Source organism: Salmo salar, chromosome 14 (genome assembly GCF_965601325.2).
Source record: "Salmo salar chromosome 14, fSalSal1, whole genome shotgun sequence".
Taxonomy (NCBI): Eukaryota; Metazoa; Chordata; class Actinopteri; order Salmoniformes; family Salmonidae; genus Salmo; species Salmo salar.
This window is the reverse complement of record NC_138304.1, coordinates 1,445,001-1,717,410: the sequence shown is the minus strand read 5'-3', so window position 1 is coordinate 1,717,410 and position 272,410 is coordinate 1,445,001. Positions and strand designations below refer to the sequence as shown.

General features: G+C 41.8%; 3 protein-coding genes across 5 annotated transcripts in view; 2 read left to right on the top strand and 1 right to left on the bottom strand.

The window, feature by feature from the left end:
• Positions 1 to 4,500: 4,500 nt before the first annotated feature.
• tmub1 (transmembrane and ubiquitin-like domain containing 1) lies at positions 4,501 to 25,278 on the bottom strand. 2 transcript variants are annotated; one of them, XM_014139075.1, is made up of 3 exons: positions 25,188 to 25,278; positions 15,193 to 15,884; positions 4,501 to 5,570 (listed from the first exon to the last, which is right to left on the bottom strand). In XM_014139075.1, the coding sequence occupies exons 2-3, from the start codon at positions 15,837 to 15,839 to the stop codon at positions 5,219 to 5,221; spliced, it is 999 nt and encodes a 332-aa protein (XP_013994550.1). In that variant the 5' UTR covers positions 15,840 to 15,884; positions 25,188 to 25,278; the 3' UTR covers positions 4,501 to 5,218. The 2 variants fall into 2 exon arrangements, with proteins under 2 accessions (XP_013994550.1, XP_082816812.1); XM_082960686.1 differs by lacking the exon at positions 25,188 to 25,278 and adding an exon at positions 22,194 to 22,283.
• A 32,911-nt stretch (positions 25,279 to 58,189) lies between these two features.
• puf60a (poly-U binding splicing factor a) lies at positions 58,190 to 174,468 on the top strand. Its single transcript, XM_045693787.2, has 11 exons — positions 58,190 to 58,304; positions 74,387 to 74,482; positions 82,266 to 82,355; positions 127,770 to 127,820; positions 128,146 to 128,307; positions 134,181 to 134,273; positions 134,364 to 134,577; positions 147,975 to 148,165; positions 149,407 to 149,521; positions 157,905 to 158,158; positions 173,746 to 174,468. The coding sequence occupies exons 1-11, from the start codon at positions 58,284 to 58,286 to the stop codon at positions 174,043 to 174,045; spliced, it is 1,587 nt and encodes a 528-aa protein (XP_045549743.1). The 5' UTR covers positions 58,190 to 58,283; the 3' UTR covers positions 174,046 to 174,468.
• A 38,441-nt stretch (positions 174,469 to 212,909) lies between these two features.
• klhl18 (kelch-like family member 18) overlaps positions 212,910 to 272,410 on the top strand; it is a 99,251-nt gene continuing 39,750 nt past the window's right edge. The window contains exons 1-6 of one of the 2 annotated variants that reach the window (XM_045693785.2): positions 212,911 to 213,126; positions 216,777 to 216,907; positions 229,663 to 229,803; positions 239,810 to 240,008; positions 248,823 to 248,983; positions 270,252 to 270,388. In XM_045693785.2, the coding sequence (XP_045549741.1) occupies positions 212,992 to 213,126; positions 216,777 to 216,907; positions 229,663 to 229,803; positions 239,810 to 240,008; positions 248,823 to 248,983; positions 270,252 to 270,388 (904 nt within the window). In that variant the 5' untranslated portion in view covers positions 212,911 to 212,991. Of the gene's footprint in view, positions 213,127 to 216,776; positions 216,908 to 229,662; positions 229,804 to 239,809; positions 240,009 to 248,822; positions 248,984 to 270,251; positions 270,389 to 272,410 lie in introns of both variants that reach the window. The other variant, XM_045693786.2, reaches the window with a different exon arrangement.

Here is a 272,410-nt window from a genome sequence, read left to right as displayed (position 1 = left end):
CCTCACGACGCCAGGACAGCGGAGTCAATCACCACCTTCCGGAGACACCTGAAACCCCACCTCTTTAAGGAATACCTAGGATAGGATAAAGTAATCCTTCTAACCCCCCCCCCCTTAAAAGATTTAGATGCACTATTGTAAAGTGGTTGTTCCACTGGATATCATAAGGTGAATGCACCATTTTGTAAGTCGCTCTGGATAAGAGCGTCTGCTAAATGACTTAAATGTAAATGTAATGTAAATGCTACGGGGCAGTAGTCATTTAGGGAGGTTACCTTCGCTTTCTTGGGCACAGGGACTATGGTGGTCTACTTGAAACATGTAGGTATTACAGACTCGGTCAGGGAGAGGTTGAAAATCAGTGAAGACACTTGCCAGTTGGTCCGCGCATGCTCTGAGTACACGTCCTGGTAATCGATCTGGAATGGACAGCACCCGGTATAAGGGGCACTGTCCATTCTGCTGATAAAGCGCATGGGAGACAGGCTACAGATTTTGCACCAACCTATCACTTCAAAAGCACTCAATCAGTGGTCTCGGAGTCTCGACATTTGAACATTGTTTATTGTGGTTTAGTGTGACATAAGCAGAATTCAATATAATTCCAATGCAAGACCCCCCAAAATATTGCCCGCTCACCAATTTATACTGCCCCCTTAGACACTTAAACCTGGCACTGGTTCTGGAGAGAAGCAGCTGAGTGGGCTAATGGCTGGTTAGGGGATGCGGCTGACTGCTCACAGCTGATATTATTGGATGAATCTGATATGATATACACACAAAGCGAAGTCCATACAGAAATGGTTTGTCTAGATCGGTGTGGAAGAACTTGACTGGGCTGCACAGAGCCCTGACTTCAACCCCATCAAACACCTTTGGGATGAATTGGAACGCCGACTGCGAGCCAGGCCTAATCACACGCCACCAGTGCCTGACCTTACTAATACTCGTGGCTGAACGGAAGCAAGTTCCCGCAGCAATGATCCAACATCTAGCGGAAAGCCTTCCCAGAAGAGTGGAGGCTGTTATAGCAGGAAAGGGGGGACCAACTCCATATTAATGATCATGATTTTGTAATGAAATGTCCACATACTTTTGGTCATGCAGTGTACATTGCTGTATATATTTTTCTATTTTGTGTACATTTTATTCTAATTGCGGTGAATAGGTTTGTTGTATGCCATTCCTTTCATTAAAAACCTCAAGGATCCGACCCCTTTTTTCAATTGTCGCCTAAAATGACATACCCAAATCTAACTGCCTGTAGCTCAGGACATGAAGCAAGTATATGCATATTCTTGCTACCATTCGAAAGGAAACTTTGAAGTTTGTGGAAATTTGAAATTAATGTAGGGGAATATAACACAGATTATTTTTTGTCACATTATTTTTTAAATGCGAGAAAGGCCATAATGTATTTTTTCAGCCCAGGCGCAGTTTAGATTTTGGCCACTAGATGGCAGCAGTGTACGTGCAAAGTTTTAGAATTAACCATTGCAAATCTGTTCAAAATTTTGTATCGAGACTGCCAAAATGTGCCAAATTGGTTTATTAATACATTTAAGTTCACAATTGTGCACTCCCCTCAAACAATAGCATGATATCCTTTCACTGTAATAGCTACTGTAAGTTGGACAGTGCAGTTAGATTAACAAGAATTTAAACTTTCTGCCAATATATGTAAACTCAGCAACAAAAAAAAATCCCTTTTTCAGGACCCTGTCTTTCAAAGATATTTGGATTTTTATGAATTAACTTCACAGATCTTCATTGTAAAGGGTTTAAACACCGTTTCCTATGCTTGTTCAATGAACCATAAACAATAAATGAACATGCACCTGTGGAATGGTCGTTAATAACCTCTACGGGATCGGTGTCCCATCCGAGGGATAGTTGAGCTAACGTAGGCTAATGTGATTAACATGAGGTTGTAAGTAACAAAAACATTTCCCAGGACCAAAAACTCATAAAAAGAAACGTCCTCTCACTGTCAACTGCGTTTATTTTCAGCAAACTTAACATGTGTAAATATTTTTATGAACATAAGATTCAACAGACATAAACTGAACAAGTTCCACAGACATGTGACGAACAGAAATGGAATAATGTGTCCCTGAACAAAGGGGGGTCATAATCAAAAGTAACAGTCAGCATGTGGTGTGGCCACCAGCTGCATTAAGTACTGCAGTGCATCTCCTCTTCATGGACTGCACCAGATTTGCCAGTTCTTGCTGTGAGATGTTACCCCACTCTTCCACCAAGGCACCTGCAAGTTCCCGGACATTTCTGCGGGGATCCGGGCTCTTCGCTGGCCATGGCAGAACACTGACATTCCTGTCTTGCAGGAAATCACGCACAGAACGAGCAGTAATGGCTGGTGGCATTGTCATGCTGAAGGGTCATGCCAGGATGAGCCTGCAGGAAGGGTACCACATGAGGGAGGAGGATGTCTTCCCTGTTACACACAGCGTTGAGATTGCCTGCAGTAACAACTTGCTCAGTCCGATGATGCTGTGACACACCGCCCCAGACCATGACGGACCTTCCACCTCCAAATATATCCCGCTCCAGAGTACAAGCCTCGGTGTAACGCTCATTCCTTCGACGATAAACGCGAATCCGGCCATCACCCCTGGTAAGACAAAACCGCGACTCATCAGTGAAGAGCACTTTTTGCCAGTCCTGTCTAGTCCAGTGACAGTGGGTTTGTGCCCATAGGCGACGTTGTTGCCGGTGATGTCTGGTGAGGACCTGCCTTACTACAGGCCTACAAAGCCCTCAGTCCAGCCTCTCTCAGCCTATTGCGGACAGTCTGAGCACTGATGGAGGGATTGTGCTTTCCTGATGTAACTCGTGCAGTTGTTGTTGCCATCCTGTACCTGTCCCACAGGTGTGATGTTTGGATGTACCAATCCTGTGCAGGTGTTGTTACACGTGGTCTGCCACTGCGAGGACGATCAGCTGTCCGTCCTGTCTCCCTAAAGCGCTGTCTCAGGCATCTCATAGTACGGACATTGCAATTTATTGCCCTGGCCACATCTGCAGTCCTTATGCTTCCTTGCAGCATGACTAAGGCACGTTCACACAGATGAGCAGGGACCCTGGGCATCTTTCTTTTGGTGTTTTTCAAGTCAGTAGAAAGGCCTCTTTAGTGTCCTAAGTTTTCATAACTGTGACCTTAATTGCCTACCATCTGTAAGCTGTTAGTGTCTTAAAATTAACCTCAAAGTAAAGCAATCTAACTATCCAGGTTTGTTGCATGAATAAATAGGTGTTGATCATGAAGCATATACAGGGTCTTCGGGAAAGTATTCAGACTCCTTGACTTGTTCCACAATTTGTTACAGCCTTATTCTAAAATGTATTAAATAAACATTTTCCTCAATCTACACACAATACACCATAATGACCATGTCAAAACCGATACCTTTCGGACCTTTTGCTATGAGACTCAAAATTGAGCTCCGGTGCATCCTGCTTCCATTGACCATCCTTGATGTTTCTACAGCTTCAATGGAGTCCACCTGTGGTAAATTCAACTCATTGGACATGTTTTGGAAAGGCACCCACACCTGTCTATACTAGGTCCCACAGTTGACAGTGCATGTCAGAGCAAAAACCAAACCATGAGGTCAAAGGAGCTCCGAGACAGGATTGTATCGAGGCACAAATCTGGGGAACAGTACCAAAACATTTCTGCAGCATTGAAGGTCCCCAAGAACACAGTGGCCTCCATAATTCTTAAATGGAAGAAGTTTGGAACTACCAAGACTCTTCCTAGAGCTTGCCGCCTGGCCAAATTGAGCAATTGGGGGAGAAGGGCCCTGGTCAGGGAGGTGAGCAAGAAGCCGATGGTCACTCTGACAGAGCTCCAGAGATCCTCTGTGGAGATGTGAGAACCTTCCAGAAGGACAACCATCTCTGCAGCACTCCACCAATATTTTGCCTAGTGGCGCACATTGAGTTTTGGCTACGAGAGAAAAATGCAACCAATCATAAGGTGGCATTTTTTGTCTTAAAATAATGTTATACTGTTTTATTATTTTTGGTTCTATTATGTAGAATACTCTCATTATGTGATCTTGCAGACATTGATTCAGCTTTGATCTAACTTCATTAAACGAGCGCCATTCATCAATGAAATTCACCAGAGTAACTTGTTCTCTGGGAAGCCGAATGAGTAGAGCAGAGTATCCCGTACATGCGCAGAAGCTTCGGGATCTGCGCAGTCCAAAGATGAAATTGCATTGAATCTAATTAATCAAATCCATTGATTTACTGGGGTGCAGATAATGAATTATTCAAAAATCGATGGGTAAATATCACAAATTAAAATGACCTTCGAACAACTTCCCAAATCCCAGTCTGTAGCTTTAATAATTGAATAGTTAATATTGAAAATGAATTATAGAGCTTCAAGCCCAAAAACAATGACTGATGCAAACCCGATGTTGAAATATTGAAAACCTCTTCAAAAGATGCACACACAAAAGCCAGCAGTAAATAAAAGAATGATTTAATAGAATTTTAATCTTTTCCTTTCAAAAGCCATATTTTAAACAAAAATTAGGCTTTAAGTCCCAACATACATACATACATACATACAGCACAACAGCAGTTGAACCTCCATCACTGCAGTGAGAAAGACTGCAGACAGGCAAACAGACAAATTGTCCTCTGGCCTAGTCCAAGTCTTGCCTCGAGTCAAAATGGGGTAAGCCCCAAAAATAGACTCATCTATAGGCAAGCACCAACTAAACTGGAGGCGGTAGCATACCAGAATACATCAGAAAAAAACTGTAATATTAGGATAGGCACAATGAGAATCGCTATACAGAAAAAACACAGGGAAATAAATCATCATAGCACATCCATCTGGTGACATTTTTCTTTACTTGAATGGAGCATTTGGGGAAGGAAAGTGTGGAAAAAAAGCTTGTTTCACAGAGAATTGTGGCCACAAAGGGAGGGGAGCTAAGTAAGGGTACATCTCGATAGTCTAAAATGGCCTCCTCATCTCCCCTTCATCTGCACTCATGTGAAAACACAATATGGTAGACTAGAGGACACCTACTGAGGCAATAGCTGTCGGTCTTGCTGTTCCACACCAGCGCAGATAAATAGAACAAGACAATCCGGAGCCACTTTTACTACTGCAAATTAACTAAAGCTCATTAAGAACATCCGGGATGTGGCTCGTACCAAAGGGAAACTCACCTCAGCGGCGATAGACCGCAAACGCCACAAAGCTAAAGAAAATGGTGATGCCCACCAGTGACGCGGTGGCGGGCGCGGTGAAGAATTGGCGGTACTGGATCTGGAAGTACCAGAGCACAGACAGCATGAGCACAAACAGGGGCACCATGAGGCTGCCCACGTTGAGGGCCACGTGGACCTGGTCGGCAGCCCGGGCCCCTGCTGGTGCTGCCCTGGTGGCATGCTGGGAGATGTGGCAGTGCAAGACGCAGTTGTCAGCCAGGTTTAGCGAGGCCAGGGTCTGGCCATCGTCCTGTAGCAGCTGGCCCTGGTAGATGAGGCGCACCTGGTGCTCTTGACCGGCGAAGTAGGTCCTGAAGTGGGGTTGGGGAGAAAGGACACGGGTTACATCAGAGTTAGGTAGTTTTCTGCTGGACGCCATCACTCTCATATTGTGGTTAACCTCCGGGAAGACCACATGCAACATGTGGACAACATCTGCCGAGAGCGGTCTCAGACCAGATGATCTAGCAGATGTCATGAACTACATGTTGGAATGTGTGCTTTATATGAAGAGTTTAAGTAAGAAATTGCATGAATGTTGACTATTATGTTGGTACTCACAGCTGTCCCCCAGTGTTTGTTATGAAGTTAACATCTCAGTTAAGTAATACAGACCACACTGAAGTGTCCTGGGATTTATTTGCAAGTTCTAAAGTCATGTAACAAGATAGAGGGACAATTGCAACTGCAATGTAACATCATCCATGTTTTTGTAAAACATGCACCTTACATCAGATCATCTTGAAACTCTGTAAAGCTAACTTCCATCAAGGTTTTATTTGGTCTCCAATTTAATTGGTGGTATAGGCACATGTATATTTTATTACAAATCTCAAATTTGTGTCTACATTCAACTGGTTAACCTCTTGTCGTTCGCCTAGGATAGGGGGCGCTACAGCGATTTTAGAAAAAGATTCGTGCCCATTTTAAACGGCCTCCTACTCAAACTCAGAAGCTAGGATATGCATATAATTAATACTTGTGGATAGAAAACACCCTAAAGTTTCTAAAACTGTTTGAATGGTGTCTGTGAGTATAACAGAACTCATATGGCAGTCAAAACCCCAAGACCGATCGTAACAGGAAGTGGAATTCTGAATTGCCGACTCAACTTCATCAGTTTGCCTGTAAATCACACAGTGAGCAATGGTTCATTGCTTCCACTAGATGTCCCCAGTCTTTAAAAAGTGATTTGAGCCTTCTACTGTGAAAAATGAATGAATGAGACGCAGTGGTACGTGGTCACACGGAGAGGGCCATCACCATTATGACGCAGGCGTCCCTGGCTACCCTCCCCTTTCGAAACGTTTTGAAACACAATGCAATCGTCCCCCTTGAATCTTATTGGAGCTCTAGTTGAAAAAGACCCTAAAGATTTATGTTATACAACGTTTGACATGTTTGACCGAACCTAAATAAAATAAAATAAAATAAATGCATTTTTTTCGAAAGTGGAGTCCCGTGCACGACGGAACTTTTGGTGCAGCCTTCAGAACGCGCTAACAAGAACAAGCTATTGGAACATAAAGGATGAACTTTTTCGAACGAAAATACATTTGTTGTGGACCTGGGATTCCTAGAAGTGCTTTCTGATGAAGATAATCAAAGGTAAGGGATTATTGACAATAGTATACAAGACTAGATTTGATATGCGATTGTTCCAAGATGGCGCTGACCTGTAACGGTAGTCTATTTTTTGAGTATCGCATCCCCTTTTATCGCAAAGTGTGATTACCCAGTAAAGTTATTTTTAAATCTGGCATTACAGGTGCTTTCAAGAGATATTCATCTATAAATCTTAGAATGACAATATTACATTTTAAAAATGTTTTCGAATAGTAATTTAGTAAATTGTAGCGCTGTTTAACCGGATGCATTTGAGGGAAAATAGTTAGTCAACGTCACGCGCCGATGTAAAATGCTGTTTTTATATATAAATATGAACTTTATCGAACAAAAGAATGCATTATTGTGTAACATGATGTCCTAGGAGTGTCATCTGATGAAGATTGTCAAAGGTTAGTGCTGCATTTAGCTGTTTTTTGGTTATTTGTGATGCATGTGGTTGGTCGGAAAATGGCTATGTGGCTACTTTTACGATATACTCCTCTAACATAATCTAATGTTTTGCTTTTGCTGTAAAGCCTTTTTGAAATCGGACAACATGGTTCGATTCAGGAGAGGTGTATCTATAAAACGATATAACATAGTCCTATATTTGAAAAAAAAAATAATAATTTCGTTATGCTAATGGCGATAGGATTTTTCGCTGGATGTCCGTCCCGTATGCCGACCAGGGGTTAAGGTTAATTGTGATATACACTGACTGTACAAAACATTACGAAGACCTGCTCTTTCCATGAAAGACTGACCAGGTGAAAGCTATGATCCCTTATTGATGGCGCTTGTTAAAACCTGTTAGGGCTAGGGGGCAGTATTGACACGGCTGGATAAAAAAAACATACCCGATTTAATCCGGTTACCACTCCTACCCAGTAACTAGAATATGCATATACTTATTACATATGGATAGAAAACACCCTAAAGTTTCTAAAACTGTTTGAATGGTGTCTGTGAGTATAACAGAACTCAAATGGCAGGTCAAAACCTGAGAGATTCCTTTACAGGAAGTGGCCTGTCTGACCATTTCTTGAACTTCTTTTCCATCTCTATCTGACCCGACCGCCCCCGCCTTTGTGATTTTTTCCTCTGTTTGCCGAAAAGGAGATTCCCTGTCGGAATATTATCGCTTTTCTACGAGAAAAATGGCATAAAAATTGATTTTAAACAGCGGTTGACATGCTTCGAAGTACGGTAATGGAATATTTAGAATTTTTTTGTCACGAATTGCGCCATGCGCACGACCCTTCTTTACCATTTCGGATAGTGTCTGGAACGCACGAACAAAACGCCGCTATTGGGATATAACGATGGATTATTTTGGACCAAACCAACATTTGTTATTGAAGTAGCAGTCCTGGGAGTGCATTTTGACGAAGACAACAAAAGGTAATCAAACTTTTATAATAGTAAATATGATTATGGTGAGTGCTAAACTTGCCGGGTGTCTAAATAGCTAGCCCGTGATGCCTGGGCTATACTTAGAATATTGCAAAATGTGCTTTCACCAAAAAGCTATTTTAAAATCGGACATATCGAGTGCATAGAGGAGTTCTGTATCTATAATTCTTAAAATAATTGTTATGCTTTTTGTGAACGTTTATCGTGAGTAATTTAGTAAAATGTTAGCGAATTCCCCTGAACGTCACATGCTAATGTAAAAAGCTGGTTTTTGATATAAATATGAACTTGATTGAACAAAACATGCATTGTATAACATAATGTCCTAGGGTTGTCATCTGATGAAGATCATCAAAGGTGAGTGCTGCATTTAGCTGTCTTCTGGGTTTTGGTGACATTATATGCTGGCTTGAAAAATGGGTGTCTGATTATTTCTGGCTTGGTACTCTGCTGACATAATCTAATGTTTTGCTTTCGTTGTAAAGCCTTTTTGAAATCGGACAGTGTGGTTAGATTAACGAGAGTCTTGTCTTTAAATAGCTGTAAAGTAGTCATATGTTTGAGAAATTGAAGTAATAGGATTTTTAAGGTTTTGAAAATCGCGCCACAGGCTTCAAGTGGCTGTTACGTAGGTGGGACAAATTCGTCCCGCCTAGCCCAGAGAGGTTAAATCCACTTCAATCAGTGTAGAAGGATTTTTAAGCCTTGAGACAATAATTGAGACATGGATTGTGTATGTGTGCCATTCAGAGGGTGAATGGCCAAGACAAGATTTAAGTGCCTTTGAACAGGGTATAGCAGTAGGTGCCAGGCGCACCAGTTTGTGTCAAGAACTGCAACACTGCTGGGTTTGCGCTCAACATTTTGAGAATGGTCCACCAGCCAAAGGACATCCAGCCAACTTGACACAAATGTGGGAAGCATTGGACACAACATGGACCAACATCCCTGTGGAATGCTTTCAGCACCTTGTAGAGTCCATGCCCCAATGAATTAAGGCTGTTTTGAGGGGGAAAAATGGGGTGCAAGTCAATATTAGGAAGGTGTTCTTAATGTTTTGTACACTCAGTGTATGTAAAGAGTACAAATTACCCTATTAGGGTGTGGTGCCTGGCCTTAGCCTATGCAGTGTATTATTCAGGCTACCCTAAAGTACTTTACCTTCTGCTGAAATAATAATAATATTATAAAAATGTTCCAGGCGACAACAAATGTCTATTTCAGACTCAGTCCCATCCATAAGAAAGAGTGTAACTTCCATAACAGTTGTTTCTTCTCTCAAAGGTAATATTGGAAATAACAATATTTTCAAATGTATGATTTGTGTTCAGCAGAGCTTTCCTTCGAAATGGCTATCCATGTTTTTACCCAAGCCTTACGAAATCAGACTTTTGCTAATATGTTCAATCTCCCCAAAAAGCTTGGCCATTCACATCCATAACGTCTGCTTTTTGGGGTATACTCCCTCACCAAGGGGGACAATAGAAACACACACCAAATGTTTAATGTATGTTCTGTTTGTCCATTCTCCAAGACATTAAAGTTGTGATATTGCATAGGGGTGTCACATCCATAATGCTAGATTTGTCCTTATATTTTAGCTTCTGCTGGGGTAGGATAGTTCATTTGGCCCAAATCTATGCATATCTATACTCCCAATCATGTGAAATCCATCTGTTGGTCAGATACCTTTAAATAAAAAAAGAAGGGGCGTGGATCAGAAAACCAGTCAGTATCTGGTGTGACCATTTGCCTCACGCAGCGCAACATCTCCTTCGCATAGAGTTGATCAAGCTGATGATTGTGGCTTGATGTCCCACTCCTCTTCAATGGCTGTGCGAAGTTGTTGGATATTGGCGGGAACTGGACACACTGTCGTACACGTCAATCCAGAGCATCCCAAACATGCTCAATGGGTGACATGTCTGGTGAGTACGCAGGCAATGGAAGAACTGGGACATTTTCAGCTTCCAGGAATTGTGTACAGATCCTTGCAACATGGGGCCGTGCATTATCATGCTGAAACATGAGGTGATGGAAGAATGGCACGACAATGGGCCTCAGCATCTCATCACGGTATCTCTGTGCATTCAAATTTCAATCGATAAAATGCAATTGTGTTTGTTGACCGTAGCTTATGCCTGCCCATACCATGAACCCACCGCTTGCCCACACTATGCCACACATGCTGTCTGCAATCTGCCTGATACTCTGGCAACAGCTCTGGTAGGCATTCATGCAGTCAGCATGCCAATTGCACACTCCTCACAACTTGGCATTGTGTGAGAAAACATCATTAAAAGTGGCCTTTTATTGTCTCCAGCACAAGCTTCTTGATATGCCACACATGTCAGGTGGATGGATTATCTTGGCAAAGGAGAAATGCTCAGTAATGGACATAAACAGTTTTAACTTTGTGTGCATGGAAAACTTCTGGGATCTTTTATTTCAGTTCATGAATACTTTACATGTTGCGTTTATATAATTGTTCAGTATAAGTTCATGAGACATAAGTTATATTCCTCAAGAACCAATGGCTAACCTCCCCTACTTATTTGGACAGTGAAGCTAAAACTTTAAATTTGGCTCTATACTCCAGCATTTTCTATTTGATATACAATGTTTTATATGACGTGACAGTACGTCACCTTTTATTTCAGGGTATTTTCATACCTATCTGATTTACTGTTTAGAAATTAAATCACTTTATGTATCTAGTCCCCACATTTGAAGGGGACATAAGTGTTTGGACAAATTCACTTAGTGTATTCAATTTTGTCAAAAGTTTATTTGATTCCATATTCCTAGCACGCAATGACTACATCAAGCTTGTGACTACAAACTTGTCGGATGCATTTGCAGTTTGTTTTGGTCGTGTTTGGAATTATGTTGTGCCCAATAGAAATGAATTGTTAAGTAATCTAGTGTCATTTTGGAGTTACTTTTATTGTAAATAAGAATAGAATATGTTTGAGCACTTCTAGATTAACGTGGATGCTACCATGATTATGGATGATCATGAATGAATCGTTTAGAATAATGAAACTCAGACACACAGTTGCAGATGCAAAGATCATGCCCCCAAAACATTTTTTTCATGGGATAATTATTCCTCAGTAACTTTCTATAGTAAAATAGGCTCTGAGCTATGACAGTTTTTGGATAATTTACAACGCATTTGGAAAGTATTCAGACCCCTTGGCCTGTTGCACATTTTGTTACGTTACAGACTTATTCTAAAATGGATTAAATAGTCCCCCCCAATCGACACACAATACCCCATAACAAAGCAAAAACTGTTTTTTAGATATTTTTGCAAATGTATTAAAAACAAAAACTGAAATAATACATTTACATAAGTATTCAGACCCTTTACTCAGTACTTTGTTGAAGCACATTTGGCAGCGATTAGAGCATTGAGTCTTCTTGGGGATGATGCTACAAGCTTGACACACCTGTATTTGGGGGGTTTGTCCCATTCTTCTCTGCAAATCCACTCAAGTTCTGTCAGGTTGGATGGGGAGCGTCGCAGCACAGCTATTTTCAGGTCTCTCCAGAGATGTTCGATCGGGTTCAAGTCCGGACACTGGCTGGGCCACTCAAGGACATTCAGAGACTTGTCCCGAAGCCACTCCTGCGTTGTCTTGGCTATGTGCTTAGGGTGGTTGTCCTGTTGGAAGGTGAACTTTTGCCCCAGTCTGAGGTCTTAAAGGGCTCTGGAGCAGGTTTTCATCAAGGATCTCTCTGTACTTTGCTCTATTCATCTTACCCTCAATCCTGACTAGTCTCCCAGTCCCTGCCACTGAAAAACATCCCCACACCATGATGCTACCACCACGCTTCACAGTAGGGATGGTGCCAGGGTTCCTCCAGACATGATGCTTGGCATTCAGGCCAAAAAGTTCAATCTTGGTTTCATCAGAACAGAGAATCTGGTTTCTCATGGTCTGAGAGTCCTTTAGGTGCCTTTTGGCAAACTCCAAGCGGTCTGTCGTGCATTTTACTGAGGAGTGACTTTCGTCTCCCACTCTATCATAAAGGCCTGATTGGTGGAGTGCTGTAGAGATGGTTGTCCTTCTAGAAGGTTCTCCCATCTCCACAGAAAAACTCCGGACCTCTGTCAGAGTGACCATTGTGTCTTGGTCACCTCCCTAACCAAGGTCCTTCTCCCCCGATGCGCAGTTTGGCCGGGCGGCCAGCTCTAGGATGAGTCTTGGTGGTTCCAAACAGGTGTGTGCCTTTCCAAATCATGTCCAATCAATTGAATTTACAACAGGTGCACTCCAATCAAGTTGTAGAAACATCTCAAGGATGATCAATGGAAACAGGATGCACCTTAGCTCAATTTTGATTCTCATAGCAAAGGGTCTGAATACTTATGTAAATGTCTTTTTGGGGGGGGGGGGTCATTACATTTGCAGACGGGTAAACTTTGAGAACCTCCATCTCCTTAATATTTTGTAATTCAGGTCCAACACGTCACTTTCTGACCACTTCTACCATGGGCAAACATGTATGGAAGGTTTTGTTCAAATCAAAGGGGGTGAGGTAAAAGAGTGATTGAATTCATATAGAACGTCCCTTAGTAAATCTAATCCTAAAACATAAACAATGGTTTCCCACTGAAATAAGCTACATAGTGTACAATTTATAATGTGGTGCCCTTAACCTGTTGGGGCTAGGGGGCAGCATTTGCACGTCTGGATAAAAAAAATGTACCCGATTTAATCTGGTTACTAATCCTACCCAGTAACTAGAATATGCATATACTTATTATATATGGATAGAAAACACTAAAGTTTCTAAAACTGTTTGAATGGTGTCTGTGAGTATAACAGAACTCATTTGGCAGGCAAAACCCTGAGACATTTTCTGACAGGAAGTGGATACCTGATGTGTTGTATTGACTTTAAACCTATCCCATTGAAAAACACAGGGGTTTAGGAATATTTTGGCACTTCCTATTGCTTCCACTAGATGTCACCAGCCTTTACAAAGTGTTTTGAGTCTTCTGGAGGGAGATCTGACCGAACAAGAGCCATGGAACGGTGATGGCCGATTAGACTCTGGCGCGCGAGTTCATGTTGGGTACCCTCGTTCCAATACGTTATAAAAGAGTATGCATTCGTCCACCTTGAATATTATTCATGTTCTGGTTAAAAAAGGCCCTAATGATTTATGCTATACAACGTTTGACATGTTTGAACGAACGGAAATATATTTTTTCCCCTCGTTCATGACGAGAAGTCCGGCTGGCTTACATCATGTGCTAACGAGACGGAGATTTTTGGACATAAATGATGAGCTTTTTTGAACAAAACTACATTCGTTATGGACCTGTGATACCTGGAAGTGACATCTGATGAAGAGAATCAAAGGTAATGGATTATTTACATAGTATTTTCGATTTTAGATCTCCCCAACATGACGTCTAGTCTGTATCGCAACGCGTATTTTTCTGGGCGCAGTGCTCAGATTATTGCAAAGTGTGATTTCCCAGTAAGGTTATTTTTAAATCTGGCAAGTTGATTGCGTTCAAAAGATGTAAATCTATAATTCTTTAAATGACAATATAATATTTTACCAATGTTTTCTAATTTTAATTATTTAATTTGTGACGCTGACTTGACTGCCGGTTATTGGAGGGAAACGATTTCCTCAACATCAATGCCATAGTAAAACGCTGTTTTTGGATATAAATATGAACTTGATAGAACAAAAAATGCATGCATTGTCTAACATAATGTCCTAGGAGTGTCATCTGATGGAGATTGTAAAAGGTTAGTGCATCATTTTAGCTGGTTTTATGGTTTTGGTGACCCTGTCTTTGACTTGACAAAACATTACACACAACTCTTGTAAATGTACTGTCCTAACATACTCTAAATTTATGCTTTCGCCGTAAAACCTTTTTGAAATCGTAAAACGTGGTTAGATTAAGGAGATGTTTATCTTTCAAATGGTGTAAAATAGTTGTATTTTTGAAAAATTTGAATTTTGACATTTATTTGGATTCAAATTTGCCGCTCTTGAAATGCACCTGCTGTTGATGGAGTGCACCACGGGTGGCACGCTAGCGTCCCACCTAGCCCCAAGAGGTTAACTATCTTCAAATGAGACTCAGCAGTATGTTGCCACAAGCAGCAGTATTTTTATTTGGAAATACACTTTCGTGTTTTAGGTATTTTCAAATACACAACCCAAAACAACTAGTCTTCTACAAATAGACGTAGTTGTAAATGCCTGCCAATACTTTCTAAATGCATTTCAATACTCAATTAAATATAGGTGTATTTTCAAATAACCTAATCTAAATGCTTTTTGCCAAATGTATTTGAAAGTAATTGAAATATATTTCTATGAAACCAGGTCTGATTGATACACACCCACCCCTTCACCTCTGCCAGCCTCAATAGTGGTCGGCACCAGTTTGAATCTATGTAAACACACTACCCAAATCTTAACCATACGGATTATATTCAAACAATCTTACTAGAACCCACAAATCCCTACTTTCTGCCTAAGTATTTGGAAGACTATTAAGTCAATTCCCTTGATGCTGTAAGTCAGCCTAAAAAGCATCCTGAAACACCTTGCCATGTGTGTCACCATCCCCAAGATCTATAAGGAGAGACAGAATGCTGTGAGAAGGCTCTGTTGAGAATGAGTTAGCCTTGCACTTGGTTAATCCCTGCAAGTCTCTGCATAAAGGTTAAATTACATTTAAAAAAATACATGTTTAAACTTGTAGATAGTCCCTGAAAAAATAGGAAGAAGTGTAGGTCTACTTGTATGGTGGGTAAGCCGCCCTCTTAACTAGGAGGCCAACCAAATTGAATGCATGTCTCAGTGTTCATATGAATAAATAGGCCAAATGCAATAGATGGATACAAACCTCAAAAGAATAGGTACCTTTTGATGTAACCAATGGTGTCCTCAGGCTTGACCTGGGCCATCCTCTCTGTGTCGTTGAGGAACTTAAGACGCAAGACCATGTTCCTCTCGGCAGCGGCAGCAGTATCCACATCAGGGAAGTGGCTGTCACTTGAGGCACTGTCTAGTGGACTCGGGGTGGGGAAAGAAGGGGAAGGAGAGGGGCCGGCTCTAGCCTGGCCACCTCCGACGCCCTCTCGGTGTCTCACACCATCCCTCGTGAAGCCCGACCCCTCTTCTTCCAGAAGGCTGCTCTCTCCACCTGCCCCATCTACTACCCTTTCTCCACCCCCCTCAGGAATCTGTCCTCCTGCCTCTGCCTTACCTTCCTCCCCCAAAGGTGGGGTCAGGCTGACCAGAGTGGTTGTGGTAGGTGGCAACTCCGAACTGTCGCTTTCATTGGTGGTGATGTTATTGGGAGCCGGGTGCTGATCAGAGGTGGCGGTCCGGAGCGGGAGGGAGGCAGAGACTGAAGAGGAGGAGGCGGAGGTAGGGGGTGTAGTGAAGAGGTTTTCGGGGGGCTCGGCCGTATGCGTGGAGGCCCAGGCAATCACCAGTACCAGCAGCAGGAGGACCGCCCCAAAGAGTAGGGTGACCTCGTCCCCCACCCCCTCGATTAGAGCCATACCCGGGCCGGGGGTTCCACACTAAGGCAAGGTTTGACTAGGCACCTGGAACAAAGGGGGAGGGAGGAAAAGGATTTAGTTGGGGCTCAGTCTAACACATACTATAATGGTTTGCCTAGCCAGAGCTTGGTCAAATATGACATTCATGTAGGCAACATTCAAGTGTTCAGTTCTTACAGCACAAAGTCTACTCAATTATGGACTGTTAAAATCATAAATAAAAACCATGTTTCAAAACAGAAATTGCACTACTCAGCACATTTCTCCATGACATCTGAAAAATAGGAGCATCTAAGATAGATTGGTCTGACTGCGTACTGCTCATGGGCGTTACTTGCAAGAGGAAGTTGAATTCAGTTCTTGAGCTGCAATGATTGTGGGGGGCATGGTAGTGGCCAACATTTTTTAAAGGCCCTCTTGGCCACAGAGACAATATTTTGCTTTTTAAAGCAATGACACACTTTTTGTCTTGGGGCTGAGATAAAACATTTCAGCTTTGAAGCTAATGTCTTGCAATTCTTTTTCATTGTGACATGGCTTATCCTGTGTTCTTATGCTATCTGAGCGACTCAAACATTTTAACAAAATTGTGGCCACATGCCACGGCATTTTATGAATTTTAGATTCTCCCCAATTTTTCATTTGTTAGTTCTCAAAGATTCTTATTCAAAAATATATTGCTCCATTATCGTTTTTACATACTTTCAGTTTTTTGTCATTTCAGTTTACACTGACAATGTTTACCATAGAGAAATTAAAAACAATTCATGAAGTTTTGTTTAGCTTATTTTTTGGAGTGGCGGAAACTAGGCTTGGGCGGTATCTAGATTGTCATACCGACCTTGTGCCATCACGGGCCATCCCACCTGACAGGTGTACCATATCAAAAAGCTGATTAAACAGCATGATCATTACACAGGTGCACCTTGTTCTGTGGATAATAAAAGGGCACTCTAAAATGTCCTGTTCAGTTTTGTTACACAACGTCACAGATGTCTCAAGTATTGAGGGAGCGTGCAATTGGTATTCTGACTGCAGGAATGTCCACCACAGCTGTTGCCAGAGAATGTAACGTTAATTTCTCTACCATAAGTCGCCGCCAACGTCTTTTACGAATCAAATCAAATTTTATTGCCACATACACATGGTTAGAAGATGTTAATGCGAGTGCAGCAAAATCCTTGTGCTTCTAGTTCCGACCATGCAGTAATATCTAACAAGTAATCTAACAATTTCACAACAACTACCTTATACACACAAATGTAAAGGAATGAATAAGAACATGTACATATAAATATATGGATGAGCAATGGCCGAACAGCATAGGCAAGATGCAGTAGATGGTATAGAGTACAGTATATAGATATGAGATGAATAATGTAGGGTATGCAAACATTATATAAAGTGGCATTGTTTAAAGTGACTAGTGATAAATTTATTACATCCAATTTTTATTATTAAAGTGGCTAGAGATGAGTCAGTATGTTGGCTGCAGCTACTCAATGTTAGTGATGGCGGTTTAACAGTCTGATGGCCTTGAGATAGAAGCTGTTTTTCAGTCTCTCGGTCCCAGCTTTGATGCACCTGTACTGACCTCGCCTTCTGGATGATAGCGGGGTGAACAGGCAGTGGCTCGGGTGGTTGTTGTCCTTGATGATCTTTTTGGCCTTCCTGTAACATCGGGTGGTGTAGGTGTCCTGGAGGGCAGGAAGTTTGCCCCCGGTGATGCGTTGTGCAGACCTCACTACCCTCTGGAGAGCCTTACGGTTGTGGGCGGTGCAGTTGCCGTACCAGGCGGTGATACAGCCCGACAGGATGCTCTCGATTGTGCATCTGTAAAAGTTTGTGCGTGTTTTTGGTGACAAGCCGAATTTCTTCAGCCTCCTGAGGTTGGAGAGACACTGCTGCGCCTTCTTCACCACACTGTCTGTGTGGGTGGATCATTTCAGTTTGTCCGTGATGTGTACGTCGAGGAACTTGAAACTTTCCACCTTCTCCACTACTGTCCCATCGATGTCGATAGGAGGGTGTACACTCTGCTGTTTCCTGAAGTCCACGATCATCTCCATTGTTTTGTTGATGTTGAGTGTGAAGTTATTTTCCTGACACCACATTCCGAGGGCCCTCACCTCCTCCATGAAGGCCGTCTCGTCGTTGTTGGTAATCAAGCCTACCACTGTAATGTCGTCTGCAAACTTGATGATTGAGTTGGAGGCGTGCATGGCCACGCAGTCATGGGTGAACAGGGAGTACAGGATAGGGCTGAGAACACACCCTTGTGGGGCCCCAGTGTTGAGGATCAGTGGGGTGGAAATGTTGTTTCCAACCCTCACCACCTGGGGGCGGCCTGTCAGAAAGTCCAGGACCCAGTTGCACAGGGCGAGGTCGAGACCAAGGGTCTGGAATATAATGACTAGTTTGTAAGGTACAATGGTGTTAAATGCTGAGCTGTAATCGATGAACAGCATTCTTACATACGGTTGAAGTCGGAAGTTTTCATACACCTTAGCCAAATACATTTAAACAAATTTTTTCACAATTCCTGACATTTAATCCTAGTAAAAAATTCGAGGCTTAGGGCAGTTAGGATCACCACTTTATTTTAAGAATGTGAAAAGTCAGAAAAAGAGAGAGAATGATTTATTTCAGCTTTTATTTCTTTCATCACATTCCCAGTGTGTCAAAAGTTTACATACACTCAATTAGTATTTGGTAGCATTGCCTTTAAATTGTTTAACTTGGGTCAAACGTTTTGGGTAGCCTTCCATAAGCTTCCCACAATAAGTTGGGTGAATTTTGGCCCATTCCTCCTGACAGAGCTGGTGTAACTGAGTCAGGTTTGTAGGCCTCCTTGCTCGCACACGCTTTTTCAGAACTGCCCACAAATTGTCTATAGGATTGAGGTCAGAGCTTTGTGATGGCCACTCCAATACCTTGACTTTGTTGTCCTTAAGCCTTTTGCCACAACTTTGGAAGTATGTTTGGGGTCATTGTCCATTTGGAAGACCCATTTGCGACCAAGCTTTAACTTCCTGACTGATGTCTTGAGATGTTGCTTCAATATATCCACAATTTTCCATCCTCATGATGCCATCTATTTTGTGAAGTGCACCAGTCCCTCCTGCAGCAAAGCACCCCCACAACATGCTGCCACCCCCGTGCTTCACGGTTGGGATGGCGTTCTTCGGCTTGCAAGCATCCCCCTTTTTCCTCCAAAAAGAATAATGGTCATTATGGCCAAACAGTTCTATTCATCAGACCAGAGGACATTTCTCCAAAAAGTATGATCTTTGTCCCCATGTGCAGTTGCAAACCGTAGTCTGGCTTTTTATGGCAGTTTTGGAGCAGTGCCTTCTTCCTTGCGGAGCAGCCTTTCAGGTTATGTCGATATAGGACTCGTTTTACTGTGGATATAGATACTTTTGTACAAGGTCGTTTGCTGTTGTTCTGGGATTGATTTGCACTTTTTACACCAAAGTACGTTCATCTCTAGGAGACAAAATGAATCTCCTTCCTGAGAGGTATGACAGCTGCGTGGTCCCATGGTGTTTATACTGGCGTACTATTGTTTGTACAGATGAACGTGGTACCTTCAGGCTTTTGGAAATTGCTCCCAAGGATGAACCAGACTTGGTCTACAATTTATTTTCTGAGGTCTTGGCTGATTTCTTTTGATTTTCCCACAATGTCAAGCAAAGAGGCACTGAGTTTGAAGGTTGGCCTTGAAATACATCCACAGGTACACCTCCAATTGACTCAAATGATGTCAATTAGCCTATCAGAAGCTTCTAAAGCCATGACATCCTTTTCTGGAATTCCAAGCTGTTTAAAGGCACAGTCAACTTAGTTTATGTAAACTGGAATTGTGGTAGTGAATTATAAGTGAAATAATCCATCTGTAAACAATTGTTGGAAAAATTACTTGTGTCCTGCACAAAGTAGATGTCCTAACCGACTTGGCAAAACTATAGTTTGTTAACAAGAAATTTGTGGAGTGGTTGAAAAACGAGTTTTAATGACTCCAACCTAAGTGTATGTAAACTTCTGACTTCAACTGTAGGTATTCCTCTTGTCCAGATGGGTTAGGGCAGTGTGATTGTGATTGCGTCGTCTGTGGACCTATTGGGGTGGTAAGCAAATTGGAGTGGGTCTAGGGTGTCAGGTAGGGTGGAGGTGATATGTTCCTTGACTAGTCTCTCAAAGCACTTCATGATGACGGAAGTGAGTGCTACGGTGCGATAGTCGTTTAGCTCAGTTACCTTCGCTTTCTTGGTAACAGGAACAATGGTGGCCCTCTTGAAGCATGTGGGAACAGCAGACTGGGATAGGGATTGATTGAATATGTCCGTTAACACACCAGCCAGCTGGTCTGCGCATGCTCTGAGGACGCGGCTTGGGATGCTGTCTGTGCTGCAGATTTTGGTTGCGGGCCATGTCAGTGGCACCGTATTGTCCTCAAAGCGAGCAAAGAAGTTGTTTAGTTTGTCTGGGAGCAAGACATCGTGGTCCGCGACAGGGCTGGTTCTCTTTTTGTAATCCATGATTGACTGTAGACCCTGCCACATACGTCTCGTGTCTGAGCCGTTGAATAGCGACTCTACTTTGTCTCTATACTGACGCTTAGCTTGTTTGATTGCCTTGCGGAGGGAAAAGCTACACTGTTTGTATTCGGTCATGTTTCCGGTCACCTTGCCACGGTTAAAAGCAGTGGTTCGCGCTTTCAGTTTTGCGCGAATGCTGCCATCAATCCACGGTTTCTGGTTGGGGAAGGTTTTAATAGTCACCGTAGGTACAGCATCACCGATGCACTTGCTAATAAACTCGCTCACCGAATCAGCGTACACATCAATGTTGTTGTCTGAGGCTATCCGTAACATATCCCAGTCCACGTCATCGAAGCAATCTTGAAGCGTGGAATCTGATTGGTCAGACCAGCATTGAGCACGGGCGTTTCCTGTTTTGTATGCGTCGCAGAAGTTAGAGTAACAATGATCCAGAATTTTGCCAGCCCGGGTCGCGCATTCGATATGCTAATAAAATTTAGGGAGCCTTGTTTTCAGATTAGCCTTGTTAAAATCCCCAGCTACAATAAATGCAGCCTCAGGATATGTGGTTTCCAGTTTACAGAGTCCACTGAAATTCTTTCAGGGCCGTCGAGGTGTCTGTTTGAGGGGATATACACTAGAGGTCGACTGATTAAATCGGAATGGCCGATTAATTGGGGCCGATTTCAAGTTTTCAAACAATCGGTGATCGGTATTTTTGGACAACGATTTGCCGATTAAAAAAATTTTACACCTTTATTTAACTAGGCAAGTCAGTTAAGAACAGATTCTTATTTTCAATGACGGCCTAGGAACGGTGGGTTAACTGCCTTGTTCAGGGGCAGAGCGACAGATTTTTACATTGTCAGCTTGGGGATTCAATCTTGCAACCTTACGGATAACTAGTCCAACACTCTAACCACCTGCTTTACACTGCACTCCACGAGGAGCCTGCCTGTTACGCGAATGCAGTAAGAAGCCAAGGTAAGTTGCTAGCTAGCATTAAACTTATCTTATAAAAAACAATCAATCAATCAATCATAATCACTAGTTAACTACACATGGTTGATGATATTACTAGTTTATCTAGCCTATCCTGCGTTGCATATAATCGATGCGGTGCGCATTCGCGAAAAAGGACTGTCATTGCTCCAACGTGTACCTAAACATAAACATCAATGTCTTTCTTAAAATCAATGTACAAGTATATATTTTTAAACCTGCATATTTAGTTAAAAGAAATCCAGGTTAGCAGGCAATATTAACCAGGTGAAATTGTGTCACTTCTCTTGCGTTCATTGCACGCAGTCAGGGTATATGCAACAGTTTGGGCCGCCTGGCTCGTTGCGAACTAATTTGCCAGAATTTTACATAAATTATGACATAACATTGAAGGTTGTGCAATGTAACAGGAATATTTAGACTTAGGGATGCCACCCGTTAGATAAAATACGGAACGGTTCCGTATTTCAGTGAAAGAAAAAAACGTTTTGTTTTCGAGATGATAGTTTCCGGATTGGACCATATTAATGACCTAAGGCTCGTATTTCTGTGTGTTTATTATATTATAATTAAGTCTATGATTTGATAGAGCAGTCTGACTGAGCGGTGGTAGGCACCAGCAGACTCGTAAGCATTCATTCAAACAGCACTTTAGTGCGTTTAGCCAGCAGCTCTTCGCAATGCTTCAAGCATTGCGCTGTTTATGACTTCAAGCCTATCAACTCCCAAGATTAGGCTGGCGTAACCAATGTGAAATAGCTAGCTAGTTAGCCGGGTGTGCGCTAATAACGTTTCAAACATCACTCACTCTGAGACTTGGAGTAGTTGCTCTGCATGGGTAACGCTGCTTCAAGGGTGGCTGTTGTCGATGTGTTCCTGGTTCGAGCCCAGGTAGGAGCGAGGAAAGGGACGGAAGCTATACTGTTACACTGGCAATAATAAGTGCCTATAAGAACATCCAATAGTCAAAGGTATATGAAATTCAAATCGTATAGAGAAATAGTCCTATAATTACTATAATAACTACAACCTAAAACTTATTACCTGGGAATATTGAAGACTCATGTTAAAAGGAACCACCAGCTTTCATATGTTCTCATGTTCTGAGCAAGGAACTAAAATGTTAGCTTTCCTACATGGCACATATTGCACTTTTACTTTCTTCTCCAACACTTTGTTTTTGCATTATTTAAACCAAATTGAACATGTTTCATTATTTATTTGAGGCTAAATTGATTTTATTGATGTATTATATTAAGTTAAAATAAGTGTTCATTCAGTATTGTTGTAATTGTCATTATTACAAATAACAAATGATTTATTTTTTAAATAAATAAAATCGGCTGATAAATCGGCATCGGCTTTTTCGGGCCTCCAATAAATCGGTATCGGCGTTGAAAAACCATAATCGGTCGACCTCTAATATACACGACTGTGATTATAATCGAAGAGAATTCTCTTGGTAGATAATGCGGTCGGCATTTGATTGTAAGGGATTCTAGGTCAGGTGAACAAAAGGATGTGAGTTCCTGTATGTTGTTATGATCACACCACGACTCGTTAATCATAAGGCATACACACCCACCCTTCTTCTTACCAGAGAGATGTTTGTTTCTGTTGGAGCGATGCGTGAAGAAACCGGGTGGCTGTACCGCTAACGTATCCCGAGAGAGCCATGTTTCCGTTAAACAGAGAATGTTACAATCTCTGATGTCTCTCTGGAAGGCAACCCTTGCACGAAATTCGTCTACCTTGTTGTCAAGAAACTGGACATTGGCGAGTAGTATACTCGGGAGCGGTGAGCGATGTGCCCGTCTATGGAGCCTGACCAGAAGACCGCTTCGTCTGCCCCTTCTGCGGCGCCATTGTTTTGGGTCGCCTACTGGGATCCAATCCATTGTTCTGTGGTCCAAACAGAGGATCCGCTTCGGGAAAGTCGTATTCCTGCTCGTAATGTTGGTAAGTTGCCGTTGCTCTTATATCCAATAGTACTTCCCGGCTGTATGTGATAAGACTTAAGATTTCCTGGGGTAACAGTGTAACAAATAATACATTCAAAAAAAACAATATACTGCATAGTTTCCTAAGAACGCGAAGCGAGGCGACAATCTCTGTCGGCGCCAGGGCTACGGTGTAAGAGAATTTGGCAATACATCCAAACAGCCTAACAACCGCAGACCATGTTTATAGCGTCGTGTGGGCTAGCGGTTTTCTGATGTCAACGTTGTGAACAGAGTGCCCCATGGTGGCGGTGGGGTTATGGTATGGCCGGCAAAAGCTACGAACAACGAACACAATTGCATTTTATCAATTGGCAATTTCAATGCACAAAAATACCGTTACGAGATCCTGAGGCCCATTTCTTTTCTTTTACACATCTGTGACCAGTCATGTGAAATCCACAGATTAATTGACTGATTTCCTCATATGAACTCTAACTTAAGTAGTAATTTAAAGTATTTTCACTCAGTGGTGTAAAGTTCTTAAGTAAAAATACTTTAAAGTTCTACTTAAGTCTTTTTTGGGGTATATATACTTTACTATTTATATTTTTGACTTCACTACATTCCTAAAGAAAATAATGTACTTTTTACTCCATTTTCCCTGACACCCAGAAGTACTCGGTACATTTTGAATGCTTATCAGAACAGGACAATTGTCTAATTCACACACTTATCAAGAGAACATCCCTGGTCATCCCTACTGCCTCTGATTTGGCAGACTCACTAAACACATGCTTATTTATAAATGATGTCTGAGTGTTGGAGCATGCCCCTGGCTATACGTAAATAAAAATGATGGCATCTGGTTTGCTTTATGTAAGGAATTGGAAATTATTTACTTTTGATACTTTCGTATATTTTAGCAATTACAATTACTTTTGGTACTTAAGTATATAAAAAAAATACTTTTAGACTTTTACTCAAGTAGTATTTTATTGGGTGACTTTACCTTTTACTAAAGTCATGTTCTATTAAAAGGTATCTTTAATTTTACTCAAGTAAAAGTAAAGATACACTTGCCCCTTGCCAAGCCATCATTGTAAATAAGAATTTGTTTTTAACTAACCTGCCTGGTTTTAAAAATATATAATAATAACAATTTTTAAAAAACGCAATTATGCATACTTGTCTTGTACATTCAAACAGTCATGACAACTGAGTGGTCAAAAAGTCCTGCTATGTGGTGTGATCGGTCTCCCTGTGATCCTGAACGTAACGATAGGCTGGCTATAGGCTATTTATTGGTCAATATTTATTGGATACAAAGTAAGTAGTTAACTGACCTACCATAAATTCTGAATTAGTAGCTACCACCAACTAGTTAGTTCGTTGTAGTGAACAAGGTCGTGACTACACACTTCGACTAACTTACACTAGAAAGCTAACACAAACTATCTAACGTTAGTTTGCTAACAAGCCAGGCCTAGTTAGTTACCCAGCTACGTACGTTCACAAGTTCCTTAACCACTGGCTCTACGAGGGCTCTACGAGGGCAGTTGGTTAACTTTAACTTATCTCCTGCAAACTCGCTTAGCTAGTTAGTTAGCTACCTGCTGGCGACGATAACTAGTGTAACTAGTACAGCAGCTAGTTACCAAGACTAGCAAGCATCCGCCTAGCCCTAACAGGTAGTCATTCGTCAAATATCCCAACATTTCAAGCTATAGTAGCTAGCTAACTATTAACTGTAGCGGCTCTAACGGCAAAATATTAATCAACCAGAGTTTAATGTCAACCAAACTAACGACTAGTGTTACTACAACAATACTTCAACAAAATATATGCATAGTATAACTTACTGTTAACATTTGAATTAGCATCATTGTAGCTAAATCATTATCCAATTTGATGTGCACTTCCTTACACCAGCGTTTCGTCATCAACATTGAAAAAAACTACGTCCGGGTCACGGAATTTCAAAAGTTTTCAAAATAAAAGTTCCGCTCGCAATAGGAATTATTCAGTATATATTTATAATTATTATGTATATATATATATGTGTGTGTGTGTGTGTGTGTGTGTGTGTGTGTGTGTATAAACAAAAAAACAGTCCAAACATTAACAATGATTCATATTTGTTCATATTTATGTGACATTTGCATAATTTGTGGGTTTTAAAACATTTTCCAAAGTTAAATAAATGCCCCAATGGATTAGGCCTATAAATTATGTTGGCTTAAAGAGACAGAAATATTTTTATGTGTCAATATAAAAGTTGGGTTGGAAATACTCAGTAGGGTCTTCTAAACAGCTTCTACCCACAAGCCATAAGACTCCTGAATAGCTAATCAAATGGCTACCCAGACTATTTGCATTGCCCCCCCCCCCCCCCCCCCCCCCTCCCTCCCCCTGCGGCTGCTACTCTCTGTTATTATCACAACTATACCTACATGTACATATTACCTCGACACCGGTGCCCCTGCCCAGCTATTGTTATTTACTGCTGCTCTTTATTTATTTGTTATTCTTATCTCTTACTTTTATTTTTTATTTTAGGTATTTTCTTAAAACTGCATTGTTGGTTAAGGGCTTCTAAGTAAGCATTTCACTGTAAGGTCTACACCTGTTGTATTTGGCGCATGTGACAAATACGATTTGATTTGATCTATACTGAACAAAACTATAAATGCAACATGCAAAAATTTCAACGATTTTACTAAGGTACAGTTCATGTAAGGAAATCAGTCAATTGAAAAAATAATTATTAGGCCCTAATCTATGGATTTCACATGAAGTGGGTGGGCCTGGGAAGGCAAAGGCCCACCCACTTGGGAGACTGACTCACCCACTGGGGAGCAAGGCCCAGCCAATCAGAATGAGTTTCCCCACAAAAGGGCTTTATTACAGACAGAAATACCCCTCAGTTTCATGACTTATACTAGAAAAATTCACATTCAATTCTCTGGCAACAGCTCTGGTGGACATTCCTTCTGTAATAAGCTCACGTAGTTGCTGTCACAAACTCCACACAGTTGTCACTGACGTTGGATATTAATTTAAAATCAAATCCAATTTGTCACATGCGCTAAATACAACAGGTATTCACAGGTATTCAACAGGTATTCACCTTACAGTGAAATGTAGGTATAGTTAGAGTGACTATGCATAGATAATAAACAGTAGCTGCAGCGTAAAGGGGGGGGGGGGGGGGGGGTTGGAAATAATCTGGGTAGCCATTTGATTAGCTGTTCAGGAGTCTTATGACTTGGGGGTAGAAGCTGTTAAGAAGCCTTTTGGATTGGACCTAGACTTGGCGCACTGGTACCGCTTGCCATGCGGTAGCAGAGAGAACAGTCTATGACTAGGGTGGCTGGATTCTTTGACCAGTTTTAGGGCCTTCCTGTGACACCGCCTGGTATAGAGGTCCTGGATGGCAAGAAACTTGGCCCCAGTGATGTACTGGTCCGTACGAACTACACTCTGTAGTGCCTTGTGGTCGGAGGCCGAGCAGTTGCCATACCAGGCAGTGATGTAACCAGTCAGGATGCCCTCTGGTGCAGCTGTAGAACTTTTTGAGGATCTCAGGACCCATGCCATATCTTTTCAGTCTCCTGAGAGGGAATATGCTTTGTCGTGCCCTCTTCACGACTGTCTTGGTATGTTTGAACCATGATAGGTTGTTGTTGATGTGGACACCAAGGAACTTGAAGCTCTCAACCTGCTCCACTACAGCCCCGTCGATGAGAATGGGGGCATGCTCTGTCCTCCTTTTCCTGTAGTCCACAATTATCTTCTTTCTCTTGATCATGTTGAGGGAGAGGTTGTTATCCTGGCACCACATAGCCAGTTCTCTGACCTCCTCCCTGTAGGCTGTCTCATCGTTGTCGGTGATCAGGCCTACCACTGTTGTGTCATCGGAAAACTTAATGATGGTGTTGGAATCGTGCCTGGCCAGTATCTGTGAAAATGATCATAAATGCCTTGCGTAAATAGCAGGTAGGCTAGGCCATGTCAATCCCTTATAAAGCTTAATAAGAATCATGCACTTCCATGATTATTATTTTGGTAGAATAACAGCAAGGTTACATGTTTCAGATCTGGTGTTGTAAGTAGAGAAGGAGAGCCTCCGGGTGAGCATGGACCAGTGGATTTTGCGTAGTGCTTTCACGGATAGATTTGGTCTAATTTCTGTAGTTGGTTTTGTATAGGCCCTTGTTTCTCTATAGTCCAGTGGTCCATTCAACCCTCCAGATATGACACAATATAGGAACACAAGGTTACCCATAGCTAAAAGGAATACAGATGATGCCTTCCTTTTCATGACCACTAGCATTGTTATATGTCTGAACTCTTTAGAGCTCACCATAATTATACTGAACATGCAACAATTTCAAAGATTTTACTTAGTTACAGTTCATATGAGGAAATTCGTCAATTGAAATAAATAAATTAGGCCCTAATCTATGGATTTCACATGACTGGGAACACAGATATGCATGTTGGTCACAGATACAATACCTTAAAAGAATGGGCCTAAGGATCTCGTCACAGTATTTCTTTGCATTTAAAGTGCCACCATGGGGTATTCTGTTCACAACGTTGACAGCAAACCGCTCGGCCACACGACGCCATACACATAGTGTTGGAGCCAAATTCCCATTTTCTTTATTTGTGCTATATTTATTGTTTTGCTCCATTTAGAATAACATTATTTGAATATAAGTATAAATATTGCATTATGGAGTATGATTGATTAACTCATGTTTTTTTGGTTTTCTATGGTTATCATGGGTATTTAAAACCATTATGGATGTCACGGTTGTTGTCGGTGAATGAGGACCAAAACGCAGCAGGTACGTGAATGCTCATCTTGATTTTTAATTATCTTCAAAAATGAACATACAAAATAACAAAACCGAAAAACAAACAACTAACAAACAGTCTGGCAAAGCAAAGCTCAACACAGAACAATCACCCACAAATCACACACACAAACACACCCTAATATATGGGACTCTCAATCAAAGGCAGATAGACAACACCTGCCTTCAACTGAGAGTCCCAACCCCAATTAACCAAACATAGAAACACACACACCAGACTAACCATAGAATACAAACACATAGACCATCAACCAAAAACCCGGAAATACTAAATCAAACACCCTTTACACAAACACACCACCCCGAACCACATAAAACAAATACCCTCTGCCACGTCCTGACCAAACTACAAAAACAATTAACCTTATACTGGCCAGGACGTGACAATGGAGCCTTTCCTGGGCACATCCCTTTTTTCCCATGTTCCCTTTAACTATTTAGCAGTATGGGTCTACCTCAGTTCCCTCCGCTACACTAAGCAAGCTGGTAGTAGTCTATACACTTTGACTTTGTTAATCGATGGAATATAGCCTATGAAATTACGGTTTGCTTGGATAATAAATGTTTATTTTTACACTATTGGAGTTTTGGATTCCCTGTTCTGTGGTTGCTTTGGATGTGCATCTGACTACGGCATCACATACCTGTGGAATTGGATTACAAGTTGCCAAAAAACTATCAATGGATGGAACGCTGACGAATGTGTTATCAGCATGATCAAACATCGGATTGGAGGTAAAGATTTAATTTGAACAAGGTGAAAAAGCGCTGATTCTCTACTGTATAAATTAAGAAGTGAAGGAAGCTATTGTGACTCTCTGACTGTTTGAATTGCGCTACTCACTGTGGAGCGAGGGGAATGAAGTGTGGTTGCTCTTTCTATTGCTCAATCTGCTCGAATTCGGGTTACTTTTGAGAATTGTTTGTTTAAATTGTGTGTGTCTTCTGATGTTTGGATTCGCGCTCTACGTTGAGAACTGGCTGTGGAGCAGAGAGAAAATCGGACGCTTTGCTGATTGGCTATTGTGGCTGTTTTGATGACGTGTTGGGCTCATTCATTTAAGCTGTGCCGTGCTAAAATGCGTTCATACTGTGCTGATGGTTGCAAATCCATGGAATTTCATGGGATTTATGTTCAGTGTTAGGTGCCTTTACAATGGAAATGGCAGAAATTGAAAGGATCTAGAAGTGCTACTTACTAAAAAGAGAAATGAGATCACACAGTTTATGGGGGAAATGTTGACTTGGTTGACACAAAGATTGTGCACTGATTTCTCAAAGTTGTTGAAGGAGTTGCATGATCTCCATGAGTCCATAAAAGCTTTGTTACCTACCGAGGAGGCAGGAAAGGATCCGGAAGAATGGTATGGCCCAAATGCATCAACACTGGATTATTTTGCAACCACAGTGGACACATGGCTGGAAGAAGCCCACCAATGCTCAGCGGCTAACAAAACTGATGAGGAGATACAGTCAATGGACAGTATCTAAAATGTCTCCTCAAAACATGGATATGGATCACAACACAGCAGGCACTCTGTACAATCCACCACATCTTCTATCAGGCTCCATTTGGAGGCTGAAAAGGCAGCCTTACTGGTTAAAGTTGAAGTATTGGAGAAACAAGAGGCTCAGTTCAAAGCACAAAAGGAAGAATTGGAGCTTGAAGCTGAAATATTGGCTAACAGTGCTGTCATGTGAACAGTCCCTTTCAGTGAATTGGCTAGCAGAGATATGAACACCCCCCTAACTCTCTTTCTACAGGTTCCTCAGTTATGAGGCTTGCATCTAATTCTTGTATAAAATGAATGAGTAAAGATGAAACTATTTGCGAAATGATGTGATGTTAACCAATAAAATTAGAGAATTGGCCTTCCATGTAAAGTACATGAGATGAACCTCTCAGACGACGTGAACCTCTTACACGATGACCTGGAAGATTCCACAAAGGACGAGGGCGACATCGACTGGGCAAACCAGAGCCTCACATCACCAGCTCAACTATTGAAGCCAGCTTCATGTAAATACAATGCATTGCTTTTCCGAATGAGCGATCGTTAGTGGCATATGTATTTATGTGAGAATAGCTTCCCAGGTCCGATAGAGACCCATGTTCCTTCCATCCAAAACCCACTTCTCTTCTCTCTGAATCTATCGTGTTATAACCAAGCTGTTTTTGTTTAGTCCACTAGGGATGGTATTTACTGTATAATGTTATTATGTATTGTATATTCAGTCATTGTTTAATTAGTTAGTAAATAAACAATTGAGCCAATTTGTGTATGGATGATTTCATAAGTAAAGGCTGGGTTCGTGCATATAACCAAGAATTTTATAACGTTCAGATGAGACTGATATTAGGTAAAGAATAATTAATGACTGACTGCTATTGATATAAATAGAGTGGATTCGGGAGATAGCCGCTCTATATAAACTAATGCTTCCGTGGTGCCCCAGGTCATTAATGGTTTAATTGTTGCATGGTTTAATTCAATCATGTAATCAATTAAATGTTAGGTAATCGATTTGATAAAATAGCTTGTCATCGCGTTAAAGAAGTCAGAGACACGACAGTGCTAAGATGAATGTATTCCATGAGTATGAAGCCACTCAGGGAATGAGAAACAAATCACATGATGGAATGAATGATTACCTAAATGCAATGGTATGGTCTGAGGATACCTCTGGAAAGGTTGCTCAAAGAAAAGAGGTGCCCAACACCCCTCAGGTTGTCACAAGTCCCCATAGAACACCATGGCTGACCTGGCATCCCTATTGTTCACCACGTGTGGTGGCTAATTTCCGCATTACCAAATGAGGATTTACAAACACACCAGTCCGAGTTAAACTACATCTTTAATACTTAAGATACTTTTGCAAAAGTTCTTGACCCCACTAATGCATTCTCTCGAATGAACCAGGAAGGTGATTACAGAATTGCTACAGGGATCTTTTATAGCAACGATACCCCCTTCAACGTACATTGACAAACCACAGATACTTAGTAACAGTTCACAAAGGTTAAGTTTTGTATGACAGATATCAATAAAACACATCAGACAGTAACTGCTATGTCAACAGGATTAATTGTATAGCCCAGTATCTGGTCCCCTTAGAACTGTCCCTCCCTGGTACGGTATTGAACAAAAACACCATTTAATCCAATGGCATATATCAATTGTCAACTCCAGATACTCCCATCTCAAGCAAACCCCCTCTTGACCCCACTCCTGGACAGGCTCACTGGAGGGAGTGAGCCTCTAGGCCATATATTATCACAGGATAAGTGTGAGATCTAAGAGAGGACATACAAGGGTCCATTTACTTTCTAATGACAAGTATCTCACATAAGCATATTATACTAATAAAACATCTTAATTATCTATGTTACCCAACTAATTCTGATTCGTCCACGACACACGTCTGTGCTTACTGCACAGGGCCAGGGTCAAAGTAGTATGTTGTAACAAAGACTTTTGAGCATGCTATTGAAGACAGTACCGAGAACAGCAAAGAGAGGCTGCACCTTTTGGAGCAATTCCCCCTGGGGCAACCCAGAGATCTAGTCCGCAATTGCCAACATTTGGTGGCTGACAGAGGTTCTGCAGAGGCCAAAAGGCTTCTGATAAAACACTTTAGAGATTTTTTTTTTATTTCACATTTATTTAACCAGGTAGGCCAGTTGAGAACAAGTTCTCATTTACAACTGCGACCTGGCCAAGATAAAGCAAAGCAATTCGACACAAACAACAACACAGAGTTACCCATGGAATAAACAAACATACAGTCAATAACACAATAGAAAAAATCGATAGGGAGATTAGGGTTGAAAGGCAATAAATAGGCCGTAGTGGGGAAATAATGACAATTTAGCAAATAAACACTGGAGTGATAGATGTGCAGAAGATGAATGTGCAAGTAGAGATACTGGGGTGCAAAGGAGCAAAAAAAAAAGAACTAACAATATGGGGATGAAGTAGTTGGATGGGCTATTTACAGATGGGCTATGTACAGGTGCAATGATCTGTGAGCTGCTCTGACAGCAGATATGAGTCTCCAGCTTCAGTGATTTTTGCAATTTGTTCCAGTCATTGGCAGCAGAGAACTGGAAGGAAAGGCGGCCAAAGAGAAATTGGCTTTGGGGGTGACTAGTGAAATATACCTGCTGGATCGCATGCTACGGGTGGGTGCTGCTACGATGACCAGTGAGCTGAGATAAGGTGGGGCTTTACCTAGCAAAGACTTTTATAGATGACCTGGAGCAGGGTGTATGAAGTATGAAGCGAGGGCCAGCCAACGAGAGCATACAGGTCTGGGGCTTTGGTGACAAAACGGATGGCACTGTGATAAACTGCATCCAATTTGCTGAGTAGAGTGTCGGAGGCTATTTTGTAAATGACATCGCCGAAGTCGAGGATCGGTAGGATAGTCCGTTTTTCGAGGGTATGTTTGGCAGCATGAGTGAAGGATGCATTCTTGCGAAATAGGAAGCCAATTCTATATGTAATTTTGGATTGGAGATGCTTAATGTGAGTCTGGAAGGAGAGTTTACAGTCTAACCAGACACCTAGGTATTTGTAGTTGTCCACATATTCGGGTGGGCAGGTGCGAGCAGCGATCGGTTGAAGAGCATGCATTTAGTTTTACTTGCATTTAAGTGTTGCAGTCATTTCAGTCGCTGTAGTAGCTGACGTGTATATAGTGTTGAGTCCAGGGGCGGAAATCACGGGGGGGACGGGGGGGACACGACCCCCCTCATCCTGGGAAAAATATGATTTGTCCCCCCCAATATATCACTGAAACATAACTATGTCATTTAAATAATATTAATAATACGCAATGAAAGCAATTGTGCTGATTATAGACACTTAATAGCGCGTTTTTAAGTTTCAAAAGATTGCGACCCCCCCACCCTTTGCCTCACAATGGTTTGATCCACTGCCAGTCTTAGCTTGCGAGGTAACGTAGAGGTCGTATCTACTGTCTGAAAGGCACTCAATGCACGTAACTGACGTGAGGTTAATCCAGTCAATCGTGCACACACACTAGCTGAATATGCAGAGCTAGCGCGCAAATATTAACTATTAAGCTAGCTAGTACCTATTCCATTTATGTGGCGTCATCAAAGATGGAATCTTTGCTATCGTCAATTTATTCCAAGATCAGCATGCATGTAAGTTAGTGCTTCAAAGTCCCTGTGATAAGGTTAGCGATAAACTGAACAGAACTACACTCTCTTCTACCATTGTTTTAAATATATTTAATGGTCTCGTTGCAAAAGCTAAATTGTCGCAAGGGAACTTTTATTTATATATTTTATTTCACCTTTATTTAACCCGGGTAGCAAAGATTATGGCAAACACCACTGAATTGGTGCTCGCTAGCTTTGCAAATTCAGCTATTGTTAGAAGCCAGCCAATATGAAACAAACGATTAAAATTACAAAAGGTTGCAGCATATGTTGTGTAAATGGTGAACTCATGCAGCTGTCAACTCTTGTCACTGCAATCCGTTTCACATTTGCTAGCTACCTTTTAGATCGAAGCCCATATAGAATGATAGAAGATAAGATGATAGAAGCCCATCTCCTATTGTAAATAACCTACATACTGTGTGTGTGTAGCCAACCAGGCAGAAAAATGGCAGAAAAAAGACGGACATCAGAGTATTTTTCAGTACACCAAAACGCAAAGTAAGAACCCTAGTAGCCTAATATCTCAAAGACTAGTTGATAAAATGTTCATAAGAAAGAAATGAAATTCTAATGGAAATGTTTCACAATGATGTCATTAGGCAGAGCAGGCAACATATGGCACACAGACAGCAGAGTTGGGGACAGATATACAGGGACAGACTGGCAGAGACAGGGAGTCTCACAGGTAAGTTTGTTGAGTCTTTGTTTGGCAACATTATGAAAGGTTCTCAATTTTTTTTACTTGTAAAATAGGAACATAATTGGAAAATGCCATGGATACCCCCACTCTCAACTTAAACTGGTGACTGAACTAAGATTTGTTAAAGGCAATGGTATTGCTGTTGTGATTAGTTGTGTAGTTTTGGGTACCGGTAGTTAGCAGTACGGCAAACACCTTATTTCTTTGGTTCCTCAATATACATTTACCATATTAAACGTAGGCTATGTGTTACAGCACTACTTTTGGTGTCCCCCTCAGGAATTGCTCTTGAGAAAATTTAATGTAATTGTCCCCTCCAAAGTTGATATCAGATTTTCGCCCCTGGTTGAGTCATCCGCATACATAGACACTCTGGCTTTATTCAAAGTCAGTGGCATGTTGTTAGTAAAAATTGAAAGAAACAAGGGGCCTAAATTTCTACCCTGGGGAATTCCTGATTCTACCTGGATTATGTTTGAGAGGCTTCCATTAAAGAACACCCTCTGTGTTCTGTCAGACAAGTAACTTTTTATCCACATTATAGCAGGGGGTGTAAAGCCATAACACAAGTTTTTCCAGCAGCAGACAATGATCGATAATGTCAAAAGCTGCACTGAAGTCTAACACCGCCCTCACAATCATTTTATTATAAATTTCTCTCAGCCAATCAGCAGTCATTTGTGTAAGTGCTGTGCTTGTTGAGTGTCCTTCCCTATATGCGTGCTGAAAGTCTGTTGTCAATTTGTTTACTGTGAAATAACATTGTATCTGGTCAAACGCATTTTTCCCCAGAAGTTTACTAAGAGTTGTTAATAGGCTGATTGGTCGGCTATTTCAGCGAGGAAAGGGGGCTTTAATATTCTTGGGTAGCGGAATGCAGCCTTAAGAGTCCAGGAGTCAAGATGATTTGGATGGGTTGAGGATGAAATATATGAAGGAAATGGACAGCCCAACAAATATGAGCGCTATAGTATCAAAATTGTATAAGTTGAAAGAAAGATGGAGAGGATCGGCTTATGACCTACAGGAGAGAAATGGAATAAGAGCCAGGTTTGCTGATCTGGTTACCTTTGTTGATCACCAAACCAGGATAGCATCACATCCTGTGTTTGGAAAACTGAGGGGAAACCTCCACCTCAGCAGTGAGGCGAGATTTAGCACTTGTGAGTTGGCTAAGTGTTCTGAAAGAGAGGAAAAGTGGTTAGGGTTTTGCCAGCAGCATCACACCAGCTGTGAAAACAGTGAATAGCTGGGTTGGCAATCCCTCTGGTGTGGTAGTCCGGCAGTGTCTGTTCTGTCAAAGAAAACACAGTCTAGGCACATGCACAGAACTGAACAAGAAGCCACACCAAGAGAAGTTGGACTTTTTAAAGACCAAGGGAGTCTGCTTCAGTTGTCTGACTCCTGGACACATGAGCAAAGGATGCACACAGTCTTTATTTTATTACATTTTTTATTTAATATATACAGTGCCGTTCAAAAGTTTGGGGTTACTTAGAAATGTCCATGTTTTTGAAAGAAAAGTGCATTTTTTGTCCATTAAAATAACATCAAATTGATCAGAAATACTGTGTTAATGTTGTAAATGATTATTGTAGCTGGAAACAGACTTCTTTTATGGAATATCTACATAGGCGTACAGAGGCTCATTATCAGCAACCATCACTCCTGTGTTCCAATGGCATATTGTGTTAGCTAATCCAAGTTTATAATTTTAAAAGGCTAATTGATCATTAGAAAACCCTTTTGAAATTATGTTAGCATAGCTGAAAACTGTTATGCCGATTAAAGAAGCAATAAAACTGTCCGCCTTTCGACTAGTTGAGTATCTGGAGCATCAGCATTTGTGGGTTCCATTACAGGCTCAAAATGGCCAGAAACAAAGCAGTTTCTTCTGAAACTTGTCAGTCTATTCTTGTTCTGAGAAATTAAAGCTATTCCATGCGAGAAATTGCCAAGAAACTGAAGATCTCGTACAACGCTGTGTACTACTCCCTTCACAAAACAGCGCAAACTGACTAACTAGAATAGAAAGAGGAGTGGGAGGCCCCGGTGCACCACTGAGCAAGAGGACAAGTACATTAGAGTGTCTAGTTTGAGAAACAGACGCCTCACAAGTCCTCAACTGGCAGCTTCATTAAATAGTACCCGCAAAACACCAGTCTCAACGTCAACAGTGAAGAGGCGACTCCGGGATGCTGGCCTTCTAGGCAGAGTTGCAAAGAAAAAGCCACATCTTATACCGGCCAATATAAATAAAAGATTAAGATGGGCAAAAGAACACAGACACTGGACAGAGGAACTCTGCCTAGAAGGCCAGCATCCCGGAGTCGCCTCTTCACTGTTGACGTTGAGACTGGTGTTTTGAACCACCAAGACTCTTCCTAGAGCTGGCCGCCCGGCCAAACTGAACAATCGGGGGAGAAGGGCCTTGGTCAGGGAGGTGACCAAGAACCTGATGATTACTATGACAGAGCTCCAGAGGTCCTCTGTGAAGATGGGAAAACCTTCCAGAAGGACAACCATCTCTGCAGCACTCCACCAATCAGACCTTTATGGTAGAGTGGCCAGACGGAAGCCACTCCTCAGTAAGGGCACATGACAGCCCGCTAGGAGTTTGCCAAAAGTCACCTAAAGGACTCCGTCCATGAGAAACAAGATTTTCTGGTCTGATGAAATCAAGATTGAACTCTTTGGCCTGAATGTCAAGCGTCACGTCTGGAGGAAACCTGGCACCATCCTTGCAGTGAAGCATGATGGTGGCAGAAACATGCTGTAGGGATGTTTTTCAGTGGCAGGGACTGGGAGACTAGTCAGGATAGAGGGACAAGTATCTGAATATCCTTGAGTTGCCCAGCCAGAGCCCGGACTTGAACCCAATCGATTATCTCTGGAGAGACCTGAAAATAGCTGTGTTGCGATATTCCCCATCCAACCTGACAGAGCTAGAGAGGATCTGCAGAGAAGAATGGGAGAAACTCCTCAAATACAGGTGTGCCAAGCTTGTAGAGTCATACCCAAGAAGACTCAAGGCTGTAATCGCTGCCAAAGGTGCTTCAACAAAGTACTGAGTAAAGGGTCTGAATACTTATGGAAATGTGATTTTTCAGGTAAACAAAATGTATACATTTGCAAAAATTTCAAGGGGTCTGAATGCTTTCTGTATAGCTTACTTGTGTTTTAAAAAGAAAACAAAATATTGGGTACTGCATTGATATTGGGTACTGCATTGTTGGGAAAGAGCTAGCAAGTAAGCATGTCACGGTACTTGTGCATGACAATAAAACTTGAAACTAATTGGAAACTTCTGTGTAACTGTTGATCAATTTGATTAATGAAATTGAAATTTACATGGTTTTTAGAGTGAAGTACATCGGAAAAAAGCAAAAGAAAACTGCAAGACTGAATAGGAGAAAAAACAAGCAACAAACAACGAAGATAGGCTTTTGAAAAATAACTATTTTTCATAAAATTGTAGTTATCTTAGCTAGCTGAATTGTTTACCAGTTGCTAAGCAGTTGCTAGGGACTCTTTTGGAAGAAGCTAGCTAGCTAACGAAGAACAACAAAGAATATCTAGTTAACAGAAGAAAAGAAAGAGAAAATCAGGACAGAAGAAAAAGGATATCAAAGTGAAACAGTTCTCTAAAGAAACAAGAGACAATAATACAAGAAACAACACTTCTGTAGCTTGTCAACTATGTGTCTGTCTATCCCTGTTCTCTCCCCTCTGCACAGGCCATACAAACGCTTCACACCGCGTGGCTGCTGCCACTCTAACCTGGTGGTCCCAGCGCGCACGACCCACGTGGAGTTCCAGGTCTCCGGCAGCCTCTGGAACTGCCGGTCTGCGGCCAACAAGGCTGAGTTCATCTCAGCCTATGCTACCCTCCAGTCCCTAGACTTCCTGGCGCTGACGGAAACATGGATTACCACAGATAACACTGCTACTCCTACTGCTCTCTCCTCGTCTGCCCACGTGTTCTCGCATACCCCTAGAGCATCGAGCCAGCGGGGTGGTGGCACTGGAATCCTCATCTCTCCCAAGTGGACATTCTCTCTTTCTCCCCTGACCCATCTGTCTATCTCCTCATTTGAATTCCATGCTGTCACAGTTACCAGCCCTTTCAAGCTTAACATCCTTATCATTTATCGCCCTCCAGGTTCCCTTGGAGAGTTCATCAATGAGCTTGACGCCTTGATAAGTTCCTTTCCTGAGGATGGCTCACCTCTCACAGTTCTGGGTGACTTTAACCTCCCCACGTCTACCTTTGACTCATTCCTCTCTGCCTCCTTCTTTCCACTCCTCTCCTCTTTTGACCTCACCCTCTCACCTTCCCCCCCTACTCACAAGGCAGGCAATACGCTTGACCTCATCTTTACTAGATGCTGTTCTTCCACTAATCTCATTGCAACTCCCCTCCAAATCTCCGACCACTACCTTGTATCCTTTTCCCTCTTGCTCTCATCCAACACTTCTCACTCGGCCCCTACTCGGATGGTATTGCGCCGTCCCAACCTTCGCTCTCTCTCTCCTGCTACTCTCTCCTCTTCCATCCTATCATCTCTTCCCTCTGCTCAAACCTTCTCCAACCTATCTCCTGATTCTGCCTTCTCAACCCTCCTCTCCTCCCTTTCTGCATCCTTTGATTTTCTCTGTCCCCTATCCTCCAGGCCGGCTCGGTCCTCCCCTCCTGCTCCGTGGCTCGACGACTCACTGCGAGCTCACAGAACAGGGCTCCGGGCAGCCGAGCGGAAATGGAGGAAAACTCGCCTCCCTGCGGACCTGGCATCCTTTCACTCCCTCCTCTCTACATTCTCCTCTTCTGTCTCTGCTGCTAAAGCCACTTTCTACCACTAAATTCCAAGCATCTGCCTCTAACCCTAGGAAGCTCTTTGCTACCTTCCTCCCTCCTGAATCCTCCTCCCCCTCCCCCCCCTCCTCCCTCTCTGCGGATGACTTCGTCAACCATTTTGAAAAGAAGGTTGACGATATCCGATCCTCGTTTGCTAAGTCAAACGACACCGCTGATCCTGCTCACACTGCCCTACCCTGTGCTTTGACCTCTTTCTCCCCTCTCTCTCCAGATGAAATCTCGCGACTTGTGACGGCCGGCCGCCCAACAACCTGCCCACTTGACCCTATCCCCTCCTCTCTTCTCCAGACCATTTCCGGAGACCTTCTCCCGTACCTCACCTCGCTCATCAACTCATCCTTGACCGCTGGCTACGTCCCTTCCGTCTTCAAGAGAGTGAGAGTTGCACCCCTTCTGAAAAAACCTACACTCGATCCCTCCGATGTCAACAACTACAGACCAGTATTCCCTTCTTTCTTTTCTCTCCAAAACCCTTGAACGTGCCGTCCTTGGCCAGCTCTCCTGCTATCTCTCTCAGAATGACCTTCTTGATCGTAATCAGTCAGGTTTCAAGACTGGGCATTCAACTGAGACTGCTCTTCTCTGTGTCACGGAGGCTCTCCGCACTGCTAAAGCTAACTCTCTCTCCTCTGCTCTCATCCTTCTAGACCTATCTGCTGCCTTTGATACTGTGAACCATCAGATCCTCCTCTCCACCCTCTCCGAGTTGGGCATCTCCGGCGCGGCCCACGCTTGGATTGCGTCCTACCTGACAGGTCGCTCCTACCAGGTGGCGTGGCGAGAATCTGTCTCCGCACCACGCGCTCTCACCACTGGTGTCCCCCAGGGATCTGTTCTAGGCCCTCTCCTATTCTCGTTATACACCAAGTCACTTGGCTCTGTCATATCCTCACATGGTCTCTCCTATCATTGCTATGCAGACGACACACAATTAATCTTCTCCTTTCCCCCTTCTGATAACCAGGCGGCGAATCGCATCTCTGCATGTCTGTCAGACATATCAGTGTGGATGACGGATCACCAGCTCAAGCTGAACCTCGGCAAGACGGAGCTGCTCTTCCTCCCGGGGAAGGACTGCCCGTTCCATGATCTCGCCATCACGGTTGACAACTCCCTTGTGTCCTCCTCCCAGAGTGCTAAGAACCTTGGCGTGATCCTGGACAACACCCTGTCGTTCTCCACTAACATCAAGGCGGTGACCCGATCCTGTAGGTTCATGCTCTACAACATTCGCAGAGTACGACCCTGCCTCACACAGGAAGCGGCGCAGGTCCTAATCCAGGCACTTGTCATCTCCCGTCTGGATTACTGCAACTCGCTGTTGGCTGGGCTCCCTGCCTGTGCCATGAAACCCCTACAACTCATCCAGAACGCCGCAGCCCGTCTGGTGTTCAACCTTCGCAAGTTCTCTCACATCACCCCGCTCCTCCGCTCTCTCCACTGGCTTCCAGTTGAAGCTCGCATCCGCTATAAGACCATGGTGCTTGCCTACGGAGCTGTGAGGGGAACGGCACCTCCATACCTTCAGGCTCTGATCAGGCCCTACACCCAAACAAGGGCACTGCGTTCATCCACCTCTGGCCTGCTGGCCCCCCTACCTCTGAGGAAGCACAGTTCCCGCTCAGCCCAGTCAAAACTGTTCGCTGCTCTGGCACCCCAATGGTGGAACAAGCTCCCTCAAGACGCCAGGACAGCGGAGTCAATCACCACCTTCCGGAGACACCTGAAACCCCACCTCTTTAAGGAATACCTAGGATAGGATAAAGTAATCCTTCTAACCCCACCCTTAAAAGATTTAGATGCACTATTGTAAAGTGGTTGTTCCACTGGATATCATAAGGTGAATGCACCAATTTGTAAGTCGCTCTGGATAAGAGCGTCTGCTAAATGACTTAAATGTAATGTAAATGTAAGTCGCTCTGGATAAGAGCGTCTGCGAAATGACTAAAATGTAAATGTAAATGTAAATTAATAAATTTGTGATTTTCATTTTTTATTTTTATTAAGAAATCAAGTATGCTTTTTGGACCAAATTTACTTGCATCTCTCTTTTTGATTAAACATATTGTATGTTGGATTGTTTTCCAAAGTGTCCGCCAGAAGGAAGATAAGATAGTCTTAACATTTTATAAGGTATTTTAGTATGAAAATATGTGTCCTATGACCCAGCGCTATATTGGAACTGTCCCAGCACCCCATTTTAAGCTGTCCAACACTTCCTATGACTTAGCTTTTTGTTCAAACTCACCCTACTGAGTCCTTCAGATTCAATGTTAATAGTCATATGTACAGGGTTGCAGGTGTGATTGCAGGGTAAAGTCAAAATCTTGCAGGACTAAGTGTAATAAAATAACGAAAATGGTACTAAAAAAACAATAGAAATAGCACTTTAATATACATCATAACAACTGTGATGAATGAATGAATGAATAAATAAATGTCCACTTTGGGGGCTATGGAAGGGTGGAGTAAAAAGCCAGCAACAGTCCGAACGACACAGTCCCCCTCCAAAACTAAACATATTTGGTCACTAGAAACCCTACTTTAGCAGAGACAGGTAGTCAATGTTTTCCTCTACAGTCCAATATGTATTCCATGTATTCCATATACAGTGAATTGCATTGGCAGCTATGTTCTGTGGCATGGGTAAATATTCACAAACTTGGAATTACCAAATCATTTGTATTTATTAGCAAACAATAGTAAGACAACTGCTGGGCACCACATAGCGTTATGGTTTCACAGAACTAGGATAAGACATGAGGCTTTAAGCCACTAGAGGGTGCTACTAAATCAAATAAAATTGTATTTGTCACATGCGCCGAATACAACAGGTGTAGACCTTACTGTGAAATGCTTACAAGCCCTTAACCTAAAAAGTTTTAATAAAAATAATTACTAAATAAACTAAAGTAAAAAATAAAAGGACAACAATAAAATAGCAATAACGTGGCTATATACAGGGTACGGGTACCAAGTCAATGTGCGGGGGTACAGGTTAGTTGGTAATTTAGTTAATATGTAGGTAGAGGTACAATTACTATGCATAGATAATAAACAGTGAGTAGCAGCAGTGTAAAAATAGGGGTGGGGGGCCAATGCAAATAGTCTGGGTAGCCATTTGATTAACTGTTCAGCAGTCTTATGGCTTGGGGGTAGAAGCTGTTAAGAAGCCTTTTGGACTTAGACTTGGCGCTCCGGTACCTCTTCTTGTGCGGTAGCAGAAGGAACAGTCTATGACTTGGGTGGCTGGAGTCTTTGGCAATTTTTAGGGCCTTTCTCGGACACCGCCTGGTATAGAGGTCCTGGATGGCAGGAAGCCACCGTGATGTAGTGGGCTGTACGCACTACCCTCTGTAACGATTTGCGGTCGGTGGCTGAGCATTTGCCATACCAGGAGGTGCTCGGTCCTCCTTTTCCTGTAGTCCACGATCATCTCCTTTTGACTTGATCATGTTGAGAGAGAGGTTGCTGTCCTTGCACTACACTGCCAGGTCTCTGACGTCCTCCCTATAGGCTGTCTCATCGTTGTCGGAGATCAGGCCTACCACTGTTCGGTCGTGGGCAAACTTAATGATGGTGTAGGAGTTGTGCTTGGCCACTCAGTCATGGGTGAACAGGTAGTACAGGAGGGGACAAAGCAAGCACCCCTGGCGGACCCCCATGTGGAGGATCTGCGTGGCAGATGTGTTGTTGCTTACCCTTACCACCTGGGGGCGGCCCGTCAGGAAGTCCAGGATCAAGTTGCAGAGGAAGGTGTTTACTCCCAGGGTCCTTAGCTTATTGATGAGCTTTGAGGGCACTATGGTGTACTAGAATAAGACACGAGGCTGTAAGCCACTAGGCCATATAATCCTCCAGAAATACATATCAAGCAAAATCGTGAGCACTAATATGGAGTTGCTATAACAGCCTCCACTCTTCTGGGAAGGCTTTCCACTAGATGTTGGAACATTGCTGCAGGGACTTGCTTCCATTCAGCCACAAGCTTTAGTGAGGTTGGGCACTGATGTTGGGCGATTAGGGCTGGCTTGCAGTCGGCGTTCCAATTTATCCCAAAGCTGATCAATGGGGTTGAGGTCAGGGCTCTGTGCAGGCTTGTCAAGTTCTTCCACACCGATCTTGACAAACTATTTCTGTATGGACCTCGCTTTGAGCACAGGGGCATTGTCATGCTGAAACAGGAAAGGGCCTTCCCCAAATTGTTACCACAAAGATGGAAGCACACAATCGTCTAGAATATCATTGTATGCTGTAGCGTTAAGATTTCCCTTCACTGGAACTAAGGAACCTGGTCTTAACCATGAAAAACAGCCCCAGACCATTATTCCTCCTCCACCTAACTTTACAGTTGGCACTATGCATTGGGGCAGGTAGCGTTCTCCTGGCATCCTCCAAACCCAGATTTGTCTGTTGGACTGCCAGATGGTGAAGCATGATTCATCACTCCAGAGAATGCGTTTCCACTCCTCCAGAGTCCAATGGCGGCGAGCTTTACACCACTTCAGCCAATGCTTGGCATTTCGCATGGTAATCTTAGGCTTGAGTGCGGCTGCTCACCCATTTTTCATGAAGCTCCTAAAGAACAGTTCTTGTGCTGACGTTGCTTCCAGAGGCAGTTTGGAACTCGGTTGTGAGTGTTACAACCTGAGGACAGACTATTTTTCAAGCTCCACGCTTCAGCACTCGGCGATCCCAATCTGTGAGCTTGTGTGGCCTACCACTTCGTAGCTGAGCCGTTGTTGCTCCTAGGCAGTTCCACTTCACAATAACAGTTTACCGGGGAAGGTGGCATCCTATGACAGTGCCACTTTGGCCTTACTGAAGAGCTCAGTGACTTTCATTCTACTGACAATGTTTGTCTATGGAGAATGCATGGCTGTGTGCTCGTCATCCATGCTGATTAGCCTCCTCAATATTTTACCCAAAACATTTCAACCCAGTACTGTAATTTAAACTCTGTTAGTAAATACACTTCTACAGTTCCCACTTCTGACACCATGCTGTGCAATCAAACGTGTCTGTACGTGAGTAAAATAACTACTAACGGTGAATCTTTATGAAGGCATATTTATTGCTAACGTGATGTTGCTTCACATTACAAGTCACGAGAGAGATTATGCTTTCCTCATGAACCTCTACATTCCCACAGGCCATGATTAGCATATAATCAGGATGTAATATGCAAATAAAACCACAGATACATGAGCTGAGTGTAATGTGTTGTCCATGAGAGACTTGACAACCCTGAAAGTAAAAGAAAGTGGCAATTCCATGCAAAAATCCAACTGCAAGCTAGTGACGTATTCTGACCACCAGCTGGAGCCAAAAGGCAAGAAAACATTCAAATGTCAATACAAAGGTAAAGTGTTTGAACTAGAGTTTCAAGTGATAGAACAAGACGCACCAGCAACACTTGGAAGATCAGCTTATCTGCAAATGGGCTTAATACAGAGAATATTCAAGCTTGAACAAAAGACAGAGACTGACATTTTGAGTGAATATGAAGATTTATTCACGACTTGGATGTGTTCCAGGAGTTCATTACATACAAATAGACCTAGAAGTCACACCAGTGGTTCACTCACCCAGAAAAGTGAAAAACTGAACCGCATGGAAAACATGGATGTTGTCGTCAGGCAAACTGAGCCTACTGAATGGGTAAACAGCTTGGTGACAATCAAAATATGGGTATGCATGGACCTACAGGATCTAAACGCAAAGCCATCAAGAGAGAACATTGTAATTTATGTACCATTGAAGAGGTAGTTGCTGAAATGCCTAACGCCAAGGTATTTTCAGTAGATGATGTAAACCAAGGATTCTGGCAAATCCAACTGGATGAAGAGAGCTCCCAACACTGTTAGGGAGGTACTCATTCAAGAGACTGCGGTTTGGAATTGCGTCTGCTCCAGAGGTGTTCCAGAGGTGCCTCGCCCAGCATTTGGAATGTCTGAAAGGTGTCATAAACATCATGGATGACATTCTTGTCTGGGGTGATGACACAGAGAAGCACGACCGGAGACTGAGACAGCTACTAGACAGACTGAGAAGCATCAACTTGAAACTGAATAAGGACAAGTGCAAAATCAGAATTACATAAATTCACTACATTGGACATGTGTTAAGCAAACAAGGCCTGAAACCAGACTCCCAAAAGGTCAGAGCAATACAAGAAATGCAAGAGCCAGAGGACAAAGTAGCGGTTCAGAGGTTCATGGGAATGTTGCGGTATCTCACAAAGTTAATCTTAAATCTCTCAGATGTCAGCACACCACTGATACAACTGCTGGAAGGAGACGTTCAGTGGCACTGGGAGTCTTCACAGTAACAGAGCTTCAAAAGCTTGAAATCCCTCATCAGCAATGCGCCAGTGTGAAAAAAATCTGTGACACTATCTCAGGATGCAAGCTCAGAAATCTTGGGAGCTGTGATCCTGCATGGTGGTCAGCCAATCGCATATGGGCCAAGATCCCTCAGACTGTCAAGAGATACGCTCAAACTGAAAAAGAGCTACTGGCGATAGTGTATGGCTGAGAGAAGTTTCATCAATACCTGTATGGCGAACAGATCCAGGTGGATCACCAGCCAGACTACAGAGAATGCTGATGAGACTATAGAGAGACAGTCTACATGTGACATAAACCAGGAAAGGAGATGCACATCACTGATGCGCTGAGACGAGCGTACCTGAAGGAACAGAGAGAAATTGCTAGATGTAAACTACATCGCTCATCAATTTCCTGTTTCAGAAAAAATACTGCAGCAATTCAAAACAGCAGAAGACGAAGAGTTAAGAACGGTCACAGAAACAGTTAAAAAAAGGATGACGAGACATAAGAGGAAAAATTGCAAAGAAAATACAGCACTATTGGACCTTCAGAGAGGACTTGATGAACTGCTGTTTAAAAGTTCAAAACTTGTCGTTCATCAGAAAATGAGAGAATAAATTCTGGAAAAAGTCCATGAAGCATACAGGGGAATTGTAAAATGTAAGAAACAAGCAAGGGATGTTCTGTTCTGGCCAGGCATGGCTAAACAGATTTGAAGATGTTGTAACAAAATGTGCAGTCTGCAACACACACAAAAACAATACCAAAGAGCCTCATCCATGTCTCATCCAGTCCCAGAGAGAGCTTGGGCCAAAGTTCAAGTGGACCTCTTCCATTACAATGACACAGAATATCTACTCAAAATACCCAGAAATCTCCAAGCTCAGTGGAACAACAAGTAAACATATCATTATAGCACTAAAGTCAATCTTCGCAAGGCATGGAGTGCCTGACGTTTTGTGCTCCAATAATGGAAGAGTTGGTGAGTCAATAAATGTCAGAGTACGCTACCAGCTGGGATTTCAAACATGTCACGTCAAGCCCTAAATGTCCACAGTCAAACGGCCAAGCTGAGAGAAGTTCAGACTGTGAAGAACCTGTTGAGAAAAGTACAAGACAGCTTACATCCTTACATAGCTTCTCCTTGAGTACAGAAACACACCCCTGGATGGAGTAGGTATCTCACCAGCACAACTATTAATGGGAAGAAGGCTGAAGAGAAAGATTCCAACATCAAAGAGATCAACATTTCAGGAGCCGTCTCACAAGCAGACAACAGAGACAAACACTACTTTGACTAAACTTTCGATCATGAAGGAAGGAGAACGAGTAAGGATCAGACAAGACAACAAATGGCAACCAGCAAGTGTACTTGGAAAATATTTGTACTTGGAAAACAATTGTACTTGGAAAACAAGTTCATACATAGTACGAACACCAAACGAGAGAATCTACAGAAGGAACCAAAAACACATGAAACAACACACCCAGAGAGACACACAGAAACCGTAATGGACTTACCTTATCCAGTGGAAAGAGAACCTGAAACAAGTGTCAGCCTGGAGAGTGTTATGGACAGCATAAAGAAACACAGAGAGAGCCGTACCTCTTAACTCTGAAACGCCTTTTTTAGCCTTAACTACAATCCAAATCAAATGGCTACTGTAATACATTTTTTACATGTCAACGTCAGATGTATAAGGTGAAACAAATAGGAGCTGATGCAACTTCTTTTAGAAAAGCAAATTAGCATTGCCTCTATCAACAAAACCTTTCTAAGTACTAATACAAGATTCCGCATTTCTGGCTATAACATTCTCAGAAAGGATCGACCAGAGGGATGCAGAGGTAGTGTGGCACTTCTTTTAAAGGAAGGAATTGAGTACTCTGAAGCTGTTTTTAACCTCACCAAAGAAGAACTTAACAACAACGAGTACACTGCAGTAAAAATACCCTTAAATGCACATACAGCTCTTCTGATAGCCACTTTATACTGTCCACCCACAACAACACCCTCTGAAAAATGGATTACTGCCCTTGCAGACCACAAAGGCGATACCATCATAATGGGAGATTTTAATGCCAAACACATTGATTTTAACTGCAATACTACAAATCACTCGGGAAGGGTATTAAGGGATATTCTTGACAACAAACCTGGCCATCCTCAACACCGATGAGCCAACACACATCCATTCTTCCACCTCCACGGCAGACATTCTTGATCTTGTCCTCTGTTCCCGGACTTGTCTGCTAACCCCCTTAGCTTCTCGTCAGTCATGACGTGGGAAGTGACCACCTTCCTGTCCTTGCCTCCTTTTCTCTCCAACTTCAACCGGCAAAACAAAAGGTACAACTACAAGAAAGCAAACTGGGAAAAATACAGAAAATGCATTACAGATAAGATAACAAATATTGCAGTAACAATACAGAACCCCAAGGATTTGGACCAGGTGGCTGAGAGAATCGGGAGTGTCCTCATCCAGGCCCGGGAAGAGACTATTTCACTTACCACCATCAGACCACCACAACGACAACTCCCACCACATATCCTTAGTCTCATCAAGCAGAAGAGAAAGGTCTGGAGAGATTTTATTAGAACAAGAGCACCAAACCTGAAAACAGAAGTTAATTGGTTACAGAATCATATCAGATACCAACTCACTCTCCACAACAGAAACAGTGGACTGCCTTTTATCACCAGCTAGATACAGACATTTCAGTGTATCACAATTCCAGTGGGTCAGAAGTTTACATACACTAAGTTGAATGTGCCTTTCAACAGCTTGGAAAATTCAATACAATAATGTCATGGCTTTAGAAGCTTCTGATAGGCTAATTGACATAATTTGAGTCAATTGGAGATGTACCTGTGGATGTATTTCAAGGCTTACCTTCAAACTCAGTGCCTCTTTGCTTGACATCATGGGAAAATCAAAAGAAATCAACCAAGACCTCAGAAAAAAATGTGTAGACCTCCACAAGTCTGGTTTATCCTTGGGAGCAATTTCCAAATGCCTGAAGGTACCATGTTCATCTGCCCAAACAATAGTACGTAAGTATAAACACCATGGGACCACGCAGCCGTCATACCACTCAGGGAGGAGACGCGGTCTGTCTCCTAGAGATGAATGTACTTTGGTGCAAAAAGTGCAAATCAATCCCAGAACAACAGCAAAGGACCTTGTGAAGATGCTGGAGGAAACAGGTGCGAAAGTATCTATATCCACAGTAAAACGAGTCCTATATTGACAAAACCTGAAAGGTCGCTCAGCAAGGAAGTAGCCACTGCTCCAAAACAGCCATAAAAAGCCAGACTACAGTTTGCAACTGCACATGGGGACAAAGATTGTACTTCTTGAAATGTCCTCTGGTCTGATGAAAGAAAAATAGAACTGTTTGTCCATAATGACCATCATTATGTTAGGAGGAAAAAGGGGGATGCTTGCAAGCTGAAGAACACCATCCCAACCGTGAAGCACGAGGGTGGCAGCATCATGTTGTGGGCGTGCTTTGCTGCAGAAGAGACTGGTGCACTTCACAAAATAGATGGCATCATGAGGTAGAAAAATTATGTGGATATATTAAAGCAACATCTGAAGACATCAGTCAGGATGTCACAGGCGTCGTATTGAAGAGACCAAGGCGCAGCGTGTTGAGTGCTCATCTTCTTTTTATTTAGAGAGAACACTTAAACAAAAGTGGACAAACAACAGTTCCGTAAGGTACAAAGACTAATACGGAAAACAACCACCCACAACCCACAGGAAAAAACAGGCTGCCCAAGTATGGCTTCCAATCAGAGACAACAAAAGACACCTGCCTCTGATTGGAAACCATACTCGGCCACACATAGAAAATGAACATAGAAAATGAACACTAGAACAAATCCCTATGAAACAAACCAACCCCAAAACACACAAAAACAACACCCCCTGCCACGCCCTGACCATACTACAATGACAAATGACCCCTTTTACTGGTCAGGACGTGACACAGGAAGTTAAAGCTTGGTCACAAATGGGTCTTCGAAATGGATATGACCCCAAGCATACTTCCAAAGTTGTGGCAAAATGGCTTAAGGACAACAAAGTCAAGGTATTGGAGTGGCCACCACAAAGCCCTGACCTCAATCCCATAGAAAATTTGTGGGCAGAACTGAAAATCAAATCAAATTTATTTATATAGCCCTTCTTACATCAGCTGATATCTCAAAGTGCTGTACAGAAACCCAGCCTAAAACCCCAAACAGCAAGCAATGCAGGTGTAGAAGCACGGTGGCTAGGAAAAACTCCCTAGAAAGGCCATGTGCGAGCAATGACCATGTGCGAGCAAGGAGGCCTACAAACCTGACTCAGTTACACCACACCAGCTCTATCAGGAGGAATGGGCCAAAATTCACCCAACTTATTGTGGAAGGCTACCTGAAATGTTTGACCCAAGTTAAACAATTTAAAGGCAATGCTACCAAATACTAATTGAGTGTATGTAAACTTCTGACACACTGGGAATGTGATGAAAGAAATAAAAGCTGAAATAAATCATTCTCTCTACTATTTTTCTGACATTTCACATTCTTAAAATAAAGTGGTGATCCTAACTGCCCTAAGCCTCGAATTTTTACTAGGATTAAATGTCAGGAATTGTGAAAAACTGAGTTTAAATGTATTTTGCTAAGGTGTATGTAAACGTGTTGTGTTGTGTAGTGGCTTTGCTGGCATGTATCCCACATTTTTTTGTTTGCCCATCAAGATTTACATGCTGAAATTGCCACTGGTGGCAAGGAATATGAACTAACAATTTATAGAGCAAACAACGCAATTATCACAACACATGGGTTGTAATATGGATATTTTTTCCTGGTTACCCACACACCACTACTCAAATCAAATTTATTTGTAACATACACATGGTTAGCAGATGTTAATGCAAGTGTAGCGAAATGCTTGTGCTTCTAGTTCCAACCATGCAGTAATATCTAACAACTAATCTAACCTAACAATTTTCCAACAACTACCTTATACACACAAGTGTAAAGGAATGAATAAGAATATGTACATAAAAATATATGAATGAGTGATGGCCGAACGGCATAGGCAAGATGCAGTAGATGTTATAGAGTACAGTATATACATATGAGGAAAGTAATGTAGGGTATGTAAACATTATATAAAGTGGCATTGTTTAAAGTGGCTAGTGATACATTTGTTACATCAATTTTTTCATTATTAAAGTGGCTAGAGATGAGTCAGTATGTTGGCAGCAGCCACTCACTGTTAGTGATGGCTGTTTAACAGTCTGATGGCCTTGAGATAGAAGCTGTTTTTCAGTCTCTCGGTCCCCGCGTTGATGCACCTGTACTGACCTCGGCTTCTGGATGATAGCGGGGTGAACAGGCAGTGGCTCGGGTGGTTGTTGTCCTTGATGATCTTTTTGGCCTTCTTGTGACATCGGGTGGTGTAGGTGTCCTGGAGGGCAGGTAGTTTGACCCCGATGATGCGTTGTGCAGACCTCACTAACCTCTGGAGAGCCTTACAGTTGTGGGCGGAGCAGTTGCCATACCAGGCGGTGATACAGCCCGACAGGATGCTCTCGATTGTGCATCTGTAAAAGTTTGTGCGTGTTTTTGGTGACAAGCCGAATTTCTTCAGCCTCCTGAGGTTGGAGAGGCGCTGCTGCGCCTTCTTCACCATGCTGTCTGTGTGGGTGGACCATTTCAGTTTGTCCGTGATGTGTACACCGAGGAACTTAAAACTTTCCAAAACTGTCCCGTCGATGTGGATAGGGGGGTGCACACTCTGCTGTTTCCTGAAGTCCACGATCATCTCCTTTGTTTTGTTGACATTGAGTGTGAGGTTATTTTCCTGACACCACATTCCGTGGGCCCTCATCTCCTCCCTGTAGGCCGTCTCGTCGTTGTTGGTAATCAAGCCTACCACTGTAGTGTCGTCTGCAAACTTGATGATTGAGTTGGAGGCGTGCATGGCCACGCAGTCATGGGTGAACAGAGAGTACAGGAGAGGGCTGAGAACGCACCCTTGTGGGGCCCCAGTGTTGAGGATCAGCGGGGTGAGATGTTGTTACCTACTCTCACCACCTGGGGGCGGCCCGTCAGGAAGTCCAGGACCCAGTTGCACAGGGCGGGGTCGAGACCAAGGGTCTCGAGCTTAATGACGAGTTTGGAGGGTACTATTGTTAAATGCTGAGCTGTAGTCCATGAACAGCATTCTTACATAGGTATTCCTCTGGGTTAGGGCAGTGTGCAGATGGGTTAGGGCAGTGTGATTGCGATTGCGTCGTCATTGAGCCTATTGGGGTGGTAAGCAAATTGGAGTGGGTCTAGGATGTCAGGTAGGGTGGAGGTGATATGGTCCTTGACTAGTCTCTCAAAGCACTTCATGATGACGGAAGTGAGTGCTAAGGGGCGATAGTTATTTAGCTCAGTTACCTTCGCTTTTTTGGGAACAGGAACAATGGTGGCCCTCTTGAAGCATGTGGGAACAGCAGACTGGGATAAGGATTGATTGAATATGTCCGTAAACACACCAGCCAGCTGGTCTGCGCAAGCTCTGAGGACGCGGCTGGGGATGCCGTCTGGGCCGGCAGCCTTACGAGGGTTAACACGTTTAAATGTTTTACTCACGTTGGCTGCAGTGAAGGACAGCCCGCAGGTTTTGGTAGCGGGTTGTGTCAGTGGCACTGTATTGTCCTCAAAGCGAGCAAAGAAGGTGTTTAGTTTGTCTGGAGCAAGACATCGTGGTCCGCGACGGGGCTGGTTTTCCTTTTGTATTCCGTGATTGACTGTAGACCCTGCCACATACCTCTCTTGTCTGAGCCATTGAATTGCAACTCTACTTTGTCTCTATACTGACGCTTAGCTTGTTTGATTGCCTTGCGGAGGGAATTGCAACACTGTTTGTATTCGGTCATGTTTCCGGTCACCTTGCCCTGATTAAAAGCAGTGGTTCGCGCTTTCAGTTTTGTGCGAATGCTGCCATCAATCCACGGTTTCTGGTTGGGGAATGTTTTAATAGACGCTGTGGGTACAACATCCCGATGCACTTGCTAATAAACTCGCTCACTGAATCAGCGTATTCATCAATGTTATTGTCCGACGCTATGCGGAACATATCCCAGTCCAAGTGATCGAAGCAATCTTGAAGCGTGGAATCCGATTGGTCGGACCAGTGTTGAACAGACCTGAGCATGGGCGTTTCCTGTTATAGTTTCTGTCTATAGGCTGGGATTAACAAAATGGAGTTGTGGTCAGATTTTCCAAACGGAGGGCGGGGGAGGGCTTTATATGCATCGCGGAAGATAGAATAACAATGATCCAGGGTTTTGCCAGCCCGGGTTGCGCATTCGATATGCTGATTAAATTTAGGGAGCCTTGTTTTCAGATTAGCCTTGTTAAAATCCCCAGCTACAATAAATGCAGGGCTGGGAGACAATTCTCTAGAAAGATGCCAGTGTTCCTGAGTTGGATGACCGTTCAAAAGGTTTTTCCCAGTAGGAGCTCATGTTTTTCCGAGTTCCCAGTTGTCTTGAACGCACTAAAGTCAGAAGTCAGAGATTTCCGAGTTCCCAGTTGTATTCAATTAGGCAATAACTTTTGAGCTACTCCAGGAAGTGATGTTGCAGGCTAACTCAGTGCTGCCTCCTCTCATGGAGCAACTCAAATTGAAGGCCGACCGGGGTACTGCAGGCTTCCATTAACAACAAAATTATTTTTATAATTTCTGTGTGAGATTTTAAAATAATCTGGTGAATTTGAAGAGGTCGGCTTTGAACTTCCGTGTAATGCACATTTTTTCACTTGAGAAATACTGCACCTAACATGTTAGTTAGATGTAAAATTGTGCGACTAAGATCTCCTCGGCAAAACCATCCTAATTAATGACAGATTTCTTGAGTTATTTTAGATTAATTCTGACTATTGTCTGGCAGTATACTGGCTACGGCATCTCAAGATGAACAAATAGGCACTTCCTCAAAACAGTCAGAATGAATCTAACATAATTCAAGAAATATTAATATTGACATTTTTGCCGAGGACATTTTAGTCGTGCAAACTTGAATGCCTAATCTCTGACTCAGCCTCCCGAAAAAAGCTTCTCCTAAGTGGGTGTGACACCTACTGCCATTGCCTGCTGCACTGCTGATCCCAGCTGGTGATCTGTTCCCTGTCTACCCTGGCCTGTCTCCCCCTGTCTGGCACAGGTACCCCCACCACACTCACTACACGCACATACACACACACACACACACAACGCATGGACTGATCTGAATGTTATGTAGGCTAATTAACTTGTGAAGCTTATTATGTGAGCTTCCTCAGAAACTCTTTAATTAACTAGTATAGACCTACTATTTATTTATATTATCTCAAACGTTTATAGCCTACAGGACTCATAGAGAGCTACTCTCTCAAGTTATCTTGTTGGGGCGAGTGACTCTTTGAACTTGCAATGGCTAGCCCCAAGTCGTTTTATTTTTTTCTTGTGCTTTATGCTATTTGCCCCGTGACTCTTGCATGCTTTGTTGACTATGAACTTAGTCTGTCCCACGGTTGGGTAAATGAGTATGTTTGTCCCCACATTCGGGACTCTGACCCTCTATTGGTTACACGGACTCTTGGCCTCCCATCCTATTCTAACCACCTTTCGCTGGCTTTGTATTCATATTACCTGATGAAATTGCTGTACAATGTGATCTGGTTACCACATTCAAATGTCATAAAAAATCAACACTGCAGAGCTCTCCCTGTCCTCTGCCGTGCCCTGAAATATTACTGCTGATGATATCTGGAAATGTGTACATACACCCTGGCCCATTTCTGTTACTAGCCCCAATTCTGACTTGTGCTCTGATTTCTGCTTCACTGATTTCTGCTCTCGTAAAAGCCTGGGATTTCTTTACATTAACACTAGAAGCTTATTAGCTAAAATGGATCAATTGAAGGTGTGGGTTCACAGCTCCAATCCAGATGTGTTGGTCATTACTGAGACGTGGTTAAGGAAGAGTGTTTTGAACACTGATTTTAACCTTTCCGGTTATAACCTTTTTCAGCAAGACAGATCTTCCAAAGGTGGGGGAGTGGCAATCTTTACCAAGGATCACCTTCAGTGCTCGGTTGTCTCCACCAAGTCTGTCCCCAAACAATTTGATTTGCTGGTTTTAAGCATTAAGCTTTCAAATTTCGCTTTGTAGACTGTTGCTGGGTGTTATCATCCACCATCAGCACCGGCATGTACCCTACGTGCCCTAAGCTCTCTCCTGAACCCTTAAACTAAATCTGAATTTGTGACAGTGATCACTGTTTTACAGCCTGTGTTCGTAATGGCTGCTCAGTTAATTAAACGACCTGTCCTGATTTGTCATAGACGCTTGCTAAAAAACTTTAATGAGCAAGCCTTCCTTCATGACCTGGCCTGCGTAAATTGGTATAGAATCAGCTTGATCCCCTCTGTCGACGCTTGGACCTTATTCTTTTATATTTTCAGTGGTATTGTTAACAAACACACCCCCATAAAGAACATGAAAATGAAAAACAGGTTCAGCCCCTGGTTCGACCTTGATCTGGCAGAGTTACTCCACCTCAAGAATTCCATCCAGGCTCGGCACACGCATACTCAGGCTGACTGGCTCTCCTTCAGGCAAATGAGAAATAAGTGCACTCAGGCTATCCGGAGGGCCAAAGTTAGTTACTTTAAGGAGCAGTTCTCTCTCTGTGGGTCTAACCCCAAGAAGTTCTGGAAAACGGTTAAAGACCTGGAGAATAAACCCACTCCTCACAGCTGCCCATGTCCCTTAATGTTGATGATGTGGTTGTTACTGACAAGGAGCACATTGCTGAGCTCTTTAATCATCAGGATTCCAATTTGACTCAGCCATGCCTCATTGCCCATCCAACATTTCCTCATCTCCCAGCCCTTCTAATGCGACTAGCCCGGATGCTCCTCCCTCTTTTCCCCCTGTCCCACTACAAAGTTTCTCCCTGCAGGCAGTCACTGAGTCCGAGATGCTAAAGGAGCTCCTAAAACTTGACCCCCAAAAAACATATTGGTCAGATGGTTTAGATCCTTTCTTCTTGAAGGTTGCTGCCCCTATTATCGACTTTGGCGATGTCATTTACAAAATAGCCTCCAATACCCTACTCAACAAACTGGATGCAGTCTATCACAGTGCCATCCGTTTTGTCACCAAATCCCCATATACTACCCACCACTGCGACCTGTACGCTCTCGTTGGCTGGCCCTCGCTTCATACTCATCGCCAAACCCACTGGCTCCAGGTCATCTACAAGACCCTGCTAGGTAAATCCCCCCTTATCTCCGCTCACTGGTCACCATAGCAGCACCCACCTGTAGCACGTGCTCCAGCAGGTATATCTCTCTGGTCACCCCCAAAGCCAATTCCTCCTTTGGCCGTCTCTCCTTCCAGTTCTCTGCTGCCAATGACTGGAACGAACTACAAAAATCGCTGAAACTGGAAAGACTTATCTCCCTCACCAGCTTTAAGCACCAGCTGTCAGAGCAGCTCACAGATCACTGCACCTGTACATAGCCCATCTATAATTTAGCCCAAACAACTACCTCTCCCCCTACTGTATTTATTTATTTATTTTGCTCCTTTGCAACCCATTATTTCTACTTTGCACTTTCTTCTACTACAAATCTACCATTCCAGTGTTTTACTTGCTATATTGTATTTACTTTGCCACCATAGCCTTATTGCCTTTACCTCCCTTATCTCACCTCATTTGCTCACATTGTATATAAACTTATTTTTCTACTGTATTATTGACTGTATGTTTGTTTTACTCCATGTGTAACTCTGTGTTGTTGTATGTGTCGAACTGGTTTGCTTTATCTTGGCCAGGTCGCAATTGTAAATGAGAATTTGTTCTCAACTTGCCTACCTGGTTAAATAAAGGTGAAATAAAATAAATAAAAAAATGTATCACCAAGCCTGTCTTTGACCTTTTTAACCTGTCTCTCCTTTCTGGGGAGGTTCCCATTGCTTGGAAGGCAGCCACAATGCGTCCTTTATTTAAAGGGGTAGATCAAGCTGATCCTAACTGTTATACGCAATTTATAATTTGCCCTGTTTTTCAAAAGTGTTGGAAAAACTTGGCAATAATCAACTGACTGGCTTTCTTAATGTCTATAGTATTCTCTCTGGTATGCAATCTGGTTTCCGCTCAGGTTATGGATGTGTCACTGCAGCCTTGAAGGTCCTAAATGATGTCACCATTGCCCTTGATTCTAAGCAATATTGTGCTGCTATTTTTGTTGACTTGGCTAATGCTTTTGATACGGTAGACCATTCCATTCTTGTAGGCCGGCTAAGGAGTATTGGTGTCTCTGAGGGGTCTTTGGCCTGGTTTGCTAACTACCTCTCTCAAAGAGTGCAGTGTATAATGTCAGAACATCTGCTGTCTCAGCCACTGCCTGTCACCAAGAGAGTAGGCCCCATGCTCTTCTCAATTTACATCAACAACATTGCTCAGGCAGTAGAAAGCTCTCTCATCCATTTATATGCAGATGATACAGTCTTATACTCAACTTACCCCTCCTCTGATTTTGTGTTAAACTCTCTACAACAAAGCTTTCTTAGTGTCCAACAAGCTTTCTCTGCCCTTAACCTTGTTCTGAACACCTCCAAAACTAAGGTCATGTGGTTCGTAAATAAAAAATGCCCCTCTTCTCACCGGTGTGATTACTTCCTCTGAGGGTTTAGAACTTGAGGTAGTCACCTCATGCAAGTACTTGGGAATATGGCTTGACGGTACACTGTCCTTCTCTTTGCATATATCAAAGCTGCAGGCCAAGGTTAAATCTAGACTGGGTTTCCTCTATCGTAATTGCTCTTCTTTCACCCCAGCTGTCAAATGAGATGACCATCCTACTCATGCTAGATTACGGAGACTTAATTTATATATCGACAGGTAAGGGTGCTCTCGAGCGTCGAGGTGTTCTTGACCATTCGGCCATCAGATCTGCCACCCTTGCTCCATACAAGACACATCACTGCACTCTATACTCCTCTGTAAACTGGTCATCTCTGTATACCCGTCGCAAGACCAACTGGTTGATGCTTATTTATAAAACCCTCTTAGGCCTCACTCCCCACTATCTGAGATACCTACTGCAACCCTCATCTTCCACATACAACACCAGTTCTGCCAGTCACATTCTGTTAAAGGTCCCAAAAGCACACACATCCCTGGGTCGCTCTTCTTTTCAGTTCGCTTCAGGTAGACACTGGAACGAGCTGCAACAAACACTCAAATTGGACAGTTTTATCTCCATCTCTTCATTCAAAGACTCAATCATGGACATTCTTAATGACACTTGTGGCTGCTTCACATGATGTATTGTTTTCTCTATCTTCTTGCCCTTTGTGCTGTTGTCTGTGCCCAATAATTTTTTTACCATGTTATGTGCTGCTACCATGTTGTGTTGTTGTCATGTGTTGCTGCCATGATGTGTTGTTGTCTTCGGTCTCTCTTTATGTAGTGTTGTGTTGTCTCTCTTTTCATGATGTTTGTTTGTCCTATATTTTATTTAATATTAAAAAAATGTAATCACAGCCCCCGTCCCCACAGGAGCCCTCATTAAAAATAAATAAAATAATGTGTGTTTTGTCCAATATATATATATATTTTATTCCCAACCCCATCCCAAAAGGAGGCCTTTTGGTAGGCTGTCATTGTAAACAAGAATTTGTTTTTTAACTGACTTGCCTTGTTAAATAAAGATAAAAAAAAGAAATACAATAAATACATGTTCCGGATGGGAGCATGAGGGTTAGGGTTAGGGTACACGTAGCTGATGCAACCGGCCCCTGATCCCTAGAGTCCAGTAGGCGGCGGTAATGCACCTTTGAAGTTGGTTGCCAGGAGCCAATAAACATAATAGAAGAAGAAGTCCTCATTGGCGTCGCCCTGTGCTGAAAGGTGTGCTTCATGGCGGTGGCTGTTTCTGCGGTAAATAAATCGAATAGCATTGTTTTTCGATTATATTTTACACCAATGGTCAAACTCTGATGGTTAAAAGGGATTATTGACCATATTTTGCACAGCTCATCGTTGAATGCGTACAGTACAAGCTTGTCCTGCACTCATCCTGTTCCCTTATTCAGTTGGCTAACGTTAGATGGCTAGCTAGTTAGCTTGCTAACCCAGCCTGACACTGGCTCGTTAGTCAGCATAGCCATTACTGGCACTACAAACCTAGCCGCTGGTTAGCTTGCTAACGTTATTATTGAGTAAATGTGAACTGAGTACCGTTAGTTAGCTAGATAGCAAAGAGCGGGATTTAAAGACCTAGCTAACTATGAAGCTAACGTTCGCTAGGTACTAACCAACGAACTTGCACCTTTCGATAATAGTAGTTAACTAACGTCAGATAGTTACTAGTAGTAGAGTCCCTCGCGAAACTGGGTAGGCGCCAACTAGCTAGCTATCCAAGTCGGCTGGATGTAGTTAACTAGCTACCTAACTAGTCAAATAACGTTAGTCAGGTAGCCAAGCCTGACGACGGTCTGTCATAGCTAGGGAGGTCGAACGTTCAGCCTGCTACACACATACCCTGGCTGTTGACGCTCTAATAGAGAGTGCCTGCTTAAATAGTGTTTAGGAGCCTTTCTCCTGGTTAAAGTAGGAAGAAAGATGTATTGAATTACTTTGACATATTTCATCATATTACGCTAATGTCCCTATGGTGGACAGGAAGTGTTACTACATTAGACTATCAACACACAAGAACAGGAAATACACATTTTTACTTCCGATTGGTGATGTTAGTATCAAGTTTATAGTCATAGCGAGCTCAACATTCCATTGCTTAAAACGGATCAATAACTTTGGTTTAGTACCAGTGTTTTTGTCATACGCGCCAGTCTGTAGTGGGACTTAACGTAGCTGTCATTTTCAGACCACCGTGGCTAGGAAAAAAAATCGGTAGCTCCTCCCGTAACTCTCTGGCCTCATGAATTCATGGATTTGAGGGTTAAACTATCATTCAAAGGAAATCCAACCGCGGTCGCTATTTAGAAACTGGTGTAAGGTGGTGATTGGTTGAAATTATCCTGTGAAAACGGTTTCCTTTTCCGTATTGGTCATAATTTTCTCACGGAGATATACGTTGATAAATGGCTACAACAGGTTGTCGTTTATCAACACGCATGTAGTGTGTCCAAGTTCATTGAGGTTTGTCTGTTAGAACATAGCTTCCCAAACTTGGTCCTGGGCACCTCTCCCCGCCAGATGTTTTTTTCCCCTCTAGCACTACACAGCTGATTTGAAATGATCAGCTTGATGATGAGTAGGTCCTTTAAACCAGCTGTGTAGTGCTCCCAGGGTGGGCCCAGGGTCGCGTTTGGGAAACGCTGTGTTAGAAGAGTGCAAACAGTACACGTCGCTGCGGTTATTGTCCCAGTTCCATTGATTTCAATATCAATGAGAGTGATTCATTTGCACGCGCTATTGATTACAGTAGAACAGGGCAAATTAACTTTTTGGTCCACCAGTCACTGGCAGGTAGATTTTAAAATCTACCAATCACTCAGATTTTTTACCAGCCAAAATATATATTTTCACTGCTCAAATTACACCAACAATAAAAGATGAGCATGCTTTGTAATGTTTCTAAAACAATACATGTATTAACTAGTAAGAAGTAATGTGGCATATTGTTTAATTGCATTTTTTGTGACCTGAGTCTTTTAACCAAAATATTTACATTTACATTTAAGTTATTTAGCAGACGCTGTTATCCAGAGCGACTTACAAATTGGTGGATTCACCTTATGATATCCAGTGGAACAACCACTTTACAATAGTGCATCTAAATCTTTAGGGGGGGTTAGAAGGATTACTTTATCCTATCCTAGGTATTCCTTAAAGAGGTGGGGTTTCAGGTGTCTCCGGAAGGTGGTGATTGACTCAGCTGTCCTGGCGTCGTGAGGGAGCTTGTTCCACCACAGATATGAGACAAATTTGCCTTCCCCTTTAAGGGTGCAATGTTTTTGTGGTAACGCGACTCGTCATGTTTGTGCCTGTGAGATTGAGTCTGCGTTGTCTTCTCTTTGCGAGCAGTTGAAACTCAAACATAGAAAAACGATCTTGCTTGTGAACCAAATAATGTAAATAGCCAAGAAACAAAGGACAAAGTCTCACTTCAGTACACTTTCTTTTCAAGTAAATTAGACCAACTTTTATACCTGTGCGCTGCGCTTCTAAAAATGAAACTTTCGCTCAGCTCTTTACATGCACACAGCCCCCAGCCAGGCAGTGTTGCAGCGTGAGGTGGAATAGGCTATATAGGATTCATCGTTCTGACTTTGTGCAATTAATTTACCAGCTATGAAACAGAACGGCAGAAATACTTTGAAAACTGCAGCATTTATTTGACTATAAATGTGGGGTCATACTTGACGATTTTCATTCACAAATGTGAGTGAAATGGTGCCCTGAACATCTGCCAACGTGGCCGGTGAAAGGGACATCTTACCCGCCACTGCCAAAATCTACCTACATTTGGCTGGTTGCGGGTGTTAAGTTTAGGCCCTTCAGTAGAACAAGCTAATCAATAACGCTTGGTAAATAATGGTGTGTGTGCAGTTTAGAAGGTACTAATTTAGTGTGAAACATTCGTTGGGAGTAACGTTTATGTATTGGTCTTCAAAATATCACAACTTATTTCATCATATTGATTATGAATTTGGACATCTAAAACTGGTGTTTTGACACTCGGCCATAAATCAAAAAGTCAGGAAGCAGCAACAGTATCATCATCAGTGTATGTTTTAGGAATATAAATATAAATGGTACTTACATTTTATACAGGATTTTACATTATTAGGTAAAAACTACCGAATGAGCTGCAAAATGTGCTAGGATTGATTGATTTCAATGATATGAGTGAAATTGTGAAAATATGTTGTCCTAGCTACTCGTAGGGCAAACTCTTTTTGGTGATATCTGGTATATCATCAAAAATCAATCAAACCAAGTTTTTGGACTCATTTAGCTGTTTTTACATAATTAGGTACAATACCATTTGAAATTAATGTTGGAAGTGAAATTTATATTCCTGTTGACAAGACATTATGATTAATAGCCCAATGTCAAATTGCAGTTTTAATGTGTCAATCAATAACCAATATGCAGAAACAGTTTCCCATATATTGAAAACTTAAAATGTGCCATCTACACATGTGTAGCAATAGTAATCATATTACTTGTATTTTTTTTAAACGAGCACCTTATTAACTTCACACATACCAAAAACCCTGTGGATTTGACAAGTGGCAATAAATCACTGATATCGATTAGGGGAGAAATCAGGTTGTATGAGTTTAAAAAAAAAACATTAACTGGATATTTTTTACATCACTGGTTAGAGGACAACCTGCAGAAGACAGTCAGCTACATTTTGGAGTGATGCATTTTAATTTTGGGGTTGCCAAAACGGAAAGAGAAATTCAACACTTATTTTCAATCACACTAGACACTAGGGCTGGGCAATATATGGCCAAAATATTATATCACGTTATTAAAAACAATTGGACTGTGTGACGGTATTTGATGGTATTTTTAGTTTTTGAATAATAAAAGTTCTACATTTGCTTTATGAGTAGTGAGTGATCCTAGGGTGGCAACACACACATTCTAAGTGATTTCAATGGGTCTTTCTCCATTCTGATTGGTTTATACTGTTCAATTCAACCAAAACAAATTTCAGCACTTTTATCATTTATGCATTTCATGTTAAACTTGAGTAAAAGTAAAGATGTTAATAGAAAATTACCCAAGTAAAAGTGAAAGTCACCCAGTAAAATACTACTTGAGTAAAAGTCTAAAAGTATTTGGTTTTAAATATACTTAAGTATCAAAAGTAAATTTAAATGTAAGTATAAATAATTTCAAAATCCTTATATTAAGCAAACCAGATGGCACCATTTTCTTATTTAGTATTTTTTTTTTTACGGATAGCCAGGGGCACACTCCAACACTCAAGACAATTTACAAACAAGGCATTTGTGTGTAGTGAGTCCTCCAGATCAGAGGCAGTAGACGACCCGGGATGTTCTCTTGACAAGTGTGTGTGAATTTGATAATTTTCTTGTCCTGCTAAGCATTCAAAATGTAACGAGTACTTTCAGGTATCAGTAAAAGTATAAGTAAAAGTTGTCAAAAATAGTCAAGTACAGATACAATTTTTAAAAAAAGTATATTTACTTAATTACTTTACATCACTGCTCAATTGAGATCATTTCCACACTGCCACTTAGGGCTGCACGATATGGGCAAATAATGTAGGACTTGTTTTTAACCAAATGTTGCAATTGCGATTTGACTTGCGAATTACAGCAAAACTGTTGGAATCATGGAAATAGAATGACTATTCTAATTATATAGTTAGAATACAGTGTTTGAGATGACAACGAATTAAAATGCCAGGGAGGAGTTATTGTGACAGGGTAGGAACTAAAGTGTTGATAAGTGTTTCCTAGGGGACCTTGTAAGCTTTTGGCTACATTGCATGTTTTCTCTTAGCTACTTCATGTAGCTAACATATTCTTGCTTTGCATATTTCTCTTGGATTTAGAAGATACTGTTGCACAAACAACATGCTGATTTAGGTCTACACCATCATTAGTATTATCAGGCTGTATTAGCTAGCTACATTTTCTATTACTCAGTACATTTATTAGCTAGCTTTTAGCATTAGCGGCTAACAATTATCGTCTCACAAGATTTAGGGCAACTTGCTAAGAAAAGACAAACTAGCTGTTTTGCTAATGTAAGAAACAAACCAATAGTGTAATTATAGGACGCTAGTGGATTTATATTAAGAAGCAAAGTGAAAACAGCGTTGTTGTCATCAACATTGTTGCATGTGCTGCATTGACCATACAGACTGAACGCAAGTGTGTCGTGGTTGAGGAACATCAAATGTGCTCCTTGATTTACGGGGCGTGGCTAGGTCTGTGTGGAAAGTGGCGCGGAGAGAGATGACTCAAGTAGGGAAGTAAACTATAAAAATGTACATTACACATGGCGTATCACATTTAACAAACCAAACATTCAAATCCCGGTATAGAAGGTAAAGTAAAAACCCAAACTGGTCCCTGCATCAATACTGGTATATCATAAAATACAGTATACCGCCCAGCCCTAAATCACACATATCGATATGTTGAAATCAATAGAACAAGAGGGGGGGGGAAGTCAGGTTGCACGTCCTGTTCAAAGTTACATTACTGAAAAACCACAGGCGATCTGGGAATAATATATATATATCTATATATCTATATATCTATATATCTATATATATATATATATATATATATATATATATATATCGATCGTTGGTTTAGGACTTGTAGACCGCCAGCTACATTTTGGATTGTTGCATTTTGTTTCAAGGGGGTTACCGATACGGAAAGGTTATCATGTTGGTGCTGCCAAAATGTTTTATTCATGAAAGCTACACTGTCCTGCAAAATCATCCCGTTGTCCTGTATTTTGGTATTTTAAATGTGGTTACCTTAGTTGTAAGCGCTGTTTAAACAAACATTATACAGAGACAGCACGGAAACTTGGAATAATCTATATATGGTTGGTTAGATGAGGATTTGTAGAAGGCTGCGATCTATATTTTGGAATGTTGGATGTTGATTTCGGGAAGCTGCCAATAAGGAAATGGAAACAAACCACTTTTTCAATTTTTGGACTTCAACGAATCATGACCTGGCATAGGATATTAACACTGACAAGGGTTGGCTGTTACTTGAGTGTTAGTTTGACTCTAAAATCCATGTATTGGTGTGTGGTCAGTGACTTTTATAGAGAGACCGCCCAGAATTATCTGTGCCATTTTGAGAAAGAAAATGATTGCTGCGTTCCCCAGTGTGTGTGACAAAATCAACAGTACAAAACCAAAGACATTTTCTGTTTTTAGCAGCTGATCTTGTCATTGTGTTGACCATAAACTTTTATACTAACATCACCGATCTGAGGTTAAAAGGATGTGTAATTCCCCCCAATTCGATATGTTCAAGATGTCAGCATGCGTAATGTAGTAACACATACTGTCCACCTCATGGAAAGTAGCGTAAGATAAAGTGCATTCAGAAAGTATTCATACCCCTTGATTTATTCCACATTTTGTTACAGCCTGAATTGAAAATGATAACTTTTTTTTTCTCACCCATCTGCATGCAATACCCCATAATGACAAAGTGAAAACATGTTTTTAGTATTAAATACAGAAATGTATCATTTACATAAGTATTCACATCCCTGAGTCAATACTGTCTAGAAGCACCTTTGGCAGCAATTATAGCTGTGAGTCTTTCTGGGTAAGTCTCTTAAGCGCTTTCCACACCTAGATTTTGCAACATTTGCCCATTATTCTATTTCAAAATCTTTAAGCTCTGTCAAATTGGTTCTTGATCATTGATAGACAACCATTTTCAGGTCTTGCCCTTGACTTTCAAGTAGAGTTAAGTAAAAACTTTAACTCTGCCACTCAGGAACATTCACTGTCTTCTTGTTAAGCAACTCCAGTGTTGATTTGGCATTGTGTTTTCGTTTTTTGTCTTGCTGAAAGGTACATTTGTCTCCCAGGTTTTCCTCTAGGACTTTGCCTGTGCTTAGCTCCATTCCGTTTCTTTTTACCTTCAAAAACTCCCTAGTATTTAACGATTACAAGCATACCCATAACAGAATGCAGCCATCAATGTGCATTAAAATATGGGTAGTGGTACTCCGTAATGTGTTGTATTGGATTTGCCCCAAACAAAACACTTTGTATTCAGGACAAAAAGTTAATTGCGTTGCCAAGTTTTTTGCAGTATTACTCCTGTGCCTTGTTGCAAACAGGATGCATGTTTTGGAATATTTTAATTATGTACTGGCAACTCCTTTTCACAGTCAATTAGGTTAGTATTGTGGAGAAACTATGATGTTGTTGATTAATAATTAGTTTTCTACTACAGCCTTTAAACAAGCTGTATAAAGTCACCATTTGGATCGAGTTTTTGCCTTCCATGGTGACACCCAGGGCCGGGAAAATAACTTTTTGGTCCACCAGCCACTGTGGCAGGTAGATTAAAAAAATCTACCAGTCACTTTTTACCAGCCAAATATTATTTGCTCCATAATTAAACCAAAAATCACAAAAAAACATGAGCATCCTTTCAAATTCTTCAAAAACAATAAATGTATTACTAATAAGAAGTAGTGGGGTATATTGTTTAATTTGTGACCTGCGTCTTTTAACCAATGTATGTTAAAATAACTCGTTTAGATCCAATAATAAAAACGGAATAAGTTCTACAACTGAACATCAGGAATCAACAAAGTGCCTGGCCTGCCACAAAATGCTGAGTGATACGGCGTATTTATTTTTATAGTTCAGAGCTCTGTCTGCGCTTCCATTTTTTACAAGGAGGACATGATGTGCTCCTAAGTAGAAATGAGCACACAAATACAACTAGGAGAACAATGACAGAGTTCATGAATAAAGGTTTTTGGGAGTGATTCATGCGCAATCAAGCAAATCAATAGGTGTGACAAAAATGTTCAGCTGGCCCTTTAAGGGTAGGGTCATTACGGTGGTAACTTGGGCACTCACTTGTCTGTGATTAAAATAATCTCGTATTGCGTTGTCTTCCTAGCAGCAGACAATTGCATCAATCTCAAACTAACATTGAAAAACAACCTAGCATGTGAACAAAACCATATAACTGGCCAAGAAACAGGAGGACAAAGTCACACTTCAGTAACCTTTCTTGTCAATTCGACTAACCCTTAACTCTGCTCCACCTTGTGGACGGGCTGCGCCACTATATATATATATATATATATATATATATATACATTACCAGTCAAAAGTTTGGACACACCTACCCATTCTTTATTTGTACTGTTATCTACATTGTAGAATAATAGTGAAGACATCAACACTATGAAATAACACATGTGGAATCATGTAGTAACCCAAAAAATGTGTTAACCTCTCTGGGCTAGGCGGGACGAATTCGTCCCACCTACGCAACAGCCAGTTGAATCCCGTGGCGCGATTTTCAAATACCTTAGAAATGCTATTACTTCAATTTCTCAAACATATGACTATTTTACAGCATTTTAAAGACAAGACTCTCGTTAATCTAACCACACTGTCCGATTTCAAAAAGGCTTTACAACGAAAGCAAAACATTAGATTATGTCAGCAGAGTACCCAGCCAGAAATAATCAGACACCCATTTTTCAAGCTAGCATATAATGTCACAAAAACCCAGAAGACAGCTAAATGCAGCACTAACTTTTGCGGATCTTCATCAGATGACACACCTAGGACATTATGTTATACAATACATACATGTTTTGTTCAATCAAGTTCATATTTATATCAAAAACCAGCTTTTTACATTAGCATGTGACGTTCAGAACTAGCATACCCCCCGCAAACTTCCGGGGAATTTACTAACAATTTACTAAATTACTCACGATAAACGTTCACAAAAAACATAACAATTATTTTAAGAATTATAGATACAGAACTCCTTTGTGCAATCGAGGTGTCCGATTTTAAAATAGCTTTTTGGTGAATGCACATTTTGCAATATTCTCAGTAGATAGCCCAGCCATCACGGCTAGCCATTTAGACACCGACCAAGTTTAGCCCTGACCAAACTCCGATTTACTATTACAAAAGTTTGATTACCTTTGTTGTCTTCGTCAGAATGCACTCCCAGGACTGCTACTTCAATAACAAATGTTGGTTTGGTCCAAAATAATCCATCGTTATATCCAAATAGCGGCGTTTTGTTCGTGCGTTCCAGACGCTATCCGAAATGGTAAATCAGGGTTACGAGCATGGCGCAATTCGTGACAAAAAATGTCTAAATATTCCATTACCGTACTTCGAAGCATGTCAACCGCTGTTTAAAATCATTTTTTATGCAATTTTTCTCGTAAAAAAGCGATAATATTCCGACCGGGAATCTGCGTTTAGGTAAACAGAGGAAAGAAAACAAAGCATTCGGTCGACGCGGGCACGCGCCTGAGTCTCACAGTACTGTAACCAGCCACTACCCAAACGTGCTACTTTTTTTCAGCCAGAGCCTGCAAAGCCACGATTCAGCTTTTTGCCGCCTTCTGAGAGACCATGTGAGCCGTAGGAAGTGTCACGTAACAGCAGAGATCCTTTGTTTTGGATAGAGATGGGAAAGAAGGCCAATAAATGGTCAGACAGGGTACTTCCTGTACAGAATCTTCTCAGGTTTTGACCTGCCATTTGAGTTGTTATAATCACAGACACCATTCAAACAGTTTTAGAAACTTTAGGGTGATTTCTATCCAAAGCCAATAATTATATGCATATTCTAGTTACTGGGCAGGAGTAGTAACCAGATTAAATCGGGTACGTTTTTTATCCAGCCGTGTCAATACTGCCCCCTAGCCCTAACAGGTTAAACAAATAAAAAATATATTTTATATTTGAGATTCTTCAAAGTAGCCACCCTTTGCCTCGATGACAGCTTGGCACACACTTGGCATTCTCTCAACCAGCTTCATGAGGTAGTCACCTGGAATGCATTTAAATTAACAGGTGTGCCTTGTTGAAAGTTAATTTGTGGAATTTATTTCTTAATGTGTTTGAACCAATCAGTTGTGTTGTCACATGGTAGGGGTGGTATACTGAAGACAGCCCTATTTGGTAAAAGGCCCAAGTCCATATTATGGCAATAACAGCTCAAATAAGCAAAGAGAAATTATAGTCCATCATTACTTTAAGGCATGAAGGTCAGTCAATGCGGAACATTTCAAGAACTTTGAAAGTTTATACAACTGCAGTTGCAAAAACCAACAAGAGCTATGATGAAACTGGCTCTCATGAGGACCACCACAAGAAAGGAAGGCCCAGAGTTACGTCTGCTGCAGAGTATATGTTCATTAGATTTACCAGCCTCAGAAATTGCAGCCCAAATAAATGCTTCACAGAGTTCAAGTAACAGACACATCTCACATCAACTATTCAGAGGAGACTGCGTGAATCAGGCCTTCATGGTCGAATTGCTACAAAGAAACCAATACTAAAGGACACCAATAATAAGAAGGGACTTGCATGGGCCAGGAAACACGAGCAATGGACATTAAACCGGTCGAAATCTGTCCTTTGATCTGATGAGTCCAAATTTGCGATTTTTGGTTCCAACTGCCTTCTTTGTGAGACGCAGAGTAGGTGATTGGATGATCTCTGCATATGTGGTTCCCACCGTGATAGTGTGGGGGTGCTTTGCTGGTGACGCTGTCGGATTTATTTAGAATTCAAGGCACACTTAACCAGCATGGCTACCACAGCATTCTGCAGCGATACGCCGTCCCATCTGGTTTGCGCTTAGTGGGACTATCATTTGTTTTACAATAGGAAAATGACCTCAGCATATATGGGAACTCCTTCAAGACTGTTGGAAAAATATTGCAGGTGAAGCTGGTTGAGAGCATGCCAAGTGTGCAAAGCTGTCATCAAGGCAAAGGGTGGCTACTTTGAAGAATCTAAAATATTTTTTGATTTGTTTAACAATTTTTTGGGTTACTACATGATTCCATATGTTATTTCATCATTTTGATATCTTCACTATTATTCTAAAATGCAGAAAATATTAAAAAATAAAGAAAAACCCTTGAATGAGAAGGTGTGTACAAAGTTTTGACTGGTTCTGTATAATTATTATTATTTTTTTTCATTTGTTATTATTTAAAGCCAGGCAACACAACCTTAAAGGGTATTTTTTTAGTTGTTGATTACAGGAAATGGAACTTACGGGTGTTAAAAACTGCAACTTTCTGAACGCTAAGGTTAAGATGTTGGGGGAGGGAGGTGTTTTGCTAAGCAAACATGGAATTGTTTTATGGTGGTCATACTATGGATACTTTAGCTATTCTATTTGGAATTTTAGGGCCCCTTTAGGCCTCAAAAAAATTATTTAAAGAAAAATATATATATGTGTGTGTGTGTGTGTGTGTGTGTGTGTGTGTGTGTGTGTGTGTGTGTGTGTGTGTGTGTGTGTGTGTGTCCGTCCTAGCAGGATATTGATGTTTATGAATGGGTTTTGCCAGACCCTACCAGGGAGGTATTGGAGGGTAAACACACTTAAACGCTGTTTACGCACCGTTTTATTTAGTTAATTATTGTTTACCCACTTATTATTGCATTCCAAGCGTTTGATCAATGCTCAGAAGTCTTCTTGATCTGAGTTCTAATTGCGCCAACCTCTGCGAACGAGTGGAATAGTGAATGATTCATTATCAAACACAGTTTTTTTTCTCTTCAACTGGGTTAGAATACCACATTTTAGTCACCTAAGTTTAAACTGTCAGAATTGTTTTTTATGTCATTGTGTTGGGACAGCCAGAGGCATGAAACATTTTGTGAAATACGGTATGAAGTCAATTTAAATATAAAGACAATTTGATATTATGTACATGGAACAAAAATATGAACGCAACCTGCAACAATTTCAAAGATTTTACTGAGTTGCAGTTCGTTTAAGGAAACCAGTCAACATCATCAGTCCTGACTTACCGCTCACGTATGCAGTAAATAAAGAGTGAAACACGTATTATTGAGGAGAACTTGTAAGGTAGTGATGAATAGTAAGTCCGTTTTTTTTCTTTTTTTTCTTGAAGTTATGGCGATATACTGCTGTCTGTTGGCGACTAGAAACAATTACATAATAGGAACTATTACAAATGGATGGTTATTAAATTAATATTGAAAAAGTACTTAAGTCCCTGAATTTGACTTGCCACTGTCTGTCGGAAGCCTGTATGGAGCAGGTCCCCCTTTGCTGCTGTAACAGCCTCCACTCTTCTGGGAAGGTTTTTGGCTAGATGTTGGCACATTGCTGCAGGGATTTTCTTCCACTCAGCTACAAGAGTATTAGTGAGGTCAGGCAGTGATGTTGGGCAATTAGGCCTGGCTCAGAGTCAGTTTTCCAATTCATCCCAAAGGTGTTCGATGGAGTTGAGGTCAGAGCTCTGTGCAGGCCAGTCAAGTTCTTCTACACCGATATGGACATATCATTTCTGTATGGACCTTGCTTTGTGCACTGGGGCATTGTCATGCTGAAACAAGAAAGGGCCTTCCCCAAACGGTTGCCACAATGTTGGAAGCACAGAATCGTCTAGAATGTCACTTTATGCTGTAGTGTAAGATTTTCTTCACTGGAACTAAGGGGCCTAGCCTGAACCATGAAAAACAGCCCCAGACCATTATATCTTCTCCACCAAACTTTACAGTTGGCACGATGGATTGGGGAAAGTAGCGTTATCCTGGTATCTGCCAAACCCAGATTTGTCCGTTGGACTGTCATATGGTGAAGCGTGATTCATCACTACAGAGAACGTGTTTCCACTGCTTCAGAGTCCATCCGACGCTTGGCATTGTTCATGGTGATCTTAGACTTGTGTGTGGCTGCTCGGCCGTCGAAACCCATTTCATGAAGCTCCCGACAAACAGTTCTTGTGCTGACGTTGCTTCCATAGGCAGTTTGGAACTTGGTAGTGAGCGTTGCAACCGAGGACAGACGATTTTTACACACATTAGCACCCGGTGCTCCCGTTCTGTGTGCTTGTGTGGCCTACCACTTCGCGGCTGAGCCTCTGTTGCTTCACAATAACAGCACTTGCAGTTGACTGGGGTAACTCGAGCAGGGTAGAAATGATAAATTATTTGCCACGGCTATAGAGCGCTCCGTAAATCATTAAGTTGGAAAAATGGCAGAGAAAGGCAAGCGACAGAAGCGAACAACCTGCTCTGCCCTTATCGAGTCTGATGCTGTGCTTTTAACTCAGTGGTTCTCAACCTTTTTCGTTTACTGCACCACCAAATTAATTGCTCTGCCCTGAGTCCCCCAGGATGTACTCCATGTGCATTTTACAAGTAGACCTATGGTCTCATGAGTCTTCTCAAGTACACCCTGTTGATAGGCCAGGTACCCCCAAGGGGTCATAATACGCCTGGTTGGGAACCATTGTTTTAGCTGACCCAATATTACAAAGTAGTGATTGGTGCTTTGGAAACATGCTGAAGTATGGACTGACTGCTGGGAACATGTCTACTACAACTTCATCAAGCTGTCAAACTATCCAGGGCTCTATTACCTTTTTCACAAGGAGCACGTGTGCGCCTAAGTTGTAGGCACACACAAAGAAATATAGTAGCACAATGAAACATTTTTGAAGTATTAAAGATAGAATTACCCAAAATTCTAGGCGCAATGGTTCTTCTTAATAAAACTTCCAGATCGCACAGCTAAATATTTAGGCGCATATGAGTAAAATGTTGGCAGACTGTGGAGCCTTGCTGTCGTAAATAAGTGATAAGCTACGCGCTTTTTGTCAGTGCAGTGCCCAAACCTTAGCTAGCTAGCTAACATTACATCCCTGTGTTTGTCAGTGAAGCAAGCTAGCGGCAAGCAGGCTACAGCAAATTAAATCAGCTGATGAAATCACTGGCGACCGAAATAGTGTATTCGGGAAGTTCAGACCCCTTGACTTTTTCCACATTTTATGTTACAGCCTTATTCTAAAATGTATTAAATCACTTTTTCCCCCTCATCAATCTACACACAATAGGGTTTTTCCAATTCTTCTCTGCAGATCCTCTCAAGCACTGTCAGGTTGGATGGGGAGCATTGCTGCACAGCTATTTTCAGATCTCTCCAGAGATGTTCGATCGGGTTCAAGTCCGGGCTCTGGCTGGGCCACTCAAGGACATTCAGAGACTTGTCCCGAAGCCACTCCTGCGTTGTGTTGCCTGTGTGCTTAGGGTCGTTGTCCTGTTGGAAGGTGAACCTTCGCCCCAGTCTGAGGTCCTGAGCGCTCTGGAGCAGGTTTTCATCAAGGATCTCTCTGTACTTTGCTCCGTTCATCTTTCCCTCGATCCTGACTAGTCTCCCAGTTCCTGCCACTGAAAAACAGCCCCACAGCATGATGATGCCACCACCATGCTTCACCGTATGGATGGTGCCAGCTTCCCTACAAATGTGACGCTTGGCGTCAAGAGTATATTCTTGGTTTCATCAGACCAGAGAACCTTGTTTCTCATGGTCTGAGAGTCTTTAGGTGCCTTTTGGCAAACTTCAAGCGGGCTTTCATGTGCCTTTTACTAAGGAGTGGCTTCCATCTGGCCACTCTGATTGGTGGAGTGCTGCAGAGATGGTTTTCCTTCTGGAAGGGTCTCCCATCCCCATAGACGACTTCTGGAGCTCTGTCAGAGTGACTATCGGGTTCTTGGTCACCTCCCTGACCAAGACCCTTCTCCCCCATTTGCTCAGTTTGGCCGGGTAGCCAGCTCAAGGAAGAGTCTTGGTGGTTCCAAACTTCTTCCTTCTAAGAATGATGGAGGCCACTGTGTTCTTGGGGACTTTAAATGCTGCAGGAATGTTTTGGTACCCTTCCTCAGATCTGTGCCTCAACACAATCCTGTCTATGAGCTCTACGGACAATTCCTTCGACCACTTGGCTTGGTTTTTGCTCTGACGTGCACTGTCAACTGTGGGACCTTATATCGACAGGTGTGTGCCTTTCCAAATCATGTCCAATCAATTGAATTTACCACAGGTGGACTCCAATCAAGTTGTAGAAACATCTCAAGGATAATGAATGGAAACAGGATGCACCTGAGCTCAATTTCGGGTCTCATAGCAAAGGGTCTGAATAGTTATGTAAATAAGATATTTCTGTTTTTTATTTGTAATACATTTCTTGATCATCCTTGATGTTTCAACAACTTGATTGGAGTCCACCTGTGCTAAATTCAATTATTTGAACATGATTTGGAAAGGCACACACCTGTCTATATAAGGTCCTTCAGTTGACAGTGCATGTCAGAGCAAAAACCAAGCCATGAGGTCGAAGGAATTGTCCGTAGACAATTCATTATGGGGTATTGTGTTTTATATTTGATTAAAAAAGGAATAATATTTAATCAATTTTAGAATAAGGCTGTAACTTAACAAAATGTGGATAAAGTCAAGGGGTCTGAATACTTTCCCAATGCGCTGTACTTGCACATATTTTGCGCTGAATTAGAGATGTCTTTTTGTTTTTACAACTTGCTCACTGTCTGTCAGATTATGCGTCTGTCTCCTCCAGTGCCCGTGTTTCGTAGCGAGTGAGTCATGCACAAGGCAGGTTGCGAGAGACGATGCTCCCAAATGGCTTTTGAATTTTGGAATATTGAGTGTCAGTTGGGACGTCGAGTGTGCATCGTCTCACTGCTCATTTTGGTTCATCACTGGAGTTCATAAATGCCAAGGTAGTTTTTCTTCTGTGTAGTCGTCAATAGGGGGACCCAAATTCATGGCTCTCACTGTAGAATTATGATGGCACTCAGTCCCCCACATAGGATATTGAAAGAAGTGGCCACGCTTCTTTTGGAAGACATTGTTATATTTTGTTAACATCATGTTTTCTTTAATCCTGTTATTCTTAGACTACACTAAATGTCTGACCCAAAAATGTGTAATATTTTAGTCTGAATTTATACCGTTAGAAAACCACAGTGCAGGTTTATTTAAATTGTCTATATTTTTGTATATCAAATATGTTACTGTTCCCGTGTGTCATTTTACCACAACAGTGTAATGATGAGCACGGTTTGTTTCAGAGCAAGCTCAAAATAGGCGCATCTTCTCAATCGTACCTGCATATTTGAGAAACGGCTACTTGTCTCTCAAACCTAGGTCATGTAGGCTAAATGGTGCAAAAGGCTTAATTTGCATTCTATTGTTACAAACCCAGCACAGTAGGAGATAGTGGATATAATTAGAACTTGTAAGTTAACTGCATTCATTATTGAGCCTTCTACTTGGAGTCTCGGATCATATTTGAGTTTGGGGGTAGGGGTTGGCTATACATAGTTAGCTTGTTTGTACATGTTAGTTCAACCATCTTGGTCTTGTCTTTTCTGAGTAGAGATTTGCAGGGATTTGATTTGGGTGTTTCCTCCCTGTCATCATAACCTTACACTTGTGTGCCTGCAGGGAGGCGAGGCTCTGATGATGGAGAATGGACAGAGCACCGCCTCAAAGCTCGGCCTGCCGCCTCTCACCCCTGAGCAGCAGGAGGCACTGCAGAAGGTAAGGCCCCCTAGAACGGTTTTATTCCTGAGATTATCACAAAAGCGATAGGCCAACAGTGCAGTGGTATCGTCACAGGCTGCAGTATTCTTTTTTTCTGCTGAAGGAGTGGGGCAGTCACTCCCCATATTTTGGGGTTATTTGGATTGAACTGAAATGGGGAAGAAAGAGAGAGTGAGCTTTAATGACAGTGCCCTATATAAAAGCAGGAAATAGTCTGTAGTTTAACATGACCATCTTTTGGATGGTAGACTATTTCATGATAACAATAATGGAAAAATGAAGTCTAACCTTGACATTATTTCCCTTACAAATATGTCATATGAACTATCAATTATACATCGTATTTAGGAGACCTGGGGCTATCATTACAAAAAGTATTGCTTAATGCTTTTGTGCCGTTTTCAAGTGTATTGGTTAAGTGAATAGCTCAATTGATGGTGATCAGTGTCACACATTGTATGACATTACTTATAATTTCTGTTCAGAGCACAGTAAAAAAAAAAATATATACATATTTGACTCATTGACTTAACGTCTTAGCCCAGCCTATCAATATCAAAGTGACAAACCAAAGATATCCACATCAGGGTTTCCGTTAGCAAAATCTGGCGCCGGACAACGTGACCGGCAAGATTTTAATTTACCGGACAACCAAATGCGTTGGGTGTGTACCGCATTAGGGCGTCCACCCACTGCTCAAAATCACATTTTAGATTGTCATTTATCTTATCAGAATAGAAATTAGCCTGTAAAGTTCTAATAAAATAAAGTAAAACGATGTTCTTATACCAGCATGACAGGTTTTATTGAAAAGCAAAACATTGCCTGTTGTGTCTTCATCCCTGCTATAAATCTTAAATTAATATAATTTAAAAAAAGAAATAAACTTTTAGCCTAGAATAAGTCGCCTGCATGGTAATAAAACAACTTCAAAATATAATATTTGTATAATGTAATTTGCGGACGACCTGTCCTATAGACTATATGTATGAAATGTGTTAATAAATAACAAAACACAGCTGTTTTCAAATACAACCTTGGTCCCTCTAATGTAATTTAGCCTAGGCATGAACATTTTAATTAGGCCAATAAATAACAAAACATGGCTGTCTACATAGCTGTCTAGCCAGTCATGGTTAGAAGGGATCCAGCTTTTGTCAAATTTGACTTTTCCTAGTAGGTTAGGATAATTAGGTTAGGGTTAGCAAAAAAATGCAAAATGCAACTTTTGATGTTAGTTTGACAAAAGATGGATAAAAGATTATGCACACACTGACAATATACTTGTCTCTGCGCCCTAACAATGGGAGTCATTGTCCACAAAGCGGCACAGAGGGCTGTCTAGCTCCCACCTTTCCTTTCTTTGGATTGGTGGATACATCTCACTATTGTAATTATTTTTTGAATATTTGATAAGGGTTGACTTCAACTGCCTGTATTCAATGTAGAGAGAAGCTATTCCGCTAGCGTCATGCAATGAATATGCGTAGTGTTAGGTTCTAATTCTAAGCTCAAACCAGGTTTATTTTTCCCAGAGGGTCAATACAACTGCATTAGACAAAGACATGGTTAGAATAGTTGTTGTATATGTAACCCACTTTGGGTGGAGTCTCCTCCTTCTCGCTAAACATTGTATCTTTATTGCTAGGCAGGAAACTAAGTGATACGGTAATACACTTTTCTTCTCCCTTAACGTGACCTGACCTGTCCTCAACCCGCTTCATCATGAATCCATGGCTCTTTCCCCTCATCAATGCCTGCCACATGTGATCGCTTTCCCTACACTCAGTACATTTCAAGCTTAGTTGCACCCACCATATACCTTCCTCCTACAGATAACCATTAACCCCCTCGGCTACGGCACCCCTCAGGTCTCTATTACAACTAATGATTAATAACATTTAAAGTTCAGAAATCCATTCCTATCAATAGCCATCTCGAGACAACTCCGATATAAAGTTTTATTTTCAAAGTTGCTGGGATTTCACGTGTCCTACTTATATCAGTACACTCGTAACAACTTAAGCATTATGAAACTTTTATTAGATCCAATAAACCTCAAGTAGCAAATTAGCCAGCCTTTTTATTTTATTTTATTGTTGACCAAATTCGACATTCATAGACCTCCAAGCAAAAACTCCACCTGCTGGAGGGAGACAGATTGTTTGCCGAATTGGGCCTGCCTCTTCCTTTTCCTCTCTGGCTGGATCCCTTCTAGCCATGACCGGGCCGGCCGGTCCCACTCCCCATTCCCGTTGTGATTCAGCACTACAGCAGTGGAAAGAGGACACTCTAGGTGGCCACAACATGAACAAACTATAATAACTGATGTTGGACAATCAAATTCGATATGTAAATAAACAAAATAAGTTACGGCTGGTTCATTGAGCGAAAGCTTATTTTACAATGCTCCTGTGAAACGAGGCCCGCTTCATGCATTTATGAAAGCACTTGTTTCCCAAAGCTGAAATGATATGTCTTTTTACAGTTCTACTGAATGTTAATAAATGTTATGTTTATTGTAATTTGAACTATTGTGGGGTCGTGACTCGAGTCGTGTGATTATACGTGGCTTATTGATACAGCTGTTTCCTATTATAGGTAGTTGGCTGACTAGTGATGACAACATTGTAACTCTCCAATGTGAATAGCTGGCAACGATGTTTCGCTTCCAAGTGCTACTGAATAACCTCAACTGATATGCACCAATTGCTCATGATACACATCATTACTCTAGTCCAGTGGTTCCCAAACTATTATAGTCCCGTACCCCTTCAAACATTCAACCTCCAGCTGCGTACCCCATCTAGCACCAGGGTCAGAGCGCACTCAAATATTGTTTTTGCCATCATTGTAAGCCTGCCACACACAGTATATGATACATTTATTAAACATAAGAATGAGTGGGAGTTTTTGTCACAACCCGGCTCGTGGGAAGTGATAAAGAGCTCTTATAGGACCGGCTCACAAATAATAATCAATAATTTTGTTCTTTATTTAGCCATCTTACATATAAAACCTAATTTGTTAATCAAAAATTGTGAACTCACCACAGGTTAATGAGAAGGGTGTGCTTGAAAGGATGCACATACCTCTGCACTGTTGGGTTATATTGGAGAGAGTCTGTCTTAAATCATTTTCCACACAGTCTGTGCCTGTATTTAGTTGTCACGCTAGTGAGGGCCGAGAATCCACTCTCACATAGGTACGTGGTTGCAAAGGGCATCAGTGTCTTAACAACGCGATTTGCCAAGGCAGGATACTCTGAGCGCAGCCATATCCAGAAATCTGGCAGTGGCTTTTGATTAAATACAATTTTCACAGAACCTCTTGTCGCAATTTCGATGAGGCTCTCTTGTTCAAATATTGGTAAGTGGACATTAGGCAGGGCATGAAAGAGATAATGAATCCAGTTGTTTGTGTCGTCTGTTTCGGGAAAGTACCTGCGTAATTGCGCACCCAGCTCACTCAGGTGCTTCACTATATCACATTTGACATTGCCTGTAAGCTTGAGTTCATTTGCACACAAAAAATCATACAATGATGGAAAGACCTCTGTGTTGTCCTTTTTAATGCAGACAGTGAAGAGCTCCATCTTCTTAATCATAGCCTCAATTTTCTCCCGCACATTGAATTTAGTTGCGGAGAGTCCCTGTAATCCTAGATTCAGATCATTCAGGCGAGAAAAAACATCACCCAGATAGGCCAGTCGTGTGAGAAACTCGTTCTGAAAATGATGTTCTGTAAAGAAAACTTTAAGGTCGTCTCTCAATAAAAATAAAAAAACGTGTCAATACTTTGCCCCTTGATAGCCAGCGCACTTCTGTATGTTGTAAAAGCGTTACATGGTCGCTGCCCATATCATTGCATAATGCAGAAAATACACGAGAGTTCAGGGGCCTTGCTTTACAGTGAAAATAGTTAACTTTGTTAGTGTTCAAAACGTCTTTCAAGCTGTCCCTTGGCAGCGAGAGCCTCTCGGTGGATGCTGCAGTGTACCCAAGTGGCGTCGGGAGCAACTGCTTGCACGCGCATTACCACTCCACTATCTCTCCCTCTCATGGCTTTTGCGCCATCAGTCCAGATACCAACATGAGCATTAGTAGAATTCTCCTGAGATAGTAACGGTTTATGTGATTGGATGTTAGTTATTTCGCTGAACACTAGATGGTTTATTTTTCTTTTTGGCAGTGAAATGAGGCTACTCAGGCGACAAACTCACTCAAATGTATGACCCCATTGGAAGATATAAATGGACTTTGAAAATGTGTAGAGATTTTTTTTTGTTAAATGTGAATCATATTTTTATTTGGCTGACGGCATTGCGTGTACCCCAGTTTGGGATACCTGGTCTGGGTTAATATGGGAAAGTTTAAAATTTCTCATTTAATTGGAAGAACCTGAAAAGGTATGTTTGACAATTTAATTTATTAAATTGAATGAGACCATGATATCCAATCATTTGAGATTGGCTGGGTTATCATAAGTGTAACCAGTAGTTTAAATGTTAGGGTACATTCACCACCCGGTTCATATATCCCTAAGGCCGAAGCCACATGGGATTCCCGCGAAGGTGGGACTTCCAAGCTTAGCAAAAACAAATTTTACTGATTAATCAATGTTAATGATAAATCAAACTTGTATAGGCTATTGGGGAATTAAACTTTAATTAACCTGAAAGTGTAGCTGTATCAAGGTTAATGTGGAAAAGTTAAAATTGTCTCATTTGTAGAAACCAATCATTTTGGATATCATTTAAAATGTCAATTTGAAAAAGGTAAGTCTGGCAATTTTACCTCTTAGTTAACTGAAATGAGACGATATCCAATCCGTTGAGATTGGCTGGATATCATAAGTAACCACTTGATATAAACGTGATACATGTTGGATGTCACAAATAATAATTTTTTACAAATTCTGGCGTTTCTTCACCCCCAGGGGTCACTGATTGCAGAAAGCTGAAATAAAACAGAAGTACAAAGGGCGGGACTTCCGTCGCCCAAGACAGAGGAATTTCAACGTGACACAGCAAAAACAAAATGGTTCCTCTCCCTTTGTTAGCTGTAGCATCTCGTGCAAGCTAATCCTACTTTGTACACTTTCAAGCATAACGTAGGATCCTCTTAAACAAGGGAATAGTTTTACTAATAATGTCTTCCGTTCAAACCATTTACGGCGCTATTTTTGCAATGGTTTAACCGGAATACGCGGAAAACAACAAAATACACCGTGGTCTCCTCACACTACTGAAAACGTGAGGGACAGAGAATTATCGCTTCGTCACGGTAATATGACCTCAAATTTCAATCGGCTGGCCTTATGTCCTCGCTCTTGAAATTAATAATGACGAGTCTACCCGCTTCTGAACACGAGAGACAGAAATAGCACTTTGGCCCAACGAGTCTGTTTGTCAGATTTCTATAATTAGCACTAGAAATGTAATCTTAACCCTACACTGAATATGTCAGAGAAACAAGACGGAGGGAACCTCCTTGTATTGTTCAAATGGCAACACACGTCAACAAATCCTGTCTACAATTTGTGCGTAATGCAATCTGCTTTCCAATTTTATATAGGCTGTATCAAAATAAATTCTTCCTTCTATCTTAGATTCCTCGCACGGGAGCATCATTATGTCATGTCATTGACTATCTTATCAAATCAGTTCTCTGAGTAATTTAATTCCACGATTTTAAACAAATCATGTAACTTGAATTAACTTGGAAGTCGGGGCACCACGGGAATGTTTATAGTTTCAATTCCCGAATATAACTCTTCCGATAGGATATGAAAATATCGAGTTCAGTCTTGTATTAATGTATTATTATTACCTCGTCAGTCTCATTACTGAATGTCGCAAACCCTTGAATATCTGCACGAACCCTAGCTTAAATCATGAATCAGCGATATACAAATTGGTTCAATGATTAAGTTAATTAGTAAATAAATAAATCACTGAATCACACACACACACAATTAGTTCATACATGGGTTACTACATGATACAAATAAAAAGTCCCTAGTGGACGAAACCGATATGACATCTAGGTAGATAAAGGAAAGGGGGTGGGGACCGCTCAAGAGCGGGAAACTCATAGCTGATAACTACACTCATAGAAATTGCTAATACTTTGAATATGAACAACCGCTTATTCGAAAACAAATTGCAATTTACATATTTACGAGCGTATGTCTTGCTGTCTCTCTGTGGTCGCCGGTCCATCTGCTGGAGAGAGTCGACAAGAAAAGTTTGGTTCCAAATGGATCCGTCAGGCGTACCCATGTTGTCGCATAGAATAGATGTTTCGGTGGTTGTCGGTATTCTTCGTCCTAGGTTACGTACATTTCCAGCTGCATACTGAAAAGGCCTCGTCTAAGATTTTCTCCTTCTGTGGCAATGTTTTAGAGTTGAACCATTTCTAGCTGTATCGCTAGCTGTATGGTCTCCTCGGCCTATAGAGTTGTAGTTCTTAACCATTCACATCATTTTTACATTTACATTTTAGTCATTTAGCAGACGCTCTTATCCAGAGCGACTTACAGTAGTGAATGCATACATTTCTTTTTTTTTTTTTTTCCCCCATACTGGCTGTGGGTATCGAACCCACAACCCTGGCGTTGCAAACACCATGCTCTACCAACTGAGCCACACGGGACACATGTAGCTACCTCTCCATGCTTTTCTGGTCATGTAGTTTTAAACCATTTGTCAGCCGTGTAGCCTCACCTGCACGCTGTCTGGTCTAATGGCCTATAGAATTGGAGCCATTCCAACGTGGGGACTCCGTCCCGGCGTTCTCTGACTTAATGTACATTTTGAGGGAAGTGGGTTTTACACTCTGTGGAAGAAGGGGGCATTCCATGATGCCGACCAAGTCTATGCCCACGTGGCCACTGACTTGGTTAAAACCTTTTATAAAAATAACAATTCTCATTTAGAAGGCGAACATCACATGACATATTTTCACAAATAGTTTCATATTTACTCATTCATTTTATCCAACATCTAGATGTATATCTGATATTTGAAAAGTGTACACAGATATACAGTAACGTGGGTTTTCTGTCTTTCAGGAGGTCACCAAATAAATCAACTTTGACAGGATTGTTCTTTAAATACCCACGGACCATTCCCACATTCTCAAAAATAGAAATATTGTTTAATTATTAAAACGTTTAATTGTCCAAGTGTGTCTCTGTGTTCCATAGTTTACATTCCAGTCTCAAACACCACAGAGCATAGAGGCAGCGTGTTTTACGACCGCCATACATAAAACAGCCGAGAGAGCATGAGAGAGAGCATGCTATAGAGCGGACCCACTTTAACCTGATCCTTCAGATCGTCACAGGAGAGTTATGACAACACCCAATGAGAGACAAACCTGGAGTTTATTTTTCTTAGACCAATGTGGCAAACAAATTTATTTGAATGTGATTCGATTGCTAAATGTAATTTTGACAATATTTGCCCTGCACTAACACGCCAGATTCTACTGATAAGATACTCAACAGGACCCTGATGAGCTGAGTGTGTTGAGCATGGCTGGGAAAATAGCCTTGCACCGCAGTAGCTCTCCAGATGGAGAGTTGGCTACATTTGTTTTATACAGTAACAGTACAGTTTCTCTGAGGCATTTTCTCGTTGCGGTATAGACTATAAAGTATTCTGATACTAAGTGTGCAGGCTAGTATTGGTATCAAAGGTCACATTTCTGGTATCATGTCACTAGTGTGATGTTGAAAATGTCAACCTCTTCTCTTTCCCTTAATTTGCCTGCAGGCGAAGAAGTATGCCATGGAGCAGAGCATTAAGAGTGTGCTGGTCAAACAGACCCTGGCCCATCAACAACAGCAGCTCACCAACTTACAGGTAAGGAGAACCTTGGCACCATTGCACCGGCCTCATTTGTGGGTTGACAGCCCTGTCCACCAAGCTTCCGTCCTCATACGGTGCTGAGAACCCCTGCACAGTCTTCACATTTTGTTGGAACGTTTAACCTGTCTGGGAACGTGGGACGCTTGCACCCTAGTCAACAGCCAGTGGAATCGCGTTGCGCGAAATACAAAGACCTCTATATGCTATAACTTCAATTTCTCAAACATATGACTATTGTACACCATTTTATAGATACACCTCTCCTGAATCGAACCACGTTGTCCGATTTCAAAAAGGCTTTACAGCAAAAGCAAAACATTAGATTATGTTAGGAGAGTACCCTGCCAAAAAAAATCACACTGCCATTTTCAAAGCAACTAGCATGCATCACAAATACCCCAAAAACAGCTAAATGCAGCACTAACCTTTGACAATCTTCATCAGATGACACTCCTAGGACATCGTGTTACACAATACATGCATTTTTTGTTCAATAAAGTTCATATTTATATATAAAAACAGCATTTTACATCGGCGCGTGACGTTCAGAAAATATTTTCCCTCAAATGCTTCTGGTGGATCAGCGCTACAATTTACTAAATTACTATTCGAAAACATTGTTAAAATGTAATATTGTCATTCAAAGAATTATAGATTAACATCTCGTGAATGCAACCGCATTGCCAGATTAAAAAATAACTTTCCTGGGAAATCACACTTTGCAATAAATGACGTGGTATGCTCAGAAAAAATAGGCTAGGCGATACATGTTAGCGCCATCTTGGAACCATCTAAAATCAAATATACTATTGTAAATATTCCCTTACCTTTGATTATCTTCATTGAAGGCACTTCCAGGAATCCCAGGTCCACAACAAATGTAGTTTTGTTCGAAAAAGTTAAATTTATGTCCCAATAGTTCCTTGTTAGCGCGTTCCGAAGGCTACTCATAATGTACTGAAGCGCGCGGGACTTGTCGTCACGAATGTGCAAAAAATATATATTTACGTTCGTTCAAACATGTCAAACGTTGTATAACATAAATCTTTAGGGCCTTTTTCAACCAGAGCTTCAATAATATTCAAGGCGGACGATTGCATTGTCTTACTAAACATTTCGGAACAAAAGGGTTCCCATGGGCGCACGCGTCATAATAGTAATGGCCCTCCCCCTGTGACCAACTTCCCAAGCCTCTCTTTGGGTCAGTTTCTACCATAGAAGACTCAAACCACTTTGTAAAGACTTTTGACATCTAGTGGAAGCCTTAGGAAGTGCTAAATGATTAATAAGTCCCTGTGTGTTTCAATGGCAAAGCTTGAAAGTGATTCCACACATCAGATTTCCACTTCCTGTTAGGATTTGTCTCAGGGTTTTGACTGCCATATGAGTTCTGTTATACTCACAGACACCATTCAAACAGTTTTAGAAACTTTAGGGTGTTTTCTATTCAAATCTACTAATTATATGCATATTCTAGTTACAGGGCAGGAGTAGTAACCAGATTTAATCGGGAACGTTTTTTATCTGGCCGTGCAAATACTGCCCCCTATCCCCAAAAGGTTATTAACATATTTAAATGTTCTACACAACGTACTACACACTTCATGGAAAACAAATACAGCCATACAAAGTTTATTTACTGTTGAAAAAAACAAACTAGAATTGATGTCCACACCCCTGTGTAAATTGAATTAGCATAATACAAAAATCCCCATCAAAATCTGTCTGTTTAAACAGAGATTCATTTTTGGGCTGAGTCTCAATTCACCGCATTCGCCAATGGCGACCTTCTGCATTTGCGGTGGAAGGTGGCCGATCTACAGTTGTGTTTTATCAGACTTTATTTATGTAACCCTTATTTTACCAGGTAAGTTGACTGAGAATGTGTTCTCATTTATAGCAACAACTTGGGGAATAGTTACAGAGGCGAGAATGAGCCAATTGCAAGCTGGGGATGATTAGGTGACCGTGATGGTATGAGGGCCAGATTGGGAATTTAGCCAGGACACCGACTTTAACCTGTAATGGCTAGGGGGCAGTATTTTCACAGCCGGATAAAAAAACGTACCCGATTTAATCTGATTATTACTCCTGCCCAGAAACTAGAATATGCATATAATTATTAGCTTTGGATAGAAAACAGTCCAAAGTTTCTAAAACTGTTTGAATGGTGTCTGTGAGTATAACAGAACTCATTTGACAAGCCAAAACCTGAGAAGATTCCATGCAGGAAGTGGCCTGTCTGACAATTTCTTGCCCTTCTTGATTATCTCTATCCATTACAGAGGATCTCTGCTGTTACGTGACACTTCCTACGGCTCTCAGAAGGCGGCAAAAAGCTGAATCGTGGCTTTGCAGGCTCTGGTTGAAAAAAAGTAGCGCGTTTGGGTAGTGGCTGGTTACAGTACTGTGAGACTCAGGCTCGTGCCCGCGTCGACAGAATGCTTTGTTTTCTTTCGTCTGTTTACCTAAACGCAGATTCCCGGTCGGAATATTATCGCTTTTTTACGAGAAAAATTGCATAAAAATTGATTTTAAACAGCGGTTGACATGCTTCGAAGTACGGTAATGGAATATTTAGAAATCTTTTGTCACGAATTGCGCCATGCTCGTGACCCTTATTTACACTTCGGATAGTGTCTTGAACGCACGAACAAAACGCCGCTATTTGGATATAACGATGGATTATTTTGGACCAAACCAACATTTGTTATTGAAGTAGCAGTCCTGGGAGTGCATTCTGACGAAGACAACAAAGGTAATCAAACTTTTCTAATAGTAAATCGGAGTTTGGTCAGGGCTAAACTTGGTCGGTGTCTAAATGGCTAGCCGTGATGGCTGGGCTATCTACTGAGAATATTGCAAAATGTGCTTTCACCGAAAAGCTATTTTAAAATCGGACATATCGAGTGCATAGAGGAGTTCTGTATCTATAATTCTTAAAATAATTGTTATGTTTTTTGTGAACGTTTATCGTGAGTGATTTAGTAAATTCACCGGATGTTTGCGGGGGGGTATGCTAGTTCTGAACGTCACATGCTAATGTAAAAAAGCTGGTTTTTGATATAAATATGAACTTGATTGAACAAAACATGCATGAATTGTATAACATAATGTCCTAGGGTTGTCATCTGATGAAGATCATCAAAGGTTAGTGCTGCATTTAGCTGTGGTTTTGTTTTTTGTGACATTATATGCTAGCTTGAAAAATGGGTGTCTGATTATTTCTGGCTGGGTACTCTGCTGACATAATCTAATGTTTTGCTTTCGCTGTAAAGCCTTTTTGAAATCGGACAGTGTGGTTAGATAAAGGAGAGTCTTGTCTTTAAAATGCTGTGAAATAGTCATATGTTTGAAAAATGGACGTTTTCGGATTTTAGAGGAGTTTGTATTTCGCGCCACGCCCATCATTGGATATTGGAGCAGGTGTTCCGCTTGCGGAACGTCTAGATGTAAGAGGTTAACACTTTTACAATAAGTGCCATATGATCTTTAGTGACATCAGAGAGTCATGACACCCGTTTAACATTCCCAATCACTGCCCTGGGGCATTGGGATGTTTTTTTAGACCAGAGGAAAGAGTGCCTCGTACTGGCCCTCCAACACCACTTCCAGCAGCATCTGGTCTCCCATCCAGAGACCAACCCTGCTTAACTTCAGAAGAAATCCAGCAGTGGGATGCAGGGTGGTATGCTGCTGGACCATGAGACATCCCGAAAATCGGTGTTCTCACGAAAACGTCTGTAGCGTCCAAACTGTTTAGCCTACAAACTAAAATATGACCAGTCTATGGAAAGGTGAGACTCTCAAGAACACGTACATGGTGGAAGCCCACAAGCCTCACATGTCTCGTCTGAAGGTAGCCCGGTACCAGTTTAAAAAATGAATGGAAGTAGTTTAGTGACCCCAAGGGGTCCTAAAAATCAAAAAATAAATTATACTTCTTAAAACAATTCCATATGTTGGCAATGAGGCCCTTTATCTACTTCCATGAAGTCAGATGAACTTGTGGATACCAATTGTATGTCTCTGTGTCCAGTGTGAAAGAAGTTCGAGGTAGTTTTGTGAGCCAATACTAACGAGCGTTAGCGCAATGACTGGGACTCTATGGGTATCTACTAGCATACTAGGAGATAAAAATTGAATTGTAGACAGCAAACGAAAAAAGATATACAGACAAATTGCAAGGTTATAGCAAAAATTATGTTCTCATGATTTGGTCATTAAATTTATGGAACATTGCAACTCTGTAAGATGCTAGTCAGCCTGCATAGTAAACATGGGCTCATGATAGATGCTGTATTACTGGCTTACGGTAAGATAAATATCACTAAACTAGTAACGGTACATTTCCCAAAGAAAGTGTGTGTTCTTGCTTCAGCTCTCTAGAAGTATTTTATTAAAGTGGGCGATGTATTAACCTGTTAAACTCTGATTCCCTCTGGTGGCATTTTCTAAACTACACATAATATTGAATACTACCCTCAAAGTACGTTTCTGTTTCAAAACTATATGAACTATACTGAACAAAAATATAAACGCAACATGTAAAGTGTTGGTCCCATTTTTCATGAGCTGAAATAAAAGATCCCAGAAATATTCCATACGCACAAAAAGATTCTCTCAAATTGTGCACAAAGTTGTTTACGTCTATTAGTGAGCATTTCTCCATTGCCAAGATAATCCATCCACCTGACAGGTGTGGCATATCAAGAAGCTGCTTAAAAAGCATGATCATTACACAGGTGCTCCACTCTAAAATGTGCAGTTCTGTCACACAACAGAATGCCACACAGTTTTGAGGGTGCGTGCAATTGGCATGCTAACTGCAGGAATGTCCAACAGAGCTGTTGACAGGGAATTGAATGTTAATTGCTCTACCATGAGCTGCCTCCAATGTTATTTTAGAGAATTTGGCAGTACATTCAACCGGCCTCACAACCGCAGACAATGTGTAATCCACGCCAGCCCAGGACCTCCACATCCGGCTTCTTCACCTGCGGGATCGTCTGAGACCAGCCACATGGACAGTTGATGAAACTGAGGAGTATTTCTGTCTGTAATAAAGCCCTTTTGTGGGAAAAACTAATTCTGATTTGCTGGGCCTAGCTCCCCATTGGGTGGGCCTGGATCCATTCCCTCACAGGCCCAGTCATGTGAAATCCATAGATTAGGACCTAATGAATTTGATTTCCATATATGAACTATAACTCAGTAAAATTGTTGAAACTCTGTTGCATGTTGAGTTTATATTTTTGTTCAGTATATTTTCACGTATTTTATTTGCTACAATAATGTAATTTAAAGTATGCATTAAGGTGTCTGTAATAGAGTACATATGGCAAAAACAGATTTAGACATTAATACATGCATTTCTATAGCTTTGAAAGTATTTTTTACAATGGTGGGGGATTGCCAAGATGGAGGCGCGGTGGATTCAAAACAATGCCCCCTGTCAGACATCTAGTCTATACAGTATATACGGTGCATTCGGAAAGTATTCAGACCCCTTGACTTTTTACACATTTTATGTCACAGCCTTATTCTAAATAGATTAAAATGTTTTTTTCCCTCAATCTACCCCATAATGAAAAAGAAAAAAAAGGTTTTTACAAATGTTTGCAAATGTATAGACTTGAATTTTTTTTTAATCACATTTACGTAAGTATTCAGACCCTTTACTCAGTTCTTTGTTGAAGCACCTTTGGCTACAAGCTTGGAACATCCGTATTTGGGGAGTTTCTCCCATTCTTCTCTGCAGAGCTTCTTAAGCTCTGTCAGGTTGGATGGGGAGAGTCGCTGGACAGCTAAACTCAGCAAAAAAAGAAACGTCCCTTTTTCAGGACCCTGTCTTTCATAGATAATTCGTAAAAATACAAAATAACTTCACAGATCTTCATTGTAAAGGGTTGAAACACTGTTTCCCATAAACAATTAATGAACATGCACTTGTGGAACGGTCGTTGAGACACTAACAGCTTACAGACGGTAGGCAATTAAGGTCACAGTTATGAAAACTTAGGACACTAAAAAGGCCTTTCTACTGCCTCAGAAAACACCAAAAGAAAGATGCCCAGGGTCCCTGCTCATCTGTGTGAAAGTGCCTTAGGCATGCCTCAAGGAGGCATGAGGACTGCAGATGTGGCCAGGTTAATAAATTGCAATGTTTGTACTGTAACACGCCAAAGACAGCGCTACAGGGAGACAGGATGGACAGCTGATCGTCCTTGCAGTGGCAGACCACGTGTAACAACACCTGCACAGGATTGGTACATCCAAACATCACACCTGTGGGACAGGTACAGGATGGCAACAACAACTACCCTAGTTACACCAGGAATGCACAATCCCTCCATCAGTGCTCAGACTGTCCGCAATAGTCTGAGAGAGACTGGACTGAGGGCTTGTAGGCCTGTTGTAAGGCAGGTCCTCACCAGACATCACCGGCAAAAACGTTGCCTATGGGCACAAACCCACCGTCGCTGGACAGGACTGGCAAAAAGTGCTCTTTGCTGACGAGTCACGTTTTTTGTCTCACCAGGGGTGATGGTCGGATTCGCGTTTATCGACGAAGGAATGAGCGTTCCACCGAGGCCTGTACTCTGGAGCGGGATCGATTTGGAGGTGGAGGGTCCGTCATGGTCTGGGGGTGGTGTGTCACAGCATCATCGGACTGAGCTTGTTGTCATTGCAGGCAATCTCAACACTGTGCGTTACAGGGAAGACATTCCTCCTCCCTCGTGGTACCCTTCCTGTAGGCTCATCCTGACATGACCCTCCAGCATGACAATGCCTCCAGCCATACTGCTCGTTCTGTGTGTGATTTCCTGCAAGACAGTAATGTCAGTGTTCTGCCATGGCCAGCGAAGAGCCCTGATCTCAATCCCATTGAGCACGAGTGGGACCTGTTGGATCGGAGGGTGAGGGCTTTGGGCCATTCCCCCCAGAAATGTCTGGGAACTTGCAGGTGCCTTGGTAGAAGAGTGGGGTAACATCTCACAGCAAGACCTGGAAATCTGGTGCATCCATGAGGAGGAGATGCACTGCAGTTCTTAATGCAGCTGGTGGCCACACCAGATAGTGATTCTTACTTTTGATTTTGACCCCCCCCCCCTTTGTTCAGGGACACATTATTTCATTTATGTTAGTCACATGTCTGTGGAACTTGTTCAGTTTGTCTCAGTTGTTGAATCTTATGTTCATACAAATATTTGCACATGTTAAGTTTGCTGAAAATAAATGCAGTTGACAGTGAGAGGACATTTCTTTTTTTTGCTGAGTTTATTTTCATGTCTCTCCAAATATGTTTGATCGGGTTCAAGTCCGGGCTCTGGCTGGCCCATTCAAGCACATTCGGAGACTTGTCCCTAATCCACTCCTGTGTTGTGTTGCCTGTGTACTTAGGGTGGTTGTCCTGTTGGAAGGTGAACCTTCGACCCAGTCTGAGGTCCTGAGTGCTCTGGAGCATGTTTTAATCAAGGATCTCTCTGTACTTTGCTCCATTCATCTTTCCCTCGATCCTGACTAGTCTCCCAGTCCCTGCCGCTGAAAAACATCCCCACAGCATGATGGTGCCACCCATGCTTCACCGTATGGATGGTGCCAGGTTTCCTCCAGACGTGACGCTTGGCATTCAGGCCAAAGAGTTCAATCGTTATTTCATCACACCAGAGAGTTTTGTTTCTCATGGTCTGAGTCCTTTAGGTGTCTTTTGGCAAAATCCAAGTGGGCTGTCGTCCCTTTTTACTGAGGAGTGCCTTCCGTCTGGCCACTCTTGCATAATGGCCTGATTGTAGTGTGCTGCAGAGATGGTTGTCCTTCTGGAAGGTTCTCCCATCTTCACAGAGGACCTCAGGAGCTCTGTCAGAGTCACCATCAGGTTATTCGTCACCTCCCTGACCAAGGCCAGCTCTAGGAAGATTATTGGTGGTTCCAAACTTCTTCCATTTAAGAATGATGGAGGCCACTGTATTGTTGCGGACCTTCAATGCAGCAGACATTTTTTAATACCCTTCCCCAGATCTGTGCCTCAACACAATCCTGTCTCTGAGCTCTATGGACAATTCCTTCAACGTCATGGCTTGGTTTTTGCTCTGACATGCAATGTCAATCTTGAGACCTTATATAGACAGGTGTGTGCCTTTTCAAATCATGTCCAATCAATTGACTTTACCACAGGTGAACTCCATTCAAGTTGTAAAAACATCTCAAGTATGATCAATGGAAACAGGATGCACCTGAGCTCAATTTCGAGTACCATAGCAAAGGGTCTGAATACTTATGTAAATAAGGTATTTCAGTTTTATTTTTAATCTTTTTCTTCATGGTTTGAATCGTTCATTGGGGTCTTTACCTAGCATTATCTAACATTATATCCTAAAAGTCGGATTTCGTAACTTAATACATTTGATTAGATTTTTTGGGGGGACAATTTAAAATGCCTTAACAAGCCACACCAGGAAACCAATACATGTATCAAAATTGAGGATTATCTATGCAGAAAGCAAGACTTGTTTCCATTGTTGTTCTTTATTGGTAGGCAAGTGGCTGCAGGGCAAAATAAATGACATCTGCCATACATTCAATCATACACAATGTCCACAAATGTGTGTAAGTGTATATATATAAAGTATATATATATGGATCTTTCTATAAATTATGCGGTCAATATGTGACATTAGGGTCAACATTTGTAAATGGTTTGATATTTATTTAAATCTGATTTTCTTGCAGCTTCACATGTGTAGTTACAGGAATAAAACTCTAGATGAGCACTCCAAGACCATAAATCCACCTAGCAACAACAACATCTACATGTCAGTCAAAATGTGTGTGTGTGTGTTAGATTGTATACCCTATTTTCACTTACAACATTTTCTTTGGATTGATGACATTATTAGATCTCTTCATCACCACCACACTCAATACTCTGGTCACTGTCATCTGGTCTTTGGTACGTGTGGCCGCTGGTACATCTGGACAGTGATACATCGGGTCTCTGTTACATCGGGTCTCTGTTACATCGGGTCTCTGTTACATCGGGTCTCTGTTACATCTGGCCGCTGGTACATCTGGTACACCTAGTCTCTGGTACATCTGGTACACCTAGTCTCTGGTACACCTGGTCTCTGGCATCTCTTACAAAGGTCTGGTATGGAAACAAAAAAACACATGATTTACATAATGTAAGCAATGTGTTACGTACCATGAAGACTGTGAAGTTTCACCTCTCTCCATTGCGCAACATATCATCCATTCTCACAGACTCCAATCCCATGGAGACGAATCCAAGAAGCAACAGAGGTTTCTGATTGCCACTACCTTTACCGTTTTGACGCGATGCAACTTCATGGTGCCAGGAACTTGCTTCAGACTACAGTGACTTCTGTTTCTTTCAATGTCCTCACTGGGAATAAAGAACTTGGTACGGAGGTAATGGGTACAGGTATCTGTGGATGCTTTTGTCAGATTGTCTCTGCTGTAGTTGTAGTTCTCATTTGCATTTCTGATCTGGGCTCGGCCAACCTTCACTACTGTGGCCGCATGGCTTTTTACCATGTCTGAAGCCAGAAGAGTTGTGTTGTACGGGGAAAGCAAAATCAGACTCAGCATAGCTAATATCAAATAAAAGTATTTCGCTACACTTGCAATAACATCTGCTAACCATTTGCTAACCATCTGCTGACCAATAAAAATTGGATTTAATATACAGTACCAGTCAAAAGTTTGTACACACCTACTCATGCAAGGTTTTTATTTTATTTTTACCATTTGATACATTGTAGAATAATAGTGAAGACATCAAAACGATTATGGAATCATGTAGTAACCAAAAAATTGTTAAACAAATCCAAATATATTTTAGATTCTTCAAAGTAGCCACCTTTTGCCTTGATGACAGCTTTGCACACTCTTGGCATTCTCTCAACCAGCTTCATGGGGATTGATTTTCCAACAGTCTTGAAGGAGTTCCCATATATGCTAAGCACTTGTTGGCTGCTTTTCCTTCACTCTGCGGTCCAACTTATCCCAAACCATCTCACTTGGGTTGAGGTTGGGTGATTGCGGAGGCCAGGTCATCTGATGCAGCACTCCATCACACTCCTTGGAAAAATAGCCCTTACACAGCCTGGAGGTGTGTTTTGGGTCATTTTCCTGATGGAAAAACAAATTATAGTCGCACGAAGTGCAATCCAGATGGGAGGGCGTATCGCTGCAGAATGCTGTGGTAGCCATGCTGGTTAAGTGTGCCATGCGCTGACCAAATAGCAATTATCTTCACTGACATTTTCAACCTCTCCCTGTCCGAGTCTGTAATACCAACATGTTTTAAGCAGACCACCATAGTGCCTGTGCCCAAGAACACTAAGGTAACCTGCCTAAATGACTACCGACCAATAGCACTTACGTCTGTAGCCATGAAGTGCTTTGAAAGGCTGGTCATGGCTCACATCAACACCGTCATCCCAGAAACCCTAGACCCACTCCAATTTGCATACCATCCCAACAGATCCACAGATGATGCAGTCTCTAAACACCCTCTGCAACTGGATCTTGGACTTCCTGACAGGCCGCCGCCAGGTGTTAAGGGTAGGTAACAACACATCCGCCATGCTTATCCTCAACACAGGTGCCCCTCAGGGGTGGGTGCTCAGCCCCCTCCTGTACTCCCTGTTCACTCATGACTGTGCAAAGCACCATCACACCACCACCTCCATGCTTCACGGTGCGAACCACACATGTGGAGATCATCCGTACACCTATTCTGTGTCTCACAAAGACACTGTGGTTGGAACCAAAAATCTCACATTTGGACTCATCAGACCAACAGACAGATTTCCACCGGTCTAATGTCCATTGCTCGTGTTTCTTGGCCCAAGCAAGTGTCTTCTTATTGGTGTCCTTTAGTAGTGGTTTCTTTGCAGAAATTCGGCCATGAAGGCCTGGTTCACACAGTCTCTTAAGATGTGTCTGTTACTTGAACTCTGAAGCATTTATTTGGGCTGCAATCTGAGGTGCAGTTAACTCTAATGAACTTATCCTCTGCAGCAGAAGTAACTCTGGGGCTTCCTTTCCTGTGGCGGTCCTCAGGAGAGCTCGTTTCATCATAGCGCTTGATGGTTTTTGCGACTGTACTTGAAGAAACAAAGTTATTGATATTTTCCGCATTGACTGACCATGTTTTAAAGTAATGATGGACTGTCGTTTCTCTTTGCTTATTTGAGCTGTTCTTGCCATAATATGGATTTGTTTTTTTATCAAATAGTGCTATCTTCTGTATACCACCCCTACCTTGTCACCAGTGCTGTAAAGTACTTACAGTTGAAGTCGGAAGTTTACATACACTTAGGTTAGAGTCATTAATTCTCGTTTTTCAACCACTCCACAAATTTCTTGTTAACAAAGTATAGTTTTGGCAAGTCGGTTAGGACATCTACTTTGTGCATGACACAAGTAATTTTTCCAACAATTCTTTACAGGCAGATTATTTTACTTATAATGAATTCACTGTATCACAATTCCAGTGGGTCAGAAGTTTACGTACACTAAATTGACTGTGCCTTGGAATATTCCCGAAAATGATATCTTGGCTTTAGAAGCTTCTGATGGGCTAATTGACATCATTTGAGTCAATTGGAAGTGTACCTGTGGATGTTGTGAATTGTTAGATACTACTGCACTGTTGGAGCTAGGCACACAAGCATTTCGCTACACCTTCAACAACATCTGCTAAATATGTGTATGTGACCAATAACATTTGGTTTTATTTGATTTTGACTTTTTTTCCCCCCGTAGTGTACTCTTGTTTCCCTTTTTGTTACTTTTTGGCTGACAATCTCCCATGTTTTCCACTCTACGTCAGTGTCCTTTTTTTTTTTTTAGGAGGGCAATAAATGGGTGTACTCTATGGACATCACAATCCTTGCACTGCTATTTGATACACTTAGGATGGTGGAAATCATTCCCTGTAGTTTTCTCGCACATAGTGGTACTGCTGAATGCATACACACCTTGTATGGTTGTTAAAAAAAATTCTCACCAGGTGGCCATTCACTGTCTGTAATTGATATTTTCACGGTATTCGCAGAGGCAACCAACACGTTTTGCTTTTCTGTGGCTTAATGGTTCTTGGTCTTAATCTGTAAAACATTGCAGCTCCTATTGAGATACCAGGGTCGGCTTTGAATAATGATTGGTGCAGCTGAGGAATGGAGCGGTCAAGAAAGCTGGCTGCCTTCCCTGTCCTTTTGCTCACCTTTTTCTTATCTCTGTGCGAAACTGCTTCATAGAATTTTTACACTGCTGAGACTGTAGATATGTCGACTTCCTGGGCTTTTTTTTTAGCTAAGAGTTTTCTACTGACCCCAAATATTTTTTCTGTCTCTGTAGTTCGTATTTCTTAATCATATTCAGAAAACAAGCCAAAGCCTTCCTTGTTGCAGACTTTGATAGGCCTTTGGCTACTGCTTCAACAACTGCCATTTCCAACTTCCCCTCTGTTGTGCATCTGATGTTCTTCTGACGGAATTGGCTGCCTTCCTCAGTGTGGCCTTGTCAGTGAGGTCCATGGTAGTAGTGACATACTGTGCTGCCTGTTTTGGCATACAGGCTTTAGCCCTTTGAAGGCTCTTCCTTCTGGTAGAAGGATCCTGTACATCTCACCCTGCTATCTGTAAGGCTCTTTTAGAATGTTTAGTTTGCTTTCTCTGTTCTTTTAATTTATCCTATGGTTCCTTGAGATAAATTGTCTCTGCCTCCAATTTCTCTTGTTGTGTTCTCACCTACTTAGTTTTCTTTGTTCTGGTAATATTATTTCTGTCTTTTTGCTGTAGTTTCATCCTTATGTTTAATATTTACGTTTTTTTAGGGTATTTATTCTTCATGCTGGTTCTCCAACTTGGCTTAGTGGTTCCACTTTTTCTTTTTGAAGAGAATGGGATTCGTTCACCTACCTTATTGCATCTTATGCGTAGCATGTATTGCAGTTTTTGGGGGGGCATTTATGCAACTTTGAACCTTTACAATTCCAAGTACATTTTATTGTAAATACGACACAAAATCCCATCAAATGCATTAAGTGTATTTTAAAACTGTTTAACAATGTATTTTGGCCGACCATGTAAAATAATAATATTATCATATAGATTAGTCATAAATCAAGGACGACAAGTAGGCCTATGGGAAAGTGCAGATTTAGAAAATGTTCCCTTTCAGCTTTTCACTCTCAAAATCAGACTTTATATAGACAAATTACAAAATTGGATGTCCTATATCCACAACAATGCTTAAACCACCTCAGTAGACCACCTTTGAATAAAACAGTTTGGTGTAGTTTCCCTTTATTCAAATGCGCACCTCACAATTGACTTGTTTGGCTAGGGTGTTTTTAACGGCTACTAGACATTCGATGGGAGAGTTTGACAAAACAAACAAACCCCCCACCCGATTTGTACAAACCATCATGATGTTATTCTGCCAGGTATTTGGCAGACTTTCTTTGGAGTCAACATTTAATTGGAATCATTTTTTGGAAGAGCCTTTAAAAATTTAAGTTTTGTATCCGCATGGCACTCATGTAGCGCATGACTCACTGTCCAATCACAAGTCAGCTAGCGTTCCATCACTTTCACTCAAACTTCACTCATGAACTTGACATTTTCTCTGCTCAATGTAAATAATCTGCCATAAGTCACAGACAACTAGGCTACAGCTGTCAGTGATCTTACCTCAGGAATAGACCTAGGCTATTTATCTTGACCCACGTAACATCATAGACACAAAAATGTTCTGTCAATCCTTGATCAACATTAATTCCTGCACTTTGACTGTTGTTAAATGGCGTGCAGTATCACAGGAGCTCTTCATCACTTTACTGTCATTAAGAAAATCCTTTCCTGATTCAGGTGGCGTAGCACGATAGTGTCATAACTAAACAGCTAGACATCAAACACTCATCAAACTACAATGAATTATTATTGAAAAACCCAATTAATGACAGTGTATATATTGTTTTATTAATCATGTTAAAGTTACTATTTCTGTTAGAAGCATCAGATTTTGCAATCACAGACATTATTTTGGATATGTGTGCCCATGAAAACTGTTTTCACACCGTAACTAGGGAGATATGAGATGCTACGAGTTTACAGTGCACTTCCGAGATCTCCATACACAAAAGTGTAAGACAGCAATATCAAGGAATTTTTACAGGATCAAGTTCAATGTGTAATTCATTTGTTAAACGCTTACTATATGATATAACGACAAACTGTATCATAAAAAAGGAAATAAAGGTAGTGTTTTGTGTCGCACTCTTTAAAAATTGTAAAATGTTTTATTTTTTCTCTTACCCCTTTTTCTCCCCAATTTCGTGGTATCCAATTGGTAGTTAGTCTCGTCTCATCGCTGCAACTCCTGTACGGACTCCAGAGAAGAGAAGGTTGAGAGCCGTGCGTCCTCTGAAACCCAACCAAGCCGCACTACTTCTTGACACAATACCCACTTAACCTGGAAGCCAGCCGCACCAATGTCTCGGATGAAACACCGTACACCTGGCGACCATGTCAGCGTGCACTGCACTCGGGTCAGCGTGCACTGCGCCCGGCCTGCCACAGGAGTCGCTAGTGCGTGTTGGGGCAAGGACATCCCTGCCGGCCAAACCGAACCCGGACAACGTTGGGCGAATTGTGCGCCACCCCATGGGTCTTCCAGTCGCAGCCGGCTGCGACGGACCCTGGACTAGAACCCATGATCTCTAGTGACACAGCTGCACTGTGCACAGCTGCATTCAATTAAACAAATGGCCACCTGGTTTATTTAAATTGACCCCCCCCCCCCCCCCAAAATGGCCACCCAGACTATTTATCTATGCATTGTCACTTTACCCCTACCTACATGTACAAATTACCTCAACTAACCTGTACCCTCGTACATTGACTCGGTACCGGTACCCCCTATATATAGCCTCGTTATTGTTATTTCATTGATGCTTTTTATTTGAAATTATTTTATTTAGTAAATATTTTCTTAACCTCTCTTGGGTATGTGGGACGTTACTGTCCCACCTGTGGGACACACTATTCAACAGCCAGTGAAATAGCAGGGTGCCAAATTCAAAACGACAAATCTCATAATTCAAATTTCTCACACACAAGTATTATACACCATTATAAAATAAAAGATATAAATCTATAAAGATAAGACTCTCGTTAATCCAACCACATTGTCCGATTTCAAAAAGGCTTTACGGCGAAAGCAAAACATTAGATTGTTAGGACAGCGCCTAAAAAATAAAAGCCACACTGCCATTTTCCAACCAAGGAGAGGCGTCACAAAAACCAGAAATACAGCTAAAATTAAGCACTAAGCTTTGATCTTCATCAGATGGCACTCATAGGACTTCATGTTACACAATACATGTATGTTTTGCTCGATAAAGTTCATATTTATATAAAAAAACAGCATTTTACATTTTCCTTCAAAAACTTCCGGTGAATGAGCACATTAATTTATAGAAATACTCATCATAAACGTTGATAAAATATTAAACTGTTATTCAAAGAATTATAGATAAACATCTCCTTAATGCAACCGCTGTGACAGATTTCAAAAGAGCTTCACGGGGAAAGCACACTTTGCAATAATCTGAGTACGGCGTTCAGAAAACAACAGCAGGCAGGCAATACAGATACCCGCCATTTTGGAGTCATCTAAAATCATAAATAGCATTATAAATATTCACTTACCTTTGATCTTCATCAGAATGCACTCCCATGAATCCCAGGTCCACAATAAATGTTTTGTTTGATAAAGTCCATAATTTATGTCCACATACCTCCTTGTTGTTTGTTCAGTAAGCTACTCCAAATGTAGGAAGCGAGCCGAAAATTTCATGACGAAAAGCCCCAAAAAGTTATATTTACGTTCGTAGAAACATGTCAAACGATGTATAGCATCAATCTTTAGGGCTTTTTTTAACATAAAACTTCAATAATATTCCAACCGGACAATTCCAATGTCTTGAAAAATGTAATGGAACACAGCTACCGCTCACGTGAATGCGCGCCAATGAAGTCATGTCCTTTCCTGAGTCAACAACTTCCAACTTCCTTTGTTTGCTCTCTGTTCACCATAGAAGCCTCAAACAGAAGCCTCAAACTTTCTAAAGACTGTTGACATCTAGTGGAAGCCTTAGGAAGTGCAAAATGAACCCTAAGTCACTGTGTGTTAGATAGATAGGCAATCACTTGAAAAAACTACAGCCTCAGATTTCCCACTTTCTGGTTGGATTTTTCTCAGGTTTTTGCCTGCCATATGAGTTCTGTTATACTCACAGACATCATTCAAACAGTTTAGAAACTTCAGAGTGTTTTCTATCCAAATCTACTAATAATATGCATATCCTACATTCTGGGTCTGGGTAGCAGGCAGTTTACTTCGGGCACACTTTTCATCCGGACATCAAAATACTGCCCCCTACCCTAGAGAAGTTAACTCTATTTCTTGAACTGCGTTGTTGGGTTAAGGGCTTGTTATTAAGCATTTCACTGTAAGGTCTACACATGTTGTATTTGGCGCATGTGACAAATACATGTTTATCTATGTTCTCCCTTTATATGTTAACCTCTCTAGGCTAGGCGGGACGAATTCGTCCCACCTACGTAACAGCCACTGCTATCCTGTGGCGCGATTTTCAAAACCTTAAAAATCCTATTACTTCAATTTCTCAAACATATGACTATTTTACAGCCATTTAAAGACAAGACTCTCGTTAATCTAACCACACTGTCCGATTTCAAAAAGGCTTTACAACGAAAGCAAAACATTAGATTATGTCAGCAGAGTACCAAGCCAGAAATAATCAGACACCCATTTTTCAAGCCAGCATATAATGTCACCAAAACCCAGAAGACAGCTAAATGCAGCACTCACCTTTGATGATCTTCATCAGATGACAACCCTAGGACATTATGTTATACAATACATGCATGTTTTGTTCAATCAAGTTCATATTTATATCAAAAACCAGCTTTTTACATTAGCATGTGACGTTCAGAACTAGCATACCCCCCTCAAACTTCCGGGGAATTCGCTAACATTTTACTAAATTACTCACGATAAACGTTCACAAAAAGCATAACAATTATTTTAAGAATTATAGATACAGACCTCCTCTATGCACTCGATATGTCCGATTTTAAAATAGCTTTTTGGTGAAAGCACATTTTGCAATATTCTAAGTACATAGCCCAGGCATCACGGGCTCGCTATTTAGACACCCGGCAAGTTTAGCACTCACCATAATCATATTTACTATTATAAAAGTTTGATTACCTTTTGTTGTCTTCGTCAGAATACACACCCAGGACTGCTACTTCAATAACAAATGTTGGTTTGGTCCAAAATAATCCATCGTTATATCCGAATAGCGGCGTTTTGTTCGTGCGTTCCAGACACTATCCGAAATGGTAAAGAAGGGTCGTGCGCATGGCGCAATTCGTGACAAAAAAATTCTAAATATTCCATTACCGTACTTCGAAGCATGTCAACCGCTGTTTAAAATCAATTTTTATGCCATTTTTCTCGTAGAAAAGCGATAATATTCCGACAGGGAATCTCCTTTTCGGCAAACAGAGGAAAAAAATCACAAAGGCGGGGGCGGTCGGGTCAGATAGAGATGGAAAAGAAGTTCAAGAAATGGTCAGACAGGCCACTTCCTGTAAAGGAATCTCTCAGGTTTTGACCTGCCATTTGAGTTCTGTTATACTCACAGACACCATTCAAACAGTTTTAGAAAATGTAGGGTGTTTTCTATCCATATGTAATAAGTATATGCATATTCTAGTTACTGGGTAGGAGTGGTAACCAGATTAAATCGGGTATGTTTTTTATCCAGCCGTGTCAATACTGCCCCCTAGCCCTAACAGGTTAATGTATTGACATGAAAACAAACGCCAAATGATTGTTAATGACTTTGTAACAACCTCAAACAGTTGCCCACTACAAGAAATGCTTATAGATTGTCTTTACACTTGGCTAGGAGCCTAGCTCAACATTAACCAAGCCTTGCAGGAGTGTTTGAACTAGCAGAAACCGTTTTTGTCTCAGTCGGGAGTTTCTACCACTGCCCTGTATTTTTATTTAACCTTTTTAACTAGGCAAGTCAGTTAAGAACAAATTATTTTTTTACAATGACGGCCTACCAAAAGGCCTCCTGCGGGGATGGGGGCCTGGGATTAAAAATAAAAAATGAATACAATTTAAATATTGGACATAACAACAAGAGACAACACGACATAGAGACCTAAGACGACAACATAAGGCAGCAACACATGACGACACATGGTAGCAGCACAAAACATGGTACAAACATGATTGGGCACAGACAACAGCACAAATGTCAAGAAGGCAGAGACAACAACACATCACACAAAGCAGCCACAACTGTCAGTAAGTGTCCATGATTGAGTTTTTGAATGAAGAGATGGAGATAACTGTCCAGTTTGAGTGTTTGTGGCAGCTCGTTCCAGTCGCTAGCTGCAGCAGACTGAAAGGATGCGCGATCCAGGGATGTGTGCGCTTTGGGGACCTTTAACAGAATGTGACTGGCAGAACGGGTGTTGTATGTTGAGGATGAGGGCTGCAGTAGATATTTCAAATAGGGCAAAGTGAGGCCTACGAGGGTTTTATAAATAAGCATCAACCAGTGCGTCTTGCAACGGGTATACAGAGATGACCAGTTTACAGAGGAGTATAGAGTGCAGTGATGTGTCCTAGAAGGAAAAGTGGTTGCAAATCTGATGGCCGAATGGTAAAGAACATCGAGCCGCTCGAGAGCACCCTCACCTGCCGATTTGTAAATTAAGTCTCTGTAATCTAGCATGGGTAGGATGGTCATCTGAATCAGGTTTATTTTGGCAGCTGGGGTGAAAGAGGAGCGGTTACGATAGAGGAAACCAAGTCTAGATTCAACTTTCGCCTGCAGCTTTGATATGTGCTGAGAGGACAGTGCACCGTCTAGCCATACTCCTAAGTACTACTGTATGAGGTGACTATCTCAAGCTCTAAACCCTCAGAGTAATAACACCTGTGGTAAGAGGGGCATTCTTCTTACCAAACCACATGACCTTTATTTTGGAGGTGTTCAGAACAAGGCTAAGGGTAGAGAAAGCTTGTTGGATGCTAAGAAAGCATTTAACACAAAATCTGGGGAGGGGCCAGCTGAGTATAAGACTCATCTGCATATAAATGGATGAGAGAGCTTCCTACTGCCTGAGCTATGTTGATGTTAATTGAGAAAAGCGTGGGGCCTAGGATCGAGCCTTGGGGTACCCCCCTGGTGACAGGCAGTGGCTGAGACAGCAGATTTTTTTCTGACTTTATACCCTGCACTCTTTGAGAGAGGTAGTTAGCAAACCAGACCAAAGACCCCTCAGAGACACCAATACTCCTTAGCCGGCCCACAAGAATGGAATGGTCTACCGTATCAAAAGCTTTTGCCAAGACAATAAAAATAGCTGCACAATATTGCTTAGAATCAAGGGCAATGGTGACATCATTGAGGACCTTTAAGTTTGCTGTGACACATCCATAACCTGAGTGGAAACCAGATTGCGTCCCCGAGAGAATAATATAGACATCAAGAAAGTAAGTCAGTTGATTATTGCCAAGTTTTTCCAACACTTTTGATAAACAAGTCAAGATAGAAATAGGCCTATGACAGTTAGAATCAGCTTTATTTCTCCCCCCCCCTTCTTTAAATAAAGGACGAACCGTGGCTGCCATCCAAGCAATGGGAACCTCTCCAGAAAGGAGAGAGAGGCTTGGCGATGATAGGGGCAACAACCTTAAAGAAGAAAGGGTCTAAACCATCTGGGTCAGTTTAAGGAGCTCCTTTAGCACCTCGGACTTAGTGACTGCCTGCAGGGATAAACTTTGTAGCTTTGCAGGGGTGGGGTGGGAGATGAGGAAATGTTGGACGGGCAAGGAGGCAAGGCTGAGTCAAAAATAGGAATCCTGACTTAACCTCTATGGGCTAGGTGGGACGCTAGCGTGCCACCCGTGGTGCACTCCATCAACAGCAGGTGCATTTCAAGAGCGGCAAATTTGAATCCAAATAAATGTCAAAATTCAAATTTTTCAAACATACAACTATTTTACACCCTTTGAAAGATAAACATCTCCTTAACCTGTTGGGTCTAGGGGGCAGCATTTGCACGTCTGGATAAAAAAAATGCACCCGATTTAATCTGGTTACTAATCCTACCCAGTAACTAGAATATGCATATACTTATTATATATGGATAGAAAACACTCTAAAGTTTCCAAAACTGTTTGAATGGTGTCTGTGAGTATAACAGAACTCATTTGGCAGGCAAAACCCTGAGACATTTTCTGACAGGAAGTGGATACCTGATGTGTTGTATTGACTTTAAACCTATCCCATTGAAAAACACAGGGGTTTAGGAATATTTTGGCACTTCCTATTGCTTCCACTAGATGTCACCAGCCTTTACAAAGTGTTTTGAGTCTTCTGGAGGGAGATCTGACCGAACAAGAGCCATGGAACGGTGATGTCCCATTAGACACCTGGCGCGCTAGTTCATGTTGGGTACCCTCGTTCCAATACGTTATAAAAGAGTATGCATTCGTCCACCTTGAATATTATTCATGTTCTGGTTAAAAAAGGCCCTAATGATTTATGCTATACAACGTTTGACATGTTTGAACGAACGGAAATATATTTTTTCCCCTCGTTCATGACGAGAAGTCCGGCTGGCTTACATCATGTGCTAACGAGACGGAGATTTTTGGACATAAATGATGAGCTTTTTTGAACAAAACTACATTCGTTATGGACCTGTGATACCTGGAAGTGACATCTGATGAAGAGAATCAAAGGTAATGGATTATTTACATAGTATTTTCGATTTTAGATCTCCCCAACATGACGTCTAGTCTGTATCGCAACGCGTATTTTTCTGGGCGCAGTGCTCAGATTATTGCAAAGTGTGATTTCCCAGTAAGGTTATTTTTAAATCTGGCAAGTTGATTGCGTTCAAGAGATGTAAATCTATAATTCTTTAAATGACAATATAATATTTTACCAATGTTTTCTAATTTTAATTATTTAATTTCTGACGCTGACTTGACTGCCGGTTATTGGAGGGAAACGATTTCCTCAACATCAATGCCATAGTAAAACGCTGTTTTTGGATATAAATATGAACTTGATATAACTAAAAATGCATGCATTGTCTAACATAATGTCCTAGGAGTGTCATCTGATGGAGATTGTAAAAGGTTAGTGCATCATTTTAGCTGGTTTTATGGTTTTGGTGACCCTGTCTTTGACTTGACAAAACATTACACACAACTCTTGTAAATGTACTGTCCTAACATACTCTAAATTTATGCTTTCGCCGTAAAACCTTTTTGAAATCGTAAAACGTGGTTAGATTAAGGAGATGTTTATCTTTCAAATGGTGTAACATAGTTGTATTTTTGAAAAATTTGAATTTTGACATTTATTTGGATTCAAATTTGCCGCTCTTGAAATGCACCTGCTGTTGATGGAGTGCACCACGGGTGGCACGCTAGCGTCCCACCTAGCCCCAAGAGGTTAATCTAACCACGTTTTACGATTTCAAAAAGGTTTTACGGCGAAAGCATAAATTTAGAGTATGTTAGGACAGTACATTTACAAGAGTTGTGTGTAATGTTTTGTCAATTCAAAGACAGGGTCACCAAAACCATAAAACCAGCTAAAATGATGCACTAACCTTTTACAATCTCCATCAGATGACACTCCTAGGACATTATGTTAGACAATGCATGCATTTTTAGTTCTATCAAGTTCATATTTATATCCAAAAACAGCGTTTTACTATGGCATTGATGTTGAGGAAATCGTTTCCCTCCAATAACCGGCAGTCAAGTCAGCACCACTAATTAAATAATTAAAATTAGAAAACATTGGTAAAATATTATATTGTCATTTAAAGAATTATAGATTTACATCTCTTGAACGCAATCAACTTGCCAGATTTAAAAATAACCTTACTGGGAAATCACACTTTGCAATAATCTGAGCACTGCGCCCAGAAAAATACGCGTTGCGATACAGACTAGACGTCATGTTGGGGAGATCTAAAATCGAAAATACTATGTAAATAATCCATTACCTTTGATTCTCTTCATCAGATGTCACTTCCAGGTATCACAGGTCCATAACGAATGTAGTTTTGTTCAAAAAAGCTCATCATTTATGTCCAAAAATCTCCGTCTTGTTAGCACATGATCTAAGCCAGCCGGACTTCTCGTCATGAACGAGGGGAAAAAATATATTTCCGTTCGTTCAAACATGTCAAACGTTGTATAGCATAAATCATTAGGGCCTTTTTTAACCAGAACATGAATAATATTCAAGGTGGACGAATGCATACTCTTTTATAACGTATTGGAACGAGGGTACCCAACATGAACTCGCGCGGCAGGTGTCTAATGGGACATCATCGTTCCATGGCTCTTGTTCGGTCAGATCTCCCTCCAGAAGACTCAAAACACTTTGTAAAGGCTGGTGACATCTAGTGGAAGCAATAGGAAGTGCCAAAATATTCCTCAGCCCCTGTGTTTTTCAATGGGATAGGTTTAAAGGTAATACAACACATCAGGTATCCACTTCCTGTCAGAAAATGTCTCAGGGTTTTGCCTGCCAAATGAGTTCTGTTATACTCACAGACACCATTCAAACAGTTTTAGAAAATTTAGGGTGTTTTCTATCCATATGTAATAAGTATATGCATATTCTAGTTACTGGGTAGGAGTGGTAACCAGATTAAATCAGGTATGTTTTTTTATCCAGCTGTGTCAATACTGCCCCCTAGCCCTAACAGGTTAATGAAGTGTATGTAAAAGTGTGTTCTGGCCAGTACCGCTCTTGATTCGTCATGGCACAAAAAAAAGGATTTCCCTTCACTGGAACTAAGGGGCCTAGCCCGATCGATGAGAAAAAGCCCCAGACCGTTATTCCTCCTCCAACACCAAACTTTACAGTTGGCACAATGGGGAGGTAGCGTTCTCCTGTCTTCCGCCAAACCCAGATTCGTCCATCGGACTGCCATATGGTGAAGCGTGATTCATCACTCCAGAGAACGCATTTCCACTGCTCCATAGTCCAATGGCGGCGAGATTTACACCACTCCAGCAAACGCTTGACATTGCGCAAGGTGATCTTAGGTTTTTGTGTTCCGGCTGCTCGGCCATGGAAACGCATTTCATGAAGTTCCCTACGAACATTATTGTGCTGATGCTGCTTCCAGAGGCAGTTTGCAACTCTGTAGTGAGTGATGCAACCGAGGACAGACGATTTTTACACGATACGCGCTTCAGCACTCGGCGGTCCCATTCTTTGAGCTTGTGTGGCCTACCACTTCGCGGCTGTTGTTGCTCCTAGACGTTACTACTTCACAATAACAGCACTTGCAGTTGACCAGGGCAGCTGTAGCAGGGCAGAAATTTGACGAACTGACTTGTTGGAAAGGTGGCATCATATAACGGTGCCACGTTTAAAGTTACTGAGCTCTGCAGTAAGGCCCTTCTGACAATGTTTCTCTATGGAGATTGCTTGGCTTTGTGCTCGATTTTATACACCTGTCAGCAACAGGTGTGGCTGATTTTGAAGGGGTGTCCGCATACCCTTTTTGAAGGGGTGTCCGCATACCCTTTTTGAAGGGGTGTCCGCATAGCCTTTTTGAAGGGGTGTCTGCATACCCTTTTTGAAGGGGTGTCCGCATACCCTTGTGTATATATAGTTTAACTCATCCAAAAGGCTTTGACTTCTCAAACACGGCAGAAAGCTAACACAATATGATGCCGTGTTACCTTATTAAAACCTCTTGAAGCGCTCGTCCCGCATGCGGGATCAACATCCAGCGAAAAATCATATCGCCATATTCATAACCGAACCATAACAAAATTTAACAAAAAAAAATCTTCTCAAATATAGGACTATTTTATATCGTTTTATAGATACACCTCTCCTGAATCGTACCACGTTGTCTGATTTCAAAAAGGCTTTACAGCAAAAGCAAAACATTAGATTGTTAGAGTATATCGTCAAAGTAGCCACATCGCCATTTTCCGACCAACCACATGCATCACAAATAACCAAAAAACAGCTAAATGCAGCACTAACCTTTGACAATCAGATGACACTCCTAGGACATCATGTTACACAATACATGCATTCCTTTGTTCGATAAAGTTCATATTTATATATAAAAACAGCATTTTACATCGGCGAGTGATGTTGACTAACTATTTTCCCTCAAATGCATCCGGTGAATCAGCACTACAATTTACTAAATTACTATTCGAAAACATTGTTAAAATATAATATTGTCATTCAAAGAATTATAGATTAACATCGTGAAAGCACCTGCATTGCCAGATTTAAAAATAACTTTACTGGGAAATCACACTTTGCAATAAAAGGGGATGCTATACTCAGAAAAATAGGCTAGCGATACAGGTCAGCGCCATCTTGGAACAATCGAATATCAAATCTACTCTTGTATACTATTGTAAATATTCCCTTACCTTTGATTATCTTCATCAGAAGGCACTTCCAGGAATCCCAAGTCCACAACAAATGTAGTTTTGTTCGAAAAAGTTAATAATTTATGTCCCAATAGCTTCTTCTTGTTAGCGTGTTCCGAAGGCTACTCAAAATGTACCGTAGTGCGCGGGACTTCTCGTCACTAATGTGGGAAAAAAAAATATTTAAGTTCGTTCAAACATGTCAAACGTTGTATAACATAAATCTTTAGGGCCTTTTTCAACCAGAGCTTCAATAATATTCAAGGGGGACGATTGCATTGTCTTTCTAAACGTTTCGAAAGGGGAGGGTAGCCAGGGCGCCCGCGTCATAATGGTAATGGCCCTCCCCCTATGACCAAGTTCCACAGCCTCTCATTCGGTCAGTTTGTACCGTAGAAGACTCAAACCACTTTGTAAAGACTGGTGACATCTAGTGGAAGCCATAGGAAGTGCTCAATGAATCCTAACTCACGGTGTGTTTTATAGGCAAAGTGCTGAAGTTGAGTCCACAAATCAGATTTCCACTTCCTGTTAGGATCTGTCTCGGGGTTTTGACTGCCATATGAGTTCTGTTTTACTCAGACACCATTCAAACAGTTTTAGAAACTTTAGGGTGTTTTCTATCCACATCTACTAATTATATGCATATCCTAGCTTCTGAGTTTGAGTAGGAGGCCGTTTAAAATGGGCACGTATTTTTTTCAAAAATCGCTGTAGCGCCCCCTATCCTTGGCGTGCGTCAAGAGGTTAATTCAGCCACAAACTTAGATAGCAAGTTAAAGTTACGGTTCATATTAAAGCAGAATTCTGCATTTTTCACGCAGGAAAAAAAGATACAAATTATCAGAAATCTCTTGCTGCGTTTTGTAAATGCAGATCTAAAATGCTTCTTATTGTAATTTCTGCTCGGCATCAGACTCATTTTGTGCTGCAGTTGCACTTTTAAACTCGACAAACTGGCATTCTTTCAGCAGACAGCTTTCTGACTGGTATTAGCTACTTTTCTCCTGTACTTTTCTCGTTGCAGCCTATTTTTCTCTGTAAAAAGCAAGATTAACTTTAAGGAAAACATTAGGAAATGGAGCTGGCTACATTTTTTTATGTTTTTATTTATTTCACCTTTATTTAATTAGGTAGGCAAGTTGAGAACAAGTTCTCATTTACAATTGCGACCTGGCCAAGATAAAGCAAAGCAGTTCGTCACATACAACAACACAGAGTTAGTTACACATGGAGTAAAACAAACATACAGTCAATAATACAGTAGAAAAATAAGTCTATATACAATGTGAGCAAATGAGGTGAGATAAGGGAGGTAAATGCAAAAAAGGCCATGGTGGCAAAGTAAATACAATATAGCAAGTAAAACACTGGAATGGTAGATTTGTAGTGGAAGATGGGCCTAAACATTAGAAATATGATGGCCATGCATCGTTTTTTTAAACGAAGCTAATTTACTTGTGTGGCTGCCAGCCAAATAGCATTGCACTTCTGTTGTCATCTGGTGAAAGTTAGCTATTTTCTGCCGAATGTGTTGCACTAATGTATTTTCTGTGAAGGAAAGCTAGAGTTGCACTTCCCTGATCACTCTATTGAAGCAAAAAAACACTGGCTTTCAATATATAACGCTTTTTCCAAATACCCCGGTATACCGTATATGCGGTATTCTGCCCAAGCCTATTAGATACTGGGGGATTGTACCATGCACGATTCTGTTTATCACTGTAGTTGACTGAGCTTAGAAGGGCCAACATGAGCCTGAGGGCTAAGATTCAGATTGACTCTTGCCATTTTATTCTGAGCTGTCTGTAGCTTGTTCTTGATGAATTTAGGGGAGCTACTGTACCAGGTAGTGCACACATAGTCAAAGTGAGACTGCACTGACTCTGTGCAAGTTTTTTTTACTAAGGTCCCTTTTCTGGCCAGAAATGTAACTTTCTGGTTGACCCATGCTCTCCCCTGTCAGGAACCTGTCTAATTAACAGCCTAAGTATTTAACACAGTTCTTGGCTGTAACCGCTGTGTCACCAACCGTGACTCTAACGTCTGGTGATCTACCTAGCCTAATCTTAGAACCAAATAATATTGACTGTTTTCACCAAATGAAGACAGCTTGTTGTCTGACAGCCAGTTACTGACTCATCAGTTATGCACTAAGCTGGCTCTCAACCATACTCTTGTCTTTGAGAGAGACCAAATGAGCTGAATCGTCTGCATATTAAAACAGTTGACAGGAACAAGCTGATTTCATATCATTGAACTATAACAGGAAGATTATAAGCACCGAGATTTGTTGACAGAGCGGTGCCTTTTTCTTGGAGCGACTCCTGAGGATTTTTTGTTGTTTTGGTGGTCGTCTGTAAAGTTGTTTCCGCTGGTCGCAAAAAGCTAAATGAACATGACACGACCTGAATTAAATGTAAAAGGCTTTGAAAATAAATAAGGTTGTGGAATGCTCAGTGCTCCATTGACATTTCACAGAGATAAGCTTGTTTTTGTGTAACAAAAAAATGGAATTTTGCATTTATGAGAAGCATATACTAAAATATACAAAATGTCATGTCTCATTGATATATATCTTACCTTTTATATTGTTTTATGTCCTATGGATTTGAGAAGAAAGATTACTTCAAGGGTGAGCCCGTCAGTTAGCCTTAATTCTCGGACAGCGGCAAGCCTAGCTGATGCAAAGCACGGTTTTTCTCTGGCCTTGATTTAGTCCCTGTAATTTTGGACATCCTACAAGGGTAAAAACTCGTAAGGTTTGAAAGGATTATGATAGAGACATGAGGTTAGGACCATTGGTTTTGTTAGAGTATCTGCACAATTAACATATTTTTGATTGGACACCCTACTATAACATTGATTCACTTTATTTGGCATATAAATATCCACACTCAATAATTACTTTTGGTAGTGACAATTCAGGTCTGACTAGGCTATTTTTACATCTTTACAACCGGAGAACATGCAGACTAATGCACACTGTACAGATAATGCTGCAGCAAAAGGGAGCACATTTTGAAAGGGAGAGCATGTGTTGGGAGGAGATTGAGACAGCATTTTGAAGGGGAGAGCATGTGTTGGGAGGAGATGGAGATAGCATTTTGAAGGGGAGAGCATGTGTTGGGAGGAGACAGCATTTTGAAGGGGAGAGCATGTGTTGGGAGGAGACAGCATTTTGAAGGGGAGAGCATGTGTTGGGAGGAGACAGCATTTTGAAGGGGAGAGCATGTGTTGGGAGGAGACAGCATTTTGAAGGGGAGAGCATGTGTTGGGAGGAGACAGCATTTTGAAGGGGAGAGCATGTGTTGGGAGGAGACGGGGAGAGCATGCGTTGGGAGGAGATGGAGACAGCATTTTGAAGGGGAGAGCATGTGTTGGGAGGAGATGGGGAGAGCATGCGTTGGGAGGAGATGGAGACAGCATTTTGAAGGGGAGAGCATGTGTTGGGGGGAGATGGAGACAGCATTTTGAAGGGGAGAGCATGCGTTGGGAGGAGATGGAGACAGTATTTTGAAGGGGAGAGCATGTGTTGGGAGGAGATGGGGAGAGCATGCGTTGGGAGGAGATGGGGAGAGCATGCGTTGGGAGGAGATGGGGAGAGCATGCGTTGGGAGGAGATGGGGAGAGCATGCGTTGGGAGGAGATGGGGAGAGCATGCGTTGGGAGGAGATGGGGAGAGCATGCGTTGGGAGGAGATGGGGACAGCATGCGTTGGGAGGAGATGGGGACAGCATGCGTTGGGAGGAGATGGGGACAGCATTTTGAAGGGGAGAGCATGCGTTGGGAGATGGGGACGGTTTGATAAATAGACAGATTACGGTAAGAAAACAATTGTTCATAATCATTCATTTACACTACTGATATTTTTTATTTCATTTATTTTATATAACCTTTATTTAACTAGGCAAGTCAGTTAAGAACAAATTATTACTTACAATGTTGGCCTAGGAACAGTGGGTTAACTGCCTTGTTCAGGGGCAGAAGACAGATTTTTACCTTGTCAACTCGGGGATTCGATCTAGTAACCTTTCGGTTACTGGCCCAACGCTCTAACCACTAGGCTACCTGCCGCCCCATATTGGGTAAAGTATATTTACTCCTTGAAAATAAAGTTAACATGCAGAAAAAAATGTATTGCAACAGGGAAGGGGAATAGCCTACTGTCTGGAAACAATTAGCTAAATACATTGATGTTATTGGTAGGTAACAGGTCTGCTCTCGGAACAATTCTATGTGGCTTGGGTCAGGTTGCGGAGAGATCTATCCTGGTGTCAGGTTGGTCTCGGAATTGATATGGCTGGCATAGGGCGGGTGCGGCTCCATAAAACTGACCCGCGCCAGACTCTACATTGACGGTGTCATGGAATCCTACAGGTCAATTAGCTGAAGCTGGCCGATAAAATCGTGTATGGTACAGTCCCCCAGTATCTTTTAGGCTATTTCTTCACATTATAAGCGTAGCAATGCGCACATGGTAGGAGGCAGAAAACACCATTGTCAAAAGTGACCGCAAATGCAATTATGCATGTAATGGTTTTATTATGAAGGTGCATTTTTATGGTGTAAATGATCTTAACTCAACCTTGAAACTCACGCGCTGCTTATGTTTCCCAGTTAGGCTCTACACCCCCTTGTAAAGCAGATTCATCTCCTTAATTTTAACAAGTTATTTGGGCACTTTAGTTGTGATACAAACCTTAACAAAACATATAGGCTAGGCTACATGAGGTGTGTGACTATGATTTAGAAAAAGTCGGCAAAAAAAGCATTGTTTCTTATGCTGGGCGTCATTCACAAATGATAGGCTAATATTGTCACCCATCAGATTATTCTTGATTTAATCTTGCGTTTACATATACTAAATGTATTTTTTTATTTAACCTTTATTTAACCAGGTACAAGTTCTCATTTACAGCTGCGGCCTGGCCAAGATAAAGCAAAGCAGTGCGACACAAACAACAACACAGAGTTACAGATGGGATAAACAAACCTACAGTAGAAAAAAGCTATATACAGTGTGTGCAAATGAGGTAGGATAAGGGAGATCAGGCAATAAATAGGCCATAGTGGCGAAATAATTATAATATAGCAATTAAACACTGGAGTGATAGATGTGCAGAAGATGAGTGTGTAAGTAGAGATACTGGGGTGCAAAGGGGCAAAATAAATAACAGTATGGGGATGAGGTAGTTGGATGGGCTATTTGCAGATGGGCTATGTACAGATGGGCTATGTGCAGTGATATGTGAGCTGCTCTGACAGCTGGTGCTTAAAGTTAGTGAGGGAGATAGGAGTCTCCAGCTTCAGTGAATTTTTTTTTTGCAGTTCGTTCCAGTCATTGGCAGCAGAGAACTGGAAGGAAAGGCGGCCAAAGGAGGAATTGGCTTTGGGGTTGACCAGTGAAAGATACCTGCTGGAGCGCATGCTACGGGTATGTGCTGCTATGGTGACCAGTGAGCTGAGATAAGGCAGGGCTTTACCTAGCAAAGACTTATAGATGACCTGGAGCCAGTGGGTTTGACGACGAATATGAAGCGATGACCAGCCAACGAGAGCATACAGGTTGCAGTGGTGGGTAGTATATGGGGCTTTGGTGACAAAACGGATGGCACTCTGATAGACAGCATCCAATTTGCTGAGTAGAGTGTTGGAGGCTATTTTGTAAATGACATCGCCGAAGTCAAGGATTGGTTGGATAGTCAGTTTTACGAGGGTATGTTTGGCAGCATGAGTGAAGGATGCTTTGTTGCGAAATAGGAAGCCAATTCTAGATTTCATTTTGGATTGGAGATGCTTAATGTGAGTCTGGAAGGAGAGTTTACAGTCTAACCATACACCTAGGTATTTGTGGTTATTCTAAGTCAGAACTGTCCAGAGTAGTGATGCTGGGCGGGCGGGCAGGTGAGGGCAGCGATCAGTTGAAGAGCATGCGTTTAGTTTTACTTGCATTTATGAGCAGTTGGAGGCCATGGAAGGAGAGTTGTATGGCATTGAAGCTCATCTGGAGATTAGTTAACACAGTGTCCAAGGAAGGGCAAGAAGTATACAGAATGGTGTCGTCTGCGTAGAGGTGGATCAGAGAATCACCAGCAGCAAGAGCGACATCATTGATGTATACAGAGAAAAGAGTCAGCCCGAGGTTTGAACTGAAATAATAAATGTGTGAAATTTGTGAAATTTAGAATGCACCTGTCTCAACAGGCAAGGGGACAAAAATACATGTCATCTATGCCCTTAAATAGCAAATGGAGGAGGCTTTTCCCGTGGTTCATTTTCATGCCAGCCAGGTAGGCTGTACTCTTGTTGTAAAGAGAAGCAATGTGCTTAATATTAGGAAAGTTGAGAAATGAATATAGTTCGCCTAGCTGAAGGGATCCTCATATTTTTATTAGTGTCCACTCTGTTTTCTCACGCAATTGCATAGCCCATAGAAATGTTGCCCAACAGGAGCTCATGGAATTTTTTATTACATTTGCATTGATGTCAGAGTGATTAGAGTGACAAAGTGCTGAGTACCAGGCAGTTAGCAAGTTTGGTAGGCTACTAATGACGAGCAGCAGCATCAGAGCTTGGAGAACCCTAATTACCGTGACTAAAAGGTCATTTGGAATTTGACTGCCTTCATGACTCGTGACCGCTGGTGTGGCAGTAATACGGTCACCGCAACAGCCCTCATCGTGCCCTCTTCACGACTGTCTTGTTGTGTTTGGACCATGAATAGAATGCATTAGTGATTTGTATTTTTGGCAATTGAAGAAGCACCGGCAGGCCATGGGAATGTGTGTGCGGTGCGCACCTAGCCTATCCCGGACACTTTGTGTAGCGTTTAGTGGTTCTGCTAGCTAATGATAACATATTCTGGTAGATGGAAAGGCTTTCCCAGAAGCTTCAATTTAATGTTAACTACAAAGTATTCTAGGCCTAGCTGGCAGAACAATATCATGATTATTGGCATTTGTTTTGCAAACTCTGCCATCACAGAAACACTGTTAGTCAAACAGTCTCTTGCTGGTGCACACTTTCCCAGACTTCAAAGGTTGGTTTAATGTCATGATTCCATCCGTACGCATCACACATTTTTTAGAGCCCCACTAAATCCGTTTTAAGCAATGCACGTTCATGAGATTAGATGCTTCATAATGATGGTTGCTAGGCAGCAGTCATTACTAGGCTGACCAGATGGATAGCATCGACATCATGGATAGTTGCATTGTTGTAGAAGCTAAGTAAGCTGTGAATTATATCAAGTGTTACTGCTAGTTTACAATGCCGATTGGGCTGAAGCTGTATAGTAGTCTGCGTCACATAGCGTTATTTAAGGTTTTTCGAAAGGACTGTAGCCAAACTTAGCTACATGACATTTGTGGTAGTTGGCAACTAAAAGATGCTGTATAGCTAGCTCTAGCTGAGTGGCCAAAGCTAGCTCCTTTGATTCACTATTACTGACAATCATGTAACGTTAGCTATCTACATAGTCACTTGTTGCTTGCATTTCGTTTAGCTCATTTCAAACGAGGCCGCGAAACTGCACATCTTCCGTTGTTCGTGCGTGGCACGAACAACTCTATGTTCGTGGTGTTGAGGAATATTAATTCATGGAGTCAGGCAGAACTAATTTATCAGCAATAGTAGGTTTATTCAGGCAATTGCAAGGAAGCTCACTCTCTCAGGATAAACCCGGAGAGGATCGTTATATACTTCCTCTACTCAAAGAGCTATAAAGCTTACAAAATAGATAAAGGGTAATTAGTTCTACTCCCTTAAAGTTCTCACAGTCTGTGTCTAAGATAGGCAGGAAAGATCGTATCACTCCCCTAAAGAAGAATTATGCCTGGATGGCTTTTAGTGCCCCAAAGATAAGGACGAATAACGAATCACTACTTTGTGGGGTGTATGAAGAGATTACTGGACAGCTGTGGAAAATTACCTGTGACTGTGGAAAATTACCTGTGACTGTGGAAAATTACCTGTGACTGTGGAAAATTACCCGTGACTGTGGAAAATTACCCGTGACTGTGGAAAATTACCCGTGACTGTAACAACCATTTTGCACCCACAATAGCGTTAGACTAATAAAGCTGACTGACCTTCCATGATATCAAAGTTTTAAGTTAAAGATGTTCCGCTAGCGGAACACCTGCTCCAATATCCAATGATAGGCGTGGCGCGAATTACAAATTCCTCAAAAATACAAAAACTTCCATTTTTCAAACATATGACTATTTTACAGCATTTTAAAGACAAGACTCTCCTTTATCTAACCACACTGTCCGATTTCAAAAAGGCTTTACAGCGAAAGCAAAACATTAGATTATGTCAGCAGAGTACCCAGCCAGAAATAATCAGACACCCATTTTTCAAGCTAGCATATAATGTCACAAAAAACAAAACCACAGCTAAATGCAGCACTAACCTTTGATCTTCATCAGATGACACACCTAGGACATTGTTATACAATACATGCATGTTTTGTTCAATCAAGTTCATATTTATATCAAAAAACAGCTTTTTACATTAGCATGTGACGTTCAGAACTAGCATACCCCCCGCAAACATCCGGTGAATTTACTAAATTACTCACGATAAACGTTCACAAAAAACATAACAATTATTTTAAGAATTATAGATTCAGAACTCCTTTGTGCAATCGAGGTGTCCGATTTTAAAATAGCTTTTCGGTGAAAGAACATTTTGCAATATTCTGAGTAGATAGCCCAGCCATCACGGCTAGCTATTTAGACACCCACCAAGTTTAGCCCTGACCAAACTCTGATTTACTATTAGAAAAGTTTGATTACCTTTGGTGTTCTTTGTCAGAATGCACTCCCAGGACTGCTACTTCAATAACAAATGTTGGTTTGGTTCAAAATAATCCATTGTTATATCCAAATAGCGGCGTTTTGTTCGTGCGTTCAAGACACTATCCGAAGTGTAAATAAGGGTCACGAGCATGGCGCATTTCGAGACAAAAGATTTCTAAATATTCCATTACCGTACTTCGAAGCATGTCAACCGCTGTTTAAAATCAATTTTTATGCCATTTTTCTTGTAAAAAAGCGATAATATTACGACCGGGAATCTGCGTTTAGGTAAAAAGACGAAAGAAAATAAAGAATTGGGTCGACTCGGGCACGAGCCTGAGTCTCACAGTACTGTGACCAGCCACTATCCAAACGCGCTACTTTTTTTCAGCCAGAGCCTGCAAAGCCACGATTCAGCTTTTTGCCGCCTTCTGAGAGCCCATGGGAGCCGTAGGAAGTGTCGCGTAACAGCAGAGATCCCCTGTATTGGATAGAGATAATCAAGAAGGGCAAGAAATTGTCAGACAGGGCACTTCCTGCATGGAATCTTCTCAGGTTTTGGCCTGCCAAATGAGTTCTGTTATACTCACAGACACCATTCAAACAGTTTTAGAAACTTTGGAGTGTTTTCTATCCAAGGCTAATAATTATATGCATATTCTAGTTTCTGGGCAGGAGTAATAATCAGATTAAATCGGGTACGTTTTTTATCCGGCCGTGAAAATACTGCCCCCTAGCCATAACAGGTTAAATCTCTCATTGTCATACTCCAATGTTTGTATGTTTGTAAATGTGAAGAAACCCTGTATAGCCTCAAAACATGATTAAAATTATTAACCAACTATTAACTATGTTTTGAGGCTATATAGTGTTTGTTCACATTTACATTGTTTACAAACATTGGAGTAAAACAAGCTCATATTTTGCCATGTTTGGCACACAAACATTTACAACAAAGAAATTGTAAAAGGTGGTTGGTTGTTGAAGGGGCAGTGCAGTTAATGTGATTTCGTTGTTTTTTTTCATGCTATTTCCACACTGTGAGGTCGAAATAACACTCTGAAATTGTGAGTGATGGTAATGTCCTTCTTGTGTAAGTTGAGAAAAATGCCTGGAATTTCTGCATCTTCAGGTAGGATGGACCTTTTTGCGAACATCATGTCACAATATGATCTGATTTATAATAGACCAATGACTGTTCATCTGGGTAAGATGGTGGTTCAGGGAAATAAATCATATATTTTGGGGGGGGAGGGGGTTATTTTCATTAAATAAGCACACAGTGATTTATTATACATACAGTGATGATTTAAAAAAAATACAATTACAAAGACTGCATGGGGGCTTTAACCCTTGTGGTGTTCAGGTCTGTGGACCCATTTTCAATGTTTATTAAAATAAGTGATGCAATTAATTATTTTTTCAACCTGAGACTCATTGGCCTTGGCTCATTTTCTGTGAAGAACATGTAAAATAACACATTTTCATTGAGTGCACACTGCACCCCCCCTACACATTTATATTACACAAGTGGTGTAAGGGTTCACTGGACTCGGCTAGTGTGTGTGTGTGTGTGTGTGTGTGTGTGTGTGTGTGTGTGTGTGTGTGTGTGTGTGTGTGTGTGTGTGTGTGTGTGTGTGTGTGTGTGTGTGTGTGTGTGTGTGTGTGTGTGTGTGTGTGTGTGTGTGTGTGTGTGTGTGTGTGTGTGTGTGTGTGTGTGTGTGTGTGTGTGTGTGTAAACAAAAAAAAAGTACTAATTAAACAAGAAGGTTTGGTGTATGCCTTCACTCTGTTTTCCTCTTCCATGGGCCTGCTGTCTCAACATAGCACCAAGAACCTGTCTGTCCATCTCCCTGCCTGTCTCCCACTTTTCTCGCACTCTTTACCCTTTGTAGTGTGTGAAACTACACAATGTGTTACGGAACCTGCACAATGTTATTTCGATACATTGTAAAAAATTCTGAATTTTCCCACACTTTACCCCAGCCAGGTGCAAATTGGGGAAGGGGCACATCAAATAAATAGCTTTGCATGTGTGGCTCCTTACCACAATCAATCCGTATGGCAAAAATAATCTCTGCTCAGATGGCAGAGATTGTGTGGATAGAGGACCTTCCACTTTGGAAGATGAAGAATTTTCCTAATATGAGGATCATGTCTCTGTCAATTTGAGGTCTGACAGTGAGTTGGAAGAAGAGGATGAGATTGAACATCAGCCAGCCCCAGGACCAGCCCGTCAGCAACCAGATCATCATGTCCAAGATAAACATGATTTATTCCATGATTTATTTTTGTAAACAAAAATCACGTTTTTTTTTTTTTTTTAAACAAATAGCGCTTTTATTGATAAATGTGATATGGCAGAGGTAAATGGGAAATATTAACCATGTATGCTGTCTATATTGCTTGTAATTGATATAAGTCAACATCTAAGTATTACGTATTTTTACGTAAATTGTTATGGCTGTGTTTTTAAAAACCCAATAATGTTGTGGGTACATCAGACCTGCGAACATTGGGTGAATTACAAAAACATGGACACCACACAAGGGTTAATACACAGATACATTTCTTTATCCACCCAGACCTTTGCTACCCAGGAAATTTGTGTGACCGGACCTTCTCAAGTAGTACTTGAGTGCCCAAGGCCTAAGTATTGTATTATTTTGTTCTTGACTTGCACATAGGCAACTCCAAAATCCACGGAGGTTGTGAAAATGAACACAAGATGAGATGCAAATGCTTTTGAAAATATAGATTATTTAAAAATGATTTATTGTGAATAGAACAAACGCTGTACTCATACATTGGGATAATATTTGAAACCCCCGACTTCCCAACATTCCTTCCTTATCGAGAAGATTGTGTAGAGTAGGAAATGTGAGGAGTTTATTAGTAGGTTTTATCCAAAATATAAACGCAACAATTTCAACGATTTTACTGAGTTACAGTTCATATCAGAAAATCCGTCAATTGAAATGAATTAGGCCCTAATCTATGGATTTCACATGACTGGGCAGGGGAGCGCTTTGGAGGGCATATGTGACCGACCGCCTCGATTTGGTCTTATGTAGCAAAATTTGAAATAGTTTTTTTTACATTGGATAAAAGTATTGACTCAGAGCTAGAAAATGGTATATGCAGTTGAGGTACAATGGGAAAGTACATAAACTTCTAGCCCCACTTTTGAGAAAATGGCCCTTGAATGTATTGGTACACCAACTGGAGAGCTCTGCTTTGTCTAAACCCATTCAGCACACTTCACGGCCTCTAAAGCCTTAGCCCCACCCATCTCTTTAAGGATACTAATAATGGCGGAGGTGATAGCTGCCGTTTTACGGTCTCCTAACCAATTGTGCTGTTGTGTGTTGTTTTGGGTTATTTGTAACTTATTTTGTACATAATGTTTCTGCCACTGTCTCTTATGACCGAAAAGAGCTTCTAGATATCAGGACAGCGATTACTCACCACAAACTGGTAGAAGCTTTTTTCTTTAATGAGTTGGACGCAAAGGATTTACTTCAGACACCCGACAAGGCCCTCATCCCTGTGATTCGCATGAGAAAGAGACGGCGATATCGGGGACGTAGGTCTGGGTGCCTAGTAAGCACCCAACGGTGAGTGGGTAATCTGCCTCTACCATCAGTCCTATTAGCCAACGTACAATCATTGGATAGCAAAATAGACGCCTTTTAACCTCCCTGGGCAAACGTCCCACCTAGTCAACAGCCAGTGGAATTGCGTCGCGCGAAATACAAATGCCTCATAAATGCTATAACTTCAATTTCTCAAACATATGACTATTTTACACCGTTTTATAGATACACTTTTCCTGAATCGAACCACGTTGTCCGATTTCAAAAAGGCTTTACAGCGAAAGCAAAGCATTAGATTATGTTAGGAGAGTACCCTGCCAAAAATAATCACAGCCATTTTCAAAGCAACAAGCATGCATCACAAATACCCAAAACACAGCTAAATGCAGCACTAACCTTTGACGATCTTCATCAGATGACACTCCTAGGACATCATGTTACACAATACATGCATTTTTTTGTTCGATAAAGTTCATATTTATATATAAAAACAGCATTTTACAACGGCGCGTGACGTTCAGAAAATATTTTCCCTCAAATACTGCAGGGAATCAGCACCACAATTTACAAAAATACTTGTCATAAACATTGATACAAAATTAAACTGTCATTCAAAGAATTATAGATGAAGATCTCCTTTATGCAAACGCTATGAAAGATTTCAAAAAAGCTTCACGAGGCAAGCACTCTTTGCAATAATCTGAGTACTGAGCTCAGAAAGGCACTAGGCTATACAGATAGCCACCATCTTGGAGTCATCTAAAATCCAACATTGCATTAGAAAAATTCCCTTATCTTTGATCATCTTCATCAGAAGGCACTTCCAGGAATCCCAGGTTCACAACAAATGTTGTTTTGTTCGATAAAGTCCATAATTTATGTCCAAATAACTCCTTGTTGTTCGTGCGTCCAGTAAGCTACTCCAAGTGTAGAAAGTGCGCGGATGATGTCGCGACGAAAAGTAAAAAAAAGTTGTATTTACGTTCATTCAAACATGTCAAACGTTGTAAAACATCGATCTTTAGGGCCTTCAGAACGTGAAGATTCAATAATATTTCAACTGGACGGTTCCTGTGTCATGAAAAAGGTTTTGGAACGGGAGGATCCACCCTCGTGAATGCGCCCCAAGAAGTGATGTCACCCCCTGCCTCAACAACTTCCCCTCCTTGTCATTCGGGCTCTGTTCATCGTAGAAGCTTCAAACAACTTTGTAAAGACTGTCGACATCTAGTGGAAGCCGTAGGAAGTGCACAATTATTACTACGTCACTGTTTATTCAATAGGAAACGACTTGAAGAGAGCCCATGCATCCAGATTTCCACTTCCTGGTAGGATTTCTCTCAGATTTTTGCTTTCCATATGAGTTCTGTTATACTCACAGACACCATTCAAACGGTTTTAGAAACTTCAGTGTTTTCTATCCAAATCTACTAATAATATGCATATCCTAGCTTCTCAGAAGACCTAAGATGAAGAATTGTTTACTTGCGTAAAGCTGGAAAAGGTTACAAAAGTATCTCTAAAAACCTTGATCAGTCCACGGTAAGACAAATAGACAAACACGGTCTGCTTAACCTTTCTAGGGTATGTGGGACGAAATCGTCCCACCTACGCAACAGCCAGTGTAATCCCATGGCGCGATATTCAAATACCTTAGAAATGCTATTACTTCAATTTCTCAAACATATTACTATTTTACACCATTTTAAAGACAAGACTCTCGTTAATCTAACCACACTGTCCGATTTCAAAAAGGCTTTACAACGAAAGCAAAACATTAGATTATGTCAGCAGAGTACCCAGCCAGAAATAATCAGACACCCATTTTTCAAGCTAGCATAAAATGTCACATAAACCCAAACCACAGCTAAATGCAGCACTAACCTTTGATGATCTTCATCAGATGACAATTCTAGGACATTATGTTATACAATACATACATGTTTTGTTCAATTCATTGTATAACATAATGTCCTAGGAGTGTCATCTAATGAAGATCATCAAAGGTTAGTGCTGCATTTAGCTGTGGTTTTGGTTTTTGTGACATTATATGCTAGCTTGAAAAATGGGTGTGTGATTATTTCTGGCTGGGTACTCTCCTGACATAATCTAATGTTTTGCTTTCGCTGTAAAGCCTTTTTGAAATCGGACAGTGTGGTTAGATAAAGGAGAGTCTTGTCTTTAAAATGGTGTAAAATAGTCATATGTTTGAAAAATGAAAGTTTGGGGATTTTTGAGGAGTTTGTAATTCGCGCCACGCCTATCATTGGATATTGGCGAGGCGTTCCGCTAGCGGAACATCTAGATGTAAGAGGTTTATGCAGGGAAACTTAAATCCATTTTACCACATTTCTACCAGCATGTTAAATGTACAACCAGAGGGGGGAAAAAAACTCTAGACCAACTTTACTTTACACACAGAGACACGTACAAAGCTCTCCCTCACCCTCCATAATTCTATCCTCCTGATTCCAGCTTACAAGCAAAAACTAAAGCGGGAAGCACCAGTGACTCGGTCAATAAATAAGTGGTCAGATGACGCAAATGCTAAGCTACAGGACTGTTTTGCTAGCACAGACTGGAATATGTTCCGGGATTCATCCGATGGCATTGAGGAGTATACCCCCTCAGTCGCTGTCTTCATCTATAAGTGCATCGATGACGTCGTCCCCACAGTGACTGTATGTACATACCCCAACCAGAAGCCATTGATTACAGGCAACATCTGAACTGAGCTAAAGGGTAGAGCTGCCGCTTTCAAGGAGCGGGACTCTAACCCAGATGCTTAAAAGAAATCCCGCTATGCCCTCCGACGAACCATCAAACAGGCAAAGCGTCAATACAGGACTAAGATTGAATTGTACTACACCGGCTCCGACGCTCGTCGGATGTCAGTAACACTGAAACATGCATGAGAGTATCAGCTGTTCCGGACAACTGCGTGATCACGCTTTCCTCAGCCGATATGAGTAAGACCTTTAAACAGGTTACATTCAAAAGGCCGAAGTGCCACCAGGACGTGTACTCCGAGCATGCGCTGACCAAATGACAACTGTTTTCACTGACATTTTCAACCTGTCCCTGACTGAGCGGTAATATCAACATGTTTCAATCAGACATCATAGTCCCTGTGCCTAAGAACACTAATGTAACCTGCCTAAATAACTACTGACCCATAGCACTCACGTCTGTAGCCATGAAATTCTGGTCATGGCTCACATCAACACCCATATCCCAGAAATGCCTTTTCTCACCTGGACAAAAGGAACACCTATGTGAGAATGCTATTCATTGACTACAGCTCAGTGTTCAACACCATAGTGCCCTCAAAGCTCCTCACTAAGCTAAGGACCCTGGGACTAAACACCTGGTAACGGTAGGGAACAACACATCCACCATGCTGATCCTCAACACGGGGGCCCCTCAGGGATGCATGCTGTCATGACGTTGCCCTCGCTCTGGGAACAGGGAGCACAGTTGACCCCCTCCCCCTTGCACCACCCCCCTACCTACCTCTCCCTACCCAGGCCCTGTGAAGGCGGTCGTAAAATTCTAAAGGAGAATGTCCTGCCGCATGGCCCAGTTGAGACAGAGAGGGGTTTCATAGAGAGACAAAGGAAATTATTCCAACTCACAGAATTGGGGAACCGAATGACATTTATGTTCTGGAGAAGGTATAAAAGATCAGTGAAGAATCCAGCTACGAACTGGTCTGCTTGGTACAATTCTGTGAGGCTCATTAGAAACAATATTGCTATATTACCATACTAAGGTTTTTCTGTCATTCCGAATAAAACCCCCACCCAGGGTTACTTTCTTCAGACCAGGCCTCCACTTCATTACGAGTTGGCCAATAGGTTTGACCCTGCATCCCTCTACTTAACTTTAACCATACCACGTGGTTAAACTTTTGGACTATCGATACCGACAGAATAATAACAAGTCTTTGATATAATTTCTAGCTGCAGACTATTAATTAATATCATTGAACGCGAAGACCGACGAAACATCCATTCTATAACGACATTAATGAATGTCGCTTTGAAAGATCCATTCTAACCGAGCGAGAGAGAGAACGCGGACAAAAACTCTCCAACAGGACAAAAACTCTCCAACAAGGATCCCGACGACACACTGAGCGTAAATATATATTGATTGCAGTTGTTCCCGAATGAGTGAGCGTTCATGTGCAAAGGATTAGCATATCAATTGTTAATATGTATAAACTCTGTAGTGTCTTCTCCGCTGCCCCCACCCCCCTTGTTTGTTTAACAGGCCGCCATGCCTGTTTAGCCCACTAGGGCACATTACTCCACCAATGCTTTGTAACGATGACCAACTGTTTGTATGCTTTCTGTGAATTACTTAGTTTCGTAAATAAATGATTTTAAGACAATTGATGTATGGATGACTCTTAGTAAAGGCTGGGTTCGTGCAGATACAACTAGTTACGGCGTTTGGAATGAGACTGGATGCGAGGTAAAATACACCATTTAACCTCTATGGGCTAGGTGGGACGCTAGCGTGCCACCCGTGGTGCACTCCATCAACAGCAGGTGCATTTCAAGAGCGGCAAATTTGAATCCAAATAAATGTCAAAATTCAAATTTTTCAAACATACAACTATTTTACACCCTTTGAAAGATAAACATCTCCTTAATCTAACCACGTTTTACGATTTCAAAAAGGTTTTACGGCGAAAGCATAAATTTAGAGTATGTTAGGACAGTACATTTACAAGAGTTGTGTGTAATGTTTTGTCAATTCAAAGACAGGGTCACCAAAACCATAAAACCAGCTAAAATGATGCACTAACCTTTTACAATCTCCATCAGATGACACTCCTAGGACATTATGTTAGACAATGCATGCATTTTTAGTTATATCAAGTTCATATTTATATCCAAAAACAGCGTTTTACTATGGCATTGATGTTGAGGAAATCGTTTCCCTCCAATAACCGGCAGTCAAGTCAGCGTCACAAATTAAATAATTAAAATTAGAAAACATTGGTAAAATATTATATTGTCATTTAAAGAATTATAGATTTACATCTCTTGAACGCAATCAACTTGCCAGATTTAAAAATAACCTTACTGGGAAATCACACTTTGCAATAATCTGAGCACTGCGCCCAGAAAAATACGCGTTGCGATACAGACTAGACGTCATGTTGGGGAGATCTAAAATCGATAATACTATGTAAATAATCCATTACCTTTGATTCTCTTCATCAGATGTCACTTCCAGGTATCACAGGTCCATAACGAATGTAGTTTTGTTCAAAAAAGCTCATCATTTATGTCCAAAAATCTCCGTCTTGTTAGCACATGATCTAAGCCAGCCGGACTTCTCGTCATGAACGAGGGGAAAAAATATATTTACGTTCGTTCAAACATGTCAAACGTTGTATAGCATAAATCATTAGGGCCTTTTTTAACCAGAACATGAATAATATTCAAGGTGGACGAATGCATACTCTTTTATAACGTATTGGATGAGGGTACCCAACATGAACTCGCGCGCCAGGTGTCTAATGGGACATCATCGTTCCATGGCTCTTGTTCGGTCAGATCTCCCTCCAGAAGACTCAAAACACTTTGTAAAGGCTGGTGTCATCTAGTGGAAGCAATAGGAAGTGCCAAAATATTCCTCAGCCCCTGTGTTTTTCAATGGGATAGGTTTAAAGTCAATACAACACATCAGGTATCCACTTCCTGTCAGAAAATGTCTCAGGGTTTTGCCTGCCAAATGAGTTCTGTTATACTCACAGACACCATTCAAACAGTTTTAGAAACTTTAGAGTGTTTTCTATCCATATATAATAAGTATATGCATATTCTAGTTACTGGGTAGGATTAGTAACCAGATTAAATCGGGTACATTTTTTTATCCAGACGTGCAAATGCTGCCCCCTAGCCCTAACAGGTTAAGCCAGAAGATAATCGGCCTATACTATAATATAATATAATATATAATGTTATAATATAGGAAAGTTATATTAGGAAAATTATAACTTTGTAATCTGAATATTTTCCTTGCTGCCCCGATCTCCTAGTTAATTACAGTTAAACGATGAATCAGTTTAATCGCGTAATAATAATTATAGGGAGTTATTTGATAAACATGTCTTCAAGTTAATGGTGCCCCAAGACATGACAATGCTCAGTCCCCTCCTGTACTCCCTGTTCACTCATGACTGCATGGCCAGGTGGCATGACTCCAACACCATCATCACGTTTGCCGACGACACAACAGTGGTAGGCCTGATCACCGACAACAATGAGACAGCCTATAGGGAGGAGGTCAGAGACCTGGCCATGTGGTGCCAGGATAACAACCTCTCCCTCAACATGATCAAGACAAAGGAGATTATTGTGGACTACAGGAAAAGGAGGACCGAGCATGCCCCCATTCTCATCGACGGGGCTGTAGTGGAGCAGGTTGAGAGCTTCAAGTTTCTTGGTGTCCACATCACCAACAAACTATCATGGTCCAAACACACCAAGACACTCGTGAAGAGGGCACGACAAAGCATATTCCCTCTCAGGAGACTGAAAAGATTTGGCATTGGTCCTGAGATCCTCAAAAAGTTCTACAGCTACACCATAGAGAGCATCCTGACTGGTTGCATCACTGCCTGGGATGAGAACTGCTCGGCCTCTAACCGCAAGGCACTACAGAGGGTAGTGCTTACAGCCAAGTACATCACTAGGGCCAAGCTTCCTACCATCCAGGACCTCTATACCAGGCGGTGTCAGAGGAAGGCCCTAAAAATTGTTAGAATGCAGTCACCCTAGAAATAAACTGTTCTCTCTGCTACCGCATGGCAAGCGCTACCGGACTGCCAAGTCTAGGTCCAAAAGGCTTCTTAACGAGTTATTGCTCGGGGATAGAAGCTGTTAACAGCTAATCAAATGGCTACCCAGACAATTTGCCTTGTCTCCCCCCCTCCCCCTGCTCTTATGCTGCTGCTACTCTGTTTATTATCTATGCATAGTCACTTTAACTCTACCTACATGTACTTATTGCCTCAATTACCTCCACTAATCTGTGGCCATGCACTTTGTCTGTACCGGTTCCCCCTGTATATTTAGCCTCTCTACTGTTATTTACTTTTAAATGGATTTCTGATTGAAATAATATTACTACATAGATCATACACGTAACGTTAGCTAGCAAGCCAGCAAGGTAACGTTTGCTAGCTCACTAACAGTACACTTTAACTTGCAATAATAACGTCTTTCTGACTAATTTAGAAACGTATATTTGAAAAGATAGCTAGACTCTTACCCGTATACATGGACTAACACTTCACAGCAGACTGGAACTATTTAACTCTGTTTTGTTTGTAGCTACATCTTGTTTGGCCAGCGTTGTGTCAAGGAATTCTCTCTGGTTCACACTGACCGTGGCGTGTGCAGAGAGTAGCACATCACTTTTCCAACTGATTTGTCGATAGCGGCTGCTAAATTCAGGGCATCAATGTTGTTGAGAAAAGTAGCAAAACTTTTGTAGTTATCGATGGCTAACATTATATCTTTCAAAAAGTCACGGTAGAAAGGACTATCAACACGTACTGAACAGCTCACATTATAGACAGAAACATGCTACATGGCAGACCAATCCAAACTCATCTCCCGGCATGTTATCTCAGCCAATCATGTCTAGTGGGAAGGTTCGTGTCTTATTCTGTGGCTAAGCCAACTAGGCTAATAATTTAAGAATTGTATTCATATATATGGATGGGAATACAACTTTATTAAGGTATATGAAAGTTCACCATGTTCCAGAAGGAATTTCTGCCAAAAACACATTTTGATAAGAAATAAATGTTTACATTCGATGGCTGCTCCTGTGAAGTAGTGACGTGCGACATACACCTAGTTTCCTGAAATGAGTAGTGATGCCCACCCACTGGGGAGCAAGAGAAGTTAAAATAAAATTATCTGACAACAGCTCTGGTGGACATTCCTGTAGTCAGCATGCCAATTGCACGCATGTGTTGTGTGACAAAACTGCACATTTTAGGGTGGCCTTTTATTGTCCCCACCACAAGGTTTTCCTGTGTAATGATCATGCTATTTAATCACCTTATTGATATGCCACAGCTGTCAGGTGGATGGATTATCTTGGCAAAGGAGAAATGTAAACAAATTTGTGCCATTTTTTAAATATTTTGAAATGAGCTTTTTGTGCATTTTGATCTTTTCTGGGATATTTTATTTCAGCTCATGAAACATGGGACCAACACTTCACATGTTGCGTTTATTTTTGTTCGGTATAGTATAAAACATGACTCAATTACTTTCAATGCTGCTTTTTAGAATACTTTTTGATTGATGGGCCTTTGTCCTAAGCAGCAAAGCCTCTTTTCTGAGTTAAATGTATACTTTTTCTCTTAGATGGCATCGCTGACAATGGGCTTTGGAGATCCCCTCTCACCTTTACAATCGGTAAGCTGTTATATCATTTATTTTGTTAAAAACCCCATGCTATTTTCTATCATAACATGTATGTCTTGTTGTTAAACAAGTGTCAAGTGTCAAAATAGTGTCAAGATAGAGAATCTTTGCATGATTTTCTCTGTATTTTTTTATTTGTTTTTATTCAATTACACAATCAATGGAGTGGAATCCATGCAATGGAATGTCAATAACTGAAGGAAGCAATTCCACCGATCTCCATTTCTAGTGTGTCTTTGGTCAGTGTTTGTGTTTGTAATATACAGTGGAACAGCAAGTCAGTGCTATGTTCAAGCACAGTTTCCTCCTATTTTAGGTAGCGGCTCAGAGACAGCGAGCATTAGCCATCATGTGCCGAGTGTACGTGGGCTCCATTTACTACGAGCTGGGAGAGGACACGGTCCGGCAGGCCTTTGCCCCGTTCGGCCCCATCAAGAGCATCGACATGTCCTGGGACTCTGTTACAATGAAACACAAGGTGAGATTTCACAACTGAACATTAGAACATCCCAGACTTGTTTTCCTCAGCTGAACTCAGCTGTTGAATGAGTGATTCCTTTACTGTATGTTCTTTGTATCTACCCACAATGTTGTAAGGATATTTATTATTATTGCATTTGTGTATAATTTAAACTATAGCCCGACCAATATCATTGTCTTCCGTCAGGTGGCGCCACTCCTGTGCAACGCTCGTCCCTCAACCGACCTGTCTTGTAGGTCGTGGAATAAAACATTTTATATTTTAAGCATCCGCCACAGAAAATGAAAACATAGTTCCTAATTTCTGGAATTACTGAGCTCTCGCATGAATCTCTGACACAGGCAGAATTAGCTTAATTATTATACAGACATTTTGACAGTGATTAAAAAATGTGCAATTGTGAAAATGTATTCAAAGAGGGGCTTCCTCCTGCAAAAATGATCTGAAAGCATATCGTTCGCCACTGACTTGATCAGCTGATTGAACTTGTTGGTAGCTAGCTTGCTGAAATACTAGGTAAGCAAGCTTGTCTCTAAATGTTTAAACCTGTTGAAATGAAATGCTACTTTTGCAGCTTGCTGATGTAGAGTGCTATGAAAAACTATTTGCCCACCTTCTAATTTTCTCTACTTTTGCATATTGTTTTTACTGAATGTTATAAGATCTTCAACCAAAACGTAATATTAAAGGGAACCTGAGCGAACAAATTACACAATTACATACCTATTTAATTTATTTCATAAACAAAGGTATGCAACACCCAATGCCCCTGTGTGGAAAAAGTAATTGCCCCCATTACACTTAATAACTGGTTGTGCCATCTTTAGCTGCAATGACTCCAACCAAACGCTTCATGTAGTTGTTTATATCAGTCTGTCATGCATCTGTGGAGGAATTTTGGCCCACTCATCCTTGCAGAACTGCTTTAACTCAGCGACATTTGTGTGTTTTCAAGCATGAACTGCTCATTTCAAGTCCTGCCACAGCATCTCAATTGGGATTAGGTCTGGACTTTGACTAGGCCATTCCAAAACTTCAAATTTGTTGCTTTATCCGTTTTCATGTAGACTTTTGTTAGATGGCTCCCATTATGTCTTGTGAAAACCAAACGCTACATTCCACATTAAGAACCTCCTACCAACTGTCAAGCATGGTGGTGGTAGTGTGATGCTTTGCTGCCTCAGGACCTTGCCTTAATAGAAGGAACCATGAATTCTCTTTATCAGAGAATTCTACATGAGAATGTCAGGCCATCTGTCTGAGGTTGTAGTCATTGCAGCTAAAGGTGGCACCACCAATTATTGAGTGTAAGGGGGCAATAACTTTTTCACACAGGGGAATTGGGTGTTGCATAACTTTGTTAATTAAATAAATCAAATTAGTATACTTTAAAAATATATATATTTGTAACTCAGGTTCCCTTTATCTAATATTAGATTTTGGTTGAGTATCTGATAACATTCAGTATCAAAAATAGAGAAAATCAAGAAAGGGGCAAATACTTTTTCACTGCACTGTATTTGTAGACTGCTGCACCAAACCGGTAGCCTGGCTGACGCACAGACCACGTGACACAGCGAGAGGAGCTGTGCCCCGATGGTCTGGACACCCTTTCCTTATTAATCCATATTCCACTCTCAAAAAGTGCATGCATTTATTGGGGGGTTGAGACCTCTCACTGTTTTGATTACAAAATCCAATCGTTGTAATTGAAGGGGTTGCCGTTTGGGGGCTGTGTGTGACTGTGCATGTGTAGGGCCCTATAAAATCTTTGTGTTTTCCCAAATTCGGTTTTCCCGGTTTTAGTTTTCCTGGTTTGGGATTTCTTACATCTTTTTTATTTTGTGACTCAAAATTACAACTGGATGAGTCCATAACAATGCATAAATCACACACACACACAAAAAAAATGTAATTCCCCTTTAATTGTTCATTTAGCAAGAGGAATGTTTGGCTAACGATGTTTCTGTACTGCACATGTGATGGCATAGTTTGCAAAACAAATGCCCACCCGATTGATACAAATAATCATGATATGATTCTGCCCGGTAGGCCTACTTTGCAGTTAACATTTAATTCAGAAGGTTTTGTTGAATGCCTTCTTCTCTAACCACAAGACGTTTGTCATTAGCATCGCTAACTGGCTACACAAAGTGAGAGACAGAAGTGAGCACTACACAGACAGGGGAATTAACATGCCATTGCTTCTTCAGAACATTGTAGGAAATGCTAATCCTTGATACATTTTTGTTCATGTCTTGTGAGAAAATCATGCAAATCAATACTTTTTCGACTAAGTTGAATACAATTTATTGATCTTCTACTAACGTCAACACATTTTATAAATATTGTTTAATTCCATTTTAACATCTGGACCGTGATTCTGTCCGCGTTCTCCGCATGGCGGATTTAATAGGGCCCTACATGTGGGTTTTTGAGAAAAAGACAGAGGAGAACTAACCAGTAAAATCACTTCATTATCGACTCATCGTGCCGACTACTGACAGCATCAAAACGGCCTCCCAGACTCTGAAGCCAGGAGGACCAGGCTACCAAAAAGGAATTGTTTTCAGAAATTAGCTCGTAACGTTGGATCAGACTGAGCAGTGTAGCCAATCGCTACTTTGTAATGTTGGGTTGAATGCAAGAGCAGCAGCAGCTGATGACACTTGTGGCAGAACAGCAAGTGCTTCATGAAAACTCTTTGTATTGGAAGTACAAGAGTATAGCTATCTATATTCTTTAAAATTACTAAACGACAGTCTATTTTTTACATGATGCATAACCACAGATCTACACCTCATGCTACAACTACACATGAATATGTCCGTTTTTTTGTTTGGTTGTAAAACTGATTCAACAGAAGCTCAGAGTAGAAAATACAGTAGAATAAGGGAGTGAATGTTCACTGATATTATCAGCTGATATATAGGTAACAGGCCAATATCCATATATTGGTTGGGCTCTAATTTGCCCATATTAATGGGCAATTCCACCACTTTTCAACCTCATATTCATCATTTTCAGCACCAAACTAGAGTCTATTTATGTGAAAACAGCGCTGTGATTAATCAGTGATTAAAAAGATAAGGTCCTAAAAAAATATATTCTCTGTGACATCACAGTTCATCTTAACAGAATAGAAATTAGGCTGTAAATGTTGTAAATGTTTATTTTAATTTGAACTATCGTGGGGTTAGGGTGAGGGTTAGACTCGTGTCACGTGACTCGAGTCGTGTGATATACGTGGCTTATTGATACAACTGTTTCCTACTATAGGTAGTTGGCTGACTAGTGATGACAACATTGTAACTCTCCAATGTGAATAGCTGGTAGCAATGTTTCGTGATCAAGTGCTACTGAATAACCTCAACTGATATGCACCAATTGCTCATGATACACATCATTACTCTAGTCTATCAGTCCATTCCAAATCTTTATACTCTACATGATGCATATGTTGATCTTGCCTAGGGTAGCAGCAGAACTGCTAGGACCGGGCCTGACCAACAGAATAATTTGCCTCTAATTTACTTGCGTTTGTGGCCAACCTTGGCCTGCTCAAAGTGAGCCGCTGTTGTTGGGAAGTCAAAACTGTTGAACTCCTTGGAGCAGCTTGATGCACATCAGCCTCGTTACTTTGTCCTCAAGAAGGATGTGATCTTCTGGCCATATTTACTGTTTTGGAGAAAGAATCACCTCTCGGCAGGCACACTGGAAACAAGGATAATGAACACAATCTTCGACGATTTTGAGTCACTTACTGTAGCCGAAGTCCCTTATGTGAGGACCTTGCGTCTCTTGCGTGAAAAACACACACACACCACACTAATTTCCAAGCAGCTTGGGGGTTTATTAGCCTATGAAGTATATTTGCCTTTGAAGTTGGAGCACATCGACTGGTATTTCCATCAGTGAATAAAAAGCATTATTTTGGGTAACACTTTACCTGACACCGTGACATAACATGCTATGACACGGTCATAAGTTGACATAACTTGTCATAACCTGACATTGCCATAACACTGTCACGACCCATATATTTACACCTGTTGTGATATATATTGCGTTATTTTATGGCTGGTTATGACACCTACATAAGAGTTTCAAAATAAACATTTATTCAAATTAGTTTTTTCCCTACCAAGAAGTAGGGACTTTTGTTTGAAAGTTTCTCATAAATATATTCTTTAGTTTTTTTTTCCTTCATATTTTAAATAACATGTAGAAAAAACATTTTATGACACTGTCATCAAGCATTATGACCATTCTGTGTCACTTGGACTAAGACGCATTATGACTATACTGTGTCACTTTACTTGGACTAAGAAAATACACTTTATGACAGTATCAAAAAGCATTAGGACCATCATAATCATCATGTACATGCCCTTATATCAGTCAAAAAGAGGGTGTCTCGTCCTGCTCCTGAAATCTGCTCCTACATTCATCCCAGTCATCAGAAACAGAGCGTTGGGGTAGGTGCATGTCTGACATCAATGTGTGTGCAATTACAACTATAATTTAATATGGTCAATTTAAAGAATAATTATATAACTAAAACATACAGTTGACATGTAGGCTATGGTGTAATGTAATGTTTTGCCTTGTGTGGTGGGTTTTGACACTTATTTAGGTGTCATAACAGCCATAAAATAATGCAATATATGTCACAACAGGTCTAAATATATCATGATAGTGTTATGACAAGTGGTCAGCTGTTATCACATTTTATGACATGGTTATTACCGTGTCGTAATGTGTTATGACGATGGGTGTCAAGTATTGGTGGTTTGCAAATTTATATTTATTGGCTTTTTATTTTTTTTATCTGAACTTACCGTCTAACGGAAACCCTTGAGGGAGGATATTTTCTTGCTCCCCACATCACTGCGAATCTCATAGTGTTTGAAAATCAATGTTTTTAAAATGGTTTAACTTTTGATGATGTCATTGGGTAGAACCTTTTAACTTTAGAAATTTGTTAGACAAAACTTGAAATGCGCTGTCTTCACATACACTGAGTGCACAAAACATTAGGAACACCTTCCTAATATTGAGTTGCATACCCTTTTGTCCTCAGCAGAGCCTCAATTCGTCGGGGTATGGACTCCACAGGGATGCTGGCCCACGTTGATGCCGATGCTTCCCACAGTTGTGTCAAGTTGTCTGGATGTCCTTTGAGTGGTGGACGATTCCTGATACACACAGGGAACTGTTGAGCTTGAAAAACCCAGCAGCGTTGCAGTTCTTGACACACAAACTGGTGCGGCTGGCACCTACTACCATATGCCGTTCAAAGGCACTTAAATCTTTTGTCTTGCCCATTCACCCTCTGAATGTCACACATACACAGTCCAAGCATCAAGGCTTAAAAATCCTTCTTTAACCTGTCTCCTCCCCTTCATCTACACTGATCAATAAGCATAGTGACATCATAGCTTTCATCTGATCATTCTCTCAATAACAGGTGCTCATAATGTTTTGTACACTCGGTGTATGTTGACACTGGTATTGTGCTGGAGATAATGACAATTATGTTGAAAAGCGGTGGAATTGCCCTTTAAGTTGTTGGTGCAGTGTGTTATAGTCATCAATATTTTTGCAAATATCCTGCCCTGCAATATAATTGTAAGCAATCTCTAGTAATTAGGAATAAGTTATTAACCATGAGTATTGATGGTAGTTGCAGGTACCATACCATCTTAAAATAAATAAACCCTAACAAATGTATTTTAATTTTAGTCCTAGCTGAAGTTTCTTCAGAGCGTATAGCCATTGTTTCCCAAGCAGGTAAATCACCTTTGCAAAGACCCGTCTCCCTGCTTCAGGTTGAAGCCTGACATTTTTGTTGTTCCCCTGTCCCTCAGGGTTTTGCGTTTGTGGAGTATGAGGTGCCTGAGGCAGCCCAGCTATCCCTTGAGCAGATGAACTCTGTTATGCTGGGAGGGAGAAACATTAAGGTGAGCTCTGCTGTCAATTTTTCGAAGGGTAACTTGATTTTTTTGCTCAATGCCATGACTACACTATTTTAACACAAATCACACTTTAAGGTGGGACGACCGAGCAACATCGGACAGGCCCAGCCGATCATTGACCAGCTGGCAGAAGAGGCGCGCGCCTTCAACCGAATCTACGTGGCATCTGTGCACCCCGACCTCTCGGACGAGGACATCAAGAGTGTGTTTGAGGCGTTCGGCCGGATCAAGTCATGCACTCTAGCGAGAGACCCCACCACGGGGAAACACAAGAGCTACGGCTTTATTGGTGAGGAAAACTTCTTCAGACTGCGACTTTAAATTGGTTGCAAACTAACCCCCTTGAAACAAATAAAATAATGCAGTTAAATCAATTAAGATATATCTTTTTTTGATTTAGTATTATTTCAGTGTGTTTGGAAAGTATTCAGACCCCCTGACCTTTTTCACATTTTGTTACGTTACAGCCTTATTTTGAAGTGGATTAATTAGTTTTTTCCCCTCATCAATCTACACACAATTCCCCATAATGTCAAAGCAAAAACAGGTTTTTAGAACATTTTTGTAAATGTATTAAAACATTTTTGGGGATAAAACATTTACATAAGTATTCAGACCCTTGACTCAGTACTTTGTTGAGGCACCACTGGCAGCGATTACAGCCTCAAGTCTTCTTTGGGTATGACGCTACAAGCTTGGCACCTGTATTTGGGGAGTTTCTCCAATTCTTCTCTGCAGATCCTCTCAAGTTCTGTCAGGTTGGATGGGGAGCATTGCTGCACAGCTATTTTCAGGTCTGCAGAGATGTTCGATCGGATTCAAGTCCAGATGTTAATAGTGAAATGCTTGTGCTTCTAGTTCCGACAGTGCAATAATATCTTACAAGTAATCGAACAATTCCACAACAACTACATTATACCCACAAATGTAAAGGGATGGAATAAGAATATGGACATAAAAATATATGGATGAGCGATGGCCGAGCGGCATAGGCAAGATGCAGTAGATGGTATAGAGTACAGTATATAGATATGAGATGAATAATGTAAGATATGTAGACATTATTAAAGTGGCATTATTTAAAGTGACTAGTGATCCATTTATTAAAGTGGCTAGTGATTTGAGTCTGTTGGCAGCAGCCTCTCTATGTTAGTGATGGCTGTTTAACAGTCTGATGGCCTTGAGATAGAAGCTGTTTTTCAGTCTCTCGGTCCCAGCTTTGATACACCTGTACCTCGCGTTCTGTATGGTAGTTGGGCGAACATGCAGTGGCTCGGGTGGTTGTTGTCCGTGATGATGTTTTTGGCCTTCCTGTGACATCGGGTGCTGTAGGTGTCCTGGAGGGCAGGTAGTTTGACCCGGTGATGCGTTGTACAGACCGCACCACCCTCTGGAGAGTTTTGCGGTTGATGGGCGGTGCAGTTGACGTACCAGGCGGTGATTGAGCCCGTCAGGATGCGTCTGTAAAAGTTTGATTGTTTTAGGTGACAAGCCAAATTTCTTCAGCCTCCTGAGGTTGAAGAGGCGCTGTTGCGCATACTTCACCACGCTGTCTGTGTGGGTGGACCATTTCAGTTTGTCTGTGATGTGTACACCGAGGAACTTGAAACTTTCCACCTTCTCCACTACTGTCCCGTCAATGTGGATAGGGGGGTGCTACCTTTGCTGTTTCCTGAAGTCCACGATCATCTCCTTTGTTTTGTTGACGTTGAGTGAGAGTTTGTTTTCCTGACACCACATTCCGAGGGCCTTCACCTCCTCCCTGTCTCATCGTTGTTGGTAATCAAGCCCACTACTGTTGTGTCGTCTGCAAACTTGATGATTGAGTTGGAGGCATGCATGGCCACGCAGTCATGGGTGAACAGAGAGTACAGGAGGAGGCTGAGCACACACCCTTGTAGGGCCCCAGTGCTGAGGGTCAGTGAAGTGGAGGTGTTGTTTCCTACCTTCACCACCTGGGGCCGGCCCGTCAGAAAGACCAGGACCCAGTTGCACAGGGCGGGGTTAAGACCCAGCGCCTTAAGCTTAATGATGAGCTTAGAGGGTACTATGGTGTTGAATGCTGAGCTGTAGTCAATGAACAACATTCTTACATAGGTATTCCTTTTGTCCAGATGGGATAGTGCAGTGTGATGGCGATTGCATCGTCTGAGGACCTGTTGGGGCAGTATGCAAACTGAAGTGGGTCTAGGGTGGCAGGTAAGGTGGAGGTGATATGATCCTTGACTGGTCTCTCAAAGCACTTCATGATGACAGAAGTGAGTTCTACGGGGCGATAGTCATTTAGTTCAGTTATCTTTGCCTTCTTTGGTATAGGAACAATGGTGGCCATCTTGAAGCATGTGGGTACAGCAGACTGGGATAGGGAGCGATTAAATATGTCCGTAAACACACCAGCCAGCTGGTCTGCTTATGCTCTGAGGACTGTCTGGGCCAGCAGCCTTGCGAGGGTGAACGCGTTTAAAATGTCTTATTCACGTCGGCCACGGAGAAGGAGAGGGGGGGCCCGCAGTCCTTGGTAGCGGGCCACGTCTGTGGCACTGTATTGTCCTGATAGTGGGCAAAGAAGGTGTTTAGTTTGTCTGGAAGCAAGATGTTGGTGTACGTGACTTGGCTGGTTTTCTTTTTGTAGTCTGTAATTGCCTGTAGACCCTGCCACATACGTCTCGTGTCTGAGCCGTTGAATTGCGACTCTACTTTGTCCCTATACAGGCATTTCACTTGTTTGATTGCCTTGCGGAGGGAATAACTACAGTGGTTCCTCCTTTTAAAAATTGCAATCTTACACCGCGGGACTTAGAGGTACCCAGTGTCACTGCTTCATTGCTCCAGACCACCACAAGGGGGAGTTAGAGCACTCATTATGCATTTGGGTCCCAAGGTTTTTAAATGGCCAATCATATCGAGTGGTTCCAATGACGAATATGACACGAGCCACCCGTCCCTGGTGACTTTCTTCAGCGAAGATGGCTGACAGAACATTAAGGTGGAAGCAAATGTAAGTAATTATAACGTCATAATGAGTCAAGCAAAAAATGTACATTTGAGAGGAATATGTTAGTTAGTATAGAGACAATCGATTGTGCATATTTATTTGTCATAAAGTTAAATTACGAAAATCGCTATTTAGCAAGTTTTTTTTCAGCCATATCCAATACCAGGTGTATCAAACTCATTCATTATACACTTCAACAGTGTTTCCACTCCTGTTCCTGGGACATCAATGATTACACATTGTAACTATTTAAGTAAAGACTGATTTGTAATTCATATATACAGAATAAAAAACAGTACATCCTGCCAGCACGCCCACAAGCGTGCTGAATGACATGTGGAAGAGGGCGAGGAATGAGATGGGAGTAACAATCCAGGCTATTTTCTCTGAGATCGGCATAATAATGTAATGAAACAAGCAGGGAGCAGGTTTCGAACCCTCAACATTCTAGCCCGAAGTCCCGCACGCTATCGACTGTGTCCAAATGTAATAATTGGTGTTGGGGCCGATTGTGGCTAAAAACACTATCAATTGGAATCTTTAACATGTGGAAAGGGGAAAAGTACTATTATTAGTTTTTCACAAGGCTGTGAATTCTGCTAACAACGTTTCTAGGATGGGCTATTAGCTGAACAATAGACTATTCAACCTTTACTAAAGAATTGTCTAATAGCTGAGCTAGGTGTGAACCCCTCAACTTGCAACAAATCATTTTCAGGACTATCTAGAAAAAGCAGCGGAGATGCGCAATAGGTTTCTAAGAAGAGGCTATTCTCCACAATGTGTGGATGAAGCTCTTAATTTGGCATTGGGGAAAACACGAGATGAACTGCTACAAAAACCACCCGCTAAAGCTAAAGAACACTCTGTAATGTTCACAACTACATATACTTTGAACTCGCGAAAAGTCGGAGATGCAGTCAAGAAACACTGGCATGTTTTATCATCGGACCCAGCTTTGCCTGCTGAATAAAAAAAATCCACCACTTATTGTATGTAGGAGATGTCATAATTTACACGATAAATTGGTTCATGCCAACTGCCAGCCACAAATGAAAATCAGCCAGGCTCTTTTACGCCCTCTTCCAAGTGGTAGCTATAAATGCAGAGGTTGCTCACAGTGCAACAATATGATGAAGTGTGAATATTTCTGCCACCCACATGCAGGAAAACGGTTCCAAATAAATGACATTATTACGTGCTCCACCACCCATGTTACCATCATTATTAAATGTCCATGTGGGCTGTGCTATGTAGGTAAAACCTCTCGTTCTCTCAAACAGAGAATTAGTGAACATAAGTTAAATTAGGAGAAACGACAGGGATTATCCAGTCGCAGTATATTTTAATGACCTAAAACGTGACATTTCTACCTTTTTAGATTTTTTTGGCATAAAGTTAAGATATCAGACAGGGGAGGTGATATAAATAATACTCTGTGTAAAAGAGGGCTTTTGTATTTTCACCCTCCAGACATTATTTCCTAAAGGTCTTAATGATGAATGCCTATGTATGTTATGTTGTAAATTTGAACATGAATTATGCCCTTATTTCAGATTACATGTTTTTCTTACACTGTACCCAATGATTTATATGAAAACTTGCTTGGTAGGTCGATGTCCTCATTGTGGTTTTACAGACGTGTTTAATACGTTTTATGTACACACTTTATTTGAATATTTATGAAATGCATATTGTTATATTTGGTAGCACTTATTTGTTTTTTCTTTGCCTCCAACCCCTTTCGATGCGTGGAACGGATGTGGGTGTGGCTAGGTCTACATAAGGGTGCTAATAAAAAAATCTCACAAAAGCACTGACGAAAGCCGTGAGGCCGATACGTAAAGCTTATTAAAGATCAGTGATACTATCAAGAGCAGTGTGCGGGTTCCTTCCTCTTTTTCCTCATCTTATCGGCTGTTGCCATGCACCTGCAAAAAATATAGCTCAGACGTGTGTGTGCCTTTTTGAATTTGACTTCACAAACAACAAGAGGGCTTAATTGGAGTCTATTTCTTCAGACCCTAGACCTATATAAAATAACTTAGCCTACCTCAGCCAGTTATGAGGCTTAACAGCCTAATAGAAGTAGGATTTTTTTTATTAGGCCTACTTACAATTGCAACTGGTCAAATGTACCGTCCTACATAAAACAATAATTTAAAGAAAAAAAGTTGGCACGTTCTAACTAAAACAATATAACTAAAAAAAAAAAGCGCACATTTGTATTTCCCAAACTCTAAAAGTAATTGAAAAGGTAGATACAAATGATGTGTGACATTGTGGTTACAATAAAGAATGTAGCCCATCATGCAAATGTTTCCTATTAGCAGGACAATAGACTTTTTATAGCCCGGCTACTGTTGTGAAAATCCCTGAACTTGCAATGTATTCGATGCTTAAGTACTCTAAAGTGTTACATTTCTAACTCAAAACAGCATTTCTTCATCAACATCTTTATGCTTTCGTTAATCTTCTTGATCTTCCTTTTTTTCTGTAGCAATTTTGAGCAAATTGCTCCAAGGGCCACGGTTGATTCGTCTGTGAAGATGACGTTATTGAATGTCTCGCCAGCTTTGATCCATGCCTGGGTCTGCAGGACGTAAAGTTGTTTGTTTGTCAGACGAATCAATGGGTCGAAACTACAGAACAGTACAAAACAAGCGAACACACATGGTTAATGTTCTGAGATTTAAAAAAAAAAATATATATATATATATATATATAACATTTCTTACCGAGCCGTAATGCCCGCAGATTACCTTTGCCGATCGCTCATCATCTTCATTCATCAGTGAGTCAATGGCTTGAATAGTCATTGACTCACTCACGTGTTGAAAAGGGCGAGGAACGAGATGGAGTCACAATCCATGCCAGGCACACCTGTGAGCTCTGGAACTCCACCTCCGACAGGTAGAGTCAACATACGTGGCGGGATCGTCAGGTTTTCGGTTCACCCTGACATTTCCATTCCTCTTCTGACAACAGAACTAGACCAACTGCTCACCAGGCACAGCATGGGCCGCCCGGACCGTTATGCTGTTCTGCTATTAGAAGGATGTGTAACCAAAGAGAGTGGCCACAGAATGCATAGCCTTCCAGCTGTGGCCGTCTATTGCAGCACCGTTTCGCGCTGCTCTGAGACAAGCATAGAGAAACGAAAATGTTCAAATATTCCATGATATTCTTAAGATATGTGTTGACTGAATATAAGCAAGTGATGTCTGCTAAATAATCAAGTTAGGTTTCTCCAGAAATAAATCATTTTAAATAGATTTCTTTATTTACAAATTAGTGAATGTCTCACACCATGTGCAAGAATAGCCTTTTTCTCGCTCACTCTAGGTTAAATGAAAACAATCTCCAAAATATTATTACTTTTTAAATAAAGCGATTATTATTAATTAATTTAGAATTATATAAAAGCCCCTTAGATATTCTCACAGATCCTAGCGGAAAATGCTCCTTAGATATTTAGAGTCCTCCAATCCTCTAAATGTCATTATTGGTGGAGAGTCACATTATTGAAAAAAATATTTTTCGAAATACTGTAGGCCTACCATAGGTGAAATGAGTCTCACTAATGTTGAGTAAAAATGGTGTAGGTCTTATTTATTTAAAGAGCATATAAAAGTTAGAAGCAAAAGCCAACAACTATTTTAGCACCGTTTCATGCTGCTCTGAGGCAAGCATGGGGACTGGTCTTGATAAATCAATGAGATTTCTATTTTCACTTAATCTCCATTTGAGTATTGGTTAGACAAAAATTTGAAAATTAGGGTGCAGAAATGTTATGCTCTTAGTGTAACCTTTATTTAACTAGGCAAATCAGTTAAGAACAAATTCTAATTTACAAGGACAGCCTACTCCTTCCTCGTATACTGCTGACTGTCATTTTCCGTTCCAGCAAGTACCAGTCAAAAGTTTGGACACACTTACTCATTACAGGATTTTTATATAATAAAATAATGATAAAAAATACTCTTTCAAAATGCAGATGTTGATTTAGTTATGGATCCATAACATACTATGGGAATAAATATCACTGATTTACAGAAATATTGGAACAAAGTTGTTTAATGAAGACAAACAATTTAGAATCCTCCAATCCTGTAGCCTACTCCCGACCATCACGTTGTACAGCGCCATAGGGTTTATTTTTTGTATTTTTGTATGAATATAAACACCATAATATTAATCAAATTAATTAAGCCACATTTCTTAAAATCAATCCCATAACTATGTTATTACAAAAAAGGTTTTAAATTTTATTGTAATGCCAATACGGAATACTATCAAATGCTTCTCAAAGATGCCCTCTGGTGGTCAAACTAGCAATAACTTGCATTAACAGAAAAAATGGCTGAGAATTAAATGACCTGCCACAGAATGCTGCGGCAGCACGCAAGGTGTGCCGCAGTACGACACAACTTTTAAAGGAGAAACCACTGTACACTGTTTATATTTGGCCATATTCCCCGACATCTTTCCATGGTTGAATGCGGTGGTTCGCACTTTCAGTTTTGCGCGAATACCGCCATCTATCCACGGTGTCTGGTTAGTGTAGGTTTTAGTAGTCACAGTGGGTACAACATCTCCAATGCACTTCCTTATAAACTCACTCACCGAGTCAGCGTAAAAATCAATGTTATTCTCTGAGGCTTCCCAGAACATTTCCCAGTCCGCGTGATCGAAACAATCTTGAAGAGTGGATTCCAATTGGTCAGACCAGCGTTGAATGGTTCTAGTCACAGGTACATCCTGTTTGAGCTTCTGCCTGTAGGACGGTAGGAGCAAGATGGAGTCGTGGTCGGATTTGCCGGGGGAGGGCCTTGTATGTATCGCGGAAGTTAGAGTAGCAGTTTTCCAGTGTATTGCCTGCGGTGCTACAGTCAATGTGCTATAGTCAATGTGCTGGTAGAATTTAGGTAGCCTTGTTTTCAAATTAGCATTGTTAAAATCCCCAGCTACAATAAATGCAGCCTCAGGATATATGGTTTCCAGTTTGCATAGAGTCCAGTGAAGTTCCTTGAGGGCCGTCGAGGTATCTGCTGGGGGGGATATACACAGCTGTGACTATAATCAAAGAGAATTCTCTTGGGAGATAATGTGGTCGGCATTTGATTTTAAGGAATTCTTGGTCAGGTGAACAAAAGGACTTGAGTTCCTGTATGTTATGATTACACCATGCGTCGTTAATCATGAAGCATACACCCCCCCTTCTTCTTACCAGAGAGATGTTTGTTTCTGTCGGCGCTACGCATGAAGAAACCCGGGTGGCTATACTGACTCCTACAACATATCACGAGAGAGCCATGTTTCCATGAAACAGAGAATGTTACAATCTCTGTCTCTCTGGAAGGCAACCCTTGCCCTAATTTCATCCACCTTGTTGTCTAGAGACTAGACATTGGCAAGTAATATGTTCGGAAGCGGTGGGTGGTGTGAACGCCTTCGAAGTCTGACCAGGAGGCCGCTCCATTTACCTCTCCTGCGGCGACGTTGTTTTGGGTCGGCCTCTGGGATTAGAACCAATGTCCTGGGTGGTGACCCGAACAAAGGGTCCGCTTCGGAAAAGTCGTGTTCCTGGTCGTAAAGTTGATAAGTTGACGTTGCTCTTATATCCAATATTTCTTTCCGTCTGTATGTAATAACACTTAAAACAATGTAAGAAGTAATACATAAAAAAACTAAATACTGCATAGTTTCCAAAGGACACTCTGTCGGCGCCATCTTGCGTCATGCCGATCTCTCTGTACTTTGCTCCGTTAATCTTTCCTTTGATCCTGACTAGTCTCCCAGTCTCTGCTGCTGAAAAACATCCCCACAGCATGATGCTGCCACCACCATGCTTCGCCATAGTGCCAGGTTCCCTCAGAGAAGTGACTCTTGGCATTCAGGGCAAAGAGTTCAATCTTGTTTAATCAGATCAGAGAATCTGGCAAAGTCCAAGCGGGCTGTCATGTGCCTTTACTGAGGAGTGGCTCTCTGGAGCTCTGTCAGAGCGACCATCGGGTTCTTGGTTACCTCCCTGTCCAAGGCCCTTCTCCCCCATTTGCTCAGTTTGGCCGGGCGGCCAGCTCTAGGAAAAGTCTTGGTGGTTCCACACTTCTTCCATTTAAGGATGGAGGCTACTGTGTTCTTGGGGAACTGCATACATTTTTTGGTACCCTTCCCCAGATCTGTGCCTCAACACAATTCTGTCTCGGAGCTCTACGGACAATTCCTTCGACTTTATGGGTTGGTTTTTGCTTTGACATGCACTGTCAACTGTGGGACCTTATATAGGCAGGTGTGTGCCTTTCCAAATCATGTCCAATCAATTGAATTTACCACAGGTGGACTCCAATCAAGTTGTAGAAACATCTCAACAATGATTAATGGAAACAGAATGCACCTGAGCTCAATTTTGAGTCTCATAGCAAAGGGTCTGAATACTTACAGTATCAGTCAAAAGTTTGGACACACCTACTCATTCAAGGGTTTTTCTTTATTCTTACTATTGTCCATATTGTAGAATAATAGTGAAGACATCAAAACTATGAATTAACACATATGGATTCATGTAGTCACCAACAAAGTGTTAAACAAATCAAAATATATTTTAGATTCTTCAAAGTAGCCACCCTTTGCCTTCATGACAGCTTTGCACACGCTTGGCATTCTTTCAACCAGCTTCGTGGGGTAGTCACCTGGAATCCATTTCAATTAACAGGTGTGCCTTGTTAAAAGTCAATCTGTGGAATTGATTTCCTTAATGCGTTTGAGCCAATCAGTTGTGTTGTGACAAGGTAGGGTGGTATACAGAAGATAGTCCTATTTGGTAAAAGACCAAGTCCATATTATGGCAAGAACAGCTCAAAATAAGCAAAGACAAACGACAGTCCATCATCACTTTAAGACATGAATGCCAGTCAATCCGGAAAATATCAAGAACTTTTAATATTTCTTCAAGCGCAGTCGCAAAAACCATCAAGCGCTATGATGAAACTGGCTCTCATGAGGACTGCCACTGGAAAGGAAGACCCAGAGTTACCTCAACTGCAGAGGATAAGTTCACCTCAGAAATTACTTCACAGAGTTCAAGTAACAGACACATTTCAACATCAACTGTTCAGAGGAGACCGTATGAATAAGGCCTTCATGGTTGAATTTCTGCAAAGAAACCACTACTAAAGGACACCAATAAGAAGAAGAGACTTGCTTGGGCCAAGAAACATGAGCAATGGACATTAGACCGGTGGAAATCTGTCCTTTGGTCTGGTGAGTCCAAATTTGAGATTTTTGGTTCCAACCGCCGTGTCTTTGTGAGAAGCGGAGTAGGTGAATGATGATCGCCGCATGTGTGGTTCCCACCGTGAAGCATGGTGGAAGAGGTGTGATGGTGTGGGGGTGCTTTGCTGGTGACATTCTGTGATTTATTTAGAATTCAAGGACTCTTAACCAACATGGCTACCACAGCATTCTGCAGCGATACGCCATCCCATCTGGTTTGCGCTTAGTGGGGCTATCATTTGCTTTTCAACAGGACAATGACTCAAAACACATATCTAGGCTGTGTAAAGGCTATTTGACCAAGAAGGAGAGTGATGGAGTGCTGCATCAGATGACCTGGCCTCCACAATCACCCGACCTCAATCTAATTGAGATGGTTTGGGATGAGTTGGACCACAGAGTGAAAGAAAAGCAGCCAACAAGTGCTCAGCATATGTGGGAACTCCTTCAATACTGTTGAAAAGCATTCCAGGTGAAGCTGGTTGAGAGAATGCCAAGAGTGTGCAAAGCTGTCATCAAGGCAAAGGGTGGCTACTTTGATGAATCTACAATGTAGACGTCAGTAAAAATAAAGAAATACCCTTGAATGTGTAGGTGTCCAAACTTTTGACTGTTACTGTATTTCTGTTTTTTATATGTAATACATTTGCAAGACTTTCTAAATACTTGTTTTCACTTTGTCATTATGGGGTAGTGTGCATAGATTGATAAGGGAAAACATACAATTTAATCCATATTAGAATAAGTCTGTAATGTAACAAAATGTGGGCAAAGTCACTGTCTGAATACTTTCCGAATGCACTGTACATGGCAGCTAAAAGTTGAGTTGTGTATACAACAGAAAATTCTAGAAAACCAATATAAATCAATAGTCATCAGGCAGTTGTTGAAGTATTTTGGATGGTTTTAGTGGAGGATGTATCGATGGTCTGGAGGAGGGAGCATCTCGATCACAGCCAAGGGGAATAGCTGGTCAGAGACGGGTAGGTCAGCAGTACACATAGCTGTCACCAACATTCTCAGCTTCTCCGTGCATTGGGCTTTGTAGATAGCTAGCTACTCTTCCACTAATATTTGCGTAGACCCAGAGTAGAAAATCTAAACTATTTCAAGTAATTTCCATTTGGCCAGTCCTCTCACTTCAGGCTTCTCCGGTGTTGTGGTATTCAAATCAAAACAGTTCCATTCAACTAGCTAGCTAAGCTTAACCAACTGTCTACAGTTATCATTAGCTCTGTATTCTTCACAATATTAATAGATGTGGTAGTGTGAAGTGGTAAAATGTGGGTTCTGGAAGTATTTTAACTTTTAACAGGTGCAAGACTTACAATAGTGGATTAATTTACATAAACTCAGCAAAAAAAGAAACGTCCCTTTTTCAGGACCCTGTTTTTCAAAGATAATTCATAAAAATCCAAATAACTTCACAGATCTTCATTGTAAAGGGTTTAAACACTGTTTCCCATGCTTGTTCAATGAACCATAAACAAATAATGAATATGCACCTGTGGAACAGTCGTTAAGACACTAACAGCTTACAGATGGTAGGCAATTAGGGTCACAGTTATGAAAACTTAGGACACTATAGAGGCATTTCTACTGACTCTGAAAAATACCAAAAGAAAGATGCCCAGGGTCCCTGCTCATCTGCGTGAACGTGCTTTAGGCATGCTGCAAGGAGGCATGAAGACTGCAGATGTGGCCAGGGAAATAAATTGCAATGTCCGTACTGTGAGACGCCTAAGACAGCGCTACAGGGAGACAGGACGGACAGCTGATCGTCCTCGCAGTGGCAGACCACATGTAACAACACCTGCACAGGATCGGTGCATCCGAACATCACACCTGCGGGACAGGTACAGGATGGCAACAACAACTGCCCGAGTTACACCAGGGAATGCACAATCCCTCCATCAGTGCTCAGACTGTCCGCAATTTGCTGAGAGAGGCTGGACTGAGGGCATCACCGGCAAAAACGTCACCTATGGGCACAAACCCACCGTCGCTGGACAGGACTGGCAAAAAGTGCTCTTCACTGACGAGTCGCGGTTTTGTCTCACCAGGGGTGATGGTCGGATTTGCGTTTATCGTCGAAGGAATGACTGTTACACCGAAGCCTGAACTCTGGAGCGGGATCGATTTGGAGGTGGAGGTCTGGGGTGTTGTCACAGCATCATCGGACTGAGCTTGTTGTTATTGCAGGCAATCTCAATGCTGTGCGTTACAGGGAAGGCATCCTCCTCCCTCATGTGGTACCCTTTCTGCAGGCTCATCCTGACATGACCCTCCAGCATGACAATGCCACCAGCCATAATACTCGTTCTGTGCGTGATTTTCTGCAAGACAGGAATGTCAGTGTTCTGCCATGGCCGTTGAACACGTCTGGGGACCTGTTGGATCGGAGGGTGAGGGCTAGGGCCCCCCAGAAAATGTCAGGGAACTTGCAGGTGTCTTGGTGGAAGAGTGGAGTAACATCTCACAGCAAGAACTGGCAAATCTGGTGCAATCCATGAGGAGGAGATGCACTGCAGTCCTTAATGCAGCTGGTGGCCACACCAGATACTGACTTACTTTTGATTTTCACCCCCCCCCCCTTTGTTCAGGGACACATTATTCCATTTCTGTTAGTCACATGTCTGTGGAACTTGTTCAGTTTGTCTCTGTTGAATCTTATGTTCATACAAATATTTACACATGTTAAGTTTTCTGAAAATAATTGCAGTTGACAGTGAGAGGACGTTTCTTTTTTTGCTGAGTTTAGTTAATGTTCTGCTTGGGATGGGATGGCTATGGTGTGACCAACAGTAATACAATGTGTTGTGCATTTTGCAGAGTAGGCTACGGCACTCGTATGCATTACCACATTGGGGTTTGTTCTTTAACGAACCCCTTAATGGTGCAGGTATCATGACTTTGGGTGATAATCAGGTAATAGCAATTATGCTATAATAATGTTTATGCCAGTACGATATTATGCATCTGTTAAACATGCCTCCCAAATAAGACAATCAGGTATTGAATCTAGGGCTGTGACAGTCATGGAATTTGCCGCACATTTTCTCCTCTTTTCCACTCCTGACTGCATGTGCTGCTGCTGCAGTAAAGGGGGGGGGGGGGGGGGGGGGGGGGGGGGCGTTGCCTCGGCAAGACTTGTTTGCTACAACACCTTTCTTGATTTAGCAAGGAGCAACAAAGTTTCATCACCTTGTAGAGTCCATGTTACAGCAGAAACGGACTCAAACGCACAAATTCCCAACCGTCCCGTCTTCAGCCATTACATTATTTATTTTTTTTACAGTTATGACGGTTATTTTATTTTCATGCCGGTATTCATCCATAACTGTCGGTTACACAGTTATATGGTAATTGTTCCAGCCCTAATCGAATCTCTTTGTTTCCCATCTGCCACCCGTTAGAGTACGACAAGGCTCAGTCCTCCCAGGATGCAGTTTCCTCCATGAATCTCTTTGACCTAGGGGGTCAATACCTGCGTGTGGGCAAAGCGGTCACCCCCCCCATGCCCCTGCTCACTCCAACCACACCTGGCGGACTCCCCCCTGCTGCAGCTGTGGCGGCTGCAGCTGCCACAGCCAAAATCACTGCCCAGGTCAGTACTGTCTGTGCCCTCATTTTAATAGACACTATTTTCCACTTGGTGTCAGTTGCTCTGTGATATATTCTTTGAATGATGTATTGTTTCTTAAAGCCAGGCTCAGTAAGTCCCAATTAATATTATCTATGTCATTTGTTTATATTAAATATTAAACTGACAGGGTGACAGTTTTACCTTTTTGGAAACAAACACAGGCAAAGCATAACTAGTGCCATGCATTTTAGGTACTTTTTGAGGCACTTTGATTTTACTGGTATATCCAGCGTTATCAACTTGTTGCTACAGGTAGAAAATCCTAGGAAATTGTCTTTAATTGACACAAGCAGTCTCCAATCAGTCAATGTCTGGTTGTGCATGTGTGTGTTCAGAGGGGGGAATTGCATAAATCAGGGGAGTCGTAGCTCTATGAATTGCACAAATCCTGTTATTTGGCAGGAATACTGTTTGTAGTTCAGTGACTCTGCACCTCACTTTGCTCAAGCTGATCATCTCTAACGGAATAGTGACAAAGCAATGGACAGAAATGACACAGTCTGTGTTTATTGCTGTAGTAATGTGCCCTAGTAATGCCATCATACGTTTCCAAATGCTGAATCCATCCATACTATTTGACTTGGTTTGCTGCAGCATGAGCAAAGGGCAAGCCTGCCGGGTAGTTCGGCAGTGACTCTGGCCCCACGTTGGAGCTCATTTGAATATGTATGTTCATCTTATTGGCTGAGCAGGCAAATCAGCAGTTTTTCTTTTCTTTTTTTCTTTCTGTTATACACCCAAACCAGGGCACAGAGAAAAACGGCTTTTTAACATCCTTAATTTAAAAACAAAATTGGAAAGGACATCTATTTATTTCATATTGTAATACATTTTAGGTCATATTTCATTGAAATCTGGAACACTGGACAGATACTTTAAGGTCACTGCATTACCCCCTTCCTTTGGGAGAGGGTGTCCCCAGTGAGCCCCAGATCCCGACACCTCACTTTTTTACATGTGTCACTCTCATCCACTTCAATATATTATATTTAAAATGCAAGTACGCACGTGAATGCGCGCATGACTGACGTGCTCCATATAAAATGCACTATTGTGCTGGAGGAGAAAACAAAACAATGCACACCTTGGTCTTCAGGACAGACTATCCCAACTCAATTTTTTTAGCATTTGTCATTTTCTGTTTTTGTAGTCACTGGCACAATCCAGGTGGTGTACCCTCATGTCTGGCTTTGTTCTTCCAGGAGACGGTTGGGTCATCGGTGCTGGGAGCGCTGGCTGGGCCCGCCCTCCTCTCTCAACAGTTGGGTGGCCTGCCCCAAGCTGTCATGGCAGCCCAGGCCCCGGGGGTCATCACAGGTAAGCCAAGCACCTCAAACCCCCCTCCCACACACACACACACACACACACACACACACACACACACACACACACACACACACACACACACACGTTTGTTTAAAGAAAAGTGTATGCACATCCAACAAGCCTCCATGGCTGCAGGCTGCCAACAATTCCAATTGGGAAAAAAGTATACTGTTTAAAAGCTCCTAAAAGTTTAATGGCAATGTTTCTACTACTAAGGCCCTTGGCCATGCCTGTGCAGTTGGGAAGGGTTTGGAGTAGAGTCGTTAGTAAAGTATATACAGTCAACGCCATGTATTTGGACAGTAATGCAAAAGAAAATATTTGTCTAGAGCATTTTGGATTTGAGAAAATGTTTGAGACAACAGTACAGAATGTATTATTTATTTGAGGGTATTTCCATACTGTATCTGTTTTACCATTTAGAAATGAAAGCACTTTATGTATCTACTAGTGCTGCGTGATTAGCCCGGAATTTCGGTTTATTTGAAATAACTTATTAACTTAATTGAATTCCATTTTGTTCGTTTTTTTCTGTGAGCTCAACACACCGTTACTCCAGAGAGAAATCTAATCACAGAGTTTCTAAACCCAGAGACCCAACATCACGATACTTCTGGGAATGCTTCGCGAAGCAGACTTGACAGACCAGACAGGGGTTTGGGAAGTCAATGGGAGAAAAGAAACTCTTTGTTGTTAATTTTCTCAATTTAAACGCACAACCTTGATTCGAGCCAATGTCTTAAGTAACTGAACATGTTATTATGCCAACCTCGTGAAAGTGACAAACTGACACGTTTTAATTTTCATCAAGAACAAGTTTATATCGAAGGAGTGCCTTTGATTTGACAGCCTGCGCATGCGCAGTTCTGCGGGAGATGACCATTAAACCCAATGACTGCACATGAGCGTGTGTTTCTGTGCATGAGCTTAGCTAGCCAACGGTGCCATGACATCCCCTACAAGCGTTATCGGGGATTTCTATTGGAGAAGCAGTTTCTAGGCATCTTCGATTTAATCAAGCATGAACTGTGGTAGGTTGTAGAAAGATGTCGTTTTCAACAGGCTAATCAATATTCATCATAGTTAAGTGCGGAAAATGTGGTAATTGACTACAATGACCAGAATCCATTGCACCTACAGCTGCCTGTTCTTGCCCGGGCTTGCTTGGGGGGCCAGCAGACAGACATGGAGAGGAAGAGCGATAGAGAGCAGTTGCTTAGGTATCTCTAACCGAAATACATCTGATCGATTGATAGTTGTCTGTTTTGCCATGTACAAATGTGTTATTCAATGCGTTTCTATGGGCTATAGCGGTAACGGCCAAATTCAATGTTTGCTCACATTTTTTTTATTTTATTTTGATATAGTCTTCCCTGTGGCTCAGTTGGTAGAGCATGGTGTTTGCAACGCCAGCATGGTGTGTGCAACGCCAGGGTTGTGGGTGCGATTCCCACGGGGGCCAGTACAAAAAAAAAAAATGCATGAAATTAAATGTATGCATTCACTACTGTAAGTCACTCTGGATAAGAGCGTCTGCTAAATGACTAAAATGTAAATGTATATACACTACTGGTCAAAGGTTTTAGAACACCCTACTCATTCAAGGGTTTTTCTTTATTTTTAACTATTTTCTACATTGTAGAACAATAGTGAAGACGTCAAAACTAAGAAATAGAAAACTAAGAAATAAAATCATTTAGTGTTAAACAAATCAAAATATATTTTATATTCTTAAAATAGCCACCCTTTGGCTTGATGACAGCTTTGCACACTCTTGGTATTCTCTCAACCAGCTTCACCTGGAATGCTTTCCCAACAGTCTTGAAGGAGTTCCCACATATACTGAACTCTTGTTGGCTGCTTTTCCTTCACTCTGCGGTCCGACTCATCCCTTGAATAAAAAAAAAATCATCAGCAAAGTACCCCCACACCATTACACCTCCCCCTCCATGCTTTACGGTGGGAAACACGCATGCGGAGATCATCCATTCACCCACACCACGTCTCACAAAGACATGGCGGTTGGAACCAAAAATCTCAAATTTGGTCTCATCAGACCAAAGGACAGATTTCCACCGGTATGATGTCCATTACTTGTGTTTCTTGGCCCAAGCATGTCTCTTCTTCTTATTGGTGTCCTTTAGCAGTGGTTTCTTTGCAGCAATTCAACCACGAAGGCCTGATTCACGCAGTCTCCTCTGAACAGTTGATGTTGAGATGTCTGTTACTTGAACTCTGAAGCATTTATTTGGGCTGCAATTTCTGAGGCTGGTAACTCTAATGAACTTATCCTCTGCAGCAGAGGTAACTCTGGGTCTTCCATTCCTGTGGCGGTCCTCATGAGAGCCAGTTTCATCATAGCGCTTGATGGTTTTTGCGACTGCGCTTGAAGAAATATTAAAAGTTCTTGATATTTTCCAGATTGACTGGCATTCATGTCTTAAAGTGATGATGGACTGTCGTTTGTCTTTGCTTATTTGAGCTGTTCTTGCCATAATATGGAAGGAAGGAAAGAAATTCCACAAATTTAACTTTTAAGAAGTCACACCTGTTAACTGAAATGTGTTCCAAGTGACAACTTTATGAAGCTGGTTGAGAGAATGCCAAGAGTGTGCAAAGCTGTCTACAAGCCAAAGGGTGGCTATTTGAAGAGAGTCACATATAAAATATATTTTCATTTGTTTAACACTTTTTTGGTTTCTTCTTTCTATGATTGCATATGTGTTTTTTCATAGTTTTGATGTCTTCACTATTATTCTACAATGTAGAAAATATTAAAAATAAAGAAAAACCCTTGAATGAGTAGGTGTTCTAAAACTTTTGACCGGTACTGTATGCCTCATTCAAAATCAAGTGGGTAAATGATCAATTTTATGACCATCTTAAAACAATTGCATATGTTAGCTTAGTAGATATTGAGATATAAGGGGTTAAAGTAATTTGACTAAAGGATAGTTTATTATTAAGTGATGAGCAGTAATAGGCAGTCTCTACCATCATAAGGGTTTTATTAATTAAATAATAGTCATCGTACCAAAAACAAATATACAACACCAAAATATGTTATTTAAATAATGTGAATAAATGAAGGTTAGAGCCTAATAAGTGATAGTAATGGACAGTCATACCATCAATTGTTTTATTCTGTGTTGTAGCATTCAACCCACATAATGCATTTTTTATTTGTTTAATATCAAAACCGAACCGACCTTAAAAAACAGTAATTGCTCAGGACTATCTAGTGTCGCCATTTGAAAAAGTCTTAATTATTTTGACAAATTCATATAGTTTTATAGTGTATTAAAGTAGTCAAAAATGTATTTGGTCCCATTTTCCTTGCACCCAATGACTACATCAAGCATGTGACTCTACAAATTTGTTGGATGTATTTGCAGTTTGTTTTTGTTCATGTTTCGGATTATAGTTTACACAGTAGGAACTGAATGGTGAATAATGTATTGTCATTTTGCCGTCACTTTTATTGAAAGTAAAAATGTATGTTTCTGAACACTTCTACAAAGTGCTGCAGATGCTACCAAGATTATGGATAATGAGTGAGAGAGTTAGATGCCCCTCTGGGTATTGGTGATTAATAATGATTTATTCATGATTCTTGTTAATCATGGCATCATCAGGATTCATTTCGAAGTGTTCAGAAACATCTCACTTAGAAAGAAAATTGCTCCATTCACCATTCAGTTCCTAATGGGCAAAGAATTTCCCAAAACACAACCAAAACGAACTGCAAATGCATCCAAGAAGTTTGTAGAGTCACGTGCTACGAATATGAGACCACATTTTAAACTTTTGACTACTTTAATACACAAATGAAAATTTGTACACCCGGCTACAGATAAATTAAGTGCATTAATTTCTAAATGGTAATGTATGTCTGAAAATAACCTCAAATAAAAGTTGACATTCTGTACTGTCGTTTCATATGATACATTTGATCTCAAATCCAAAATGCTGGAGTATAGAGCCACATGAAAGGTGCAATATGCAGAAATAGCTCCACCTTTTCCTGTTTGCAAAATTGAAATAGTTTTCCTCATGTCAGTTTGTGGCAAAACAAGCAGTCATTGTGTAGATAATCATTTTACTGGCCATGAAGAAGTTCTGTGGGGGTTCATTTGGGATTTAGCAAAATATTAAGGGGACGTAGAAAGAGGAACTCTGACTTCCTGGTAACCTCACCGATTTGAAAGGACATCATGGGGGGTGGTAGAGGAATCTGATCGCTGCTGTAAACAGCCTGATTCTGTTTTACTGCTGTTATCACTCTGGCCTTTCTTCAACAGATGTGTGTTTGGAATATGCCAGAAAATGGCTGCTCCAAATAGAAACAGTGGCTGGTTTTAGGTCAAAAACCCTGTGGCCAAATATAGTGCTTTGAATAAGCCCGTCTGTCCTCTGATTGGTTAAAGGTGATTCAATCGCTGCCAATTTAGTTATGTATAATTCCCTCATAACAGACATAGGCTCAAACAGTTTCAATGCGGACGAATGCCAGGCTGATATGTGAAGTGAAATAGAATGATGAACGCAGCGATCAGGCTTGTTCCACCAGGCTAGCTTTTGTGGAAATGGGAAGATGGAAGATTGGACTGTAAGAAATTGAGTTGAGGAGCAGGTGCTGGTCATAGCAGCTTTCACACTCAGCCTTTTGTTTGGCCTTGAATCAGAAAGAAAATAAGTGTTACTTTTAAACAACCTCTGTTCAATGGTGGTGCATAATGTGCCTCTCATTGGCTGGCGAGGGAACTGTGTGCATTTATTAGCATGCCTTTCACTGCATGGGCTATCCAGAGTGAGTTGGTGTGTATGGAAAGAGGCCAGATGCCCAGGTAAGTGCAGAATTGGACAGTTGTAGGGTCATTGGGAATGAATTGGATAAATGCAAGTACTAGCAACAGACAAGCTGATGCAACATATATTATAAGATTTGTGTTAGCTGTGTTATGTGGTCATTTAGCGGCCATTTCCCAAAACAACGCAGTAAACGCACAATTTTGTAGCAGTCTTTTTAAGTCAAATAGAGGGGCTGCTCAGTTTACATATTTGGGACCAAATTACAATGAGAAGTAACATGCAGTAATGTGTTTTGCCTATATTAACAACTACAGGTTGTTGACAAACTCTTATTAAAGATTGGTTAAAACCCTAATAAATACATTCTCCCAAAATGACTATCAATTGGCATCTCAATGCCTTTCACTTTGTTTTGAGTTCAGTAAGAAGAGAGAGACAGTTCTGTATGGAGCATATGGCCCTCATGCCAGATCTGCCCAGCGAGGGGGTCCAATCCAGCCCGCGGGTGGTTTGAGTAAAAAATGATAGAAAAAAAATAGATTTTAAGGGGGGGAAACGAACTCAATATACTTTAAAATGACTAAAACCAAATCAAAACTGTGTAGAAATAGTGGACCCATATTCATACAGTTTCTTGACTGTCCAGCTCGCTAGAAGTGTCAGGGAGAAAAATGTAAAAGATGATGGATAGAGGACAATTTCTTGTTAACTTTGTTGGCAAGGAAGTATAACCAATTTTCAGTGCAGCCCTCCGGACCTCGTTGAAGAACGAATGCGGCCCCCCGGGCAAAATGAGTTCGACGCCGCTGGTGTAGCGTTACAGGGAGTCCTGAAAATAACACTTAGTGATGCCATCTGTTAACACCCTATAATGTTATATGGTGGAACCAAAATGAGAAGAGGAATTAAACCGGTGCATATAGATATTTTTTTGTCTGAAGTGGAATTGCCTCTGTACTTTTTTCAGGCTGCTGTTGTCTCCTACAGTGTGTTAGTTGTACATAGCCTGTCGGAGGACCACTCCACTAATAGATTCTCTTTTATTGTCTCTTCTCTCCTTGTCTCTCTCTTTTTTCTCTCTCCTTTCTTCCCCTCCCTCTCTTGACTCCACAATCGCACCGACAGTGGCCACTTAATCCCTCCCCTTTGCTGCACACTGACCAACCAAGTGTGAAGAGGACTGTTTCTAGCCCCTCCCCTCATAAACATAGCCCCTCATTCCTATTGGCCAGTGAGTCTCAGATCCTGTGTGTTTTGTGGAGTTTACTTTTGGTATGCATCAACATGACCATTAAGAAGCTACAACCAGGGTGGTTAGAGGGTGGGGGGATTCATTTGAATACATTCATTTTTCTATTGTAAGGAGTGTTTAGTTTGCATCCCATGCCCCTCCTCCCTTTCCCCTTAAAGGGGCAGTCTGCAGTTGCTACATCCATTTTTGGATTGTGAATTAATGATGTACCCATTGATTCTTGAAGAATATACATTGCATCAAGAAAGTATTCAAACCCCTTGACTTTTGCCAGATTTTGCTGTGTTACAGACTGAATTTAAAATTGATTAAATTGAGGGGGTTTTTTGGTCACTGCCCTACACACACAATACCCCATAATGTCAAAGTGGAATTATGTTATTTTTTTTTATTTTTTTACAAATGATTAAAAAGGAAAAGTTGAAATGTCAAGAGTCAATAAGTATTCAACCCCTTTGCTATGGCAAGCCTAAATAAGTTCAGGAGTAAACATTTGCTTAAGTCACATAAGTTGCATGGATTAACATGATTTTTGAATGACTACCTCATGTCTGTACCCCACACATAGTGTGTCAATACAACCAGTCACTACAAAGATACAGGTGTCCTTTCTAACTCAGTTGCTGGAATGGAAGGAAATCACTCAGGGATTTCACCATGTGGCCAAGGTTGACACTTCGAGTTTAATGGCTGTGATAGGAGAAAACTGAGGATGGATCAACATTGTAGTTACTCCACAATACTAACCTAATTGACAGAGGGGAAAAGAAAGAAGCCTTTACAGAATATAAAAATATTTTTAAAAATGCATTCTGTTTGCAACAAGGCACTAAAATAATACTGCAACGAAATGTGGTAAAGCAATTCATGTTTTTTCCTGAGTACAAAGTGTTATGTTTGGGGCAAATCCGATCAACACATTGCTGAGTACCTCTCTCCATATTTTCAAGCATAGTGGTGGCTGCATCATGTTATGGGTATGCTTGTAATCGTTAAGGACTGGGGAGTCTTTCAGAATAAAAAAGATACAGAATGGAGCTAAGCACAGGCAAAATCCTAGAGGAATACCTGGTTGTCTGCTTTCCACCAGACACCAAGATATGAATTCACCTTTCAGCATGAAAATAACCTAACCAAGAAGACAGTGAATGTTCCTTATTGGCCGAGTTACAGTTTTGACTTAAATCTATATGAAAAAATCAGTGGCAAGACCTGAAAATGGTTGTCTAGCAATGATCAACAACCAATTTGATTGAAGGTTTTGAAAATAGTAATGGGCAAATGCTACACAATCTATGTGTGCAAAGCTCTTAGAAACTTACCCAGAAAGACTCACAGCTGTAATCACTGCCAAAGGTGCTTCTACAAACTATTGACTCAGGGCTGTGAATACTTATGGAAATTAGAAATGTATGTATTTCATTTTCAATAAATTCTAAAAACATTTGAACTTTGTCATTATGGGGTGTTTGTAGATGGGTGAAATTTAAAAAATATATATTTAATCCAGTTTGAATTCAGGTTGTAACACAACAAAATGTGGACTAAGTCGAGGGGTATGAATACTTTCTGAAGGCACTGTAACTTATAAATGCCTCCTGAGCTTAGTTCAACTGATGTACTCCATCAGAACCCAAAATATATAAGCTTGTTTTACTCCAATGTTTGTAATCAAAGTAAATGTAAACAAACACTATGGTTAAAACGATACTTTTAATATCATGGATGGTCAGTCTTTGCATCCATAGCTCTGTCTATTCATCTGAGAGTGGTTATATTTCTCCAGCCCCCTCCCCCAGCATTTTACCGAATCAGGGAGAGGAGGACGCTTGTTTATTGATTCAACTGCTGATTGCCACTTTAACACTTACTTGACAAAGATTAATGGACTAGGAGATCCATATTTACCTGGAATAGATGGTAGAGCTTTAGAAGGGGGTTGGAAGGCTTTGCTATAGAGATTCTTTGCCATCTAACTTTTGCCAACCCCAAACATCACGTGGAAATGTTCCTTATGCAACAGAACAAATGTTGTCAGTCCAGTCACAGCCTGCTAGTGGACACAACATTCCAACACCATGATTGCTAGCTCCAGTTCGATAGCACCCTTTTACTTGACAGGGAGCTGTCGTGTCACAATTAAACATTGCTAGACAGGAGCCAACCCAGCCAGTTATCTTGGGAAAAGCCCCTGAGGGGATTTTCCCACCATTGCCACTGGCTTAGGGCTTGGGGAGGCTCCTCTGTTGGCTGTCCAACCTTGGGGGGGTTTGACCTTCTTGTGCTGCCTCCTTCCGTTCTCTTTTACAGGGGTAACCCCAGTGCGGCCCGCTTTGCCTGTGCTACCTCAGGTGGGCCTGGTCAACCCAGTGCTGGCCTTACCACCGGTGCTGGTCACCTCTCTGGTGGCGGCCCAGGAGGCCAAGAAGAAGGAAGTGGAGGAGGAGGAGGAGGCCTTGCAGGACGGGACGGGCCAGGAGCCGCTGAGTGAGCAGGAGCACATGAGCATCTCCGGGAGCAGTGCCAGACATATGGTCATGCAGAAGTTGCTCCGCAAACAAGAGGTGTGTTGAAACTTTGCAGTTTTTTTCTTCTTGAACGCAGTGGATGAGTTAGCAGTGCTCCAGTCTAACCTTTTCCCCTTGTGACACTAGCCCATATTTGTGACCGACTGGCTCAATTCGATTTTATGTAGCAAAATTTGAAATTGTGTTTTTTTTATTTTGGATAAAAGTAGAGACTCAGAGCTAGAAAATGGTATATCATAGTTGAAGAACAATGGGAAAGTAATTCTGCTTTTAAAGTTGATTAACTTGTAACCTCACTTTAGTGAAAATGGCCCTTGCGTGTTTTGGTACCAACTGGAGAGCTAATCTTTGTCTACACCCAATAAAGCCCTTGAATTGAATTGAGAGGGAAAGGGGGATACCTAGTCAGTTGTACAACTGAAATGTCTCTTCCGCATTTAAACCAACCCCCCTGAATCAGAGAGGTGCCTTAATCGACATACACATCTTCGGCTCCCGGGTAACAGTGGGTTAACTGCCTTGCTCAGGGGCAGAAGGACATATTTTTACCTTGTCAGCTCGGGGATTCGATCCAGCAACCTTTTGGTTACTGGCCCAACGCTTTAACCACTAGGCTGCCTGCCGCCTAGAGCGTTGGTGACTGTAACTGTGCTGCTGGCAACAATTTAATTGTGCTTTTTTCCAACGTTTACTGACACCGGCCATATTCAACGGGTGTTGAGCGTTTGTAAATTCGTTGTTTATTCTGCGCTTTGGCACAGATGAGAGTGCTCTGAAATAGGAGTAGAAAGCAAGAGCGAATTTACTAGCTACGTCTATCGACAGTTGTCGCAGTGACATCATAAACATTGTATTGAAATAGTTACTTGCATAGTGGAGTCTTTTGTTTAGACATGTAATGTACAGCTAACTAAACAATGAACCATAATCCCAACTCATGTTACTACCCTGCATGAATCTGCAGGTAGCTAACCAGCTAGGTTCACCGTTAGCTAACTAGCTAACATTAGGCTGTAACTAGCAATGCAAATGGCTCTGAGATACGAATAATATTTCTACACAGATGGTACACATAACGTTAGCTAGCAGTCAGCTAACACTACGCTTTAACTTGAAATGCAAATGACATTCTGACAAAATTAGAAACGTGTAATATCTGAAAATGTAGCTAGCTAGACTCTCTTACCCATATACATGGATGGACGCTTCTCCCACTGTCACGAATGTCATGGTTGCCCTTAGTTTGAAGATGTAATCCGGAGTCAGGTGTTTTATACAACAGCCTTCTGTGTGTTCTCTTTTCAACTCCCTCTGCATATTTGCAATCCAACGCCAGCATCTCCTTAGCTATCATACTCTAATTCCACAAGGCACTGATTTCAAAACGTGGTCCTCTAGAAAGTGGAGATCAACACTTTAGGCAGTTCTACTGCGGGGATATCTTTCAAAAAATCCACATGAGAAAGGATTACCTACACATACTGAGCAGCTCATGTTATAGACAGAAGCATGCTACATGGCAGACCAATCCGAATTCATATCTCAGCATGTCCAGCCCAGCCATTATCTCAGCCAATCATAGCTAGAGGGAAGGTTCCTGGCCTTTTCTGTGGCTAAACCAACTACGCTCGTAATAACAATTTTATTTGTATTTACAGATGCCGTACACGTTTGTTATCAAGTCACATGAATGTTCACAATGTTCCAGAAGGCATTGCTGCCAAAAAATGCATTTTGATAAAAAAAAAAAAAGGTTTAAATGGCTCTCCTGTGATGTAGTGACGCTCGACATATGCCGAGTTTCCTGAAACGAGTCACATTTGGTCACAATGTTTTTTTTTGCATTAGATTTCTGTAAATCATCTTATGAAGATATTATAAAGTCATTCACGTTCATTTATTCATTTATTAAGAAGTGTAAATAGACTACTGAGATGGTATTCAGTAAAGGCCGACCGATTATGATTTTTCAACGCCGATGCCGATTATTGGAGGACCAGAAAAAGCCGATACCGATTAATCGGACGGTTTTTATATATATTTGTAATAATGACAATTACAACAATACTGAATGAACACTTTTATTTTAACTTAATACAATACAAAAAAATCTATTTAGTCTCAAATAATGAAACATGTTCAATTTGGTTTAAATAATGTAAAAACAGAGTGTTGGAGAAGAAAGTAAAAGTGCAATATGTGCCATGTAAAAAAGCTAACGTTTAAGTTCCTTGCTCAGAACATGAGAGCATATGAAAGCTGGTGGTTCGTTTTAACATGAGTCTTCAATATTACCAGTTACGAAGTTTTAGCTTGTAGTTATTATAGGAATTATTGTATATTTCTCTCTATACCATTTGTATTTCTCATACATTAGACTATTGGATGTTCTTATAGGCACTGTAGTATTGCCAGCCTAATCTCGGGAGTTGATAGGCTTGAAGTCATAAACAGAGCTGTGCTTCAAGCATTGCGAATAGATGCTGGCAAATGCAGGAAATTGCAGTTTGAATGCATGCTTACGAGCCTGCTGCTGCCTACCACCGCTCAGACTGCTCTATCAAATATAAAATCATAGACTTAATTATAGTATAATAAACACACAGAAATACGAGCCTTAGGTTATTAATGTGGTCAAATCCGGAAACTATAATTTCAAAAACAAAACGTTTATTCTTTCAGTGAAATACGGAACCGTTCCGTATTTTATCAACAAAAAAATCCAGAAAAACGCATGTCAAAAATGTTATAAATTGATTTGCATTTTAATGAGGGAAATAAGTATTTGACCCCTCTGCAAAACATTACTTAGTACTTGGTGGCAAAACCCTTGTTGGCAATCACAGAGGTCAGACGTTTCTTGTAGTTGGCCACCAGGTTTGCACACATCTCAGGAGGGATTTTGTCCCACTCCTCTTTGCAGATCTTCTCCAAATCATTAAGGTTTCGAGGCTGACGTTTTGGCAACTCGAACCTTCAGCTCCCTCCACAGATTTTCTATGGGATTAAGGTCTGGAGACTGGCTAGGCCACTCCAGGACCTTAAGGTGCTTCTTCTTGAGCCACTCCTTTGTTGCCTTGGCCGTGTGTTTTGGGTCATTGTCATGCTGGAATACCCATCCACGATCCATTTTCAATGCCCTGGCTGAGGGAAGGAGATTCTCACCCAAGATTTGACGGTACATGGCTCCGTCCATCGTCCCTTTGATGCGGTGAAGTTGTCCTGTTCCCTTAGCAGAAAAACACTCCCAAAGCATAATGTTGGGGTCATAGGCAGCATTCCTCCTCCAAACATGGCGAGTTGAGTTGATGCCATAGAGCCCCATTTTGGTCTCATCTGACCACAACACTTTCACCCAGTTGTCCTCTGAATCATTCAGATGGTCATTGGAAAACTTCAGACGGGCATGTATATGTGCTTTCTTGAGCAGGGGGACCAGGTGAGATCTTGCATGGAGCCCCAGGCCGAGGGAGATTGACAGTTTTGTGTTTCTTCCATTTATGAATAATTGCACCAACTGTTGTCACCTTCTCACCAAGCTGCTTGGCGATGGTCTTGTAGCCCATTCCAGCCTTGTGTAGGTCTACAATCTTGTCCCTGACATCCTTGGAGAGCTCTTTGGTTTTGGCCATGGTGGAGAGTTTGGAATCTGATTGATTGCTTCTGTGGACAGGTGTCTTTTATACAGGTAACAAGCTGCGATTAGGAGCACTCCCTTTAAGAGTGTGCTCCTAATCTCAGCTCGTTACCTGTATAAAAGACACCTGGGAGCCAGAAATCTTTCTGAGTGAGAGGGGGTCAAATACTTATTTCCCTCATTAAAATGCAAATCAATTTATAACATTTTTGACATGCGTTTTTCTGGAGTTTTTGGTTGTTATTCTGTCTCTCACTGTTCAAATAAACCTACCATTAAAATTATAGACTGATCATTTCTTTGTCAGTGGACAAACGTACAACATCAGCAGGGGATCAAATACTTTTTTCCATCACTGTACGTTGGTGCAACGACAGTGCTTTTTTCGCAAATGCGCTTGTTAAAGTAGGCTGTGATTCGATGATAAATTAACATTGATTATCGCATTGATTATTTGCAACTCAGGTCAAGCTAGTTAAACTGGTAATATCGTCAACCATGTGTAGTTAACTAGTGATTATGTTAAGATTAATTGTTTTTTTTAAGATAAGTTTAATGCTAGCTAGCAACTTACCTTGGGTCTTTGCTGCACTCGCGTAATAGGTGGTCAGACTGCCATGCAGTCTCATCATGGAGTGCAATGTAATCGGCCATAATCGGCATCCAAAAATGCCGATTACCGATTGTTATGAAAACTTGAAATCGTTCCTAATTAATCGGCCATGCCTCTAATCGGTCGACCTCTAGTATTCAGTAAATAAGTTGTTTCATCTAACATGTCCAAGCAGGAATGCATGATTCAAGATATTTTAATGTGCAACCTAATCCAGTGATTGTCATGAATTTGGGGTATTGTTATATTTAATGTCAAAATAAGGCTCCTGAATGTTATGGTATTTATTTTTTTCAATAGAGATGGAGTTGCTTACATCTTTATGTGCGCCAACATCACATAGGATAATTATATTGACCAAAAATATAAACACAACATGCAACAATGTCATTGATTTTACTAAGTTACAGTGCATTTGAGGAAATCAGTTAATTGAAATGAAATGGCATCGATAAAATGCAGTTGTGTTCGTTGTTCGTACCGTATGCCTGCCCATACCATAACCCCACCGTCACCATGGGTCACTTTGTTCACAACGTTGACATCAGCAAACCGCTCTCCCACAAGATGCCATACACGTGATGTGCTGTTGTGAGGCCGGTTGGACGTACTACCAAATTCTCTAAAACGACATTGGTAGAGAAATGAACATTTAATTCTCGCAACAGCTCTGATAAACATTCCTGCAGTCAACAGGCCAAATGCACGCTCCCTCAACTTGAGACATCTGTAGCGTTGCGTTGTGCATTTTCGAGTGGCCTTTTGTTGTCCCCAGCACAAGGTGCACCTGTGTAATGGTCATGCTGTTTAATCATTTTCTTAATATGCCACACCTGTCAGGTGGATGGATTATCTTTGCAGAGGAGAAATGCTCACTAATAGGGGTGAAAACAAATTTGTGCAACATTTCTTTGAGAAATAAGCTTTTTATGCATATGGAACATTTTGGGATCAACACTTTACATGTTGCGTTTATATTTTTGGTTCAGTATAATTTAAAGTTGCAATATGCAGAAATGGCTCCATTTCCTGATTGCTAAAATTCTAGTAGTTTTCCTAATTTCCGTTTGTGACAAAACAAGGGTAGAGAATCATTGTACCATCTAAACCGCTGTGAAATATATTTTCAATAACCCAAAATATTGTATTTTCAGCTGTTTGAAGCTGGTGTACAAAATCTAAAATAAAAGACGCAAAAACAAAACGTAAGAACAGGAAGCATAGAATTACCGCACATAGAACAGATCTACCGCTTCTTAAGACTTGATTTCAATGAGAATGACATATCTATAACTCACATTTCTATGTGAATTTGGTTTCTTTGCCCACAAAGTTACATATTGCAGCTTTAAGGCTAATTCACCAGCTGAGGAACTCAAAACACATTAGCTAGACCGTTAAATCTACAGTGTCTTTGGAAAGTATTCAATCCCCTTGACTTTTCCACATTTTGTTAGGATCCAGCCTTATTCAAAAATGTATTAACTTTTTTTTCGTCATCAATCTACGCACAATACCCCATAATGACAAAGTGAAAACATTTTTGGGGAAATATTTGCAAATAAATAAAAGATAACACAGTTACATAAGTATTCAGACCCTTTACTCAGTACTTTGTTGAAGCACCTTTGGCATCAATTACAGCCTTGAGTCTTCTTGGGTATGACGCTACATGCTTGGCACACCTGTATTTGGGGAGTTTCTCCCATTCTTCTCTGCAGATCTTCTCAAGATCTGTCAGGATGGATGGGGAGCGTTGCTGCACAGCTACAGTGCATTCGGAAAGTATTCAGACCCCTTGACTTTTTCCACGTTTTGTTACGTTACAACCTTATTCCACAATGGATTAAATACATACAAATCCTCATCAATCTACACACAATACCCCATAATGACACAGCAAAAACCGTTTTTTAGACATTTTAGCAAATTTATTTAAAAAAATTAAAACAGAAATAACTTGTTTACATAAGTATTCAGACACTTTGCTATGAGACTCGAAATGCAGCTCAGATGCATCCTGTTTCCATTGATCATCCTTGAGATGTTTCTACAACTTGATTGGAGTCCACCTGTCGTAAATTCAATTGATTGGAGATTATTTGGAAAGGCACACAGCTGTCTATTGTCGTGACATTACTTGCATTAATGTGATGACTGTTATTTATTTAATCATGTAACAATTAACTCATTAGGAATTTGGGGCACCACGGAAGAAGTAGTTTAGAGTTACCATCTCCCGAATTAAACTCTAGAAGATTATATATGTTTATATATGTTATCTATCGATAACAGTCACTTATTAATCATTACCTCATATCAGTCACATTCTGATCAGTCGTAACCCTCTTAGATCTGCAAAAACCCCAACCTTTGCTCATTATTCAGTACTACACAAATTGATTTAATTATTTATTTACTAACTAAATAATAACACAGAATACATATACACACTTACATGAGACAAAAGTCCCTAGTGGACTGACAAGATATGACGGCTTGATGCAACATAACGCTAGATGGAGAGGGGGAAAGAGAGAGAGAAAAAGGACACTTATCGTGGACACATTCTAGGATTGTTCTCACATTAATCATATACATTGGTTGCTCCTTTAAAAGTTTCGTCATACTGCAGCACACCTTGCGGGCTGCTGCAGCATTCTATGTTACGTTATTTAATTGTTAGTGCTAGTTTGACCACCTGAGGGCATCTTTGAGAAGCATTTGATAGTCTCCCGTATTGGCTTTACTAGAGAATTTAAATATTATTTTGTAATAACATAGTACGTGGGATTGATTTTAAGATATTTGGCTTAATTAATTTGATTAATATTATGGTGGTTCTATTCTTAGAAAAACAAAAAACGAAACCCTCAGGTTTTCTGGAATGGATGGAATGGAAAATATTGAGCTGTACAACGTGACAGTCGGGAGTAGGCTACAGCATAAGAGGATTGGAGGATTCTAAATTAATATCTAAGGGGCATAACATTTCCACACCCTAAATGTAGTGTAACCAATACTCATTTCGCCTACGGTAGGCCTACATTATATCTAAAAATATTTCTTTCAATGATTGGAGGATTCTAAATGAATATCTAAGGGGCATTTTCCACTAGGATCAAAGAGAATATCTAAGGTGATTTTATAAAATTCTAAATTAATTAATAATAATAATCACTTTGTTATAAAAAGTAACGATATTTTGGAGATTTCATTTAACCTAGAGTGAGCGAGGACAAAGGAATTTCTTGAACAAGGGGTGAGACATTCTCACTAATCTGTAAATAAAGCCAGTTTGTTCTTTAGGTTTCTCCAGAAATAAATAAGTCTAACTACATTATTTAGCAGACATCACTTGCTTATATTCAGTCAACACATATCTTAAGAATATCATGGAATATAAATGAAGATGCGCGAAGTGGGAAGGCTATATATAACGATATTTTGGAGATTATTTCATTATAAAAAAACGACAGTAAGCAATTGTAATCTGAATAAAGGCCAAAATATAGCCCTGCTAATAGCCATAATGACACTGTACAACGTGACCGTGTGTTTGAAAGAGTATTTGAAAGAGTATTATCCAGTAAGCAACAATTTGTTTGCCTTCATTAGACAACTTTGATCCATTATTTCTGTAATTCAGTGATATTTATTCCCATAGTAATTTGTTATGGATCCATAACTAAATAAACATCGGCATTTTGAAAGATTATTTTTATCATTATTTTATTAACGAAAGCATAAAGATGCCATTATTAGTTACATTGTTTTAGTTTGAACGTGCGGACTGGCACTAAGAACAGAGGGAACGTTTTCCTAGTCAGCACCATTATTAGTGCAATGCCCCTTAAATATTTGAGATTTTGTTTTTCAAATAACGTAGAATGAGCAACAAAAAGGCCATTCTTGAACATGGAGTGATACATTGTTACTAATTTCTAAATAAAGCCAGTTTGTTATTTAGAATTATTTATTTCTGTTTTTAGAGGGGAAAAACTAAAACCTACAGTCATCTCATGGGTCTCCCAGTCAAGGCCGGCACAGGTATTGAACCAGCATCTGCAGCAACACAGCTTAATCTGCTATGCATCTGTAGCAGTGTCATAGAGCGTTGCGCCACTCGGGCGCTGTACAACGTTACCGGTCGGGAGGGGCCTACTGTTCTACAGTAATAGCAAAATAATCCTAACAAAATAAAATAATAAAAATCTTAGTGTAACAACAGTTTTAGTAAGTAATACTGAAGTTATGCACAATTATCAGTTTCTACTTAAGTTTATGTTGCCCATTCATTGTCAATTAGAGACACAGTAGGACCCAAAAGCATAATCAGTGCTCTAACTCCCCCTTGCGCTGTTCTGGAGCAATGAAGTGGTGACGCAGGGTACCGTACTAAACCACAAATTACCTCTAAGTCCTGTGGCGTAAGCTCACAACTTTTAAAGGAGGAACCACTGTACCTTGCACTCAAACCACTGCCCGTTTTGGAATAAGTAGTAATTAGTGTATTTACATGTGGATGTCTTTATTCGTCATCTATCTCCCCCCCGTGCTTCTCCTTAACCCAAATCCAGACAGCTGATGTTCTGAAAGAGCTGCAAAATCTGGATCCCTGGGCTAGACAATCTGGACCCTCTCTTCCTAAAATGAGCCGCCGCCATTGTTGCCACCCCTATTACTAGTCTGTTGAACCTCTCTTTCGTATCACCTGAGATTCCTAAAGATTGGAAAGCGGCCGCGGTCATCCCCCTCTTCAAAAGACACTCAAGACCCAAACTGTTACAGACATATATCCATCCTGCCCTGCCTTTCTAAAGTCTTCGAAAGCCAAGTTAACAAACAAATTACCGACCATTTCGAATCCCACCGTACCTTCTCCGCTATTCAATCCGGTTTCCGAGCTAGTCACGGGTGCACCTCACCACGCTCAATGTCATAAACGATATCATAACCGCCATCGAAAAAAGACAGTACTGTGCAGCCGTCTTCATTGGCCTGGCCAAGGCTTTCGACTTTGTCAATCACCGTACTCTTATCGGCAGACTCAACAGCCTTGGTTTCTCTAATGACTGCCTCGCCTGGTTCACTAACTACTTCTCAGATAGAGTTCAGTGTGTCAAATCGGAGGGCCTGTTGTCCGGACCTCTGGCAGTCTCTATGGGGGTGCCACAGGGTTCAATTCTCAGGACGACACTCTTCTCTGTATATATCAATGATACCGCTCTTGCTGCGGGTGATTCTTTTGCACACCGGTATTTCTACTTGCACATCCTATTCTGCACATCTATCACTCCAGTGTTAATTGCTAAATTGTAATTACTTCGCCGCTATGGCCTATTTTTGGCCTTTCACGGAACCCAAACTGGCTGTGCCCGTGCGCCATCGTGCGTTTATTTATTTTGTCCCCCCACACCAAATGCGATCACGACACGCAGGTTAAAATATCAAAACAAACTCTGAACCAATTACATTAATTTGGGGACAGGTCGAAAGCATTAACCTCTTCTGCTAGCGGAACACCTGCTCCAATATCCAATGATAGGCGTGGCGCGAATTACAAATTCCTCAAAAATACAAAAACGTCCATTTTTCAAACATATGACTATTTCACAGCATTTTAAAGACAAGACTCTCCTTTATCTAACCACACTGTCCGATTTCAAAAAGGCTTTACAGCGAAAGCAAAACATTAGATTATGTCAGCAGAGTACCCAGCCAGAAATAATCAGACACCCATTTTTCAAGCTAGCATGTCACAAAAAACAAAACCACAGCTAAATGCAGCACTAACCTTTGATGATCTTCATCAGATGACACACCTAGGACATTATGTTATACAATACATGCATGTTTTGTTCAATCAAGTTCATATTTATATCAAAAACCAGCTTTTTACATTAGCATGTGACGTTCAGAACTAGCATACCCCCCGCAAACCTCCGGTGAATTTATTAAATTACTCACGATAAACGTTCACAAAAAACATACAATTATTTTCAGAATTATAGATACAGAACTCCTTTGTGCAATCGAGGTGTCCGATTTTAAAATAGCTTTTCGGTGAAAGCACATTTTGCAATATTCTGAGTAGATAGCCCAGCCATCACGGCTAGCTATTTAGACACCCACCAAGTTTAGCCCTGACCAAACTCCGATTTACTATTACAAAAGTTTGATTACCTTTGGTGTTCTTCGTCAGAATGCACTCCCAGGACTGCTACTTCAATAACAAATGTTGGTTTGGTTCAAAATAATCCATTGTTATATCCAAACAGCGGCGTTTTGTTCGTGCGTACACTATCCGAAGTGTAAATAAGGGTCACGAGCATGGCGCATTTTGTGACAAAAGATTTCTAAATATTCCATTACTGTCCTTCGAAGCATGTCAACCGCTGTTTAAAATAAATTTTTATGCCATTTTTCTCGTAAAAAAGCGATAATATTCCGACCGGGAATCTGCGTTTAGGTAAACAGACGAAAGAAAACAAAGCATGGGGTCGACTCGGGCACGAGCCTGAGTCTCACAGTACTGTGACCAGCCACTACCCAAACGCGCTACTTTTTTTCAGCCAGAGCCTGCAAAGCCACGATTCAGCTTTTTGCCGCCTTCTGAGAGCCCATGGGAGCCGTAGGAAGTGTCACGTAACAGCAGAGATCCCCTGTAATGGATAGAGATAATCAAGAAGGGCAAGAAATTGTCAGACAGGCCACTTCCTGCATGGAATCTTCTCAGGTTTTGGCCTGCCAAATGAGTTATGTTATACTCACAGACACCATTCAAACAGTTTTAGAAACTTTGGAGTGTTTTCTATCCAAAGCTAATAATTATATGCATATTCTAGTTTCTGGGCAGGAGTAATTAAATCGGGTACGTTTTTTATCCGGCCGTGAAAATACTGCCCCCTAGCCATAACAGGTTAAACATTTATGCCAATTTAGCTAGCTAGCTTGCACTTGCTAGCTAATTTGTCCTATTTAGCTAGGTTGCTGTTGCTTGCTAATTTGTCATGGGATATAAACATTGAGTATTATTTTACCTGAAATGCCCAAGGTCCTCTACTCCGACAATTAATCCACACATAAAACGGTCAACCGAATCATTTCTAGTCATCTCTCTTCCTTCCAGGCCTTTTCTTCTCTTGACTTTATATTGCGATTGGCAACTTTCATAAATTAGGTGCATTACTGCCACTGACCTCGTTCGTCTTCGCCTGCCACATCAGTTGTGTTATACTCACAGACATTATTTTAACATTTTTGGAAACTTTAGAGTGTTTTCTATCCAAATCTACCAATTATATGCATATCCTAGCTTCTGGGCCTGAGTAGCAGGCAGTTTACTTTGGGCACGCTTTTCATCTGGAGGTGAAAATAGTGCCCCCTACCCTAATGAAGTTAACAGAAATACTCTCATCCTTAATCATATATTTTAGACATCATTTGGATGTAACCTTGACAGAATGTGTACACTTTCCAAGTTACAGTATTTTCTTGATGCCATTCTAATGACATCACAAAATAATGTGACATGATTGTTCTTTAGATCCCCACTGACCATTCTTAACATTGAGCCTTGGATCCTCCCCCAGGAGAGTCATGCCTCTATATAAGGTCCCACAGTTGACAGTGTGTGTCAGAGCAAAAACAAACCCATGAGTGTGAAGGAATTGTCCGTAGAGCTCAGAGAAGAATTGTGTCGAGGCACAGCTCTGGGGAAGGGTACCAAGAAATGCACAATTGAAGGTCCCCGAAAATACAGTGGCCTCCATCATTCTTAAATGGAAGAAGTTTCGAACCACCAAGACGATTCCTAGAGCTGGCCGTCCGGCCAAACTCAGCAATCCGGGGAGAAGGGCATTGGTCAGGGATGTGACCAAGAACGCGATGGTCACACTGACAGAGCCTCCCAGAGTTCCTCTGTGGAGATGGGAAAACCTTCCAGAAGGACAAACATCTCACATGACAGCCCGCTTGGAGTTTGCCAAAAGGCACCTAAAGACTCGCAGACCATGAGAAACAAGATTCTCTGGCCTGATGAAACCAAGATTGAACTCTTTGGCCTGAAAGCCCAGCGTCACGACTGGAGGAAACCTGGCACAATCCCTACGGTGAAGCATGGTGGCAGCATCATGCTCTGGGTATGATTTTCAGAGGCAGGTACTGGGAGACTAGTCAGGATTGAGGGAAAGATTGATGGAGCAAAGTACTGAGAGATCCTTGATGAAAACATGCTCCAGAGCGCTCAGGACCTCAGACTGGGGGAAAGTTTCACCTTCCAACAGGACAACTACCCTAAGCACACAGCCAACACAACGCAGGAGTGGCTTCGGGACAAGTCTCTGAATGTCCTTGAGTGGTCCAGCCAGAGCCCGCACTTTAACCCGATCGAACATCTCTGTCATTATGGGGTATTGTGTGTAGATTGATGAAAAACATTTATTTAATCCATTTTAGAATAAGGCTGTAACGTAACAAAATATGGAAAAAGTAAAGTTCTGAATACTTTCCGAATGTAAAATGTAAAAATAACCTACATAAAGCCAATAAATAAAAACATTGCAGCCTGCAGGTAGAAAATATCCTGTTAAAAATAAATATCCTATAATTCACATTGGCTACGTATGGCCTGTCTGCAAGGAACATGAAACATATCAACTGTTAACTTGGGTCCAGCCTGAAGCTAGCACTATCAAACTTGCAACATTTTCTAAAATATTCTGGGCCCTCAGTTTCCTCTGCCAGTGAGCTCCGGACAGACACACAGCTGTAGGCTATTTGCACAAAGGGATAAGAAGTAGGCCTATTTTATGACGTTTCCACTGGATCAGAGCATTACATTTTTTTCTCCTTTCACGCCGAGTGGTTATCGAAAGAGAGCTGGAAATATTTTTTAAATAGCTACGTTAAGGAACTATTGTCATTCTCAATGGACGTTAAAACAGACTTTGTTTGAGGTGAAGAAAAAATGACTTTGAGAAGCTCCACAGTGGTGGTGAGCTAAGACTGAAACTCCACAGTGGTGGTGAGTTCAGAAATACTATCAGATCTCCAAATGGGCACATTTATAGGCCTACATTTGCGAGCAGGCCAGGTAGCCTAGGCCTACTTCTATGCATGGTCAGATGCGCATCCTAACTCAACATTGACAGGAGAGCTACAAACAAAAGACAGAATAAATTGACAAAACTTGTTCCTCGCAAGTGTAGTCTAGGTTGTGCGGTCCGCAAACAACGTGTCCGCTCCGACAATGAGAACGGTAAAAGACTGTAATAATAATAATAATAATAATATATTGAATGCATTAACAGAAATTACCGTAACCAAACGAACATTGTAGATTAGACATTATCGGAATTAAAGGCAAATGTACTACTGGTGATACTGGTGTGCCATCCCGGCGGCCTGCACAATGGATTAGTCCACTGAGACAGACATGATTTAGACAGGTGTCTTGTGTGCCATGAAAAATATACAGTACCAGTCAAAAGTTTGGACACACTTATTTTTACTATTTTCTACATTGTCGAATAATAGTGAAGACATCAACGCTATGAAATAACACATATGTAACCCAAAAAGTGTAAAACAAATCAAAATATATTTTAGGTTCTTCAAAGTTGCCACCGTTTGCCTTGATGACAGCTTTGCACACTCTTGGCATTCTCTCAGCCAGCTTAATCTGGAATGCTTTTCCAATGGTCTTGAAGGAGTTCCCACATTTGCTGAGCACTTGTTGTCTGCTTTTCCTTCACTCTGCAGTCCAACTCATCCCAAACCATCTCAATTGGGTTGAGGTTGGGTGATTGTGGAGGCCAGGTCATCTGATGCAGCACTCCATCACTCTCCTTCTTGGTCAAATAGCCCTTACACAGCCTGGAGGTGTGTTGGTTCATTGTCCTGTTGAAAAATAAATTATAGTCCCACTAAGAGAAAACCAGATGGGATGGCGTATCGCTGCAGAATTCTGTGGTAGCCATGCTCCATGCTTCACAGTGGGAACCACACATGCGGAGATCATCCGTTCACCTACTCTGCGTCTCACAAAGACACAGCAGTTGGAACCAAAAATCTCAAATTTCGTCTCCAGACCAAAGGACAGATTTCCACCGGTCTAATGTCCATTGCTTGTGTTTCTTGGCCCAAGCAAGTCTCTTCTTCTTATTGGTGTCCTTTAGTAGTGGTTTCTTTGCAGCAATCAACCATGAAGGCCTGATTCACGCAGTCTCCTCTGAATAGTTGATGTTGAGATGTGTCTGTTACTTGAACTCTGTGAAGCATTTATTTGGGCTGCAATCTGAGGTGCAGTTAACCCTAATGAACTTATCCTCTGCAGCAAAGGTAACTCTGGGTCTTCCTTTCCTGTGGCGGTTCTCATGAGAGCCAGTTTCATCATAGCGCTTGATGGGTTTTGCGACTGCACTTGAAGAAACTTTCAAAGTTCTTGAAATTTTCCGCATTGACTGACCTTCATGTCTTAAAGTAATGATGGACTGTCGTTTCTCTTTGCTGATTTGAGCTGCTCTTGCCATAATTTGGATTTGGTCTTTTACTAAGTAGGGTTATCTTCTGTATACCACCCCTACCTTGTCACAACACAACTGATTGGCTCAAATGCATTAAGAAGGAAAGAGATTCGACAAATGAACTTTTAACAAGGCACACCTGTTCATTGAAATGTATTCCAGGTGACTACCTTGGCTGGTTGCCAAGAGTGTGCGAAGCTGTCATCCGGGCAAAGGGTGGCTACTTTAAAGAATCTGAAATATATTTTATATATTTTTGTTTATTACATGATTCCATATGTGTTATTTCATAGTGTTGATGTCTTCACTATTATTCTACAATGTAGAAAATAGTAAAACATTTAGAAAACTCTGGAATGAGTAGGCGCGTCCAAATTTTGACTGGTACTGTATATATTTGCAACTGCTCATCCAAAAACAATCTTGGTCGACCAAAAGCCTATCGGCAAAATAATTGACCAGTCTACTAAATGGGGTCAGACGTACATGAGGATAATGCACTTTACTATTTCACCAAATCATGGTTTTAGCCTCCCAAAGTTTTGACTGAGGTGATCAAGTAAAATGTGCAGCCGATGCTTCCAATTAAAACTTGCACAGCCAAGTAAAAGGGTTGCAAAATGTTACTAAGTGGTCACAGTCTGGAGCTCTGGTTGGGGTTGTTGAGCCACAAGGGCTACAGTTGCATTCTCTGAAAAGTTTCCACAACATTAATAGTCGCAACGTGTGGGTAACTAACTGTACCGTCAGTGTTTTCTCTGATTAAGAAAGTAACTGGTAGCACACATATTTGTGTTTAATAATACATTGTACAATAATAATGCTTTTCTTCCACTGTGCCCAGTCGACGGTGATGGTGCTGCGGAACATGGTAGGACCAGAAGACATCGACGATGACCTGGAGGGTGAGGTGACTGAGGAGTGCGGCAAGTTTGGCGCGGTCAACCGTGTCATCATCTACCAGGAAAAGCAGGGCGAGGAGGATGATGCGGAGGTAATTGTCAAGATCTTTGTGGAGTTCTCCATGGCGGCAGAGATGAACAAGGCCATCCAGGCACTCAATAATCGCTGGTTTGGAGGTCGCAAGGTCATTGCCGAGGTGTACGACCAGGAGCGCTTTGACAACAGCGACTTATCTGCATAAGACATTCTGACCTTTCTGAAAGATCTCTACTACTACGACCACAACCTCTGGTGTTTCTCTCTCCCTCACACACATACACACACACTTACACAGACAAGGCTGCCACGCACCACTGTAGGTGATGCTGGCCTCTTTTTAACCATTTCTTTTTTTTTTTTTTATCAGTGTTGATATTAATATTATTAATGCTCCTGTTTGGGGACACCGACAAAGCAAGGAGACGCTCATGGATTTTTTTTAATTATTATTGTGGCCTACTGTGAAGGGCTGGATATTTGTTTTTGTATTGTTTTCAGTTTCATTTCCCTGATTTTAGTTTTATTTCGGTTACACCTTTTTTGATTCAGTCAATTCTACAAAGGTCCTCTTGTTATATAGCTCTTGGTATTAATTGCCCAAAACAATAAATTCCTCATGAATAAAGTGGTTTGATATTTTGATTATTGATATTAATCCAGAAAGAAACTACAGGGAGCAGGGGCCGATTTAGTCTAGTTTGATCAAAAAAAAAGAAAAAAAAGTTGGTTTTAAATGCGAGGTCAGACATAGTTACGTCCGACTTTGTGATCAAAATGTACACCTGTTGCACCATACAAAATAAGACTACTCGTAGCTAAGTCCGGCGTAAGCAATTCGCGTTCATGAGATTTGATGCTTCGTAATGTGCCTACGGAGCTGTGAAGGGAACGGCACCTCCATACCTTCAGGCTCTGATCAGGCCCTACACCCAAACAAGGGCACTGCGTTCATCCACCACTGGCCTGCTGGCCCCCCTACCTCTGAGGAAGCACAGTTCCCGCTCAGCCCAGTCAAAACTGTTCGCTGCTCTGGCACCCCAATGGTGGAACAAGCTCCCTCACGACGCCAGGACAGCGGAGTCAATCACCACCTTCCGGAGACACCTGAAACCCCACCTCTTTAAGGAATACCTAGGATAGGATAAAGTAATCCTTCTAACCCCCCCCCCTTAAAAGATTTAGATGCACTATTGTAAAGTGGTTGTTCCACTGGATATCATAAGGTGAATGCACCATTTTGTAAGTCGCTCTGGATAAGAGCGTCTGCTAAATGACTTAAATGTAATGTAAATGTAATGATGGTTGCTAGGCAGCTGTCGCCATCCTTGTGGCAGTTCTAAACTTTGATGTCACTTTGCACATCTCTTCACAACGCCCACCACTATGCATGCATGTTTTCTTAACGAACATTTGATGGATCCTAAAGAATTACTGTGAGAATAAATATCACTGAATGAGAAAAAAATATTAAATTAATAGGCTAATGCAATTGAAGGCATGTATCAAATGGTTGCTTACTGAAACGTACAGTAATCCATTCCTTATAATAAATGTAGCTAAAGCAATAGCCGTGTGTGGTCAACTAGATAATAATTTCAGCACTGCAAAATTGCAAATTAATAGATAGATATATAGATCGAGAGAGAGATCGATCGATATAGACAGACACATAGACAGACACATAGATAGATAGATCTAGCTAACGTTATCACTGCCAGAACACAGAGCCTTTTTGCTAGTGAAGCAGAAAGGACAAATAAACCAAAATGCCCAGGGGTTGCTGTGTTTCATTCTACAGTAACACCAGCAGAACACACCAAGCCCAGCTAGAACATTTGGTTCCTTGTAAGCGTATGTTTTTTTTTTTTTTACCTAATACAGACATCTAAATGGGTGAAGGAGAATATGTACATGTAAGTATATGGATGAGCGATGGCTGAGCGACATAGGCAAGGTGCAATAGATGGTATAAAATACAGTATATACATGTGATATGAGTAATGTAAGATATGTAGAGTGCATTGTATAAAGTGCCTAGTGATCCATTTATTAAAGTGGCCAGTGATTCGTTCTTAATGTAGGCAGCAGCCTCTGAGTTAGTGATTGCTGTTTAGCAGTCTGATGGCCTTGAGATAGAAGCTGTTTTTCAACCTCTCGGTCCCAGCTTTGATGCACCTGTACTGACCTCGCCTTCTGGATGGTAGTGGGGTGAACAGGCAGTGGCTCGGGTGGTTGTTGCCCTTGATGATCTTTTTGGCCTTCCTGTGACATCGGGTGCTGTAGGTGTCCTGAAGGGCAGGTAGTTTGCCCCCGGTGATGCGTTGTGCAGACCGCACTACCCTCTGGAGAGCCTTGTGGTTGAGGGCGGTGCAGTTGCCATACCAAGCGGTGATACAGCCCAACAGGATCCTCTAATTTGTGCATCCTGCCCACATTGCAGTATTTACGCAGTAGCTCTTTTTCCAATGGTCAAATTAACTCACAAGATTGGTATTTTATTTGTATTTTTATTTAACCCTTTTTTAATCAGGTAAATTGACTGAGAACACATTCTCATTTACAACAACGACCTGGTGAATAGTTACAGGTGGGGGGGGTTAGAATGAGCCAATCGGTAGGTCTTGGGTACTGTATGAAAACCTACATCTACTACCAGGGCGACCGCTCTCACAGGTATGCTTTCACTTTTCAGAATTGGGTGTGGGCACGGGATGAATATTGTAAATAAAGCATTTGAAGAAAAAATATATACACCCCATGTGGGATTAGAATCCACAGCCTTGTTACATTGGATGCAGCTACGAATATAAACTTATCCTCATAGCCTACTTGCTTTTTTTTCTTTGTAAAAGCACATAGATTTGTTTGAAACGGTAAGCAAAACCTTGAATTTGGTATTATGAGGAAATGTGCCTTAATGCCTTTTGAATTTTGTGTAACGTCAGTAGTCTAGTCAAGAAAGCATTATGCAAAATATATTGGCACACTCCACTTACCAAGACCATTGCCAATTAAGGCGCGCTGTCACCTGATTTTATAATAAGCCTTGAGGTGGTACTGGGTTGAATATTTTCCCGGTATTTTACCAATGTTCCATCCCAAGAATAAATCTATTTTCTCCTGGGTAACCCGGTATGTCCCGCCAAAACTGGAAGTGTCATTCAAAAGCCTATGTCTGAATTTGGTTAGTTTTGATTGAAAATTCAACCCTGATGCTACCTGAACCTGATGAGCCATACATTAAACATTTTATGAGCCCAAAAAAGCCCAAATGATTGTGCCATTATCCAATAGGCTGTATTTTTACATCGCTGTCTACATACCACCACAGACCGATGCTGGCAATAAAACCGCACTCAATGAGCTGTATACCGCCATAAGCAAACAGGAAAACGCTCATCCAGAGGCGGCGCTCCTAGTGGCCGGGGGCTTTAATGCAGGGAAACTTAAATCCATTTTACCACATTTCTACCAGCATGTTAAATGTGCAACCAGAGGGGGGGAAAAAATCAAGCCCACCTTTACTCAACACACAGAGACGCGTACAAAGGTTTCCCTCGCCCTCCATTTGGCAAATCTGACAATAATTCTATCCTCCTAATTCCTGCTTACAAGCACAAATTAAAGCAGGAAGCACCAGTGACTCGGTCTATCAAAAAGTGGTCAGATGAAGCAGATGCTAAACTTCAGGACAATTTTGTATGTATGTAAACTCAGCAAAAAAAGAAACGTCCCTTTTTCAGGACCCTGTCTTTCAAAGATAATTAGTAAAAATACAAATAACTTCACAGATCTTCATTGTAAAGGGTTTAACCTGTTTGGGATAGGGGGCAGTATTTTCACGGCCGGATAAAAAACGTACCCGATTTAATCTGGATACTACTCCTGCCCAGTAACTAGAATATGCATATAATTAGTAGATTTGGATCGAAAACATTCTAAAGTTTCTAAAAATGTTTGAATGGTGTCTGTGAGTATAACAGAACTCATATGGCAGGCCAAAACCTGAGAAGATTCTATTCGGGAAGTGCCCTGTCTGACCATTTCTTGTCCTTCTTTAGCCTCTCTATCGAAAATACAGGATCTCTGCTGTAACGTGACATTTTCTAAGGCTTCCATTGGCTCTAGGAAGGCGCCAGAACGTGGAATGATAGCTCTGCAGTCTCTGGGCGAAAAACAGCAGGGGTTTTGGAGAGTGGTCCTTCTGAGAACAATGACACTGGTGCGCGCGTGCATGTGACGACTCCATGTTTTTCTTTCTCTCTTTGAACGAATACGTCGTCGCCCGGTTGGAATATTATCGCAATTTTACGAGAAAAATCGCATACAAATTGATTTTAAACAGCGTTTGACATGTTCGAAGTTCGGTAATGGAATATTTTGAAATTTGTCACGAAACGCGCCGGCGCTTCACCCTTCGGATAGTTACCTGAACGCACGAACAAAACGGAGCTATTTGGATTAAACTATGGATTATTTCGAACCAAAACAACATTTGTTGTTGAAGTAGAAGTCCTGGGAGTGCATTCTGACGAAGAACAGCAAAGGTAATCCAATTTTTCTTATAGTAAATCTGAGTTTGGTGAGGGCCAAACTTGGTGGGTGTCAAATTAGCGAGCCGTGATGGCCGGGCTATCTACTCAGAATATTGCAAAATGTGCTTTCACCGAAAAGCTATTTTAAAATCGGACACCGCGATTGCATAAAGGAGTTCTGTATCTATAATTCTTAAAATAATTGTTATGTTTTTTGTCAACGTTTATCGTGAGTAATTTACTAAATTCACCGGAAGTTTTCGGTGGGTATGCTAGTTCTGAACAAAACATGCTAATGTAAAAAGCTTGATTGAACAAAACATGCATGTATTGTATAACATAATGTCCTAGGAGTGTCATCTGATGAAGATCATCAAAGGTTAGTGCTGCATTTAGCTGTGGTTTTGGTTTTTGTGACATATATGCTAGCTTGAAAAATGGGTGTGTGATTATTTCTGGCTGGGCACTCTCCTGACATAATCTAATGTTTTGCTTTCGCTGTAAAGCCTTTTTGAAATCGGATAATGTGGTTAGATAAAGGAGAGTCTTATCTTTCAAATGGTGTAAAATAGTCATATGTTTGAGAAATTGAAATTATAGCATTTTTAAGGTTTTTCGTATTTCGCGCCAGGCGCTACCATTGGGTATTGGCGAGGCGTTCATAAGAGGTTAAACACTGTTTCCCACGCTTGTTCAAAGAAACAAACAATTAATGAACATGCACCTGTGGAATGGTCGTTAAGACACTAACAGCTTACAGATGGTAGGCAATTAAGGTTACATTTATGAAAACTTAGGACACTAAAGAGGCCTTTTTCTGACTCTGAGAAACACCAAAAGAAAGATGCCCAGGGTCCCTGCTCATCTGCGTGAACGTGCCTTAGGCATGCTGCAAGCAGTCATGAGGACTGCAGATGTGGCCAGGGAAATAAATTGCAATGTCCGTACTGTGAGACGCCTAAGACAGCGCTACAGGGAGAGAGGACAGACAACTGATCATCCTCTCAGTGGCAGACCACGTGTAACACCTGCACAGGATCGGTACATCTGAACATCACACCTGAGGGACAGGTACAGGATGGAAACAACAACTGCCCGAGTTACACCAGGAACGCACAATCCCTACATCAGTGCTCAGACTGGCCTCAATAAGATGAGAGAGGCTGGACTGAGCACTTGTAGGCCTGTTGTAAGGCAGGTCCTCACCAGACATCACCAGCAACAGCGTCGCCTATGGGCACAAACCCACCTTCGCTGGACCAGACAGGACTGGCAAAAAGTGCTCTTCACTGACGAGTCGCGGTTTTGTCTCGCCAGGGGTGATGGTCGGATTTGCGTTTATCGTCGAAGCAATGAGCGTTACACCAAGGCCTGTACTCTGGAGCGGAATCGATTTGGAGGTGGAGGGTCCGTCATGGTCTGGGGCGATGTGTCACAGCATCATCGAACTGAACTTGTTGTCATTGCAGGCAATCTCAATGCTGTGCATTACAGAGAAGACATCCTTCTTTCTCATGTGGTAGCCTTCCTGCAGGCTCATCCTGACATGACCCTCCAGAATGACAATGCCACCAGCCATACTGCTCGTTCTTTGTGTGATTTCCTGCAAGACAGGAATGTCAGTGTTCTGCCATGGCCAGCGAACAGCCCGGATCTCAATCCCATTGAGCACGTCTGGGACCTGTTGGATCGGAGGGTGAGGGCTTGGACTGTTCCCCCCAGAAATGTCCAGGAACTTGCAGGTGCCTTGGTAGAAGAGGGGGGTAACATCTGGTGCCGTCAAGAACTGACAAATCTGGTGCCGTCCATGAGGAGGAGATGCACTGCAGTACTTAATGCAGCTGGTGGCCACACCAGATACTGACTGTTACTTTTGATTTTGACCCCCCCCCCCCCCCCCCCCCTTTGTTCAGGGACACATTATTCCATTTCTGTTAGTCAAATGTCTGTGGAACTTGTTCAGTTTATGTCTCAGTTGTTGAATCTTGTTATGTTCTTACAAATATTTACACATGTTAAGTTTGCTGAAAATAAACGCAGGTGACAGTGAGAGGACGTTTCTTTCTTTGCTTCGTTTATATACCCCAACCAGAAGCCATGGATTACAGGCAACATTCGCACTGAGCTGAAGGGTAGAGCTGCCGCTTTCAAGGAGCGGGACTCTAACCCGGAAGCTTATAAGATATCCCGCTATGCCCTCCGACGAACCATCAAACAGGCAAAACGTCAATACAGGACTAAGATGGAATCGTACTACAACAGCTCTGATGCTCGTCGGATGTGGCGGGGCTTGCAAACTATTACAGACTACAAAGGGAAGCACAGCCGAGAGCAGCCCAGTGACACGAGCCTACCAGACGAGCTAAATAACTTCTATGCTCGCTTCGAGGCAAGTAACATTGAAACATGCATGAGAGCATCAGCTGTTCTGGACGAATGTGTGATCACACTCTCCGCAGTCGATGTGGGTAAGACCTTTAAACAGGTCAACATTCACAAGGCCGCAGGGCCAGACGGATTACCAGGATGTGTACTCTGAGCATGCGCTGACCAACTGGCATGTGTCTTCACTGACATTTACAACATGTCCCTAATTGAGTCTGTAATACCAAAATGTTTCAAGCAGACCACCATAGTCCCTGTGCCCAAGAACACTAAGATAACCTGCCTAAATGACTACCGACCTGTAGCACTCACGTCTGTAGCCATGAAGTGCTTTGAAAGGCTGGTCATGGCTCACATAAACACCATTATCCCAGAAACCCTAGACCCACTCCAATTTGCATACCGCCCAAACAGATCCACAGATGATTCAATCTCACACTCCACACTGCCCTTTCCCACCTGGACAAAAATAACACCTATGTGAGAATGCTATTCATTGACTACAGCTCAGCTTCATTCAACACCATAGTGTCCTCAAAGCTCATCACTAAGCTAAGAACCCTGGGACTAAACACCTCCCTCTGCAACTGGAGGTTGGACTTCCTGACGGGCCACCCCCAGGTGGTAAGGGTTGGTAAGAACACAATCGCCAAGCTGATCCTCAACACGGGGGCCCCTCGGGTGCGTGCTCAGTCCCCTCCTGTACTCCCTGTTCACTCATGACTGCATGGCCAGGCACGACTCCAATACCATCATTAAGTTTGCCGATGACACAACAGTGGTAGGCCTGATCACAGACAACGATGAGACAGCCTATAGGGAGGTCAGAGACCTGACCGTGTGGTGCAAGGACAACAATCTCTCCCTCAACGTGATCATGACAAAGGAGATGATTGTGGACTACAGGAAAAGGAGGACCGAGCACACCCCCATTCTCATCAATGGGGCTGTAGTGGAGCAGGTTGAGAGCTTCAAGTTCCTTGGTGTCCACATCACCAACAAACTAACATGGTCCAAGCACACCAAGACTGTCGTGAAGAGGGAACGACAAAACCTATTCCCCCCAGGAGACTGAAAAGATTTGGCATGGGTCCTCAGATCCTCAAAAGGTTTTACAGCTGCACCATTGAGAGCATCCTGATGGGTTGCATCACTGCCTGGTATGGCAACTGCTCGGCCTCCGAACATTAGGCACTACAGAGGGTATTGCGTACGGCCCAGTACATCACCGGGGCAAAGCTTCTTGCCATCCAGGACCTCTATACCAGGCGGTGTCAGAGGAAGGCCCTAAAAATGGTCAAAGACTCCAGCCAGCCGAGTCATATACTGTTCTCTCTGCTACCGCATGGCAAGCGGTATCGGAGCACCAAGTCTAGGTCCAAGAGGCTTCTAAACAGCTTCTACCCTCAAGCCATAAGACTCCTGAACATCTAATCAAATGGCTACCCAGACTATTTGCATTGCCCCCACCCCTTTTTTACATTGCTGCTACTCTGTTATTATCTATGCATAGTCACTTTAATTACTCTACCTACAGTGGGGCAAAAAAGTATTTAGTCAGTCACCAATTGTGCAAGTTCTCCCACTTAGGTACACTTCAACTATGACAGACAAAATGAGAAAAACAAATCAAGAAAATCACATTGTAGGATTTTTTATGAATTTATTTGCAAATTATGGTGGAAAATAAGTATTTGGTCAATAACAAAAGTTTAACTCAATACTTAGTTATATACCCTTTGTTGGCAATGACAAAGGTCAAATGTTTTCTGTAAGTCTTCACAAGGTTTTCACACACTGTTGCTGGTATTTTGGCCCATTCCTCCATGCAGATCTCCTCTAGAGCAGTGATGTTTTGGGGCTGTCGCTGGGCAACACGGATTTTCAACTCCCTCCAATGATTTTCTATGGGGTTGAGATCTGAAGACTGGCTAGGCCACTCCAGGACCTTGACATGCTTCTTACGAAGCCACTCCTTCGTTGCCTGGGCGGTGTGTTTGGGATCATTGTCATGCTGAAAGACCCAGCCATGGTTCATCTTCAATGCCCTTGCTGATGGAAGGAGGTTTTCACTCAAAATCTCACGATACATGGCCCCATTCATTCTTTCCTTTACACGGATCAGTCGTCCTGGTCCCTTTGCAGAAAAACAGCTCCAAAGCATGATGTTTCCACCCCCATGCTTCACAGTAGGTATGGCGTTCTTTGGATGCAACTCAGCATTCTTTGTCCTCCAAACACGACGAGTTGAGTTTTTACCAAAAAGTTATATTTTGGTTTCATCTGACCATATGACATTCTCCCAATCCTCTTCTGGATCATCCAAATGCTCTCTAGCAAACTTCAGACGGGCCTGGACATGTACTGGCTTAAGCAGGGGGAAACGTCTGGCACTGCAGGATTTGAGTCCCTGGCGGCGTAGTGTGTTACTGATGGTGGGCTTTGTTACTTTGGTCCCAGCTCTCTGCAGGTCATTCACTAGGTCCCCCCGTGTGGTTCTGGGATTTTTGCTCACCGTTCTTGTGATCATTTTGACCCCACGGGGTGAGATCTTGCGTGGAGCCCCAGATCGAGGGAGATTATCAGTGGTCTTGTATGTCTTCCATTTCCTAATAATTGCTCCCACAGTTGATTTCTTCAAACCAAGCTGCTTACCTATTGCAGATTCAGTCTTCCCAGCCTGGTGCAGGTCTACAATTTTGTTTCTGGTGTCCTTTGACAGCTCTTTGGTCTTGGCCATAGTGGAGTTTGGAGTGTGACTGTTTGAGGTTGTGGACAGGTGTCTTTTATACTGATAACAAGTTCAAACAGGTGCCATTAATACAGGTAACGAGTGGAGGACAGAGGAGCCTCTTAAAGAAGTTGTTACAGGTCTGTGAGAGCCAGAAATCTTGCTTGTTTGTAGGTGACCAAATACTTATTTTCCACCATAATTTGCAAATAAATTCATTAAAGATCCTACAATGTGATTTTCTGGATTTTTTTTCTCATTTTGTCTGTCATAGTTGACGTGTACCTATGATGAAAATTACAGGCCTCTCTCGTCTTTTTAAGTGGGAGAACTTGCACAATTGGTGGCTGACTAAATACTTTTTTGCCCCACTGTACATATTACCTCAATTCCCTCAACACTGGTGCCCCCGCACATTGACTCTGTACCGGTACCCCCTGTATATAGCCCCGCTATTGTTTTTTTTACTGCTGCTCTTTAATTATTTGTTATTCTTATCGCTTACTTTTGTTAGGATTTCACTGTAAGGTCTACAGTCGTGGCCAAAAGTTTTGAGAATGACACAAATATACATTTTCACAAAGTCTGCTGCCTCAATTTGTATGATGGCAATTTGCATATACTCCAGAATGTTATGAAGAGTGATCAGATTAATTGCAAAGTCCCTCTTTGCCATGCAAGTGAACTGAATCCCCCCAAAAATGTTTCCACTGCATTTCAGCCCTGCCACAAAAGGACCAGCTGACATGTCAGTGATTCTGTCGTTAACACAGGTGTGAGTGTTGACGAGGACAAGGCTGGAGATCACTCTGTCATGCTGATTGAGTTCGAATAACAGACTGGAAGCTTCAAAAGGAGGGTGGTGCTTGGAATCATTGTTCTTCCTTTGTCAAACACGGTTACCTGCAAGGAAACACGTGCCGTCATCATTGCTTTGCACAAAAAGGGCTTCACAGGTAAGGATATTGCTGCCAGTAAGATTGCACCTACATCAACCATTTATCAGATCATCAAGAACTTCAAGGAGAGCGGTTCAATTGTTGTGAAGAAGGCTTCAGGGTGCCCAAGAAAGTCCAGCAAGCGCCAGGACTGTCTCCTAAAGTTGATTCAGCTGCGGTATCGGGGCACCACCAGTACAGAGCTTGCTCAGGAATGGCAGCAGGCAGGTGTGCATCTGCACGCACAGTGAGGCAAAGACTTTTGGAGGATGGCCTGGTGTCAAGAAGGGCAGCAAAGAAGCCACTTCTCTCCAGGAAAAACATCATGGACAGACTGATATTCTGCAAAAGGTACAGGGATTGAGCTGCTGAGGACTGGGGTAAAGTAATTTTCTCTGATGAATCCCCTTTCTGATTGTTCGGGGCATCCGGAAAAAAGCTTGTCTGGAAAAGACAAGGTGAGCTCTACCATCAGTCCTGTGTCATGCCAACAGTAAAGCATCCTGAGACCATTCATGTGTGGGGTTGCTTCTCAGTCAAGGGAGTGGGCTCACTCACAATTTTGACTAAGAACACAGCCATGAATAAAGAATGGTACCAACACATCCTCCGAGAGCAACTTCTCCCAACCATCCAGGAACAGTTTGGTGACGAACAATGTCTTTTCCAGCATGATGGAGCACCTTGCCATAAGGCAAAATTGATAACTAAGTGGCTCGGGGAACAAAACATCGATATTTTGGGTCCATGACCAGGGAACTCCCCAGACATTAATCCCATTGAGAACTTGTGGTCAATTCTCAAGAGGCGGGTGGACAAACAAAAACCCACAAATTCTGACAAACTCCAAGCATTGATTATGCAAGAATGGGCTGCCATCAGTCAGGATGTGGCCCAGAAGTTAATTGATAGCATGCCAGGGTGGATTGCAGAGGTCTTGAAAAAGAAGGGTCAACACTGCAATTATTGACTCTTTGCATCAACTTCATGTAATTGTCAATAAAAGCCTTTGACACTTACGAAATGCTTGTAATTATTCTTCAGTATTCCATAGTAACATCTGACAAAAATATCTAAAGACACTGAAGCAGCAATCTGTGAAAATGTATATTTGTGTCATTCTCAAAACTTTTGGCCACGACTGTACACCTGTTGTATTCTGCGCATGTGACAAATTAAATAAAATTTGATATATGAAATATAGTCTACTGCACATTACACACAACAGAAAAACATAACATTCCATAGATGTACCAAGCTATATGCTCTCTTGAGTAAATAAATTAAACTAGCTCCAGTAGGCTAATATTTTTGAGTGTGAACTGTATTACTGTACCATATGGTATTATACTGTATCATATAGACTGAAATTACCCACCTCATTCAAACCATGGTAAAGCTGAGAGAACATGCAATTCTGTTTCAGCACATGCTGCCTACAAAGTTACAGGTATAGGCTAGCGAATTAGATTTTAATTTTGAAATATAATAGGGCCTTGTATAATTAGTAAGCTAACGCATACAGTATATAGGTCTACCTTTCATAAGTTCCACTAATGTTATTAGCCTCATATCTTTCTCTTGTTGATTAATGAGGGGTTGCTACAGTTCCTGGTTCGATTCCAGGCTGTATCACATCCGGCCGTGATTGGTAGTCCCATAGGGCGGCGTACAATTGGCCCAGCGTCGTCTGGGTTTGGCCGGGGTAGGCCGTCATTGTAAATAAGAATTTGTTCTTAATTGACTTGCCTAGTTAAATAAAGGTTCACATTTTTTTAAATAAACATTTAAAAAGTTGTGTGGTCTACAGCTTATCATGAGATACTCATCCTCAGGCGGGCAAAACTTTGACTTCCTTAGATTTCGTGCACCAGCTGTTGTTTACAAATATACATAGACCGCCAACCCTTGTCTTACCAGAGGCTGCTGTACTATCCTGCCGAAAATGCGTAAAACCCACCAGCTGTATGTTATTCATGTCGTTGTTCAGCCACAACTGTGTGAAACACAAGATATTAGTTAATGTCCCGTTGGTAGGATATACGTGATCGTAGTTCATCTAATTATTATCCAATGATTGTACGTTTGCTAATAGGACCGATGGTAAAGGCAGATTACCCGCTCGCCATCGGATCCTAACAAGGCACCCCGACCTACATCCCTGATATCTCTGTCTCTTTCTCCTGCGAATGACCGGGATGAGGGCCTTGTCGGGTGTCTGAAGTAAATCCTTTGCGTCCGACTCGTTAAAGAAAAAAATATATATAATTCCATTCTGAGGTGAGTAATCGCTGTCGTGATATCTAGAAGCTCTTTCCGGTCATAAGAGACGGTGGCAGAAACATTATGTACAAATTAAGTTACAAATAACGCGAAAAAAACCAATAGCACAATTGGTTAGGAGACTGTAAAACGGCAGCTATCTCCTACGGCGCCATTAAAATAGAATACCACTGAAATGGAGGATAGAGAGTTTTGTTGATGCTGAGAACAGAATATATTTTTAAATAACATTCTCTGAATGTTACTAAAGTTTTTGTGTGGTTTTTATGGACGTTTTTCTTAACGATCTCTGAACTCTTTGAGAACATGACTTTAAATAGAACCATGAAGAAACCTGTAGGAAACGTTATGTTGAAGTACTGAAATTCCCACAGACTAACGTTGTTTCTTAGCATTAGAACAATTTGAGAACATTACTTTAAATAGAACTATGAGGAAAGTTGTACGGGAGAGAGGATTGGTCTGCCAGAAGGCTTCTTTCTATTTGAGCTGGTCAGTCTGTGTTGGTAATCCTGTCGAACGCAGCTTTTTTGCATACATTTTGCTCTCCACTTTCTGGAGGATCAAGTTTTGAAATCAGTGGAATTAGAGTATGATAGCTAAAGAGATGGAGAAAACACCTGTCTCCGGATTACATCTTCAAACTAAGGGCAACCGTGGCTTGGCGTCCGTGACAGCTTCCTGTCACGGATGCCATGCCACGGTTGCCCTTCGTTTAAAGATGTAATCCGGAGTCAGGTGTTTTCTCCACACGTCAATCATGCATGATGATGTATACAGGTAAAATTGTCTAGCATTAGCTAGCTACATTTTTAGATATTACACGTTTCTGATTTTGACAAAGGCTTCAGTTCAAGCTAAAGTGTACTGTTAGCTAGCTAGCTAACATTAGCTGGCTGGCTCCATAGCTGATGTTGTTATTCGTATCCCAGAGTCGTTTGCTTTTCTAGTTAGAGCCTAATGTTAGCTAGCAAACATTTAACCTGGTTGGTTACATCCCAGCATATTCATGCAGGGCAGTACCGACATGATTTGGCACTATGTTCATTGTTGTTTAACTAGCTAACATTAGCTGGCTGGCTCATTAGCTAACGTTACGTGACGAGTGTGTTCTTACATGTTGTTTACCTACCTAGGTTCATTGTTTACCTAGCTAGCTAGCTGCATCTCTTAACCTCTCTAGTGTACGTGGGACGAAATAGTCCCACACTATTCAACAGCCAGTGACAAATCAGAGCGCCAAATTTAAAACCACAAAATGTCATAATTCAAAGTTCTCAAACATAGGACTATTTTACACCATTTGAAAGATAAGACTCTCGTTAATCTAACCACAGTGTCCAATTTCAAAAAGGCTTTACAGCGAAAGCAAAACATTAGATTGTCAGAGTACCCTGCCAAAAATAATCACACAGCCATTTTAAAAGCAAGCATATATGACACAAAAACCAAAACCACAGCTAAATGCAGCACTAACCTTTGATGATCTTCATCAGATGACACTCCTAGGACATTATGTTATACAATACATGCATGTTTTGTTCAATCAAGTTCATATTTATATCAAAAACCAGCTTATTACATTAGCATGTGATGTTCAGAACTAGCATATCCACCAAAAACTTCTGGTGAATTTACTAAATTACTCACGATTAACGTTCACAAAATACATAATTATTTTAAGAATTATAGATACAGAACTCCTTTATGCAATCGCAGTGTCAGATTTTAAAATAGCTTTTCGGCGAAAGCACATTTTGCAATATTCTGAGTAAATAGCCCGGCCATCACGGCTAGCTAATTTGACACCCACCAAGTTTGGCCCTCACCAAACTCAGATTTACTATAAGAAAAATTGGATTACCTTTGCTGTTCTTCGTCAGAATGCACTCCCAGAACTTCTACTTCAACAACAAATGTTGTTTTGGTTCCAAATAATCCATAGTTATATTGAAATAGCTCGGTTTTGTTTGTGCGTTCAGGTCACAATCCGAAGTGTGACGTGCGAGCGCATTTCGTGACAAAAAATTCAAAATATTCCATTACCGAACTTCGAAGCATGTCAAACGCTGTTTAAAATCAATTTGTATGCAATTTTTCTCGTAAAATAGCGATAATATTCCAACCGGGCGACGACGTATTCGTTCAAAGAGAGAAAGAAAAACATGGAGTCGTCACATGCACGCGCGCACCAGTGTCATTGTTCTCAGAAGGACCACTCTCCAAAACCCCTGCTGTTTTTCGCCCAGAGACTGCAGAGCTATCATTCCACGTTCTGGCGCCTTCTGATAGCCAATGGAAGCCTTAGAAAATGTCACGTTACAGCACAGATGCTGTATTTTTGATAGAGAGGCTACAGAAGGACAATAAATTGTCAGACAGGGCACTTCCTGTATGGAATCTTCTCAGGTTTTGGCCTGCCATATGAGTTCTGTTATACTCACAGACAGCATTCAAACATTTTTAGAAACTTTAGTGTGTTCTATCCAAATCTACTAATTATATGCATATTCTAGTTTCTGGGCAGGAGTAGTAACCAGATTAAATCGGGTACGTTTTTTTATCCGGCCGTGAATATACTGCCCCCTATCCCAAAGAAGTTAAACTAAAGTGTACAACACCCGTTGAATATGGCCGGTGTCAGTAAACGTCTGAAAAAAAGCGTAATGAAATTGTTGCCAGCAGAGATGGTTAGGCTGTTTTCATGTTATCCAGAGGTAAACAAATCTTCGGCCAGAGCGTCAAGTGCATGAGATGGGAGGGGATAAAGCTTAAGAGGGTGTGAACGATGCTGAATGGGTGTAGACAAAGAAGAGCTCTTTACTAGATACCAAAACATTTTCTCAAAAGTGAGTTGACAAGTTTATCAACTTTCAAAGCAGAATTACTTTCCCATTGTTCCTCAAAGATGCAGTGTATGATATACAATTTCGTAGCTCTGAGTGTCTACTTTTATCCAATGTAAAACACCATTTCAAATGTCGCTACATAAGACCGAATCCAGGTGGAGTCACAAATGTGCTGAGAATGTTCCAAAGCCAAGCAACTGTCCTGCACCATTCCCAGAAAGTTGTGGAAGGTTTTATGTCAAATAACCATAGGACAACCACGCTCTTACCAAGCTCTAAGAAACATGTGGTTCTCAGATCATTATGTGCTCGCTGAGAGGTCTCTGTTTTTATTTATGTATTGCCTTTCTAAGTTGAGAAGAAGTTTAATTTTTTTTATTTTATTTAACTTTTATTTAACTAGGCAAGTCAGTTATTAACAAATTATTATTTACAATGACGGCCTGACCCGGCCAAACCCTAACCTGGACGACGCTGGGCCAATTGTGCACCGCCCTATGGGACTCCCAATCACGGACGGTTGTGATACAGCCTGGAATCGAATCATGGTTTGTAGTGACGCCTCCAGCACTGAGCTGCATTGCCTTAGACTTCGGAGCCTGGCTACAGACTGTACAGCATGAGGACAAAGAAGGAAAGCTGTGGACTCTCACACGCTTCATGCAAAACACTTAATCACTGTTAAGTTAATTAGTTAATCTTTCTTTTTCTTTTGAAAAAGATAGGGGTCAAAATGATTGACACCCCTGTTTTAAATACCTTTCAATACCTCACCTTGTGAGGATAATGGCACTGAGAACACATTGGGAGGGGTCTTAGACCATTCCTCCATACAGAATCTTTCCAGATCCTTGATATCCATCGTCTGCGCTTAGTGAGGGGAAAAAAGTATTTGATCCCCTGCTGATTTTGTACGTTTGCCCATTGACAAAGAAATGATCAGTCTATAATTTTAATGGTAGGTTTATTTGAACAGTGAGAGACAGAATAACAACAAAAAATCCAGAAAAACGCATGTCAAAAATGTTATAAAATGATTTGCATTTTAATGAGGGCAATACGTATTTGACCCCCTCTCAATCAGAAAGATTTCTGGCTCCCAGGTGTCTTTTATACAGGTAACGAGCTGAGATTAGGAGCACACTCTTAAAGGGAGTGCTCCTAACCGCAGCTTGTTAACTGTATAAAAGACACCTGTCCACAGAAGCAATCAATCAATCAGATTCCAAACTCTCCACCATGGCCAAGACCAAAGAGCTATCCAAGGATGTCAGGGACAAGACTGTAGACCTACACAAGGCTGGAATGGGCTACAAGACCATCGCCAAGCAGCTTGGTGAGAAGGTGACAACAGTCGGTGCGATTATTCGCAAATGGAAGAAACACAAAAGAACTGTTAACCTGTTAGGGTTAGGGGGCAGTATTTGCACGGCTGGATAAAAAAATGTACCCGATTTAATCTGGTTACTAATCCTACCCAGTAACTAGAATATGCATATACTTATTATATATGGATAGAAAACACCCTAAAGTTTCTAAAACTGTTTGAATGGTGTCTGTGAGTATAACAGAACTCATTTGGCAGGCAAAACCCTGAGACATTTTCTGACAGGAAGTGGATACCTGATGTGTTGTATTACCTTTAAACCTATGCCATTGAAAAACACAGGGGCTGAGGAATATTTTGGCACTTCCTATTGCTTCCACTAGATGTCACCAGCCTTTACAAAGTGTTTTGAGTCTTCTGGAGGGAGATCTGACCGAACAAGAGCCATGGAACGATGATGGCCCATTAGACACCTGGCGCGCGAGTTCATGTTGGGTACCCTTGTTCCAATACGTTATAAAAGAGAATGCATTCGTCCACCTTGAATATTATTCATGTTCTGGTTAAAAAAGGCCCTAATGATTTATGCTATACAACGTTTGACATGTTTGAACGAACGTAAATATATTTTTTTCCCTCGTTCATGAAGTGAAGTCCGGCGGACTTAGATCATGTGCTAACAAGACGGAGATTTTTGGACATAAATGATGAGCTTTTTTGAACAAAACTACATTCGTTATGGACCTGTGATACCTGGAAGTGACATCTGATGAAGAGAATCAAAGGTAATGGATTATTTACATAGTATTTTCGATTTTAGATCTCCCCAACATGGCGGCTAGTCTGTATCGCAAAGCGTATTTTTCTGGGCGCAGTGCTCAGATTATTGCAAAGTGTGATTTCCCAGTAAGGTTATTTTTAAATCTGGCAAGTTGATTGCGTTCAAGAGATGTAAATCTATAATTCTTTAAATGACAATATAATATTTTACCAATGTTTTCTAATTTTAATTATTTAATTTGTGGTGCTGACTTGAATGCCGGTTATTGGAGGGAAACGATTTCCTGAACATCAACGCCACAGTAAAACACTGTTTTTGGATATAAATATGAACTTGATAGAACTAAAAATGCATGCATTGTCTAACACAATGTCCTAGGAGTGTCATCTGTTGGAGATTGTAAAAGGTTAGTGCATAATTTTAGCTGATTTTATGGTTTTGGTGACGCCTGTCTTTGAATTGGCACAACATTACACACAACTCTTGTAAATGTACTGTCCTAACATACTCTAAATTTATGCTTTCGCCGTAAAACCTTTTTGAAATCGTAAAACGTGGTTAGATTAAGGAGATGTTTATCTTTCAAAGGGTGTAAAATAGTTGTATGTTTGAAAAATTTGAATTTGTACATTTATTTGGATTCAAATTTGCCGATCTTGAAATGCACCTGCTGTTGATGGAGTGCACCACGGGTGGGACGCTTGCGTCCCACCTAGCCCATAGAGGTTAATCTCCCTCGGCCTGGGGCTCCATACAAGATCTCACCTCGTGAAGTTGCAATGATCATGAGAACGGTGAGGAATCAGCCCAGAACTGCACGGGAGGATCTTGTCGATGATCTCAAGGCAGCTGGGACCATAGTCACCAAGAAAACAATTGGTAACACACTACGCCGTGAAGGACTGAAATCCTGCAGCGCCCGCAAGGTCCCCCTGCTCAAGAAAGCACATATACATGCCGTCTGAAGTTTTCCAATGACCATCTGAATGATTCAGAGGACAACTGGGTGAAAGTGTTGTGGTCAGATGAGACCAAAATGGGGCTCTAGGGCATCAACTCAACTCGCCATGTTTGGAGGAGGAATGCTGCCTATGACCCCAAGAACACCATCCCCACCGTCAAACATGGAGGTGGAAACATTATGCTTTTGGGGTGTTTTTCTGCTAAGGGGACAGGACAACTTCACCGCATTAAAGGGACGATGGATGGGGCCATGTATCGTCAAATCTTGGGTGAGAACCTCCTTCCCTCAGCCAGGGCATTGAAAATGGATCGTGGATGGGTATTCCAGCATGACAACCCAAAACACACCGCCAAGGCAACAAAGGAGTGGCTCAAGAAGAAGCACATTAAGGTCCTGGAGTGGCCTAGCTAGTCTCGAGACCTTAATCCCATAGAAAATCTGTGGAGGGAGCTGAAGGTTCGAGTTGCCAAAACGTCAGCCTCGAAACCTTAATGATTTGGAGAAGCTCTGCAAAGAGGAGTGGGACAAAATCCCTCCTGAGATGTGTGCAAACCTGGTGGCCAACTACAAGAAACGTCTGACCTCTGTGATTGCCAACAAGGGTTTTGCCACCAAATACTAAGTCATGTTTTGCAGAGGGGTCAAATACTTATTTACCTCATTAAAATGCAAATCAATTTATACCATTTTTGACATGCGTTATTCTGGATTTTTTTGTTATTCTGTCTCTCACTGTTCAAATAAACCTACCATTAAAATTATAGACTGATCATTTCTTTGTCAGTGGGCAAACCTACAAAATCAGCAGGGGATCAAATACTTTTTTCCCTCACTGTAGGTTTAAAAATAAGCTCAACTGGACACCTTAATGATGCAGTGAATGAACTGGGAGAGAAAGCACGCAGGGCATTCTACGCCATTAAAAAGCTAATTCAAATTGAAATACCTATTAAAATTTGGCTAAACCTAATTGAATATGTCATTGAACCAATTGCACTTTATGGCAGCGAGGTGTGGGGTCCACTTGCAAAACAAGATTTCATCAAATGGGACAAACACCCCATTGAAACCCTGCATGCAGAGTTCTGTAAGATTCTCCTACGTGTCCAGAGGAAAACTACAAACAATGCATGCAGGGCAGAATTAGGCCAATACCCACTAATAATAAAACTCAAAAAAGAGCAATTAAGTTTTGGAAACATCTAAAATACAGTGACCCCCTCATATCATTACTAAGCCCTGCAATACCAAGAGCTGAGCAAAGAAAAGAGTCCCCACATGAGTTCACAAACCTGTTCTACTAACACACTGAAGCCTCAGGACCAGAACATCCAATAAATCAGAATAAACCAAATTAGAACACAGCCAAAACAAAAGTACATTGCTTATTGGGAAACACAAGCACAAACACAAAGCAAAATGCAGTGCTATCTGGCCCTAAATCGACAGTACACCGTGGCTAACTATTTGACCATGGTTACTGATCAAAACCTTGACAAAGTACAGGCTCAGTGAGCACCGCTGTGCCATTGAGAAGGGTAGACACAGGAAAACCTGGCTCCCTGTAGAGGAAAGGCTGTGCAACCACTGCACCACAGCAGAACCTGAGACGGAGCTGCATTTCCTGATAAAATGGCAAAAATATAAACCAATTAGTGTCATTTTCCCAAATTTGAAACCCTTATTCAAGGTTTCAAAGACCTCTCTGATGAGGATAGGCTACCCGTCCTGTTGGGGGTGGACGCAGAGAGCTGTGGGTTGGCAGCGCACTACATTGCTGCCTGCCATAAGTTGAGGGACAGTGTCTGACAGACCAATCAACCTGCACATGTCCTCTACTGTATGCTTATTGTTATTGTTGAAAGGATGGTTATTTTGACCCTTGGTTATTGTTGTTACTGTTGTCCTGTTGACAATTTTGATTCTCATTTTTATTTATTTTTATATTGTAAATATCCAAAATAAGCTCTGGCAATATGTACATTGTTACGTCAAGCCAATAAAGTGAATTGAATTGAATTGTCAGACAGAACAGACTGTCAGACTGGGTGAGAATGAGAGACGGACAGAACAGACTCTCAGACTGGGTGAGAATGAGAGAGAGACAGAACAGACTCTCAGACTGGGTGAGAGAGAGACACAGACAGAACAGACTGTCAGACTAGGTGAGAATGAGGGAGAGACAGAACAGACACAGACTCTCAGACTGGGTGAGAATAAGAGAGAGACAGACTGAACAGACTCTCAGACAGGGTGAGAATGCGAGAGAGACAGACAGACAGAACAGACTCTCAGACTGGGTGAGAATGAGGGAGAGACAGAACAGACTCCAGACTGGGTGAGAGAGAGACAGAACAGACTGTCAGACTGGGTGAGAATGAGGGAGAGACAGAACAGACTCTCAGACTGGGTGAGAATGACAGAGAGACAGAACAGACTCTCAGACTGGGTGAGAATGAGAGAGAGACAGAACAGACTCTCAGACTAGGTGAGAATGAGAGAGAGACAGAACAGACAAAACAGACTCTCAGACTGGGTGAGAGAGAGACAGACAGAACAGACTGTCAGACTGGGTGAGAATGAAAGAGAGACAGACTGAACAGACTGTCAGACAGGGTGAGAATGAGAGAGAGACAGAACAGACTCTCCGAGTGGGTGAGAAAGAGAGAGACAGACAGAACAGACTGTCAGACTGGGTGAGAATGAGAGAGAGACAGAACAGACTCTGGGTGAGAGAGAGAGAGACAGACAGAACAGACTGTCAGACTGGGTGAGAATGAGGGAGAGACAGAACAGACTGTCAGACTGGGTGAGAATGAGGGAGAGACAGAACAGACTGTCAGACTGGGTGCGAATGAGAGAGAGACAGAACAGACTCTGACTGGGTGAGAGAGAGACAGACAGAACAGACTGTCAGACTGGGTGAGAATGAGGGAGAGACAGAACAGACTCTCAGACTGGGTGAGAATAAGAGAGAGACAGACTGAACAGACTCTCAGACAGGGTGAGAATGAGAGAGAGACAGACAGACAGAACAGACTCTCAGACTGGGTGAGAATGAGGGAGAGACAGAACAGACTCCAGACTGGGTGAGAGAGAGACAGAACAGACTGTCAGACTGGGTGAGAATGAGGGAGAGACAGAACAGACTCTCAGACTGGGTGAGAATGACAGAGAGACAGAACAGACTCTCAGACTGGGTGAGAATGAGAGAGAGACAGAACAGACTCTCAGACTAGGTGAGAATGAGAGAGAGACAGAACAGACAGAACAGACTCTCAGACTGGGTGAGAATGAGAGAGAGACAGAACAGACTCTCAGACTAGGTGAGAATGAGAGAGAGACAGAACAGACAAAACAGACTGTCAGACTGGGTGAGAATGAAAGAGAGACAGACTGAACAGACTGTCAGACAGGGTGAGAATGAGAGAGAGACAGAACAGACTCTCCGAGTGGGTGAGAAAGAGAGAGACAGACAGAACAGACTGTCAGACTGGGTGAGAATGAGAGAGAGACAGAACAGACTCTGGGTGAGAGAGAGAGACAGACAGAACAGACTGTCAGACTGGGTGAGAATGAGGGAGAGACAGAACAGACTGTCAGACTGGGTGAGAAAGAGACAGAACAGACTGACTGGGTGAGAGAGAGACAGACAGAACAGACTGTCAGACTGGGTGAGAATGAGGGAGAGACAGAACAGACTGTCAGACTGGGTGAGAATGAGAGAGAGAGAGACAGAACAGACTCTGACTGGGTGAGAGAGAGACAGACAGAACAGACTGTCAGACTGGGTGAGAATGAGGGAGAGACAGAACAGACTGTCAGACTGGGTGAGAGAGAGACAGACAGAACAGACTGTCAGACTGGGTGAGAATGAGGGAGAGACAGAACAGACTGTCAGACTGGGTGAGAATGAGGGAGAGACAGAACAGACTGTCAGACTGGGTGAGAATGAGAGAGAGACAGAACAGACTGTCAGACTGGGTGAGAATGAGAGAGAGAGAGACAGAACAGACTGACTGGGTGAGAGAGAGACAGACAGAACAGACTCTCAGACTGGGTGAGAATGCGAAAGAGACAGACTGAACAGACTGTCAGACTGGGTGAGAGAGAGACAGACAGAACAGACTGTCAGTATGGGTGAGAATGAGGGAGAGACAGAACAGACACACTCTCAGACAGGGTGAGAATGAGAGAGATCCTTGAACTTCATTCCAGATTCACGACTCAGTCTTCTTATTTTTTAATTGACAGAGGAAAGTAAACAAGTTATTTTCTTTTCTGGGCTAATTATCAAAGTGGAAAAAATATGTAATCTTGAATAATAAATATTCATCATGTTATTTTGTTGACACATTCCAATATGAACCTGCCAGAGAGAGTGGCAAGGCTGAATGCTAATTTTCTTTTAGCTTTTACTGTTAATTGGGATCATAAACTATACTGAACAAAAATATGAATGCAACATGCAACAATTTCAATGATTTTACTGAGTTACAGTTAATAGAAGGAAATCAGTCAATTGAAATAAATAAATTAGGATTATTGTCTATGGATTTCTATGGATTTCACATGACTGGGCAGGGGCGCAGCCATGGGTGGGCCTGAGAGTGCATAATCCCACCCACTGGGGAGCCAGGTCCAGCCAATCAGAATGAGTTTTTCCCCACAAAAGGGCTTTACTACAGACAGAAATTCTGAAAGCTAGCTCTGTAGAGGGATATGACAGTCAGTCAGTCCCTCAGGTAAGCATCACTGATAGCTCTGTAGAGAGATATGACAGTCAGTCAGTCCCTCAGGGAAACATCACTGATAGCTCTGTAGAGGGATATGACAGTCAGTCAGTCCCTCAGGGAAACATCATGTTAGGGTTGGCTACGAGACTGAGAAATCATAGCAATGACTAACAAGGTATACAGCAGCTGTGATTTAACGTTTACATTTCCTTCCCAAATGGAATATTGTGTGTGTGTGTGTGTGTGTGTGTGTGTGTGTGTGTGTGTGTGTGTGTGTGTGTGTGTGTGTGTGTGTGTGTGTGTGTGTGTGTGTGTGTGTGTGTGTGTGTGTGTGTGTGTGTGTGTGTGTGTGTGTGTGTGTGTGTGTGTGTGTGTGTGTGAACGCGCGTGTATGTGGGTGGGTGGGTGGGTGGTGTGAACGCGCGTGTATGTTGTTGTGTGTGTAATCAGTAACGTGCTGAACCAAGCATCAGCAGTATAAAATCTACTAAACAGAGAGATTAAACGGATCTGTTCTGCTTTACATTACATTGTGAGAAGAGAGGAGAGCCACAGATTGTGTGTGTTATAGTGAAGCCAGTCTGTCTATCCCACTCCTAGACCCTACAGAGCAGAGAGAGCAGCATGCCAGTCTGTCTATCCCACTCCTAGACCCTACAGAACAGCAGAGCAGAGAGCCAGTCTGTCTAGAACTAGAGAAAGACATATCTGCACTCTGGACTGTGGTGAGACAATATCAACAGGAGAAAGAGCAGGAGAAGAACAGAGCACTAGAGGAGAGGATCAGAGTGCTGGAGGAGAGGGTGAGGGGGGATGACAGAGAACAACCGATTAGAGAGGTGGTCACCCCCGCAGAGAAGCCAGCAGAACAGCCCACCTCAGCTCCCAACAAAGGTCTTGACACCACTGCCGAACAGTCCACCCCAGACCATAGCGTCAACATCACAGCAGAACAGACAAATGAAGAACCCCAAGCCCAGGGGATCCCACCCCCTCTGAGCACACTCCCTGTCAGCCACCCTGATAACCCTCCTGACAACAGCTCCACACCCACTGAGGACATACACAAGACACAGACTGTACTCCTTATGGACTCAAACGGGAAATATATACAACAAAATAATTTTTTCCCCCAAACACAGTGTCTAAACTCTGGTGTCCAAACACCCAGCGCGCTCTAGACCTTCTGTCTGAGGACCAACTAGGTTCACCTAGCCACATGATAATACACACAGGAACAAACGACCTGAGAGCACAGCAGGAAAGGGTGGCCACAGCACTCAAGGGAGTGATTGAAAAAGCTTCTTCTACTTTCCCCAATGCACAAATGGTTATCTCCACCCTGCTTCTACGAAAAAGACTTCCACCCTGCTACCATACAGCGGGTAAACGCAAGTATTTCCTGTGACTGTTCCTCAAAACCAAACGTTTACCTGGCCCACCACTCCACCCTGGACTTGAACAGCCTCTATGACCAGGTCCACCTATACAAGGCAGCAGTGCCCACCTTCGCCCGGACCCTAAAGGACATCGTCCTCAAACGCAGCCCCAACACTTCACACAGGAGCAACAGATCAATAGACACACCACCCAGACCAGCGAGACACTATCCCAGACCTGCGGGACCCCCCCCCCCCCCCGGACCTACACATAGAGGACCCACGCCGAGAGGACCCGCATCCAGACCACAGCACCACCAGCCACATCCCGACCCCAACCAATCAACACCCCCCCTAAGTCAACCATGCCCACACCCCCTTTAGGCCCTCTCAGACCAGACCTATGCCCCTCCTGCCCACCCCATGGCCTCCACTCCCACAAAGAGGGCCTCAACATGGAAGTCACACATACGCCCAGGCCGTGGGCAGGCAAACAGGCCCAACCCCAACTCTTACACTAGCCCAAGCCAATGGCATGTACCAGATGCTCAGCAGGCTCTGCTCACACTTACTGGCCTATGGCCAAACCACACAACCAACAAACTTGGACACTTTATAGAACACAAAGCCTTCACTATCTCATCCTGGAAATACAGACATTGTCATCCTACAAGAAACATGGTATAAAGGAGCCGGACCCACTGATTGCCCTCTAGATTACAGAGAGTTGGTAGTCCCATCCACCAAACTACCAGGTGTGAAACAGGGAAGGGACTCAGGGGGTATGTTAATTTGGTATAGAGCAGACCTAACTCACTATTCAATTAATCAAAACAGGAACATTTTACATTTGGCTAGAAATTCAAAAGGAAATTATCTTAACAGAGAGAAATGTCCTCCTGTGTGCTACCTATATCCCCCCACTAGAATCCCCATACTTTAATCAAATCAAACGTTATTTGTCACATGCGCTGAATACAAGTGTAGACCTTACCGTGAAATGCTTACTTAGAAGCCCTTAACCAACAGTGCAGTTCAAGAAGAGTTAAGAAAATATTTACCAAATAGACTAAAGTAAAAAATAATAAAAAGTAACACAATAAGAATAACAATAACGAGGCTATATACAGGGGGTACCGGTACAGAGTCAGTGTGCGGGGGTACAGGTTAGTTGAGATAATTTGTACATTTAGGTAGGGGTGAAGTGACTATGCATAGATAATAAACAGCGAGTAGCAGCAGTGTACAAAAGGGAGGGGGGGTGTCAATGTAAATTGTCCGGTTTATTAATTGTTCAGCAGTCTTATGGCTTGGGGGTAGAAGCTGTTAAGTAGCCTTTTGGTCATAGACTTGGCGCTTCGGAACCGCTTGCCATGTGGTAGCAGAGATAACAGTCTATAACTTGGGTGACGGGAGTCTCTGACAATTTTATGTACCTTCCTCTGACACCGCCTAGTATATAGGTCCTGGATGGCAGCAAGCTTGACCCCAGTGATGTACTGGGCCGTTCGCACTACCCTCTGTAGCGCCTTCCGGTCAGATGCCGAGCAGGTGCCATACCAGGCGGTGATGCAACCGGTCAGGATGCTCTCGATGGTGCAGCTGTAGAACCTTTTGAGAATCTGGGGACCCATGCCAAATCTTTTCAGTCTCCTGAGGGGGAAAAGGTTATGTCGTGCCCTCTTCACAACTGTCTTGGTATGTTAGGACCATGATAGTTCGTTGGTGATGTGGACACCGAGGAACTTCAAACTCTCGACCCGCTCCACTACAGACCCGTCGATGTGAATGGGGGCCTGTTCGGCCTGCGTTTTTCCTATAGTCCATGATCTGCTCCTTTGTCTTGCTCACATTGAGGGAGAGGTTGTTGTCCTGGCACCACACTGCCAGTTCTCTGACCTCCTCCCTATAGGCCATCTCATCATTGTCGGTGATCAGGCCTACCACTGTTGTGTCATCAGCAAACTTAATGATGGCATTGGAGTTGTTTGGCCACATAGTCGTGGGTGAACAGGGAGTACAGGAGGGGACTAAGTACACACCCCTGAGGGGCCCCAGTGTTAAGGATCAGCGTGGCAGACGTGTTGTTGCCTACTCTTACCACCTGGGGGCGGCCCGACAGGAAGTCCAGGATCCAGTTGCATAGGGAGGTGTTTAGTCCCAGAGTCCTTAGCTTAGTGATGAGCTTCGTGGGCACTATGATGTTGAACGCTGAGCTGTAGTCAATGAACATCATTCTCACATAGGGGCGGCAGGTAGTCTAGTGGTTATAACATTGAACTTGTAACCGAAAGGTTGCAAGATTGAATCTGTCGTTCTGCACCAGAACAAGGCAGTTAACCCACTGTTCCTAAGCCATCATTGAAAATAAGAATTTGTTCTTAACTGACTTGCCTAGTTAAATAAAGGTAAAAAACATTTTTTTTAAAATAGGTGTTCCTTTTGTCTAGGTGGGAAAGGGCATCTATGGATCTGTTGGGGCGGTATGCGAATTGGAGTGGGTCTAGGGTGTCCGGGAGGATGCTGTTGATGTGAGCCATGACCAGCCTTTCAAAGCACTTCATGGCTACCAACGTGAGTGCTACGGGGTGGTAATCATTTAGGCAGGTTACCTTCGCTTCCTTGGGCACAGGGACAATGGTGGTCTGCTTGAAACATGTAGGTATTACAGACTTGGTCAGGGAGAGGTTGAAAATGTCAGTGAAGACACTTGACAGTTCAAATCAAATGTATTTATATAGCCCTTCGTACATCAGCTGATATCTCAAAGTGCTGTACAGAAACCCAGCCTAAAACCCCAAACAGCAAGCAATGCATGTGAAATAAGCACGGTGGCTAGGAAAAACTCCCTAGAAAGGCCAAAAACCTAGGAAGAAACATAGAGAGGAACCAGGCTATGAGGGGTGGCCAGTCCTCTTCTGGCTGTGCAGGGTGGATATTATAACAGAACATGGTCAAGATGTTAAAATGTTCATAAATGACCAGCATGGTCAAATAATAATAATCATAGTAGTTGTCGAGGGTGCAACAAGCACGTCCGGTGAACAGGTCAGGGTTCCATAGCTGCAGGCAGAACAGTTGAAACTGGAGCAGCAGCACGGCCAGGTGGACTGGGGACAGCAAGGAGTCATCATGCCAGGTAGTCCTGAGGAATGGTCCTAGGGCTCAGGTCCTCCGAGAGAAAGACAGAAAGAGAAAAAGAGAGAATTAGAGAGAGCATATTTAAATTCACACAGGACACCGGATAAGACAAGAGAAATACTCCAGATGTAACAGACTGACCCTAGCCCCCCGACACATAAACTACTGCAGCATAAATACTGGAGGCTGAGACAGGAGGGATCAGAAACACTGTGGCCCCATCCGGTGATATGGTTCCGGAACTCCAATTTGAGCAGCAGCAGCTGAAAAATGAGCTCCTACAAATATTGAAATGTACATGGTTTTTAGAGTGAAGTACATCGGAAAAAAGCAAAAGAAAACTGCAAGACTGAATAGGAGAAAAAACAAGCAACAAACAAAGAAGATAGGCTTTTGAAAAATAACTATTTTTCATAAAATTGTAGTTATCTTAGCTAGCTGAATTGTTTACCAGTTGCTAAGCAGTTGCTAGGGACTCTTTTGGAAGAAGCTAGCTAGCTAACGAAGAACAACAAAGAATATCTAGTTAACAGAAGAAAAGAAAGAGAAAATCAGGACAGAAGAAAAAGGATATCAAAGTGAAACAGTTCTCTAAAGACACAAGAGACAATAATACAAGAAACAACACTTCTGTAGCTTGTCAACTATGTGTCTGTCTATCCCTGTTCTCTCCTCTCTGCACAGGCCATACAAACGCTTCACACCGCGTGGCCGCTGCCACTAACCTGGTGGTCCCAGCGTGCACAACCCACGTGGAGTTCCAGGTCTCCGGCAGCCTCTGGAACTGCCGGTCTGCAGCCAACAAGGCTGAGTTCATCTCAGCCTATGCTACCCTCCAGTCCCTAGACTTCCTGGCGCTGACGGAAACATGGATTACCACAGATAACACTGCTACTCCTACTGCTCTCTCTTCGTCTGCCCACGTGTTCTCGCATACCCCTAAGCATCGAGACAGCGGGGTGGTGGCACTGGAATCCTCATCTCTCCCAAGTGGACATTCTCTCTTTCTCCCCTGACCCATCTGTCTATCTCCTCAATTTAATTCCATGCTGTCACAGTTACCAGCCCTTTCAAGCTTAACATCCTTATCATTTATCACCCTCCAGGTTCCCTTGGAGAGTTCATCAATGAGCTTGACGCCTTGATAAGTTCCTTTCCTGAGGATGGCTCACCTCTCACAGTTCTGGGTGACTTTAACCTCCCCACGTCTACCTTTGACTCATTCCTCTCTGCCTCCTTCTTTCCACTCCTCTCCTCTTTTGACCTCACCCTCTCACCTTACCCCCCTACTCACAAGGCAGGCAATATGCTTGACCTCATCTTTACTAGATGCTGTTCTTCCACTAATCTCATTGCAACTCCCCTCCAAATCTCCGACCACTACCTTGTATCCTTTTCCCTCTTGCTCTCTTCCAACACTTCTCACTCTGCCCCTACTCGGATGGTATTGCGCCGTCCCAACCTTCGCTCTCTCTCTCCCGCTACTCTCTCCTCTTCCATCCTATCATCTCTTCCCTCTGCTCAAACCTTCTCCAACCTATCTCCTGATTCTGCCTCCTCAACCCTCCTCTCCTCCCTTTCTGCATCCTTTGATTTTCTCTGTCCCCTATCCTCCAGGCCGGCTCGGTCCTCCCCTCCTGCTCCGTGGCTCGACGACTCACTACGAGCTCACAGAACAGGGCTCCGGGCAGCCGAGCGGAAATGGAGGAAAACTCGCCTCCCTGCGGACCTGGCATCCTTTCACTCCCTCCTCTCTACATTCTCCTCTTCTGTCGCTGCTGCTAAAGCCACTTTCTACCACTCTAAATTCCAAGCATCTGCCTCTAACCCTAGGAAGCTCTTTGCTACCTTCTCCTCCCTCCTGAATCCTCCTCCCCCTCCCCCCCCCTCCTCCCTCTCTGCTGATGACTTCGTCAACCATTTTGAAAAGAAGGTTGACGATATCCGATCCTCGTTTGCTAAGTCAAACTCACACTGCCCTACCCTGTGCTTTGACCTCTTTCTCCCCTCTCTCTCCAGATGAAATCTCGCGTCTTGTGACGGCCGGCCGCCCAACAACCTGCCCACTTGACCCTATCCCCTCCTCTCTTCTCCAGACCATTTCCGGAGACCTTCTCCCCTTCCTCACCTCGCTCATCAACTCATCCTTGACCGCTGGCTACGTCCCTTCCGTCTTCAAGAGAGCGAGAGTTGCACCCCTTCTGAAAAAACCTACACTCGATCCCTCCGATGTCAACACCTACAGACCAGTATCCCTTTCTTTTCTCTCCAAAACTCTTGAACGTGCCGTCCTTGGCCAGCTCTCCTGCTATCTCTCTCAGAATGACCTTCTTGATCCTAATCAGTCAGGTTTCAAGGCTGGGCATTCAACTGAGACTGCTCTTCTCTGTGTCACGTAGGCTCTCCGCACTGCTAAAGCTAACTCTCTCTCCTCTGCTCTCATCCTTCTAGACCTATCTGCTGCCTTTGATACTGTGAACCATCAGATCCTCCTCTCCACCCTCTCCGAGTTGGGGATCTCCGACGCGGCCCACGCTTGGATTGCGTCCTACCTGACAGGTCGCTCCTACCAGGTAGCGTGGCGAGAATCTGTCTCCGCACCATGCGCTCTCACCACTGGTGTCCCCCAGGGCTCTGTTCTAGGCCCTCTCCTATTCTCGCTATACACCAAGTCACTTGGCTCTGTCATATCCTCACATGGTCTCTCCTATCATTGCTATGCAGACGACACACAATTAATCTTCTCCTTTCCCCCTTCTGATAACCAGGCGGCGAATCGCATCTCTGCATGTCTGTCAGACATCTCAGTGTGGATGACGGATCACCAGCTCAAGCTGAACCTCGGCAAGACGGAGCTGCTCTTCCTCCCGGGGAAGGACTGCCCGTTCCTTGATCTCGCCATCACTGTTGACAACTCCCTTGTGTCCTCCTCCCAGAGTGCTAAGAACGTTGGCGTGATCCTGGACAACACCCTGTCGTTCTCCACTAACATCAAGGCGGTGACCCGATCCTGTAGGTTCATGCTCTACAACATTCGCAGAGTACGACCCTGCCTCACACAGGAAGCGGCGCAGGTCCTAATCCAGGCACTTGTCATCTCCCATCTGGATTACTGCAACTCGCTGTTGGCTGGGCTCCCTGCCTGTGCCATTAAACCCCTACAACTCATCCAGAACGCCGCAGCCCGTCTGGTGTTCAACCTTCCCAAGTTCTCTCACATCACCCCGCTCCTCCGCTCTCTCCACTGGCTTCCAGTTGAAGCTCGCATCCGCTACAAGACCATGGTGATTGCCTACGGAGCTGTGAAGGGAACGGCACCTCCATACCTTCAGGCTCTGATCAGGCCCTACACCCAAACAAGGGCACTGCGTTCATCCACCTCTGGCCTGCTGGCCCCCCTACCTCTGAGGAAGCACAGTTCCCGCTCAGCCCAGTCAAAACTGTTCGCTGCTCTGGCACCCCAATGGTGGAACAAGCTCCCTCACGACGCCAGGACAGCGGAGTCAATCACCACCTTCCGGAGACACCTGAAACCCCACCTCTTTAAGGAATACCTAGGATAGGATAAAGTAATCCTTCTAACCCCCCCCCCCCCCCCTTAAAAGATTTAGATGCACTATTGTAAAGTGGTTGTTCCACTGGATATCATAAGGTGAATGCACCAATTTGTAAGTCGCTTTGGATAAGAGCGTCTGCTAAATGACTTAAATGTAAATGTAAAACTCTCTTGGTAGATAGTGTGGTCTACAGCTTATCATAAGGTACTCTACCTCAGGCGAGCAATACCTCGAGACTTCGTTAATATTAGATATTGCGCACCAGCTGTTATTAACAACTAGACACACATCCACACCCCTTGTTTCACTAGACGTAGCTTCTCTGTTCTGCCGGTGAAATCGCGCCAGCTCCCTGCTGCTATTGGACCACGTCTCTCTTGTAAAAGAGATGTTATCTCAGTGAGAAAAGCCTGTAAAAATAAAGGTTAAATAAAAAATGATATTATCCGTATCATTGTTCAGCCACGTCTCGGAGAAACATAAGATATTACAGTTTTTAAATACCGTTGGTAGGATAATCTTGATCGTAGGTCAGCAATTTTATTTTCCAATGATTGCAAGAAGAACGGATGGCAGTGGGAGTTTACTCGCTCGCCTATGGGTTCTCAGAAGGAAGCCCGATCTGCGGTTCCTTTTCCTGCGTCTTTTCTTCAAGCAAATGACGGGGATCTGGGCCTGTTCCAGTGAAAGCAGTATATCCTTCTCGTCAGGTTTCATTAAAGGAAAAAGTTTCTTCCAGTTCGCGGTGAGCAATCGCTGTTCTGATGTCCAGAAGTTATTTTTGGTCATAAAAGAGGGTAGCAGCAACATTACCTACAAAATAAGTAAAAAAATAAGTTACACAAAATGCAAAAAAATAACAAAATAGCACAATTGGTTGGGAGAATGTAAAAGGTCAGCCGTGTTCTTCGGCGCCATCTTTAATGAAGACAGCTTCTCCAGGGGAAAATCAATCATTTCCAGGCCCAGGGACATGTGCTAGTCTGTGGCGACCTACACTACCGGTGTGGTGGCTAATTTCCGCATTACCAAATGAGGAGTTACAAACACACCAGTTTGAGTTAAACTACATCTTTAATACTTAAGATACTTTTGCAAAAGTTCTTGACCCCCAATAATGCATTCTCTCGAATGAATCATTTAATGAAGTGATTACAGAATGGCTACAGGGATCTTTTATAGCAACGTACATTGACAAACCACAGATACTTAGTAACAGTTCACAAAGGTTAAGTTCTGTATGACAGATATCAATAAAACACATCAGACAGTAACTGCTATGTCAACAGGATTAATGGTATAGCCCAGTATCTGGTCTCCTTAGAACCGTCCCTCCCTGGTACGGTATTGAACAGAACTATTTCATCCAATGGCATATATCAATTGTCAACTCTAGATATTCCCACCTCAAGCAAACCCCCTCTTGACCCCACTCCTGGACAGGCTCACTGGAGGGAGTGAGCCTCTAGGCCATATAATATCCCAGGATAAGTGTGAGATCTAAGAGAGGACATACAAGGGTCCATTTACTGCCATAATCCTCCCCACAATAAAGAAAAGGAGGGAGTGACTTGCTCACAGACATTGTGGAGACAAGTCATTGGTTCCCCATTAATCACGCCATCCCTTCACATGGTTTAAGAAATAGGTAAAGACACATTCCCATGACGACAAGTCTGACCTCTCCCCTCTCTGGGCCCCAAGTGTCTGAGCCCCAGCTAAGGTAGACGTGCAACTGAAAAGACACCAGAGTCCAATGGACACTTTCTAATGACAAGTACCTCAAATAAGCATATTATACTAATAAAACATCTTAATTATCTATGTTACCCAACTAGTTCTGATTCGTCCACGACACCGGTCAAAAGTTTTAGAACTTCTACTAATTCAAGGTTTTTTCTTTATTTTTACTATTTTCTACATTGTAGAATAATAGTGAAGACATCAAAACTATGAAATAACACATATAGAATCAGGTAGTAACCAAAAAAGAGTTAACCTCTCTAGGGTAGGTGGGACGAAATCGTCCCACCTACTCAACAGCCAGTGGAATCCCGTGGCGCGTTATTCAAATACCTTAGAAATGCTATTACTTCAATTTCTCAAACATATGACTATTTTACAGCTATTTAAAGACAAGACTCTCGTTAATCTAACCACACTGTCCGATTTCAAAAAGGCTTTACAACGAAAGCAAAACATTAGATTGTCAGCAGAGTACCAAGCCAGAAATAATCAGACACCCATTTTTCAAGCCAGCATATAATGTCACCAAAACCCAGAAGACAGCTAAATGCAGCACTCACCTTTGATGATCTTCATCAGATGACAACCCTAGGACATTATGTTATACAATACATGCATGTTTTGTTCAATCAAGTTCATATTTATATCAAAAAACAGCTTTTTACATTAGCATGTGACGTTCAGAACTAGCATACCCCCCGCAAACTTCCGGGGAATTCGCTAACATTTTACTAAATTACTCACGATAAACGTTCACAAAAAGCATAACAATTATTTTAAGAATTATAGATACAGACCTCCTCTATGCACTCGATATGTCCGATTTTAAAATAGCTTTTTGGTGAAAGCACATTTTGCAATATTCTAAGTACATAGCCCAGGCATCACGGGCTCGCTATTTAGACACCCGGCAAGTTTAGCACTCACCATAATCATATTTACTATTATAAAAGTTTGATTACCTTTTGTTGTCTTCGTCAGAATGCACTCCCAGGTCTGCTACTTCAATAACAAATGTTGGTTTGGTCCAAAATAATCCATCGTTATATCCGAATAGCGGCGTTTTGTTCGTGCGTTCCAGACACTATCCGAAATGGTAAAGAAGTGTCGCGCGCATGGCGCAATTCGTGACAATAAAATTCTAAATATTCCATTACCGTACTTTGAAGCATGTCAACCGCTGTTTAAAATCAATTTTTACGCCATTTTTCTCGTAGAAAAGCGATAATATTCCGACAGGGAATCTCCTTTTCGGCAAACAGAGGAAAAAAATCACAAAGGCGGGGGCGGTCGGGTCACGCGCATAAGCCCAGAGTCCCTTGATCGGCCACTTGAGAAAGGCGATAATGTGTTTCAGCCTGGGGCTGGAATGACGATATTCTGTTTTTTCATGGGCTCTGAGCGCCTATGGAAGACGTGGGAAGTGTCACGTTAGAGCAGAGATCCTTAGTAAAAGATAGAGATGGAAAAGAAGTTCAAGAAATGGTCAGACAGGCCACTTCCTGTAAAGGAATCTCTCAGGTTTTGACCTGCCATTTGAGTTCTGTTATACTCAGACACCATTCAAACAGTTTTAGAAACTTTAGGGTGGTTTCTATCCATATGTAATACGTATATGCATATTCTAGTTACTGGGTAGGAGTGGTAACCAGATTAAATCGGGTATGTTTTTTATCCAGCCGTGTCAATACTGCCCCCTAGCCCTAACAGGTTAAGAGTCCAGGAGGTACAGTGTGGCAGGCAGGCTCGAGGTCAGGGCAGGCAGAATGGTCAAGCAGGCGGGTACAGAGTCCAAAAAACAGGCAAGGTTCAAAACAGGGAGGACTAGTAAAAGAGAATAGAAAAGGCAGGAGCACGGGAAAAACACTCTGGTTGACTTGGAACATACAAGACGAACTGGCACAGAGAAACAGGAAACACAGGGAGAAATACACCAGAGATAACAAGCGACACCTGGAGGGGGTGGAGACAATATTAACCTGTTAGGGCTAGGGGGCAGTATTTACACGGCCAGATAAAAAACGTACCCGATCTAATCTGGTTATTACTACTGCCCAGAAACTAGAATATGCATATAATTATTGGCTTTGAATAGAAAACACCCTAAAGTTTCTAAAACTGTTTGAATGGTGTCTGTGAGTATAACAGAACTCATATGGCAGGCAAAAACCTGAGAAGATTCTGTACAGGAAGTGCCCTCTCTGACCATTCCTTGGGCTTCTTGACTCTCTTTATTGAAAATGTAGGATCTTTGCTGTAACGTGACACTTCCTACGGCTCCCATAGGCTCTCAGAACCCGGGAAAAAGCTGAATGACGTCTTTGCAGCCCCTGGCTGAAAAACATTAGCGCCTTTGTTAAGTGGTCGATCAGAGGACAATGAGACTGAGGCGCGTGCACGAGGCGACCCCATGTTTTTATTTTCTATCTCTTTGAACTAAAACACGGTTTCCCGGTCGGAATATTATTGCTTTTTTACGAGAAAAATGGCATAAAAATTGATTTTAAACAGCGGTTGACATGCTTCGAAGTACGGTAATGGAATATTTAGAATTTTTTTGTCATGAAACGCGTCGGGCGCGTCACCCTTCTTTACCCTTTCGGATAGTGTCTTGAACGCACGAACAAAACAGAGGATATTTGAACATAACTATGGATTATTTTGAACCAAACCAACATTTGTTATTGAAGTATAAGTCCTGGGAGTGCAAAAATCGTAATATTAAACATTCATGAAAATACAAGTGTCTCACCTCATTTAAAAGCTTAACTTCTTGTTAATCCAACTGCGTTGTCAGATTTCAAAACGGCTTTACGGGGAAAGCATACCATGCAATTATCTGAGGACAGCGCCCCACACCAAAATACTTTTCCAAACCAGCACAGGTGTCACAAAATCACAAATAACGATAAAATAAATCACTTACCTTTGAAGATCTTCCTCTGTTTGCAATCCCAAGGGTCTCAGCTACACAACAAATGGTCGTTTTGTTCGATAAAGTCCTGCTTTATATCCCAAAAATGTCAGTTTATTTGGCGCGCTTGATTCAGTAATCCACTCGTTCAACATGCATACAAACGAATCCAAAAAGTTACCAGTAAAGTTCGTCCAAACAAGTCAAACGATGTTTCTAATTAATTCTCAGGTACTCTAATATCTAAGAAAATGATACAATTTAAGACGGAGAATAGTATGTCCAATAGGGAAGATAAATAACGAAGAGTGCGCACCTCATTCACGCGTGCAACAAGACTACTTTTCTAATGAGAGAAACCTTGGAAAAACTACAACTACTCGTTCTTCAAAAAACAAGCCTGAAACCCTTTCTAAAGACTGTTGACATCTAGTGGAAGCCATAGGAACTGCAATCTGGGAGGAATTATTTTGAATATCCCATAGGCTTGCATTGAAATTGTCTGTGACCTCAAAAATGTTTTATTCCAGATGGATTCTCCTCGGGTTTTCACCTGACATATCAGTTCTGAAATTCTCACAGACATTATTGTAACAGTGTTAGAAACTTCAGAGTGTTTTCTATCTAATGCTACCAATTATATGCATATCCTAGCTTCTGGGCCTGAGTAACAGGCAGTTTACTTTGGGCACGTCAGTCATCCGAACTTCCGAATACTGCCCCCTAGCCTTTAGAAGTTTTTTTAAACTCAGAAAGCTCTCTACAATCTCAACCATACTCCACCTCTCTTTTCGCTAATGTTTGTTACCTGGTTACTTTTTTATTTGACTTCTAGTCAAAACAAACCTAATTCTACTTTTCACAGGGAAGCCACTTTAATTACTCTTGTCTCTTCCTCCCTTACATCAATTCAATACATATATTTTAGAATAAAACAAAATAAAGACAAACGAGTTTAAAACTACTAAGGTTTTCTTGGGTCGCATGGTTCTCGAAACCCCCAAATATGTTATCTTGTTTAGCCGGTTGTACTTTACCATAGCTATACTTCCTTGTGACCCTGCTCTACCACATAGTTTACATAATGTACCAACACAGAACCCCCAAATCTAAACCCTTTAGCGATTGTTTGAATGCGGCGTGATACAAAGTTAAACTATTTTTAAACATAATTTATGCTCTCGCCCATATATACTGCCCATTTTAATATGTTACCTAATATCCACTGTCCTTGATTCTCACAAGGATTATTCAACCCCAAAATCCGCTAATGAACAGGGTTGATCCATTTCCCACAAGGCAGTCAAGCACCCAAGCTAACTGGCTAAAGTTGGCTCAAGTTGGATAGCTAATTTACCTAACACTACTTCCAGATATAAACAAGATAATATATCTAAAATCCATTCTACTCACCTCGCAGAGCTGGTTAGGTTCTTTACTTGTTTGTTAAAAACGTTGGTAAGTAACTGTGCTGCTGGCAATAATTCAAATTACGCTGCTGTTTTCAACTCTCTAGAGACAGCAGGAGCGGTAGAGATACTCCGAATGATCGGCTATGAAAAGCCAACTGACATTTACTCCTGAGGTGCTGACCTGTTGCACCCTCTACAACCACTGTGATTATTATTATTTGACTCTGCTGGTCTCCACCCGGCACAGCCAGAAGAGGACTGGCCACCCCTCATAGCCTGGTTCCTCTCTAGGTTTCTCCCTAGGTTTTGGCCTTTCTAGGGAGTTTTTCCTAGCCACCGTGCTTCTACACCTGCATTTCTTGCTGTTTGGGGTTTTAGGCTGGGTTTCTGTACAGCACTTTGTGACATCAGCTGATGTAAGAAGGGCTTTATAAATACATTTCATTGATTGATTAATATAACTCGCAAGCATAGTGAATATTAGGTTGGAGAAAGGATTGTTTGCTGGTAAAATTGTGAAGTGTTGTCACTGCAGTTTTTACATATCTGCAAAAGTTATCTTAGTGTCCCCCTACTCTACAGTTATAATACATGTTTACTGCTAATGAGAGTTTATGCAGTTCCAACATAATCCAAAGGATGGCAGCCTAAAATCACAATCCTACTATATTGCACTAACCAGAACATTATTTCATGCAAAACATTAATTTGTGGTCTAGGCTGCCATCCTTTGGATTATTTTGGAACTGCACAGTGCTCACTGCATGACAGGATCACATTAGTTAGCAGTAATGTGACCAATATCAACATAAGGCTCTTTATTGTCAATCAAATATTGTAAATGGTTTCTGAAAACATTGCAAGAAAATAATGATTAAAAATACTTTGCCAACAGTTTTTGGTCTTGGAAAATTAACATTAGTTAAGCATTTGCAATTTGTACTTGCTAATAGATTTGTATAAATGCTATTATAACAGCAGTTACGCAATTACCTAACACCATATTCTATTGGTTTATTGACCACAATCTACTGAGTATTTCCAGGTAGAATAGTTCTCTCTATAACCCAATATGTATCCCATGTACAGTCTATTACAGTGTATTGCATTTCGGCTGAAAGTTTGCTGGCTTGAATCCCCTGAGCAGACAAGGTAAAAATCTGTCGATCTGCCCTTAAGTAAGGCAGTTAACCACTAACAATGAAGGTGGCCCCCTGCACCTCTCAGATTCAGAGGGGTTTGGGTTAAATGCAGAAGACACTGTTCAGTTGAATGAAATTCACATTGCAATGTTTTGAAATGCAGGCTTTTATTTTGAAGGTTTCCTTATTACCATATAATTGAACGTCATAAATTGCGTTGCTGGCAGAATACTAGTGGATTGGAGAATATTTTCCGACTACGGTGTCTCGAGTTGGTCACTTCCCCATTGTTAGGCGTTTTCAAAATTCGTAATTTCCCTTTTCCTCAATGACGATGGGTGATATGATATATGAAGAACTGGAGGATTTGATGCATTTTTCAGTCCACGATTTACCAGGTCGTGGATATGCTGTTATGGAGGAGATCAGAAGGCAAGGGAAACTCTGCGATGTCACCCTGAAGGTATGTGTGGAGTTAGCCTAGTAGCTAGCCAAGCGCACTACAGTAACTTACTTTGAGAAAATAGCTAGCCGGCTAACTAGCTGTCTTGCTAGCAATAGAATTGAGGCAAGCTAACTAACTTTAGCTAGCTAGCTGCAGAGCCTTCTATTTGTAAATATAAAGCTCTAGCCTAGGTAAGTTATTGGCTAAGCAGCATAGCTAGCTATTGACTGTAAAACATTATATGAATGTAGAAGTCGCGGTTATCGTGGCAAATAAGTAACGTTAGTTATCTAACACATTTAGCCCTTCCCTTTCAATTGTCATGGTAGTTTTATCCACGATTTGGCCGCCCAACTTGCTAGTAGACTCACCCTACGTCTGGAAGAACCAATAAAAGCTTTAGCCAGAGGGAGTTTTACTTCGTTCGTTATTGGGTTGTAGAGAGAACTACTGTTAGCACCTACGGAAGTCTACTAAAAAAAAAATGTTTTTGCTGTGATTGCGAAGCAGCACACTAACGTTAGCGAGTTAACGTTAATTGGGTGTACGTTTACCTAAAACGTAAAGGTCATCTTTAGTACTTACATCATCTTGACTGTTTGTTTTTTGAGTAACTTACCCCTGGTGTCTAGCTAGCTATAGCAATGGCCTCTCAAGCAAGACTTAGCCAACTGCTTACTAACGTATACAATACACAGCCCTGCTGAATTAGAATAATATAACGTAGCTAGTCCAGTATGCCTTGCTTTCAGACAAATATGGACTACTGACCATTGTTATCTCAGATTGCGGTATTCTTGAATCAAATTAACATGACTAGCCAGCCATTGCCCGTATCTTCACAAACCTCGAGCTGACTGTCAATTGTCCTAAAATCTGTGGCTTTAACACCTGCAGCATCAACTAAAAGTTCACATTGCAGGTGGTCAGTAGGACGTTTGTCAGGGAACATGGAAACAGCAGTTATTTATTCGCTCTTCTGGCCCTCCCATGTGATGCACCTGCCCTATTAATAAGCACCATCATTATGATAAGCTGCAGTGTACTGTCCTGTAGCCTACATATCTACTGGGCCATATTCTGAAGCCCTTGGGAATATCATCTTTATCTGTAATGCATTACCTCCAGCGAGCCTTCACTCTGGCTTCCATTAGTGCACTTTCTCTTTAACACGACCTGCCCTACATGAAGGCAACTTCATGCCTTGACCTTGGTATTGTTTAGGACTAACAGTCAGTGCACCCACCTCATGCAAGATGCCTCTTTTGATTTTATAGTTTTTCATATAAAATAAACACATTTCTCAAATAAGTAGCCTAATGAACAGTGGTGGAAAAAGTACCCAATTGTCATACTTGAGTAAAAGTATATATACACCTTAATACAAAGTTACTAAAGTAAAAGTCACCCAGTAAAATACTACTTAGGTAAAAGTCTAAGTTCTTGGTTCTAAATATACTGAAGTAGCAAACGTAAATGGAATTGCTCAAATTTAAATGTATGGATAGCCAGGGGCACACTCCAACACTCAGACATCATTTACAAAAGGTGTGTTTAGTGAGTCCGCCAGATCAGAGGCAGAAGGGATAACCATGTGTTGTCTTGATAAGTGCGCGAATTGGACCATTTTCCTGTCCTGCTAAGCATTCACAATGTAATGAGTACTTTTGGGTGTCATGTAAAAAGTACATTATTTTCTTTAGGAATGTAGTGAAGTAAAACTTGAAAAATATAAATAGTATAGTACAGATAACAAACTACTTAAGTGGTACTTTATAGTATTTTTACTTAAGTACTTCACACCACTGCTAATGAATACAATAGTCTTATGTTGGTGTCGCCAAGGGGAAAGCAATGGTTAAAGGTGACATTAAGTTCTGATTACAGTTGAAGTCGGCAGTTTACATACACCTTAGCCAAATACATTTAAACTCAGTTTTTCACAAATCCTGACATTTAATCCTAGTAAAAATGTCCAGTTTTAGGTCAGTTAGGATGACCACGTTATTTTAAAATGTGAAATGTCAGAATAATAGTAGTGTGATTTATTTCTTTCCTCACATTCCCAGTGGGTCAGAAGTTTACATGCACTCAATTAGTATTTGGTAGCATTGCCTTTAAATTGTTTAACTTGGGTCAAACGTTGTGGATAGCATTCCACAAGCTTCCCACAATAAGTTGGGTGAATTTTGGCCCATTCCTCCTGACACAGCTGGTGTAACTGAGTCAGGGTTGTAGGCCTCCTTGCTCGAACACGCTTTTTCAGTTCTACCCACACATTTTCTATGGGATTGAGGTCAAGGCTTTGTGATGGCCACTCCAATACCTTGACTTTGCTGTCCTTAAGCCATTTTGCCACAACTTTGGAAGTATGCTTGGGGTCATTGTCCATTTGGAAGACCCATTTGCGACCAAGCTTTAACTTCCTGACTGATGTCTTGAGATGTTGCTTCAATATATCCACATAATTGTCCTGCCTCATGATGCCATCTATTTTGTGAAATGCACCAGTCCCTCCTGCAGCAAAGCACCCCCACAACATGATGCTGCCACCCCCGTGCTTCACGGTTGGGATGGTGTTCTTCGGCTTGCAAGCCTCCCCGTTTTTCCTCCAAACATAACGATGGTCGTTATGGCCAAACAGTTCTATTTTTGTTTCATCAGACCAGAGGGCAATTCTCCAAAAAGTACGTCCTTTGTCCCCATGTGCAGTTGCAAACCGTAATCTGGCTTTTTTATGGCGCTTTTTTTAGCAGTGGCTTCTTTCTTGCTGAGCGGCCTTTCAGGTTATGTCGATATAGGACTCGTTTTACTGTGGATATAGATACTTTTGTACCTGTTTCCTCCAGCATCTTCACATGGTCCTTTGCTGTTGTTCTGGGATTGATTTGCACTTTTCGCACCAAAGTATGTTCGGAACGCGTCTCCTTCCTGAGTGGAACGACAGCTGCATGGTGACAGCGGTATGACAGCTGCATGGTGTTTATAATTGCGTACTATTGTTTGTACAGATGAACGTGGTACCTTCAGGCGTTTGGAAATTGCTCCCAAGACTTGTGGAGGTCTACAATTTTTTTTCTGAGGTCTTGGCAGATTTTATTTTTTTTCCTCCTGATGTCAAGCAAGGAGGCACTGAGTTTGAAGGTAGGCCTTGAAATGCATCCACAGGTACACCTCCAATTGACTGATGTCAATTAGCCTGTCAGAAGCTTCTAAAGTCATGACATCATTTTCTGGAATTTTCCAAGCTGTTTAAAGGCACAGTCATCTTAGTGTTTGTAAACTTCTGACCAACTGGAATTGTTATACAGTTAATTGTAAGTGAAATAGTCTGTCTGTAAACAATTGTTGGAAAAATTACTTGTGTCATCCACAAAGTAGATGTCCTAATCGACTTTCCAAAACTATAGTTTGTCCACAAGAAATGTGTGGAGTGGTTGAAAAACGAGTTTTAATGACTCCAACATAAGTGTATGTAAACTTTCGACTTCAACTGTATTACAATTCTGTCAAATGAATGCACTTGAGGTGGGCTTGATTTAGCTTGGAGGATGCACCCTTTTGATGCTATTCCATTTGTTCCATTCTACCGTATGGAACATGTATTTGACAGGCTATGTATTTGACCCATGTCTGGACTAAATCACTTGCTTGTATCGCCCTTACAGGTTGGAGACCACAAGTTCAGCGCCCACAGGATTGTTCTGGCTGCCTCCATCCCTTACTTCCATGCCATGTTTACGAATGACATGGTAGAGTGCAAGCAAGATGAGATTGTAATGCAAGGGATGGACCCTAGGTAAGGCCCCTATAGCCTACTTACTCAGCAGCGCTGAGAGTGGAGGCTGTTATAGCAGCAAAGGGGAAGCATCTCCATATTAATGCCCATTTGGAATGAGATGTTCAAAGCGCAGGTGTATTGGCTGGACCAGAAACAACCCGTCACCCTAGCCAATATTAATCATTGTAATAACACATTTAAAATCAGTTACAACGTTATCGCCATCCTTTTGAAAATAAATCGCTGAAGTCGTGCACACAGGATGTTTCAAGTAATTTAAGTGCGTTATTCTGACAATTCACAAATTCTCTGCTGAACTGTCAAGCTGATAACCTAACAATGCAAACCATGTTCCAAAATGTTCAACAAAGTAGGCAAAATGCTTTTTCTGTAAAATGGACCTGTTTTAAAGATGCACTATGCAGAAATCGCTCCGCCATTTCCTGGTTGCAAAAATTCTAAAAGTTCCCCTAATTTCAGTCTGTGACAAAACAAGCTAGTATAATGTAGAGAATCAATGCACAATCTAAACCACTGTGAAATATTGCATTTTCAGCTGTTTGAAGCTGGTGTACAAAACCGAAAGTAAAAGACGCAAAAACTAGAAGGAAGAACTGGAAGCATAGAAATAGCACACATAGAACATATCTACCACTTTTTAAACTTGCTTTCAATGAGAATGTCAGATCTGTAACTATACATTTCTATGTGAATTTGGTCGGGTCACCCAAAAAGTTACATATTAAAGTTAAGTTGATTCCTTCCTCGAAGCACCCCAATGAATATGCATGCGTACCTGTATGAAACAAGAAATCAAACAAAATCTAATTTTATTTGTCTCCTGTGCCGAGTACAACAGGTGTAGACCTTAGTGTGAAATGCTTACTTACAAGCCCTTAACCAACAATGCAGTTCAAGAAATAGAGTTAAGAAAATATTTACTAAATATACTAAAGTAAAAAAAAAAATCAGATCTATCAAAAAGTAACATGACATTTACATAACAATAACGAGGCTATATACAGTGGGTACCGGTACCGAGTCAATGTGCCGGGGTACAGGTTAATCGAGGTAATTTGTAAAGTGACTGCATACAGTGAGGGAAAAAAGTATTTGATCGCATGCTGATTTTGTACATTTGCCCACTGACAAAGAAATGATCAGTCTATAATTTTAATGGTAGGTTTTTTTGATCAGTGAGAGACAGAATAACAACAAAAAAATCCCAAAAGCGTTATAAATTGATTTGCATTTTAATGAGGGAAATAAGTATTTGACCCCTCTGCAAAACATGACTTAGTACTTGGTGGCAAAACCCTTGTTGGCAATCACAGAGGTCAGACGTTTCTTGTAGTTGGCCACCAGGTTTGCACACATCTCAGGAGGGATTTTGTCCCACTCCTCTTTGCAGATCTTCTCCAAGTCATTAAGGTTTCGAGGCTGACGTTTGGCAACTCGAACCTTCAGCTCCCTCCACAGATTTTATATGGGATTAAGGTCTGGAGACTGGCTAGGCCACTCCAGGACCTTAATGTGCTTCTTCTTGAGCCACTCCTTTGTTGCCTTGGCCGTGTGTTTTGGGTCATTGTCATGCTGGAATACCCATCCACAACCCATTTTCAATGCCCTGGCTGAGGGAAGGAGGTTCTCACCCAAGAGTTGACGATACATGGCCCCATCCACCGTCCCTTTGATGCAGTGAAGTTGTCCTGTCCCCTTAGCAGAAAAATACCCCCAAAGCATAATGTTTCCACCTCCATGTTTGACGGTGGGGATGGTGTTCTTGGGGTCATGGGCAGCATTCCTCCTCCTCCTCCAAACATGGCGAGTTGAGTTGATGCCAAAGAGCCCCATTTTGGTCTCATCTGACCACAACACTTTCACCCAGTTGTCCTCTGAATCATTCAGATGGTCATTGGAAAACTTCAGACGGGCATGTATATGTGCTTTCTTGAGCAGGGGGACCTTGCGGGCGCTGCAGGATTTCAGTCCTTCACGGCGTAGTGTGTTACCAATTGTTTTCTTGGTGACTATGGTCCCAGCTGCCTTGAGATCATTGACAAGATCCTCCCGTGTAGTTCTGGGCTGATTCCTCACCGTTCTCATGATCATTGCAACTCCACGAGGTGAGATCTTGCATGGAGCCCCAGGCCGAGGGAGATTAACAGTTCTTTTGTGTTTCTTCCATTTACGAATAATCACACCAAATGTTGTCACCTTCTCACCAAGCTGCTTGGCGATGGTCTTGTAGCCCATTCCAGCCTTGTGTAGGTCTACAGTCTTGTCCCGAACATCCTTGGAGAGCTCTTTGGTCTTGGCCATGGTGGAGAGTTTGGAATCTGATTGATTGCTTCTGTGGACAGGTGTCTTTTTTTACAGGTAACAAGCTGTGGTAAGGAGCACTCCCTTTAAGAGTGTGCTCCTAATCTCAGCTCGTTACCTGTATAAAAGACACCTGGGAGCCAGAAATCTTTCTGATTGAGAGGGGGTCAAATACTTATTTCCCTCATTAAAATCCAAATCAATTTATAACGTTTTTGACATTTTTTTATTTTTTTGTTGTTATTCTGTCTCTCACTGATCAAAAAAAACCTACCATTAAAATTATAGACTGATCATTTCTTTGTCAGTGGGCAAATGTACAAAATCAGCAGGGAATCAAATACTTCTTTCCCTCACTGTAGATAATATTCAGCGAGTAGCAGCAGTGTAAAAACAAAGGGGGCCTGGGGTTCAATGTAAATAGTCCGTGTGGCCATTTGATTAGTTTAGTTGTTCAGCACTCTTATGGATTGGGGGTAGAAGCTGTTAAGTAGCTTTTTGGTCCTAGACTTGGTGCTCTGGTATTGCTTGCCATGCGGTAGCAGAGAGAACAGTCTATGACTTGGGTGACTGGAGTCTTTGACAATTTTTAGGTCTTGGATGTCAGGAAGCTTGGCCCCAGTGATGTACTGGGCCGTTTGCACTACCCTATGTATTGCCTTCCGGTCAGATGCCGAGCAGTTGCCATACCAGGCGGGAATGCAACTGGTCAGGATGCTCTCGATGGTGCAGCTGTAGAACTTCGGGGGACCCATGCCAAATCTTTTCAGTCTCCTGAGGGGGAATAGGGTTTGTAGTGCCCTCTTCACGACTGTCTTGGTGTGTTTGGACCATGGTTGTTGGCGATGTGGACATCAAGGAGCTTAACTCTCGACCCGCTCCAGCCCTGTTGTTAATGGGGGCCTGTTCGGTCCTCCTTTTCCTATAGTCCGTGATAATTTCCTTTTGTCTTGCTCACATTGAGAGGTTGTTGTCCTGGCACCACACTGCCAGGTCTCTGACATCCTCCCCATAGGCTGTCTCATCATTGTCGGTGATCAGGCCTACTACTGTTGTGTCATCAGAAAACTTAACAGTGTTGGAGTGTGCTTGGCTAAGCAGTCGTAGGTGAACAGGGAGTACAGGAGGGGACTAAGCACGCACCCCTGAGGGGCCCCAGTGTTGAAGTTCAGCGTGGCAGATGTGTTGTTGCCTACCCTTACCACCTGTGGGTGGCCCGTCAAAGTCCAGGATCCAGTTGCAGGTGTTTAGTCCCAGGGTCCTTTGCTTAGTGATGAGCTTTGTGGTGCACTATGTTGTTGAACTCTGAGCTGTAGTCAATGAATAGCATTCTCACATAGGTGTTTCGAAAGGGCAGTGTGGAGTGCGACTGCGTCATCTGTGGATCTGTTGAGGCGGTATGCGAATTGGAGTGGGTCTAGGGTTTCTGGCATGATGGTGTTGTGAGCCATGACTAGCCTTTCAAAGCACTTCATGGCTCCCGACGTGAGTGCTACGGGGCGGTAATCATTTAAGCAGGTTACCTTCGCTATCTTGGGCACAGGGACTATGGTGCTCTGCTTGAAACATGTAGGTATTACAGACTCGGCCAGGGAGAGGTTGAAAATGTCAGTGAAGACACTTGCCAGTTGGTCCGCGCATGTTTTGAGTACACATCCTGGTTATCAGTCTGGCCCTGCAGCTTTGTGAATGTTGACCTGTTTAAATGTCTTGCTCACATTGGCTATGGAGAGCGAGATCACCCAGTCGTCCGGATCAGCTTGTGCTCTCATGCATGCTTCAGTGTTGCTTGCCTCAAAGCGAGCAATAAAGGGAATTAGCTCGTCCAGTAGGCTCGCGTCACTGGGCAGCTCGTGGCTGGGTTTCCCTTTGTAGTCGTAATAGTTTTCAAGCCCAGCCACATCCGACGAGCGTCAGAGCCGGTGTAGTAGGATTCAATATTAGTCCTGTATTGACGCTTTGACTGTTTGATGGTTCGTCTGAGGGCATAGCGGGATTTCTTAAAGGCGTCCGGATTAGCGTCCCGCTCTTTGAAAGCCGTAACTCTAGCCTTTAGCTTGGTGCGGATCTTGTCTGTAATCCATGGCTTCTGGTTGGGGTATGTACGTACAGTCACTGTGGGGACGACGTCATCGTCGTCGATGCATTTATTGATGAAGCCGGTGACTGAGGGGGTATACTCCTCAATGCCATTGGATGAATCCCGGAACGTATTCCAGTCTGTGCTAGCAAAACAGTCCTGTAGCTTAGCATTTGCGTCATCTGACCACTTCTGTATTTAGTGAGTCACTGGTACTTCCTGCTTTAGTTTTTGCTTGTAAGCAGGAACCAGGAGGATATAATTATGGTCAGATTTGCCAAATGGAGGGCGAGGGAGAGCTTTGTATGTGTCTCTGTGTGGAGTAAAGTTGGTCTAGAGTTATTTTTTTTTCTTCTTGTTGCTCATATGACATGCTGGTAGAAATCAGTTCAAACGGATTTGGTTGCCTGCATTAAAGTCCCCGGCCACTAGGAGTGCCGCTTCTGGATCCACATGTTCTTGTTTGCTTATGGCCTTATACAGCTCGTTGAGTGCAGTCTTGAATCCTACTTGAATCCTACTTGAATCCTCTGACGCTCGTCGTATGTGGCTGGGCTTGAAAACTATTGCGCACTGTGGTGGTAAATAGACTGCTACGAATGTTATCGATGTGAGCTCTCTTGCGTTCAGTCTGCATGGTCAATGCAGCACATGCGACAATGTAGATGACGTTGTTGCTTCCACTTTGCTTCTTAATGTAAGTCCACAAGTGTTCTATAATTACACTTAGTTTGTTTATGTCTGCAAACAGTTAGTTTGTCTTTTCTTAGCAAGTTTTAGCTAAATCGTGATAGCCGCTAGCTAATAAATGTACTGAGTCAGAGAAAATGTAGCTAGATGTACAGCCTGATACCAGTGATGGTGTAGGCCTAAATCAGCATGTTGTTTGTGCAACAGTATCTTCTAAATCAAAAGGAATAGGTTAAGCATGAATATGTTGGCTACATGAAAAAACATTGAATGTAGCCAAACATTGTAGGGTCCCCTAGGAAACAATGAACAACACTCTGGTACCTACCATGTCATCCTTGGCATTTTAATTAGTTGTCATGTCAACTATTTGATTTATTAATCAACTGGCCTCCGGACTATTACTTTACATACCCCCCATATTGTTTTGTACACTGCTGCTACTTGTCGTTATTATCTATGCATAGTCACTTCACCCCTACCTACATGTACAAATTACCTCAACTAACCTGTACCCCCGCACACTGACTCGGTACCAGTACCACCTGTATATAGCCTTGTTATTGTGTTACTTTTTACAATTTATTTTATTTTTTACTTTATTTTTTGGGGTTAATATTTTCTTAACTCTTCTTTAGGGTTGCACATTTTGGGGAATATTCAGAGGTGGAAACTTTCCGTGTGAATATATGGGAATTAACGGAAATGTATATAAATTAATATTAATACCATTTAAGTGTCGATGTTTTTTGCATCGGATAGATTTACAATATCATATGGAGACAGAAACATAAACCTTTTACCTTAAGTAGATATAATTGCAAATGATTAAATCCTTCCAATAGAAATAAAAAAACGATTTCGTTACGAATTTAACTTGAATTACATGAGTTGACTCTTCACATGAGATGATTTCACTGAACAACAAAAGAAAGGAAATATTGAATGATCCCCATTGATCCATCGTATCTCCCAAAAACGTTTTCAACATACATCTGTAAAATAATAGTCTAGAAACTATAGCTTTGGTTGTCTTCAGGCTTCCTTGTCTTCTCCCTGGACCTCCTCAATGTTCACTTCTTGAACATCAGACTGAGGCCTCATCTTCACTGTCACTTTCCAACCTTGTTGAGGATGGCTCGTTGTCAGGCTCAAAAAGGCTCAAATTTGCCCAGATGGCCACCAATCTTTCAACCTTTGTATTGGTCAGCCTGTTGCGTGCTTTGGTGTGTCATGCCCAAACAAGGACCAGTTGCACTCTGAGGCGGCTCATGTTGGTGTGATTTGGAGGATGGAGGCAACAGGGGAAAGAACCTCAGATCCACAAAGTCCCTTCCACCAGGTGGCTGATGAGATATGTTGGCATGACTGCAATATTGCATCTCCATCCCAAAGCCCTTGCTTGGAAGTGTACATCGCCAGACTGCCAAGAACCTTGCCCTCATCCAGACCAAGGTGGTGAGACACGGTATTGATGACACCATAGGCCTTGTTGATCTCTGCACCAGACAGGATGCTCTTGCCAGCATACTTGGGGTCCAACATGTACGCTGTGGCGTGTATGGGCTTCAGGCAGAAGTCTTCACACTTTTTGACGCATTTCAGAACTGCTGTTTCCTCTGCTTGGAGCAACAGGGAAGTGTGCAGGCAGTATGGATTTCTTCTCTTATGACTGCAAGCAGAGTCTGAACTTCATACAGGATGGCATTGTCTCCCTCAATCCGTGCAATGGCTACTGCTATAGATTTCAGGAGTTTTAAGCTGCTTACCACTCTCTTCCAAAATACATCATCCAGGAGGATCCTCTTGATGGGGCTGTCCATATCGGCAGACTGTGATATGGCCATTTCTTGGAGAGACTCCTTCCCCTCCAGGAGACTGTCAAACATGATGACAACACCACTCCAACGGGTGACCTGTTGCAACATCTACAACCACTGTGATCATTATTTGACCCTGCTGGTCATCTATGAACATTTGAACATCTTGTCCATGTTCTGTTATGATCACCACCCGGCATAGCCAGAAGAGGACTGGCCACCCCTCATAGCCTGGTTCCTCTCTTGGTTTCTTCCTAGGTTCCGGCCTTTCTAGGGAGTTTTTCCTACCCACTGTGCTTCTACACCTGCATTGCTTGCTGTTTGGGGTTTTAGGCTGGGTTTCTATACAGCATTGTGTGACATCAGCTGATGTAAGAAGGGCTTTATGAATACATTTGATTGATTGTTGAACTCTGCATCCAGCAAATTAGTAAATAAAGTGTGTCTGGTTGGAGGGGTGTATGCTGGGCGAAGAACATTCAGAAATCTCTTCCTTTACACATTGTCTGTGAGCATCAGAGATGAACCAGTTGCATACACAGCTCGAGCAAGACATTAATCAGCATTTCTCTGACTACGTTCCTCCATTGAGTAAAAAAAACTTCTGATTCCAGGAGGACCATGAGCTGTTGCTATCGATAAGGTGTCTGATTCATCATTTTCACCTCAAATAGAGGTGAAGGGACTTTTGTCAGAGGTTACTTGTTGTGAGCGCTGAGGAAACTGTATGCACTTGGCCAGATGATTCTGCATCTTTGTTGCATTCTTCACATATGATTTGGCACAGTATTTGCAAATGTACACAGCTTTTCCTTCTACGTTAGCTGCAGTGAAATGTCTCCACACATCAGATTGTGCCCGTGGCATTTTCCTGTAAAGATTAGAAGAAAAAAATTGCAATTCCATGTACAGATAAATAGTTAAGCAGTTACATTAAACAACTCCTTTGTAAGATACATTTCAAAAAAATGAAACGTATGGAAACAAGTGAATTAACACTCCTCAGTTAGCAGGCTCAAGCAAGCTAAAACCCACATGGTAGCAAAAACTAACTTGCAGAAATTGTTAACCTCTCTAGGGCCGGCGGGACGAAATCGTCCCACCTACGTAACAGCCAGTGGAATCCTGTGGCGCGTTATTCAAATACCTTAGAAATGCTATTACTTCAATTTCTCAAACATATGACTATTTTACACCATTTTAAAGACAAGACCCTCGTTAATCTAACCACACTGTCCGATTTCAAAAAGGCTTTACAACGAAAGCAAAACATTAGATTATGTCAGCAGAGTACCCAGCCAGAAATAATCAGACACCCATTTTTCAAGCTAGCATATAATGTCACAAAAACCCAGAAGACAGCTAAATGCAGCACTAACCTTTGATGATCTTCATCAGATGACACACCTAGGACATTATGTTATACAATACATGCATGTTTTGTTCAATCAAGTTCATATTTATATCAAAAACCAGCTTTTTACATTAGCATGTGACGTTCAGAACTAGCATATCCCCGCAAACTTCCGGTGAATTTACAAAAAATTTACTAAATTACTCACGATAAACGTTCACAAAAAGCATAAATTATTTTAAGAATTATAGATACAGAACTCCTCTATGCACTCGATATGTCCGATTTTAAAGTAGCTTTTCGGTGAAAGCACATTTTGAAATATTCTCAGTAGATAGCCCGGCATCACAGGGCTAGCTATTTAGACACCCAGCAAGTTTAGCACTCATCAAAGTCAGATTTACTATAAGAAAAATGTTATTACCTTTGCTGTCTTCGTCAGAATGCACTCCCAGGACTTCTACTTCAATAACAAATGTTGGTTTGGTTCAAAATAATCCATAGTTATATCCAAACATTAGCGTTTTGTTCGTGCGTTCAAGACACTATCCGAAAGGGTAAATAAGGGTGACGAGCATGGCGCAATTCGTGACAAAAGAATTCAAAATATTCCATTACCGTACTTCGAAGCATGTCAACCGCTGTTTAAAATAATTTTTTATGCCATTTTTCTCATAAAAAAGCGATAATATTCCAACCGGGAATCTGTGTTTAGGTAAACAGACGAAATAAAATAAAGCATTCGGTCGACTCGGGCACGCACCTAAGCCCATAGTACTCTGATCGGCCACTTGCCAAAAGCGATAATGTGTTTCAGCCAGAGGCTGCCTCGATATCGTTCAGCTTTTTCCCGGGCTCTGAGAGCCTATGGGAGCCGTAGGAAGTGTCACGTTAGAGCAAAGATCCTCAGTCTTCAATAAAAAGAGCCAAGATGAAACACAACTTGTCAGACAGGCCACTTCCTGCATGGAATCTTCTCAGGTTTTGGCCTGCCATTTGAGTTCTGTTATACTCAGACACCATTCAAACAGTTTTAGAAACTTTAGGGTGTTTTCTATCCAAAGCCAATAATTTCATGCATATTCTAGTTACTGGGCAGGAGTAGTAACCAGATTAAATCGGGTACGTTTTTTATCCGGCCGTGTCAATACTGCCCCCTAGCCCTAACAGGTTAACAAGTTAGAAATGATTTAAACACACTTCTGTAGGCTACTATTTACTAGTTAACAAAAAATCATGTATGTCATATCAAATATATTCACCCCACCCTGTATTGTAACCGAAACTTACCAGAAAGCATGTAGTCCTTGGCTCAGACAGTGTGTTAGTGTGAGCTCAATAGCATCTCATTAGTGTGCAAGATCTTGAGAATCAGCTGTACATGTGATGGAAGAATGCGCTGTGCAGGCAGAGTGTTGCAATTCCATTGAATTGGGGATAGTCTAACCAAAATATGCCACAAGACATAGAATTGCCTAATGTGTATCGACCAAAAGGGGTTCACTGTTATAAGCTAACGTTTTTGATGAATTTAAGCAAAATTCCCCAAATTCCCGGGCTTAACTTCCCATGGAAATTTGAAGTTTCCGACCCTTTGCACCCCTACGCTTCTTGAACTGCGCTGTTGGTTAAGGGCTTGTAAGTAAGCATTTCATGGTAAGGTCTACACTTGTTTTATTCTGTACATGTGACAAAGATTGATTTGAAACAACACTGTATTCAAAGTGCCCACTATTATTTATATTCTAACTATAGAATTAGAATAACATTCAATTTCCATGATTCCAACAGTTCACCCAAGTGTTTTGATATAAATCGCAAGTCAAATTGCAAGTTCAACATTTGGTTAAAAATAAGGCCTTTTTTTGCCCATATTGTGCAGCCCTACGTAGCAGTGTGGAAATGAGTGCTGAAATGAGTGCAGAAATGCAGGTAATTATTTTTGTTTGAAGTTGAATTGAACAGTATAAAACAATCAGAATGGAGAAAGACTCGTTGAAATCACTTAGAATGTATGTGTTGCCTCGCTAGGGTCACACACTACTCAGAAATCTAATTGTGTACTTTTAATCAAAAACATAAAATATTGTCAAATACCGCCATACTGTAACAAATTTGGAAAATACCGTGATATATTTTGGCCATAATGCCCAGCCCTATGATTCATTTCATTGTTTCATGCAAGTACACAATTGTAATCATTGGGCTAGCTTCCAGATAGCTTGCAGGTGCGTCGAAGAGGGAATGAACTTCAAAAAAGACAATTTTATAGAAAAGGTATTTACTTTATTTACAGCAGTACAGCTGTAAATTAGGGGAGGGTTTGGCCAGTGGGGCTTTACTTGGCTCATCGCTCTCTAAAGAGCGAGGCTAGCCCCTGTCACGAGTTTTAGTGTTTCCTCTGACACATTGGTGTTGCTGGCTTCCTGGTTAAGCTGGCGGGTGTTAAGGAGCACGGTTTGACAGGTCATGTTTCAGAGGACTCATGACTCCACCTTCACCTCTCCGGAGCCTGTTGGGGAGTTGCAGCGATGAGAGAGAAAAAAGGGGGTAAAATACTACAACAACAAAAACATGCCTATTTACTCTGTTCCATCTGACTGCTCAATCCACTGTCTAATAAGCCCAGCTAGGCAAATTATAAACTTCATCTCCACTATAAAAAGCATCTAGACATTCTCACATTTCTTTTAAACTAACATTTCATTTTCAATAGCGAAGATTTGTATAAACCCTGCTGTCTGTCTGTCCGACATTTGCAACATTGTTTCAATAATTTAATTCCATTCCATAGTAATGAATGTGTCCTGGGAGTGGGGTTAGATGGACAGGTAGGTAGCTTTTCTCAACCAATCAAAATCATGAATCATTAATTTTTATTGTTATACAGTTGAAGTCGGAAGTTTACATACACTTAGGTTGGAGTCATTAAAACTCGATTTTCAACCACTCCACAAATTTCGGGTTAACATACTATAGTTTTGGCAAGTCGGTTAGGACATCTACTTTGCATGACACAAGTAATTTTTCCAACTATTGTTTACAGACAGATTATTTCACTTATAAATTTACTGTATCACAATTCCAGTGGGTCAGAAGTTTACAAACACTAAGTTGACTGTGCCTTTAAACGGCTTGGAAAATTCCAGAAAATGATGTCATGGTTTTAGAAGCTTCTGATAGACTAATTGACATCATTTGAATCAATTGGAGGTGTACCTGTGGATGTATTTCAAGGCCTACCTTCAAACTCAGTGCCTCTTTGCTTGACATCATGGGAAAATAAAAATAAATCAACCAAGACCTCAGAAAAAAATGTGTAGACCTCCACAAGTCTGGTTTATCCTTGGGAGCAATTTCCAAATGCCTGAAGGTACCACGTTCATCTGTACAAACAATAGTACACAAGTATAAACACCATGGGACCATGCAGCCGTCGTACCGCTCAGGAAGGAGACGCATTCTGTCTCCTAGAGATGAACGTACTTTGGTACGGGGAAAAAAAATTATGAAATGTATGCATTCACTACTGTAAGTCACTCTGGATAAGAGCGTCTGTTAAAAGAAATACTAAAAATGTGCAACTCAATCCCAGAACAACAGCAAAGGACATTGTGAAGATGCTGGAGGAAACAGGTACAAAAGTATCTATATCAAATTTATTTTTTTTTTTTTTTTTTTATATCCACAGTATAACGATTCCTATATCGACATAACCTGAAAGGCCGCTCAGCAAGGAAGAAGCCACTGCTCCAAAACCTCCATTAAAAAGCCAGACTACAGTTTGCAACTGCAGAAGATCGTACTTTTTGGAGAAATGTCCTCTGGTCTGATGAAACAAAAATAGAACTGTTTGGCCGTAATGACCATCATTGTTTGGAGGAAAAACGGGGAGGCTTGCAAGCCAAAGAACATTCATGTCTTCATGAATTCATGTCTTTTTCATCCATATTTGAAATAACTTGTTGAAAATGACACTGTCAAGAAGTATAATGACCATGTAAGCCAGATAGGCCTATCACATACAACCCTTATATCAGTCAAAAAGACGGTGTCTTGTCCTACTCCTGAAATCTGCTGCTGCGTTTAGCCCAGTTATCAGCAACAGAACATTGGGGTAGGGGCATGTCTGATGTCAATGTGTGTGCAATTATAATGATGTATGAAGATTATATATAATATAAACATACTGTTGACACGCAAGCTATGGTATAATGGAATGTGTTGCCTTGTGTGGTAGGTTTTGACATTAATGTAGGTATCATAACCAGCCATAAATGAACACAATATATGTCACAAGTATAAATATGTCAAGACAATGTTATGACCATATTATAACAGCTAATGATAAGTTATGTCAGCTGTTATGACATGGTTATGCCAGTGTTATGACTTTGGTTGTCAAGTAAAGTGTTGCCAAAGTAACTAATCGGGGGGGTTGTTTCTGTACTGGGCCACAGTACTGCTCCCTTACATCAGGTGTCCTTTCTTTTTTCCCCCTTGGCAGTGCACTTGAAGCTTTGATCAATTTTGCGTATAATGGCCATGTGGCCATCGACCAGCAGAACGTCCAGTCCCTGCTGATTGGAGCCAGCTTTTTGCAGCTGCAGAATGTCAAGGATGCCTGCTGCTCCTTCCTTCAGGAAAGGTGTGTTCTCACACACGCATTATACACGCACACACACATTTAATTGGTCCTTGAGAAATGTAAATGCATGTGCCATGTGTTGGCTGATTTATATTGATTGATCAAGAGAGAACCTTGTTTAACTTTTTCCTCCCTCACGTCACGTTTGGGCTGCTCAAACCACTGAGGCATTTAAAACAGGCCTTAAGACTCACCTCTACCAGCTGGCCTGCCCTTCCTCTTATATTTGATTGTTGCGTTTTTTATATATATATATTTAACACTAAACATTCTAAGCTGTGGGGGGGATTTCCTCCCTCCTACAATTTTTGCGCCGGTTTTGGGCTCAAAAGAAGTGCTTCGTCCTCTTACGTCCGGCTGGCCACTTCATATTCTGCTGTGTTTTGTTTACTGCACCCAATGTTCCCGGACTAAATCATTTGGCTATATTTAGCCTACAGATATAGATTTGATATACATCTATACATCTTGATGAGGAATGCTTTTCCAACTGTCTTGAAGGAGTTCCCACATATGTGACCGAATGACCACCTTGATTCAGTCTTATGTAGCAAAATTTGAAGTTGTGTTTTTTACATTGGATAAAAGCAGAGACACAGAGCTACACAATTGTATATCATACACTGCATTTGAGGAACAATGGGAAAGTAATTCTGCTTTGAAAGTTGATCAACTTGTAACCTCACTTGAGAAAATTGTCTTTTTCAATGTTTTGGTACCAACTGGAGAGCTCTTCTTTGTCTGCACCCCTTCAGCATCGTTCACACTCTTTTAAGCTTTAGCCCGACCATCTCTTTAAGGGTTGATCTGAGCGTTCTGTACTAACAGCTTTGGTGCTTGACTGCTAACTGGCTAAGTTGATAGCTACTTCCAGACACAAATGAGAGAACAGCTCACTGAACATTACTTGCCCTAGCAGAGCTGGTTAGGCTGTTCTCATGCTATCCAGAGCGTTGATGACTGTAACTGTGCTGCTGGCAACAGTTTAATTACGATTTTTTTATTTCCCAACGTTTACTGACACCGGCCATATTCAACGGGTGTTGAGCGTTTGTAACTAAATCAGTTATTCTGCGCTTTTGCACACTAAGACGAGAGTCCCCCGAAATCGGAGTAGATGGCCAGACTGAATTTACGAACGCACCCGAAATGGTTACTTGCGTAGTGGAGTCTTGTGTTAAGACATGTAGGTAAGTAGCTAGCTAACAATGAACCATAACCCCATGACGTTACTACCCGGCATGAATCTGCAGGTAGCTAACCAACCAGGTATATCTCTAATAATTTTATATCAATGACATGGGCACATGTAGTTGTTTAGAATATAATATATACAGTTGAAGTCTGAAGTTTACATGCACTTAGGCTGGAGTCATTAAAACTCGTTTTTCAACCACTCCATACATTTCTTGTTAACAAACTATAGTTTTGGCAAGCCGGTTAGGACATCTACTTTGTGCATGACATGTCATTTTTCCAACAACTGTTTACAGACAGATTATTTCTTATAATTCACTGTATCACAATTCTAGTGGGTCAGAAGTTTACCTTTAAACAGAAGTTGTGCCTTTAAACAGCTTGGAAATTTCCAGAAAATGATGTCATGGCTTCAGAAGTTCTGATAGGCTAATTCACATCATTTGAGTCAATTGGAGGTTTACCTGTGGATGTATTTCAAGGCCTACCTTTCAACTCACTGCCTCTTTGCTTGACATCATGGGAAAATCTAAAGAAATCAGCCAAGACCTCAGAAAGAAAATCTATTGAATAAACGGAATATACGGATATATTGAAGCAACATCTCAAGACATCAGTCAGGAAGTTAACGCTTGGTTGCAAATGGGTCTTCCAAATGGACAATGACCCAAAGCATACTTCCAAAGTTGTGGCAAAATGGCTTAAGGACAACAAAGTCAAGGTATTGGAGTGGCCATCACAAAGCCCTGACCTCAATCCCATAGAAAATGTGTGGGCAGAACTGAAAAAGTGTGTGCGAGCAAGGAGGCCTACAAATCTGACTCAGTTACACCAGCTCTGTCAGGAGGAATGGGCCAAAATTGCCCCAACTTATTGTGGGAAGCTTGTGGAAGGCTACCCAAAACGTTTGACCCAAGTTAAACAATTTAAAGGCAATGCTACCAAATACACTTAACCTCTATGGGCTAGGTGGGACGCTTGCGTCCCACCTACGTAACAGCCACTGGCAGCCTGTGGCGCGATTTTCAAAACCTTAAAAATCCTATTACTTCAATTTCTCAAACATATGACTATTTTACAGCTATTTAAAGACAAGACTCTCGTTAATCTAACCACACTGTCCGATTTCAAAAAGGCTTTACAACGAAAGCAAAACATTAGATTATGTCAGCAGAGTACCAAGCCAGAAATAATCAGACACCCATTTTTCAAGCCAGCATATAATGTCACCAAAACCCAGAAGACAGCTAAATGCAGCACTCACCTTTGATGATCTTCATCAGATGACAACCCTAGGACATTATGTTATACAATACATGCATGTTTTGTTCAATCAAGTTCATATTTATATCAAAAACCAGCTTTTTACATTAGCATGTGACGTTCAGAACTAGCATACCCCCCCGCAAACTTCCGGGGAATTCGCTAACATTTTACTAAATTACTCACGATAAACGTTCACAAAAAGCATAACAATTATTTTAAGAATTATAGATACAGACCTCCTCTATGCACTCGATATGTCCGATTTTAAAATAGCTTTTTGGTGAAAGCACATTTTGCAATATTCTAAGTACATAGCCCAGGCATCACGGGCTCGCTATTTAGACACCCGGCAAGTTTAGCACTCACCATAATCATATTTACTATTATAAAAGTTTGATTACCTTTTGTTGTCTTCGTCAGAATGCACACCCAGGACTGCTACTTCAATAACAAATGTTGGTTTGGTCCAAAATAATCCATCGTTATATCCGAATAGCGGCGTTTTGTTCGTGCGTTCCAGACACTATCCGAAATAGTAAAGAAGTGTCGCGCGCATGGCGCAATTCGTGACAATAAAATTCTAAATATTCCATTACCGTACTTCGAAGCATGTCAACCGCTGTTTAAAATAAATTTTTACGACATTTTTCTCGTAGAAAAGCGATAATATTCCGACAGGGAATCTCCTTTTCGGCAAACAGAGGAAAAAATCCCAAAGGCGGGGGCGGTCGGATCACGCGCCTAAGCCCAATGTCCCTTGATCGGCCACTTGAGAAAGGCGATAATGTGTTTCAGCCTGGGGCTGGAATGACGACATTCTGTTTTTTCCCGGGCTCTGAGCGCCTATGGACGACGTGGGAAGTGTCACGTTAGAGCAGAGATCCTTAGTAAATGATAGAGATGGAAAAGAAGTTCAAGAAATGGTCAGACAGGCCACTTCCTGTAAAGGAATCTCTCAGGTTTTGACCTGCCATTTGAGTTCTGTTATACTCACAGACACCATTCAAACAGTTTTAGAAAATTTAGGGTGTTTTCTATCCATATGTAATAAGTATATGCATATTCTAGTTACTGGGTAGGAGTGGTAACCAGATTAAATCGGGTATGTTTTTTATCCAGACGTGTCAATACTGCCCCCTAGCCCTAACAGGTTAATTAGTAGGTAAACTGCTGACCCACTGAGAATGTGAGGAAATAAATAAAAGCTTAAATAAATCATTCTCTCTACCATTATTTTGACATTTCACATTCTTAAAATAAAGGGGTAATCCTAACTGATTTAAGACGGGGAATTTTTACTAGGATTAAATGTCAGGAATTGTGAAAAACTGAGTTTAAATGTATTTGGATAAGGTGTATGTAAACTTCCGACTTCAACTGTATACGCTACCGTTCCAAATTTTGGGGTCACTTAGGAAATGTTTTGACCATTAAAATAACATCAAATTGATAACATTTTCTTAATTACCTGCGCCGAGGACTACAGGACAACCTTACAGTGAAATGCTTACTTACAAGTAGAGCTTACAAGTAGAGGTCGACCAATTATGATTTTTCAACGCCCATTATTGGAGGACCAAAAAGGTCGCTACCGATTAATCGGCCGATTTTTATTTTATTTATTTTTTTGTAATTACATTTTTTTTATTTATTGTATTTATATCTAATAATGACAATTACAACAATACTGAATGAACTTATTTTAACTTAATATAATACATCAATAAAATCAATTTAGCCTCAAATAAATAATGAAACATGTTCAATTTGGTTTAAATAATGCAAAAACTAAGTGTTGGAGAAGAAAGTAAAAGTGCAATATGTGCCATGTAAAAAAGCTAACTTTGAAGTTCCTTGCTCAGAACATGAGAACATATGAAAGCTGGTGGTTCCTTTTAACATGAGTCTTCAATATTCCCAGGTAAGATGTTTTAGGTTGTAGTTATTGTAGGAATATATATATTGGATGTTCTTATAGGCACTTATTATTGCCAGTGTAACAGTATAGCTTCCGTCCCTCTCCTCGCTCCTACCTGGGCTTGAACCAGGAACACATTGACAAAAGCCACCCTCGAAGCAGCGTTACCCATGTAGAGCAAGGGGAAACAACTACTCCAAGTCTCAGCGCGAGTGACGTTTGAAGCGCTATTAGTGCACACCCTGCTAAATAGCTAGCCATTTCACATCGGTTACACCAGCCTAATCTTGGGAGTTGACAGGCTTGAAGTCATAAACGGTGCAATGCATTGCAAAGGGCTGCTGGCAAAACGCACGAAAGTGCTATTTTGAATGAATGCTTACGAGCCTGCTGCTGCCTACCATCGCTCAGTCAGACTGCTCTATCAAATCATAGACTTAATTATAACATATCACACAGAAATACGAGCCTTAGGTCATTAATATGGTCGAATCCAGAAACTATCATCTCGAAAACAAAACGTTATTCCTGTTACATTGCACAACCTTCAATGTTATGTCATAATTACGTAATGTAACGGTTTTGACTTGAGGTTATAATTTATAGGGGTGCCAGGTAGGTTGTGCCTACCAGAGAAAATATTAGTTTCTCCTTTTAGTTTGATAGGGAATGAGTCCCATCTGGTCCGTCAAGTCTGCGCCAATACAAAGGACTCATGTAAAAGTCAGGATGGAAATACACTTTTCATAAACCCTTAAAACAATGGAAATAACTTCAAAACAACTATTCTTTTGCATGGTTGTATTAACAACATAAATGATCACACACCCACACATATAACAATATACAATAATGAGCTTTAAACAGGTCTGGTTCCTCCAGAAATGTCCTGTACCTCGGGCCTAAAAAGAGTCCAGCACGGTAAACAAGTTCAGGGAACTCAAGTGACCTTAGTCACGCAATGGTTGTCCGTTCATACAGTGTAGCGTAAACCCAGTGTCAATCATACAATGAAAAGAACAAATATTTTACCACACATTTCAATAAATCCTCAACTACAACTACATAAATCATCACGGTATACATCACACCAAAACAAATGAAATACCGTATACAAAAAATGTTGTAGTCCGTCGGTCAGTCAGAGAAGCCAATCCGCCGACAGATCTCCAGCGGAGAAAGGCCACGAAAACCAACGGAGAGGTGTAGTCCACAGATGCAAGAGTGGATCCGATCCTGGGTAGATTTTCTATTAGGCTACACAAAGCACACTTTTAAAGCAGCACAACAAACGGAAGAGAGACGCTTCAGAACTGAGGGTCGAACACATCCTCATTCATGTTTCCATCACAACTCCACTTTTGCGCAGCTGATGCTGGCTATTTAATTGGGAAATAAAGGGGAAGCGCCCTATTGGAAGGAGAAGCACTAATTAATTGAGAATTAAAGGGAAAGCGCCATATTGGAAGGAGAAGCACTGAGACGGTTCAGAAACATTCAGGGCCGTCACAGTAAGATTCTGGCAAGTTAGTTCGTAACGAGCCAGGCGGCCCAAACTGTTGCATATACCCTGACTGCGTGCAATGAAAGCAAAATGACACAATTTCACCTGATTAATATTGCCTGCTAACCTGGATTTCTTTTAGCTAAATATGTAGGTTTAAAAATACATACTTCTGTGTATTGATTTTAAGAAAGGCATTGATGTTTATGGTTAGGTACAGTCGTGCAACGATTGTGCTTTTTTTCGCAAATGCGCTTTTGTTAAATAATCCCCGTTTGGCGAAGTCGGCTGTCTTTGTTAGGAAGAAATGGTCTTCACAGTTCGCAACGAGCCAGGCGGCCCAAACTGCTGCATATACCCTGACTCTGTTTGCAAGAGAAGTGACACATTTTCCCTAGTTAAAAGAAATTCATGTTAGCAGGCAATATTAACTAAATATGCAGGTTTAAAAATATATGCTTGTGTATTGATTTTAAGAAAGGCATTGATGTTTATGGTTGGAGCAACGTGTACCTAAGCGATTATATGCAACGCAGGACAGGCTAGATAACTACACATGGTTGATGATATTACTAGTTTAACTAGTGAATATGACTGATTATTTTTTATAAGATAAGTTTAATGCTAGCTAGCAACTTACCTTGGCTTCTTACTGCATTCGCATAACAGGCAGGCTCCTCGTGGAGTGAAATGTAAAGCAGGTGGTTAGAGCGTTGGACTAGTTAACCGTAAGGTTGCAAGATTGAATCTCTGTACTGACAAGGTAAAAATCTGTCTTTCTGCCCCTGAACAAGGCAGTTAACCCACCATTTCTAGGCCGTCATTGAAAATAAGAATGTTTTCTTATCTGAGTTGCCTAGTTAAATAAAGGTTGTTTTTTTTTAAAAGTGGGAGACCCCAGTGCAGGACAAGTACATTAGTGTCTAGTTTGAGAAACAGACGCCTCACAAGTCCTCAACTGGCAGCTTCATTAAATAGTACCCACAAAACACCAGTCTCAACGTCAACAGTGAAGAGGCGACTCTGGGATGCTGTGATTTCCTGCAAGACAGGAATGGCAGTGTTCTGCCATGGCCAGCGAGGAGCCCGGATCTCAATCCCATTGAGCACGTCTGGGACCCGTCTGGGACCATCTCAAAGCAAGAACTGGTAAATCTGGTGCAATCCATGAGGAGGAGATGTGCTGCAGTAGTTAATGCAGCTGGTGGCCACACCATATACTGACTTACTTTTGATTTTGACCCCCCCCCCCCCCTCCTTTGTTCAGGGACACATTATTCAATTTCTGTTAGTCACATGTCTGTGGAACTTGTTCAGTTTATGTCTCAGTTGTTGAATCTTATGTTCTTACAAATATTTTCACATGTTAAGTTTGCTGAAAATAAATGCAGTTGACAGTGAGAGGACTTTTTTTTTTTTTTTTTTGCTGAGTTCATATAAGAGTAGGGAAAAAATTACCTAATTATGATGTGGGGCCTGGCAATGTTCCCTCAATGTTTTTGGGGTACTGGGCAAATTTTAGATCTTGTGAGCGGAAACTTGAACATTGTGAGAATTTTTTGCAACTTCCAGTGTGCGTTTACAGTTAACATTGAGGCTGTACCCTTAGTTTTAGACAGTAGTCAATAGGCTATTGTGGCTATTTTAGCATTATTTAAGCCTACCAACAAAACAATACAGCAAATCCCATAACATTTTCACATGGAAATATCTTTTCATTTCTATGATACAGCCCACAGGAGTGTGTATGAGGTGTTCAGGCCCACAGGAGTGTGTATGAGGTGTTCAGGCCCACAGGAGTGTGTATGAGGTGTTCAGGCCCACAGGAGTGTGTATGAGGTGTTCAGGCCCACAGGAGTCTGTATGTGGTGTTCAGGCCCACAGGAGTCTGTATGTGGTGTTCAGGCCCACAGGAGTCTGTATGTGGTGTTCAGGCCCACAGTAGTCTGTATGAGGTGTTCAGGCCCACAGTAGTCTATATGAGGTGTTCAATGCAGGCCTACATTGCATGAGACTTTTAAATATGTTTTTACATTATGAAGGGCTTGACAATAATTCATGATTTTTCACTTGGTCTGTAACACAATGGTCCAAATATGTGACTGTAAGTTGTATTGTGTTGTATGATGCAAGAAACCACTTGACAAAATAAAATGTTATTACCATAGAGAGAATTAGACAATGTAGGCTACCCCTCTGCCTATTGGCTTTTTGCATATTCAAGCCTGTCTCAAAATACAACACTGCCCCTTTTAATTAAGACAATTAAGTGGCACAGTGGTCTAAGGCACTGCATCTCAATGCTAGCGGCGTCACTACAGACCCTGGTTTGATTCCAGGCTGCATCACAACCAGCCGTGATTGGGAGTCCCATAGTGCGGCGCACAATTGGCCCAGAATTTGTTCTTAACCGACTTGCCTAGTTAAATAAATATTTCCACCGGACTGGCTTTTCAAAGACGCCTTGAAATGTAGCCTACACATTTTGTGCTCTTGTAGGAAGCAGTAACTTCCCATTGCTTACCTATACTTATAACTGGGCTGCTAACTAGCAAAGAATATCAACAATGTGCTCACGAGTGGATCTGAACTGATCTGAAAAGCGCAGATATGTTGATTCGATCACAGAAAAAACATTGCTCCATATAGTGCCATCTAATGGGGCGAACTCGGTGAATTTCAATCTCTTGCATCTCTGTGCGGCATGGCATTTCTTCTGCGCTGCAGTCCTGGAGGAGGTGCGCGGCCACGCGGTTTAGAGGGAACATTGGTGCCTGGCCAAGGGGAACTATTCAGGTTACCTGTAATTATGCAGTCCTAAGGAACTCTGCCATCTGCTGAGATTCCAAATGACAACAAATGTGTTATCATAGATTTTGATCAAAAAATCTTTGAGTTGAATGTCTATTTCAGACTCTAACATCCATAATGGAGGGTGTAACATCCATAAGTTGTTTTTCCTCTCTTAACGTAATGAAATGACAATTTTCAAAATGATCGTTTTTGTGTTTCCTTCCACATGGCAATCCATGTTTTGACTTACAAACTCAGACTTTTGCTAATATATTGAGTCTCCCCAAAAATCTTGTCCTTGTCATGTAACATCCATAACCCCAAGCACACATCAAAATCCACAAAGAAATTATTATTTGATCACAAAATCAACATTTTGCAATGGCCATCACTCTCCGGACTTGAACCCCACTGAAAACTTGTGGTTTGAATTGAAGAGGGCAGTCCATGAGGGCAAATCTGAAGGATCTCAAGCATCTGTAAAGAGTCTGTATAGGGGTCCTTCCCAATGTGTTCTCCAATCTCATAAGACATTTTAGAAAAAGACTCAGGGCCGTTATCCTCACAAGGGGAGGTTGCCAGGGGATTGAAAATAGGAGTAGCAATTATTTTGACACCTTTAAAAAAAAAAAAATACTTAAACATTAGGTCTTTCTCAGAGCAATTGTATTGGTATAAAATAATAACATTTTCCAATTTGTTTGAGCATATTAGCAAAGTATTTGTATAATTAATTTTCTACAGTCTTTTTTGCTCATCTTTATCAAGGGTGCCAGTATTTTTGGACCTGAAAATAAATAAATATATATTTTTTAAAATTTTTATTTACTGTAATATTTTCATTATTTCAAATTTTTATGTACTCTTAGATCATTTTTGTAATAAAAACATTTTCAAATGTAATAAATAATTATGTCCAAAGAAGGGTAGTGCTGTACTCGGCAGCACCACCTTATTTAAAATTCCTGGGGAGAACCCTATTACTAGCAGCACCCAACCCTTGTGGGTGGTAAATCATTGACAATTAATCATTTGATTCCTCATTTCTGCGAATCAAAAATGTGTTTTTCTGTTCAGCTTTTCTCTTTTATATGACAATAATATTCTCAACACTGGAGCATTTATAAAACTCCCAAAAGTCCTTGGCACTATAACCAAATTATTTTTCAATATTGTACACTTAGGGTGACATCTTGCATGAGCAAAATAACCATGACATTTAAAATTAACTGGAAGTTGCGAATAACTAATTTGAACTTTTGCTCTCTCTCTCTCTCTCTCTCTCTCTCTCTCTCTCTCTCTCCCACACCACCTCTATTTCACCCCAGACTTCACCCTAAGAACTGTCTGGGCGTGCGACAGTTTGCAGAGACCATGATGTGCACAACACTGTACGACGCGGCCAACAGTTTTGTCCACCAGCACTTTGTGGAGGTGTCCGTGTCTGAGGAGTTCCTCAGTCTCAGGCCAGAGGAAGTACTGGAGCTGGTGGGTTGTGACGAACTCAACATCAAAGCGGAGGAGCAGGTCTGTGGCTTTTATTGTCATTAGTGGTTCAAGCAGTGAAACATCGTTAAGCTATACCAAGGGACTCGGTATGCAAATTTGGAAAGCTCAAACCGCCCACCCTGTTTGAGATAGTCACACATTTGGTCAAATCCATTCAATTTAAATACATAGAAAAATAATTTCTCCAACTTCTCAAGAACATTTGCCATGATGGATTTTCCATAATTTTGACTTTTGTGAGCAACACTTGAAACATTTTATCACTCAATCTGTATACAGTGCCTTCGGAAAGTATTCAGACCCCTTGACTTTTTCCAAATTTTTGTTACTTTACAACCTTATTCAGAAATTGATCGAAAAAGTGACAGTGCCCACTTTTTCCTTTTGCTCCAGATAGTTCAAAAGTTCATTAAATATGCTTTTTTTTCTCAGCAATCTAAACACTATATCCCATAATGACAAAGCGAAAACACGGTTTTCGATTATATATTTATTATTATTTACATAAGTATTCAGAACCTTTGCTATGAGACTTGAAATTGAGCTCAGGTGCATCTTGTTTCCATTGATTCTCCTTGAGATGGTTCTGCAACTTGATTGGAGTCCACCTGTGGTAAATTCAATTGATTGGACATGATTCCCACAGTTGACAGTGCATGAATGGAGCAAAGTACAGAGAGATCCTTGATGGAAACCTGCTCCAGAGCGCTCAGGACCTCAGACTGGGGCAAAGGTTCACCTTCCAACAGGACAACGACCCTAAGCACAGGCAAAACAACGCAGGAGTGGCTTCGGGACAGTCTCTGAATGTTCTTGAGTGGCCCAGCCTGAGCCCGGACTTGAACCCGATCAAACATCTCTCGAGAGACCTGAAAATAGCTGTGCAGCAATGCTCCCCATCCAACCTGACAGAGCTTGAGAGGATCTGAAGAGAAGAATGGGAGAAACTCCCCAAATATAGGTGTCCCAAGCTTGTAGTATCATACACAAGAAGAATCAAGGCTGTAATCTCTGCCAAAGGTGCTTCAACAAAGTACGGAGTAAAGCTTCTGAATACTTATGTAAATGTGATATTTCATTATGGGGTATTGTGAGTAGATTGAGGGGGAAAAAAATATTTAATCAATTGTAGAATAAGGCTGTAACCTAACAGTGTGTAAAAAGTCGAGGTGTCTGAATACTTTCCTAAGGCAATCTGTGTGTGTGTGTATGTATGTATGTATGTATGTATGTATGTATGTATACTGTACCAGTCAAATGTTTTATAGCACCTACTCATTCAATGGTTTTTATTTTTTAATATTTTCTACATTGTAGAAAAATAATGAAGACATCAAAACAATGAAGTAACATATATGGAATCATGTAGTAACCGGAAAAGTGTTAGACAAATCAAAATATGTTTTATATTTGAGGTTCTTCAAAGTAGCCACCCTTTGCCTTGATGACAGCTTTGCACACTCTTTACTGTTATTCTACAATGTTGAAAATAGTAAAAATAAAGGAACTGTTGAATGAGTAGGTGTGTACAAACTTTTGGCTGATACTGCATGTGTATAAATAAAACAAATTATAATATGCACAAAACAAATTTAGGCAGCAGGGATCTTGATTCAGGAGGGGATTGATTCTCTGCTGTAACCAAGAAGCTTGACACGTGTGTGTGTGTGTGTGTGTGTGTGTGTGTGTGTGTGTGTGTGTGTGTGTGTGTGTGTGTGGTGCGTATGTTATCGTGTGTATGCATGTGCCTGTGTTTGTTGCTTCACAGTCTGTTCCCTAAGGCGTTTATTTTATCTGTGTTTTAAATCAAATTTTACTGCTTGCATCAGGTACGTGTTATGTGTAATAGAGTTCCATGTATTCAAAAAACGTTAATGTCTTCAGAGGCAATTCAGCTTGCAGCAGTCATAAAACCTATAACATCTAAAAATGTAAAATAAATAGCAAAGGATATTTAGAAACAAATAGGCAGGGTAAGTGCAATTTCATAGTGCAATTAGTCCAACATTTGTTACGTTGCAGAATTTCATTCGGAATAAAAGAGAATTTTTTTTTTTTTTTATTATTATTTTTTTTTTATAACCTGCGGTTGTCTGTACCTGTGTCCAGAGGGAAGGAGCTGGAATTCCTAGTGGAGTGGATGGGAAGAGTCAACCGCAATTTTTTTCTCCTTGTGGAGGGCTCTGCCCAGGTAGAGAGATGACAGTTCTTGCTGTTGCTGCCCCATGGTTTTTCCACAAGTCCTGACTATTTTGCCCAACCTATTTTTCTGTGCAGCCTTGATATTCCCCAACCAGCAGGTCAAGCAGTAGGACAGAATGCTCTCAATTAATGATTTAAAAAAGTTCAGTATCCGTAGGCCACAGACTGTATTTCCTTTCTTAAAAATAGCGTCAGTACACTGATCCCAGGACAGCTTGTTGTCAATGACTACCCCAAGGTATTTGTACTCCTCCACTATGTCAATGGGCTCACCTTTTATCAGTGATGGTGTGTGCATGGTAGTGTTCCTTCAAAAGTCAATCACCAGGTCCTTTGTTTTTATGTATTTAATATTAGATGGGATGACGACACCAGACAGTAAAATCATTCAGAGCCGATCCGTGCTCCGTCTCATCTGCTTTGAGAAGACTGACCAAAGCAGTATTGTCAGCATATTTGATCAGGTGGCGCCTTGGGAACCACTCTGGCAGCTGTCTGTATGTATAGTACTGGTGAAAGAACTCTGCCCTGTGGGGTTCCAACTGAAGTAGTGTGCACCTCCGCGTGTGTTGCCAACTCGTAGCTGCTGAGACCTATCAGTTAGGAAGTTGGTGATCCGTGTGATAAGCATAGCATCAAGTCCGAAGTCTCCTCTGTCTGTCTGCGAGGACCAACATAATAATTGTTAAATGCTAAGGAGAAATCTGCAAACATGATACACATGGTTTTACTGCCCTTTAAATGCATGTACAGCAGATGTAAGAGCAAAAGGATGGCATCTGTCCCTCTCTCTGACCGGTATGCAGGTTGGAGGGGGTCAAGAAGGTCTCGGGTGGCTTAATTATGCCTTGATGATCTTTTCAAGAGAGAGGTAAGAGCGACAGGTCTGTAATCATTTGATGCAGATTCGATGAGAGGTTTTTGGGACGGGTACAACAATAGATTGTTTCCAATGTATCCAGGGACTGCTGAAAGAGAGAGAGCAGAAGACACCGCTCAGCCGAGTGGAACAGTGTTTCAAGACAGGACCACTTATGTTATCAGGCCCCGGGTTCTTTCGTGCTCCAGTGCTTTTGAACAATCGTTGTACGACTTCCTAATCGATGACATCCTGCTCCAGACAGGCCAGGGGAGCGGGGTCGACCCCTGTTTCAAAACGGGTGAAGAACATTTTTTTTATTTAACCTTTATTTAACTAGGCAAGTCAGTTAAGAATAAATTCTTATTTACAATGACAGCCTACCTGGGAACAGTGGGTTAACTTGTTCAGGGGCAGAACGGCAGATTTTTACCTTGTCAGCTCGGAGATTCGATCCAGCATCCTTTCGGTCACTGGGCCAACGCTCTAACCACTAGGCTACCTGCCACCCCAGGTTGTGTGCCAGTAGTTCAAACAGAAAGCTTGGTGCATTCAACATGTCAATACTTCTTATAAATACAAGTAGTGATGAAGTAAATCTCTCCTCAACTTTGAGCCAGGAGAGATTGACATGCATATTATTAATATTAGCTTTCTGTGTACGTCCAATGGCCAGCCGTGCTGCCCTGTTCTGAGCCAATTGCAATTTTCCTAAGTCCTTTTTTGTGGCACTTGGCCACACGACTGAACAGTAGTCAAGGTACAACAGAACTAGGGCCTGTAAGACCTGCCTTGTTGATAGTGTTGTTAACCTCTCTTTGGTATGTGGGACCTGACCGTCCCACCTGCGGGACACATTATTCAACACCCAGTGAAATAGCAGGGCGGCAAATTCAAAACCACCAAAATCTCTCAATTCAAATTTCTCACACATACAAGTGTTATACACCATTTTATAGATAAGACCCTCCTTAATCCAACCACATTGTCCGATTTCAAAAAGGCTTTACTGCGAAAGCAAAACATTAGATTATGTTAAGACATCACCTTGACAAGAAAAAACGCACTGCCAATTTCCTAGCAAGAAGAGGCGTCACAAAAACCAGAAATACAGCTAAAATTAAGCACTAACCTTTGATCTTCATCAGATGGCACTCATAGGTCTTCATGTTACACAATACATGTATGTTTAGCTCGGTAAAGTTCATATTTATATCCAAAAACCCCATTTTTACATTGGCCCATAATGTTCAGAAATGTTTTTCCTTCAAAAACTTCCGGTGAATGAGCACATCAATTTATAGAAATACTCATCATAAACATTGATAAAATATTAAACTGTTATTCAAAGAATTATAGATAAACATCTCCTTAATGCAACCGCTGTGACAGATTTCAAAAAAGCTTCATGGGGAAAGCACACTTTGCAATAATCTGTACAGCGTTCAGACAACAGCAGGCAATACAGATACCTGCCATTTTGGAGTCATCTAAAATCATAAATAGCATTATAAATATTCACTTACCTTTGATCTTCATCAGAATGCACTCCCAGGAATCCCAGGTCCACAATAAATGTTGTTTTGTTTGATAAAGTCCATAATTTATGTCCAAATACCTCCTTGTTGTTTGCGCGTTCAGTAAGCTACTCCAAATGTAGGAAGTGCGACGAAAAATCTAAAAAAGTTATATTTACATTCATAGAAACGTCAAACGATGTATAGCATCAATCTTTAGGGCCTTTTTAACAGAAAACTTCAATAATATTCCAACCGGACGATTCCAATGTCTTGAAAAATGTAATGGAACACAGCTAACTCCCACGTGAAAGCACGCCAATGAAGTCATGTCCTTTCCTGAGTCAACTACTTCCAACTTCCTTTGTTCGTTCTCTGTTTACCATAGAAGCCTGGAACAACTTTCTAAAGACTGTTGACATCTAGTGGAAGTCTTAGGAATTGCAAAATGAACCCTAAGTCACTGTATACTGTAAAGGCAATCACTTGAAAAAACCACAACCTCAGATTTCCCACTTTCTGGTTGGATTTTTGTCAGGGTTTTGCCTGCCATATGAGTTCTGTTATACTCAGACATCATTCAAAGTTTTAGAAACTTCAGAGTGTTTTCTATCCAAATCTACTAATTATATGCATATCCTACCTTCTGAGCCTAAATAGCAGGGAGTATACTTTGGGCACACTTTTCATCCGGACGTGAAAATAGCGCCCTCAATCCATAAGAAGTTAAGCTATTTCTGCTTACCTGTCCTGTTTCTGATTACCTGGCTTCCAGCTAACGTCACCCCGTATCTTGCCCGGCTTCTCCGTTGAGTAGCAGTGTGGAGTAGCTAGCTAGCTAGCTAGCTACTTCCCCCCGGGTATTCCAGCTTGTTTTCGCCCATCCGATCTAAACAAATGTCGACAGGTTAACCGACCAAGTCGTCATAGCACGGGGAGGGAAAGCAGCGCAAGCCTAGCAAGCCTTTCCCCTGCAGTTGCAGCCATTTCGTGTCCCAGTCTGATTCACATTGCTTTCAGCTGGGCCCCGGTGTCCTTAAACATAGATCATGGTAGGCCTCGTTCTTGCTCGAGGAAGACGTTGCGAACAAAATCTCAAGAGGGACAGCCATCTTCCCCTCAAGCTCCCAGCATATTCGGAGGACGCCTATCTGTCCTGGGGGGCGGACCTTAAAGATGAATCACGAAGTGAGGATGACGGCATGTCTCTTGCTGCATCAGGCAGCGCCCTCTCTGACCAGGGGAGGTATTACGCCCCTGAGGAAGAGTTCATCTCCTCTGCTCAGCTTGTACTGCCCAGCCAAACTGAGAAGGGAGGGCAGGAGTCAATGGCTGATCTCCCCTTCTTCAAGCCGATCAGACGCGCTGCCTCCAAACTCGATCCTGAGTATTCTTCGTCTCCCACACCTACAGTACCAGTCAAAAGTTTGAACATACATACTCATTCAAGGGTTTTTCTTTATTTTGACTTTTTTTACATTGTAGAATAATAGTAAAGACATCAAAACTATGAAATAATCATGTAGTAACAAAAAAAAGTGTTAAACATCAATGTATTTTATATTTGAGTTTCTTCAAAGTAGCCACCTTTTGCCTTTGACAGCTTTGCACACTCCTGGCATTCTCTCAACCAGCTTCATGAGGTAGTCACCTAGAATGCATTTCAATTAACAGGTGCGCGCCTTGTTAAAAGTTAATTTGTGTAATTTCTTTACTGTTTAATGTGTTTGAGCCAATCAGTTGTGTTGTGACAAGATACAGAAGATAGCCCTATTTGGTAAAAGGTCAGCTCAAATAAGCAAAGCGAAACGACAGTCCATTATTTTAAGACATGAAGGTCAGTCAATCCCTAAAAATGTCAAGGTCTTTGAAAGTTTCAAGTGCAGTTGCAAAAACTATCAAGCGCTATGATGACACTGTTTCTCATGAGGACCGCCACATGAAAGGAAGACCCAGAGTTACCTTTGCTGCAGAGGGTAAATTCATTAGAGTTACAGCCTCAGAAATTGCAGCCCAAATAAATGCTTCAGAGTTCAAGTGACAGACACATCTCAACATCAACTGTTCAGAGGAGACTGCGTGAATCAGGCTTTCATGGTCGAATTGCTGTAAAGAAACCACTACTAAAGGACACCAATAAGAAGGGCCAAGAAGCACGGCCAATGGAAATTAGACCCGGTAAAAATCTGTCCTTTGGTCTGGAGTCGAAATTTGAGATTTTTGGTTCCAACTGCTGTGTCTTTGTGAGACGCAGAGTAGGTGGACGGATGATCTCTGAATGTGTGGTTCCCAACGTAAAGCATGGAGGAGGTGACATGGGGGTGCTTTGCTGGTGACACTGTAAGTGATTTATTTAGAATTCAAGGCACACTTAACCAGCATGGCTACCACAGCATTCTGCAGCGATACGCCATCCCATCTGGTTTGCGCTTAGTGGGATGATCATTTGTTTTTCAACAGGACAATGCCCCAAAACACACCTGCAGGCTGTGTAAGGGCTATTTGACCAAGAAGGAGAGTGATGGAGTGCTGCGTCAGATGACCTGGCCTCCACAATCAACCGACCTCAACCCATTTGAAATACTTTGGGATGAGCCACTCAAGTCACCAGTGCCAGGCTACGGATATGAATGGCATGGAGTTGTTGGGATAGTTCAGAGCCCCCCACCTCAAGACCTATAGCCCTCGTTGGGGTGGGTCAAAGCCACTGTTACCCCAGTTTAGTTATTTAAAGAGTTCCCATCATATCCAGGCCCAGGGGCAGAGGGTGATGGTTCTACATTTTGCCTTTTTAACCATCAACCTCTCAAGGCCAACCTTGTCCAGCCAACAGGCCTGACAGGTCCCCCGTCCCTTCCATGGGACAGGTTGCCCAAATACGCAGTTGCCCCAGAGGGCTCTCTCCACCCACCTATTCCCCTGCTCTGGGTTCCCCCGCTCTTCACAGAAGTCTCCCCCTGGGCAGTCTCCCCCTGGGTCCTGCGTTTCATGGGAGTAGTGCAGTCCACTGCACAGGGTGAAGCGGCCGTGTCCTCAAAGATGAGTGTCTCTTTTGGCCAAGGGAGTGGTACCTAGGGAGGAAGCTCACCAAGGCTTCTTCAGGGGGAGGGGTACACCCCGTCCTAGATTTATGGTACCTCAAGTGTCTGAGTGCGAATGCTAACGCATCGCATGCTGTTAGATTCTATTCGACCGAACGAGTAGTTCACTACTGTTGACCTCAAGGATGCTTAATTCCACATCAGTTTGTCCTGCACACAGGTGATATGATGTTCACCTTTGAGAGCATAGCTTAGGAATTTCTCACCTCCCATTCCGTCTATCCCTGGCACCACAGACATTCAGGAAGTGTGCTGAAGCAACCATAGCCCTAGTCCTAACCTACACCCGGGCTCAGGAAGCAGAGCACACAGCCCTCCTGATGTCGCACCTGCTCACCGTGGAGAGCGCAACAGCTTTTTGCCACAGCTTCTCAGTGTTTTGCCACTGCTTCCCGCTTGGCCTCCTCCTCGTGAGACTTCCAGCGTGCCCCTCTCTAATGCTAGAGAGACCCATCCCTCTTGATGCAGGGCTGCCCCACGGGGAGAATCATACGCAAGTTGGTGACAACAGATGTGTCACTACAGGGAGGTGGGACAGTTCACAAAGGGCATATGGTCAGACCATATCAATGTTCTCCAGCTCTTTCTTTATTTTTATATAACCTTTTATTTAAGGGAGTCCCATTGAGACAAAGGTCTCTTTTGCAAGGGAGCCCTGCATCACAAGACCAGTAACAATTACTAATTTAAAGTTAGACATAAATACTTCAAGGCGGGAGCACAGGAAACTCAAAAACAGTTGTAAAAAAACATGCACATTCCTCTCTAAAGAGGTCTTTGACCAAGTCTTCGAATTGCCCGAAAGGCACCAATGCATCCAACTGTAGGGTATTCTGAAGACATAAGTGAAGTTCAAAGAAACAAAAAGCCATCCCTGTGAGTGGGTATCTCATACTTCTATAGGTTAGTAATGATTTAAGTTAATGCAGGAGTTTTTGCGCAAGAGCTTTATAAATGATCAGACCAATGTTTTGACCTACGCGATACCAATGAGGGCCAGCCCACTTTCTGATAGAGAATGCAGTGATGAGTTCAACATCGTTCGCCTGTGATAAAACTGACTGTGCTGTGGTAAACAGCGTCTAACATGACCGGATTTGAATTCCTAAACTTGTTCCTAATCCTTCTGACATTCTGTGTCCCCTCATTCTAGGTGTTTGAAGCAGTTCTTGCGTGGGTGCGGCATGAACGCGAGGAGCGGGAACCTCGGCTCCCTGAGTTGCTCTCGAAGACCCGTCTGCCCCTTTGTCGACCCCAGTTCTTGGCAGACCGCGTTCAACAGGATGAGCTGGTGCGCTTTTGCCACAAATGCAGGTGACTGACGCTGTTTGTTGCATCTATGTTTTAATGTATGGTTGCTTTAACACTGCCTTCAGAAAGTATTCACACCCCTTGACATTTCCACATTTTGTTGAGCTACAGCCTGAATTTAAAATAGATTAAATTGGAGAGAAAAAATGACATTGGCCTATAGACAATACCCCATAATGTCAAAGTGGAATTTTTTTTCGAAATGTTTACAAATTTAATATAAAATGAAAAGCTGAAATGTCTTGAGTCATTAAGTATTCAAACCCTTTCTTATGGTAAGCCTAAATAAGTTCAGGAGTAAACATTTGATTAACAAGTCGCGTAATATGTTGCATGGACTTACTGTGTGCAATAATAGTGTTTAATATACTTTCTGAATGACTACCTCATCTCTGTACCCCACGCAAACAATTATCTGTAATGTCCGTCAGTCGAGTAGTGAATTTCAGACAGATTCATCCACAAAGACAAGGGAGGTTTTCCAGTGCCTCGAAAAAAGGCCATCTATTGGTAGATGGGTAAAAATAAAGAAAGCAGACATTGAACATCCCTTTGAGCATGGTAAAGTTATTAATTATACTTTGGATGGAGTATCAATACACCCAGTCACTACAAAGATACAGGTGTCCCTCCTAACTCAGTTGGCGGAGAGGAAGGAAACCGCTCAGGGATTTTACCATGAGGACAATGGTGACTTTCAAACAGTTAGAGTTTAATGGCTGTGATAGGAGAAAACTGAAGATGGATCAACAACATTGTAGTTACTCCACAATACTAACCTAAATGACAGTGTGAAAAGAAGGAAGCCTGTACAGGAATACAAATATTCGAAAACATGCTTGTTTGCAAATCTGATACAACACAACTGAGTACCACTCTCCATATTTTCAAGCATAGTGGTGGCTGCATCATGTTATGGGTATGCTTGTAATAATTAAGGACTGGGGAGTAAGAATAAAAAAAGAAACGGAATGGAGCTAAGCACAGGCAAAATCCTAGAGGAAACCTGGTTGTCTGCTTTCCACCAGACACTGGGAGATGAATTCACCTTTTAGCAGGACAATAACCTAAAACACAAGGCCAAATCTACACTGGAGTTGCTTACCAAGAAGACAGTGAATGTTCCTGAATGGCCAAGTTACAGTTTTGACTTAAATTTGCATGGCAAGACTTGAAAAGGGTTGTCTCCCAATGATCAACAACCACTTTGAAAGAACTTGAAGATTTTTTTTTTTTAATGGACAGATATTGTACAATCCAGGTGTGCAAAGCTCTTAGACTCACCCAGAAAGACACAGCTATGATCACTGCCACAGGTAATTCTAACATGTATTGACTTAGGGGTTCAAATACTTATTTAAATGTTTTCAATAAATTTGGAACAATTTCTAAAAACATGTTTTCACTTTGTCGTTATGGGGTATTGTGTGTAGATGGGTGAGACAAAAATATATTTCATTAACTTTTTATTCAGGCTGTAGCACAAAATGTGAAAAGTCGAGGGGTATGAATACCTTCTGAAGGCACTGTAGTAGCAGAACCAATTTTATTTTTGTATACTTTAATAAAGACACATGGCATGGACAAAATGATTGGCACCCCAGAGTACTTGTTTGCACAGCCTTTGGCCAAGATAACTGCAGACAAATTAATTTGCTGCACTTTCTTACTGGCAATTTGGCCTGCTCTTTAGTAGCACACTGCTGTAATACTTCAATGTTTGAGGGGTGCCCTCCACCAAGGGCTGTTTCCAGCTCTTGCCATAGTTATGGATGTGATTCAGATCTCGACTCTTCACTGGCCAGTCCAGCGTTTTCTTCTCAAACCATTCCAGGTTGCTTTTGATGTTTGGGGTCGTTGTCCTGCTGGTAGACTTCCAACCTACAACAGAGACACCGTTGGACACTGAGTTGAACATTGCACTTCGAAACACCTTGATAATCTGCTGATTTCATGATGTCTTGCACACGTTCAAGGCCCCCAGTACCTGAGGCAGCAAAGTAACCCCACAGCATTATCGAACCTCCCCCATGTTTGATTGTAGGGAGGGTGTTATTTTGTTTTTAATGTTTCGTTTCGTTGGTGGTAAACAGGAAGACCCCACTGCTGAAGAGACACGTGGTTTGATTCTGTGGTTTCCAAGGCACAGAGATGGCAGCCTTGGATGGTTACTTTTATATATTTATTCATTATTCACTCTTAATAGATTTAGGAAGCTGATTAAGAAAATATTACATTAATCTAGAAATGTTGGACGCGGAAGAATGGTATATTTGAGGATAATACAGTCCTATTAATTTAATGTTTTGATTCAAATTCGCTAAACAATAACAAACTATTCAAGAGGATGTCTTAATGGTCATCAGCAGGTCAAGACTACCCTGAGTAAGCAGCTTGAAAACATGGAAAAACCATAGACGAGACGGAGAGGTAGAAAACGCATTCACCTACCGAAAATGTTAGTTTGTCCTCTTGGCCGCAGAGACAACATTTTTCCTTATATTGTACACATTTTGCCATGGGAGAGAGAATATTTCAGTTTTAAAGCTAGTTCCCTGCATTTCTACACATTCTGGCATGGGGCTGAAAGAAAAAATATCAGTTTTAAAGCTTATTTCTGGCTTTTCTACACCTTTTGCCATGGGGCTGAGAAAAAATTTGCATCTTTAAAGTACATTTTCTGCAGTTCTACACATTTTGCCATGGCTTACGCTGTGTTCTTATGTTATCTGAGTGGCTCAAACATTATTTAAAAAAATCAATGAGTACCCCATGCCATGACATTTCTTGAATTTTTGATTCTCCCCGACTGTCTAGTTTTATTTTGGTGATTTGTTAGTTCTCAAATAATCGTATTTTTAAAAAAAATCTAGATCCATTATCTTTTCTACATTAGCTTTTAAAAAAAAAAATTATCATATATTTTGGAGTGGCGGCAACGATTTGAGTATGTGGCACAGTTGGTAGAGCATGGCACTTGCAACACCAGGTTTGTGGGTTCGATACCCATGGGGGACCAGTAAGAATAAATATGAAAATGTATGCACACAGACCAGAAACGTCTTTGCCGCCCTGGATCCAGAGATTCCGGCGCCTTCGTCCTTGATTGATTCCCAATCAAGATCGGATGCAGAGGTACCTGCGTCTTCGTCCTCGGTTCTGTCTCCCTCTCCGGTGGCTTCTACCTCGGGTTCAGAACTTCAGAGCTGCCCATTCAACATCACCAGCTGTCATCATTGGCAGCTCTATGGTGAGAAATATCTCGGTCCCCAAGGCAAAAACCCTGTGCTACCCAGGAGCACGAGTACAGGACATAACAAGGCTGCTTTCGACTGTTCTACCACAGATTCCGGGAGAAGACACTGTCGTAGTCCATGTGGGGTCAAACGACATCAGGATTACTGTAGCTCTGCTTGAGTCGCTTTTATAGATAACTTTGACCCCTTCTGGAAACAGAAGATACTCTACAGGAATGGCGGAGTCCATCCAAATCATCTTGGCTCCTGGACTCTGTCCACACATTTCAAGGCTGCGTTGAAACAATGACTGGTAAATGATCCAAGACCAGCTCAGTTAGTCCCTACCATTGTGACAATGAGATGTCATAATGCTGCATCAAATATACAGTGGGGCAAAAAAGTATTTAGTCAGCCACCAATTGTGCAAGTTCTCCCACTTAAAAAGACGAGAGAGGCCTGTAATTTTCATAGGTACACGTCAACTATGACAGACAAAATGAGAAAAAAAAATCCAGAAAATCACATTGTAGGATCTTTTAATGAATTTATTTGCAAATTATGGTGGAAAATAAGTATTTGGTCACCTACAAACAAGCAAGATTTCTGGCTCTCACAGACCTGTAACTTCTTTAAGAGGCTCCTCTGTCCTCCACTCGTTACCTGTATTAATGGCACCTGTTTGAACTGGTTATCAGTATAAAAGACACCTGTCCACAACCTCAAACAGTCACACTCCAAACTCCACTATGGCCAAGACCAAAGAGCTGTCAAAGGACACCAGAAACAAAATTGTAGACCTGCACCAGGCTGGGAAGACTGAATCTGCAATAGGTAAGCAGCTTGGTTTGAAGAAATCAACTGTGGGAGCAATTATTAGGAAATGGAAGACATACAAGACCACTGATAATCTCCCTCGATCTGGGGCTCCACGCAAGATCTCACCCCGTGGGGTCAAAATGATCACAAGAACGGTGAGCAAAAATCCCAGAACCACACGGGGGGACCTAGTGAAGGACCTGCAGAGAGCTGGGACCAAAGTAACAAAGCCTACCATCAGTAACACACTACGCCGCCAGGGACTCAAATCCTGCAGTGCCAGACGTTTCCCCCTGCTTAAGCCAGTACATGTCCAGGCCCGTCTGAAGTTTGCTAGAGAGCATTTGGATGATCCAGAAGAGGATTGGGAGAATGTCATATGGTCAGATGAAACCAAAATAGAACTTTTTGGTAAAAACTCAACTCGTCGTGTTTGGAGGACAAAGAATGCTGAGTTGCATCCAAAGAACGCCATACCTACTGTGAAGCATGGGGGTGGAAACATCATGCTTTGGAGCTGTTTTTCTGCAAAGGGACCAGGACGACTGATCCGTGTAAAGGAAAGAATGAATGGGGCCATGTATCGTGAGATTTTGAGTGAAAACCTCCTTCCATCAGCAAGGGCATTGAAGATGAACCATGGCTGGGTCTTTCAGCATGACAATGATCCCAAACACACCGCCCAGGCAACGAAGGAGTGGCTTCGTAAGAAGCATGTCAAGGTCCTGGAGTGGCCTAGCCAGTCTTCAGATCTCAACCCCATTAGAAAATCTTTGGAGGGAGTTGAAAATCCGTGTTGCCCAGCGACAGCCCCAAAACATCACTGCTCTAGAGGAGATCTGCATGGAGGAATGGGCCAAAATACCAGCAACAGTGTGTGAAAACCTTGTGAAGACTTACAGAAAACATTTGACCTTTGTCATTGCCAACAAAGGGTATATAACTAAGTATTGAGATAAACTTTTGTTATTGACCAAATACTTATTTTCCACCATAATTTGCAAATAAATTAATAAAAAATCCTACAATGTGATTTTCTGGATTTGTTTTTCTCATTTTGTCTGTCATAGTTGAAGTGTACCTATGATGAAAATTACAGGCCTCTCTCATCTTTTTAAGTGGGAGAACTTGCACAATTGGTGGCTGACTAAATACTTTTTTGCCCCACTGTACATGATCTTAGGGGCATTGGCAAACACAATGTAAGTAATTTAATTTATGTACCCCTAATTGCACCAAATACATCTGTTTATCCTACAGCTATTGTAAGCAGTAATCATGAGCCTATAAACCAGAGTTACACTGTTAGCACTGAGGCGGTGTGCAATAGTAGGAAGACCACTTTATGCAGCTCACTCTGCACTATCAGCTCAATTATAAATAACATGAGTAAGTCTACCTCTGATCAGCTTCCCAGTAAAGCATTAAAAACAATGAAGCTACCCAGAAAAGTGCTAAAAATAGCCCATATTAACATATGTAGCCTAAGAAACAAGGTCCATGAAGTCAATAACTTGCTTGTAACCGATGGCATACATATTCTGACTATCGCAGAAACCCACTTAGATAATACCGTTGCTGATACAGTGGTAGCAATACATGGTTATAACATTTACCGAAAAGACAGAAATGCCACCGGGGGTGGTGTTGCGGTCTATATAAAGAACCACATTCCTGTAAAGCTTAGAGAAGATCTCATGTTAAATACTGTTGAAGTAATATGGCGACAGGTTCATCTAGGAAGCTGCTATAGACCACCAAGTGCTAAGTCAATATCTGTATAATATGTGTGAAATGCCTGATTAATGTATGTGATATCAACAGAGAAGTATATTTTCTGGCTGATTTTAAATATTGACTGGCTATCATCAAGCTCCCCACTCAGGAAAAAACTTCAAGCTGTAACCAGTGCTTGCAACCTGGATCAGGTTGTCAGTCAAACTATCAGGGTAGTTACAAACAGCACATGAATTAAATAATCAACATGTATTGATCACATCTTTACTAACACTGCAGATATTTGCTTTAAAACAGTATCCAAATCCATAGGATGTAGTGATCACAATATAATGGCCATATCTAGGAAAACCATAGTTCCAAAGGCTGGGCCTAATATAGTGTATAAGAGGTCATGCAATAAGTTTTGTAGTGATTCATATGTTGATGTAAAGAATATTTGCTGTTCTGTGGTGTGTAATGAAGAGCAACCAGACGCTGCACTTGACGCATTTTATGAAACGACTTATTCCAGTTACTAATAAGCACGCACCCATTATGAAAATGACTATAATAACTATTAAATCCCCTTGGATTGATGAGGAATTGAAAAATGGTATGGTTGAGAGGGATGAGGCAAAAGGTATGGCAAATACGACTGGCAGCCCAACTGATTGGCAATATTACTGCAAATTAAGAAATCATGTGACTAAACTAAAGAAAAAGAAACTACACTATGAAACAAAGGTGATAAATTATATAAAGAATGATAGTAAAAATCTTTGAATGAAATGTTGGGGAAAAAAGCCAACTCGGCTCCTTCATTCATTGAATCAGATGGCTCATTCATCACAAAGCCCACTGATATTGCAAACTATTTTAATGACTTTTTCATTGGCAAGACTTAGGGAAACATGGGGATGACATGCCAGCAACAAACACTGACACTACACATCCAAGTATATCGGACAAAATTATGAAAGACAAGAATTGTACTTTTGAGTTCCGTAAAGTCACTGTGGAAGAGGTGAAAAAAAATGATCGTTGTTTATCAACAATGACAAGCCCCCGGGGTCTGACAATCTGGATGGAAAATTACTGAGGATAATAGCAGACGATATTGCCACGCCTATTTGCCACATCTTCAATTTAAGCCTACTAGAAAGCATGTGCCCACAGACCTGGAGGGAAGCTAAAGTCATTCCGCTACCCAAGAATAGTAAAGCCCCCTTTACTGGCTCAAATAGCCGACCAATCAGCCTGTCACCAACCCTTAGTAAACATCTGGAAAAAAGGTTTTGACCAGAAACAATGCTATTTCACAGTAAACAAATTGACAACAGAATTTCAGGATGCTTATAGGGAAGGACACTCAACAGGTACAGCACTTACACAAATGACTGATGATTGGCTGAGAGAAATGGATGATAGTGGGGGCTGTCTTGTTAGACTTCAGTGCAGCTTTTGACATTATTGATCATAGTCTGTTGCTGGAAAAACTTGTGCTATGGCTTTAGATAAGGACACTCAACAAGTGTTTACTTACTGACTTTATTGTCCCCATGGGGAAATGTTGTTGCAGCTTCATGTACACGTTTAAAGTGGCATTTAAATACAGGACAAAATTGACAATACAACTTTCATAACAGTTACATACCAATAAAACATTTTTTTTTTTAAAGACTAGCCTGCTGGCCTTAGAGTCGATTGGAACATTAGCCCGAGCTATTTAGGAGGGATATCACACCTGGCACAAATTATTGTCTAGTTCTGTTTTTCCTGCTGAGGGGTGCCCAATATATGCGCCCAGAGGGGAGTAGTTCCAAGTCCGGGAACAGAGGGTGGTTTGGGTCTAAAATGATTTTGTGAGCCTTGCGGAGGGCCCTGACCTTAAAGATCTCATCCAGGCCTGTCTGTTTGTCTCCAAGTACCTTGCTTGCTGTGGTGATAATCCTTCTCAGCATATTTCTCTGGCTGACAGTGGCATTGCCAAACCAACAAACAATACAAAAAGTTAAAATACTCTCAATGAAACATTTGTAAAACAGTCAGTATAGTACAGTCTACTTTAAAAGATCCCAGCTTTTTGAGAAAGTACAGTCTCTGTTGGCTCTTTTTGTAGATCAGGTCTGTACATTTACTCCACTGAAGCTTATTGTCCAAGAGGACACCCAGGTATTTGTATTCCTATACGGTCTCTATATTCTGACCTCTGATAGATGTTGCAGAGGTAGGTGTTGTACTCTTCCTGAAGTCTATGCACATCTCTTTGGTCTTGTTGGTGTTGAGGACCAAGTATGATTCCTCACACCATTCTACAAAGTCATCTAGGACCGGGCCATGATGTTCCTCGTCATCATGCAACAGGCTGATCAAGGCAGTGTCATCAGCGAACTTAATGAGGTGTCTGTCAGTATGGGAACTAGTATAATGCTATAATGTGGATAACGAGTTACTTGTCTAACAGAACACAAAGGGAGTTATTTAACCTGTTATGGCTAGGGGGCAGTATTTTCACGGCCGGATAAAAAACGTACCCGATTTAATCTGATTATTACTCCTGCCCAGAAACTAGAATATGCATATAATTATTAGCTTTGGATAGAAAACACTCCAACGTTTCTAAAACTGTTTGAATGGTGTCTGTGAGTATAACAGAACTCAAATGGCAGGCCAAAACCTGAGAAGATTCTGTACAGGAAGTACCTTGTCTGACAATTTCTTGGCCTTCTTGATTATCTCTATCCAAAACAGGGGATCTCTGCTGTTACGTGACACTTCCTACGGCTCCCATAGGCTCTCAGAAGGCGGCAAAAAGCTGAATCGTGGCTTTGCAGGCCCTGGTTGAAAAACATTAGCGCGTTTGGATAGTGGCCGGTCACAGTACTATGAGACTCAGGCTCGTGCACGAGGGGATCCCATGCTTTTATTTTCTCTCTCTTTGTATGTAAACACGCTTTCCCGGTCGGAATATTATCGCTTTTTTACGAGAAAAATGGCATCAAAATTTATTTTAAACAGCGGTTGACATGCTTCGAAGTACGGTAATGGAATATTTAGAATTTTTTTGTCACAAAATGCATCATGCGCGTGACCCTTATTTACACTAAGGATAGTGTCTTGAACGCACAAACAAAACGCCGCTATTTGGATATAACTATGGATTATTTTGAACCAAACCAACATTTGTTATTGAAGTAGCAGTTCTGGGAGTGCATTCCGACAAAGAACACCAAAGGTAATCAAACTTTTCTAATAGTAAATCGGAGTTTGGTCAGGGCTAAACTTGGTGGGTGTCAAAATAGCTAGCCGTGATGGCTGGGCTATCTACTCAAAATATTGCAAAATGTGCTTTCACCAAAAAGCTATTTTAAAATCGGACACCTTGATTGCACAAAGGAGTTCTGTATCTATTATTCTTAAAATAATTGTTATGTTTTTTGTGAACGTTTATCGTGAGTAATTTAGTAAATTCACCGGAAGTGTTCGGTGGGAATGCTAGTTCTGAACGTCACATGCTAATGTAAAAAGCTGTTTTTTGATATAAATATGAACTTGATTGAACAAAACATGCATGTATTGTATAACATAATGTCCTAGGTGTGTCATCTGATGAAGATCATCAAAGGTTAGTGCTGCATTTAGCTGTGGTTTTGTTTTTTGTGACATTATATGCTAGCTTGAAAAATGGGTGTCTGATTATTTCTGGCTGGGTACTCTGCTGACATAATCTAATGTTTTGCTTTCACTGTAAAGCCTTTTTGAAATCGGACAGTGTGGTTAGATAAAGGAGAGTCTTGTCTTTAAAATGCAGTGAAATAGTCATATGTTTGAAAAATGGAAGTTTTTGTATTTTTGAGGAATTTGTAATTCACGCCACGCCTATCATTGGATATTGGAGCAGGTGTTCCGCTAGCGGAACGTCTAGATGTAAGAGGTTAATGGAAGCCTCTCAAATATAATCCAGTTAGAATCAGGAATTCCCCAGGGTAGCTGTTTAGGCCCCTTGCTTTTTTCGGTTTTTACTAACGACATGCCACTGACTAAAGCCAGAGTGTGTATGTATGCGGATGACTCAACACTATACACGTCAGCTAATGCAGAGACTGAAATGACTGCAACACTTAACAAAGAGATGCAGTTAGTTTCAGAGTGGGTGGCAAGGAATAAGTTATCCCTAAATATTTCTAAAACTAAAAGCATTGTATTTGGAACAAAACACTCACTAAACCCTAAGGTGACTAAACTGTTTGGAGTAACCCTGGATTGTAAACTCATGGTCAAAACATGTTGATGCAGTAGTAGCTAAAATGGGGAGAAGTCTGTCTATAATAAAGCGATGCTCTGCCTTCTTAACAACGCTATCAACAAGGCAGGTCCTACTAACCTACTAATGGTCGGCTAACTGCTAGCTTGCTAGCCCCGGTCTGCTAACTGCTAGCTTGTTTAACCCCGGCCTACTAACTGTTAGCTTGTTAGCATCAGCCTGCTAACTGTCTGAATCGCCGTATCCCCAGTCAGCCCAACCACTCACTCGACCCATATGTTCACTTGGCTACGCATGCCTCTCTCTAATATCAATATGCCTCATTCATTACTGTCCTGGTTAGTGATTACTGTCTTATTTCACTGTAGAGCCTCAAGCCCTGCTCAATATGCCTTAACCAACCATGTTGTTCCACCTCCTACATATGCGATGACATCACCTGGTTTAAAAGTCTCTAGATATATCTCTCTCATCATTACTCAATGCCTAGGTTTACCTCCAATATACTCACATCCTACCTTACCTTTGTCTGTACACTTTACCTTGAATCTATGCTATCGTGCCCAGAAACCTGCTCCTTTTACTCTCTGTTCCGAATGTGCTAGACGGCCAGTTCGAATAGCCTTTAGCCGTACCCTTATCCTACTTCTCCTCTGTTCCTCTGGTGATGTAGAGGTTAATCCAGGTCCTGCAGTGCCTAGCTCCACTCCCACTCCCCAGGTGCTCTCATTTGTTGACTTCTGTAACCGTAAAAGCCTTGGTTTCATGCATGTTAACATTAGAAGCCAACTCCCTAAGTTTGTTTTACTCATTGCTTTAGCTCACTCTGCCAACCCGGATGTCTTAGCCGTGTCTGAATCCTGGCTTAAGAAAACCACCAAAAACCCTGAAATCTCCATCGCTAACTATAACATTTTCCGCCAAGATAGAACTGCCAAAGTGGGCGGTGTTGCAATCTACTGCAAAGATATACAGAACTCTGCAGGCTTACTATCCAAGTCTGTACCCAAACAATTCGAGCTTCTACTTCTAAAAATTAACCTTTCCAGAAACAAGTCTCTCACTGTTGCCGCTTGCTATAGATCTCCCTCTGCCCCCAGCTGTGCCCTCGATACCATATGTGAATTGATTGCCCCCATCTATCTTCTGAGCTCGTGCTACGAGGTGACCTAAACTGGGACATGCTTAACACCCCGGCCATCCTACAATCTCACACAAATTATCAATGAACCTACCAGGTACAACCCCAAATCCATAAACACGGGCACCCTCATATCATCCTAACTAACTCGCCCTCCAAATACACCTCTGCTGTTTTCAATCAAGATCTCAGCGATCACTGCCTCATTGCCTGCATCAGTAATGGGTCTGCGACCAAACGACCACCCCTCATCACTGTCAAACTCTCCATAAAACACTTCTGCGAGCAAGCCTTTCTAATCGACCTGGCCGGTGTATCCTGGAATGACATTGACCTCATCCCGTCAGTAGATGATGCCTGGCTATTCTTTAAAAGTGCCTTCCTCACCATCTTTAATAAGCATGCCCCATTCAAAAAATGTAGAACTAGGAATAGATATAGTCCTTGGTTCACTCACACAGGCCTGTCTGCCCTTGACCAGCATAAAAACATCCTGTGGCGTTCTGCATTAGCATCGAATAGCCCCCGTGATATGCAACTTTTCAGGGAAGTTAGGAACAAATATACACAGGCAGTTAGGAAAGCTAAGGCTAGTTTTTTCAAACAGAAATTTGCATCCTGTAGTACTAACTCAAAAAGTTCTGGGACACTATAAAGTCCATGGAGAATAAGAGCACCTCCTCCCAGCTGCCCACTGCTCTGAGGCTAGGAAACACTGTTACCACCGATAAATCCACTATAATTGAGAATTTCAAGAAGCATTTCTCTACGGCTGGCCATGCTTTCCACCTGGCTACCCCTACCCCGGTCAACTGCCCGGCACCCTCCACAGCAACCCGCCAAAGCCCCCACCATTTCTCCTTCACCCAAATCCAGATAGCTGATGTTCTGAAAGGGCTCCAAAATCTGGACCCCTACAAATCAGCCGGCCTAGACAATCTGGACCCTCTCTTTCTAAAATTATCTGCCGAAATTGTTGCAACCCCTATTACTGGCCTGTTCAACCTCTCTTTCGAATCGTCTGAGATTCTCAAAGATGGGAAAGCTGCTGTGGTAATCCCCCTCTTCAAAGGGGGTGACACTCTAGACCCAAACTGCTACAGACCTATATCTGTCCTACCCTCTCTTTCTAAGGTCTTTGAAAGCCAAGTTAACAAAACAATTACCGACCATTTCGAATCCCACCTTACCTTCTCCGCTATGCAATCTGGTTTCAGAGCTGGTCATGGGTGCATCTCAGCCACGCTCAAGGTCCTAAACAACATCATAACCGCCATCGATAAGAGACATATCTGTGCAGCCGTATTCATTGAACTGGCCAAGGCATTCGACTCTGTCAATCACCACATTCTTATTGGCAGACTCGACAGCCTTGGTTTCTCAAATGATTGCCTCGCCTGGTTTACCAACTACTTCTCAGACAGAGTTCAGTGTGACAAATCGGAGGGCCTGTTATCCGGACCTCTGGCAGTGCCACAGGGTTCAATTCTCTGGCCGACTCTCTTCTCAGTATACATGAATGATGTCTCTCTCTCTGCTGGTGATTCTCTGATCCACCTCTACGCAGACTACACCATTCTGTATACTTCTGGCCCTTCTTTGGACACTGTGTTAACTAACCTCCAGACGAGCTTCAATGCCATACAACTCTCCTTCCGTGGCCTCCAACTGCTCTTAAACGCAAGTAAAACTAAATGCATGCTATTTAACCTGTTATGGCTAGGGGGCACTATTTTCACGGCCGGATAAAAAACGTACCCGATTTAATCTGATTATTACTCCTGCCCAGAAACTAGAATATGCATATAATTATTAGCTTTGGATAGAAAACACTCCAACGTTTCTAAAACTGTTTGAATGGTGTCTGTGAGTATAACAGAACTCATTTGCCAGGCCAAAACCTGAGAAGATTCCATGCAGGAAGTGCCCTGTCTGACAATTTCTTGGCCTTCTTGATTATCTCTATCCATTACAGGGGATCTCTGCTGTTACGTGACACTTCCTACGGCTCCCATAGGCTCTCAGAAGGCGGCAAAAAGCTGAATCGTGCCTTTGCAGGCTCTGGCTGAAAAACAGTAGCGCGTTTGGATAGTGGCTGCTCACAGTACTGTGAGACTCAGGCGCGTGCACGAGGGGACTCCATGTTTTATCTTTGAACGAAAACCACCGCTCCCGGTCGGAATATTATCGCTTTTTTACGAGAAAAATGGCATTAAAATAGAATTTTTTTGTCACGAAATGCGTCATGCGCGTGACCCTTATTTAGACTTCGGATAGTATCTTGAACGCACGAACAAAACGCCGCTATTTGGATATAACTATGGATTATTTTGAACCAAACCAACATTTGTTATTGAAGTAGCAGTCCTGGGAGTGCATTCTGACGAAGAACACCAAAGGTAATCAAACTTTTCTAATAGTAAATCGGACTTTGGTGAAGGCTAAACTTGCTGGGTGTCTAAATAGCTAGCCCGTGATGCCGGGCTATGTACTCAGAATATTGCAAAATGTGCTTTCACCGAAAAGCTATTTTAAAATCGGACACCTCGATTGCACAAAGGAGTTCTGTATCTATAATTCTTTAAATAATTGTTATGTTTTTTGTTAACGTTTATCGTGAGTAATTTAGTAAATTCACCGGAAGTGTTCGGTGGGAATGCTAGTTCTGAACGTCACATGCTAATGTAAAAAGCTGGTTTTTGATATAAATATGAACTTGATTGAACAAAACATGCATGTATTGTATAACATAATGTCCTAGGGTTGTCATCTGATGAAGATCATCAAAGGTTAGTGCTGCATTTAGCTGTGGTTTGGGTTTATGTGACATTATATGCTAGCTTGAAAAATGGGTGTCTGATTATTTCTGGCTGGTTACTCTGCTGACATAATCTAATGTTTTGCTTTCGCTGTAAAGCCTTTTTGAAATCGGACAGTGTGGTTAGATAAAGGAGAGTCTTGTCTTTAAAATGCTGTGAAATAGTCCTATGTTTGAAAAATTGAAGTTTTTGTATTTTTGAGGAATTTGTAATTCGCGCCACGCCTATCATTGGATATTGGAGCAGGTGTTCCGCTAGCGGAACGTCTAGATGTAAGCGGTTAATCGATCACTGCTCGCCCGTCCAGCATCACTTTTCTGGATGGCTTTGACTTAGAATACGTTGACTACTACAAATACCTAGGTGTCTGGTTAGACTGTAAACTCTCCTTCCAGACTCACATTAAGCGTCTCCAATCAAAATGAAATCTTGAATCGGCTTCCTATATCGCAACAAAGCCTCCTTCACTCATGCTGCCAAACATACCCTCGTAAAACTGACCATCCTACCGATCCTCGACTTTGGTGACTTCATCTATAAAATAGCCTCCAACACTCTACTCAACAAATTGGATGCAGTCTATCACAGTGCCTTCCGTTTTGTCACCAAAGCCCCATACACTACCCACCACTGCGACCTGTACGCTCTCGTTGGCTGGCCCTCGCTTCATACTCGTCGCCAAACCCACTGGCTACAGGTTATCTACAAGTCTCTGCTAGGTAAAGCCCTGCCTTATCTCAACTCACTAGTCACCGTTAGCAGCACCCACTCGCTCCAGCAGGTATATCTCACTGGTCACCCCAAAAGCCAATTCCTCCTTTGGTCGTCTTTCCTTCCAGTTCTCTGCTGCCAATGACTGGAACGAACTGCAAAAATCTCTGAAGCTGGAGACTCATATCTCCCTCTCTAGCTTTAAGCACCAGCTGTCAGAGCAGCTCACAGATCACTGCACCTGTACATAGCCCATCTGTATTCAGCCCATCGATCTACCTACCTCATCCCCATACTGTATTTATTTATCTTGCTCCTTTGCACCCCAGTATCTCTACTTGCACATTCATCTTCTGCACATCTACCATTCCAGTGTTTAATTGCTATTTTGTAATTACTTCGCCACCATGGCCTATTTATTGCCTTAACTTATCTCATTTGCACTCACTGTATATAGACTTTTTGTTTTCTTCTGTTCTACTGTATTATTAACTGTATGTTTTGTTTACTCCATGTGTAGCTCTGTGTTGTATGTGTCGAATTGCTAAGCTTTATCTTGGCCAGGTCGCAGTTGCAAATGCGAACTTGTTCTCAACTAGCCTAACTGGTTAGATAAAGGTGAAATAAAAAATAAAAAAATATATATATATATATATAACACCCTGAATCACGCCATTGCAACTTACTTCCCATAACGGGTGGTTAGGATGCATGCACAGGATAAGGAGTCAATTTCACCTAGAATCAAAGAGCTGATAAAAAGCAGACTGAAAGCCTTCCGTGACAAAGACTGGCCTTCATAGCGCACTCTGAGTTACAAAGCCCATAGAGAGGTCAAGGCAGCAAGATGAAGGTTCTACCACAACAAAATCCAGAAAAACAAGAGGGAGAACCCAGCCACATGGTACCATCAAATGAGGTCTCTGACCAGCAGTAAAAAGACAGTCTCCATCAAAGTTGACAGGCTCGATCCAGACAACCAGTCTTCCATCGCCAATCATATAATTACACGTTTTTTCATCTGTCACCACAGATGAAAATTACCACCACTAAACCTATCAGCCCTACCTGCATTCTAGCCACTGTTGAACCTTGGAAATGCACAGGAGACTACTATCCGTTCCAACCAGAATAACAACTATTTAACCAGGGGAAACCATTGAGACCACGGTCTCATTTACAAGGGTGGCATGGGAACAATAAATTAACATGATCAGTCTCAACACAACACATGTACAGTTACACATTACAAATCAAATTCTAAAATGACACATTACTGAAATTAACATTTCCGTAAATGTTATAACCTTGTATTGCTATCATTGTATGTTGACGGGCATGACCTTTGTCTTGCTGCAGTTGATAACCAGGTCGACATTCTGGCCAACATAATTGGAGTCCGTCAGTTGTCTTTTAGATGTTGGTGTGTGTGATAAAAGAGCCAGGGGCTCCAGAGTGGCGCAGCGGTCTAAAGCACTGCATCTCAGTGCAGAAGGCATCGCTGTAGTCCCTGGTTTGAATCCAGGCTACATCACATCCGGCCGTGATTGGGAGTCCCATAGGGTGGCGCACAATTGGCCCAGCATCGTCCAGGTTTGGCCGGGGTGGGCCGTCATTGTAAATAAGAATTTGTTCTTAACTGACTTGCCTAGTTAAATAAAGGTTAAACATATATTTTTTAAATCACAGTAGTTGCTCTTAGCTGATCTTCTGTTGTTCGCTGCATGACCCAGTCTATTGCCAGGTTGAAGAGAACGGCTGAGATCACACAAACTCCATACTTCACAGCAAAGCTCATGTTGCTCGTTCCCACAGTGCATGAAAAGTTGCTATAGAACTGTTTTATGATAACATGTGTGGGGATTGCGTAAATTCTTAAGATCTTCCATAGGCTTTCGTGGTGGATGCTGTCAAAAGTCTTCTGGTAGTCAATAAAGTTGATGTAGAGTTTTTGTTGCCAGTTTACATTGCTCAATGATGTTCCGGAGGGTGACTATCTGGTCTGTACAGCTCCTTCCTCCCCTTAAATCCATTTATTCGTTCCTAAGTACCTTGTTTACAGCTAAAGATATCTGTTATATGATAATCTTGCAAAATATCTTGCTGGGAACAGATATAAATGTGATGCCCCTCCAGTGGTTGCAGTCAGAAAGTGTGCCCTTCTTAGGTACCTGTATGATGAGCCCCCTTGGCCCAATCTGAAGGTATATTTCCCTTCATCCAGATGTCAGTGAAGAGTGGAAGAAGGATATTTGCAGGCAATACTGGATTGATTTTGAACAGCTCTGTGTTGAGATTATCAGGACCTGGATTTTTCCCATTCTTTAGTGACTTGATGGTAGTGATTATTTCCTCTTTGCTTGGTGGGTCAGTGTCTGGAGCAGCTTCAGACATGTTCATTGGATACACGGTGTTCTCTGAGAATCTCTGAAATGATCTGTCCATCCTTTCTTCCAGTTAATTTTCGGTAGTCTTGCTAGTCTTGCTTGTCTCGGTAGTCTTGCTTGTCTTTGATTTTAGTATTTGCCACAGATTAAGTTAAGTGATTTTGTATACTGTCCCTTGCTGTTTTTTTAATTTTTATTTAACCTTTATTTAACTAGGCAAGTCAGTTAAAAATAAATTCTTATTTACAATAATTACCTAACCTGGACGACACTGGGCCAATTGTACGCCGCCCTATGGGACTCTCGATCACAGTCGGTTGTGATACAGCCCGGGATCAAACCAGGGTCTGCAGTGACGCTTCTTGCACTGAGATGCAGTGCCTTAGACAGTTGGGCCACTCGGTAGCGTGCTGCTGATTTTTCAGCTGCACTTCCCAGCTCCTCCAGGTAGGGCCTTTTGACTTGTGTGTTTTTTCTGTACTGCTCCTTCAATTTCTATTTCAGCCTTTGTGATTTGGCATCTGTTGTTTGCTTTTTCAGGTCCCTTCTTTCCTCAATCATTCGCCATGCCTTCTGTGTCCTATGGTTTTCTTTCTACTTTCTCCCACTTCCTATCTATATTCCTCGCTGTCTCCTCCTCATCTTCTTCTGTGTTGTTTGAAAGGGCTTGATACTTGTTGCGAACTTGCATTGTGAAGGTTTTCTTGGCAGTTTGTTCCCTCAGCATGCCAACATGAAATCTTGGTGTTTCTTTTGTTGGTGGTACTGAGCGTTTCCGCTTTAGTTTGATGATGGTGGTCACTGGCGACATCTGCTTACCTTCGCACCTTGACGTCCCTCAGCGAGCTTCTCCGCTTGCTGTTGATCATCAGGTGGTCAATCTGGTTCTTGCCTCTTCCATTAGGAGAGTACCATGTCAATTTGGGGATATTCTTGTGGGGAAACAGGGTGCCACCTATCACCAGGTTATTTGTGACAGAGAATGTTGGCAGTCTCTCACTGTTGTCATTCAGGTCTCCACATCCATGCTTCTCCATTCAGGTCTCTGATGACGATTCAGGTCTCTGTCAGATTGGAGGGTGTTATAGAACAGGTATTTTTATTCTTTGGCATCATTTGTGAGAGCATACCATTTGGATTAATGTTCGTTTGGTATGTTGTCCATTGCGGCTGGCTTTTATCATTCTGCTGCTGATAGGTTTCCATTCCATCAGGGTTTTCTCTACACCGTTCTGTAGGATGATGGGGAGACCTTCACGATGTTGTCTGTCCTCCTGTCCAGGGTGTAGTACTGTTTCTCCATTGCTAGTTCTCATGGATCCAGAGCTAGTACAACTGGCTTCCCTCACCCCCAGGATCTGTAGCTTGGGATCTCATTTCGTTGGTAACCTGTGCCAGCTTTCAGACTCAAACATTGTTTGAACATTCAATAAGCCAACATGCAGTTTGTTTTTGGTGTATAGTGCTCCCGTCTTCATGTCACCAGATTCCCGTAGGCTTTCACTGATGGTGCTCATACAAGTCTGGGACTCTGGGAGATCCTTGCATCCACTTGTAGAATTGACATTTGTTGCTGATTTTGTAGCACAAAGGTTTTACGGGATGGGGTTGCTAGTCCCATGGCCAACCGTCCACCATTTCTTGTTTCTGGAGATTTTGGAGTTGATTTGTTAGTCCTATCCCCTAGCCTTTTGTCTTTCTGGTGATGGATTAGTCTCATTCCACGTGAGACCAAACGGGCTTTGGGTTGTGTACAAGCTGCCTCAGCGTGTCAGGCCAAACCAATTTCTGCTGCTGTGTAGTGAAAACCAACAGAATATGTTGGCTTTGGTTTTAGCAGTTTATACAAGCAGTGCAAGGCAGACTCCTTTTTGTTATGTTAACAAAATTAGACTGAACTCTATCAGCAGCCATACTTTGACTTCTGTTGTGCAGGTATTTTTTCAACCAGCCGCGGGCTGCTTGGTTTAGACCAATTTCGGATAGCCTCCACAGGAGTGCATGATCAACCGTATCAAATACTTTTGACTGATCAATATAAAGTGCAGCACAGTGCTGTTTCCTGTCCATTGCGTTAATTACAGTACCAGTCAAAAGTTTGGTACACACCTACTCATTCCAGGGGTTTTCTTAATTTGTACTATTTTCTACATTGTAGAATAATAGTGAATACATCAAAACTAGTGGCAGACTGGTGGAGTAAACAGTACTAATGGGGGTGAAATAACTCCACAGGACTTAGAGTACTGATTTTAGTACTTCTTGAACTGAGGATTTCTCGCTGAACATACACAGGACTGAGTAGTAATAATGGGAATTACCTGGGGGCTTGGGCTGTCAGTCACTCGGTTAGCTACTGTGCTATGTTCGTAGGGAGGCTCTGTGTTCCCCCGCGGCCGTTTTGAGTGTATTCCGTCTTCATTGAAACAATCCTCCCTCTTCCAAAACCGTTCGAAATTGTCAATGAATGCCACTTTCACTGAGGCAGTGTTTTCAGCAGTTGTGGATTTGGAGGAGACCCGCTAAAGCGATTTGACCGACAGCCTATTGAGGGTAGCGGACCAGAGATAAGAATCTGCTTGCCTGCATACTTTGTGGCTCCTATCAGGTCCATGAAGTCTTGTTTCAGGTATTCGGAGGTACCCTGCTTAATGTCAATCGAACCCACATGTATTACCAGAGAGTCAGCCTTAGGTAGCTGCTGCTTGATTGTGGGAAGCATCACTAGAATGTCATGGATTTTCGCTCCAGGAAAGCAGCAAGGAGTGGAACAGGTTGGTATCTCCCAGCTCGCCTCTCCTATGGCCGATAGAGAGATTTAGCACCAAGATGTGCTGTAGCAACGTCGGTGAACTTGGTGGGCTGTAGCAACATCAGTGAACTTGGTGACGAGACTCTCCTTTTGCTTTAGCTCCCTGATGTCATCCATCATCCGGTCACACGAGGCACTTTTTACAGACAAATCCCTGCCCCAGGTGAATTCGGTTTTCCACCTCGTCCTTTAGTTCAGGTAACATTTCACAGCGGCTGCAGTGTAGATCCAATGGCTGGCTGTTGGTAGCCATTTGGTAATTGCTATTAGCCATTTGGCTAAAAACAAGGCAGGTTAGCCTTTTTAAAAGTTAGAAAGTCCAGTAAAGCTCCAGTAAAAGTGACTTCCAAAGTTGTGAAGTAGCAGTAAATAGAGATGTTAGTACCAACTGTAGACGAGTGTGCCATGTGCAGTTTATAGGCGGAGTAAAAATACAAAATTAACGGATGTATTTTTCCGGACTCATACATGCCGTCTGTAAATACACCTGATACAAAAAATGTAATTAAATGAAAGTAGACTATAGCCTGTTTTAAATTGTACTTTCTGCAACAATTCACACTCGATACACAGCTCACTAGACTGAACCCCTGATTCTAAACCTGAGAAGCCCACTGCATGCGACAGAACATTACCAAAAGCAAAAAGATACTCAAAAGCAGAGAGGTCATCGTATGTCTTTTAAGTCATTTTTTCAATAAGCATAGCATAGGCCTACTGTATGCACTGCCGCAGCATGACCCCTCTTCCTTTTGATTGTTTCCATCTCCGGCCACACACTTCAGGTGGTGTCCAGCTCCAAAGCACTTGGCGTGACATTCCAAGCCAACCTAAAATGGGACTTGCACATCTCTGACATTACCGAAGGCTCTAGACTTTCTCCAACCAGTGCTCGAGTACAGCGCTCTGGTCTGGCACCCAGGTCTCACAGCCCACCAACACAACCAACTTGAGAAGGTCAAACGACGTGGGCCCCATTATCGCCAGTAATGGGGCCCACGTCATTATTGGCTGCAAGAAGCATTTGTCGGCAGTTATCTTGGCTAAAGGCTGTGCAACCAGATGCAAAATTGTAAACTTAAGTTTACAAATTGTTTCTGCAATGTTGAACATCCAATAACTAGGTGTGGAGACAGTTTTTTTCAGAAGAAATTGTGAATTATTTAAGATAAGTGCAAGGGTGCCAATATATTTGGCCTCAACTGGAAATCTGGCATCTGTATCTAAAATGGTTATTGCGAAATAGTTCATCTAAGTTTGGATAAATGTGTATATATCTGCTACTTTTGGAGGCCCAGTTGCTATCATGTAATATTACTGTCATACATTGTCAACCTTTTGAGTTGTGTGTTCTTTCCAACAGGGATCTTGTTGATGAAGCGAAGGATTTCCACCTCATGCCAGAGCGCCGTCCTCACCTGCCTGCTTTTAAGACTCGACAAAGATGCTGTACTTCAATCGCAGGGCTAATATATGCAGTCGGTGGACTAAATAGTGCAGGTACACTTTTAACATCGCCTGTAGTTGTCCCAATGGTTTAACAATGTTGGTACACATCCACAACTTTTTCCACCTCATATCCAGTATCTCCAGCACAATATCAGTGTCAACATATGCGAAAACGATCGTTTCTCCATTCTGTACTTAAAAAGGTAAAAAGGTCCTAAGAAAGTGCCACCTGATGTCATCAAAAGTTTTTTTTAAAACAACAGTGATTTACACAGACAACGTGATTTGCAGTAATGCGGAAACTCATTGCAGGTTTTGAAAGTGACCGTGTTTTTTGATGACATCAGCTGGCACTTTCAAAGGACCTTTTTCTTTTAATCTATTTACCTATGGAAAATATAAATGTGTCTTTTATGGTGTGGTGCTGGAGATAATGAATGAGGTTAAAAAGTGGTGAATTTACAATGAAATTGCCAGAGGGTCTGTGAGATGTCCAGTAATTTCAACTAATAATATGTGATTGAAGAAATGACTTAAATACCTTAATGAGATTTAAAGATCTAATCCGCATTTGCGGAAACACCGCCACTTCAATTCTTGTGGTGTTGATGGGGAAAAAAAATATTTTTTGCAGTACATATTCTGCTGTTCTATCGCCTGTGCAATGTCTGAGGAGTAATTCTTTGTTGTAATATCCCAAATGGACGTTGCAGTTTTACCAATTAAGGATTCTCACTTTAAAGGTTTTACTTAAAGGCCCAGTGCACTCAAAATGTATGTTTACTGTGTTTTGTATCATATTGTACAACAGCTGATGAAACTAACACTGTAAAAGTGTGAAAAAATATGATAGTTGCTTGTTGAAAATACAATCTATACTTCTAATCAGCAGATTTTGCTTGGGTGAAGTTTAATAGACCAATAACAGCTAGTTTGTTTCCCCTCCTCACTCAGACCACTCCCAGACAGTCCTAGAAAAAATTATTGCTTTCTTTTTGACCATTTTAATGGAAAACTATCAGAGTAAGGTACTTAAAGGAGAAGTTTATCCAAAACCCGGGAACTCCCAAATGATTGCATATATTGAAACTAGTTAAGTATAATTTGCCCTCACTCTCCCTGTTAGTGCTATACTGAAACAGCTGCAAAAATGGGTCAGGTGACTCGTGACATTGCCGGATGCTCGTTCGGCAAGACGCTTTCAATAAAACAACATTTGTCCACACTTCGCGGATTTCTGAATCATGAATTCACTGGCAACTGAGCAGAGCAATGCCTGCATCCAGCAACATCATGAGTCACCTGACCATTTTTGCAGCTGTTTCAGTACAACACTACAGGGACTGCGGGCAAACTCCACTGAACTAGTTTCAATGTATGGAATCACTTGTGAATTTTGGGTAAACTTCTCCTTTAATTGTTACCCAGAAATGTGATATTAATATAAGAATGTATTTTATTCAGTTAGCACTGTGTGATTGATTGACTCTACATACGGTAATGACAGAAAATTGACAGGGTTACTCAGTGCTTGGAAAGGAAACTTTCTTGTCTGCCAGTGGATGAGAGGGCACATGAGACATGGCTTAATTTCATGTCAGGAAAAAGTGTTGACACTGGTAGTGGAGACGTCCTGCTCCTTGCCTGACTTTTCCTAAATGTTTGTATTTTACACTGCTCATTTGTCCGAATTTTTATATTTCACCCCCCCTGAAAAGTATTTAGTCTTTTTACCTGTTTTTTTCACACCTATTCCCAACTTAGCCAGCCAAGACAAGGGGCTGTAGGATGAGAGTGATGTTTTGTATTGAAGGCAAAGTACCCAGAGGAGGATGGAAAATAGCTTACCTCCAGCTACACCATGGTGCTACCCTAGAGGGTGCTGTTGAGACAACTGTAGACCATTGCAAAACAGTGTGTTTTAACCACCTATTTGGTGACGTGAATATATTTAGTATAGTTTTATCTTGGTTCACTTGTTATGCTCAATGCGCTAAGTTTTCCACCAGAAAATTGCCAAAAAGAGTAGAACCAGCTCAACTGCTTTTACGCTATGATTTGACTATTATATTT

Excerpts from the sequence above, each read along its gene's own strand:
- tmub1 (XM_014139075.1), bottom strand. The coding sequence starts at position 15,839 with ATGGCTCTAATCGAGGGGGTGGGGGACGAGGTCACCCTACTCTTTGGG. Across the intron at positions 5,571-15,192 it reads ACCATTGGTTACATCAAAAG|GACCTACTTCGCCGGTCAAG; the intron begins GTACCTATTCTT and ends ACCCCACTTCAG.
- puf60a (XM_045693787.2), top strand. The coding sequence starts at position 58,284 with ATGGCGGTGGCTGTTTCTGCG. Across the intron at positions 58,305-74,386 it reads TGGCGGTGGCTGTTTCTGCG|GGAGGCGAGGCTCTGATGAT; the intron begins GTAAATAAATCG and ends GTGTGCCTGCAG. Across the intron at positions 82,356-127,769 it reads AGCAGCTCACCAACTTACAG|ATGGCATCGCTGACAATGGG; the intron begins GTAAGGAGAACC and ends TTTTTCTCTTAG.